The 214,925-nt window shown below is 42.1% G+C and overlaps 1 protein-coding gene and 1 pseudogene across 3 annotated transcripts; both read right to left on the reverse strand.

The window, feature by feature from the left end:
• Nucleotides 1–2,879: 2,879 nt before the first annotated feature.
• ENPP6 (ectonucleotide pyrophosphatase/phosphodiesterase 6) lies at nucleotides 2,880–173,295 on the reverse strand. 3 transcript variants are annotated; one of them, XM_074329849.2, is made up of 9 exons: nucleotides 173,208–173,295; nucleotides 169,003–169,317; nucleotides 59,056–59,235; nucleotides 35,715–35,826; nucleotides 28,292–28,433; nucleotides 27,420–27,599; nucleotides 24,478–24,615; nucleotides 11,108–11,231; nucleotides 2,880–6,416 (listed from the first exon to the last, which is right to left on the reverse strand). In XM_074329849.2, the coding sequence occupies exons 3-9, from the start codon at nucleotides 59,210–59,212 to the stop codon at nucleotides 6,211–6,213; spliced, it is 1,059 nt and encodes a 352-aa protein (XP_074185950.1). In that variant the 5' UTR covers nucleotides 59,213–59,235; nucleotides 169,003–169,317; nucleotides 173,208–173,295; the 3' UTR covers nucleotides 2,880–6,210. The 3 variants fall into 3 exon arrangements, with proteins under 3 accessions (XP_074185950.1, XP_019591737.3, XP_019591735.2); XM_019736178.3 differs by lacking the exons at nucleotides 169,003–169,317; nucleotides 173,208–173,295 and adding an exon at nucleotides 145,562–145,665; XM_019736176.3 differs by lacking the exons at nucleotides 169,003–169,317; nucleotides 173,208–173,295 and adding an exon at nucleotides 104,951–105,274 and having other exon boundaries at nucleotides 2,947–6,416.
• On the reverse strand, nucleotides 57,188–58,128 carry LOC141571227 (large ribosomal subunit protein uL6 pseudogene; annotated as a pseudogene).
• Nucleotides 173,296–214,925: the final 41,630 nt, after the last annotated feature.

Genomic DNA, 214,925 nt, shown 5'->3' on the forward strand with positions numbered 1-214,925 from the left:
GATAACTCATACGGGCAAGGCAAGTAGGAGGCTGGAGGGGGGCAATCCAGTGAGCAAGAGCAAGACCCTGAAGGAGGCAGGGGATGAGGTGCCACCAGGAGGATGAGCGGGTGAACGTTCTGCCTCCAGCAACTCTGCTCTGGAGCTGATGGCTTCTTTAACTAAAGTGCGAGTTCTGTTTTCTCTGCAATTCTCCCTATGCATTGCCTGTAGCAACCAGAACATTTTGTTTCATAGAAATGAGAATTCAATTCTGCTTAACAATGGAAGAAGTGAGACGACTATGTTGAAAGTTCTGTGAGGAAGTGACCGTGTTTTTTCCCTTTTATGTATTCCCTAAACATAGTACCCGGTATGGAGGAGCTTGAGAACTCTTTGATAAACTAGATTGGCTTCAAAAGCAATTGTGAGGTCATGTTACTGTCCTGTGGCTGCTGTAACAAATTACCATAAGACAGGTACCTATGACAACAGAAATATGTTTTCTCACAGTTCTGGAAGCTTGAATTCTGCAACCCAGGTGTTAGCAGAGCCATGGTCCGTCTGAAGACTCCAGAGTAGGATCCTTCCTTGCCTCTCCCAGCTACTGGTGGTTACCAGCAATCCGTGGTGCTCCTTGGCTTATAGGTGCATCACTCCCATCTCTGCCTCTGTCACCATGTGTCTTTCTTTCCTCTGTCTCTAGGTCTAAATTTCCCTCTTTTTTTTTTTTTTTTTTAATCAGAATACCAGTCATTGGAATAAGACCCAGCCTAATCCATTATGACCTCATCTTAACTTGATAACATCTGCAAAAACTCTATTTCCAAATAAGGTCACATTCCAGGTACCGGGGATTAGAACTTGGACCGATCTTTTGGGGAAGGACAATTCAACCTGTAACAAAGGGTGTGGTGTGTGTGTGCTATTCTTCTCTCTCGACCAGTCTGAACCTTCTCTGGAGGGGCTTGTTCCACATGGGCAGGTTGTCCCCAAGGCAGCTTCACAACTTCAGATAATTGTATTACATAGTTAGCATGCTCTTTTTTTTTTTTTTGTAAAAAAGAAAGAAAAGAGAGAAAGAAAAAAAATTAGACTAATCTATTCTTCAAATATTTGAGGGCCTATTATGTACCCAACTCTGTTCCAGCATCTGGATATACAGAGGTGAATAAGCCAGACCTGGGCTCTGACCTGATTAAATAAAATTTATTTGACTGTACTTCAAATCTTGCCAAGAGTATAACAAACTCTGTTGGCAAATGCATGATTAAAAAGTTTTTAAGAGGAAAGAAAATGAATCATTTTTTCACTTAGAGTTAAACTAAGACTACAATTAGGACAATGTTATTTCATAGAACTATGCCTTATCTATGAGGGCTTCTGGCAAAAATGTGAAGCTCAGTTTTGAGTGTCCTGAACTCGAGCACATCAGGGAGACCAGGGCAGCCAGCAGGGCTGGGTAGTGAAGGAATGGCACAGGGAAGTGAGCTGATGAGAGCGCCTTCCCAAGGACCAGGTAACAGGTGGTTCTGGATGGCCTCACGGGGCATCAGGCTGTACTGAGTCCTGAATCACCTTGCTGACCATTGGAGCAACCACGGTGAGGCTCCTTATGAGGTTGTCTAGGCCCAGTGAGCATGCTGGGTGACACAGAAAAGAAACGCCCTGGATGGTATTCAGCATTCAGGGAATTAACTCCACACCTGCTCTGGATTAGTCTTTGTATCTTCCAGCTTCACAAACCATTTTCCTCCCTTTCCTATCACTGCAGAGCTCTTACAGGGGCAGGGCTTTGTAATGGGGAAAAAAAGTATCTGCCAATCACATATCTGGTAAAGGACTTGTATCCAGAATACATAAAGAATTCTTATAACTCAATAATAAAAAAGACAAAAATTCAACTTAAAAAATGGGCAAAGGACTTGAATAGACATTTCTTCAACAAAGATAGACAAATAGCCAATAGGCATGTGAAAAGATACTCAACTTCATTTGTCATCAGGGAAAGGCAAATGAAAACCACAATGAGATATCACATCGTGCCCATTGTATTGGTGAGAATGTAGAGTTACTGGAACCCTCATACACGGCTCGTGGGAATGTAAAATGGTGCAGCCAATTTGGAAAACATTCTGACAGTTCCTCAAAGCTTTAACAGAGTTCCCACATGACCCAGCAATTCCATGCCAAGTATATTCCCAAGAGAAATGAAACCATATGTCCACAAAAACTTGGACATAAATGTTCAGAGCAGCAGTATTCATAATATCCAAAAAGAAGGGAAAAACAAATGTCCATCAACTAAAGAATAGAGTACATTCATACAATGGAATATTTGAGAATAAAAAGTACTGACTCATGGTAAAACCTTGAAAACATTATGCTCAGTGAAAGAAGCCAGCAACAAAAGACAACATATTGTGTCACTCTATTTTTATAAAATATCCCGAATCGGTAAATTTGTAGAGACAGAACATAGTTTACTGATAGCCCGGATGTGATGGCAGGAGGAAATGGGGAGTGACTGCTAATGTACTAAGGGATATGCAGTTCCTTTTTGGGGGTGATACAAATATTATAAAATTGATCATGGTGATGGTTATACAACTCTGAATATATTAAAGCCACTGAATTGTACACTTTAAATGGATGAATTATATGGTGTGTGAATTCAATCTTGATAAAGCTGTTACATTTTTAAAAGGTGAATATGCTCAGTATATTTAAAACCTAATTTCCTTTCCTTTCCTTCCTTCCTTCCTTCCTTCCTTCCTTCCTTCCTTCCTTCCTTCCTTCCTTCTTTCCATCAAATTTATAAGCCTTAAATGGAATATGTCTACTCCATGGAATAAAATATGATTATATCATCAGTTGGGTGATAAGAAAAATAGCAAACCAAAAGTGAAAAGTTCATTTAATTTGAGGAACTACCGGCAGAGAGAGAATATCTGAGATGTAAGCAAATCTTCTTAATAACATTTATTCTTTTTTCATTCAACACATATTTATGGGACATTTATTAAACATTTGAGGCATTGCACTAGGTGCTATTTTATGATTTCAAAGCAATATAGACGTGTATTTCCATCTCAGGTATCTGAGACCAAATTTCACAAGTTTATAACCAGTCGGCCAAGGCTACACCCTCCCTTCCTTCTAGTAGTTTTTTGAGCACTGACTTTGGTCTATCACAAATTGCTTAGAAAGAATAACACACTTTTGGAAATCTCTTGATATTTACAGAAATGCAAAACACTTTCTTAGGACATAAAATAGCTGTGTGTCTTGAACAATGAGTTTGTCTGATAGCACCGTTGGGAATCTTTAGACCCACGAGGAGCAGAATGTGGAGAAGTCCAGTGTGCCTGTCTGGTTCCTCTCTCCATCACTGGGGGGTACAGATCTGCTTTGGTTTAAAGAGGGCTGGAAACTTGACCCAGCTGGGATCAGCAACTTATGCCAGCCTAATGGCCCCTGGAGAAACTGGTTGGTTATGAAATTGCTGTCAGGAGACTCAGGTCTACCAGGGTCAATCAGAACTCATTTTTCTTTAGAGCAAATCCAAATCTTAGATCAGCGTGACTTAAGAGTGTTGCCTGAGGCCCCACCCCGGTCCTGTGACCCTGCATCTCTGAAGGTGGGTCAGATGGTGCTTACAGTCTCAGAACATTTACAAACTGCTACCTGTGACTGAATTCAGATCTGGATTGCCAAGGTCCCTTTAAAATCAAAGAGAGTTGGAACTTTATATTAGGTTGGTGCACAAGTAATGGTGGTTTAAAAGGTTAAAAACAATTGCAAAAACTGCAATTACTTTTGCACCTCCCTAATAATTCAGGATTCTTCGAGGCTAGAAAGAATTCCCTGGACCTGTTCTAATTTATGCTTAAGTCTTCAGAACTTAATTGAATTGGGTTCTGGAGCTTTCGCGTATGGGCAGTGAAAGTAGCCATTCGTCTCATCAATTTAAGGATCATGCCTTTCATTTACCTTCACTATTTGCAGGTCAATCCAATTATCTTCCTCCTGGAATTAGCAATGAAGTAGTAAAATAATCCAGGAGAAAAGGTGTCTATATGTATTCCTCACAGATTTTACTCCTGTGAAACAACGCTATTTAGAGAAAGTAGACTTTTCCTAGGGAATAGAATGTAACTTTAAAACAAAACTCAAAGGAAAAATACTTTAGCCAAAGAATTAAGCCACTAAAATGTATGCGTTATTTTAGGCAAAAAGTATTTTCTCCATTCAATGGCTGAATTTTCTCAATTATTTACCAATAGTCATAATTCCAAAAGTATCTTATTCTCATTCATTGATTCAAGATTAGTTATTGAGTAACTATACTTTGTCAGACAATTATGTGAAATTTTAATATGTAGTTTGAAGATTTTAAGAATGGGAGCAAATGGTAGACCAGACCAGGAGAGACAAATACACGACTCTGTCCATGTTTACAGCCCTTTTGATTTGGATGATCCACTTTTAATTTAATCACTCAGCTGTCTTTTAAGGATCCTTCCTTCACAAGGGAGAAAGGTGGGCTCTGCTGAATTCATTAGAACACCATCCTGTAAGGAGAAAAGAAACTTTGAACAATAGATGCTACTTTCAGCAACCACTGCCAATGTTCTGAGAGCACTAATTTCCTTTCAGCCAGATAACAACGGCTGATTTGCCTCCTTTCCCATTGATTCAATGCTTTTCTGCCATTTTAAAAACATGTTACATAAACCCTTAGAAATCTTTTGTGAAGATACATTCAATGTTTTTCAGCAGCGATCCTTTGCTGTCATGCTTCAAGGCACAGAGACGGCTCCCCGCCTCCTTGAATCGGGGTGAGCGTTGATATCCATTTTTCACGATAAACACCCTGGAAAGGGCTTCATCATCCTGAGACCTGAGGTGTTCTTTTCCTGACAAAAAGTCTCCTTGGCAAATGTGCCTCATTTAGTGCAAAGTCATTTTAAATGCAACGATATATGTACATGACTCCCCTCATTTGAAAACGCAGTTATCCCTTGTTTTACAACAAGCTTACATTATTAAACTAAGAACATTTCAACCCAGGCTCAATGGCTCCTCTCAAGGTTTCTGAAGAACTTAGTCTGAGGTGGCCCTTCAACCACACTGTTTCCTCATCAAGTGGCTCGTTGGTTAGTGATGGGGATTTGACTCCATCATGTTCATTCCCCCCCTCCCCCCTCCACGTTCCTTGGAATTCTGGGTCACTCAAGGATCCCCTTTGCTGTCGGTGTTAAACAAGCACAGCTCCAGGACACCAGTGAATAAACGTATGCTTAATGCATCACCATCCCTAACGATGAGCTGAGGTTTCTGCAGGTATGACCACACTCTCAGTAAGACATGCCTTTTCCCACTGTAATGGTGTGTTAGGTTCTACACAGTTTCCGTGCTGTGTTGGGATCCAGAGTGGTGGTCTCTGAGTAAGCCTTCATGCGGACAGGCGGACAAGCATCAATCCATCAACAACATGCAAGGTTTCAGGCTGTAGTACACTGTGAGAAGTTGCACAGAAGCCCAGATCTATTGTAAGTTTTTCTGCTCCTCAAGGCCCAGGAGACATTTTTGTGCATTTAGACTTTGGGAGGGAACCCATGCCTGTCACCTTATTCTGAATTCTCCAGTCCTTAAGGATTTTGATTGATTGGTGACCCAAGCTAAGATACACCCTTTCTGGGACTTTCTATAAAATGGAAAAACTCCACGAGCTGCAGAAACAGATGGCAGCTACTGCTATCATGTGGAACCTCCTTTTTCTAGGATGGAAGTAGCAGTATAGGACGGTGGCCATAGATCCCAAGGTTGGCTCCTGTGTGTGGACAAGGCACAGACCAGGGCCTGCCCTGTGCAAGGCAGGACAGAGCAGGGCCCAGGACTTCCATGCAGCATCCGCTCAAAGGCTGTTTGCTACAGGGCAGGCCCCTACTTAGACAGTTCATCCAAGTTACTACTTGAAAAGAAAGGGGAAAATGACAGAGTCAAACAAATGAAGAGTAAGGCTCTCCTTACCTCCAGAAAAAATAAAGTTTTGTTTTTTGTTTTTTTTTTGAAGTAGGGACTTTTATGTATAGAATCATCCAAGAATAATATAGTCACAATTTCTGTGGCCTTGATTGGTAATGAAGCTATTATTCAAACAGAAAATGAAAACCTTTCCACCACGGAGGTCCACTTGGCTGAATGTTTGGGACAACAAAGGAGCAGCTATTGAAACAGTGAGAGGAGAAGCAAGGCCAGTGCATAGCGGCTGGGTAGGAAAGACGGAGCCGAGTTGGCCTGGCCCTTCAGCATGCACATAACCCTGGACCAGGACCCGTTGTTGGGCAGGGGGGCGATGCCTGCCACATTGCACATGACGTTGTAGACATCCACTGAGCGGATTGGAGCGGCTCTGAAGTTGGATTTGAAATCTGAAAGGGAAAGGCAAGCAAACAAGTTGTCAGAGTTGTTCACCAGCAGAGAGGGGCCGAGTCACAAGGTGGAGGAATTGTGCTCAGGCTTCAGGCTTCGGGCAGCGTTGGGCTTGGAAAATCAGCTCAGCTCTGTCAGGGGAAATGGCAATGCGATTGTGAACGTAGAAGAGTATCTGGAAGGCTATTGCTTAGGAAAGGGAGTCACTTTCTCCGGCTCATGAAAGTGAGTGTCTTTAAAAGACAAACCAGAAAATACACTGTCCTCTGCATAACTGTGCTCGCTTGTGACAGCAGAGCTTTCCTGGAGAAGCAGAAGGGCCACCTGAAACTGCTCATTTCTGCCGAGCACTGGAGAGCAGGTGTGGTCACAGAAGTTTGACTGTCTTGCTGGGCTCCCCTAAACCCAAGTAAATGGCATACTTATCACCTATCTGGCAGGGACTGGTTAGTCAGAGTGCCAATTTCGACTGCAGAGGCCTCACAGCAACTCAAGAATGTTTCTCCATTTTCCTGCCACTTGGGGGTCCCTGGGCTGGACGGACTGGGGAACTAACAGTGCAGCTTCCCCAGCACTGGCTAACTCAGAGCAACAGCAAAGTTACATGATTCAACGAAAAACATGTCAACCCAGGCTCAATGGCACTTCTCAGGGTTTCCTAAATAACATTTGGAAGATCAACTGGACATTCCTCGGGAGCCTTTCACTGGCAGATAAAATAACTTAGCCATGTGGAAAATTAGTGAACTGTGTTGGAGTTAGGGCGCAAGGAAAGCGCAGGGAGATCTCATGGAGAAGAGTGTTGTGTTTCTTCCCAGGCGCTGAGCACCAAACTCGAGCAGTGACACAGGAGTGTGAAGGGCAGAGCTGGCCATTCCCAGCCTCGTAAGCCAGGGCACTAAGGGAAGGATTTCAATCAGGAGCGTACCTACTCCTTCTCCACAGGAGGCAAGTAAGATGTGACTGCAGACTGTTTGTCTGTTGAAGAGCAAATGTAAGAGTTGAGTAATGTACATCAGGCGATTCACTTTTAGGCCCCAAACCAGAGCTTCCGACAAAATACCCAAAGCTACACTGAGGTTGAATTCAGGAGGGAGATTTTACCTATCGATAAAGGCCTATGAATGTGCTTTTTAGTCCATCTAAGATTTTTAAAGGAAATGGGTAGTTGGGGGGCTGTAAAGCCACATTCTCTATCTTAGAAAATAATCTTTATAATTGCTTTGCTAAAAGGGTCACATATACTTTATTTAAAAAGCAAACAGATACCAATAGCAACATAATCCAGAAGTGCCAGCACCAAATTCTGCTCTGTGTCAACGCTGAAATTACAAAATATGGAAGAAAAGTTATATACAGAAACTCTGCCACAGAGCATGTTAGATCCAGGGCAAGTGATGGGTCTTGCTCACTCTGGAGTATTAAAGTAGAATTCAGTATAAAGAGGGTCACGGGCTCTCCAACCAGCCTGCAGTCACTTACAAGCTGGGTAATGTCAGGAAATGGGCAGGGACATGGTACCTAAGTCATAGCTCCAGGCTCGCTGGATATGCTCAGTAAATGGTAGCGAGTAATAGTAAGAAACATGTAGAAGAAATGCCCGGCAAGGGCAAACTAGGGATTGAAAATACTCCATAAATTCTCTGGTGAGTTCCCTTTGCTTTTGGGGGAGGGAAGATAAGTGTCAGCCTCACCTCAGGGTAAAAACAGTTTTAAAAACACCCAGAACCTCCCTGGAGAGAAGAATGTAGGGGCTGCTCCAGGATGCCACCCCTTCTTAATATCAAGGAAATTTGTACAGTTAGACAAAGATGGTGGTTGTACTTCCCCAGAGAAAAATCAACTGCAGCCTGAGAAATTAATGGAAGCGTTGCCCCAGTGACAGGGAAGCAAGTCCTCTCCTTCCTTCTGACTTGCCACGGACCTGGATGGGATGATCACATCGCCCCATCACGTGGTGGCCATGACCTTGTCACATGTGTGGATGGGGGTATGTGTGGGGTGGACAATAGTAAATCCAGGGTATCCTTCCCCAGCCTTTCAAACACTCACTTCTTTAACACTTGGCAAAAATACTGAGATAAGCTCTACAGATAAAAGTGTTGGAGAAGACTTTTTTTTTTTTTTTTTTTTTTTTTTTTTTTTAACGTTGAAGGTACAAAATCAAATCCTGTGCCCATAAGCAGGAAGGAGAATTGGGTTTTCTTTCCCATTCCATCTGGTTCATGGCTTCCTATTCTGCAAGGCTGGGACGTTGGGCCCAATGCAGACATGATCCAAGCTGGAACGAGAGCTTGTAGCAAATTCCTGAACAGCAAAACAACACCTGATCCAATTTGGGAGGACCCAGCCAAGCTCTGCTACCTCGAGATGGCATTTTGAACCTGGACTGGGAATCCGTGTGATTCCCATGGGTTTAAATTGTGTGGATATTAAAACTGTTTCTCTTAAAGCGAGAACGTTCTGCGGGCTCACGCAGTGTCTGGCCACCTTGGGCTGCTCTCCGAGTGGGGCTTGCTGACTTGGAGGCAGCTCACTGAATCACGCTCCTGCTGTCTCATCAGGAGTGTGGAGTTGTCTGGGGCAAGATTAGGCTGTTCAAATTAGAAACAGGGATTAACCAGAGAGAGGCTATCTTCCAGACTGATTCCCCGTTCTCTTAGCTGGACCAGACTTCCTGGCTTCTAAAACTGTATGTGGGCAGCCATAACAATGCCCAGCTTTCTCCCTAAGCAAGAAGCCCATACAATTAATCAGGAGGGACATACCTTTATCTCAAAGTGCAGCTAGATAGCTGTTAATGGCCTCACTCTTAAATTTTCTTCTGAGTAAACAGCCAGTGTGTAAAGCTGTTCAATCTTTCATGAGAATTGGAGCCAGAAGCGTGATGGTTTGCGGGAGGCTCTCAAGGCTGTATCTGCCTGGAAACATTTTAGCAATTAGCCCAGGCCATTTTCATCAGGGATTGTCTTTCTGTCTATAAAAGACTTAGGCTTTTAGTTTTAAAGGAGAACATGATGGAGGCCTTTGTTAATGGACAAAATCTCCCCACTGAATTTGACTCTAAGCTAATGCCGCTTTGGGTACTTTGTTTAAATTTTTTGGTTTAAGGCTAGATTTGCTTCCGCTTTAAAATATGCCTGAGACTCTTGCTCATAAACACTCCTTCATCTGACAACTGTTTTGCATTCATGATCTTTTTCCTCTCTGGGGAAGGAGGAGGTGATGCTTTTGAATGAAAGCCCGGCTGTCGGATACTCTCCCGTGTAAAAGCCGTGACCTTGGAATGTCTCCAACCTAATCTAGCAGTTAACCTCAACGAAGTCCTCAGGGCTCCATCACTAATTCATTTAAAATTGAGTTCCACAGACCTGACCAGGGCGTGGCTGACAGGGAGCACATGAGAACTATTATTGGCTGATGGCAGCCTGTTGGAGAGCCTCCACACTTTCCCTAAGGCCAGTGTCTGGGACCCAGTCAGGGCTCTATAAATGTTTGCTGCTACTGGTTCTGGTGCTTCCTTCGGGACTGAGAACTTGAATCACAAGTGGGAAAGGATTTGGACCAAAGAGTTCCCTAAACTAAGGCTCCCCGTGGCCCTCGTGGAGGGTGACAAAATAGATATCTCATAGTTCTCAGCAGCTAGTTTGTGTTAAGTAGAGTGACTCAAAACAGGTGGGTTGACATATGTCTTTGTCTTGCAACATCAAGAAGAACAGGGTTTCTAGCCATAATCTCTAATTTATAATTGGAAAGGAAAGCGTGGACTTTCATGGGCTGAAGCATTTTGATCAACATCCAGAAAAATGCATGTGGAAAGTGGGTATCAGGGGAAGCTTTTTATGTTTAATCAGGAGGGTGGGCAGTAGTAAGAGAGAAGAATAGCTCATGAGCCAGTCAACGGATGGATGATGGCTGTTAAATGCTTCTTATCCTAATTTATTTTGAAAGAAGCGGGGTGTTTCGGTAGTAGTGTGATCTTCAGAGTGTTTGATAAACTTTTCCAAAATGTGAATTTACAGTGCTCTACCAATTAAAGCCAATGACCAACTAGGCCCTCTTCACCCCACCTGTCTTCCAGCCCTAAGAATTTATCTGGTCAATGGAGGCACAGTAAATTTGCCTTCATCCTAGACATCTCTTGTCATTCTGGCTCGTTCTCAAAGTTAGTCTCCAGGTCACTTCCTAGCCGCCCTTGAGCACATCCCAGCTTCTGGTTGGGCCTGAAACTAGATGACTCCCTTAGGGTTGGGTGCTGTATGCAGGGAAAAACTGTGGAAGTCAGACCCGTGAAGCAGTCACGTCAGTTTGGAAACTCACAGCTGTCAGCAACCTGATGTCTGAAAAGCTTTCCTGGACATCAGATAGCTGTGAAATAACATTTTGATAAATTAAGTAAAAAATGAATCACAAACATGTGGAATACATTTTCTTCGCTGCACTCAAGATTTAAAATTTACAAGGGAAACTATTTGGCCACATTTGCCAAACCCAAGAAGCATTTGAAAGCAAGCCAACAAAAGATGTTTCATGGAGACCGGCTGGGTTTGCTCAGCTTTCCTCATAAAGAGGGTTCATTAAAAAAAAAAAAAAAAAAAAATCATGCCAGCCTTCACTAGCACCATAAGCCCCATGGAGAGACGTCCTTGGAAATGGCTGACTAAGAAAATGTGGTCATTTCCCCACCTACCAGGTCCAAAGGCCAGGAAGATGCCCCTCATGTCCATGAGCTCATTGTCGTAGCCGTGCCATCCACGCTGCCAGCCCTCCCTCTTGCCAGTGCTGTTCATCCAAAACGGCAGCATCTCCCGATTCTGAAATCAAGCAAAGCAATTACATCCCACTGTATCCCAACAAATCCGTGAGCAGCTGGTCCACACCACCACCCAACTGGGGACTCCCTTCTCGGCGTTGGAGTCATCCAGCTTTATCTGGATCACGTTCTATTCCAGGTAGCTAAGACTTTTGAAGGCAGCCCATTAAATTGCCAAAGAGTTCTAGTCATGAAGGTATTTTCTTACATGAAGCCGAACTGTACCTCATAATCAGCTTTAGAAGCACTCAATATAGCATGTTAGCAACAGAAAGGATGATAAAGTGTTTCTGTGGTATAATAAAAATTATATTTGGCCTTTGTCCCAGGTTCCTGGCACAGAGCTCCTAAAAGCCTTGGAATTTCCTGAGTGATAGGAGTGCCTTTTGTTATTTTATAAAGAGCCCCCTTTTTCCATACCTGAGTTTATGCCAATAAGATGACTTTTTGGGGCGAGGGGACTAGATGGCTTCAGGATGGGGGACTGGAGATGGGAGGAAATAACTGCCTGACTAGATGGTTAGAACTTTCTGCCCCATCCTTTGACCAACGATTTAGTCACTCATGCCCACACAGTGAAATCCTGCATAAAACTCTGGAACAACATGACCAGGGAGCTTCTGGGTTAGTGAGCCCATTGATGTGCTGGGAGGGTGTGCCCAAAGCGAGCAGGGGTGCTCTGTACCCCTCACCCCCTGTGCATCTCTTCCCTGTGGCTGTCATAATTCTAGCACCTTTCTGAGTTCTGTGATTCAGTCCAGTGAATTATCGAACCTGAAGGGGTTTGTGAGAACCCTCAAACTTGTAGCCAAGTTAAACTCAAGGAAGGGTAGGCTGGCATCTGAAGTGGGGCAGTCTTGGGAAACTGAGCCCCTTAATGTTGGGGGCTGTTCTAACCCTAGGTAGTTAGTGTTGGAATTGAGTTGAATTGTAGGAAAGCCAATTGCTGTCAGAGAATTGTTAGAAAACACAGTGTCTAATCTAATCACCTCATCTTTCTAGGAAAACACTTGAAGCTCAGAGGCAGTCCATTCACGACCATCCCAATGTTCTTTCTGTCATACATCCTGCCTTCAAGTTCCACCCTTGGGTGCAGCTCCGAATAAATTAGTCCCCTCCTCTCCATTTAGTCAAACGTTTGAAGATGGCGCTCATGCTCCCCTTACGAGGCCTTGCGTATCTTTATTTCCTTCAATCATTCTCCATTTGTGATGGGTTTCAAAACCATCACTTCCCTCTCACCCTTCTTTCCTTCAGAATTAGCTTTTCTTACACTGCAGGCAGGGCTTACTTGTGAGATAAAAGGCTTAAAGGTCTTGTGACTCCTGAGGAGGCTGTACCCAGTGCGACATCCCCAAATGTTTCATTGCAGAGCCCTTCATTCCTTCCTGATATTCCAATAACCTTCTTGCTAAGCGGGGTTTAATATTGCAAATATTCCAAATGCAGGCGTTAGAAATGACTGGTCATGATGCATGAGTGGAATCAAAACAGCTAAAGTACCAGCGACTCACAGGTTGGCTCACAAGACTTGGAAGAGTCCCGTGTAGTTAGTGGGCCACACAGCTCACCGAGAGCCGACACTGACAGTCGCTTCGTCGTCACAGCATCCCAGTGTGGAGGACGTGATGTCCCCCACTTTGTAGTTGGAAGAACCAAGGCACAGAGAGGTTAAAGACACACAACTGTTGAGAGGCAGGGCTGGGACTGAAACCCAGATTCTCAGTCTCCTGGTCCTTCTACACCTTTCGCTCTTCATAGCCAGAGGTCACTGCAGTGCTCCCGCCAGCTCTGGACAGTGAGGGGTCCCCCCGTCCCTTGCCTCTGCACTCCCTGAGTGGTGGCCAGTTATCAAGTATAGAGAAGAGATTTGGGAATTGGATTGGCACAGGGTTAAAGTCCAGTTTGCCACTTTCTAGCTCTGTAATCCTGGGCAGGTCCTTAGTTTCTCTGAGCTTGTTTCCTTGCTGATGTGGCAATAGCTGCCTCACACAGTGTTTGGAGGACATGACATGACGGTGTGCTAAGTGCCTGATGCACAATAGGTGGCCACTAAGTGGCTGCGGATGGTCACCCAATGTAGTGGCTGTGGGGTGAGGCACGCTGGTCCTGTGCAGCAGGACAGGCATGGTTGTGAGGGCTGAACTCTCCTTTGCTTATTTAGCTGTCATATCACATTGCACACCCATCCAGTCTCACCCCATAAATCGCTCCCTGGCATTACTGCTTTCCAAATCGCACTATTTCATTGACTCTCTGTTTCCTGAATTTCCATCATTCCTGGTCCCTCCTTCTCCAGCTGTAGCTCGTATTTTTCCATGGGAATGTTTTTATTAACTTACTGCGTTTCTCACTCGTTAGATGGTTTTTGTTCCTTCTCTGTCTGTGGTGACGATCACCACACAGCCCGAGTTAGCTTCGTCGGCTCACTCGCGGTGTTGCTTCCTCTCTCACAGTCTACTGACTCAGTGACTCCTGCGTCAGGAGTGGACATTTTGTTCCTAACGAGGTCGCTAATTATGAATCCCACAGGACATACGTACTCCATGACAAAGGGACAGGTGTAAGGGAGAAAAAGACTGATGCCCTGAATTTAAAATTCCACAAATACCACATAGAGCGATGAAAATCTCAGCCCTGCAGGTAACTGGGGATCTGACCATAGGCAAATCCACTAATTTTTATTAAAAGGGCAAACTCTTCCAGTGTAACAATTGTTCTTTTTTATTTTAAAAAGTAATAATAAACTGTCTGGTTTTATGGAAACTAACCATTTCGTCGAAGTGACTGAATGGAATACGTTACATATGCAGCCTTCATTTCAAAACAGTGCATTGAACGATTTTCTTCCTTTTCCTTTCCTACCTAGTAGCTTTCACCGTCTTCATACTGTCCCCACATTATCCCCCAAAATGCTTGCGTATGAGGTGGTGCAGCCTCCAGAGCAGGAATCCCCAGGCAGTGGGCCCTCAAGCTCCCGCTTGAGGCGCCTGACCCGTCCTGACCTTACCAGGTCCAGGACTGCCACACAGTGCCACCTAGTGACAGCCTAGGGAGATGTCCAGACCCTCCTGAGCTGGCCAAAGGTGAGCCCGGTAGAGGAGCAGCGTGTGTGTGTGTGTGTGTGTGTGTGTGTGTGTGTGTGTGTGTGTGTGTGTGTGTGTGTGTAGGGAGGGAGGAGGGGAGTACCCCTAAGATTGGGGTCTCTAAAAAAAGCCAGGCCCGTTGTAGGGTGGGCAGCCAGTTTCCAGAAGTGATAGGAAACCCCCGGTCTTTCTGCAGCATGGCGTGGAAGGCCCAGTAAGGGACCTGCCTGCCAGGGGTGGTTCCCCACTAATTAAAAGGAAAGGGTCTACTCCATGAAAGCCATGAAGGGATGGGGTGTCATTGGTGAGAGGAGTCCCAGGCAAGGGTGGGGGCATCCCTGCCAGGACGTGGGAGAAAGCAATGATTTAAGAGCCTATTTATTCACTTGAACAGACATGCACTGAGTTCTGAATCTGCCAGCCACTCTGCTAGGCTTTCGGGATGGGGGGCACATTTAAGGGAGGCAATTCCTTCACCTAAAAGAGCTCATCCTTCGTGAGGAAAGACGAGGGGTTGCAGCTTCTGTGCAGTGTTTCCCAAGCAAGCAAGGACCCGGAGGGCGCACCCTGAGCCCGAAGCAGTGAGGCAGGTCCCAGCAGGGAGGAGGCCGTGGGCCTGAGAAGAAGCAGGAGCCCTGCGGTGAGAATCACTGTCAGTGGGCATGGGGCTGAGTGTGTGTGTGTGTGTGCGTGTGTGTGTGTGTGTGTGTGTGTACGAGTGTGTGTAGCCATGGAACCAAGGAGGCCACATAGGAAGCTCTAACAAAAGGGTGGTCCCCCAGTAACAGGACCCTTGGGAATTCTGTTAGTGGGGAAGGTCTGACACACAGAAGACCCTGAGAGGCAAGGAGCCCTTGTGTCACCTCACATGGGAAACGCATCAGAAGGAAGCAGCCATCAGAGTCAGACTGTTGGAAGGAGTGAGAGGAACTGTGAGTTTCCTGCTCTCAAGTGCCTACCTGCCAATCCAACAGGGTGACCAACTGGCCCGGTTTGCCTGGGGCTGAGGGGTTCCAGGGAAGCAAGGCTTTCAGTTTTAAAACCAGGACAGCCCTAGCTAAACTGGGACAAGGTGGTGACTCTCCAATGAGCACTCCCTGGGAAATTTAAATAAAATCCTCAGCAAGCCTAATCCTCAGCATATTCTAGTGCCTTCAGGACCCTCCTCTCTGCGTGGGTGGAGAGCTGGGCCAGGACCCACCTCGATGAGCCACTAAGCTAGTTAATCATCTCTAACGGGAAGGAGCCCCAGCTAGCTCCACATGAAGAAACACTGCGAGACATAGTTGAGTTATTATGTTTCTAGATATTTGTGTGCTTTTTTTTAATTTCAGTGTCTTTGTCGTATTTTGTTGCCCGCGCTCCACTTTCAGCTGACCATGAAAATGCCCGCCATCAGCTTGCTTGAATTTGGTGCGTCAGGGGAATACCTATGAGATAAGAGTTATAGTCTCTAGACTAGGTCTTTGTCTTAATCACACTGAGCATTAAAAAAAAGTAACATTCACTGTTTACCCCCAAATCAGCAAACTTTAATGAAGTTTGTTCAACACTTGCCTGCACACATCTCTATGCATTCACCATTTGAGGATTTCTTCATGGTGGTGAATTGAGATGTCTGGGGACAGAGTCAGAGATGAGGCAGGGTTGGGAATGAGGGTGCAGACAGAAGGAGGGATGGAAGGACAGAAAGGAGAAGGAAGTGGCCTGAACGGTTGTGTTCATTATTGTCTGTTTGCACGTGGCCAAGTTACTTGGTTTGGCAATCTCTCAGGGCGCTTACTCTTTTTTTAATTGTTGTATTTTTTAAATACATTAGCATGTCTGTTTCTCTCGTCCATTCCTTCTGATCTCCCCTCAGAGCGTAGATCAGAAAATGGTTGCTAAGCCACAGAAAAAAATTACTCCTGAGAACCCAGGAGGGCTGCCAGCTGCTGGGACAACATCTGGACTCCAGCTCTTGCCCTGTACCACGAAATGACTTCTCGCAGGGCGGCCGAGGATGTGGAAATCCGGCCGTCCTTCGTGGCTTCCCTCTCCGACCAGAGGAGATGCTCAGGGCTTTGTCTAGTTCCTCCCACTGTCTGGATGACTTCCTTTCCAGGTACCCCCATGAGGCCACAGCAGGCTCTCCCACCGCAAAACCCAGAGCACTCACTGTCTGCACTGCTGGATCCCAACCGGCTGTGCAGAGACTGCCCTGACCTTATCCTGGGTCCCAATTTGGGGTATTTGCGCTCGGTAAGTCAGGGTAAGGCGGGAATCTCTCTTTTAAAATAATCTCCGCCCCCCCCCCCCCCAGGTGACTGGGGTGCATCGTCAGGCCTGGAAGAGCCTGGAAGTCATTCACCTGGCATCTTTCATGTGCCATGTTAAGCGATGCTTCGTCCTTTTCTGAGGACACTTCGTGTTTATACTGTGTTACCATGCTGAGTCTGTGCTTTCGGCCTATATAGGTCGCTTTCCAAAGCAGGAGCCAGTGTGCCCCACCGGCTTTTGCAGCCAGTCTCATTGGCTGGTGCCCGTGGGGTCCTGGTTGTTAAACACTTTGACTATCACCCCTCCTTTCAACCACTAACAGTACAATTCTTCCAGGGAAGTGGAGTCAGGGACCCAAGTTTCTCCATCGTTCCCTTGATGAGGCATCTCACCAGATCTCTAGGGCACCGGGGAACTCAACTGAAATCTGGTCAGATTAAAACAAATAAAATGTGAGCACCTATCTAGGTGTGTGAGGGGCCTCATAAAAATCAAATCTACTTTATTCTCCCAGGACACGGGTATATCAAGAACCTCCCAGGCCCCCCAAAATACAGTAAACTTCTGGCACCACCTCAGGCTGAAAGAGGGATGCAATAATGTACAAGTCAGGGTGGCGTCAATTCTTCAGCCGCAGTTGAGCTGGCTCTGGGGGTTTTGCTGCTGGGGGTTAAGGTTGAGCTTTGGTTTCAATGAAAAGCCACTGTTGCTCAGATTTTGTGGCATTGCTATTTTAAATGCTCCTCCCAACAGGCTTCCTGGTGGCATGACTCCTTGGAGCGTCTGTGGGACAGGTGGTTACGAACCTTACTATGTGTGCTTGCCACATACCACTGCAAAGAGATGTCCATCTGGCAGGTTCTCTTTCTCTGTCTTAGGAGGCTGCCTCTTTCCAAAACAGAATTTAATTGCACAGACCTCAGGCCCTGGTCTGACCCTGGGAAGCCCATTGCCACACACAGCCTAAGCCTTGAGATGAAAAATGCCAGACAGCAAAACCAGCAGGGATCAAAAGAAACAGGGTTCCTTGGAGGAGAGAGAGGTGTCGGAGGAGAGCACTGAGTGGATGGTGTTTCTTTTTCTATTTTTTGTCCCCAGGATTTTGTTTATTGAAGGGCACCAGGGGTGAGGAGGGTATGCATGTGCTCTCATATGGCTTTCACAGACAACCCTAATCACCACCAAAGAGCAAGCAGCCTCTCTCTAGCACTCAACACCCAGCTTCCTGAAGCTCAATTAGTCAGGCCTGGACAGTACCACTCTAGCTGCCACTAAAACTCAGAAGCCACATTTCCCAGATCATCTTGATTTTTCCAAATATTGTTGGGTCCAGGCCTAACTGCCATTCAGCCACATAGAATTGAGCCTGGCTTTCATATCCTTTGCCAGTTTTCAAAATAAATCTTTCTCACGGAGACAAATATTGGCCTCCTTTAGAAGCTTGGGCCTGAAGTTGCTGCACTTCTTTCTACTCAAATAAGAGTCCAGAAGATCAACAATGAAACATCATGTTTCCCAATCTTTCACCAGGTTCGGGTCGTATCTGGCCACCTTTCTGAGCACAGTGGCGTGAGGTGGACACGGTCCAAGAGAGGCCACAGGAATTAGCCCTTGAAGGTGGAAGGGACTGGGGTTTGCTGATATGACCTGCCCTTGGGTTCCAGCTGTGGGCTAATGGAAGCTAGGAGAATTTCCACTAGTGGTTTCAACACCCGTTCCCCTTTGAAATCTCTTCTAGGGCTACTAATAATTATCCAAATTTAAAGTCCTGACTTAGCTTTCCTCTCTGTTTACTTGCTTACTGATTTACAAGCCTACAAAACGAACAACCTATTGAACCTATTGAATTAAGTGTCTTAATATTTCTTAACTCAGATCCCACTCACTTATACTGAGCCTCGGCCATGCACTAGTTTCCATGGAGGAAAATGAAGGTCAAGATGCTGCAGACCTGACCTCAAGGAGCTTCCACCCCAGGAAGGAAGAGTACAAAGGCAGACAAACATATATGGCACCCGGGGGAGTGATTCAGAGTTTTATGAGAATTCTCAGATGGAGGAAATTAGGGAAGAGTTGGGTCTTTCATGGAAGAGATGGTATTTGAGAAATAGAAGAATTTTGGAGGAACAGTTCACAAATTTAGTTCCTCAACTCTGTTTTACTTACAAGCTATGAGTTCTATCATCCTGAGGATTATGGGTCATGATGCTCCCCCGTGAAACTTCTCCATAGTTTTCCATTGCACTTAAGATAAAATACCATCGTTCCCATGGCCTAACCCGATCGGACCCCTGCTCAGCGGGGCAGCCTCGTCCATGCCTCTTTCTTTCTCCTCACTCCCCACAATTGGCCATGTGGTCCATTCTGTCAGTTCCTCTCATTCTCGAAGCTCTTTCTTTCTTGCTTCAGATTCTTCAAGTATCCCACTTCCCTGGCCTGGAAAGTGACCCCCTCTCCCTGACCAAGCCATGACCACTCATTCTTCAGCTTTCAGCCTCGAAGTCACTCTCTCAGAGAGACCTTCTGCCCCCTCATCTAAAGTGGCTTCCCTCTTCTCCCAGACAATCTCTTTCATAATACTCTTTTTCCGTCATCGCATTTAACACAATTTGTAACTGCACATTTATTTGTTTGTTTGGCATGAATCTTGATTTAATATTTGACTCCTTCCCTAGGCTTCAAGCTCCATGAGGGCAGGAGCTGCCAAAGGCTCCATATGCTAATTTGAATTAGAACTTTGTTGGGCTACATGGAGTAGGCACTCATCAAATATTTGTTGATTTTAGCAGTTGATGTGTTTAGATAGTAATGGATTTTACGGTGGAGGATGGCAGCGTGTACTTGAGTTAGGTGGAATCTACCCACTGTATTTCTCCACTCCGCATTTTGCTGTTTGCTCCTGACTATCCCATATGCCAAGGACATTTAGCACCACTGGGCCTGGCTCCTGAGGGGCCTTGGATCACCCAGACGTGACAAGCAGTCTGCCCCAGAACCCCTTTGGGAGGGATAGGTGTGGAACATGTGTGACTCCCTGTGACTGCAGAAAACCCCTGGGAGGGGAGAGTGGGGTCCACTGGTTTGAGGCTCAGATGCTCCAGTGAAGAGTGTGACCCTTGACCCTGGCAAGGATAAACAATGGAAAGGACAGTGGCCAGGTCTCAGGGAGACAGAGGATGTTGGGAAGCACCAGTTAGGCAGCCCTATTTCCTTGCCTGGCAGGTGTGGTAGGCTGGGGCTTGACCTGTGCAGGCGGCCTGTTTTTTTAACCTCTTCATGTTTAGTCCTTTGGGAATATGAGCACCTTTAGATTTCTGCCCTTGCAGGAGAGGAGGCCAGAGAAAGGATTGGCAGTGATTGGAAATCCAGTCTGTATATTAAAGAGTGTGGAGCGGAAGCAAACTGCAGGGAGCCACTGTGCAAGGCGCTCACTTTTCCATGGCAACGTCAGCAGTCACGCTGGATAATTGTGCAGTTCCAGGTGACAAATAAAATCTGTTTCCCTGTCTTTATCTTTTTTTCAGTGACAGCTCTCTAAGCAACCTACCCACCCCCATCCCCCAAAAAAACAAAACCTAACTCAGTTAAGACTTCCTGTTAGAGCAGCTGGCTGCCTTAGAGTCTGCAAAACTTAAATTGGTGGGGAAAAAGTTGGCGCTTATATGGGAGCAGCAGTTTTGCCAAGGAAGCAAAATCGTGCATGTTTATGGGATGGCAGCGTTGGGGAAAAGCGAAGAGAGATGGGATTCTATTTTATTGGCCCCCGACCAGCATCAATTTGTCCTGACTCAGCTGTTTTCCTAATCATGGCTCAACCAGAAAAACGACCCCTCTGCTACCAAACCCAGCCCCAGAGAGAACGCTTGCACGTCAGAGAATTTTGTGCCGCGGCTGATGCAAAGTGCAGTCCTGCACAGACGGGCATCACACATGCTCTGGATTGGGAGGGAGGGTGCAGAGTAAAGCCGCGTTCTTCTACCATGTGGGGAGAGATTCTGCCAATAGGAGTGTGGGAGCTTAATGGCCCTGGTACAGAGCAGGAACAAGCGTGCAGAACGGAGTTTTCCATCCTCTGTGGTCAAGTATCACAAACAACAGAAAGAGGTAAAAGATGTCTAAGGTAAGAATGGGTGTTCGTTTTCAGGAATTTTCAGAAGACAGAGAAATATAATCTGAATGTTATATCAAAGTAGCATCAGAAATTATAATTTTTTGTGTGTCTTAAAAACAAAAATCCGTAATTTCAAGGAGAGGAGTAAAATGATTAAGGTATTCAGTCTAGGAAACTAAGGTACAAAAAAAGAGTGACTAAATGTCTCTCAGGACTCAGGGACAACCATGATTTCCTGGAGAAACATTCGTTTTGTTTTGTTTTGTTTATGTTACAGACACCGTAAGTTACATTAATATAATTGATGGTCCTTTCCTCTTTGAGTTGGCTGCTAGGAAGCTCAGAACCATGTTTTGTTCCATTTTATGTTGCGGTATGTTATTTTCAGGACTAATAATACCTACAAAGTAGAGTTACTGAGAATTAGAAATAGTAACCAGGAGGTACTTAATTCAAGATAGCTGTTAATATTTCATCGTTGTTGTTGCCAAAATTTTAAGAAGAAATTTTTCTTGGTAGGTTCGTTATCTGCAAAGGGTAAAATAACTGTGTTCATGTCACTGAAACAATGAGGGAGGAGTCATTCTCAAGTTTCTAACGAGCCAGGCAGGATAAATTAAGATGAGTTTTATAGTACCCGTTATTAACAATTAAAACTATGTGAAATAACATTGATAGTGTCTGTATTTAGTGGGTCAACATTAATCTTTCAGAACTAATCTTATGTTTTTCACATCCTATATGTCTTTCTTCTGATTTCTTCCTTTAAAAAAAAAAACTTTCTGCTTCAAGTATTTTAAAAATTACCTCATCTCCTTTTTGAAATAATTATATATTTTTAAAAAGCTGTTCAAGTAATTGTCAACAGTTAGGCATTCCTTCTTCCTGTTCTTGCAGCTTCTCCACCCTTCATAAGCCATGCAGTAAAATAATGGGAAGCCCTAGTACTGATCTACACAAACAAATATATGCATATGTATGGGTGTGTCTGTGTATTTATGTGATACACACAAAAGTAATGTAATGTAATATAATATGACATCATATAACATACAGTGTGCAGTTGCCATATAGCTTCACTCTCAGAAGACACTGAAATTTGCCACATTCCTGCAGGGGAGCAGGTACTTAGACCCTCAGCACAGTGGGAGGTGGGTATGGGGATATAGCCGAGGGTGTGATGAAAGCAGAGTCCGGGGCAGGAGGAGGCATGACCAGAGTTGTCACCAGGCTTTCTGAGGGCGCCATCACTGTGAGCATGTTGGAGATGGTGCAGTTTGTCCTTGCTCTCCTCCCACCTCTTTTATTTGCTGTTCTAAATTTCAAGAACCTTCTCTGTCTAATTTCCACCCTCTGTATCACTCTTGTCACGTGAGTGTGACCTGCTGGCCCACACACATTTCAGCACAGTACCAGGTCTTACCACCAAAGCAGACCTAGGGGAGGAATTTTCTAGCCACACTGGTCATTGATTGATGAGACCTAAGGAGAGGTTTGCTGGTGGACTCTTGGCAGGAATGGATTTCTACTGCAATTAAAGAAGCTCAAGCATCAGGGCTTCTCATTTGAATGGATTTCTTCTAGGTCCCTGCACCTAATTTTATGTTCAAAATTATGTACCATTTTTTTAAAAAGAGATCCCCTCCCCCAAATTTTATAATTGTCAGTTAGAGTCTGATAAAACTTGTATCTGCCTCTGACTCTGGGACAGAGACTTTGCTCCCTAATAAAAATCAGAGGTATATGAGAATAAGTCACATCCCTTCTTTCCTGCTTTAGGATGACTGAAGGGATGTGATGCTTGGAGCTGTCACAGCCATCTTGTGACCCTGAAGGGAAAGACAAAAGAATGACAAGAGCTGACTCAGGGGCTTCATATCATTGAGTTGCTGAATGAACCAAACTTGGAACAGCCAAATTCCAGAGTTCTAGTTACGTGAGATAATAAATCTTTATTATGTAAACCACATTTATTCAAGTGGCCTAATGACTTACAACCAAGAGCATCTTGACAGATACCCTTGGGTCCCCCATCACTGTATGTTAATCACTCATTGGACAAACATGCATCTTCTAGCTGGATGTGCTATTGCCAGGATATTGTGTTTACCTTCCAGACTGAACCTTCTCTGATAGCACTTACATCTGAAGCCTCACGGGTGCCTGTCCCACCCTCCTGGAGGGTTTCAGGGCCTCTCCCATTAACATTCCATTAGTCGTCCAATTCTTCATGATGCCCTCTGGCTTTGCCACTCTGCCTACCTAAGTCTGTTTTCCCATAAATTGCTCCAAATGACCTCTGCATTCTTACAATCTCCCTCCCCACTACCATGAACCAGCCTCTCAGCACAGTTGACTTCAGCTACGTACAAGAAAGTAAATAATGGATACACATAGTCATGCTAAGAAACGAATGACAGCAAACTATGAATTAACCCTCATTGTCTATTGGCTTTTAAAAACTCAAAAGTAATTTGAGAATTTTCTAAATTGAAAAAGTTTCAAGTGTAAGCCCTTTTGTATGACGTGGGAAGTTGGCTTTATGGCATGAAGTTGGGTAGGCACCTAACCAGGTGACCCACTTCACTGCATGTGTGTTCGCTGCCAAGTCCTGAGAGAACCACTATAGATGCAAGTGCTGTGAGCCTGGAGTAATCTCACTCCAGGTGAATTTCAAACAGTGTGACAAAGCGGAGGGAAGCATTTTGGTTCTTAGAGGAGAGAAGGTTAGGGGCAGAGGGGCCTCTTGGAGACTTTTTAAATCACGTGGCCTAGGAAGCCCAAGTCTGTAGAAGGGTCCAGCTTGGCCTAAGAATGTGCAGTGACATTTGACCAGGTCTGCTTTGTTTCCCCAGTGACCAGGGGCTTCTCTGTGTTGACAGCACACAGGAACAACCCAATCCTCCTGAGTGACTGGATTTATGTCAGGGAACCCCGATTATTCCACACGTCAGTTCCCAGACTTCCACTCATGTACCTGATCAGTACTTCTGCTGGTCAAGACCTGGCCTCTCTCCGGCAGGTTAAATACTAATCTTAGACCTTCAACCTCAGGGGCTTCAACCAATGACTGTCATGTGCCAACATCTGCCACTCTCTTTTACCTGTAGCTTGATCTATTGGCAATCCACCTTCCAATTCATGTCTACATTAACCCATGCTCTCTTCTAGATGGCATGTGACCAGGATTGCTCTGAAGGGCAGGGCCTTCCTATGCTGGCCCAATGTCAGAAAATGATCTCAGAGACTAGTGAGCTTAGAGTCCAGACAGGAAAAGAGGAGGTTGGTGACGTCATTTGGGTACCAGGCAAGTAGGGTTTGGACCCAAAATGCAAGATAATCTCCTCTGTAAAATCAAGTTGGCAAAGAGCAAACCTGGGTCTGGGGAGTTTTGTTTGCTGGACATTTCTCTTCAAGGTGAAAGCAAAGCTGAGCATCTCCTTACTTTTCATTTCCCTAAAGCAACTGCTTTGGTCCAGAGAAATTGTTCCACTTTAAACTGAACATGTTACATTGTAAGCCTGGGTAACTGGGTTAAGGCCTGTTTGTTAAAATACAGCAAGTCTGGAGTCGTGCAGTCTAAACTGTGACTCTGGGCCGGAATCTACAGTTCGCATCTAAAAGTCACCAAGTTGACCAAGCCTCTTGATTCTCTAATGAAAGAAATAATGCAATGAATGACATGGAAGTGAAAACAAAATCTTTTAAGTGTAAAAGCTGACTATTTATCTTTGGCTGTTTGATAGAATTTGTCTAATGGATAAATTGTCATATATTTATTTTGTAATTACCTCAGTTATGAACCATCCTTCATCGGCCACTAAGGTCAAAGGAGAGACGAATTTCCCTTTCTTGTAATAGAACCTGCTTGGTATGTCTTCTTTCTTGTAGACAGTCATGTGTCCCACTGTTCTCAGTGTGTTATAGATCTGCAAAGAAAACCAAGAATCACCGGCTTTGCATTTTCTTTCTTAAATGTATGTGAATGTTTTTGGACCTCGAGGAGAAGGAGGATTTTATAAGACCAAAGAAAGAAATGACCAAAACACCTGATAGGTTTGACTACATAAAAATGAGCAATTTTAGTATGTCTCAGAAAACAAGGTGACTTTATTTAATAAGGCTAAAAATCCATATGCCCTATGACCTACCCTGTTTCCCCGAAAATAAGGCCTAGCTGGACAATCAGCTCTAATGTATCTTTTGAAGCAAAAATTAATATAAGACCTGGTCTTAAATAATACTATATTATATAATACCGGGTCTTATTTTACTATAGTACTGACAATATATTATAGTAAAATAAGACCCGGTATTATATTGTATTATATTATATTATATTATATTATATTATATTATATTATATTATACTATATTATTATGTTATATTATATTATAAGTAAAATAAGACTGGTCTTATATTAATTTTTGCTCCAAATGACGCATTAGAGCTGATTGTCCGGCTAGGTCTTATTTTTAGGGAAACATGGTAACAAGTTAATCCCTAGGGATACAGAGAGAACCCCTCATATATGTGCATCTGTAGACATATAGAGAGATATATACTGCACACTGGAACAGCCCAAATGCCCAGCAACAATGGAAAGGATAAATGAATCATGGTGTGTTTGGGCAGTGGAATATTATACAGCAATGAAGAGGAATGAATTACAGCTACACAGAACACCTGAAAGAATCTTGGGGATTTCAGTTTGAGACCAAAAAAAGCAAGTTGCAGAAGAATACAGACAGGATTTTTCCTATTCTATAAAGTTTAAATAACTACAAAAGTAAAGACCATATATAGTAAAACTATAAAAAAGAATTAGGGAGATGATAACTCTAAATTTAGGACAGTGGTTTCCTCTAAGGGGCCTGCAAAGGTGATGGGGTCTGAGAAGGGCACATAGGAGCTCCCACAGGTAATGGGAATGTCCTATTTCTTAAATGTTTATTGAATATCAGGTGCCATTATAACATTATCCTTTACGCATCACAACAATTTCATAATAAATTTTTTGGTATCTACTCAGTGATTAATGAACAAATTACAAAAACTTATTTATGTCAAAAATTCTACAATAAAATGAAAGGGCAAATGAGAAATTGGTCTGCCTGATGTTAAATACCACCGAGATCAAAGAAAGCAGATTTGTTCTTTGACTTGGCCTAGAACATGTCCCACCTACACTTGAATCTTTAAAATGCTACTAATTGTTTGCCACTATTACACTGCTTGTTTCATGATGAAGATGTGAACTCTGTACATATGTCCAATATTTAGCAGCAGCTTAAATGTTCATGGCTAAAATTAAAATCAACTGGCTGACGTTGCCTGGCTGGCCTATAGCCAGCAATTCTTCCTGGGTAGCATTAAATATAAAATTGAGTGTATCCACTCAACTCTGAAAATAGTCTTTAGACTGTTTAGTAGAGGGTTTCTGATGACCCCACGCGTTTTGATTTCCTACTTAAGAAAATCCATAGTTCTTAAGGGAAGTAGGGTGCATTTGCAGAAAGCTTTTGGGCAAGTGAAAAATCTGATGACACCGTAACAGGTATCACAAACTGTTGTGTCCGTCACATGACAAACTGTCACCCCAACACAGCCCCTACTTTTGAATAATCTACCAACTGCTTTAGGTGGCTTGCAACTGCCTGACTTAAACACCATGTCGGAAGAAGCGCTTCCCAGCTTATAAACTGTTGATGCTTAAGCACTCTGGAGTCGGCACGCTCCGAAGTGCCACACTGGAGACGAATGGTCTTCCTTGCCAGGAAGCAGTCAATCCAACTGGCTACTTATTCCTTTTCACTTTCTCAGGGTGACTCACCGAGTTCTGCCAGGTATAATTATTGTTTGGAGAGAAGGGCACGTAGAGGCCTAGTGATCTAGGGTGCTGAATTCCTAGAGGGCAGTGACTTGGGGGAGCAGGCTTTGTCCTCCATCTGTACATTGTGGGAACTCAACCACACCTGCTTGGGAATGTCCCCCTTCAATAGTGATAATCATAATAAGTGACACATACGTCATCCTTGCGGTGGGCCCAGCATGCTTGTATGTGCTTTACAGCAGCCCAGGAAGGAAGCTGCTATGACATCCCCACGCGAATGGCAGACGAGAAGCAGAGGGGCCCAGTTAAGGAACTGCCTGGTTACCAGTTGATGACAGAGTTGGGATCTGAACCCAAGCAGTGTGGATCCTGAGATAAAGAGCGGACCCACGGCACACATCGCCCCAGCCCCCGTTCATTCATCACCTTCTTCTCTCGGGTTCACTGATGAAAACAGATCAGACTGGTGGCTTTCTTCCAGAGGAAGAACATTCTGTGTATGCATCTGATAGTCCCCAGATTTGCCTGAGAAGTGCTGCATTTCAGCCAATAATAAAATAGCCCTATAAGGGCTAAGCTCTTAACATGCTAAGCACCACACACCCTTGATCTATTTAGTTTCCACTAAAATCCAATGTGGTAGATACCAGCACGCCCATTTTAGAGAAGAGAAAACCAGAGACACTGAAGGATGAACAACTTGATGAAGATCACACAGTGAGGAAATGGCAAAGCAGGTCATGTGCTTCCAGACTTCTAGCTCCTGACGTTGCTCTGAGTTTCTACATTACAGCTACAGGACAAAGATCAAGCACAAAGTGGTGGCAAATGAGGGCGTGTTCTGCTCGCTTCCCCTCCCCCATCTGCCTGCCCTCGTCTCCCCTTCTTGGTGATCTTGCCTTAGAGTGTTTCCCAGGAGCTGGCCAAAGGCTCACAACAGGCCCTCGGTCCTTCACTTGCTGCAGGTCATTCAGGCTGATGTACTTATTCAGCTCAATCACTTTGTCCATCCAGAAAATGTCAGTCATCCCATGATCCGAGAAGATGATGACATTGAGGTCGTCCTGCAGCTCCCGCTCCTGTGGGTGGACAAAGGCAGTCACGACAGTGCCACGAGAGACATGCTGTGATAAAGAAATGTTTGAAACTACATGTTATAGGAAAAAGGTTACTTAACCAATTCTGAATTTAATCATCTACTCTTCTGCCCTGATGACACAGTTCAAAATGGCAGTAGAAGCACTTTGGGGAGGGGACTGGGACAGCCCATTCTCCATTCCAATAGTGCTAAAGATAACACATGTTGGGTCTTTAGCTTTATAAGGTGACCTCTCTGTTCTCATCTTTGGCTCTTTCAACAAACTTATGTGATAATATGAGGATTGTCATTCACCCATTTCACAGATGTGAAAATTAAAGCCCAGGAAAGTTTAAAAAAATCTTGCTGAAAGTCAACGAGGATGTAGTAGAATCAGCGACAGAACCCAGGTCTGGCTCCCATGCCCAGGCCAAGCTTGTTACCGGACTTATTAGGTTCTTTAAACTGGGCCATCACATCCATTAAGCCAGCTAATACCACAGATCTGAGTCATTTCATTCCCACTGGCCTGGCTGTAAAACAAGGGGTCTCTCGGTACATCTCGGTACTTCACAGCCTTGTGGTGGTCCACTCGGCTATCATAAGCAAGAAGGAACGTGGTGTGACAGTCAAGAAGACAGAAAGACAGTGACAAGAGAGAAGGTTAGCTCAATGGTCCTTGTTTTTGGTCACCTGGATCCACTTGGTCATGTACTTCAAGACGGTGTCCACAGCCTTCAGGGCATCTTTCCTCTGAGGTGACGAGGGGCCGTAGTGGTGGCCTTCTACATCAATGCGCTCATGGTATATGGCTGCCAGGTCAGCCCGGCCATTCCTGGAGGGAGCAGGGTATGAGAGGCACAGTTGAGAGAGACACCCCCACCGGCTTGCCCCCTTTTACCCCCAGCAGTCCTTGGTGAAGGCATCAGCATCCCCAAACCCTGTCCTGTGGGCCAGACAAAGCCAACACCTTAAAATGAACAAGATGGGATCTGGAAGGGAGAAACAGAAATACTGCATCAAGATGTGCCCATCCTGAGCACCTTCATGACAAAAGTCAGAGAGCATGTGTATAGGGTATATAGGTCACCTTCTCTCTTGGCTCATGTGGCATTGCTCATGATGTCCCAAGAGTTGGAAGATGTGATGACAGGAGAGGGATGTTCCGATAGCTCCACTCTCATCACCAGCTGTCATCGGAAGATCAGAAAAACTAGAAGGAATCATTTAAATAACGACTGTTATTGCTGGACTTGAAGGAAGGCTCTAAAGGAAACATTGGACTATGGTTTTCACTGACAGGAATAATAAGAACAAACTTTACCATGGCAACCTTGTGGGAGGCAGACGGGTTAGTCTTCAGGGCCTGACCTCAGCAGGTACACCCAGGACACTTGTTCTATGGGGACACATGAAGGGTCAGCTCCAATGTGGATATATCAAGAGTGAATTGTAGTAGTGATCAGACTTCTAAGGGTCTAAGGGTCCCAGGAAGACCCTGGTTCTGGAAAAACACCTCCTCTTGGCTATAGCACTAAGGTAAAAATCCAAGCTATTTAACCCTTGATGCTGGGATAAGAATAACGAGGAGCTAGTGATATAAATTGGAGTAGGAGGCTTATGGAGTCGGGAAGGGGAGAGAAATGCCATGTAATATTAACATGCTCTTCCTCCTTCGTGCAGTGCTTTCCACCATGACCCCCCTCCCCAGCACTGGATTTGCCCACAAGCTCCCCACAAAGCACCAGAACAGAACGATGGTCATGACGGTAGAGGTAATAGTAACTCATAAAACAGAAGCAGTGGAAAAGAAATTAAAGCCAATTCCTTTGCTTAGACTTTACACGGGTTAATAATTAATACTGGGAGCAGATGGCCTAATTGCTCTCGAAAAGCTGTATTTTAAGCGTACACACACACACACACACACACACACACACACACACAGTGTAGAATGGTCTTTCCTGCTGTGGCCTCCGCACACTTGGAACACAAGGAATGAAAGAGCATGTCTCCTCAGAGCCTGCTGAGCCTTGGGTCTAGCAATCCTCGGGGAGGCCAAATAGCCCCACAGTGGCTCAGACAATTGTGGTTCACATGACCAGAGTTAAACAGCTCCTGCCCGTCCTGCAGGCCCAGGGGTGATGTTGCCTCTTCCAGGAAGCTGACTCTGATGCCCAGGCTCAGGGGGTGGGGGGGCCCTGCCAGGTGCTCCCACAGCACTCGAGGTCCATCTCGAGTTACGATTTTTCATCCTGTCTGAAATTACCCAAAACTTTTTTGAGGCCCAAGTTCATTACACTGATGGATAGATGGTGCTTCCTCTACCACTATGTTTGAACATGGTGGAACCTTCCAGAAATCATTCCCTTGGACAAGCCTCAGCATGTAGCCGCATTATGTACTTGCATCTGTAGCATCCCAGATACGGGATTCACACGGTCTAGCCTATGTTTAGGGATGCATACTTGCAGAGTGGGGCTTGTATGTGAGGAACATTTCACAAACAAGGTCACTGTTGTAGTAAAGTTCAGTGAAATGCTTTTAGGTCATTTCTTCTTAGCCACCTCACTTTACTACAGCAGCCACTGGGCTGGTTTCTTTTAGGCTGTTTGCCATACTCACAAACCTCCATGTGATCAGAAAGCCAGAAATTCTCACAGATGTATCTGATGGCTTTGTGTCAGGAAGCTGTCAACTCCAGATGCCAGGAACACTAGATTTGGGATGCTTGCAAATCAAGGATTTATACACGTGCCTTTTGTGAAAGTTGGAGTCTCACTGATTCATTAGGGACCTGAGTCTTCAGGGGCTGAGAGCTCTTGCCTGTTTAGAGTTTAGCTGACAAATTCTTGGTCGCCAGCTGTTTTCCACATGGATCTGGTCTCCATCACAGGTCAGCTCATTTGTAACGGAGTGGTTGGGTGAGGAGCGATGGGTGGAAATGTCTGCAGATCTGCTATTGGCTATTTATAGCTTTAAGGTCCAGGAACCATGCCAGAAGGACATGTGGCCATCAGCCCAGTTACCTGAGAGCCGAAAGGGGCCCCTAACCCTGGGGTTTCAGGGACACTCAAGTCTCCCATCACCTTAAGATTTTGTCCAGATTTCTTTTCAATGTAAAAAGTTCATAATGTCACATCCATTTTCCTTACAGAAGTGAGTTGGAAAGAGAAGAATTAGGGAGAGAGAAATGGAGGCAATTTAAAGGAATGGTTGAAGTTATTGACTGTTAAGAAAAATGATCCTAAACTTAGAAATAAGGCCCCCTTCAAAAAACCTGCCTGTCTTTTCAGTGTTGTATAAGAACAGTGTCTAATAAGCTTGCTTATGGGTCATCAGACTTAACCACTGATTATACCCCAGACTCTAACCTGAGCTGCTAACCTGTAGGAAACTGACAAGATGAAATTGCTTTTGTCTGAGAGAGACAGCAGTTCCAAATTCTACAGTTTGATTATCCTCGGAGTTATTAAGCCTTTCTGCATCTAACAATAATCGTGTCCCATCATTCTCAATCATTCTTTTTCTTCATGTGTGTTTTTCAAATTCTCTTTTTAACCAGCTTTGTCATCTCCTGATTCCCTCAGTAATAAGTTAATTTGAACTTTGGTCTTATTCCCATATATTTATGTAGTAAGCACATGACAAAGTTTTAATTTTGAAAATTATCCTTCGACAGGGCCTTGGAACTAGACACATCTGGGTTCAAATTCCGGCTTCTCTTCTTACTAACCTGGCGGTCTCTAAGTATCTCTAAGCCTCAATTTCCCATCTGAAAAACCTCCTCAAAGGGCTATACTGGGTTTTAAATGAGCTGGGGTTTGTAAAGTGCTTGACACACAGTAAAAGGGAGGCAAAGGGAAACACCTCCTGTTTCTTTTCTACACAGACATGCTTCTAGATGTCTTTTCCGTGTGTGGCAAACAGAGGGGAGAAAGCAGTCACAGCCGAGCCTGTATTCTCACCCCCTCTTCCTCAGAGTCTCCAGGGAGGACAGAAAAGGCCAGAACGTTGGAGCTGACTGCCCCGTGGCCTGTGAAAGAACTGTCTCATCATCCATCCACTCCTTTAGTAGCACCAGCAGCCATGGAGGTTCTGGGATCCTGGAGGAATTAATTCCTTTGGAGCTGTCTACTTAGCCTGGTGCTTGACACAGTACAGCTGCTGCATCCCCTGCTCCCATGGCCCAACTCTTACTTGACCGACTGTTTTGAGAGGCTGCATCAGTCAGTCCACCTGAACCAGCCTGGAAGCAGCATCCAGCTGGCCCTCCAGGCCAGGCGGGCATCTGCCCCCACGCCCCCAGAGGAGCTCCTCAGGCTTTTTTGGCTCCAACACCATGCACCTATTTCTGCCCACTGAAGCCCAAGCATCCTGCACACAGAACTTCCAGGAGAATGCATTAAGTGATGCAGATCATAATCTGCTTTCCTTTTTTGACAGGTGAGGTGGCAATGCGGGCAGAAGTGCTGCCTGGGTGTCCCCTCGCATGCTGGCAAGACACACCAAGCACCTGTGACTGGGGCTGCGCGCTGCCAGGACACAGAAAACACCACACAGACCGCCAAGGCCGCCATTCCACCTCCATCCTGCGCAAGCCCCAGGCCCAGCATGACCCTGAAGAGAACTGCAAAGAAGCAAACCGCCACCTCCTCTCCCTGCCGATTCCATTTCAGGGCATCTTGGAGGTGTGGGTGTAGATGGGGGAAGACTGAGGAACTAACCCTGAGTCGTTTTCAGTTACTTCACACTCAGGACAGGCCCCAGGAGACTGGTCCTAATCCCCCTGCAAGAATGGGGCTCTGGCTCGGCCTCCTACCAGCTGTGTGAGACCTGAGGCAAGGTATTTAACTGTCAGAGTCAGTGGTCTCTTTGAAGGGGGGAGAACACCTACGTAGCGCCGCTGACATAGAGCAAAATGGGTCAAGGGCAATAGAGCCTTTGACACAGGGCTCGAGGATGGGTGTCAAACACATCAGTTCCTTTCCCCTTCTCCTTTCCTCTATGCTGAAGTGGTTCAAGTGCAAAGGGAACTTCTGACAAGGCTATGCTTGGGTCAGTAAAGCTTTGTGAGCATAGAGGCAATGCCCACGTACACATGGAAGCTGATTGGCTCTTCTTACACAGACACGGGCAGCTTCTTGGCTGGCCTGGACCCTTTGCTGAAACACTGTCCCTGGGTAGGTCTCCATGTTCAAGATCTTAACTGTCTCTCCCGCCTTCTGTCAAAGCCTGTCCATCCTGGGTCCATTCTCTCTGCTCCTCAAACCAATAGCAGAGTTGACAAAGACACTCTACAAGCAGTACTGACCAGGAGAAAGGTGTGTGTGTGTGTGTGTGTGTGTGTGTGTGTGTGTGTGTGTGTGTGTGTGTTTCATACTTGTGTGTGGCAACTCTAAGTGCTCTTCAAGTTATAGCTAGGAATTTGAGACAGAGCTGAAAAGAATCCAAGAGGTGAGTATGGAGTTCTAAATATGCTCCATTTGGGGCTGATGAAAAGATAAATAATTACACATCTGTGCCTAAATGCATACACCAAGAGAATTAATGATTCTTTTGAGTCACATTGTTGCATGAACAAGCTGTTACTTGCAAAGTGGTCTTGATTGTTCTAGACTGTTCTAGACTGGTCAAATGTTGGCTCACAATTATCGATCCTTTATTCTACTATGTAATAAGGAAATGAGATATGCTCTAATAACATATAGATTGGTTGAAGGAGGTGCCTCCTTTTTGTTTGGGGGACAGCCTAAATCATCTTATTGTCTTCCACAGGCAGTCAGTATCATCTGGCCAATTATTTTTCTTTTTCCTCTCTCTCACTTCAAGCCCTGACTAGTTGTAGAGATGGTGGGTCTCCATCTCTCCACCCACTATTCAAAGGAGCTGTTTCTGGAGGCCCTGTTAACTCTTGCAGTACGAAGACCTCACACAATAATTGCACTGGCCTGATTCCATCCTGCCCAGGCCTTCACTGCCCAGCTCCAGGGGTGTCATTCACATGGTGGACTATGTGAATGCCATTCCCTGGAGCTCAAGACTGTTTACACAGATGACTACAGAGTTGGGCAATGTGGTAGCGCCAGAACACACCATGCAGAGGTTTAGCTTGGGGTCACTTTCCTGGGCCTCCAGTTCATTGTATCTTTTTCTCTCCAGGGCAGCCCAGTACCTTTCCAAATGCACACATGCATATACGCACACCGCCACCACCATCATCATCCAACCCATTTCTAAATGCTGTGCTCCAAGATAAAGCTGTGATTCCCCAGTGTCCCATAGCTATGCCATGTTGCTTGTAAAGGAAAAAAAGAAAAACTTCCTTAGAAACAGAAACAGAAACTTGTCTAGGAAACAGAGGCCAGCACTTGCTCCTCTGGCATGCTGGTGTGCTCAGCACAGGGCAGCCTGTCTGGACTGGCCAGCTTGCAGGCCCGTGCTGATCTGGGATTCTCATGGCTGTGTGCTCTGTGCTTCTCTGCCTGTGACTCACTGGGTGGTACACAGTCAGAGACCATTCAGCTGTCAAGAAAAGATGAATGCAAAAAAGACTACACTGCCGCACGAGTGTTGCATTATTTGGAGGTGTTTGTGTGACAGCTATGTTCCAAATTTTCATATTTGGCTTGGCAATGGCTGTAGGGATGGCTAACATTTTGGGTATGTTGGAAACAGCCTCGTGTGGACATAGAGCCATCCCAAAGTTCCAGTTCTGCTCATCTGCTCTGCGTGCCATGCCCTTCTGCTCTGCTTGCACAAGCTAGGCTGCAATGTAGCATTCCTGCTCGTCATATGTGTGGTTTTCCAGAGCTTGTGGGCAAGAGAAAGAAAGCAGCATAGGTAGGAGGCAGAATCACATAACAAACCTAAGTTACTGTCGAGTGAAGAATATTTATTGAAAGGTTACTTCCTCCAGACCTGCCTACCCCCAATTCCCTAAACTTTTCATTTGTTCCTTCTCAGTTTTTAAGTGTTTTAGACCTATTTTCTCTCCAACTTGTCAATTACAGCCTGGTTCATGTGCCCCAAAGGACCTTCTTGGTAGGTTTTCATGGAGCTGGAATCATTCTAAGATGCAACGAAGGCAAGGGTGTTGTTTTCTCCTTTCAAAGTTCCATGGGGGTGATTCTTGCTCCCCATGATGGCTGGGCTAGTGGTGGCAAGAATGAAATTCCTAACTGGCCAGCTCTCTCTGAGCAGTGTTAGTCACAGGTCACTTCCTGTGGCTAGTGCTGACGGTCTGTCCACTGTGCCTATGGTATGCTGGCTCTCAGGGTCTGCCCAGCCTGAAGCCAGGCTCTTTCTCTTGGGAGGGTGATAGTCCTTCCTTGGTCTCCACACTGTGGTTATTATGAGTCTTCTGCATTGATTGTACCCAGGAGACCCATTCAGCAGCCAAGGGGACTCCAGGTCCAACCCCGGAAACATGAGAGTCTCCAAAATCCTCAGCCTCTTGGTTGCTGATTTCTCATGTAGCCCCCCGCCCCCCACTTAGTCTCCTGTCTTGACTTCCCACTTCCTGTGATTTCTGAGACTGACTTGAGGCTTTGTCCTGACCTGTCTTAGTCACTTCCCCGACAGACCCTCGCATGCTATTCAAGACAGCATTACTAATTTCTGCAGGTTTCAAACTGCATGCCATGGTTCCAAATGTAGCAGAAAAATTAAAGTTCTGTGTTCTGATATGCTAATGTGCTCTGTACATTTCCAAGAAGAGGGGAGAGTAAGCCATTCTCCAAACTTATTTCACCATAGATGCTCCCGTTTTGCCAAATACTTGTTAATATCTTCTGAGATACAGGCATTCACTACATTAGGATTAGGGAAATGCTGATGTTCATATTGCTTCTCCCTTATCCATCAACACAAAGACGAAAGCTCCAGACCCCTGCGGACTGTCTTACTCTACAGTCAACATTTCCAAAGGGCACCCCTACCTGAAATGACTCACTCACAGTTACCCTCTGCTAATGGTTAACGATCACCACATAAGAGGCTCAGCACCTCTCTGAGACGTTACCTCACCTATACCTTCTTAATTCACATTAGCATTCATTACTGGTCCTGCAGACAAGGAAGGACGATGGTATGGCTAAGAATCTAGAACACTTACTTGAAGGAGTCCAGAGCGTCACTGATTGCATTGGCAAAATTGATATCCGTTGGGACATTTTTATATTCTAGGCAGTAAGTGGGTCTGACACCAAGAATCTCAACCTCACAGCCTAAGAAGGAAAAAGATGGTAAAAGGTTACTTTCTTCAATAATCGAGGTAGGGTTATGAGCCTATTCTGGGAAGCAAGCACCATTAGTCAAAATAAAATTTTTGTCCGTTTTTGTGAAATAAAAGAACTTATTGCTGATAAGTGGTATATTTAACGGTAATTTTGTTTAAATGGAGCTGAGGTTCTCAAATGTCGTTCCTATGCAACACGGTGTCGTCTGACAGGGACAAGCAAAAGATTGGTTAACGATTATCTTTCCCAATTCCCACATTCCCAAGGTGGAAACAAAAAAATTTTAATTAGTACACAGAAATGTCTCAATTAAAACATTTCTTTTTCTATAGATTTTTCATAACTACTAGGCCTTTTACTGTATCATTTCCTGTTCTAGAGTCAAGTATTAGGTAGTATCTGACTAGTCCAGGAATAATAAAATAAGCATTTCACTAGTCTAAGTCTTAGAGGGTATGGCACTAGATAGTAAACCTACAAATTCACTGAGTAAAAGCAAGGACTTTGAGCTGTGTGACCTTGCCTCTCCCAAATTGAAGTAAAAGAATAAGATATTCAGATGTTTGGGGTTGCTATGGCCCCAGACTCTGAAAACTAGAAGTGGTTGTCATGAGGAAAAGACCCAACCTTATTATCAGAATAGAAGACAGGAGAGGGATGAGCCAGTTTCAGTTTAAGTTAATTGGGTATATTCATTGGGCACCTACTATGAACTAGTAGTTACTATGTCCAGACATAGTGGAAAAAGAAATGTATCAGCCAGGGTCTCCATCCTGGAGCGCCCCAGAGAGGAGTCCAGACATACAGGAAAACAGCATCCTAGGTGAAGTCTAAGGGAGGTGCGCAGTTACTGCATGGTGTAGGAGCTCAGATAAAGGGCATTTCCTCCTGGAAGCCTTCCTTAAATCCCTCCATTGGACTCAATCTTACAGACTGCATCTAGCCAATGTGTCAGGGGAGTGGGGAGTGCAAAGAGAGCAGCAGAAGCAAAAGTTCAAAGTGAGAAACAATAAGGTGTGTGCGGAGAACTGTCAGCACAATAAAGTTCCAGACAAGGGGTGTCAGGGGACCAGATGGTGAGCTCTCTCGCAGCTCAGGGAAAATGATTTCCAAGGTGGAAGTGAGTAAAAGTGGGACAAGTTGGGAGTGTGGGGAGAAAGAAGTGTCTCTGTCAAGAAACACATTAACCCCACTCCTGGGTACATCTGGTTACAGCTGGTAACCATCTGGTCTACAGTTGGTTACAGCTGATTTATTAGAAGGTGGGGCGGCCTCCAAGAAGAATTCCTTAATCCAGCATACCATAGCAAACTCTGAGTACTCCATGGAGACTCCGTCTCTTTCTGCCTGATATCTTGGGTTCATGGAGAGTAAAGCTATCTAAGACAATTAAGAGAGACATAGAAGGCAAGCAGTTCGCTTTCAAGATTTGTTTGTTGAATAGGAAGAACAGGTTCGATGACCCAAGAGTAAATCCTGCTCATGGGTCCTTGGAAAATGTTCATTATCATAAGAAATGCCAGTGGAATCTTGATCAGTTATAGCACTTAAGATGCCTGTGTTTTATCTGTGGAAGGTTATTTATGAATGTTTATTATGTCTCTCAAAGCTGTTTATTCAACAACGTATGAGAGCCATACTTTGTGTCCGCTCTGTGCTCAGTGACAGCAATCCAAATGCAAATAAGACACTACCTACCCTCCAAAAGATTAACAGCCTGATACAATGTGGCCAGCTATCTGCTTCTGGCACATCTGATACATAGTTATGTGAGTTTGCAAGTAATGGAATTTTGACCATGGTTTTGCAGATAAAAGAAACTGCACATTTTTGTGTGTGTTTGTACATTAATATCAAACCATATGTGTTTTGTATAATAATTATGTTTGCTAATATTATCAATCATACATTCTCTTAACGTTTTATTGGATTAAAATGAATCTGCACTTAACACTGGCATACAAATGTAGTTCACCTGAGAAATTTACACTTGCCTCAGATTGAAGCAGGATATATTAGGTTGGTGCAAAAGAAATTGCGGTTTAAAAGGTTAAAAAAAAAAAATTGCAAAAACCGCAATTACTTTTGCACCACCCTAATAAACAATTTTTTATTGACTAATTACATATAGAATTCTATAGTAAAGTTGAAGACAATATGTGGGAAAGTAGGTCTGTTGTAACACTGTTAGGGGATTTTTTATTTTTAAAAAATTACAATGAAATTTAACTTAATCAAGAGTCATGGCAGCATTCTACCAAAAGCTAAGGATGGGAGAGGAGAATGGAGAGAAATTCCCCCAAAGTACACAAACCATTCACTGAGTGCAAGACAACAGCTTGTCAAAGGCTAGAGAAGAACATCAGGGTAGACAAAGCTTTTCCAAGTTGCATGAAGTTGGCAACCATGCTGGAGAGAAAAAGAACTCCTCAGTGCTCCAAAAGGCTGGCAGCATAAATTCTTCATGTAAGGAATAAAAAGTTACCCATTGGATAGATTCCAAGACCTGCTAAAGGGATACTCCTCATCTTCCCTCATGACATATGAAGCTAGTGGCAAAATGAATCTAACTAAAGCTTCAAAACAGCCCCAGCTCAGCTACAGATTAGATTAACTTCACCTCCACCAAGAAGCCTGACCTAGGAAGGGGCATAAACTTTTCTGGGGCAACATATCATTTGCTATACTTTCTACTGTTATTTTTCCCACAATGTTTAGCACATAATTAAAAAATCATCAGCTAAATTATGAAGCAGTGAAATGTGCCCCATAACTAAGAGAAAAATAGTCAACAGAACCAGATCCATAGATGACACAAATACTGACAAAAAGGGTTAACATAAAATAAATTTCTTTAAAATAGTCTTGACTATGTAAAGCAAAATTAATAACAATATATTCTGGGGTTTACAACATATGTATAAGTAAAATAGATGATAATAAGAATATAAAGAATAAATATGTGGACAAATGGCATTATAAAATTTAAAAACTCTAACATCATTTGTGAAGTAATAAAATATTATTTCAAGGTAGGACATGAATAAGTTAAAGATACATGTTTGTATGTCTACAGTAACCATTAGATAAAAAAACCCACAAAATATGAAGTCAATAGAGAAGCTATAATAACGTTCTAAAAGTATTCAATTAATGGAAAAGACTATTGGAAAGGAACAACAGAGGAATGAAAACAAGACAAATAAAAAAAATAATACAAAGATGCTAGGCTTAAATCCAACCATATCAATAATTACATCAAATGTAAATGGACTAAACTATTTTAAAGGGAGAGATGGTCAGACTGGGTGAAAAATCAAGACCCAAATACATGCTATCAATTAGAGAAATTTTTTAAAAATATGAATACATTGACTGGTTAGAAAGACAGGGATGGAAAAAAGAATATCATACAACAATAAATCTGAGCAAGTTGATATGGTTAGCTATCAAAGTAGATTTCTATAAAACACCAAATGAAAGTGAACATGAGCAACTGGAATTCTGGTAATTTTCTGGTGGGACAGTAAAATGATGGCCACTTTGTAAAATTGTTCAATGGTTTCTTATAAAGTCAAATAATTATCTACTCTATGGACCAGGAATTTCACCCCTAGGAATTTACATAAGAGAAATGAAAACATATGTCCACAAAAAGACTTGTACAAGAATGTTCACAGTAGCCTTGGTTATAATAGCTTCAAACTGGAAATAACCCAAATATCCTTAAATAGAAGAATGGAAAAACAAGTTTTGATATATTTATGCTATGAAATACTACTCAACAATGAAAAAGAATAAACTGACACATGCTGCACAAGGAGTGAATCTCATAAACATTATATACTAAACAAAAGAATACAGACACAGAAGAGTATACGTCATAGGGTTACATTTATATGAAGCCTGGGAATGGACAAAACTAATCGATGACAATACAAACCAGAAAGCATTTACCTCTGAGATGGAGAGAAGTTGACTGGAAGGAGGAATGACTATGGAAAAATTCGCTATATTTTTTTAAATTAAAGTTTATTGGGGTGACAATTGTTAGTAAAGTTACGTAGATTTCAGGTGTACAATTCTGTAATACATCATCTATATAGCACATTGTGTGTTCACCACCCAGAGTCAGTTCTCATTCCATCACCATATATTTAATCCCCTTTACTCTCATTTACCACCCTCCTCCCCCCTTACCCTCTGGTAACCACTAAACTATTGTCTGTGTCTGTGAGTTTTTGTTCCTTCATTTGCTTGTCTTGTTCTTTTGTTGTTTTCAGTTTTATATACCACATGTCAGTGAAATCATATGGTTCTCAACTTTTTCTGTCTGACTTATTTTGCTCAGCATAATAATCTCAAGATCCATCCATGTTGTCACAAGTGGTATTATTTCACGTTTTCTTATGGCAGAATAGTATTCCATTGTGTATATATACCACAACTTCTTTATCCAAGCATCTATTGAAGGACACTTTAGTTGTTTCCATGTCTTGGCCACCGTAAAGAAAGCCGCAATGAACATTGGAGCACATACATCTTTACGGATAAATGTTTTCACATTTTTTGGGTAGATACCCAGGAGAGATTGCTGGGTCATATGGTAATTCTAGTCTTAATTTTTTGAAGAAACTCCACACTGCCTTCCATAGAGGCTGCATCAATCTGCATTCCCACCAACAATGTATGAGAGTTCCTTTTTCTCCACAGCCTCTCCAACACTTATTATTTGTCTTGATGATATCTTGATTTGGGTGGAAGTTACACAGGGACATGTGATTTGAAAATATATCAAATCTGCCCATTTTATTTATGTAAATTATATCTCAAAAATTAAAATAATAATTTAATTGAGTACCTCTGATGTGCATAATTTTGTATTAAGATGTAAATAATGTTAATAAAGATGTTAGTGCACAAAAATTAATAATAATAACAACAACAACAGTCTGTTTTTGACTTCCTACTATGTACCAGTGCTAATACACTCTACTTGGTATAATCCTTACTAATCCTGTAAGGTAGTTGATAAGGCCTTTGTTTTACACATGATGAACTGAGTTAGAAAGGTGAAGAGATCTCCCATTGTCACAGGGCAAATCTGAGGAAAAGCTAATATAGTCATGCTTTGCTTACCAATGGGGGCTATGTTCTGAGAACTGCGTCGTTAGGTGATTTCCTTATAGTGTGACATCCTAGAATGCACTTACTTCTCCACACCTAAGCTATATGGCATAGCCTGTTGCTCCTGGGCTACAAACCTGTACAGCATGTGACTGTACTGAATACTGGAGGCAACTGTAACACAATGGTAAGTATTTGTGTATATGTACATAGAAAAGGTACAGTAAAAATATGGTATAAGAGATACAAAATTGTACAGCAGTATAGGGCACTTACCATGAATGGAGCTTTCAGGCTGGAAGTGTCTCTGGGTGAGTGAGTGAGGGAGTGGTGAGTGAAGGTGAAGGACATTACTGTACGCTACTGTAGACTTTACAAACACTTAAGCTACACTAAACTGATTTTTTAAATTCTTTTTTTATAATAAATTAACCTTTATTGTAACTTTTTTACTTTATAAACTTTCAATTTTTTAAACTTTTTGACTCCTTTATAATAACACAAAACACAAACACATGTACAGCTTTACAAAAATAGTTTCTTTATATCTGTATTCTATAAGCTTTTCTCAATTTAATTTTTTTAAATTTATTTTTTACTTTTTAAACTTTTTTTGTTAAAAAAAAAAAAAAAGAAGACACAAACACACCCATTGGCCTAGTCCTACTCAGGGTCAAGATCATCAGTAGCACTGTCTCCACCTCCACATCTTGTCCCACTGGAAGGTCTTCAGGGCAATAATGAATGGAGCTGTCATCTTCCATGATAACAATGCCTTTTTCTGGAAAACCTCTTGAAGGACATGCCTGAGGCTCTTCTTGAGGAGGTTTTACTCTTTCCAGGAATATGCCCATGGTGATTTGCTTCTTTCTTTTCTTTCTGTCTTCTTCCCTTTCTTTCCTTCCTTCCTTCCTTCCTTCCTTCCTTCCTTTCTTTCATTCTTCTTCTTCTTCTTCTTCTTCTTCTTCTTCTTCTTCTTCTTCTTCTTCTTCTTCTTCTTCTTCTTCTTCTTCTTCTTTCTCTCTCTTTCTCTCTCTCTGTCTCTCTGTCTCTCTGTCTCTCTCTCGCAAGTAGAGAATGCACCATAAACATTCCTCTCTATTGAAAACCTTTCAGTCCTGGGGTCCGTGTTTTCAAACTTTTAGGAGCTTGTTGAGGTCTGCAAGTGTTTCTGCTGTGAATTTTCTTGGGAGTTCTTTTCCTTCTGTTGCAGTTTCCTCTTCTCTTGCCTTTTCTTCAGCTCTGCGTTCCTGTTCCAGTTCCAACAGCTCCTCATTAGTCAGTTCCTCAGGAACCGCCTGTAGGAGCTCCTCCATGCCGTTCTCATCCACACCCAGGTGAAGTTTGTTTGCCGTCTCAACCACAACCATGTTGATTTTTGCAACCTCCTCATCCTTGGCAAGTCCTTTGAAGTCATGGACAAACTTCTTGAGTTTGTCTTCTTCCAGATGCCATTTATACACTCTTTGGTGACATTACCCCAAGCCCAAGCAAGATTGTTGATGCCGTCATAGACGTAATCCTTTCAGAATTGCATCAGTGTCTTCTATGTCTCCCTCAGTTGCGTGGTAGACTGAGCAAAGGTCCCCCTCAGGCAGCAGGCCTTAAAAGCTGAGATAACTCCTTGATCCATTGGTTGGACAAAAGAGGTGGTGTTTGGAAGGAGAAAATTTACTTTGATATTAAGATGACGAGCACCAATAACAGGAGGATGCCCAGGAGCATTATCAACAATAAGTAAAATCTTGAGAGGTATGCTATTTCTCCAAACAGTACTTCTCCATTTCACTGGCATAGCATTTCAGGAGGGCATCTTGGAAGAGGAGCTGGGTCATCCATGACTTCTTATTGCTCCTATAGTATACCTGCAGTGTGTACTTATTGACATGTTTGCAGGCTCTGGGGCTCTCACTGTGCCAGGTCACACAAGGGTTTCAATTTGTAGCATGCGACATTGCACCCAAGCAAGACTGTTACCCTGTCCTTAAAAGCCTTGAAACCTGGCATTGACTTGGCCTTCTTATGGATGAAAGTCTTTTCAGGCATCTGTTTCCAGAATAAGGAGGTTTCACCCACATTGAATATTTTCCCTGGCAAGTAATTTTCCTTCACAATAAGCTGATGTAGAGTTTCCAAAAATTCTTCAGCTGCCTTCACATCAGTACTCACAGACTACCACTCACTTTCACATTATGTAATGAATAATGATGCTTGAATCATTTAAACCACCCGGAGCTAGCAGTAAATTCAACATCCTATTCGGGTCCAGTCTTTTCTTTCAACACTGCAAACAAATGTTTTGCTTTGGCTGTGATCATTCTGTTGCTGAGAGGGATATGCTTCTGTGTCTGGCCTTTAATTCTGGGCATTAGAAGTTTCTCCATGTTTGATGTAGGCCCTTCTCAAATTTTTGTTAGTCTCGTTGACTTCAATGAAGTAGATCCTTTAACAGCATTCATCACTTTGTTCTTGTGTTTCAAGATCATAGCTATAGTGGAAGGGGACATGCCTGACTGGTGAGCAATAATCATCACAGATTTTCCTCCTCCATGGCCTTAAAAACTTTTAATTTTGTTTCCAAGTCAATCACTCAGCATGGCCTCTTATTGGCAACATTAGCAGTAGGTTTTGTACACTTAGGGGCCATGATGCACAAAGCAACACAAGATTAAATCAAATACAAGAGAGAATGATGCAATCCAAAGATACAGCAAACACGAGATGTATGAGGCTGCTTCCAGTGTAACAGGGTATACTGTCTCACAGCAAAATTTTTTTGTAAGTGGAAAAATATAAAGAATAACAGACATATAAGATATATCTATATAAAATACATAAGATATAGCTATATAAAGATATGGAGGATTTGAATGTTATATCAATAAGTTGGAGTCAATAGACATTGAAAATTGTATCTTATTATTATAGAATGTGCATTATTGTCAAGCATAACAGTTGGAAAAACTGATAATATTCTGGCCCACACACACAAAAAAAATCTCAATGACTTCCAAAAAGCAGAAATTATATAGGCCACAAGGCATATTATCTGACTACAGTAATAATATTAGGAATCATAAAAATAGCTAAAAATATATCCAACTCCTTATAAATAAAAAAGAAAACCTTTACATAACATGATATAAAGAGGAAATGAAAACTTCACTGACAGGCTAGTTATTAACAATAGTGAAAATTCTGCATTTCACAACTTCCTGGGATGTATTTTCAGTTAGGTCAGAAGCAAATTAGGAATGTCACCATCACCACTGTATTTATTACTGTTAGAGAACTTCTTATCAAGGCAATTAACAAAAATAGAAGTAAGAAATCAATGCTGGAAATCAAGAGGCATGAATGAGAGTTCCTCTATGGGAATGTTTTTAAAACTTGGCAAAATACTCATATTGCTTCATGACAAGTACAGAAACACACACACTCACAGAGGAAACAAAAGTTGCACCAAACTATAAGCAATGCATGATAATACTTTCTTGTTCTGTTCCATTCTTTTATGCATTTAAAAAAAAATAGTGATTATCGACCCATAAATTGATTTCACTGTCTACTATGGATTAACACCTGTGTTTGAAAAAAAAACAATTAAAGGTATATACCTAGGTATGGATTTCTAAGTCACTCTCGTCCATTGAGAATAAGGTTGTTAGGCAATATTCATACAATTTTATCATATGCATGCTTTGAAGAAAATCACTTCTAGAAGGATATCCTAAGAAAATAAAGTTGTAATACAAGTATCTTTATTGCAATGTTACTTATAACATAAAATTAAGAAGCAATTTAAATGTTTGGGACTAGAGGTATGGTTAAATTATGGTATATCCAAATAATGAAATACCATGCAGTCATTAAAATCATTATGTCATTTGTATTTTTTGGCATAATATTTCAAGTTAAAAAAAAAGGCCACTAAATAGTATGTAAAGGATGATCTCATTTTGGTAAATATTTAAAGCATATTTATGTCACAAAAAGAGTAGAAGTGAATACCACAAAATATAAGAAAAGGTAAAATCTGGGTGGCTGGTTTGGTAGACTTTTTAAAAAATTATTTTTTTTTTCAGTTACAGTTGACATACAATATTATTTTATATTAGTTTCAAGTGTACAGCATAGTGGTTACACACTTATATAATTTATGCAGTGACCCCCCTGATTAGTCTGGAACCCACCCGGCACTATACATGGTTGTTGCAACATTATTGACTATATTCTCTATGCTGTACTTTACATCCCCATGACTATTTTGTAACTACCGATTTGTTCTTCTTGATCCCTTCACCTTTTTCATCCTGTTCCCCAGCCCCCTTCCCATCTGGCAACCATCAGTTTGGACTCATAAATACAGAGAAAAAACTGATGGTTTGGTAGACTTCTTTTGGCTAAACCAAAATCATTCTAAACTTTCTTTTCCCTTTCCATCTCTTACCATAGAAAGAGGAAAGCCTTCTCACCTCCCTAGGGTCCCTTGTGGCCAGAAATGGTCATGTGACCCAGTACTGGCATTTTGACCTGCTGAGGCTTTTAGAGTGAGAAGTTTTGCCTTCATCACTAGCATTGCCTCTTTCCCTCTTTTCCACTTTGGAATGCAGGTTGTAAGGACATGATCTCTACCTGCGGTAGCCATCTTCAAACCATGAGTCAATGAGCATGAAGATAAAAGGTTAATATGCAAAAATGGAGTAAAAGGGCATAAAGAACCTAAGTTTTAGGAATTGTTTAAGCTATTGTTAAGCATATAAACCACACAAAGTACTTCTTGTTATGTAATACAAGTAAATCATTTGCCTTTTTAACCACTTTTCATGTCTTAAGAGATTTACATGTAATCTCCATTTTTCTGATTCCTTGCAGGAGAGATTCACTCAGGACACACAATCCCACTATATCTATTCACCCCGTGAAATGACCAGGTGAGTGCGAGGCATCTTTGAGGTACTGGAGCTTGGGAGACTCTGCCTGGTTTATCCGCTGTTTGATGTTAGGTAAGATTTTCTATTACTTGCAGCAGACAATTCCTAGCTGATTCAGAAGGGATCGTGGTTGATTTTTATATTCTTATAATTGCTTATTCAATTGAACTAACTTTACTAAAATAAATATTTGTTGTTTTTGTAAGAAGAAACCAAAAATGTATTTTTTAGTGGTTAACTTCCAACTTCCTTCTAATATACAGATTAGGTCATAAAAATTGTATGTGTGAATGTCCAGTTTTCAAAAATCAATACATAAATAGAATCATATATACAAACTGAATTTGGTTTATGATAGGAATAAAATATATTTTCAATATTTTAAATTCTATCAGTATAATTCACAACAGCAACAGGACAAAGGTAAAAAATTATTTGATCATCTCAGTAGACACATAAAAAGTATTTGATAAAATTCAAAAACCATTTATAACAAAAACTCTTAAATTAAGCTAGGATTTATTAGAATAAACTTGGGTAACTAATAAACTACATTCTTAATCTGATACAAAATAGTTACCAAAAAAACCTACAGCATACATCATAGTTGATGGTAAAATGTGTTCAGGAATGAGATAAGGAGGCCTCCTGCCATGACTTCTATTCAATATTGTAGCAAAGACCCTATCTACTTGGGAGATATGGCAGAAAGTACAGGGATAAAAGGACAACAATTAAAAAGAAAATTGTTATTGTATTTATGTGTACTGGGAACAAAAATTAGAAAACAAAATTTAAAAACCAATACTATTTAGGATAGAATGAAAGCATAAAAGATATAGGAATAAATCTAATAAAAATGATTTTTTTATACAAAATTATTTAGAGAAATGTAAAAAGACATTGAAAAGTAGAGAAATATATTATGTTTATGAATTGGAAGCCTTAATACTATAAGTATATCAATTGTAATTCCAATCAAAATTCCAAAGTGTATGTGCATGTGTGTGTGTGTGTGTGTGTGTGTGTGTGTGTGTGTGTGTGTGTGCATGTGTGAGAACTGACAGGTTGATTCTAAAATTTACATGGAAATGAAGAGTTAAGAATAGCAAAGGCTATCTTGAGTCAGATGAACAAAACAGGAAGATTTACCCCATTGGGTAGACATAAAGACTTATTGTAAAGCTACAAAAATGAACACAAAATGGTATTTTTGCAAGCATAGACACATAGACTAAAGGAAAAGATTAGAGATTCTTGAAACTGACCCACAAATCTATAGTCAATACTTGACTTATGACAAGGGAGTCACTTTAGAGCAATAATGAAAAGCGATCTTTTCAAAAAAGTATGATAGGTAAATTGGAAATACATACATGTATGTAGTTCAAACAACCATCTAACGCTATACAATATTTACATCTATGTCCATGAAAAAGGTTGTTAAGTAGTCTGACTTTCTTTCGATACCTTTGTCACATTTTAGTATCGTTTATTCTCACTTCATTACAAAAGCGATTTGTCTTTATACCTTCTCTGAAAGAATGTGGGCAGCACTGATGCTCCTTTTTCCTCAAATGTTTGAAAAGTTTGCTAGTGGAGGCATCTAATACTGTGGCATTCTATTAGGGAAAGTTTTCAAAGATTTAATTTAAAAACCGATATTGAAGTATTCCAATTTTCTATTTCTTTTTGTAAGCTTTGGTAATTTCCCCCCAGAAATTTGTCTATTTTATCTACATTTTCAAATACATTGGCATAATGTATTTCATATTATTTTACTGTCTTCTTAATGTCTGTAGGGTCTAGACTGATGTCCCCTTTTCTATTTTATAATTGATCATTTGTGTCGTCTCTATTTCTAGATAAGCTTCGTCAAGGTTTCATCCATTTTCCTAGTTTTTCTAAAAACAAATGTGGCTTTATCAGTTCTCTCTAGTGTATGAGTATATTTGGTTTCTATTTCATTCATCTCTGCTCTTATCTTTATTATTTCCTTTTATTTATTTGGGTGGAATTTAATTTGCTTTGAGATGGAGACTCAGAAAATTGATATTCAGTTATTGTTCTTACCTAATATTTGCATGTATGAATATTAATTTCCCTTTAGGCATGGCTTTAGGTGCATCCCACTTATCCTACTACAACATACATACTAATGTATCCCTCAGTTTAAGATATTTTCTAAATTCCATAGTTACTTCTCCTTTGAACCATGAGTTATTTAGAAATCTCTGGTTATTTTCTAAATATACAACAATTTAAATTTTTCTTTTTATTATTGATTATCAGAGGTCTGACAATTAAGCTCGTGAACTCATCTTAGAAAAAGCACTACATACCTTGTTGCTGAATATTACTATGGTCACCTTCAAAGTACTCCCCTTGGGAAGTTATATACTGATGCCATTGCCTAGTCCACCCTTCGAAGCAATTTTGGAACTCTTTTTCTGGAATGGTCATGAGAGCTGTCTTCGTATTACCCTTGATGTCCTAATATCATCAAAATGTTTTCCTTTCAATATGTCCTTTATCTTTGGATAAAGAAAGTCATTGGGGTCCAGATCAGGTGAGTAGGGAGGGTGTTCCAATACAGTTATTTGTTTACTGGCTAAAAACTCCCTCACAGACAGTGCTGTGTGAGGTGGTGCATTGTTGTGATGCAAGAGCCATGAATTGTTGGCGAAAAGTTCAGGTCATCTAACTTTCTCATGCAGCCTTTTCAGCACTTCCAAATAATAAACTTGGTTAACTGGTTGTCTAGTTAGTATAAATTCATAATGAATAATCTATCTGATATCAAAAAAGGTTACAACATAATTTTGACTCTTGATTTGGACTGACGAATCATTTTTGGTCGTGGAGAATTGGCTGGCTTCCATTGTGCACTTTGACGCTTTGTTTCAGGGTCATATTGGTACACCCTTGCTTCATCACCAGGGATAACGCAGCCCAAAACAACATCTTGCCTCTCCAGAAGGTCTTGGCAAACTTCGACTCTTCTTTGCTTTTTGTTCATCAGTAAGTTCCTCCAGGACCATTTTTGCACACACCATTCTCATGCCAAGATTTTCAGTTAAGATTTTCCTAACTGTTTCTCTATCGATGTTCACTTGGTCTGCTATGTTTTGTACAGTCAGCTGACGATTTTGACACACAATTCGACAAATTTTTGCAATGTTTTTGTCAGTTCTGCTCATTACTGGCTGCCCTGACCTCTCTTCATCAGTGACGCATTCTCTCCCTTCAGAAAATTGTTTAATCCAATTGTACACTGCAATGCAAATCCTGCAGACACAGTTACTTTGGATAGTAACTATATACCCGCATGTGACCCTGAGGAAGGATTAGACTAGTACCGAAGTGCACAGAAACTGGGACCAGTGCAATCATTCTGCTTTTTCTGTCCTGAATGGTCTCTCCTCGATGACGTCTCAAAGGTAAACACATTCACCTTACCTCTAATCTTATAACCCAGAATGAATAAATGACTGATAAGGAAAATAGCTAGCAAGAAATAACGGGCATAATGCATGGAACATGGAATTAGTAAAACCGCTAGTGTTAGAGAGAGCAAAGCTAATTTTCCTAGGGGAATTAGTGTGAGTGCTTTGTTTTGTTTTCTTTAGTCTTTTTCTGATGGAAATCAGCAGACTGGAGGGGGATGTTTTGTGGAGCCCCTGAGACAGTTCTCTAATCAGAGGTCTGTGGGTCCCTTTCTGGATCTACCACAGATGCCATCTGTGAAAGTGGGTGCACTGCTCAACCTCTGGGCTGCTGCCTCCAGGCCAGTTCATGGCTTCATAGGGAGCACGGAATCTGATCAGCTGAGGTCACTGCAACGTGCCTGAGGAAAGCACAGGGATCTGTGGGGAAACTAAGGCAATGGCCTGGATCTGGAAGTTTCAAAGATCAAACAAGAACGTTGGTTCCTGGTTGCCTAACCACTTCTGGTTTCACAACCACTTCAAGGACATGTTTTGGCTTTACTCCATCTTGTTTCCTCATTGTTCCCAGGGAACTTTGAAGGGAATTGCCTTTAATTAGGTTTCATTTTTCAGGACCTCATTTTATCTCTGTCTAGAGTCCACCTTCCTGCTAGATATTCCCACCTCAGGCTGAGTGAGTATTTTCTTCTACAACCTAATAAATGTATCTAGAATAGAACATATAGCGTTAGAGTAGAAAGTATAAGAGGGCCACCGCTAAGTCCAAGCACCTTTGTGGGAAGAAAATGAGGCATTTCTTCTTCAAAACACTTAATTTCCCTCGTCAGAAAATTATTTTAATATATGTGTTTTGTCACAACACTTGACTGCCATGGGCCAAAATATTGCTGACATAAAGATGCAAATCTAGGATGTCCCCAATGTGTGTGCTGCCTCATGGATGTGACATCCTTGCACAACTCACAACTTTCACAGCCCTTCATAGCAGCCTTACATCAAATACCTTTGTTTTACAGCTGAGAAAACAAAGGCCTCAGATGGGAGAAGTGAATGTCCCAAGGTTTCCCTATTGGCTAGTAGTCAGCTCTCCCAGCTCCAGTACTTTCCTCCTATGCACACTGCTTTCCTGCATGAGCCTTGCTTCCTGGCAACTCTCTCCAAGGACCACCAAGTTGAGCCCATAAAATTCACATTTCTCCAACTTCCTAGAGCACAGGTCTCTCCTTCCAAGTGCAGCTCCGCTTGCCAACTTTGACACATCTTGTAACAATAACCCCTATGAGCTGCATTTTATGTGATATGAGGCAGGTGTACAACTGTTGAATACATGTCTCAAGAGAGCTTGTTAAAACAGCTAAGCCAATTAACTCACTTAGAAACATGGAACCTTTTCCAGGAAAATGCATCTGAGGCACAGGAGCTTGTGGGAACAAGTCCTTGGGGAAAGCGGGGCCTTTGATCTCAGAGACCCTTCCCCAGGCTTGGCCTGGCCCACAGGGCTGGGAGACCTCTGGCGACATCGCTCCTCTGATGTAGAAAGAGGGCAGTGGGCTGGCCTGAACGCAGGACTCCACTGAAGACTGGCCTTGTGTGCAGGGGCAGAGAGCACGCCCGGGAGACAAATGAAATGAGAAGAAACTCCTCCATTAGATGGGATTACAAAAACTCAATTGAAAATGACTCACTGGGCCTCCGAGTGACTAATAGGAAACCAGGGTGAGAAGGAATATGTGGCTGACCCCGGCTGAGTCTCTGCTTTAGGAAGGCGGTGGTGTTACTCCAGCAAGGCATAATGAGGCCAAAGGTGGGCTTTTAGTCTGCATCTCCTTGTTAGCTTTAAATGGGGAAAATATCTGGCCCAGAGTCAGGGCCTGCCCTCCTTCCAAGTGGGAGCAGGTGAGGAATGAATGACTGCTACTGGAATGATGCCCCTGCGGCCCCCTCATGTACCCTATTGGGCTGCAACTCATGCTTCAAGGTCATCTAAATCTTGCAAATGATTACATTACTAGAGTGACAACATGTTCCCCCCACCGGGAGCCTCTGTACCACATGGTATTCCCCACAAAAGCCTCCTTCTCTGAGCAGGTGGTTTCCTGGTACTTGGATCACGACAGACTGGCCCATCTTGAGATACAAGAAGCCAATCAATAAGCCCCTTACTGCAGAGTTCAGCCCTAAAATCATTTGCTCAACCTATCCAGTGACTCCCCATTCCCCAGCCCCTCAAATCCAAGTCTGTGATCTCCAAATCTTACAAACCGTCCTTTCCCCCATGTGTCCAGGGGACCTTGATCTTCCCAACCTCTGAGCTGGTTCTGAGCCATTCCCAGGAACAGCTGGGAGCAGGAGTGAGTATTGGGCATGTGGGCCCCGCAAAGCCACTTCTCTGCAATCCTTGAGCCAACAGCCAGGGGCCAGTCCAGTGGCCACACTGCCTTGCGTTAAGCTCCACCTTTACATGTGGTCATGTGTGTGACTCACCCTGTCCATGGTTTCTGCCCCATCCGTGAGGCATCACAAAGCCAGCCGCTGTCCTCCTTTATTTCTCCGACGACCCAATAGCTAGCTCCCTCTGTCCACTGCTTTCCCGCGAGCACTCCCCTCCTGTCCCTTGCTGTCCCTGATGGCTTGTCCCAGAATTCTCTTGGCGACTTAAAATAGAGCTGATGTCTCACTTTGTGATCTTTGCGAGGATACATTTGAATTTTTGATGTGAATTCAAGAATTTCTATTTTGGGGGTCAGAGCACTCCCTCTGTGTGACTCATGAAAATGGGCACAGGCTGAAGTTCCCATTTTAGAATCTGGGGACTGGGGGCGAATTGGACATATACTCTGGTCAAATACTCTCTGTATTTTATCTCATTTTCACATGCCCAGCAAGCCTGAGAGGTATATGTGGTCATCCCTGTTGGACAAATGATGCAGCTGGAGAAATTAAGTGACTGTGCCCAGCAAGGAAGTGACTGAATTGGTCTAGAAGCCATGCTTTGGCTCTTTGCTTTAAATTTCTCTCAGGTTCCCCAAGTGCTTCAGTGAAGTTCTGGAAACACAGCAGGGAGATCAGGAGGACGGGGCTGTCTGCACACAAAGGGCTCTGGTGGGATGAAAGTGCCACCTCTGTGTCCCAACACAGCAGAAACCCCTCTGATTTCTGCTGGATCAGACAGTCGGTGGTGCACCAGTCCAGGTGGGAAAGGCACAGTAGAAATATCTGAGCCCACCTGCCCTCTGACCCACCAAGAGGTGTTTGGCACCAACCAAGAATGTGGCACAGGCCTAGGAGGAATGAGGGCAGGACTGCCCTCAGCCAACAAAAGCCAAGACTCCAGCATTCTCTCATTCTCTACTGGGCACTGATTTAATACAGGAAGCACCAACTTTGGGCCCCTTTCTTCCCTTAGTCGGGACCCTTCCCTCTGGGTCCCCCTCCTCCACTATGCTCTGGGGAGTTCCTGGCAAACCTGGGAAGGACGGCACTACAATAGCTGCACAAGACTCTCCCCAGCCTTGGCTCAATTGCTTAATCCCAAATCCAATCCATCACCAGGTTCTGGCAATTTTAATTCCTAAATATGTCCACACTCCATCCATTTCTCACCACCTCTGTTAGTCCAAGCTACCCTCACCTCTTTCCTAGGTTTGTGCAATAACTCCCTGACTGGTTGGTCACCCCTTCTCCATCCACTGTGGATGCCTATGTTCCATTCTCCATGTTGAATCCAGAGTAGTCTTGACAAAATGCAAGTATGATACTCTTACCTTTCTCCTTAAAATATTCCAAAGACTTCTTATTCCTCTCAGGATAAGAATAAATTCTTCAGCTTGAACCACAGAGCCTGGCCTGGCCTCAGCTTCTCTCTACCTCTTCCACACCACATCCATCCTCACCTCTCAGTTTCTTGAACTTTCTGTGCTTCTCCCATCCCTTCCAGGACCTTACCACATGCTATTCTCTCAGTCTGGATGCTCTGTCCCACCAACTCCCCCGTTTTTACTCCCCCACTTTACCCACCTCTCAGGTGCTAACTCATGTCACACTCTCAGATGAAACCAGATCCCTTATTAGATGATATCATAATGCAATATGCTTTGCATTATTATGCTTTTAACAGGTATACTTTTACACTTATTTAGGCTGGTGTCAGATTACCATCTGTCTCCTACGCTAGATGGTAAATTCTCAGGGGAGAGGGTGATGGGGTGAGAAGAGCCTGTATCTGGTTTTGCTCATACTTGTTTCCTGAGAACCTATTCCTGGGCTTTGAGTCACACCCTTTTAAGATGTTTTATGAAGAAACAGGTTTGCCACGATTTGTGAAGAATGGAAGTTCATCCCTGGATTTCTCTTTAAGGCTTTCTAATTACCACAGTGAATGCTGAAACAATGGATGCTGAGCTCTTGTGGCCAAGATACCATCCTACAAAAAGAGATTGGCTGTGGCTAGACAGCTATGAAAACTTTCGAATGCTGAAGGAATTGCTTCTGCAGGCAGCAGTCCAGAGATCAAACGCCTACTCAATTTCTCTGTAGCAGAAATGGTTGCTGCCTAGAAATCCTGCAGAATGTGTTTGAAGATCACTCTTTTGAGACAACCTTAAACTTGAGATGCAAATTTGTAACTTGCTACTTGCTGACACAGACAGACAACAAGAGTGATGCAGATTTTACCGGTTACCGACAAATAAAGGAAATGATTCAAGGTGAATTCAACTCAGAGTCTTAGAGAATTTTCACCCAAGCCTACTCTTGCCAGATGTTAATTATAGGAGCTTGGTTTCATTTGATACTTTGGTGAGTTTTTAATCCATGTTTCCATCACATTAAAAAATTCATATCAATTAGATATTATAGATATATATGTGTTGCCATGTCAAAGACCATTTGGCAATCCTCATTATTGTAGTCTCTTGCATTACATGGGCACAAAATTGTGAGTGTATTATGTATGAGTGTGTTTTTTTCTGGAAAGGGAATCCATAGTTTTGATCAGTTTCCTAAAGAGGTCTTCATTTACAAGTGTAGGAATCAGCAAACTATATATGATTAAGACCTCTTCCGGTTCTAAAATTACATACACCTTAAACATTAATGCTAAATTGGAGATATTATTGGAAATTTTAGTGAAACTCTGGATCCCTTGTATTTGCAACATCAAATATTTGCCTGAAAAAAAAAGTTCTGGTTTTTATCCAGATGCTTGAAGTTACATACATAGAGTCAAAGAACGTAGCCATAGCGTTAACTCACATATTTTCATGATTGATGCTGGGCTCCTAATTCTCCCTGTGCCTAAGTGTATGCATCTAAGTTCAACGCAGCTGAAGGTTGTCAGGGACCCAGCACAGTTGGAAAAGGGAAGATGCTGTGAACAACCCACATTTCTTCAATAGCCGGTCCTGTCTCCTTACTTATCCTGATGAAATCACCTAGATTATAAAAACCAAAACTTTATAGGAACTGAGTCAAATACTCACCGTTAACACCCCACCCAGCCCACCTCTGGGAAGCATGGGAGGGAAAGCCAGGTGAAAGTGTGTCTCTCCCCACATAGAAGGTGTTTTATTCACCTGAACACCTGCACAGCACAAGAAGAGGCCACTAGAAGAGCCCAGAACCACACCCAGCACCATCCCAGGGCCATATGAATGGTTGCCCCCAAGTCCTGCTGACTGCTCGAGGTTAGAAGTTAACACTGCAAAATGCATGATGAAAGATGTAGAACATAAAACTCTTCAAACACTTACTCCAAAGAGTTTTAACCAGACTCCTAAAAGGTTGTTATTTTTTGTTGCTTTTTTGTATTTGACAATAGCCATAAGAATAACATTTAAAAATCGCGACCACTGTGTAAGGTAGCACTGATTGTCTGAAAAAGGCATCCTTCTCTGCTTTGGGTGACTCTCAATATGAAGTGAGCATTGGAGCCTCTTCCTTTTCCCCTTCAATAAAATTCTTTTGACCTCAAATCAGAGGCATGGAGTAGGGGTAAAAAATCAGTGAAGGACACACAGTCAGCTCTTATCCTCGGCAGAACACGACTGGTTCTAAGTTACGTAGTTCCTGATTGATTTCTTTGGGCCTTCCCCAAAAAATATTCAATTTAGGGCCTGGGATAATTTCCTGAGGCACATTTCTCCCTGAACAACTCAATGGCAGCATTGGGTGGGGTAATAAAGGGTCTGTTTACAATATTAAATTCTCAAGACCTGAGGTGTGGTATTTTGGACGCTTCACCACTGATCAATTTTTCAGTCTGCTGCTTTATCTACCTGACAGGAAGACTTGAACTACTGCCATTTCTAAATTGCACTTCTAAATATTGACTTAATGGCGAGACTCAAAGTGTCATAACACAGATCACTGGAGCAATGAAGATTTTCCAGGCCTCATGGAGAGGTCTGCACAATGTCCTGTGGGGAGTGGAGGAGGAAGAGGAGGATTTGAGAAGAAAAATAAAATCAAGGCATGTTTAGAAGAAATGCCACTGCATTTCACTTAATCTTCCTGAGACAAATGAACACTCACTGGGCTATTAGCTGTGGCTGGAGGGGACCAAGGTGAAGGGAGAAAGGAAAGCAGTGACCCTTAATTCCTCAGCTGTCAACAAATAAGAGTGGAAGGTGCTGGAGCACTCCTGGTTGGGCTGGGCAACACGGCCTCCAGAGATCACTAGCTCTCAGAGAGCCTTATTTGTATATCCAGTTTAGAAGCACTGGACAGTGTCTTAGAAACAGGAGACTTTACATCCAATTTCTAACAAGACTTCAACATGGCCAGATCTTTAACCAATCTTCGTTTAGGTCACTGAAGAAATCCTAGGAGGCTATCTTTTTAGCTTCTTTCCTCCTGATAGTTACCACTATAACGTGAACTTAAGGCATCACATCAAATTAGCTGTTGAACTGTGAATCAAAGGAAGTGATTGGCCCTTTCTGGTCCTTAAGGAGCTATTTTGGAGGAGCAACAAGGTATTTTACATGCAAATAAGCTTCGAGATTTTTTAGACACTCAGTGGTGTAAAAATTCAAGTTGTTTATTATAATTAAGGAGCCAGATTCTCCAGGATGAGATAAAGAATAATGCTCTGTAATTGCTCTGCAGAGAAGAGTCTGAAATATGACAACTGCCTCCCTTTAGGATCTCCCCCCATCTTTCCGTGAGCATTAACATCCATGGCTATTCAACAGGCCATCGGCAGCAGATCATAAGTGAAGGAGCCATGTGGGGCGCTGGGGAGAGATTGTGGGTGAGGAGCTCTTTAGAGCACGAAATGCTCAAGTTCCAAGATGCAGAAAGTTAAGTTAACCAGATGCTATGAAAGATGGCCCTCTGGCATTGGGGCAATATTCATCTGTGGTCCTTAGATTTGCTTTAAGATGGTCCCTGAGGCACTGGGCCCAATATGTCCCCTCTCCTATGCTTATGCATGTGGGCCCTTGTATCTGTTGATAATGATTTCTGAGAATGACCTCGAAGTGCAGCAGCATCTTTTGGCTTTAGATCTCATCTCATTGAGCTGAACTCTGAGCTGGGCTCCTCTAGCAAGTCTGATCGTCTTGGCTGATGTACTCTCTTGTTTCCTTGATCTCACGCCCAAGTCTGTGAAATACTGAGTCTCCATTTAAGATAATGGAGCTCTCTGAAACACCTCCCTTCCTCGAAAGCTTCTTATCATGTCAGCCAAGGTGGCTGCTATGGAAAGAATCCCACGTGTCTTCTGAAGAAACTCTGCGACTGCCCCTGAAACTGTATCTGTGTCTGTCTGCTCTTCTGCCAAGTTTTATTTTTCAGTTTTTACTAATTTTTTTTCAATACGTGACTTTTATTGCATCTCTAAAATATCACAAGTAAGTCTGAGGAATCACTCGACATCTTGTGTTTCTGTAGCTGGACGACACAGATCTTACGTTCATCAGCCTGCAGAACTGTTGTTCCTTTGTCAGAAACATAGATACCATCCAAAAAGTTTCTGATATCCTCATTTTTATCTATTGTGGCTTGTTGAATCAAAGCAGCTGAATTTGATACAAGTTCAATATCATTTCCTTCAAGAATTGACTCATCTTTCTGGGCTTGAGATACTGAACAAGCAACACCTGACCTTATCCGAACCCTGCAGGTGTGTTTTTCACCCAAGAAATTTCAGATTTCAACAAGAGAATCATTTTCCTGAACAACAACGCTGGTGGGGAAGTGAGCACACACAGACCTCAGCTTGTAATGGACGCCCAGGGTAACACCCTTGATCATGTTCTGTGCGTGACTACAGAGAGTGCGAATAGCAGCCAGTTCCTTCCGATTTCCCCACCATTTGTCAACCCGGAGCCTCCTTTTCTTTCCAAGGAGACTGAGTTCTACATGGATGTGATTGAAGTCCCTCTGCAGGGTGCCTCTGAGGCCCTTCACAGTAACTGTGGTCCCTTCAGAGTGTGTCCACATTTTCTGGAATGTCCACCGTCTGATTGCTGAGAACGGTCTCTTCATCCTCACAGTAGATGCAGCAAAGAGAGAATGTCTCATCTTCTGCCCAGTTTTAAATTAATGCAGCCTGCTCTGGCCTGCCAAGTCTCTCCTATAGATGTCAGTCTCTGCTCTGTGGCAGCTTTCAGGGCACTTACCACCACATGACTGTCCCTGGTCTCCATCTGTCTGTGTCTTATGCTCCTCTGAGAGCTGGTGTAGCCTTGAGTGCCCTGAGCAGCTCTCCATGTGACCACCTCCAAACAGCCTCTTCTAAACTCCTGCTGAAGGCCCACGCCCTCAGTGTGGGCCATCTGTGATCAGCCTTGGCTTACTCATCCTTCTCTCCACTCTCACAGTCCCCACCTGCCACTGTTCCCGCCTGCCACCGTTCCCATCATGCTCTCACAATTCTATCAGACTGCTGCTGCTCTCCAACCCAGGCCAATGAGAGTCCCTCAGCTGCTTCTCACTATTTATCCTTTCATTTCTCCTAGACCTCCCCTGATATCATCTTCCAAAATGACAGTCATCATTATCACACCACTAAGAATTAGGAAAAAGTATCTACAGCCATGTTCATGAAAAAGTCAAATTGCCCACTAACCTAAGAATGAATCTCACCAATGGGAAGAAAGTGTAAGTTGATGATTTTGTTATCATCTCATCCTTAATGAAAGATTTCCGACTGCCAAGACGAGAGTATCCTAAAGACTTCCCACAGCAGCCAGGGCAGTTTGCATGATTGCTTACATCATTTCAGTAAGTCAAGTAATTTACTTTCTCATTGATCTACGATGTACAGGAGGAATATTACTACAAGGGGATTTCACGTAGTGCACTACCAAAAGGTTGTAAGTGTTTTTAATCCTCTTTTCAATATTGTGTAGGGGAGCTCAAAATCTATAGAAGTGGTATGCCAAATTCTTTTATAAGGCAAATAAGCATCCTATAACTTCTCTCTTCTGTGTATCTAACCTTTTGCACATGAAAAAGTATGACATACTGCAGCACCATTGTTGATCCCAGCGAATCAGGAACTGGTATTGTGCCTGGCCTGATGTTAGAGAGATCAAAGCAAAGCTTTTAAAAAAATATGTCCATAAAAGACATTTCTTGAATAAAGATCCCATTTTCCAAACCCTGGCATGGTCTTCAAACATGACATCTACGTCTTTTGTCCTCAGAGACTCCATGGTGTTTAGAGATTTGGAAAGTCAGAGGGGCCTGGATGTACTCACCTGGCCAGTAGTACATATAGACCTTCCTTTTGGCCTTAGTCAGCGTGATCCACAGAGGTTCTGATCCATTCCACCAGAGAGGCATCAGGCTGTCTTTGTTGACACCTATGTCAAATGACTTGTTGGTGTTGGGGTCCCACATGTAATTCCCGATCATCTGATGGACCTCACAATGTCTGCCTGCAGTAATAGAACACAGCACTGTCAGTTTATTGCTCAGCTCGTTTTATATTTTCTCTCTGTTTTCCATTTATAAAAGCCATTCATGCCCATTTAGCAAGTACAGAACAGCCTACAGATTTGCTTTTGATTTCTTTTTTTAACATAGATGGTTCTTCTCTCTTAGATTGTACCATAAAGGCAAACAATCGAGAGAGAAGTCCAATAACTGAGGATGGGGTCATTTGGTGTGAAGTTAACTTGCCAAGTCTGAAGCTATTTTAAGTTAAACAGAGCACACTGTGTACAAAATTTGACCCATTGTCCATGGTTTGAAGTCTCCATATGAATCAGCCCTGGAATGATAGATTCCTGTGGAACTGGGGTTAAGTTCCCAGCCCAGAGTTCTCTCGGCAACAATTCCAAACTCTCCTCCCACAAGATCACAATCTATGAGGTTCATTCCTTTTTTTCCTGTATGAGGGGAGTTCTCGCTTCAGTGCTGAACAGTGATAGAACTTATGACATTGGAACAGAATGGTGAAAAATAGATTCAGCTTTGAAAAACAAAGTAAGAAAACAGCCCTCCAAACGGAGTGTTAGAGCGACAGGCGGGCTGCTTCTGTTGGGCACAGCTTAATCCCAGAAGAGAAGCCAAAAGTGAAAGATGCAAGTGCTTGGACTCTTTTGAAATATTAGGCTTAAATTATTTATTTTGGAGCAATCTGTTACATCTTTAAAGTAAAAATACCACAAACATTGGCAAGGGCATCAAAAATTGCTGCAATTTTAGTGAGTATCATTTGGCACCAGGATGAAACATACTTCACTGAGCTGACTGCTTCATCAAAGTGGCGTTTTTGTTTGTCTGTTTGCTGTTGTTGTTTCTTCTTGACCCCCCACCCAAGACACACAAACACACACACACACACACACACACACACACACACATACACACACACCACATTTAATTTTTAAACAGAAACAAGGAGAAACCATAAAATACAATTTTGAAAATTTGGAGATTCCATATATCATAAAGGAAAAACCTCTGATTTCATCACAGGCATTGCACAAATCATGCTTTGAATGTCAAGCCCAGAGATCAAAAGAGTGCTTTTTACCCAGAGATTTAGAGTTAGGTTTTTGACCCTAACCAAAACTTTTATACATGAACTGATAAAATTTTTAAAAATAAAAATGAAAACTTTGAGTCAATTCTCCAATGCTTAAGGAACTTATTCGCTCTATGTATTTATTTCCGCAGCTAACATTAACTAAATGTTCCCATGGACTATACACAGTGATAGGTGTAGAGATTCAAATCTGAATAAATGTGGCCCCATCCTAAAGTGCCTTGTAATACTCAAAAGAGGTCCTCTGCCTAAAAGAGACAGGCTCCTCAGGCTGGGCTGAGAAGGGGATCAGGCTGCAGCCCTCACTTGAGAATCATGAAGAACTTCACCCACTCTGTTGCTGAGGATAATTCCTAGTATATTTTAACTCATTGAAAGTAGGGGCACATTTCTTCTTGGTTCAACTGTTACCCCTTTTAGCATATCAAAGTTTAATAATATTAAGAGAACCCCTCTCTTAAGTAAAAGTTCTTATGTATGTCCTTTATTCAAAATACTGCATCCCATATCTAAAACATTTTTATCATCCTAATGATGCTCACTCACCCTTTTCACAAGGCATGGTATTCATGATGGTATTTGTTGGGAAAGGTCTCTTTTACAGTCTTTCTCTAGATGTTCTCTAACACCCTCCCAAGCACAGGGAGAGAGTCTCACCCAGAGCTCGTGTGCACAGACGCTGAGGAAATGTGCAAAACTGGAAGGGGAGTGAAAAGCGTTTCTGAAGTCAGTGAACCAAAAGGAACCTCTACATGAATTACAGAAAAGGTCTGGAAGGGCTGAGGGCATCAGATATGGGAACATTAGGGAGAGATACCTCGTGGGAGGGGTGTCGGAACCTGCTTTTAATTTGAACTGTTTCAACTATTGTAAAAGTGATGCCTGAAACCCAAATATAAGCAGGGGCCTCCTGAGATTCAGTTTTCACAAGGTGCTGCATTCGAAAAAGCATGAAACACCGAAAAATTTTAAAGCATATATAGCTTTTACAAAACTTTTACCTCAGAAACCCCACAATATCATTCCATCAAATGTCTTTAATATTTTCAATACTCATACTCAACATTCTAGACCCCAATGGTTGCAAACGTTCTCATCCTCGTTTGAGCACTGGGTAAAAAATTATGAGAAGCCTCCTATGAATTGTAGAGCTGTTGTCTAACAGGATTGTGTGCCTGCTAAACTAAATTCTCCACCTCTTACACATTCTTTTTTTTTTTTTTTAAATACCCATAGGGCCTCACTGGAGAGATAGGATTTATGCGTGCAGTTAAAACACAGTTATCGCATATTTTAAAATTTCAAATGACAAAATCTTGTTTCCTGTGGTTATCTGACTCCCTTAGCATTTTCCATAATGAATCTTCTCTCCTAACAATTATGTAGGATCTAGCATTAGCCTTAGTAACCCCTGTGCATACCAATCGAATTGGTGGTACCCATTGACTCAGGTGAGCTTCAAGATTTTAATTATGGCACTTTTTAGGGGCGCTCCAAAGAACTCCAAAGATGGCTTTGGTTCCTGCTCCCATCTAGCATACTGGTTGGTGTAGGGTGGCCCAGAGCAGCTCATTTGTTCTAAGGGAAACTCAGACCTATGGAGATAAATGATCCATTCCACTTTCCTGAGACTCACCACTTCTCCAAAGGCTGGGAGTGATGCACTGGAATGGAGAGATTCCTGCTCAGTTCCTGTGAGTGAATGGTACCTGACGATCCTGGAACAAGTTTTCCTTATATGAGTTAAAGGGTTTCCAAATATAGAGTGAAGCTCTTTCAAGAAGAAGGTCATCTCAAACCCCTAGTTAGAAAGTAGGTTTCATCCTTTTGGTGGATTGGGCATTGAGTTGTAATGGGAGGGTATATGCTTCAAAGGTTTATTCACAGATGCTATACTCGTCCCCAGTGGCATCCTTTGTGCTGGGAAGCATTGCCTTTTACAGAAGCCAGCAGAGAAATGTGTGCTTCCCATCTCATTGTCAGCTCCGAATCTTCTCTCCCAGCTGAGCTGACTTTCCTTCCCAGGAATAGACGAAGGCTGGTGTCTGTGTTTGTAACAGTCTGAGTTTGCTCTTACTCAAGCTGGTTTCCTCACCTACCCTGTCTCTCTCTTGCTCTTACATTTTTATTGCCTGGGTAAAAGTGGCTGAAGGAACAGAACAAAACACAATGTACTGGCTTCTGCAGCCCACAAGCTCTCATCTCCATATTTCTGTCTGACCCACAAATATTTGTATACATCTGCAACACTTCTTGATATTTCTCTGGTTTCAGCTTTCCAAACAGAGCTTTGCTGTAGTTTGATTATTTGGACCCTTTGCTCAAAGCTTCGGTAGAAACTTTCCTGCTGCTTTCATAAACCACAGATATCAAGCAGTGTTCAGGTATGGTGTAAAGAAGGTCTCCTTCTGCTCCTCCTCCAAATGACAACTCCGTGGGGCTTTGAAATTTGTGCCAGGAGACGCAGTTCTCAGTGTGAAAATGAGGGAACCCTGGTATGAAAATTTCCAAACGCAGTTAAAGGTTTTTCTCCTATGTTTCCCCCTTACGCCTAAGACCCAAGAGTTTGTAAACACTCAGATTCCACAGCCAATGAGGAATTTCTTTATTATACAAAAGCTTTCTTAATCACCAGACAAAGTCATATCAATCATTAATTTCTAAAGCCATTCGTTGTGTCCTTCTGAGCCAGGTCCATGTGTGTTGCCATTAGATGACCATAGCTGTGTCTACTTAGATAGCAAAACAACTGGTTGAAAAGTGAAAAATGAAGTTATATTTCAGGCACATCAATTTATTCCAAACATGGCAATATAAATGCAGATTGCAAACTATTAATAAAGCAGCTTGGAAATGATTCGTTTGGAACATCCACCTTTTCACCCAAAGGCAGCACTCAGGTGAATTGAGTTCAGAGTTGCAGGCAAGCCTCTGGGCCACCCGCTGGAAGGCTGGGTTCCAACTATGTGTGAACAAGCACACTGAACCAGGCTGTGGGCCATCTGTCCACCTCTAGGAGATGATGGGCACAGTGGAGAGATGACAGGCATGTGGTCAGATAGACCATCGCTAGCTCCACTTGACAGGCAAAGTAACTAAGGTCCAGAGAGGTAAGTTGCCAAGTCCTATACTAGGAGGTGTAGGGGAGCCAGGCTTCACCTCAGGCCTGGATCCAGAGCCCTTGCTCTTAATCACTATGAGCTACTAGCACTGATTCACCGGTGTATGCACTAGCCCTCAATACAACTCCCAGCACTTAGTAAACCCAGCAGAAAGGGGGCTGCTGCTGCTGCGGCTGCTGTGCTGGCTACTACGCAATGTGTAAGCTTCCGCCCTCAACGACAGGATGACTTCCGTGGACCAGGTCAGTCCAGGTGTAAGGTTCCAGGGATCAGCCTGCTCAGGTAGCACTTCGTCTGGGGGGAAAGCATGGAGGTGCGAGAGGCTGAGTGAGACTCAAGAGGGGTCACAACCCAAAGGCCAAAGGCCTGAACCAATTTGACAGGTGCTGGCTGATCAACTTAGTAATAAGAATAGTTGCCAGTTCTGGGCACCTCCCATCTCGCTGGAACTAGGTGTTTTAAGCTCCCATCTTATTTCGTCTTCACCATAACTCTAAGAGAGAGATAATACTCTCCTCATGTTGCAGGTGGGAGAACTAAGGCTCCAAGTGGCCGCGTCATGAGGCTTGGGCCACGCAGCTGGTAAGAGGGCAGAGCCACAAAGCCAAGTCTCTTAGACTCAGTGCCCACACCCTCCTGGCACCTGCTCCATTCCAGTCACTGGGTAGGTTCATATCAGCCCAAGAGGGCTTGGCCGTTTGAATAGAATAGCCTCAAAATCCAGGTCTACTTCTGAGACGCTCACTAAAGTAACCACGTGGAGTTGCCCAGAGCTCCGGAAAGCCAGACACACTCCTGTCTCTTGCAATTGACTGTCATGCACCAACATTACCGTAAGTATCTCTAAAGGAGGGAATGCTAACCAGACAAGGAATGCTAACAAAGCAGACAAGATTCTTATGTTCCCTCTCTCTCTGGAAAGACTGTGGAAAGGGAGGCTTCCCAAGGGCTGAAATCTGGGGGTCAAGTTAATGAGTTCATTTTAGAGACCAAACATAGATACAGCACCTCAAACTGACATGGCTCCAAGAAGTAAAAATATACCTGATTCAGAGCCAGACAGCCTGAGAATGTTCTACAAGTCAGACTTCCCCATGACTAGACTCCTCTCAGCACTGTTGCTTGAACATTTGGAGGGTCTGAAGATGAGCTTTGACCTTGTTTGTTTAGTAAATTTTGAAATCACTACTTGATCCCCAAGAGACTTTAAATAATTAACAATTCCTCGCTCAAAGCACCTGACTCACAAATAGAAATTTGCTGTACGGATCACCTCTGTTGGGAAATACATTTATTTCCTTAACTCGTTCAAAGTTAACACTTGGTACGTTAAAGAAGCGGTTCCACATGGAATGTGCAGGGATTGAGTTGAAAGCGAAGTTCACAGTTTGCACATCGTTAAATGCAACTACTGATGTACGTGCGAGACACCGTCATGATCAGCATCTGAATCACAAATATCGCAAGACTGAGCTAACAGGCTTTGATTAGAGCATGAGGTGTAGAGGCTGCTACAAAAATAACCCGAAATGTTAAAAGGGGAGAGATTTTTGATGAGAGATACTCATGCTCAGAGTTTGGAGGTCACTGGACTCAAAAGAACGCACCGTTTTATTTTTCTGAAGCACACTAGCTTGGTGAAATTATTTAACCATTAGAATATAGGAAAAGAAACAAAAATTGTTTTCCTGCTAAGGACAAAAATGGAAGTTTTGGAGTTCTTATTTAAATACTTTTTATGTTCTGAAAACTAATTTTGATCAAAGGAGGGCGTAGCTGTAGTTTTCCAGCTGCCCCACCTGTGACGGGGGCAGGAGTGGGGATAAGGATGGGGAGTTCAATTCAGTAAAAAAATTAAAAAGGCATATTTAGGTCTTGGATCCAAGCCACGTTCTCCAATCCAGCTTTTCAACTGGTGTAGACCTGGAATGGCCAAGGGATGATCTTCAGCAACACTGACCAGACATCAAAATATCACTGGATCAAGCAGTGTCATGCGGGGTCTCTGGTCCCGCTCCCCGCACAAGAACGCAGGATATGGTGAGGCCAAAAAGGAACACCCACGGAGCCATAGATGGGGAGTTCATACCACTATAGTTTCGCTGGCATCTGCCATCCGCTTCTCTGCCAACCAACCCACCAACCCCACTTGCTAGCTGTAACCCCGAGTCCGCTTCTCTGCCAACCAACCAACCCCAATGTAGCCACAGCAGTTATATCAGTGGCCAATGGCTCACTGGTTACAGCTGATGGCCATCTACTACCTAGCCAACACGTTTCTACATGTGGCTGAGAGCCTGGAAACCACTCTGTGGGACTCTGTCCCCACAACCAGTAAGGCCAGGAATTGATAACGTTATTATCAAATTCAGCTGTTCAGGAGTGAGAGGTCACCTGCAATATCAATGACTTAATCTAGTGTAAACCAACTGATCTACAAAAACAAAACAAAATGAAACAAAACAATCCCTACCCCCTCCTTTTTTTTCCTAAGAAGCCAGCGGAAGAAAATTCATTTTTGTCAGCCTGGTCAGTTTTGTTTGCCATTGTTAGAATGTGTGAGGTATGATGCTGGCGTGTCCAAGTTCACTGCCTTCGACCAGGTGTGGCCATAGAGAAGTGAGACCAACCTCCCAAATCCTGGGAGGAAGAGAGTTTAGGTTATCGCTGTAACCACAGGTCATCTGCTCTGATCCATGAGCACAAGTGACCAGCACAATGTTTAGAGTTGACATAGCACCTCACTTAATGATTTGGGTACATAATTCTCTTTGGGTGCTCTTAGCATGCAGAAAATGTGTTGAAATATAATTTGCCTTTTGGGATGAAAGAGTAACTCAAATGAGCAATTCATCACTTGGCTAGGTGTGAGCCGTATCCTTTTGATACTGATAGTTTCTCTGTCTAAGCAGTAGACACCATGGGAATAGAAGAGTGTTATGAGTTAAAAGTAGAAGCATCAGGCAAGATGCGAACTGGCAGGAACTGAGGGCCTGTGAAAAGCATGTGGCCTAGCAAAAAGAGTTTTGAAGCCCAAAATCAAAGTTTGAATCCCATCCCCAGCTGTGGGACCTCACACAAGTCCCTTCGCTTTAGTGAGCCTCAGTTTCCTCGTCTGATAAATAAAGAGAATCATAGTTTCTTGCAGGGGTAAATCATTTTGGGTGGGTAAAACTTTAGCATGATGTCTGGCACATAGTTGGCACTTGGTAAACGCACAACCACACCTAGATCCCTTTTGGGATTTGATAGGGCAATGCTATCAAATAGTACGCACTCACTCGTCAGTGGTCTTTAGGGAGGGACGAGGCTGGGCAACCTATTTCTTACTTCCTGTTTACATATCATCGTCTGAGGCAGACTCTCAAATCCTTGAAGGACAAGAAAAGAAGCATCACCACATTTTGCTCACGAAAGTTTGCCAGGGGTGAATCCCAAATTCAGAAACTAACCACAGAGATTATGATGGCTGAGAAAGCACCTCCCCTACGCCTGGGAAATGCCTGGCCCGACACTGCCCTCTGCCGGCGGTCACTATTATCACCACCACCCGCAGCCTCACCCAGGTGGTGCTGAGAGCCATGCGCCTGTGCCAGCCTCCTATTTTGTTTTCACATCTCACGATTGGAAGGCACCCCATGATTCTTAGAGCTGTTTGTGAAGATGCTGAACCTGCCAAGTATCCAGGCCGAGACAGAGAGCGAGGCCAGCGGGGCCCGGTGGCCGCGCACCCAGGGCAGTCCCTTGAGTCGCTGCAGCAAATGTGAGCCCCGCAACCTGCCAAACCCGGAGCGACCGCTTAGCAAAGTGTGTGGACTTTGCTAAGTCTCAGATTGTGTTTCCATGCCCTCATCCACCCCGTTCCTAATCCTTCTTTAGTTTCTTTTCAGAATTTGCTTCTATGTGGTATTTTATTATCCTAACCCCAGCCCTGTATCACCCTCCTTCTCTTCTTTTATCTTTCTAAGGTCAGAGATTTCTTTTTATCCCAGTTTGTAATGGTCATTTCAGTGGTCACTTAACTTACCTAGTACCCCTTTGTCCTTCTAGGAGCAGCTACCCCTGCTTCTTGGAAAATTCCTCCTCCCTTACCCCAGCGTGGCCTATTCAGGAGCTTATATGACTGACGTCTCTGACCTCTCTAACTACAGTGAGTGGGAAGAGGGTGGGAATATGTCCCAAGCTGTGCCACCCCCACCCCCAACACACATACACAGTGACAGGTGTTCCGGGATCCAGGCTAGAAGGTCAGAACCCTGCCCCCTCATTCCTCATGCTGGGACAATCCATTCCTTTTGGTGGTCAAGCTGGGAAGAAATGCCCCTCATGTTAAGACATGCTCCATGGGGGAGAAACTCGGGCTGCCGTGGGGTGACTGTGGGCCATAGGAAGGAGCAGCAGCGATGGAGGTGGAAGGTGAGTCCCAACTCCACCTGTGCCTCTGGGCGAGCTCAGGAGCCACCAGAGCCTTCTTTCTGCCTAGAGTACCAGGCTTGGATTTTGGCCACTTGTACTTCTTCATTCTCAAAATTGTCTTGATTTGCACAGATTTTGAATGTCAAACATAGCAAAGACACAAAGACAAACATAGCAAAACGACATCTCAAGGACAACCTCTACAGCAAAACTAAATGAAAAGTATCCCTATGATCGTCATGGTAAAAGCCTGTGGGACAACTTAACCAATGATATAAAACATGATCTCAGCCTCTGTGTGGGGCCGCAGAGGGAGAGCAGCTGTGGCCCTCATCGAGAATGCCAACACATTGAGACCCTTTTACACTCAGCACCCTCTTCCAACTCACATGTCCTAATTTGGATTTTTTTTTTTTAAATAGTGGTTGCCAAAAAAAGGTCTAACTTGAATCTAACCAGGAAGGAAAATCAGACAAATCCAAAATTCAGCCAGTTTACAAGATAGCTGGCTGGGCTTTTCAAAAATGTCAACATCATGAAAGTCCAAACAAAACAAAGAGGCAAGGAGATTACTCTTAGTGGAGAGAAGAGAAATATGGCTGCCAAATGCACTGCTTGGACCTTGATTAGATTTGTTTATTTCAAAGAAGTTATAAAGGATAATTTTTTGGCAAATGAGAAAATCTGAAAATAACATGGTTATATAGGAGCATATTCTATACATGCTGAATTATTTAGGGGTGAAGTGTCATGATGTGAGCAATTCACTTTCAACTGGTTCGGCAAAAACAAAAATAAAACAGTAACCTGCAATTCTCAAGTGAAAATAAAGTGGATGTTCCAAATGTTAGTGATTAAAGAATCAAATGAAGGGATCATACTATACAGATAATACTATTTCAATGTTTCTGTAGCTTTGAGATTTTTTTATTATAAAAACTTGGTTTATATCCATATGATGGAATGCTATTCAACAATAGAAAAGGAACAAACTATGGACACATGCTACCATGTGAATGAACCTCAAAAATATTACACTCAGTAAATGACGCAAGGCCCAAGAGACCACATGATGACCTCATTTATGTGAAATATCCATGAAGACAAAGGTTAAAAACACATAGATCAGTGGTTGTCTGGGGCAGAGGTGGTAACAGATGTGAATTACCAATGAATGTGACCAAGGATTAGACCACCACGGTGAAAAGAGAGAACAAGGGAAGAAGAACAGAGACCAAACTCTGAGGAGCTCCAATGTAAGGGGCTAACACAAGAGAAGTCAATGGAAGTTACCAAAAGGTGAGGTTGAGAGGAGGGAGGAAACCGGAACCCCAATAAGGAGACAGTTTCTAGAAAGCAAGAATGGTCAACACGTAGAATACCACAGAGAGGTGTTGAAAGATGTCATTGGATCTGGCTGTTAGAAGCTCTTGGGTGAACTTGGGAATAGCAGTTATGGTAGAAGCATGACATCAAGAGTCAAATTGCAATTCCTACATTTGCCCAACCCTGGTCTGAGCTGAAGCTTCCTAAAAGCCTCCCTGCTTCCTCCTTAGCCTCGTTGGTCTGCATTCCCCATGCTGCTGTAGCCAGAATGACCTTTCTAAAATGAAAGTTATATCACATCACTCCTCTACTCAAAACCCTCCAAAGGCATTTTCCACACTAAGAATAAGATCCAAAGTCTACACCGTGACCTACAGGAACTTGATATGGCCTTCTGTTCATTCAGGTCCTTTGAGAAGGAGACACTGAGATGAAATTAGACATACATGAAATTTATTGGGGGAAGCACCTGTTATAGATGAAGGGGAAGAAGCAGGACTATAGGAAAAGCCTTCATTTGTGAAGGTCTGATATTTGTGAAAAGTGATAGAGAAGAAAGGGATTGGGTAGAAAGCACCTTTGCAATTCTAAGAAATTTTGGCCAGATTGATGGGAGTCCTTGGGCCAAAGTCACCCATTAGAGGAATGGGCCTGTACTAGGACCCCTGCCTTGTTCAGTCATTGGTTAGGCTCAGCCTGGGAGAAGTGGGGCTTCAACACCAACCAGTGGTGGCAGCAGCTGGAGCCATGCGTTAACTATGCTCCCAGCAGCAGGAGATCTGAGTGGTGCACTTTTATACCACTTGGCGCTTCTTAGATCTCACCCGCCACTCTCCCCATCACTCATTTTTGCTCTGGTTACTCTAGCTCTTTGCTGTTCCTCCAGTATCATGAGCATGTACCTGCCTCAGAGCTTCTATCCTTGCTGTTTCTTCTACTTGGAATGCTTGACTCTCAGATATCTGCATGGCCAGCCCTCTCACTTTCTTTAAGTCCCCGCTCAAATTCCATCTGTTCAGAAAGGCATTTCTAGGCCACTCTATGTAAAGTGGCACTGTCATCATTCTCAGTGCGCTGAACTTTCTTTAACATTTCCATAGAATGTATTACTACCTGACATTATTTATAGCTATTTATTTATTTGTCTGTGGCACTTCACCAGGAATATAAAAGTTCAATAAGGGTAGAAACGTTGCCCTGTTTTGTCCCTGTGTGTCTGCAGTGCCTAGATGAGTACATCTCCGGACTCATGGATGATCCTGGATACTTTCTGAATAAATGATAAGTGAGAGGTGAACACTTCTTATGGCCATATAGCAAGTGCTCTGAAAGTGCGTATTTAATGAACGAATGAATCAAGCACTGTTCCAGGAGCTGGGCATACCACACTGAACAAGACAAAGTTCTCACTGTCGTGCAGCATACATTCTTTAATAAAAACAAAAGATTGATTATTGGATGCTAGAGTCTCACAGATCATTTATGGAAGCAGAGGTATCTTTCATAAGGTCACTTAAGTTAACTTTAAAGGAGCATGCTCGTATAGGAGACTATCCCAGGAAAGAATGTAGCACAGGCCATGGGTTTAACAAGACCAGTGGCATTTGTTTTTATTCTCGTGTTTATGTTTCAATTCTAGCAGTCAAGCGTTGGTTTACACAGTGCCTGAAGCCTTTCCCAGTGGTGTCTCCTTACAAAAACGTTATCTGAGCTTGGCTTCTGTGGGGTAAATTCTGAGACTCAAAAGCAAATATTTTCTTAAAATACCACCCCAATTCTATTTAAAAATATCAAACATTGTCTGAGGTTTTTGTCCAAGAAAGTCATTTCTTCACCAACTGCCATTTTCACTCTTCCCAGTATCATGTAAAGATCTAGGAACCCACGCTCTCTCTGTGTCATCGGTAGGCACATGACGAGAAGCTTCCATCCTGAAGCTGAATCTTGGCCACTGCATGTTTGCTGGTGGTCTCTGGGAATCCCCTCCGTGGAATGACAGACAGGCATCTCATGTAAGACGTGAAAAGAGTGCAGAAGCCACATGTGAAAACTGATGCCAAGTATTAGCTCCAGAGGTCTGAAAATTTAGGATGAATTTACCTTTAAGGAGACGCAATTCTGATGAGAAAAGATCAGGAAAATGTATTACCAATTAAATGGTGGAGACATTTCAAAATAAAGGCATCAAACCACAAACATGAGATTCATTGTTAATCCCCAGGGCCCACTGATAAGGCCCTTTTTGCATTGCATGGGTTCCCTTCTGTGTGATTACTACGGACCCTCTGCCGTTATTAACACTTGGACTTGAAACCAAGTAGATCTCAAAAGATTGATAGGAATCAAAATGACAGATAAGGTGATTAAGCAAGCAAATGTATTTGCCATTCTTTCAAAACATAATTTCCTGGATTTTCCATTTGTGACCCATCAGGGTGGCCACTTGGCCTGTCAGACTATTTCAAGAGGCTGAGGCTTGGAACTCAGCAGCTTTGTGTGCTGAGCGGGCCGGGAGGCCTGGCTGGAAAAGTGGATTGGAATTGATATAATAAATAGTTCCTCATGGTTATGCCAGGGATTTCTTCCCTCCTTTCATGACTCTCTGTGAGGGTTATTCCAGTGAAACCGAAGGGGGTTGGAGCCCATTAGATATTTCCTAAAAAGACTTAAACTTTGTTCTTCAGGGAAATTGGTAGTGAAGGATGTGATTTTAAATAGAAATTTCTGGCCTACGTTTCTAATCCTCAAAATCCTACCTCGAGCCAGGCCATTTTCCTGCTTTTTAAAATCATAATGCTGAGTCTTAACAGGGTGAATAGCGTGTGTAAAAACTAAATGCATGCTTTAAAAAGTGAATGTATGGACGTATGGCTTCCAGTGCTAACCAGCGCTGCTCTTCCAGTTCGGCTCAGCAGCGATGGCCGTGAAGAGGGAGCCCGGGATCAAATACCCACTTTGACTTTCCTTTGACGTGAACCGAGGTCAGACAGTGTAGGGGGAAGCAGATCAGAGGTGATCACGACAAGAGATACAAAACAGGACTGTGCCGTAGCATCTGAATTCACTCCTTGGAGCCCTTACCCTCGTCCCTCCTTTTATCAGAAAAGAAACTTGAACCCAGAAAGACTTTGAGCCCTCAACATTTAGGTACCACCATAGCCTCGACTAGAACCCGTGTCTCTTGCTTCCAGCCCATCGCTCTCCTCACACAGAGACAGAGATGTGACCAGGCCAAAGCCCAGGATTGACATGTGACTATTGAGAGGAAGGGGACACATGTGAGGGGAGAAATGGTTGGATTTGACAATGAACTGGAAAGATACAAAATATGGCTATATTTATATTTTATATAAATATAAAATAAAAAATAAAAAATACAAAGGAGTGTTGTTTGGCAGAAGCATTGCCTTTTTTATTTCAGATTATTAAGAAATTCATATTCTCCTGCCGACCATGAAAACACCTGGGAGTGGAAGCTGGGCTAAAACAGGAGACCTACAGCACATCACGCCGCCTGAGGGAGCGCGTTTCTGAGAACTTTTCCAGACTCTCAGTTATACAAACGGTGTAAACTCCCAAACCTAAAATCTCTTGGGAACATGAAAGAAGTTGTTTTAAACCACCAGAGCACTGGATTACTCACCAATTTGGAATTTAGTGAAAACGCAAGCCATGAGACTTTTATGTTGGGTGTCTATTTGCCTCTTAAAATATTTGACCGAGTTTGCAAAATACGTAATGATACCCATTTCTGCTTTGTATTCCTAAATACTGGGCTGTGTGTGGATTGGCTCTGGGGAGAAGAGAATGAAGAGAATCATAAAGCTATGTCTGAGGTTGTCGTTGCCACTTCCATTTGGGTTTTTCATCTGCTGAAAGCCTAAAAATGTCCCCCTGGGTAGACTGGCAGCAGGAATTCCCATTCTGGTAGGAGTCGGGGTGGGGGGTGGGAAAAGAAGAGATTAAAAAGACACTGGTTGAGTATTTAGGACAAAGCAGTTTCTGAGTAACTTTAAAACAAATACAAAGAGGCATTTATAGAGTCCCTACTAAGTGTCAATGAGCCTGAGACACTTGAATGGGAGGTAGGGTGACTCAGACCCTGCCTTTTTCGTGCCCTCCCAGTCCCCCAGAACCAAGTATAATTAGAAACAACTAGTCCAGAGCTGCATCACGGTGGCCTCGGTCAGTGCCCCAGATGTGGCTTATCAAAAAGAGGCCTGTTTACACCATTCCTCACAACTGTGCAGCCTTGGCCATTTGAGATAAGCAGCTAAGTGTCTGAGGTTGAATCCTCTCTTTTATACTCAACCCCAGAAATGCTTATTGTTTGCATTGTCCATTGAGACACACAAAGGAGGGATTAAAAACATAGTTACCCATGAGGTCGCTCGGTCTGGAGGAAGCCTGGAAAAGCAGAGATGCATGCACTATGGGTGTCTGTGTGTGGGCATATGCCGTGTGCACAGTGCAACTACAAGACCACTGTCTGAGGCAGAGACACGTAAGTGGCTACACGGGACGGTGCTGCCCTGAGAGCCACTTCCTGGAAAGCAGGAAAGGAGAGGCAGTGTGATGTCATGGGACGAGCACAGGATTTTGTACTTGTGGCTCTGCCATTTATGGGCTCTCCGATTTTGAACAAGTAATTTAATATCTCCCAGCCTTGGTTTTCTCATTTGTGAAATGGGGATAACTATGCCTGCCTTACAGGGTTTTAAAAGGATGGGTTGAAATAATATTTGAAAGCACCTAGCACTGAATGCTATGGATATATAAATACTGTAGACTTTTGGGAAATGTACATTCTGCTCCCAGCTTGACTGAATCTGGCTGCTTCTAACAAGGGAAGACAGTAGGAGTGCTGCAGACATATAGCCATCCACTGTCTTCTCAGATTCCGACTCTACCAGCCAGAGGGGCTGTGGTGAAAATGCTGAGTGATGGAAGGGGGCAGCCGTCCTCTGTTCTGGTCCTGATTTACTCACTTCTTGGCGAGGTGACTTCACACAAGCTGTTTACCCTCTCTGGACTTAAGTTCTCTCATTTGCAAAATTGCCCTTCTCTAATTCCCAAGGTAATTATAAAGATCAATCGAAGGTATCAGGATTAGAAAGGTAGAAGTAGCTGTCTTTATTTGCAGAAAACAAGATCTTGCATTTTCTTGTAGGCAAAGAATCCTAAGGAATCCACAAAGTACTATTAAAACTAATAAACAAGTTCAGCAAGGTAACCAGATACAAGATCAACACCCCAAATCAATTGTGTTTCCATATGCTGCAAAAATGAAATTAAGAAAATAATTCCACTCACAACAACATCAAAAAGAATGAATGTTTAGAAATATTTAACAAAAGAAGTGCAAGATTTGTGCACTGAAAAGTACGAAGCATTGCTGAAAGAATGTGGAACGTGAATAAACGGAGACATCCCATGTTTATGAATCAGAAGACTTAATACTGTTAAGATAACAATACTTCCTAAATTAGTCTACAGATTCAACCAGTTCCTGTCAAAATCCTAGCTGGGTTTGTTTTGTTTTGTCTCATAAGTTGACAAGCACATCCTAAAACTCATTCGCAAATACAAGTGACACAAAATAGCCAAAACAATCTTCAAAAAGAAGTACAAAGTGGGAAGAATTACACATCCCAATTTCAAACTTACTACAAACCTAAGTAGTCATGAACAGTATAGTCCTGGCATAAGGATGCCAAATGGAATACAACTGAGAGCCCAGGAACAAACTAACATTTTTAGTCAACAAGAGTGTCAAGAAAATTCTATGGGAAAGGAATAGTCTTTTCAACAAATGGGGCTGGGACACATACCTCACACTATATACAAAAATTAACTCAAAATGGATCACAAACCTAAATGTAGGAGCTAAAAGTATGAAACTCTCAGTAGAGAACACAAGACTAAATCTTCATGGTGTTGGGTTAGGCAATTATATTTTAGATATGGCACCAATAGCATAAGTGTTAAAAGAAAAAAATCAATAAATAGAAATTCATCAACATTAAATGCTTTTTCAGTTCAAGACATTCCAGCAAGAAAGTGAAAAGACAACCACTCCCTGGAGACAAATATTTGCACATTATATATTCCCTAACACATATCCCAAATATATAAATAACTTCTACAACTAATAATAAAAAAGACAACCCAATTTTAAAAATTGATAATAGAATTGGAATAGTCATTTCTCCAGTTATCAAATAGCCAATAAACACATTATGTTAAGCATCATCAATCATTAGGGAAATGCAAATGGAAACCACAATGAAATAACACTTTACACCCCACAGAACGGTTATAATAAAAAAGACAATCACAAGTGTTATCAAGGATGTAGAGAAATGGGAACCGTCATACCTTGCCGGTGGGAATGTAAAATGGTGAGGCCATTTTGAAAAAGTTCAGCAATTTCTCCAAATATTAAATACAGAATTACCATATGATCCAGCAATTCCACTTCTGGGTCTGTACCCAGGAGAAAGGACAACACGTGTCCATACAAAGATGTGCACACAAATGTTCACAGTGGCATTGTTCACAGCAGCCGAAAAGTGGAAACAACCCAAATGTTCATCAGCTGGTCAATGAATCAGCAAAACGTGGTCCATTCATACAATGCAATACGTGTTGCCAATGAGAAGGAATGATGTACTGATACAACATGGATGAACCTTAAAAGCATTATGCTTAGTGAAAGAAGGCAGACACAAAAGAACACATAGTCTATGGTTTCATGTACATGAAATGTCCAGAAAAGGCAAATCTTTACGGATTTACCTAGGGCTGGCGGTGGGGATGGGGAGCAAAACTACAGGGCACAAGGTTTTTGGGGGGTGATGGAAATATTCTAAAATTATATTGTGGTGATAGGTGCACACCTCTGTAAATTTACTAAAAGTCATTGAATTGTACACTTACACATAAAATGGATGGATTTTGTGGTGTGTAAATTGCACCTCAATAAAGCTGTTTATAATAATTTTTAAAAATCAATTGAGATCACAATTATCTAGATCTATATATATATAGGACCTAATTAGCATATTGAGACTAAGTTGGTCCTCCAGATTCCCAGCTACACAGGAAAAGGCCATCCTCCAAATCCTGGAAATACTGGATTTACCTACAAAGCATTGTCCCTCCTTTTCATCTCCCTACTGGGTCTCTAAACCCTACTGCTCTGTACAAATTGCCGAGCCTGATGACTGTTTTGTTTCTTATGTTCTTTAATTTTTCTGTTTGATAATACCAACCATCTCCTATTGGAAACTTGGTCTTTCCTTGATTACTTTGACTCTGTTTGACTTTTCGTTTTCACTTAAGGCCTTTGCTAGAAGGGTCTGTAATAGGTCTTACTTCCTCCTTGTCTTCTTTGGGGTCTCTTCTCCTACATTGTGGTCCCTAAATGTAAGCAAGGTCCCCCAAGCTTTCATCTTTCTCTTTCTCTTCTCTTGCCATCATCCTCCCAAGGGGCCCTCATCTACTCACATATTTCCCACCTCTGTGAAGACAACACTGAAATCAATATCTCCAGGCCATCAAGGCCCGTTAAGAAATAACCTGGATGTCTTGCAAGTATGAGGATATGAACAACTGATTTAGATACCATATTGAGGTATTTTATTGAAATATTAATTAGGCTGTTATCTTCCTATATATTCCCTTTCATCATGTGTCAAGCAGGTACCCAGCCCCCTTTTTTTTCTGTGGAGAAGTCTGTGTTTCTGGAACAACAGCTCATATTTCCTACTGGATGCACTCCTTCCTTTGGGAATTTTTAACATCTCAAACTGAACCCATTGAGACTCATTGTTAACACGTCTCTGAAGGGAAGGGGAGCAAGGAAAGCATGTATGCCTTTGAGAGAAGCAAGGAAGAGAGGAAGGCAGTGCAGGCGACATAATTTGCAGGACCTAGTGCAAAACAAAAATGCAGAATCCCTTGTCCATAAAGTATTAATAATTTCAAAATGATGACAGCAGAGCAGGAAAGTAAGCATGGGGCCTGGTATGACTGCATAGTTCATACGCCCATGAAGCTGGTCCTGGTGGAAAATTTTCTTCTAGACCAGGGAGCGATAAGGAATCAGCTGGACTGCTGAGAGCAGGAAATGGTGCATTGTTTGGTGGCAGAACTCCATGGGGAGCACTGAGATCTGAGAGATACAACAGGGGAGGCTGGAGCCAAGGCACAAGGTTTTCCAGCTCAAAGCCTCAGAGCCTGGTTTCTGGAGCCACATGGACCAACATATGGGCATGTGAGGGAAACCAATGACCAGGCTGTTGCCCCAATGCTTTGGGACTATGTATGACCCAGGACCTTTCTATAACCCTAGAAGAAGAGAACTCACCCCACTACCCACTCAGTAGTGACTGAGACTGAATTTCCACCGAATCTCATGGGATGGGCATCAGAGGCAGATTTAGGTTTATTTCTTTATTGTGGTAAAACATACAAGGTCTGACAATTAAGTTCACAAACTCATCCTAGAAACGGTGCTACACACCTCATTGCTGAATAGCACCATGGTCACCTTTGAAGTACTCTCCTTGGGACGCTATGCACTGATGCCAGCACCTAGTCCACCCTTCAAAGAAATTTTGGAACCTCTTTTTCTGGAATGGCCATCAGAGCTGTCATCGTATTACCCTTGATGTCCTGAATGTCATCAAAATGTCTTCCTTTCAATATCCCTTTATCTTTGGGTAAAGAAAGAAGTCATGGGGGCCAGATCAGGTGAGTAGGGAGGGTGTTCCAATACAGTTATTTGTTTACTGGCTAAAAACTCCCTCACAGACAGTGCCGTGTGAGCTGGTGCATTGTCGTGATGCAAGAGCCACAAATTGTTGGTGAAAATTTCAGGTTGTTTAACTTTTTCATGCAGCCTTTTCAGCACTTCCAAATAGTAAACTTGGTTAACTGATTGTCCAGTTGGTATAAATTCATAATGAATAATAATCCCTCTGATATCAAAAGAGGTTAGCAACATCGTTGCAACAAGTTCACAAACTTAGTTGTCAGACCTTCGTACAAATATAAATTTTACCATTTTAACCATTTTTAATTGTACAGTTCAGTGGCATTAAGTACTTTCATATTGTTGTGCAACCATCACCACCAGAGCTTTTTATCCCAAACTGAAACTCTGTCCCATTAAATACTAACTCCTTGTATCCCCAGCTCTTAGTAACCACCATTCTGTTTGTCTCTGTGAATTTGACTATTCTAGGTACCTCATCTAAGTGGAATCATACAATATTTGTCTTTTTTTATCTGACATTTTGGACTTAGAATATTTTCAAGGCTCACCTATTGATTTAGATTTTTTAAAAGAAAGTAAAGAAACGTACTCTTTCTTATACACCCAAGTTTGTGAACTTGGATCCACTTTACACAGAGATTAATTCATTAATGTTACCCTAAGACTTGCTTGAATTCTTGTCTGACGCTGAGATTTTTTTTCCCTCTGATCTTCCACATGCAATCCGTCTTGCCATTTCCCTCTCTACAGGGCTGATCAAATCTTTGACCCCAGGTTTACTCTGGCACTGAGGACTTGACTCCCAAGTTTCTTCATTCTCACCTTAGACTTGGATGGCCTCCCTCAAACTCACACTGTACAGAAAAGTCAGAGTAATTGTCTCAAAGGCCAGATCTGGTCTCCAAATTCTCCTCATCTTTCCCACCGTGCCCCTTGACTTAGGCGATGCCATTGACCCTCAAGGCCCTCCCTCCAGATTTCAACCTATCCAAAGCCTGCAGGCTTTACTCAACTACTGTCACCTCAGTGAACCTTCCTTCTTCCCCGCACACTCTCAGAAATGGTCTCTGCCTCCCCTGTGCCTATTCTATTCTGCCCTATAATTATATTTATTTTGACATGTGTTTAGTTGCTCGAGCTTATGTTCATTCAAGACAGAAGCCATGTTCGCGCCATCTTTCGAACAGCACCTCTCACACAGTAAACGCTCAGTACATCTTGCGTGGAGAATGTTCATATATCAATGTACTATATAAATATATCTGAACATTATATGTTGTGATTACCAAATTCTGTGGTTCAGACAGTAAGTGGTGAAGGAGTTCACGAATAGATAAAAGTAAAATCTCAAAGCTCCATCCAGCTCTGAAGTGTGACTACCTGAGGGTCAAACTTTTTAGAGGAGAGGCATCTCATTTTGCCTTGGAAGAGACACATGGGTGGAGGGAAGCTGGGGCCTGGGCTGGGGTGAAGTGAAGGGAAGGACTGAGAGTTCAGAGGGGCCTCCAACAAAAACGGAAGTGACAAGGGAGACGTAGAGAGGTCATTTTTCAAAATTCCATTCCCACAGGGGTTTCACAACTGACCATGAGAACCCTGATGATCCCATGTTGTTTGAAGGTTAGGAATTACTCTGATGTCCACTGAGGGAACCTCCTGAGGTGAATTTTCAAGACACCCACTTTATTGGGTAAATTTTTATTTTCACTTGATTATTTTAGCTTTTAACTAGATGTTGAAATGCATGTTGATACAGTCTGAGAGTGAATTCTTTGGAACATGATTTTCTTATCTGTTCCATCAGAACTTGGTGAGATCCTTTAGGAAGCTTAGCGTAGCAACCAGACTTTCATTATCATCCATGGCACAGGGAAGTAGGGAGGATGGCGGAGCTGAGTCCAAACACCAGCCCTAGTCTTCTTAGTGGTTGCACCTCCTCCCCGACCAAATCCTTGATAAAATCTACAAAAAAAATCTTCCTTGAATCTCATGTCAGCTCCTACATCTTGGAGATGTTAATGAGAGTGAGAAAAGAACGGACAGCAGCCCCGGCAGGGAAGCCCAGCCATGGGAGAGTGGAGTGCTCAGAGCAAAACTGAGAGCTCAGGCAAGGTGGTCAACCTCGATAAACAGGCAGGAAGGGTTGGAAAAGACACCTAGACTTCCATCCCTGGTCATTGAAAGGAGGCCAGACCCCAGCCTGGACTTGGAGACCTGTGCTTCTGACCTTATCTAGCTGCTGCATCTGAATCTTAAGCCTCCGTCTCCTATTCTGCCTCATGAGACAAATAAACGCATTAGAATTTCTAAGGCATCTTCTGCTTTTTACATTTTGTTGTTCTGAATGCCTTTGGGGGAAATTTTGGATTAGGATATTGTGGGTTTTGTTACATATTCCCAAGTTCCTTCACATGGTTTTCGTGTTATATTTTATGCCGATAAATGCATGCTAAAACGGACTATGAAAATCACACGCAGAAATGAACAGGGTGGTGTGCCATGGTTTGGGAGGAGGCCAGCTGGTTAAGCTGTAGGGAAATGGGCCAGACTGAGAGTAATCGGAAACTGAAATTAGATCCACCCACTGAGTCTAGCAAAACTGGGGACAGCCCTGAGTGCTGGGAAGTCCATGATGACAGAATAAATGTGGCGATAGTGTTGCATTGGGCCCTGGGGAGGAGAAGCACATCCAGTGTGAAGAGGAAGGAGGGAACTTAGAGGCCTATGGGGTATGGTCAGAAGGAATCGAGAATCTAGTGAGATCAAAACAGGTATAAGAGTGCACCAATTGTGTGTTAGAAAATTGTGAAAACTCAGCAGATGGGGTTCAATGACAAAACTCTCGAGCCTAGAAGAAATATAGGTAATGTAAACCTTCCATGATGGGGTCAGACAGAAGTCCAGTTACTGGCACTAAACCAGGTCAGTCCAACAAACTTATATCATCACATGTCTGTTCCGAGCAAGCACTGGGCCCAGATGCAGAGACTGACCACATTCTGATGCCCTTGAGCGTGTGTAGACCAAAAGCAGGGTAGACTGCTGTGTGGACTGAGGGACCCACCTGGGGGGTGGAAACGCTTCAGAGGCTGGACACCAGGTGGGACCGGTAGATTATCTTTAGTCCTGCTCCTCACATGGGCAGTGGCAGCTCCCATGAGGTGATGGTGTTCAAAGTAGGATGGCGATAGCAGCTTTAACCATGGGGTGTCTGAGCCCTGGCTGGTTGTTGTTTGCAAGTCTGCAATGCAGACTGAGCAAACTAAATCACACAACATTGCTTTAGGCTCACTAAGCTGCAAAGCATCTTTTAAAAAATGCTTTTTTGTGTGACTATATTTCCCTAAATCACGAGGTGAGTGCAACGGATCTAAGGTTTGTGTCCTCCCAAAATTCATATATTGAAACCTAATCCTTAATGTGATTGCATTAGGCTAAGGCCAGGGCTTGGGGAGGTGATTAGGTCATGAAGATGGAGGCCTCATGGATGGGATTAGTGCCCTTGTAACAAGGACCCCAGCGAGGTCTCGCCCTCTTTCTGCCATGTGAAGACCGAATGAGAAGACGGTCTCTGCAAACTGGTAGACGGCCTTCACCAGAACTCAACTCTGCTGGCGCCTCGATCACCCCAGAACTGTCAGAAATAAATTTCTGTTGTTTATAAGCAGCCCAATCTATGGTATTTTGTTGTAGCAGCCTGAACTAAAAACGGGGGGCTTAATCAATGTTAAAGTGTCTGCTTATTCAACTGATATGAGCAAGTTCCACTGGATATGGATGCATCTTTTAACTCAATATTTTGAATAGATAAATCATATTATTCAAAAAGAGAGACAATAAGGCAGCTCTCTCACATTTTTGTCTCTCATCCGTCCAGGTGCCTCTCCAATGGGAAACCACGGTTCATCGTTTCTCATCTATCTCTAAAGACATGTTTTCCCTCCATTTTTTTGGCAAAAATCCTTGGCTGGGCCCTGATGACCCTGAATGGTGGTGTCTCCAGGCTGTTCTCTGTCTCCTGCCTTCCTGTGGAGCATGGCTGGACAAAGAGTGGGAGAGAGGCTATCTCCACACCACAGAGCATTTATGACCAGAAACTAGGGGAACATGTGTGAAAGAAATAATAAAATACTGACCACTTACTCACGTACATGGCCTGACTTCAGCCTAAGTGACTTGGCAGCATTTTACAGGGGCTGCTGGAGCCAACAGAGAGACTCTGGTAACTTTTCTGAGATGTTCTCATGTCCTGACCTGGCCTTGCCTCACGTCTTCCCTCTTTGGTGGACTCGGTATGATTCCTGGTAGGCCAGGGGTGTATCCTAGAGAGGGTCCACCTTCTTTACAAATGAGAACACTGAAGCCCAGAAAGGGAATTTACACGGCCGGTGAGGGGCAGATATGCCATGACCCTTCCATAGGTTTTCCTTAGTCTGGGCTGCAGGGTAGGGGGTACATGGGGTGCAAAGCATGTTCTACTAGTGAGTGACTGGAAGCCCAATATCTGAGGTTTTCTCCCAAACATCTATGTTTGTTGAAGGTATTTGCCTTCAGCCTTTAAAGCAGAATGTTTCTGAAGTCCACCTGAAAAAGCCAAACCCTTATACATACAGATAACTTTTAGGGAAAAGTAAACATGCTATACAGCTGGTGAGCTAATTTATTTGATTTGTGTAAAGAATCTGGAAGAAGAGCCCAAGGCCCGTGGTCCCCTTAGGTAAACTCTGTGGGTGTCTTGCCCACTATATCCACATACATGGGGACCTCTGCCGGCTGCCTCCTACCCTACCTTCAGGCCAGAGTCTTTGTCAGGGGCCATCAGCCTCCAGTGGCATTAACTACAGACCACTTTCTTCAAATGTATAAAAGAGGCCCAAATGGAGTTGTGACCATAACAGGGGAAGGGATGCAGGTTGCCATCGAGAGCCCGTTCCAGTCACCCCTTTCCTCTGCCCCTAAGACTCTCCTTGGAACATCAATACTGCATTCCCAGCCCCTAGAACAGAGCACCTAGAACATTCCTGACACACATCCTGTGCTCACTAAGCGCACAGCTGACCCCAGGGCTCCATCTGCCCAGGCCTCTCATTTTAAAGCAGTGAGTACTCAGAACTAGGACGATGATGTGACTTATCCAAACTCCCAGAGGATCGTGGCGTCAGAGAAGAAAACCCGGCCCCCTGACTCCTTCCCCATGCTTGATCAGGTCCACCAGTGCTTTCCAACCTACTGCTCATCAGACACTTTGGTTGGGCAACTTGGGGTGAACAGACAAGTCTGCTCATAACCCAGGTGACTGGGCAGGGGACCTGGCCTCCTGGCACATCTGTAACCCACTCGTGGCCAACAGCACACAAGTTGGCATGTGCTCTGCTGCAGAAGTTTATGTGCATTCTCACGATGACCCCACCTTTCCTGCCTGGAACTGGCAACCGCAAAAGTCCTCGCTCTTACAGACAGGCACCCAAGGAGGAATTACTTCATAAAGGGGTAAAGAATCTGCAGTATCCCTGACCAAACAAAGTCTGCTTATGATTTCAGCCTGGCAGCCCTTTGTCCAGATGTGTCCGCCCACGTATGGTTCGGTAACCTCTCTGTCGTATCCTTTCTCCTTGCTATGAAAAGGGCTGAAGATAAGAGTAGGTTATGGTCGAGCACAATATCCAACAAGAGCCAAATGCTGCACACAGGACCCAGAGGAGCCCCAAACCTGCCGCAGGTCCCTGCCTGGCAGACCCAGACACAATGGCCCTATTCACAGAAGGGGACTCTGAAACATGAGTAGGTGTTCTTTAAAGTCTCTCTGAAATAAATGTTAACATGCTGACTCAGGCTCCCTCTGAATTAATTTTAAATGTCCTTTAACCCATTTTTGGCATAGCATTCATGATAAAGCAGGTACTGAGAGCAGAATGGTTCAACCAACTCCCAGAAGCCTTGGCAGGAGGCATATGGTCCTATCAATCAACGATGGGGCCCAGTGGGGGGAAGAGGGGGGGAGTGAGGCGGGAGAAATCAGCCATGGTTTGGAGACTGCAGTGGCTCTGTGTGGGTGAACCTTCTTAAAAAATGGCTTGCTGTTGTTATAATCAAAAGCTTTCACCACATTTTTAAGCATTACCCACTACCCTAACCATTCCCTTCTTCAGGGAGTGGGATTCCAGCAGCTGAATGCCATATAACAAGAACTCCCTCTCATCACCATGGAAGCCAAGAGAAACATGCTTTTGAAAAAGTGGCACTTCAGTGTAGAGAGGTTTGTTGATGGGAGCTTAAATAATGATGTGCCAGCAGAGATTATTTTTGCAAATTCTTGGAACACAACTTTTTCTCAGGGCATGAGCTGGTTAGTGCCCTTCACGGCTTCTGTTGCCCGACCCGTCACCTACCCAGCCTGCTTCTTTAGGCAACTCAATCAGGACTCATTATACCGACCTTCGTTTTAACTGGAAACAAGGGAAAGATGTTGTTAGGTGTCCCTGGGAAGTAAGTGACAAAATGTACACAGAAGCTCATGCAGATGAGAAGACAAACTGAATTGTGCATCTGTGAGAAATATACTCTACCCGATGTGTGACAAGCAAAGAGATAAGACCGCAGTGGATCCGTGCAACAAGGTTCATGTACTGGGTCCGTTGGTTCACGTATCCATTCTCTCTTTTACCCCCATCGCTAGTCTAAAAATTTCTAGAACACTCCTTTAAGCTATTGTCTTTGATCCCCAAAAGCGCCAACCAGGTATATAACCTACTCCAACTTGAAATCTATTTTAGTGAAAATTTACTTCCCCAAATAAACAGCCCTCCAAACTTTCCCATGTGTTCTCACTGGAGTCCCAGACTTCTGAGTATCTTGTAGCTTTGAGTTAACTCCCTTCCTTTTAGTTTTTCCATAGTCACTCATTACCCAATCAGTAAATTCTGCCTCAAGAGTGCTGCTCTTCAAATTCAACTCCTCATTTACAGCCAATCATAAAGAGTAGATGCTCAAATGTTTGAAGTGGAAAAGAGGAAAGGAGGAGCTTATTGGATTATCTTCATTTAGCTTTCAAACCTTCTATCAACTGAATGTCTTTTTTTTTTTTTAAACAAATACATTTCTCTAACTCTCCAACCCACACCTAAGGGGTTTAGTGCACATTCCGCTTTCTTGCGAATGCTTCTCTGACTTTGCTTGTGCTATGTTGCTCATATCACCACAGTTTTTATAGACGTTTTTTCTTAAGAACTGGATCAAAATTCATCTCTTACTAAAAATCTTTCTACTCATCTTTCTTTTTTTAAAAAAATTAAAGTTTATTGGGGTGACAATTATTAGTAAAGTTACATAGATATCAGGTGTACAATTCTGTAATACATTATCTATATCTCATGTGTGTTCACCATCCAGAGTCAGTTCTCTTTCCATCACCATATATTAGACCCCGTTTAATCTCTTCTAGAGCTCCCATTACCCCCTTACCCTCTGGTAACCCCTAAACTATTGTCTATGTCTATGAGTTTTTGTTTCTTCATTTGTTTATCTTGTTCTTTTGTTGTTTTCAGTTTCATATGGTTCTCTACATTTTCTGTCTGACTTATTTCGCTTAGCATTATAATCTCAAGATCCATCCATGTTGTCACAAATGGTCTTATTTCATCTTTTCTTACCACCGAATAGTATTCCATTGTGTATATATACCACAACTTCTTTATCCATTCATCTATCGAAGGACATTTTGGTTGTTTCCATGTCTTGGCCACCATAAATAAAGCTGCAGTGAACATTGGAGCACAGATGTCTTTATGGATAAATGTTTTCAGATTTTTTGGGTAGATACCCAGGAGAGGGATTCCTGGGTTATATGGTAATTCTTTTCTTAATTTTTTGAGGAACCTCCACACTGCCTTCCATAGCGGCTGCACCAATCTGCATCCCCACCAACAGTGTATGAGGCTTCCTTTTTCTCCACAGCCTCTCCAACACTTGTTACTATTTGTCTTGTTGATGATAGCCATTCTGACTGGGGTGAGGTGATATCTCATTGTAGTTTTTATTTGCATTTCTCTGAGGATTAGTGATGTTGAGCATTTTTTCCTCTTATATGTCCTCTTTGGAGAAATTTATATGTCCTCTTTGGAGAAATATATCTCCAGGTCCTCTGTCCATTTTTCAATTGGGTTATATGTTTTATTGTTCAGTTGTATGAGTTCCTTGTATATTTTGGATATTAGCCCTTTATGAGAGGCGCTGTTTGCAAAAATCTTCTCCCATTCAGTTGGTTGCCTCTTTATTTTGTTGATAGTTTCTTTTGCTGTACAGAAGCTTTTAAGTTTGATATAGTCCCATTCATTTATTTTAGTTTTTACTTCCCTTGCCTTTGGAGTCAAATTCATAAAATGCTCTTTGAACCCAAGGTCCATAAGCTTAGTGCCTATGTTTTCTAAGCAGTTTATTGTTTCAGGTCTTATGCTTAAGTCTTTGATCCACTTTGAATTAATTTTGGTACATGGTGACAGATAGCAGTCCAGTTGTATTCTTTTGCATGTGGCTTTCCAATTCTCCCAGCACCATTTATTGAAGAGGCTGTCTTTTCTCCATTGTATGTTTTTGGCTTCTTTGTCAAAAATTATCTGTCCATATTTATGTGGGTTTATTTCTGGGTTCTAAATTCTATTCCATTTGTCTGTGTGTCTGTTTTTCTGCCAATACCATGCTGTTTTGATTATTGTAGCCCTGTAGTACCAGCTAAAGTCAGGGAGTGTGATACTTCCAGCATTGTTCTTTTTTGTCTTAGGATTGCTTTGGCTATTTGGGGTCTTTTGTAGTTCCACGCTAATCTAACGATTTTTTGTTCTATTTCTTTAAAAAATGCCATTGGGATTTTGATGGGGATTGCATTAAATCTGTATATTGCTTTGGGTAATCTGGACATTTTAACTATGTTGATTCTTCCAATCCATGAGCACGGAATGTCTTTCCATTTCTTTGTGTCTTCTTCAATTTCTTTTAAAAATGTCTTGTAGTTTTCAGCATATAGGTCTTTCACATCCTTGGTTAAGTTTATTGCTAGGTATTTTATTCTTTTTGTTGCAATTGCAAAAAGAATTGTTTTTTGTATTTCTTTTTCTGAGATTTCATTGTTAGTATATAGGAAGGCCATGGACTTTTGTGCGTTGATTTTGTAGCCGGTAACTTTACTGTACTCGTTTATTGTTTCTAATAGCTTTCTGGTGGAGTCATTAGGGTTTTCTATATGTAGCATCATGTCATCTGCAAAGAGTGATAATTTAACTTCATTCCTAATTTGGATGCCTTTTATTTCTTTCTCTTGCCTTATTGCTCTGGCAAGGACTTCAAACACTATATTGAAAAGCAGAGGTGATAGGGGACAGCCCTGTCGTGTTCCTGAATGTAGAGCAAAGGGCTTCAGTTTTTCACCGTTAATTATGACATTAGCTGAGGGTTTGTCATACATGGCCTTTATTATGTTAAGGTATTTTCCTTCTATACCTGTTTTATTAAGTGTTTTAATCATAAATGAATGTTGTATGTTGTCAAACACTTTTTCTGCATCAATTGATATAATCATATGATTTTTGTTTATGAGGAGTATCACATTGATGGATTTGCATATGTTGAACCGTCCTTGTGCCCCTGGGATGAACCCCACTTGGTCGTGATGAATAATCTTTTTAATGCATTGTTGCATTCGATTTGCTAGAATTTTGTTTAGGATTTTTGCATGTGTATTCATCAGAGATATTGGTCTGTAGTTTTCTTTTTTTGTGCTGTCCTTACCAGGTTTTGGTATCAGGGTAATGTTGGCCTCATAAAATGAGTTAGGGAGTATTGTTTCTTTTTCAATTTTTTGGACGAGTTTGAGAAGGATAGGTATTAGATCCTTTTTGAAGGTTTGGTAGAATTCACTAGTGAAGCCATCTGGTCCCAGACTTTTGTTTGGGAAAGTTTCAGATGACTAACTCAGTTTCCTTACTGGTGATATATTTAGATTTTCCAATTCTTCCTGATTCAGCCTAGGAAGGCTATATGTTTCTAAGAACTTGTCCATTTCTTCTAGGTTATTGAATTTGGTGGCATATACTCCTTCATAGTATTCTTGGATGATCCTTTGTATTTCTGTGGCATCTGTGATAACTTCCTCTCTTTCACTTCTGATTTTATTAGTGTCTTTTCTCTTTTTATGTTAGTGAGTCTAGTCAAGGGTTTGTCAATTTTATTAATCTTTTCAAAGAACCAGCTCTTTGTCACATCAATTTTTTCTATTGTCTTTTTGTTCTCTAGTTCATAGTTCTGCTCTAATTTTTATTATTTCCTTTCTTCTGCTGACCTTGGGTTTTACTTGTTCTTCTTTTCTAGTTCTTTACGGTGTAACATGAGGTTATATGTCTGGAATTTTTCTTGTTTCTTGAGATAGGCCTGTAATGATATTAATTTCCCTCTTAAAACTGCTTTCGCTGCATCCCAAAAGTTTTGGTAGGATGTATTTTCATTCTCATTTGTTTCTATGTATCTTTTGATCTCTCTTCTTATTTCTTCTTTGACCCGGTTGTTCTTTAAAAGTATGTTGTTTAATCTCCACATATTTGTGTTTTTCCTGCTTTCTTTTTGCAGCTGATATCCAATTTAAAAGCCTTGTGATCAGAGAATATGCTTAGTATGATTTCAATCTTCTTAAATTTGCTGAGGCTAGTTTTATGTCCCAATATATGGTCTATCCTTGAGAATGTTCCATGTACACTAGAAAAAAATGTATAGTTTGATGTTCTAGGATGAAGCGCTCTATAAATGTCAATTATGTCCACTTCATCTAATGTGTCATTTTGGGCTGCTATTTATTTTTTTTCTGTTTGGATACTCTATTCATAGCTGCCAATGATGTATTTAAATCCCCTACCATAATTGTGTTTTGGTCAATTTCTCCCTTTAGTTCTGTTAGTAGTTGCTTGGTATATTCAGTGCTCCCTGATTGGGGGCATACATATTGATGACTGTTATGTCTTCCTGTTGTATAGTCCCCTTTATCATTATGAAATGTCCATCTTTGTCTTCTGATATCAGTATGGATACACCTGATTTTCTCTGGATACCATTTGCTTAGAGTGTCGATTTCCACCCATTCACTTTGAGTCTATGTTTGTCCTTGTAGCTCAGATGTGTCTGTTAGAGGCAGCATATGGTTGGGTTTAGATTTTTTATCCAATCTGCTACTCTGTGCTGTTTTATTGGTGAGTTGAGTTCATTTACATTTAGGGTGATTATTGATATGTGAGGATTTCCTATCATTCTCTCTTTGGTTTTCTGGTAAGACTGTGTCTCCATTGTTTCTTTGCCTTTTTGTTGTTGGATATTATTTCTGTGTGGTGGTATTCTATGATTTTTGCCTCTGTTTCTTCTTTTATTATGTTATATATATTTAAGTTCTGGATTTTTTTTTTTGAGTGGTTACCATTAAGTTTATGTAAAATAAAGTTTCATATTTAGAGTATTCCATTTTCGTCAGCAAGCTTAATTTCTCCATTCCCATATTCTGGTAAAGGCCTTTACTCTCCCCCCTTTTATGTTTTGGTTGTCACAAATTATCCCTATTTATGCTGGTCAAATAGACTCCTTCAGTATTTCTTGAAGTGCAGGCTGCATGTTAGAAAATTCCCTCACCTTCTGTATGTCTGGAAAGGTCTTTATTCCTCCTTCATATCTAAAGGATATCTTTGCTGGATATATTATTATTATTAGCTCATAATTTCTCTCTTTCAATGGTTTGAATATTTGATTCCACTCCCTCCTGGCTTGTAGAGTTTCTGCTGAAAAATATGATGATAATCTAATGGGCTTTCCTTTGTAGGTTACCGTCTTCTTTTCCCTGGTTGCCGTGAGGATTCTTTCTTTGTCATAATTTTTGACAGCTTTAATAAAATGTGCTTTGGAGAAGGCCTGTTGGGGTTGAAGTAGTTAGGTATTTTATTTGTTCCTTGGATTTGAGGATCTAATTCTTTCCACATGTTTGGGAAGTTCTCATCGACTATTTGTTTGAATATAGTCTCTGTTCCCTTCTCTCTTTCTTCTCCTTCTGGTATGCCCATTATTCTCATATTGCTTTTTCTGATGGAGTCAGAAAGTTCTTATAGAGTTCTTTCATTTCTTTTAAGTCTCAAGTCTCTTTCTTCTTCCATCCATGTCATTTCCAGATTTCTGTCTTCAATGTCACTGATTCTTTCCTCCATCTGGTCAACTCTACTACCTAAGCTGGCTATTTCATTCTTCATTTCTTTTATTGAGTTCTTAATCTCCAGAAATTCTATTTTGTTCTTTTTTAAAATTTCAATCTCTTTGGTAAAATGTTCATTTTGTTCTTTGATTGTGTTTCTGAGTTCATTAAACTGCCTGTCTGTGTTTTCTTGCATCTCGTTGAGTATTTTAAGAACTGCAATCTTGAATTCTCTGTCATTTAAGTTACATATTTTTCCATGTCTTTAAGTTCATTTTCTGGAGACTTTTCATTTTCTTTCTGAGCTGTCTTGTTACCTTGGTTATTCATGGCTATTAATGATTTATTATTTATTTTCCTCGACATCTACAGGAATGGGTTCTGCAACAGGTTGATAGAAAGAGGTTTTTCTTTTGTTTTCCAGTGGGTGTTGGTAGAATGTTTTATTTTCTCTCCAACTGCAGCCGTTTATTCTCTCTCATATTGTGTTATATGTTCTCTGCACTATTCCAGTTTCTCACACAATGGGGGGATTCCCTGGGAGGTGGGGGGCTTCTCATCTGTGAACAATCCACCTGGGTTATAGGGCACATCCTCTGTGGGAGGATGTGGAGAGCTTCCAAAGCTCTTCCTGCACCAGATTCAGAGCCTGTGTGTTTTAGCACCTCTGTTTACTCCTGCAGGGATCCACCCAGAGAGGTCGGGACAGGGCAGGATGGATTATGAGAGGTGACCCAGAGCAATGGCGGCAACCACCACCACAGCCAGTCCGGCTCCCTTTGCTGGAACTATTTGGGCTGCGAGTCCGTGTCTGTGGACCACAGTTCTCAGAATTGCAAATATTCTGTTCTTTTGATCTGACACTGCTACTGTTTCGCTTCTAGCACTGGACAGGTGGGGGTGAGGCGAGCTCTGGGAGGGTCAGCAGGTGGCGGCTAGTCTCAGTGCCTAAGGCTTCCGTTCTCTGCTCGGCAGTGAGGGCTTAAACCACCATTTTCAGCCTTCTTCCATCAGTCTTTGCTCTGAGGTCTCTGCCATGAGCGTTGGGTTCAGCCATATTATATGCTGTCCCCTCAGCCCTGTGGGCCATAAACAGAGCCCTAGCAGTCCGAGTTCTTTCCTTTCTCACAGCTGCGGTAGTTCCGGGATGCAGCGAACTCAGAGCACCAAGCTGGGTATGTGGCCTGCGCCCGCAGGGCCCCATCTCTGCACTTCTCCCTTCCCTCCTCCGTATGCTCACACAATTTGCCCACCTTTAGGTGATTTCAGTAGTGGGCCTCTTAGTCTTGTCTGCCTGCTGTGCAGGGAGTCCTTTGTGGAGTTATAGTTGTTCAATTTGTTGTAAATTCCAGGGGAGATTTCAAAAGGCTCTCCTCATGCCACCATTTTTATGACGTCCTACTCATCTTTCAATGTTCAGTTCCAGATCCATCTTCTCATGGAAATGTTGAAGACCACTATAACTCCCAATAATAGATCCCTCCCCTGAGTTGTAGACACTTATCTCTAAGCCATTCGTTTTCATTAAGACCCAAAATTTTCTTATAAAATGCAACTGGTACTCATTGAGTGTCTGTGACACATTGCATTAATGTTAAAGATAATTTCTGCATCCAGTGTGGGGAGGATTATACATCCCAGATTAATTGACATCAAGCTTGGCAATAGGATTTGCTTTGGCCAATATAATGTAAGTAGATGTGACTTGTGACTCCTCTGAGCAGAAGTTTTAAGCATTATCACATTGTTCTACTATTTTCCCTTTGCCACATGAGGAATATGTCTCATTTACAAGTTGCTTTTTCAGCCTGCATCTCAGAATGAAGAGGAAACGGGCTGAGTTCATCTTTAAAGTCCATATATATGAGTGAGAAATAAATCTTAGTTGTTGTGAGCCTCTGATATAGCTTGTTACTGCAACATAATTTAGCTTACTCTTACTGATAAAATGTGTAACATGTACAGTTTTTATAATGTTGGCTTTACACAAAGTTTAACAAAGTCTGGCCTCACAACAAGCCTATTGGGTAACTTTATTTTCTCCATTCCACTGACAAATAATATTAAAACTGAAAAGAAGTCGTTCCAATTCTGCAGGTTAAAAAGTAACAGAATAGATGAAATTAGGTCTTCCATAGCAAATCCATAGCTCTCGCCACTGTACCACATATTATGGGTTGAATTGTGTTCCCCAAAAAGATAGCTTAAGGGGGCCGGCCCGGTGGCTCAGGAGGTTAGAGCTCCATGCTCCCAACTCCGAAGGCTGCCGGTTCGATTCCCACATGTGCCAGTGGGCTCTCAACCACAAGGTTGCTGGTTCAACTCCTTGAGTCCCGCAAGGGATGGTGGGCTCCGCCCCCTGCAACTACGATTGAACATGGCACCTTGAGCTGAGCTACCGCTGAGCTCCCAGATGGCTCAGTTGGTTGGAGTGTGTCCTCTCAACCAAAAGGTTGCCAGTTTCGACTCCCGCAAGGGATGGTGGGCTGTGCCCCCTGCAACTAGCAATGGCAACTGGACCTGGAGCTGAGCTGCGCCATCCACAACTAAGACTGAAAGGACAACAACTTGAAGCTGAACCGCACCCTCCACAACTAAGATTGAAAGGACAACAACTTGACTTGGAAAAAAGGCCTGGAAGTACACACTGTTCCCCAGTAAACTCCTGTTCCCCTTCCCCAATAAAATCTTTAAAAAAAAAAAAAAAAGATGGCTTAAAGTTCTACCCCTCAGTATCTGTAAGTGTGACCTTATTTGGAAACAAGGTCTTCGCAGATGTAATCAAATTAAGATGAGGTCATTAGGATGGGCTCTAATCTAATAAGACTAGTGTCCTTATAACAAGAGAAGAGACATATATAGAGACACACAGGAAGAATGCCATGTGACAAAAGAGGCACAGACTGGAGTGATGCAACCCTCTATCTGTAGACCAAGGAATACCAAGGATTGCTAAGATACCAAAGAAGCTAAGAGAAGGCATGAAACAGGCTCTCTCCTAAAGAGCATGACCCTTTCCAGACCTTGATTCAGATTACTAGCTTCCAGAATGTAAAAGAATAATTTCTGTTGTTTTAAGCCATTCAGTTTGTGGCAATTTGAATGCCAACAATACACCATGACCACCTCAATTTCAGGGCAGAAGCCACCAGAAATCCTCAGCAATTAGGTTTGGGGGTGGAAGTGGTCCCCCCCCCCAAAAAAAAAAGAAAAAAAAATCACCTTCATTCTTTGACTGGCAGTCTAATGTCACCATCCTGTCTGTATTAGTTTCCAAAAGTTGTCATAACCAAGTACCACAGACCAGGTAGCTAAAACAACAGAAATTTTTCACCATTTTAGAGGCTAGAAGTTTGAAATCAAAGTGCTAACAGGATTGGTCTTTTCTAAAGCCTCTCTCCTTGGCTTGTAGATGGCTGTCTTCTCCCTCTGTCGTCACAAGGTCTACCCTCTGTGCCCATTTATGTCCTAATCTACCCTTCCTTCTTATAAGGGCATCAGTCATATTGAATTTGGGCCCAGGCCCACCCTAATGACCTCATTTCAATTTAATTACATTTTGAAAGACCCCTATCTCTAAATATAGTCACATTCTAAGAGAATGGGAGTTAGGACTTCAACTTATAGATTTGGAGGAGGAGGGCACAGTTCAGCCCATAACACCATGCCATGTTTTCAAATATCTAAGGCTGCCTGTGTTGCCAGCCTGGCCACTTAAGCAATCTGAGATGGAGGCTAAAAACACAGTATACCCCTGGCAGCCCTTCAGGTTGCCAGACCCATCCCTGGGTCTGACAGTCAGGACCACACAAAACTTGGCCTTCTCTGTCCTCTTACAGTTGTTTGTGAGAACCATTTGCCTTGTTCGTGCTTTGCTGTCCACTCAGCTTTCTTGGCTTCAGCAATCTTGGCTAGAATTAAGCTTTCTCTCAGGCTATGCTGACAACTAGTGTCCTAGTTAAACTTCCAACACTCCAGGCCTTTGATCCCTTACTTGGCACAGCCCCCTCCTCATGGGAGACTCTCCTTTCAACCCTCTTGCTGCCTCCAACTTTATAGTCAAAACTTAAAACAAAACTGATAGACACGTTTTGAGATATAGAAGATTACTAGACATAAAAGGTGACCAGTTCACCTAAATGGCTGTTACTTGCTTAAATAAAACAAAGCATCATTTCAGTTTTTTCTCCTCCTTATTAGTTTAGGAGTATCTAAAACCAAAATAATAATCAAGTTCCTTGAAACTCTGAATGTTTTCATCATTATTATAATGCTTCCTCTTTATAATACATTTTGTTTAAAGAAGACAGAATAATCAAATCAGTGCTATGATGAAAAATAAGGAGAGTGAGAGAACAGAGAATGATGGAGTGGGGTGGGATCCTAGGGTAGCGAGGCAAAGCATATCCACTACAGTGACAATGGGAAAGAGATCTGAGAAAAGCAGGGGAGCAAACCTCGGGTCTTTCTGGGGAAAAGCATCCCAGCCAGAAGGAAAAGTAAGTTCAAACATCCTGAGGTGGCCATATGCCTGGAACAGGAAAGGAAACAGGGGGAATAGTGATCGGGAATGAGGTCAGAAAGGGGAAAGGTGACCTGTAGGAGAAGTTCTGTGAGGACTTTAGATTTTACCTGGAGTCAAAGCATAATCTACTGGAGAGTTTGAACAGAGGAGCAACATGATCAGACATGTGTTTTAAAAGGACTACTCTGGTTCACATGAGGTCTGACAATTAAGTTCACAAACTTGCCACCGTGTGCTCACACTGACAAAAACATTGCAAAAATTCATCAAATTGTGTGTCAAAATCGTCAGCTGACTGTGAGAAGCATAGCAGACCAAGTACACATCGATAGAGAAACAGTTAGGAAAATCTTAACTGAAAATCTTGGCATGAGAAAGGTGTGTGCATAAATGGTCCTGAAGGAGCTCTTACATCATGACAATGCACCAGCTCACACGGCACTGTCTGTGAGGGAGTTTTTAGATAGTAAACAAATAACTGTATTGGAACACCCTCCCTACTCACCTGGTCTGGCCCCCAATGACTTCTTTCTTTACCCAAAGATAAAGGAACTATTGAAAGTAAGACATTTTGATGACATTCAGGACATCAAGGGTAATGCGATGACAGCTCTGATGGCCATTCCAGAAAGAGTTCCAAAATTGCTTTGAAGGGTGGACTAGGCACTGGCATCAGTCCATAGCTTCCCCAGGAGAGTGCTTCTAATGTGACCATCATGATATTCAGCAGTGAGGTGTGTAGCACTTTTTCTAGGGTGAGTTCTCAAACATAATTGTCAGACCTCGTATATGGAGATAAACTGTAAGGCAGAGAGGGGAGCAGGAGCTGTTAGGAAACTAGGCAATAGAGGGTGCTGGCTCTGGTCAGCATGCTGGGGGTGAAGGTAGGAGAAGTAGAAGCTTTGAGATCCATCCTGAAAGTACAGCCAATTCAAAGAAATAAAGATGAGAAAGATGTGGAGAAACCAATAGAAGGGACCAAGGAGTAGACAGTGAAATAAGAAGAAACCAAGAAAGGACCGTCCTGGAACCTGAGTAAGCTGTCAGGAAGGAGGTCCACGGGCTGTGCCAAATGCGATTCCTGGGCACGCAAATCAAAACCTGAGGACTGACCGTTGACCAGTAGGAGGTCACTGGTGAAAACAAAAGCATGATTGGCTTTTGCACAAGAGAGAATGGGAGGAGACATACAGGGCACACCAGATATAACGTACCAAAGGATACAATGTACCAAAGGAAGTATCTAAATGTCAGGAAGCTAACACGCGGGGGCAAAGGTACCTGTGCAAAGGCTGACCTTGGGGCAAGGAGAGGAGAGGGAGCCCTGGAGGCCATGTCTCTGCTGCTTGTACTGTGGGCGTGCAGAGGTCCACGGGCAGCCCTCCAAGTGAAACCTGAATTCTCCAGAAGGCTGAGGATGTGGACTTTTTTCAAAACATAATTTCTCAGTACTTGTTGCATTGATTTCCTTTGGTTCAAGTGACAGCTGGTTTTAATTTAAATCAGCTATTTTCTTGAAAGTAGGGGAAAGCATACCTTACCCTGTAATCTCTTACTCCAGAATGTTGGGTCCTTGATATCTAGGAAGAATTTGTTTCACGTGTAATTTCTAGGACTGCAATAGGAAATATGTTGGCACAAATATTAGTCCTAATCAGTTAGTATTCTTGGTTTTGCTTTGATTCCAGTAGAGGATTAATAAAGCACCTTTATTCAGGTTCTTGCTGCCTCCTGGACTGTCTTGGGGAGATCTCTGTCCCTAGGTCTGAGGTCACATGCACAACTTCCTGGGCACTCCAGAACTTGGGTCAGGGCCCTGCTGTGTGAGAACTGCACCTTTGATGCCTACCTTCCAATCTCAGGCCTGCTACTGACATTCTTCAGTATCTGGAGTAAAGCATCCAACCTCCCTTCACTTTACTTACTAATTTCTAGATGTTGAAATAATGACAACATACTGCATAGCTAACTCAGGTCACCAGGTGTCCGTCTGTTGGTGGATTATGTTCAGTGAAGATTAGACTGGCTTCCCTGTACTCAGGACATTTCTGGGCCACTTTCCCCAAATGCTTAATCAGACTGTCCATCAGTAGATGAATGGCTAAACAAGATGTAGTAGATATACACAACGGAATATTACTCATATAGCCATAAAAAAGGATGAACTCTTACCATTTGTGACAACATGGGTGGACTTAAAGGGTATTATGCTACATGATATAAGTCAGACAGAAAAAGACAAATATCATATGATTTCACTTATATGTGGAATATAAAAAAACAAAACAAATGAACAAACAAAACAAAAGAGAGAGACTCATAGATACAGAGAACAAGCTAATGGTTCCCAGGGGGGTGGGAGTGAAGGGATGGGTGAGAAAGGTGAGGGGAAATAAGAGGCACAAACTTCTAGTTAAAAAATAAATAAGTCACGGGGTATAGTGTACAGCACAGGGAATACCGTCAATTATATCACAATAACTTTGCATGGTGATAGACGGTTAATAAACTTATTGTGGTGATCACATAATAAGGTATACAAATGTAGAATCACTATGTTGTATACCTGAAACTAATATAATATTGTATGTCAACTATACTTTCATAATAAAGAAATGTTCAAGAATTATAAACAAAAATTGCCATTGGCCTTGGCAAAACGATGCTGTGATGCTGCTTCAAAACATACCCAGTGTTTCCTGTTACCCATGAGCTGGACGAAAATCACTGCCTTTCTTCCATGGATTTTATGTTGAACTTTACTTAAATCAAATATGGGTTTAACTCAAAGACAGAAAAACCTTACAAAAAGATCTACAGTAAGAGAGACTAAAACAGAAAGCATCCCAGTAGCAGTTACACTGGGGTTGTGTTTTAATCAAAATAAGTCGATCTATACGCAGGTCTTCAGAAAGACAATTTATGCATAAAGTAAGATGTAACCATATATACCAGTCTTGTGGCTTTTTATCCCAACTCAGAGCCCACCCCTTCAAAATGCTTTCACATACTACTCAAACTGGAAGAACATTCTCCTATTCTCTGATCTTCTGTAGCATATTAAGAAATTACCCATTGGTCCTTTGTGTATTAGTTTGCTAGGGCTGCCATTAAAAAGTCCCCCAGACTGCATGGCCAAACAACAGAAATTTATCTTTCACAGTTCTTGAAGCCAGCAGTCTAAGATCAAAGTATTGGCAGGTTTGTATCTGGTGAGACCTCTCTCCTTGGCTTGTAGATGGCAGTGTCCTTCTCACTGTGTCCTCCTATGGCCTTTTCTCTGTGCACACTCATTCCTGGTGTCTCCTCCTCTTCTTAAAAGAATATCAGTCATATTGGATGAGGGCCCCTTTCTAACCACCTCATTTTAACTTAATTACTTCAAAGACCATGTCTTTAAATAAGGTTAATTTTTGAGGTACTGGGTGTTGGGACTTCAACACACAGATTTTTGTAGGGACAAATTCAGCCCTTGTCATTCATTATAGAGTATTAGCAGGTATCTGATGTGTCTCTCATCCTCAACTTGAATGTAGGCTCCCTGGGTGAAAGACCCTGTTTTAAGATTCTATTGTCCTCAGCAATCGATAGTTTGATGGATCTTCTTGATGATTGTTGGAACTTTTGTTCACATTTGTCCTGATGCAAATATATTTTGAAGGAGAAAATAAAACCAGTTCATTTTTTCAGGAGAAAAAATGCACCGTGGCTTCATGTCAGGGTCTGAGCTAGATGATTTCCAAGGTTCCTTACAAATCCTGTGATTGTTCATTTTCTATCACCATCCATGTGGCTTTCCACAAAATTCTCCTCCCTAGGAGTTTGTCATTTTCTTAATTTCTTATATGTAGGTATCTTATGTGGCTCAGGTCCTAACTCTTTCTAATTAACTGTGCATTGCTTATTTTCATGGTCTGCATCTGGCAGCATATGAGATCCTGGTTTCCTAGGACCCAGAAGCTAAGAAAACTGGAGTATAGGGCAGTGCAATAACTTGCCCCAAGTCTTCCAGTGTCATCCTGACCCTGCAAGGACTCAACCAAGGTCTTCCAGCTCCAAGGCTAGGGTTCTTTCCAATAACTTATCCTTCCTCTTTACTTAAAGGGAAGAAAACCTCAGGCTTTATGTTTTTTGGGCAACAATTCATGTAATGAAGTGAGATCATAGTCTCACTTATGACTTCTGAGGAACTGTAAAACATCGTATTTTTTAAGTACCAAAAGGATCTAGTATTATTCTTTGGTTGGCTTGTAAAATGCTCAGATGTTCAAACCATATGTTTAAGTACAATTTTCAATGGTTATATTCTTCCTTTTTTTAAAAAAAAAGACGAATTTTTCAAGATCAGGTAGAAAAAATAGCATGGATATTGGGAAAAATTGTCTCAACTTAGCCCTGAATCAGTTTCAAAACAGTGACGGTGATACCAGCTTCATGGCCTGGCATCTCCCAGCCTGCAATCTTGCTCCAAGCCTTCACATTCACTCAATAGGTGCAAGACAAATCATACCCAAAGATACGTGCACATAAACATGAGCCTTGCTTGACATATTGCAATATTGTGCACAATATTGCTTCTATAAAAGGGGTAAAGTCAACTTAAGACTTTCAAGTTGGATAATACATTTTACCGTCTAAAAATATACAGGCATGGGGAGGATCCAAGTTGGAGTAGATAAACGTTGTGCTTGCCTCATCCCGTGAACACATCAAAATTACAACTAAATTATAGGACAATCAACCTCAAGAACCACCTGAAGTCTAGCTGAACAGAAGTTTAATAACTAAGGATATAAAGCAGTCTGCAGGAAACCCAGATGTCCTCTTAAAGAGCCCCCACACAGACTCTCACACTCCTAGGCACACACCCTGGGCTCCGGCAGAGGCACAGTGTCTCAGGAGGTGTTGGTGACATACGAGGGGCAGATTGAGGTGTGTGGCTTCATTTTCCCTGTGTGGGATCCTTCTTCTGTGCAGCCAGCAGGCAGGCACCATCTTTCCTGTGTTGAGCCTTTCCCCCACAAGTCAAATCTGAATCTGAATTGGTCTGGTGAGCTCCACTCAATCTACCGTGTTTCCCCAAAAATAAGACCTAGCTGGACAATCAACTCTAATGCGTCTTTTGGAGCAAAACTTAATATAAGACCTAGTCTTATTTTACTATAATATAAGACTGGGTAATATAATATAATATAATATAATATAATATAATATAATATAATATAATATAATATAATATAATACCGGGTCTTATATTAATTTTTGCTCCAAAAGACACATTAGAGCTGATTATCTGGCTAGATCTTATTTTTGGGGAAACAGGGTACCCTGGTGACTCACTGAGACCCCGCCACACCCAACTCCATACTGCAGGAGGCTTTATCAGTGGCTGAACCTTATGGGAGCCAACAGCTGGCAGCAGACCTCAGAGTGTCCTGGCTTTTGGCGGAGCTACCCCAGAACTGGTACTGGTGGCAGCTGTTTTTGGTTCATAGCGTGGTCTCTTCCACATACCTCCATGTCCAGCACAGGCAGCGACCAACCATGCACTACTTTGTAGCTTCTACCAGGTAGCCCCCACCTGGTCATAGGAAGTAGCTTACCTGAGCTTGCAGCAGAGTCTTTCCCAAGAGGCCCCAGAACCAACATACTTGAAGGTTGGCTTCCGACCACATCAGAGCACCACCCAATTAGCCCCACAGGTGGTACACTCAAAGGGTAGTCTCAAAGGGCACCAGAGCCCATTGGGGTGAATCCCACTCAGTGGGCTAAGCCTCCTGCACAGCAGCTCATAAGCTGTGGACATGGCCAAACCCTACAGCCAGTCAGCTTGAAGGTCAGTCCCACCCACTGACAATCAAGGCTCAAATATAACAGGAGGACACACACAACCCACACAAGGGACATTCCTTGAGCACCCAGTGCAGGTCACCAGGGAGACTATGCTATTGGGCTCCACAGGGCGCCTACTACATAAGGCCACCTGGCAAAACTGGAAGATGTAGCAGTTCTACCTAATACATAGAAACAAACACAGAAGGCAGCCAAAATGAGGAAACAAAGAAATACATCCCAAATGAAAGAACAGGAGAAAAATCTAGAAAAAGAACTAAACGACATGGAGGCAAGCAAACTACCAGATACAGAGTTCAAAATAATGGTTACAAGGATGCTTAAGGAACTTGGTGAAAATTTCAACAAAGAGATAGCAAGCATAAAAAATGATGAAGAAACCATAAAAAAGAACCAATCAGAAGCGAAGAATACAATAACTGAAATGAAAAATGCACTAGAAGGAATCACCAGCAGACTAGATGAAGCAGAGGATCAAATCAGCAATTTGGAAGGCAAGGTAGCAGAAAACACCCAATTGGAACAGCCAAAGTAAAAAGGAATCAAAAAATGAGGGTAAGAGGGGTGACCGTTTGGCTCAGTTGGTTAGAGCATGGTGCTAATAACACCAAGGTTGCTGGTTCCATCCCCTCATGGGTCAGAGTGAGCTGCGCCCTCCTTAAAAAAACAAAACAAAGTGAGGGTAATTTTAAAAACTTCTGGGACAACATCAAGTATAACAACATTAGCATGATAAGGGTACCAGAAGGAGAAGGGGGAAAGCAAGGTATTGAGAGCCTATTTAAAGAAATAATGGCTGAAAACTTTCCTCACCTGGTGAAGGAAATATACATACAAGCCCAGGAAACTCAGAGAGTCCCAAACAGGATGAACCCAAACAGGCCCACACCAAGACACACTATAATTAAATTGGCAAAATTTAAAGACAAAGAGAGAACCCTAAAAGCAGCAAGAGAAAGGCAACTAGAATATAAGGGAGCTCCTGTAAGACTGTCAGCTGATTTCTCAACAGAAACTTTGCAGGTCAGAAGGGATTGGCAGGAAATATTCAAAATGATGAAAACCAAGGGCCTACAACCCAGACTACTCTACCCAGCAAGGTTATCATTTAAAATCAAAGGACAGATAAAGAGCAAACAAGAAAAAGCTAAAGGAGTTCATCACCACCAAACCAGTATGACAAGGAATGTTAGAGGAATTACTTTAAGATGAAAAAAAAAGTTCAAAACCATGAATAATAAAATGGCAATAAATACATATCTATCAACGATTACTTTCAGTGTAAATGAATTAAATGCTCAGATCAAAAACAAAGGTGGCTGAATGAATAAGAAAAGAATACCCTTCATATGCTGCCTACAAGAGACTCACTTCAGATGGAAAGACACACAGACTGAAAGTAAAGGGATGGAAAAAAATATTTCATGAAAATGGAGATGAAAAAAACAGAAAAGGCTGGGATAGCAATGCTATACAAGAGAAAATAGACTTTAAAACAAAGGCTATACCAAAAGACAATGAAGGACCCAGTAGTGCCACTTCTGGGTATTTATCTGAAGAAACCCAAAATGCTACTTCAAAGGGACATGTGCATCCATATGTTCATTGCAGCATTGTTTACAGTCGCCAAGATGTGGAGGCAACCTGGGTGTCCATAAATGGATGAATGGATAAAGAAGAGGTGGTACATATATACAACGGAATATTGTTTGGCCATAAAAGGGAATGGGTTCTCACCATCTGCGTGGTATGAACGGACCTGGAAGGTATTATGCTGAGTGGAGTATGTCAAGCAGAGAAAGACAGATGCAATGTGATTTCACTTACATGTGGAATCTAAAGAACAAAATAAACAAACAAACAAACAAAACAGAAACACACTCATAGATACAAAGAACATTTTGATTGTTGCCAGATGGGAGGAGGTTTGAGGAGGTGGATAAAAAGGGGAAGGGATTAAGAAGTACAAATAGGTTTTTACACAGTAGTCATGGGGGTGTAGGGTGTAGCACAACGAATATAGTCAATAATATTATAATAACTATGTATGGTGTCAGACGGGTACTAGATTTATTGGGGTGATAGATAGTAAGGGGGTTAGGGGGCAGGGTGCAAAAGGTAAAGGGATTAAGAAGTACAAATTGGTAGTCATGGGGATGTAAAGTAAAGCATAGGGAATGTAGTCAATAATATGGTAATAACGATGCATAGTGTCAGGTGAGTACTAGACTAGGCAGGGGTTTCACTTCTTAAATCATACAAATGTCTAACCACTATGCTATAAACCTGAAATTAATACAAAGTAATATTGAATGTTAACTGTAATTTAAAATTTTTAAAAGGAGGGAAAAGTTGAAGGGGGAATAACTGGCCCAAATTTCCAGGTATAAAACAAGTAAGTCACGGGGATGCAATGTACAGCATGGGGAATATAATCAATAATATTATGAAAGCATAGTACAGTGTCAGATGGTTTGCTAGACTCATGGTGATCACTTCTTTGGGTATATAAACGTTGCACAACTATGGTGAACACCTGAAACTGATATAATGTTGTATGGCAGCTGTATTTTTAATAAAAATCCAATAAATAAATAAATAAAATATAGGCATAACATGTATGGAGAGGATATACTCAGTTTGAAAGTAAAGGTGAGAGTTTTGACAAACACTCATGGGAGTATACTGTCCCACCATGGAAAGGACAAATGAAAACACCCATTTCTGAACAGAAGGCATGTCTTTGCGTGACTGAGGCTTGGTGAATATTATTCCTTGTGCCAATATCAGGAATGTGGGTCTGACCAACAAAAGACCTTGTCACTGGCTTGGTTTCTCTGTGGAGATTGTAATGGTCCTTTTTTACTCACTGGAGTCTGACTTTCTAAAATGGATTTTGTTCATTTTCCACTGAGATCGGGAAAACTGCACGTGGCAGTTTATGAATTGGGTCTCCCAGCAAGGCTCTGGAAGACAACTGGAGTGGGGGTGGTCTGTGTGTGTGAAACTCCCTGGACAGAACTGAAGTCAGGCTGTGACACACAATAACATCTATGTGTGACCCAGCAGCCTGCAAACTGCTTCCCTGCAAAGGGAGAAGCGTGCCAAGTGAGAACCAGAGGATTTTTGTTCATCCTCTTTATCTTAGAGACGCTGCTTGTTTGTCTGTTGGGGGAAATAAAAAAAAAAAAAAAAAGCAAATACATTCTTGGATTGTGCTCAGTCTGGATTTTGTGTTTTCTCTATGCCTTCATTTCTAATTCTCCAAAGTATCTTTCCCCTTTAATTTTACGGCATTTTTATGTACACATGCATGAAGTCAGAGATATCAATTATCTTTCCAGACTCCTATGGCTTTGCCATTCTGTAGAGATCCATAATGAGATACAAGAGTTCTCATCCCCTTCCTGTTAACATAATTTATACAGTTTTCCCTGTGCTCAGAGCACATGGCTAAGCCCAGCATAAGCAGCAATAACAGTGCATTCTTAACAGCTTCCCTGGACAGCTTGCTAAATTCTTTCTGAGAGTGCCTTGCTGGCCCTGACAAAGGTTAGCTGAAAAACCAACTGGAAGCCGGGAATCTGACTGTGTGAGCAGAAAGTACGTACGTTCTATTACAGACAGAGGAGCAAGTTCATGGACTCACATTGGCATTCCGGCAATCCCAGATGAGGGCTACCTTTAGGCAAAATCCAGCTTTCCCAAACCTAGTATAGTCTGGGTTAGCTGGCTTTAATATTTTGTTTTGTGTTAAAGGATGCTAGAAGTTAAAAATGGGAATCTGAACTACACAACAATTTTTTTTCTCCTCCATGTTATAATATATTACCTGGCTCCAAAAGGCAAAAGAAGGGGCAAGTAGCATTGCTAAGTAATCCTTCAGGATATGACCGAAAAACTCCCTCCACGTAATCCGGAAATCCCTCGTGTGACTTTTGTATAGCACATTGATAAACAAGCCAAAATAGCTGCAGTATGACAGATAACTGCAGAGGAAAGGCACAGAAGGAATTTAGTACAGACACATGAAGACCTGTTGACTTTTTAAACTTGAACTTAGAAGATACGGAATTAGCTAGAATTTTTATTTCTAAAAGAAGCGACTCCTCTGGAAATCATCTATTCATGTAGCTCTCTGTTCTCCACACCAAGAATCCAAAGCAGGTCCTTGGGATAACTTTTGGAAAACAACACAACCATGAAAAAACAAATCTCGGCCAAAAACACAGACGTCTTGTCTGTCTTTGGTGTCCCAAAGGACCAGGGAAACCTGAACATTTAAATACGACTTCAATGCCAGGCGCTAACTGTCCCCTGTTGGACTCCAGCCCACCTTCCCCACCCAGAAGAGGACAAGGTACTCACCAGTCATTAGGGTGTAGTAATTGGGATAAGAGAGACTGGGGAAGTCTGGGGTCAAGTAATCCACTTTTACTCCCCTGCTCACGATTTCTTTGAAACCAGGCAAGGACTCCAGGGCCTCATCACTGATGTAGTCTGAGCGAAAACCATCCAGCAGAAACAACAGGAGCTTCCGGCGGGCCGAGGCTGGCTGCGCCAGGCTGAGTGCAAGGACCAGCAGGAGGGCCCCGAGCTTCACTGCCATGCTGCCAGGAGCCTGCCTGGGCTGGCTGGCACAGCCGTCCCCTTGCAAAGACTGAGGATGGAGAATCTGCAGCTATTCTCTCTTCTAGGGGCTGGACCTTGACTGCTGGCCTTCCTGAGCCAAGTTCACTTTCAGAATTTAAAGGTACAGCACCCCCTTTTAAAAACATCTATGCTCACCCTTTACTAGAAAGTCAAGGGACTGACTCCTTTGGAGAAGCTGGTTTTCTAAACAACCCAGAATTAACACCAGGGGAGAGAGTGCAACCTTATTATTTTGGGTGAATGTTCCAGAAATACAATCACCCACAGAGAGGTGGCATTTTAGAAGATGACAGAAGTCAATACTAACGTTGCAGTTGGGCTCACCAAAGGGAGGAGCCAAGGAAAGGGCAATCTTTTAATTTGCTGTTATCCCACGTCTTTGCTCGATTTAAACTCTTTCACTGAGTTTTTCACTGACAATTTAGGAACGCAAACCTCTTAACTCAGTATGCCGACAGGAGACAATGAAACTTAGTGGGCATACTTGTGAACTTTTCAACAATATTTCTATCACCATAGCATTTACAAACAAATACTTTATGTGTCTCAGCCACTTAGTTTTTCATATGCATCTATATACAGGGTTTATTGTTTTACTTTTCATGTTGCTGGTGTCCAAACTCATCGGTCGAGGAGATAGTTCTCAGCAGAGCTGTACAGCCCCAGAGCAAGTCCCAGAGATGGACAGCAGCGGTCATGACTGACAGATTGGTCTGAGGCAGCATTGCCCCAGAAGGGCAATGAGATAGAGATCTGTACAGTTTGCGATGGAGAAAGCAGACCTGGAAATAACCATGCAGGCTTCATGACAAGAAGGACTACGCAGAGGAGGAAATCGGAGCCTGACCAGGAAGTCACGGAAGTACAGCAGGCACAGGTGGGCGACAAGACTGAGCACTAAGGGTGGGTTTCTCATGTGGCAGAAAATTAAATATAAAGGCTTATAAAATGTGCATGCCCATGGCAAGTGCTTAACAATGCTAGCTATTATTAACATTATAATGTCACTTGGATCCTGGTGAAACATGCAAGGCTCAGGACAAAGCTTTACCCGGACTGAAGGCAGCTGGACACCAAGCACTCTGATCTTGATCAGTTCTAAACTATTTCTTCCACCTCTGCCCTCTGCCTGTGCCTTCTCTTCTTCTTTTCTTCTATTGTATTTACAGTCAAACCCTTACGTGACACCACCGGTCACTTTCTAAGTTGTGCTACACAGAGTAAACACATCAGCCAAACGGCCAAGTCACCATTCCCATCTCAGCTGACTTAGACAGGGATGAGACTTTATTTCTCCAATAAAAGCAATGCTTTTCACACTTAAAAAAATTAAGAAAAAGAGGGGAGGTTATTCTTAATGTTTGTTAGTTTGAACACTCAATGTTATTCATATTTCTTTGAGTTGTGGGATGTTACTTTCATTCTAAAGAGAAAAAAGTGGAAGGGGATGGAAGAGGGAAGGAAGAAAGGAGGGAAGGAAGAAGGGAGAGAGGGAAGTGGGGGGGAGAAAGGTGAAAGGTGCTGAGGAGCTTACAGGCTGCCCTGGCAGTGATCACACACACTGAAAGAAGAATTTCCTTCTGCAGTTAGTGAGGGTCCAAGGAGGCAGCAGATAAAGGTAGACGTGCTGTCAGTTCCCGAGAGGTTCCAAGACTTTTGGACCAGGAAGCTGGCATAACAGTGCAAGTCCATATGATTTGCCTTGAGGGGGGCCCCTGAGCTCACTTGGGGAGAGGCTAAGCACTCCAGATTTCAAAGATGAATATACAAGGGGCATCCACTTTCCTCTGCTGCTGGTTCCCTGAGTGCCCTATCCAGCTGCTGAGGAGGGCAGCCCTTAACTAACTCCCTCTAAATTAGAGTGTCCACAGGTCCCCAGAGGTTCCCAAGTCTCCACAAGTAGTACTGTGATATGTCTGGGTCGGCGCACAGCTGATGTGTCTTATTTTATTTTATGAAGATCATATCATTTTGGGATAATGTTTAGGCAGTTTCTCTAAAGTTTTGGGTCCAAATTATTGTAAATAAGCATCTTTAATATACATACTAACATATGAAAGAAACATATGGGATGGAATTCAAACCAAGGAAATCTCAGCATTGCTTATACTCAGACTCCTGGTCTGTACCTTGTGATCTAAAAAAGGTTGGACATAAAAGCTAAAAGGCAACAAGGAAAGGCAGTAGATCAGAAAATGTGGTTAATATTAAGTGCCCAAAGTCTTGTGGTCCAAGACCTTGTCTGTCTGTTATCTGGATGTCCTCAGTTGGGGGTGGTTATCAGCACCTAATACGTAAGAGTGTTTCTTGTCATTTATTTTTCAAAGGTTGGCAATGCTATAAGGTCATTGCCCACAGGAATTTAACCTAGATAACACAGAAAAATAAAAAATTCCCTTTAGAACTTGGAACCATCTTTGCCCTGAGAGCTGCTTCAGGTCCTGCTCAGGATACGCGTGAGTTCTCAAGAATGTGCTGCCCAGATCTGTCTTTACTCTGGTGCTTTGCATCCATGGAGAGGCATGTGAGATAGAAGGAAAGAGTCCTGGGAGAAAGAAGACATGATTCCAGAGCCTGGATTCTGGTATGATACAATTGTGTGATTCTGAGAAAACTGCCCTTCCATGCTTCGGTTTTCTCCTCTGAAAAGTGATGGAAGCTTTAGGGTCATTTCCAGCTATAGAATCAATGAAACTCAAAAGTTGTGACCCAAGTCAGCCTATATTGGTCAACATCAACCCTTGATGATCTTGTTAATCCATCCCAGTTTGGTCAGCCCATGTTGGCCCTTGTTGGCCGATGTCAACCATTACCTTTCCTAGAAATCTGTAGTCTCAGCTCCTCAATGTTCTTGCACCAATCCCTGCCCACGGCAAGTGTTCCATCTGCCTTCTCTCTGGTCAGACCTTGGAATTTGAATCTTAATGCATTTCAAAGGATTGGAACGCTACAGAATATGTTCTAGATCTGGGAAAACATTCTTCTAAAATTAAGATAAAGTAAAGACATTTTCACATAAATGAAAGCTAAGTGAATTAGTCACCAATATACTTGTACTACAAGAAACACTAAAGAATGTCCTTCAGGTTGAAGGGAAATAATACAAGATGAAAATTAAGATCTAGAGGAAGAGGCTAAACAGTATCAGAAATGGTAAATATGTGGGTAAATGTAGAAGATTATATATTTTTTCTTTTCTTAATGTCCTTAAAACACCAAAAGCTTAAATTAAAAATAATAATATTATGACAGGATTTATAATTTATAACTTATGAAGAATTAAAAGATATAAAACCTGTGACTTAAAATATAGGGGTAAGATTTTTACATGGAATGAAACTGTTGTGACTTTCTTTTATTTATGAAGTGGGAAAAGTCAGATATAAAGAATAAAATGTAAAGTGATGAAACGTTAATTCTAAGTAGATTGTAATAAGGATGCATGTTGTAAGGCCAAGAGCAATCACTAAAAAGTAACACAAAGAGGCATAGCTAAAAAGCCAATAGAAAAGTAAACTATATCAACATGATAAAAGCCACAGTTAAAATTATAATGATGAAAAGTTAAAAGCTCAAAAAAAGAAAAGAAAAGTTAAAAGCTTTCCCATTAAGATCAAGACAAGGATGCCCGCTCTCACCACTCCTATAAGCATAGTACTATTCAGAGCAATAAGGCAAAAAAAAAAAAAAGCATCCAAATCAGAAAGGGAAAGTAAAATTTTCTCTGTATGCAAATGATATGATCCTATATATATATATATATATAAAATCCTAAAGACTCCAAAAAAAAAAAAAGCTTAAAAAGCTATTAGAACTAATAAATGAATTTAGTAAAGTTGCAGAATACAAAATTAACTTGCAAAAGCCAGGTGCATTTATATACACTAACAATAAATTATCTGGAAAAGAAATTTTAAAAATCCCATTTAATAATACCATCAAAAATAATAAAATATTTAGGAATAAATTTAACTAAGGAGGCAAAACATCTGTAGACTGAAAATTATAAGACATTGATGAAAGAAATTGAAGAAGATACAAATAAATGGAAAGATATTCCATCTTCGTGGATTGGAAGAATTAATATTGTTAAAATGTCCATACTACCCAAAGTCATCTATAGATTCAATGCAATCTGTATCAATATTCCAATGACATTTTTCACAGAAATTTAAAAAACTTAAAATTCATATAAAGCCATAAAAGACTGACTAGCCAAAGCAATCCTGAGAAAGAACAAAGCTGAGGCATCACACTTCCTGATTTGAATCTTTATTTCAAAGCTAAAGTAATCTATAAACAGTGTGGTATTGGTACAGACACATAGACAAATGGAACAGAATAGGAGCCCAGAAATAAACTCACGCATATACAAGTAACTAATATTTGACAAGGGAGTCAAGAATAGTCAATGGAGAAAGGATAGTCTCATCAATTAATGGTGATGGGAAAACTGTATCTTTACAGGCAAAAGAATGAAACTGACCACTATCCTACACCACTCACAAAAACTGAGTAGAAATGAATCAAAGACTTAAAATTTAAAACCTAAAACCATGAAACTCCAAGAAGAAAACATAGAGAAAAATTCCTTGACATTGGTCTTAGTGATGATATATATATATCAAGAAAAGCCCAAACAACAAAAACAAAAATAAAGAAGTGGCCTGCATCAAACTCAAAAGCTTCTGTACAGCAAAAGAAACAATCAACAAAATGAAAAGGCAGCTAAGCTATCCCTCCTGATTTTTGACCACCACAGCCAGTTCCAAACCTCTGCCCCTCCTACCAGTTTTGTGGTGGCTTCTTCTGGGTGTCCTTAGTTACAGGGCTTCTGTTCAGCTAGATCAGGCAATTCTCAATAATGGTTGTTCTGTAGTTTAGTTGTAATTTTGATGTGGTCGTGAGAGGATGAAAGCACATTTACCTACTCCACCATCTTGACTGGAATATCCAAGAGTAGACCTTAGTATTATCACCACACACACAAAAAAAAATGGTAATTATTTGAGGTAATGGAGGTGTTAACTAATCTTATTGTAGTAATCATTTCACTATATATACATATATATATATATATATATATATATATATATATATATATATATCATAATATATATATATAACATATATATAATACATATGATATATCAAAGCAAAAAAGAGAGAGCACTCTACAAAGTATCAGAGTTAAAGATGAAAAGTCCGCATTAAAGAAAATGCATACACCATTCTATCTGTTCCTACTAGGAAAGTAGTTATTATTATCTGTGCACATTTTAAATTAAAAAGGTCTCCAAGAACATACTCCCTATATAAAAGGCAGCTGACTAATCAGGATCACACAGATACTAAGTGGAATATCTAGAAACTGTTAGTCTGATTCCAAATCTCCTGCTTTGGCACCAGCTTGCTATTTCACGGTGGGGAGCAGGAATCCTCTCTTCATTACTTTCAGCAATCACTGAGTGAGAACCCACTACCAGCCTTCAGAGGGAGCCCCAGACTCATGTCTCCTGCGGTGGACCCCTGGTCTCACCTGTCTAGAGAGTACAGATAAGGGCTGAACCCAACACCAAAATTCCAGTCCGTAAGGCTGGGTTAATACATTTCTTTTCAGGTTCCTCATATGATTCTGATCAAAAGCCAGGCTTGAGAACCACTGCTGACAATGGCAGCAACGGTCAAGCCTGAGAAGGTCATGTCATCACCAGATTTGCATTTTAGAGACCAGGCTGTGGAAAGTGTGTGGAGGCAATAACAGTGCTAGTGGCAGCAAGAGTGATTATCTTCATCTTCACTGGTATAATATTAAGAACTTCACATACAATAATTCATTTAGAGCTCCCAATAATTTTGTAAGGTAGGTATTTATACACCTGTGATACAAAGGAAATCAAGGTTCAGCGAGGCCTGAACATCAAATAGCCTGAAGTGTCAAATGGAAATTCAAACCCAGGTCTCTTTTATAGCCTTATCTTTTGGGAGAATTCATTCAATTTTGAAATTAGGGGAAAGAAAACCTGTGTGAAATAAAATATAATAAACCCTAAATATCTTTCATTTGTCTTGATTGAACTGAGAGGGGGAAAGAGAAAATCACCATTAGAACACTATAGAAATAACTGTTACAGGCAGCATCCACTGATGAATGCTAAAATTAAAGGGAGAACCAGAAAGTAAGGAAATGCTCAAGAAACCACAGGGTTATCATGAATATTGAATGAGTAAATTTGGGTACAGCAAGCCCCTTCATGTATGGTGCCCAACATCTAGTAGATACTGTACAAATCGTAGATGCTGCTCATTGGCTAAGTGGAGGAGGGTCCTGAAACTCAGAGCCCTGATGGCTCAGCGCCATCATCCTGCTCCACCAGTACAGGAGATAAAAATCTTGACACACTTGTACCCATTTAAAGGACAGAATTGTGCTACATTAATGGGTGGATACTAATGTACAGTCCACTGTTCCTTACATAAGCTCTCATATATTTGCTTGTACAAGGAGATAGGTATACAGAGATTTATTGCAGCAGTTTGTAATGGTAAAATAAAATTAGAAACAATCTAAATGTCCATCAACAAGAGTATGAGTAAGTGACATCAATATTCATTTACAGGTACACTGTATAGCTGTTCAAAAGAATAAACTAAGCTTAAATGTCTACTTCTTGAATAGATCTTAAGCACCATGTTGAGTGAGAAAAACAAGTTATAGGTGGATGCATGCAGTATAAAATATTAACATAAAAACGTGCAGCACAGTACTCTATGTAATAATAGTACAAACACCATGGGAATTATAAACACCAAAATCAGGATTGAGGTTTCCTTTGGAGAGGAAAGAGAAGAATGGAATCAGAAAGAGGCAGGCTGGGGCTTTTAACTTTGTCTGTAATGTTTTATTTGTTAAAGAAACAAAACAAAAACCTGAAGTGTATATATATGACAAAATGCTACAATTTCACAAACCTGAGGGTTGCTACATGGGTGTTGTTTATATTATGCTCTCAGATTTTCTGTAGATCAAAAACATATTATAACTTTTAAAAACTCAGCAGGCCTTGGTGATTAATCGAACATGTGGGTGGTAAGGGAGAGGGAAGGGTCTTGCATGACTCTCAAGGTTCTGCCTTAGATGACAGAGTGGTACCATTTGTCAAGATCGTTACTGTAGGACAATTGCCATCTTTAAGCAATCACCTCATCATATAAATCAGAAAAAAAAAAAAAAGAGGAAAGTTAACCTAATTCAAACCATGATTCAAGGTAACAAAGGAACTTTATCTTCAAAATAGAACTGGGGAAGTGATCTCAGCACATCTGTCAAGAATGAGCAATTCTGAGTACTGGCTCAAGTATGCTTGTACAAATGACCTAATGTTCTCTCTTTATGTCTTTGCTGAATAAATAGAAATCATCATGTATGTAGAGGGAAGTGTTACATTGGTGCAAAAGTAATTGCTGTTTTTGCAATTATTTCTAACATTTTAAACCGCAATTACTTTTGCACCAACATAATAAAATGGATTATTTAATAATTATACAAAAGTTGAATGTAGAAACTCACTTAAAACCAAGAGAAACTACCCCATTTTTTAAAGAAAACTGAAAAGTGGTTAGTCAAAGGAATATTTTTGAGTTTACGTTAACCATGTGAAATATGAAAGGGAAATGCAGTAGCACGTAAACCAAAAATGCCTTGACAACGAACTGTCACATCTTGGTTGCTGCCAGATGGGAAGAACTGCTTTGAAAAAAGAAACTAGAATCACAGAATTATAGAATTGTAAACATGGAAGAGATTGTAGAAATAATCCAATCATAATCTCTTTATTTTGGAGAAGAGAAAGCTGAGTGTCAAATAAGGACGGGAATTTGCCTGAGAGAACTCAAAGGTTAGGTGATGCCAGGTTCTAGAGTAGGTATCATCTTCCACATTGATGCTTTTTTAGATTTCAACTTTATTTATTCTGCATCTCCTCCCACTCCACCCATTTTTATTGTTCATTTGCCTGTAATGTATTTATTACTAGCTTTTAATGATTCAGTTACACAGTCTCTTATTTGAAACTCTTGGGGCCAGCTATGTCTTAGAATTGAGGTGTTTTTTTTATTTGCAATGGTAACATGGTATGTATAGAGTTTATTACTTAAACACTTGCAACAGGTGTGACCCAATAAGTCTGTTACTATTTCTACAGAAAATTGAATAAACCTTCACATGAATCGGGATAAATAAAGACCACAAGTAGCCTCACATTTGATCAAGGTAAGTGTATGCCACCCAGGTAGAATCAGGATTTTCCCCCAAGTAATTTATCAAAATCTTGAAGTTTTCAGAGCTTTTTGAATTCCAGAATTGTGGATGGGGCATAAATTTTACGTTTGGGAAAAAACTCTAAATGTATTAAGGATATATGTATACTTCACTCTTACTCCAGAGGTCTTAGTGAGGCCTTGTCTGTGTAGAGCATTGTTAGAAAGTTAGAAAGGACAGGCTGTCCCTACATCCTAATGAAATGCCCAATGCCATGGGAAGCTATAGAAGGTAAGGGTGCCTAGACACCAGCATGAGGGAGGAATGAAATGTTCATTTGGAAAATAATTACTATGTAACTCCCTTTGTTCTGCAGGATATAGTAGTTTAAATCTCAGCAATAGGCATTTGTCTGCTCCTGGGACAGGCCACGCCCCTCTAATACTCTTCTATGTAGCTTTGCCCAGCCCCTGGCCCCTGCTGAAGAGCAGCCTATATGTTAGCCATTCTTGCATCACTTGATTTTGTTGTATGGCCTACCCACAGCTGGTGGACCCAAGGGGCAGCTGAAACAACAGCCTGTGACAGGCTTCATAGGACACCATGAGCATGACCATCAGCTTCCCTCCTCTGAGAAATGGCACTTACATTAGTGTGAGAGATATATGCACGCTGAAGCCATAGAGAAGCAGAACTCATAAGTAAGCAGAGGAATCAAGGTGGTAGAGAGAAACAAATGGGTGGAGAGAAGCCGAGATACATGTGGGGGAGATTGTGTGTCCATAAAAGTGATAAAGAGGGCTTAGCCAGTCCTACTTCTGCCTTGGATCCTGGCCAGCTCCATTTCTAACTCGCAGTATCCTTTTAATGAACGCCCTGTTTCATATGGGGGTCTGAGTGAGGCTCTGACCTTTGCACCAACAACCACTAAGGCACACCAAGTACCACTTTCCTGCCCAGGGTCTCACTACGGGTTGTCAGAAAGCAATCTCCAGTTTCCTTCCTTGAGAAATTGTAAAGAATGTTAATTATATGTCTGCTGGCACTGGTTCAAGGGGAGCCCAAGTGGCCCAGATCACCTACAAATACAGTCTCTAAACCTAGTTTATCCAGTCAGCAGACTTCGGTCTTGGTTTGACCCAAGCTCTCCCCTAATTGCAAAGGGTTGACCCAAAACATCCAGTTATTGGGAGCTGATTCTATGCAGAGATCCATGGATTGAAGCAATTTGAAAATACAAATCACAGGGATAGTTTAGCTTATTGAAAACAGTGACTTTTTTGGGGGGAGCGGTGATTCTTTTATTAACAGTAACTATTTTTGAACACCCAATGATGTCATTATGCAAAATTTGTGCGGCACTTTCTGGTCTTATGTTATAAAAGAGCTACATATACATATCAAAGAGAATATATATTCCAGTCAGCGTAGGCTGCTTGCAACTGAGGTTTTATTTTAAATTTAGTTATAGAAATGTAATAAACAAAACCTTTAAGGAGCCTGGTGGCGATGTCATTTTTACAAATACGATGAACTAAATTACCAAGACTTACCTGCTTGCTGGAAACAAATAAAATACTAAGTGATTTCCTTAAAATATTTGTAAAATGCATTAATAATTTCTCAAGAAGAAAAGAATGACTGGAGCCTGAAAGGAGAAGAAGCCAAACTGATCATAGCACTAAAGTCAGTTCCCACCATGAGCACATTTACCAAACTGGTGATCTCAAAGTTTGCTTTTTAAAGTTTCACTCCCAGCAGGGAATAAGACAAATCCAAGGCCAGATAGAATGAGGAGTGAGGAGTATAATAGAACCATAAAGATAGGACCCTTAATAATTGATGAAAGATTATCACTTAAAAAAAAACCAAAGACCACCCTCAGGTGAGTTTGACCACTGGTTTACACTCTCAGGTAATACAAGCACACATGGAATATCTGTGTAAAAAAGATCATAAAGCACTAAACAAATTTCAATATTTGCTACCATACAGCCCAAATTCTCTGGTCACAATCTATTTAAATTTCAAATCAACAGTAAAAATATAACTTTTTATATATTTTTAATAATAATTTTCTGGATCATATATGTTTGGCAACTAAGAAAACACTGAATAATTTATGGACAAAAAAGAAATCATAATGAGAATTAGAAAATATTTAGAGTAAAAATGGTAATAGTAATACTATATGATAAAACCTGTGGGATGCAGCTAAAATTGTATTTAGAGGGAAATATATAATTTTAAATATGTACATTATAAAATAAGAAAGCTAAACATTAATGAGCTAAGTATCCAAGTAGAGAAATCAGGCCTAGAACAACAGAATAAACCCAATAAAAGAAAAGTAAATAAATGAAAATAAGAACCAAAATTAAAGAAATAGAAAATGCACATAAAACATAAACAATCAACAAAACCAAAGGTTGGCAATTTCAAAATGAAAGAGAGAAGGAAAGACAGTGTGTACACAAACAATAATCTAAATGAAAAAGGAGACATAAGTACAGATCTTGTAGTGATCAAAACTTAAATAAGATATCCTGAATAAGTTAATCTCAATAGAGGAAAACAGACAATTGTCAAATTTCTAGAAACCCATAACCTACCAAAGAATATTAGCTCAAGAACATTAAGTTCTAATACTCGTAGTACTAGAAATTAAATAATAGAGGTCAGATAGAAAAGTGATACTACAATAGAAGAAAAGATGCTAAGTAAAAATTCATGCTATATAAAAATAGAAAAGAAAATGTCAACAAAACCCTTATATATTATTATTTTTTAAACGAATAGCTTTGTTCACCAAAAAGGCTTAGAAGTAATGTCATCTTAGTAGCAATGAGTTTGCTGTGGGAGAGGCAATGAAGGGGGTTGTCTCCCCACTCAAGCTCATTAGTTTTGGTTTCAAGGTAAGTGCCATTTGGTAGCCAGAGGGATGAATGGGTTGAGCTCTGAGGTCAATAATTAGGAGACCAAAAGCTGCAGGTAAAATAATTACATATCAGTCCAGATCCTTGGCTGTAGTTACTTGCTCATGAAATTGACAGAATAAAATAGATTGACATTGTTTTATGTTTTTAAGAGAATCATATTGCCAAAGAAACTGCAAATTTGGCCTGCAAAAGCCTGTAACAGTTCAAACACATAAATCATTTCCCAGGCTCTTGAAACTGCCTGGGTAGGAAGCGGTGGTGAGCACCATGTAGTCTGACACACGGCAGACATCACACCACTTCCAATGTGGTCAAAGGGGAAACTGGACAAGAAACAACCTTCCAGAGGTAGAATCAGGGGCCAGAGAGGATGATGGACAAGGGAGTTCTTGCCAGAGAATAGCTGGAGATGCCAGGTGGGCTGCTCACAGAACGCACTGCACATCACGCAGGGACATTATTCTGTCAAAGTCCTCTCTGCAGGACCTGAGGACTGCCACGGACTATGGCTGCTGGGTGAATGGGAGTTTGTACAGTAGTGGTCTTGTTCCTACTCCACCTTGGTGTAATGGAAGGAGCTGAGAGGGGGACAACTCGTCTTTTGGTTTATGGGTTGTGGGACCACAAGGAGCCCTAGTTGGAACTGTTTAAAGGACTCTTGATTACCCAGAGTTCCTGGACTATGAACCAGATAGGACTCTGGCTTGTTTCCTTTGGGGACAGGTGTATTTATTCTCCATGTAAAGAAGTGTGTGCCTGAGTAAGTTTGTGGCCAAAAATGTTGACTGTGACAGGAGTTCTAAACTGTCCCTTCATATCTAGTTTCCTCTTCTTCTGAGTTTTAGCCGGGCATAGTGCATCCTAGCTAGGGATCCCACTTCCCTATCCCCTTGTAGGCAAAAGAGGCCATGTGACTAGATTTGGGATATGAAGGGAAGTTACATCTGCTTAAAGTCAAAAGCATTCACTCTGCACTTCTTCTTCCCCCTTCCCATGGAATGAGAAAAGGGGGTGACAGGGACAGCCACACTGGGTTCAAAGATAGGAGCTCTAGAGCAAAGAGTCCCACCAGCCTGGGTTCCTGAACGATCTTGTGGAGCAGGCCAGCCTACCATCCCCGAACCACCCCCTTACTTTGGAAACTTTACACGAGAAAAAGAAAACTAAATTTTCATTTCATGAAAGCCACTCTATTTTGGGGTCTCTTTGTTATGACAAGGAGATGTGCCTAGTCCTTAGGTACTGTTTCCATATATCCATTTATATTTTTAAATAACATAGATTTTATTTGTGATGGCTTTGATCTCCACATAGCTTTACATTTATCTATCCTGTTTTCTATTTCTACAACATGGTTTTAAAATAATAGGACTAGTTTCTCCAAGGTATGATATAAATGTACAGTCATAGTTAGACTGTACCCTTTACCTCCTCAGAACACATAAGCAATACAGCACCTCCCCATCAGTTACAGTGGGTTTTGCGGTGATGCTTCCAGAGATGAATCAGAATATCTGCCTAAATGTAAGGGAGGGAGGAGAAGACGGCACATGGTATTATGTAATAAACCCCTCCCTGTCTGTGAGATATGTCACACAAAGCATTAGGCTAATATCTGTCACTCTGTGTCACTCCTACTGGGCCTTGTCTGCACTCACTGTCTTCCTGACTTGGCTATTTGGCTCTTGTGGCTGAGATTTCTCCATACTGCTTTCACTGGCTGTACATGATTACCACATTAGACACTGTACCTAACGGAAAGCAAACTCTGTACGATTGAAGTTGTATTTTTTAAGCTACGAGATGTCAGGACCCAATCTGTGCCACGGAACCCAGAACTCTCTCACAGAGAAAATGCACCCTGGTTCTCATTTCAGAATAATATTATCAGGCTATACGTGGTCACAGCAGGGCTTATCTGGGTAAGCAATGGCTGCTGCTTTAGCCTCTACCCAACAGCACTGACTTACAGACTTGAAATCTTTGGGACTGTATGTTTTTATATAGTAACAATTCTGACAATGTATTGGGCTTTCTTTCCACAAAGTTTCCCTTGAGGGATAAAAGACAGAGAAGGTTTTTGTGTTGTTTTGTTTTTGTTTTGTAATGTTAAGCTGCCAATGGTTAGGTTAAACGGACTTTTGCTTTGAATGGCATGGGTGACTATGCAAGCCGTGGGGTGATGTTGAAAGTTGTTCACTGAGGTCTCCCTTGTCCACTTGTTAGGTCAGCCCTGGATACCATTTTTAAACATCATTTTTAACAGCATTTTTTTAATCTCTCTATACCCACAGACATGAGAAGTGGCCTCAGTTCTTCAAAGAGTTGTCTCCCTCTAGTGGCCAAGGATTTTTTAAAGACTCAAGCACACAAGAGAGCATGGGTCCACTAAGAAAATAAAGCCTGTACATTTTTGTGGGGAATATGAAAATAACCCTTGAATTCTGAAGCATCAAATTATCATATAATTTGATAAGTTTCCTCACCATGAATCTGGGAATGATAATATCAATTTCAAAGGGTTTTTGTGAGACCTCATCTAAGCATCATTAAATGAGATCAACGAAGGAGTGTTGTGATGCTGCAGCTGGGAGGCAGGCTAGGCTCACTTACTGGGAAGGTACTAGCTTTGGCACAGGAGCATAGAAGTAAAATGGCAAACGATTGTATGTCATGGATTATCACTCTCAAATAGTTGAAACCAAGAACCTTCAAATCTTCAAATGTCAAGACCATGGATGTCAAAGGTAGGCTGTTGGGACAGTCTCTGGGGTGCCCTGTGGTAGGCAACATAAGGGATCCCCCAAAGATGCCTTCATCCTATTTCCTAGACCCTGTGGATAAGGTAGGTTACATGGCAAAGGGAAATAAACGCAGCAGATAGAATTAAAGTTGCTGGGGAGATTATCCTGATTGTGGGGGTACATCCATTGAAGTCACAAGGGTCCTTAAATGGAGAAGAAGGATGTAGAAGAGGACGTCAGAGTGATGTGTTGTGAGAACTAGAAGAACTTGAACAAATGCTACTGGCTTTGAAGAGGGAAGACGAGTGTCACGAGCCAAGGAATGTGGGCAATCTCTAGAAACTGGAAAGGAAACCGATTCTTCCAGAACATCTCCAGAAATAAACACAGCCCTGCCAGCACCTTGGTTCCAGCCCCACAGATCTATTTCAGATTTCTGACATCCAGAACTGTAAGATAATAAATTTGCATTGGTTTAAGGCCCTAATTTGGTAGTAATTTGTTACAGCAATAGGAAACTAATACACACCCTAATTGCTGACCTGGAGGAACTGTGAAATACTGCCAGACCTTCAATTTACTTACTACCAGAAATAACCCGCCAGTAAGCCTCATACCATGGGCTCTGAAGACTCAAATCTGACTGAGATTCAGATTTAAGACCACGGGTCCCCACGAGGTAGTTATTCAATGCTCCTTCCCACATTGAGAGGGAATGGTCCTGCCATTCTCCCTAGGCCTGGCCAGGCAGTAAGCACGTTAGCGTGCCAAAGGTCTTTCTTCTCTTACAGAATGAAAGGGCTGGATAAAAACCTCATTAGTCCCCTCCAGCTCTACAATTTCTATGAATCTACGAGTTCTTGGCGATTCGAGCAGTTGATAAAGTAACAATGACACTTTTGCTTCTGCAGTTCTATCTGTTTCATGATGGGTCCCATCAAAGCAAGACCCAGGGCTTCTGGCAGAAGCCATTTAGCTGTTTCCAGCCATCTAGCTGGATAAGAGTCCAGCCCTTACTGCCATGAGGAGGAAAAGGTGAAAAAACAATGAGTCTTCTTCCAAACTACCCCCAACGCCCCTACAAGGCCACACGTCCTTTCAACTTCTGCTCCAACTGGAAGGCAGCCACCACAGGTTCCCCAGCTTACACGTGTGCCCAAGGGAAAGTGGGAGCAGAAGTGTCCTGCCCCACTGACAGGCTGCTGGAGAACAAAAGCTCTGATTCAGGGGCTGCAGCTTCATGGGTTCCACTCACGGAAGGCTGCAAACTGAACCTTCCCACTGGAGCAGTATCACATCTTTGGCTTTCTTAAGTAAGTCTCCAATAAACTGGAGTCTCCAATAATTGCCAAGTGTGGTACTGTATTTCATTAAACCCCCAAATCACTACCACTGAGCTAATTAAGGCTTTCTTAAGGTGGTATATTTCCAGAATGAGTTACAAGAACTTTTATTCCCAAGCTGGACTGCTTTGCATCCATGCCATCCTTGTGGCACAGGAGGCTGTATCTGGGGTTCCAACATGATTTTTGTGGGGAGCCACTCCATTGGCTTTGGCTGAATCTTTGGAGAGCTCTGCTGTCTAAATTTTCACTCTGCCTCATGGTCTGTAAATGCCCCTTTCCAACTTCATTCCAGGCTTAAAACCAGTACAGAAAAGTTTATTCATGACTTTGATCTGACAGCATCTTGTTTCTATGGAAACCTAGCCTGCGCCATAAGCCCGATTCTATATTCCTACTGCCCAGTCTAACTAACACTAGCAAGTTTAAAGTAGATTTTCACCTTCCCTGGGTCTTCTTCACCTTTGACTTTTAGAGGCCGAAGTAGCTTTGTCGAACGCAGAATACCATATGCAAAGAGTTCACAAACCCAAAATGGCCATTTTATATGACGTGGTCTTCAAATATGAAAGCCCACTCAATAGTGAAGACAAACTTGGTGAATCCTCCAAGAAGGTCAAGTACACCTGTAAAGAGAAGGCTTCTGAGGCTGCACTCAAGCTTGACTGGAGTGCTGTGATTGATTGGCAAAGCCTGTGAGACTTGACAGAGGCCACAGAGCCACGTGTTCTCCCCAAATTGAACACTGTGTGTTCACTTCAGAGCAGAGCAGCATATTTAGTCTGTTATTCACATGGGCTTCTAGGAGCTCAGATCCAGGGGTCAAACAGGAAGGTCACAGGAGTCACTTCTGATCCCCCTAGAGCACAACAGGCTCTAGACTCAGGTTCCTTGGGACATGGGCACTGGTGCCCCAATTCCTTTTATCTGGGGCAAGCTATGTGCCTGTCTTGAGCACCTGATAAAAACCGTTAAGAGTTAGCCCTGTCCTTCAATGAGGGCCTGTTCTCCGTGGAGAGAATCCAACTTCCCCTTCCTGGAACTGGAAATTCCAAGAGTATTAATTAGGAATTTTGTTGTTGCTGCTGCAAGTGAAGAAACACTGGCTTGAATTGGTTTAGGTGAAATATGAGACTATCGTCAAGAGGTATGGTGATACCTCAATGTACCTCAAAAGAGGGGCAGGGTGCAACTGAGCAGGACTCTGCCACCATCTCCTGAGTCTAACTTGCTCTCTCATTGGCTTCAGACTCTCCCGGTGACTCTAGGTAACCAGCCTGTGTCTGTCTGCTCCTGAGCCTCCAGCTCCCAGAGGGGCTGACTCCTTTCGATTATTCCAGTCAGGCAAGTCAGGGGAGCACTTCTCAGGGCCCTAGCTTGCAGAAGGAGGTTCTGAGGACTGACCACCGGGACCAGGGCTAAAGTGGTCCGATTGGCCTAACTTGAGTATGGTGCCCACAGCTGGCTCACTTAGCCCAGGGAAGGGACAGGCCTGGGGACCTGAATAGCCAGAGCTACTCGCTGAGGCCCACCGCTCACCATCAGGTCCCCTCGGAAAATGAGCAGAGTAACCACCAGTTATCTCTCACTACAATCAGCACCCATGAGGCAGGACTGGGCATGGGAGCAGGAAACAAGTGGGCCAGTGAGTGGTACAGCCAGGACCCAGACCTGGGAGTCCTGAGAGTCTTAGCCCAGAGTTCTGCCCACCGCCAGCCTCCAGCTGCCTCTGAAAACAATCCAACAGCAGCCTGAGTGCGTCCTGACCCTGCATCCTTCTGTCTGAGCACAGGCTAGGAAGGGTCTGTCATCACCACCCAGACGTTAGAACAACACACAAGGGGTCCTGACCCAGGGGTCGCATGGAAACTGAAATCCAGCTCAAGCATAGGAGTAGAAAATAAAAGCAGATAGAAACCCAGTTGGGAGACATCCTCCTCGGAAACTGGCGAGTTCTTCCAACCCAACCTTAGAAGTCAGCATATAAATGACCACTAGGCGGAGCAATATTTTAAAATAAAATCTTACTCCTTTAGCTCTGAACTGGTTTTCAGTTCAAATGGCCTTGTCTTGAAAATATCAAAGATTTATTGCAAGGATCTGCTCAGCAAATCCACTGGCTCCCATCCAGATTTTATGCCAATCTACAGTCTACAGTCTGTAGTGCCCCCATGAGCTAAACCTTTCCATTTTGGTTCCTGGATTATTATGTTAAAAGTAAACACAATGTGTGTGTGCGTTCGTGTAAATGTGTGTGTATTTAAAACAAAGCCAGAGAAGTTACAAAACTTACAAAGTTACAGAGAGTTTAAAATATGTATATATTTAAAATATATATTTAGTGCATGTTACAAAATGCAAAATATACTTAATATATACTTATGTATAGTTGTATATAGTATATACTTAAATATTTTTAAATATATTTTAACATAAAATATATATTTATTGTATTTTATGTATAATTGTATATATTATATATTTATAATTATTTCTGCTTCTGAGTGAAAATACATGCTTTGTAACTCCAATTATATATAAAATGCCTATTATATATGTTCTGTTATATTTATATGTAATATATTGAATATATATTATATATAATATAAAATATTTTTAAATATATGTTTAAAATTCTCTCTATTGCTGAGTAATAAATACATGCTTTCTAACACTTCTTGCTTTCCCCATAACAATCACCAAAAACCCTGAAAAAAATAGAATAGGCTCTTTATTAACCTATTCCAGGTATTTAATTCTATGTTTCTCTAGCCCATATCTGTTTACATATAGTAGAAAATAGAAAAGAAATGGAAGAGGAATTAAATTTAAAGAAAAATAGGCATTTGCTGTGGTTTCTCACTTAATTATGACAGAAAGCACAGAAGAAATTAAGAAAGTCTATTGTAGCTAAGATTTTTAAAAGGCTTTAAATAGTCTCAACCAAATATGAAAATATAGAAGTCCTCTTCTAATTTCCTTTAGTACTAGTTATTAACATACAGCTGATTGAGAAAAAACACATATTTAATAGTTAATATTTATGCTCTTTGGGGGAAATCATATCAGTGTCTGACAGAAAAAAAAATAATTTTTTGGTTTTTCATGGGATCTGATCAGCAACCCTAAAACCCTTTCTCAGCCTCCCAGGGAAAAACAAAAATAAAAATAAAAATTCACACCCTCACTAAAACTAGGCTTAATGGATAACCTAATGGAAAACACACACATACTCCATTTAACGACATAGCAGATAGAACTGGGTGGAAGGAAAGCTACCACCAACATGCTCCTTTTCAAGCATATCCAGTCTTCATTTCAGGAAAGTGAGACCACCTACAAAAGCTTGGAAGATATTTCATACATTCCTGAAGTCTACCCATCATTCCAGAACCCAGGATCTGAACTCTGAAACAACCAGAAAATCACACAGGAGTTCCTTTTTGTGATATCTAGTTTCTCTTTTCTTTGGGACATCCACTCCCCATCCCATTCCCCTTTTTAATCTATGTTCATTCAGAAATAGGAACTTTAAAAGACAGAAACAAAAACAAAAATACCTGTGCAGAAAGTAGAAGGAACTGGGCATAGGTTATATTTTAGGAAAAACTGCTCGCAAGAAAGTTCTCTAAGTAGGTCAAGAATAGGAAAGAAAGTTGTTTAACAAACAGCATGTTAGAAATCTAAGTTTTTCATGTACTTTTTGGACTCAGAACACAATATCAGAGAACCAATTAGATACGGTAGGAGAACTTGGCAGTTTGGTAAAATAGAGCTTATTCAATAGGTGAATTTCTGCCAGAAATTAGGAACAGGAACTTGTATTGTCCACCTTCCCTCCCTATTGTTCTGAGAATAAGTGGACATGACCCAGGACCATCAGCTCGCCCTAGCTCTTAACAAATACTAGCTCTATACAGATGTCACTGCCTTTAAGTAAATAAGGTGGGAAAGCCCTTCGCGGGGGTTGGAGGGAGCTAATTTTAAAACGCTACAGAAAATAGAAAAGGGATTTCATCTTGACAATTCAGAAGAATCATATCTCTAAAAATAATCTATAGCAGAACCAGAGGTTTCAACAAACAAGCACCTTATAACATCCTAATAGGATATAAAAAGATATAGCCTCTATTAAGCGAAAGCAAAAAAAAAAGTAAAGAAGGAATAAGTGGAAATGAAAATTCAGTAATATGAGATAAACTAACGCTTTCAACAAATACTTGTTCAGAACCCATTATGAACCAAGCACTGTAGTAGAGAACACAGAGGTGAGAGAAAGAGATATAATGCCATTTTTGATATAGCTTATACTTTGGTTGGCTCATGGACAATAAAAATATTAACAACATACTTAAAATGTGATCATTGCTATTGAGAAAATGAAGAGGATGCTGACTTAGGGACTAACAGTGGGGGTGGGGATGGTGCCTATTAAATAAAGACGTCAGGAAAGCTTCTGTAAAGGGGGTGTATCTCATCTGAGCCAGCGCTGAAAGGAGCAAGTAAAGAGCATCATTGGCAGAGAAAGCAGTACATGTCTTGGGGTGAAATAAGAGGTTCTGCAGCTTGAGGAACCAGAGAAAGACCAGTGTGCCTGGTGAATGGTACAGACGAATTTGGAAATATAGGCATGTCAGCCCATGTAGGACCTTTATAGCCAGGAAAAGGCACTTTGGATTTTAAGTACAAAAGGAAGTTATTGAGTTGTGAACATACATGTCTATGTATGTATGTACATGTATCTATTTGTATACATATATGCTTATACACATACACACATAGATACATATATTTAAATATATACACATGCATCAATTACTACTGTATAGAGAATGGACCAGAAGATACAATAGAGGAAGCAAAAAGACAGGTACTATTAGTTCAAGGGTAGGATGATGGTGGCTTGAACTGAAGGATGGCAGTACAGATGGATATAATTTGACAGCTTAAAGAAATATTTTGGAGGTAGAAACTGTAACTATTGATAGACTAGTGGAAGACATAAGGGACAGCAAGGTTTTAAGCATGATTCAGGCTTCTGGCTTGACAACATGGCAGATGGATACAAAAGGGCAGTAAGACTGAAAACACAGTAGCAGTACCAAAAGCACACGGTGAAAAGCAAAACAGGAGTGGCAGAAAATAGGAGGTACAATGTGGAGGGAAAACTCGAAAGACTCTCTCAGGATACAGATGAAAAGGGAACGGAGATTAAAGAAATGGAAAGATGACAGAGAATACACAACTATTTTTGGGAGAATTGATATTTCTAAAACAGAAACCAGAACAATTGAATAAAAGCAATAGTCAGGGCGGCTAGATGGCTCAGTTGGTTAGAGCGCGATCCCTTAACAACAAGGTTGCCGGTTCGATTCCCGCATGGGATGGTGGGCTGCGCCCCCTGCAACTAAAGATTGAAAATGGCGACTGGACTTAAAGCTGAGCTGCACCCTCCACAGCTAGATAGAAGGACAGCGACTTGACTTGGAGCTCATGGGCCCTGGAAAAACACACTGTTCCCCAACATTACCCAATAAAAATTTAAAAAAGAAAAAAAGAAAAAAAAAGCAATAGTCAGAGATAAAAGAAGTTTTCTGAAACAAACAATACCTAAATCTAGAAATGTAAAAACTCATCCTTTACCAAGGAAAATTAGAGTCCAGCATCTGAATATTTCCTTGAGAAATGCATTTACAAAATAAATGGAAGACAGTGTGAAGGTTCCTCAAAAAATTAAGGAAAGAATTACCATAAGACCCAGCAATCCCTCTCCTGGGTATCTTCCCCAAAAATCTGAAAACATTTGTCACAAAGATATATGTGCTACAGTGTTTATTACAACTTTATTTATGGTGGTCAAGACATGGAAACAACCAAAGCGTTCTTCAATAGATGACTGGATAAAAAAAGATGTGGTTTATGCACACAATGAAATACTATTCTGTCATAAGAAAAGACGAAAGAGTACCATTTGCAACAACATGGACAGATCCTGAGATTATTATGCTAAGTGAAATAAGTCAAACAGAAAAAGTCGAGAACCATATGATTTCACTGATATGTGGGACATAAAAACTGAAAGCAACAAAGGAACAAGACAAACAAATAAAGAAACAAAAACTCATAGACATAGACAATAGCAGTTACCAGAGGGTAAGGAGGCTTAGGGGTGGTAAATGAGGGTAAAAAGAATCAAATATATGGTGATGGAAGGAGAACTGACTCTGGGTGCTGAACACACAATGTGTTATATAGATGATGTACTACAGAATTGTACACTTGAAACCTGTGTAATTTTACTAACTATTGTCACCTTAATAAACTTTTAATTTTAAAAAAAGTCATCTGTAGAGAAAAATGCAAAATCAATGTGACCTTAGACTTTTGCTCCATAACAGTAATTACCAGAAGGCAATGGAACTATATCTAGAGGTTTGACACATAACAAGTATGACTCAAGAATTCTGCAGCAAGCCAATATTGTTACTCATGTGAGAAAATAACAACAAGGTATTATTACATCTACAAGAGCTAAGACAATATACTATGTAATGTTCGATACAAGAGTGAGTAGGAATATTTTAAATTTAATCATAGACTAAGTCTAAAAAGTTGTGTAAAAATACTTTCAAAGTAGAAAGCAAATGAAATGCACATTATATTTGAAATAGTATACAATGAAAACATACTACTAATAAAAATTGCACATAAAATCCTGAATATCAACAAAAATTGGGAAATGTGAGTGAAATTTTTGACAGTAAGTGAAAATACTCCGACTTGTTTTGCATAATTGCTATGAAGAAAATGAATAGTGTGATGGTTTCGAGAATAGCAGGGGGACCCACTTAAATGAAATTACCAGGGAAGATCTCTCCAAAAACTACGGTTTCCTGACTCTATCTGAGATGGAGTGGAGGTGCTCTGAAAGGACAGAATATTTATATGTTGATCCCATAGTATGTAATGAGGTCCAGAATTGACCCAATTCGATATGACATAACTGGAACCATAACCAATACAGAAATGGAAATTAAAAGCACTTTGTTCCTTAATTCAACCTTAGCTGATATATAGAAAGTTTAAGAAGATGGAGCAGCAGCTCACCCTTCATCTTATAATTGAAACATGGTAACATTTAGCTGGTATTTACAAAACTGTTAGCATATCATTCAAGTTAAATCGGTACTCATTTTGTATCTTATCATCACAAAGCTAAACAGAATGTGTGCTTATAAAGAAGGGCTAAGAGATTTTCTGTAATGTTGAGAAGATTGTTTTCATAGTTTCAAGAACAACTGGCTTATAACTATTACACCATGAATATTTACTATAAGAAACTACATTGGTTTAAAATTTTTTGTGTAGAACATTGCTTGTTTACTTAAAATTGTAAACAATGGTGAGTTCAATATTCACTTAGATCAAAGGTTGGCAAACTTTTTCTGTAAAGGGCCAGATAGTACATATTTTTGGCTTTGAATGCTACCACTGAAGCACAAAAGCAGCCATAGACAAATGAATGGGTATGTCTGTGTTCCGATAAAACTTTATTTAAAAATTAGGTAGCAGGCTGACTTTGCCCACGGGCCATAGTTGGCCAACCACTGATTTAGATGATTCTTCCAAATCAGTCCTCTCAGTCCGTGGAACTTATTTCTCTAATGATCACACATCCTGCCCTACCTCAGCCACTTTCCATATCACATCCTGAGCCACGATCACACCGTTACTAGTACCTGCCACCCCTCCATAACCTCATTCATCTGCCCCACTCAGGGACCACTATTTTTGTCTTTCCCATTTACTCCCTCTAGAACCCCGACTCATGTAATCCTTTGACCCATCAGGTTCTTCAACCCACTGAGTTCTGGCTCAGTTCTGCCACTGAGCATGCCATCTCTACACTGTCCACCCATCTGATGTCCTTCTGTCCTCCCTCCGCAGCCCTTAATCCCACGGGAAATCATCAAAATCCCTCCTTTGCATAAACTTTTTATTCCCTTGCCTTTCTTTTGCTTTGTCACTCACTTGGCAAAACTGCCACCCTAGTTAAATCCAATTCTCCACATACTGTGTAGCTGAATGGGCCGGGAGAAAATCTCAAAGCCATGCTGGCTGGCCCCATTTTAATTCATGACCATAAATCTCAAGCGAGTACTTTCTGTGCTATTTCCCTAATCCAGTAACTCTCCCACTCTGATGTTACACCTTCTCTCTCCAGAAACCACCAGTACCTCCTCCACCACCATCACAAGCCCATGACAGGTTTATCATTCACTGTAAAATTAGAAGCTGCTAAAAGTTCTGCCAACACATGCTGACCTTTGTTGGCCTTCCCTCCAGCCCTGTCCGTGCTCCTACCTCAGGCTAAAGCCTCACTGGCGTGCTAGATCCCATGACCTCTTACCTACTTAAGGACACCATTCCAAGCAATTCCCCGTCTCCAGGGTCTCTACTAAATCATTACTGTGAGTATTCAAACAGCTGCTATTTCTCCTGTCTATCTATCTATCTATCTATCTATCTATCTATCTATCTATCTATCTATCTATCTATCTATGTATCTATCTATCTATCTATCTATCATCAGCCATTCGGGGTAGGGTTGTCAGGGGAGACATGGCAGAAGACCCCGCTCTAAGGAGGAAAAGCTGGTCAGGTAAAGTAACGGGCAGAACCAGGGCAGAGGTAGATCAAAACTATAGTGTAACCCCAGACTGCCCCACCACCATTCTTCCAACTTTTCTGGCAGGTTCTGAAAGCACAAGAAGTCCAACTGGTGCCCGCTAAATTTACTTGAAAAGGCAAAGAGTTTGTCTAGTTTCCAATAGCCTGGGGCATGTGTCCTCCAAGTCAGCCTGTGAGGAGCACTTTTAGATGCTTGTCAAAGAGGCTTATGCTCACTCACTTCTAAGCTTTGAATTTTGTTGTCCTTTTCCTTCTTGTTCTATCAAACAATCTTTATTTTAAAAATCTTGATTGTCTCGACTGAAATCAGTGGAAAAGGATGCTTTTCTTTTCCACCATTTGTGTTGGGATAGATCAGATGATGCAAGCACTCAATGGACCAAGAGTACTGACTGCGGAACTAGAACACGGGGCACACCCAGGTGGGGAGTGGGGTGCAAAGGTCAAAGGGTATGGGAGGGAGAAGGGAAGGGCAGCAGCTTGGGCTGAGCTCCTTCCCACTGGCGTGGCTCTCCCATGCTAGAAAGGAGAGGGCCTTTCCATCCCCCACCAGAATTCCTGGAGTCAGTTTACATGATAGGAAAGATGAGATAGAAGTCCACTGGTGCCCTCCACATGGCACGAGAGCCCTCTGGGAGGGAAGTCAGGTGTGTAGAGCTGGCCCCTGGGAAAACAGCAAAGTAGGCAAGCTAACCGTTGTCACATGTAGCCATGCCCTGCCCAGAAACTTTGGGCATCCAACATTCACAGACCCAAGAACAACTTATTATGGCACCCCATCTAGGCCTGCCCTAGCAATGCACGTGTTTCAGATTTTCCTTGACCCACAGCCCTCCCTTCACCTTGGGTTCCCTATTTTCTATGTATGCAGGCCTGCTGTCCTGATTTGCAAGCATATTCTGATAAAATCGCTCCAGGGTCAGATGAAGTCCCTACTCCCCTTTGTGTAAGATATTTGCATTTTTTGCAGCTAGGCCTAGTCTTGAGGAGAAAATCAAATGCTGAGAATTTCTGGGTCATTTCCTCAGTATTAGATGTTCACTAGTGGGTTTTAGTCAACCCACACAAAGGCTTTGTGACTATCACATATGAATGTCACAAAAATAACAGAAATGCACTTTCAACTTCAGGGGTGGCCATCAGGGACCAGTAACCATGGCAACAACAGAGCCACCCTGAAGAAGTGTGGTGGATTCCTCCTGGCTCTGACATGGGCTTCTTCGTCTTTTGCTCGCCCCCTCCTGTGTTTCTACTCCTTTCCCCTCCTTTTTCTCAATTCCTTCCTGCCCCTCATAGTCTGGAATTATTTCTGGAAGACAGGTGCGTGCCAGACAGGTAGGGGTTTCTCTGCTTTGCTCCCTGCTGTGCCTGCAGTACCTAGAATGGTACCAAGCACACAGTGGAAGTACTGTTCGGTGAATGAATGAATGAATGAGGAAGCTAACAGCCTGGTGACTTGTCACCATCATCACATTTCTAATACCCACCAGGGTTACAGGCCCAAGCCTACTGCTTTGTTGATGCCTCACGACTTTAACAACGGGTAATAGTTTTCTAGATAATCTTAACCCTCTTCCAACAATAAGTATTCATTGATATCAAATAAAAAACGTCCTGGTAAATCTGTATTATCAGGTTCCATCCACTTCTCAGTGGCTGCTAGCCAAGACCAGAGCGTTGGCTCGTGGGACGCTTCAGAGCTTGAAGGAGATCTCGAGGTCATACGTCTTCCTGCATGGATTTCCAATAAGAATCGGCACATGTGTCTAGGAGGACCAGTATGTTTCCTAGATTTCTGCATCCTTTAGGTCCACATGAATCCAGGCTGTAAAAAGCTCAGCAGAGACCCCACGTTCTGCACCTATCTGTGGCTGTCGTAAAGTGTGGCCGTCGTAAAGTGCTGTTTTAAAAGCGGGTGATTCCCTCTTCTGTCCCTCAAACTTTAGATCATTTCTCCAAACATTTCCTTCATGGTGGCTGTGTACAAGCTCCTGCAGCACAAGATGAACATCCTGAGGGGGAAGCTCTTGGTCTAGTAACAGTACCTGGCCAGACGTTCCATCAAGTACTGTGGGGACAGAGCCAGGAGTGCAGTTTGCAGGCTCTTGGCCTGACATGGAAAAGTGCTGGCTCAGGTAGTAAATGGCCATCAACTGTGATTGGATGGCCATCAGCTGTGGCTAGTTGGCCACCACCTGTAACCAGTGAGCCATTGGCCACTAATATAACTGCCGTGGCTACGCTAGTAGCAAATGGGGGCTAGCAAGAAGATGGTGGCTGCAAGCGCAGATTGCAATTAGCACTGCAGATTGCAGCTAGCAAGTGGGGTTGGTTGGCAGAGAGAAGTGGACGACAGGTTGCAGCTAGTGTGGCTCCTGCTTCCTGTGTCTCCAACCCAGCTGCTAGTGAGACTATAGTGGTATGACTCCCCTATCTATGGCTCCGTGGGTGCTCCTTTTTGGCCTCACCATGTCCTGTGTTCTTATGTGGGGAGCGGGACGAGAGACCCTACATGAGTCCCTGCATGACAAGCGTGACAAGTCCCTGCATGACTTTCCATGCATTGTTCTCTTTTGATCCTTATAAGAACCCTCTGAGACGCATACTCTTATTAGCCCATTTCACAGATGAGGGAACTGAGGCTTACATAGGTTAAATGAGTTGCTCCACACCACAGAATTACAAAGTAGAGTAGTCAGGTCATGAATTCATGCCTGGCATTGAAGTGTGTTCTCTTTGACAGAAAATTCCAGTAAGGGTGATGAGAGTTAAGCACAGGTGCTTAGGCTTTGCCCTATCAGAAAGTCTTCACAGTTGGTGCCCTTCAGAGAACAGAGGCCTGTAAACATCTTGCACATTGAAACTGCTGGAAAAGAAATGTTTTTTGCTTCTGTTATAAGCATGTAGGCACCATCTATATTTAGCATAAATGAGTGTCTGTGAGTGGTCTTGGGAATGTAAATTGTGGGGACAGAGCCCCAGAGAGCAGTTTCCAGCCTCTCGGCCTCATGTGGAAGGGTGCTGGCTCGGATAGTAGATGGCCGTCAGCTGTGGCTAGTTGGCCATCAGCTGTAACCCTTGAGCCATTGGTCACTAATATAACTGCCTCGGCTGCACTGGGGAGTCGAGTCGAGGGGAGTTGAGGGGAGTCGAGGGGAGTCGAGGGGAGTCGTCGGTCAGTTGGCAGAAAAGCGGACAGCAGGTCGCACGTTGTGTGAATCCAGCCTCCAGTGAGACCATAGTGGTATGACTCCCCTACCTATGGCTCCGTGGGTGTTCCTTTTTGGCCTAGCCACATCCTGCGTTCTTGTGTGGGGAGCAGGAGCAGAGACCCTGCAGTCCGCCCCGCGTGACAAATGGCGCAGCGAGCAGGGTGTGATGTCGGCCAAAACTCTCCTGAATGTACTGGAGCAGTTTATACGTATAAAAACTCAGTTTCGTAAGCAGGATACGGTGCCAACCAAAACCTACCAAAGCATGGTGGAGCAGTTTGTGCGTGTGAGAGCTCAGCTTCGGGAGGCCCGGAGCGACACCGCAAACGGGAGGCGCGGTCTGCCTGAGAGACTCAAGCCTCCAGCTGGCACACCACCTCCTTGGCCATGGACGGCGTTGCCTGCATTTAGGTGATCTGCTGCGGCCTTGAGCTCCGAGGGTTGTGGACATCTTCCGTGGAGGACTCCACCCACTCAGACACCTGGCACGGTGAGCAAGATTCTGACCAGGTAGGAATGGAGTCTGACTCTGGGCAGGAGGACGTGTGGCCCCCACACAGTGTGTGGTGTTCAGTGGCCAATGTTCTCAGGAGTTGGACCCCCAAGGAGGGGTGGGAGGACATGGACGGCTCTCCGGCCAGTGTGGAGAGGGCCCTGCAGGCTCTGGCTGAGCGGTTGCTGGAGGAGGAGAAAGCTACAGCCGGCCGCGTGGGCTGGATGTTCCTCACGGCCTTGAGTCTCAACACGGAAAATGCGCTTAATGAAAGGGCCCAGATGCCAAACCAGGTGTCCCAGTTGGAACCACTGGAAGCTCGGGTCTGCCTGTTAGAACAGGGGCCCCAAGGTGGAGACTCTGAGGCAGAGGCGGAGGAAGCGAGTGGAGACAATGTAGCTCCCAACCCCCAAGCCCAGCCAATCTTGAAGCAAAGGGTAAAATATGAGCAACCTTTGGGCACCGGGGGCGTTGCTGCCAGTAACCCAGCTATGACTGAGTTCACAACCTACACCCCTTACACTCCCACTGAGTTGCAGGAGCTGGGGAGGCGGTACAGACAGAACCCTGGAGAGCCAGTCTCGGCTTGGCTACTACGTTTATGGGATGAGGGAGCAGACAACATTCTGTGCTACCCAGGCGAGATGGAAAAGCTAGCCTTCGTGACAGTGCATCCGTCCCTGCGACAAAGGTTATAGAACTGCCATAGGTTGGCCCACGAACCCGGGCAAACATTCTCTAATGGAGTGTCTCACTGGGGAGGTACGCACAGTATGGGGACAGGCTGGCGAGCTGCCAGACACTGTGAGTCAATGGCAGTCATATACAGAACTTACTCAAATCATCCGTGAAATGGGTATGAGACATGCTGTTTTCAACCCTAATATGCAGGGGCCGGATGACGAGCTTTTTACAGCCAGCATGAGAGATCTGGTTTTGGATACTGCACCTGCAAGTGCTTTTGGATCCTTAGTTGCCATTCTTACACCCTATGTGGGACGACAGATCCATAAAGTTACAACTGCCATGGCCACCCTAGGGGATGTTGAAAGCTGGAGGTGAAGGAAGTTAAGACAGGAGGTCCGCGCAGTTGAGACCAAATCAAAAGTAAAAGGGCAAGGTCACGGGCCTCAGAGAGTAATACGCTCACAGATGTGGCGTGATCTCATGGCAGCAGGGGTCGATTGGGAGAAAATAGACCGACAACCCAATGCACTCCTGCTGGAACTTTGGAAACAGTTGCGTCCAGAACAGCAGTTCCAGAGAAGGATAAAGGAGGAGTCTGGGAAAGCGCAACACGTGTCCCTCCAGGACTTCATGCAGCCACTTGAGGCCGACTCCTTTCAGCTTGATTAGGGGTGGGGCCAGGGTACCCAGTCAGAGGGGACAGCAGGGACTGGAGGCCCTACGTGGAACTGTCCATACATTGGTCCCCTTCTAATGTGCAGAGGGTTTTGGCCCTAGTTGACACTGGCGCAGACGGCAGTCTCGTTTATGGGAACCCAGAACTGTTCCCAGGACCAGCAATCTGCATTGATGGCTACGGGGGAAAGACTGTGACTGTAAACGCTGTTTCCTTACCACTGGGTATAGGAATGCTGCCCCCTCGTACCTACAAGGTGTATGTCTCCCCCGTTCCGTAATATATTCTAGGGGTGGACGTGCTACATGACCTCAGCTTACAGACGTCGGTAGGAGAGTTCCGTCTCCGGATCCGGGTGGTGAAAGCGGTGACACGCGGACATGCTCACCACTCTCCTCAAGTGTTGCCACAGCCCTGGTGCGTGGTTACAGTGCGACAGTACCGCCTGCCGGGAGGGCAGGAGGAGATTGGTCGTACAATATTGGAACTGGACAAGGCACATATTGTGAGGCCAACGCACAGTCCCTTTAACTCCCCAGTATGGCCTGTCAAGAAGCCAGATGGGACCTGGTGAATGACTGTGGACTATAGGGAGTTAAATAAGGTGACGCCACCCTTGCACGCTGCAGTGCCTTCAATTCACGATTTAATGGATCATCTGACTGTCCACCTGGGAACATATCACTGTGTAGTGGACTTGGCCAATGCTGTTTTCTGCATTGACATTGCACCCGAGTGTCAAGAGCAGTTTGCTTTTACTTGGGATGGGTGTCAGTGGACTTTTCAAGTCCTTCCGCAAGGGTACTTGCACAGCCCCACTATCTGCCATGGGCTCGTGGCCCAGGATTTGGCACAGTGGGATCGCCCATCCTCTGTGGCCTTGTTTCATTATGTCGATGATATTTTATTAACATCAGATGCTCTTTCTGATTTAGAGCAAGCAGCTCCCTCTCTTCTCTGCCACCTGAAGTCACACGGCTGGGCTGTGAATGAGGAAAAGGTCCAAGGCCCTGGCTTATCCATCAAGTTTTTGGGTGTTGTGTGGTTGGGTGCCGATAGGCTAAGATGGCACAGGGACCCTCGCAGAAGACTCTTGTCTCATAGATTGTGAGATGAGACCCTGTATGGGTGGAGTGTGGGGACAGAGCCCCAGAGAACAGTTCCAGGCCTCACATGGAAGGGTCCTGGCTCAGGTAGTAGATGGCCGTCAGCTGTAACCCTTGTGCCATTGGCCACTAATATAACTGCCGTGGCTGCGCTGGGGAGTCGAGTCGAGGGTAGTCGAGGGGAGTGGAGGGGAGTCGAGGAGAGTCGTCGGTCAGTTGGCAGAAAAGCGGACAGCAGGTCACACGTTGTGTGAATCCAGCCTCCAGTGAGACTATAGTGGTATGACTCCCCTACCTATGGCTCCGTGGGTGCTCCTTTTGGCCTAGCCACACCCTGCGTTCTTATGTGGGGAGCAGGAGCAGAGACCCCGCAGGCCACCACGCGTGACAAAATATATTTAGTTTCTAAGTTACAAACAACCAACTGAAAACAAGAGGAGCTTCGGTCTTTAGCCTGTTTATTAAATCAGGCACTTTCAGAACTTTTCTTCTTTAAGAGGAGGAAAGAAATGAACACTTTCTGAATGTTCATTATATGCTACCCACGTTGTAGAATGATTATATCTAATCCACTAGCCCAGGAGGAGAAGCCATTCCCTCATTCCATAGGTGAGGAAATGGAAACTTAGGCACAATGAGTGGCAGGATGGGGACATGGACCACATTCCAGCACCAAAGCCTGATTGTTTCTGTGGCTCCTCTGAGATAGCTGCCCATGTCCCCACACGGAGCATCCTGGAGCAAGGCTGAAAGTGGGCCATCTGTGGGGGCAGAGCCCCAGAAAGTAGTTTACAGGCTCTCGGCCTCACGTGGAGGGGTGCTGGCTCGGGTAGTAGATGGCCACCAGCTGTAGCTATTGAGCCATTGGCCACTAATATAACTGCTGCGGCTACGAAGGAGAGCCGAGGAGAGTGGAGGAAAGTCGTCGGTCGGTTGCAGAGAAAACGGACAGCAGGTCGCACGTCCAGTGAACCCAGCCTCCAGTGAGACCGTAGTGGTATGACTCCCCTACCTATGGCTCCGTGGGTGTTCCTTTTTGGCCTCACCATATCCTGCGTTCTTGTATGGGGAGCGGGAGCAGAGACCCCGCAGGCCGCCCCACACGACACCATCACCCTCCCAAACGCTCCCCAAGTGAGGAGTAATCACGTGGCCAGGGAGCCCAGCACAGCACAAGCCTGAGTATCAGCTGTTAGGTGTTTAGGGAGGCTGCCCACACAATCGAAGGGAATGATGCTTGAAAAACCACTGTTGACGATACTCAACATGAAGAGGATCAGCTCCGGCCCGTGACGAAGATGCTCAACTTAACTGAACTCTAGCTGGGCTCTTCTGAACCCTCTTCTCAGCTAAGCCTCCACCTTGGCCTAAAAGACCTGAACAAGATATTAGCATCGTTGCTAACAGCTCAAGGCCACATCCCTAGGATAACGGTAAACCTCCCTTGAAGTGCCTGCCTGAGAAAACTCAAGGCTGCCAAAAGAATTGACTGTTTGCTCCAGTCAACGCTTGACGACAGGGTCCCTGTCCTTCAGCCTCTGTGAGAGGGTAGGAGTCTAACTGTGACAAGTGCTAGTTAAAAATCTCAGATGGGTTTCACGTGGACCCACTCCCCACCCCCACGCCTTCTCACTTTTTGTAACTGTTCACTTCTCTGACTCTATTGAGCCCCCACTCACCCCTCTCCCTAGTCCCTCATTCTCCTTTTAAAACACTCAGTTACTTCTATACAGATCAAAGTTGAGTTCAGTTCACACTGGACTCTTTTACCAAGTACAGTAGTTGTTACTGATTAAAATCATCCTTACCACTTTACCTAGTGTCCAGCCGTATCTTTGACACCAGTCAGCTGGGGCAGACAGAGCTGCCCCCACCAGTTACTGTCACTCTTAATACTCCACTGGCCCCACACTTGCTGCTGCCCCCATTGCCCCAACCCCAAGTCCTCCTCTAGGGAGGGCTCCTGGGCTGTTGGCCTCCTTGTGAGGGAGAAATTCTTCAGGGTTGGCTACTTCACTTCAGTCTTAACTGCCTGCGCTTCAAAACCACTTCATGTATCTACAGATGGGGTGTCAACTGGGAGTTTCCATAGGAGTTGGGTAATTTCCAGATAGCTCAATGTTTCCTCCTGACCTGTGTACAAGTCCTGATACATCTACTGCTTTCAAGTTTTCAGAAAAAGAATCGGGTATCTGAGGTGTTGTGATAGCATTAGTATGTGAGAAGTATTGAGGACATAGCCCAGCACCTGAGCCAGGCTCTTTCTTGTGAATCTGGGCAAGCACTTTTGGTCTCTAGACTGAAGGATGTTCTTCTGTGAGATTATGTGAGTTGTGACGTCAGAAGTATCCTTAAACTTGAAAATAATATTTAAACATTTCACATTTTTATATTTTCCTAGCACTACGTTGGGTAGCTTAAGAAGTTGAATTATGGGGAGATTACATATGAGTCCTGGAGCATTCTGGGACTCTTCCTCCGACTCTATGACCTCTCTCCGTGCAGTACCACATTCAAAAGAAATATAAGTTCTACTCCAAAAGCAGTGAGAGCAAAGTCATCACCCATCTCAGCAAAACTTCATTAAATTCCACTAATCCTAGAAGGTGCTTTACCGAAATTGCTCATCTTTCTCTCTCCCTTCCCCCCTTCCAAGTTTGTGAGGCTTCGACTCTCTGTCCCTCTCTTTGCTTTCACTAAGCTTGTCATTTCTTCAGCTCTACACATTGTCACTACCATGTTTCCCTGAAAATAAGAGCAGGTCTTATATTAATTTTTGCTTCAAAAGATGCATTAGGGCTTTTGTTCAGGGGCTGTCATGCTGAAAAATCATGCTAGGACTTATTTTCTGGTTAGGTCTTATCTTGGGGGAAACACAGTAAAAGGGAGGTGGAAGAGGAGAAGGTCTTTCTTCCTATTCTTGTTCCTGTCGTGTATGAATCTAAACGCACACCTAACGATATCTTCCCAGGAGATGATATTTAACTTAAAGAGCTAACAATATAAATCCTTGACCTTTCAACACAGAGTCCTCTAATTTCTCAAGGCATTTTAGATCAGTACTTTTCAAACATTAGTGTGCATTGGAAATCTCCTGTAAATCCATTTAAAATGCAGATTCTGCCTCAGTAGTTCTGGGGAAGGCCTGGGATTCTGCATTTCTAATCAGTTCCCAGATGATGGCCAAGCCTTAGACCTCACTTTGATCCTCACTGCTGATCCTTAGGACTCACTTTGAGTGGCAGGATTTAGAGTACCTCATTTTTTTTCAGTAATGCCCCTAGAAATGCTGCAGTGCAGTTATTAAAATTATTTTCATTGTTGCATTTCTCACTGGACAATCAGGCAAACCAAAGAATCTGGTTGGCCTGTAATTTCACCTCCTCTCAGCTTTGAAGCCAGAGTTGGGGTTCTCTGGCCAATGGATAGTCTATTGGAGACAGCACCACGTGGGGAGACATGTTGACAGGGAGATACTAGTTGGGACATTTCCATATGGGGCTTTAATGAATCAAGGATTCACCTACTGAAAAGAACATCTTGAATGGGTTTATGGGAAGAGTCAAGGAGCCTCTGCTTAGGAAAGTTCTCAAATGTCATTGTAGCAGGAGGCAGGGGCAGTGTGAATGACTTTTTTCCGTAGAAAAGGCCTAGAGTCTTGAAATGATAAGGAGCCACTGGGTTAATCTTTCCCCAGAATCTGCCCAGCTCTCCTTAGCATATCTTCCCTTGTAGCTGCAAATTGAAAAGGGAAGCAGGAGGATCTGGCCTATGAAAAACACTATGGGACCTGAGGGCTGAGGGCTAGGGACTAGGAGTCTGACGTTCCCTAAAGAACAAGACCCAAGAGTCGGTGATCGGAGTTGGCCAGAGAACATTAGAAAGGGAGAACCACCGGCCAGCAGCCTTCTTAAATGCTATTAGAAATCAAAGCATGTCATAACTGAACGCACCTGAGACCATCTGGGCCTAACCCTCCAATCGCAGATAAAGCAACTAACATCCAGAAAGTTGGGTGACTTTCTCAAGGTCTTAATATTAGTTTGAAGCTTTTAGCTGGCTCTTCAACTCATGATCCTGAGCTCTTTGCCGTTGAACATGTTGTTTCTCACATTCATTAACTCCAATACATGAAATTACGTGTTAAAAAAATTGTTCCCAGGAATTAATTTAAACGCTGCTTTTAAAACTATACCATGACTAGGAAAATATCAGCAAAAAGGGTCATTGCCATGTCCCCCAGGGCCCAGCTGTGACACTTATGGGCAGCTGCACAGTTTGAGGCATACTTAGATGATTCACACAGCATGTCTCTCCAACAGAGAACTGGTTACGTGAGTTACATGAGCACATTTCATTCCCACAACAACCCAATAAGTAGATATTATTCCCATTTACAGATGGGGAAACTGAGCCTCAGATTGAGTAAACTGCCATAGATCATACATCTGCTGAGCTGGGATTCAGACCTTGGCCTGCCTTCTCTTAAATCTTCTGTTTTTCCCACCCTCTGCCTCGTCCATCACCCTGCTGTTCCCTCCCTGAGTGTGCCAGGAGCATTGTCCAGAGGATCTGGGAACAGGACTTGATTTTTTAAAAAATCCTGGGAGAAGGAAGAGACTCCAAGGGAAGTGGGCCTAAAGCTTGGCTAGTGGGAGGAACAAGATATAGGGAAACAAAGCACGACCATCAGTGGGAGAGTCATCATATTGTTATTCCTCTCTGCTCGTGTTTCTATGAGGGGATCATTCAAGGTACTTTCCAGCAACTGTTTTAGACTCTTGTTTTGATGAGCTGGAACGATAGTGGTTATGTGGGTGGTGGGAGCCCCCTTTCTCACTTTTCTTTCCTTCTTTCCTGTACCGACTCCACGGGTAATAAGTCACCCACAACCCAAGAGTGTGACAGGTCTGGGAAATACCTGGGCCGTGCTACCATTTCTGTGTAGTTAGTTACTACACAGAAGGCTTCCTGCCCTTTCATAACATGGGTTGTGTGCCCCAGGGGAAAGGCAGATATCTACCATAATGAGGACATCCTTGCTTAATACTGACCATCAAATTGGGGTTTTGTTTGGGTTTGCAGTAAGGTAGTCAACTTGAAAGCAGATTCCTACTGGGATAGATATTTTTCTCAATTTTTTTAGTAGATAAAAAAGAAAATGAGATCACCCAGATTATAGACCCAGATCATTTTTCCACTTAGATTGAGAAGATCCACCCACCCACCCCCCCGAAAACTCACACACACTCCCCACACACACCCCTCCCTCAATAACAGCTAAGCTGGTTAGGCTGTAATCCTAGACAAAAGGATGTTGTGACATGAAGGAAATGGAAAGCCTAGGGCCTGTCTCTTCTGGAAGGGAGGGGTAGCAGGAATTTGGGAAAGAGATGGATTAAGGAGGAAAAACTCTGGGGCTTTGGATTACCCCCTCTCTCAGGACCAACCCTTGGGTAGGAAGAGAGAAGCTTTAGAAACAGATCAGTGAAGAGAGCCTGGAACCACAGGATTGGTTGTCCACTTCTCTATGTAAAGGAAGGGGGAGATGTAGGTCCTCAGAGAATGCCAGCCTACCACTTAGCATCACATCTAAAATGGCACAAGGTAATGGCAGTGGGTGACAGATAAACCTAAGGCAAAGCTTCTGGATGCCCTGGGCCAGTACGTGGCATACTGGAGTCCCAGCCGTCCCAGGTGCCACAAGGGAACACAACCATGCTGAGAATGCCATCAGCCAGCAGGGATCTTGGATGGCTTCAGAAGAGCCTTGGTGAATCCAGACGTGAAGAGCAGAGAAAAATGGCCAGGTCCTCAAATTCCAGCGGAAGCTGCAGCACATAACCCCAAAGGGCCAGATGAAGCCAGCAGCCCCTCAGAGGGACCAGAGCAGGAAGTAGCCCAACCCAGCCACTTTGTTGCACAGACGGGTGTATAAATAGTGGACACAAAATGGAGCTAATTGTCTCCTCTGCCAGGAGGTTACACGAGCCACAACTCTCCTCCATAACCAGGTGAACACATGCCTGTTGTCCTGGCAGAACTACGATTAGTGCTCCCTTTCTCTCTCAGACATGTCCCGAGTTGATCTGACAGGAGTGTGGTTATAAAATGAACATGATAGAATAAGGTGCATGTTGTTATTTCATTTATTAATTAGAAAAGAACACCTATATGTCTGAGGTTTCTTTGTGTTTGCACATCTGCCAAAACATGTTTGGAAGGACCCAGCTGACAGTGAGTATCTGAGGACGGGCTGCAGACGTGGAAAGTGTTGTGCTATATTTATATACATGGCTTGTTGTACAAGGCATGTTTTTAAAAATGAAAGAAAAGTGTCCCATTTAGAGGATGAAGTATATTGGTCACTCTCTCCAGAACAAAGCGATAGAAACTGAGAGCCTGAGCATTTCTGCTAAAAGGACTGAGCATTTTTCTTAAATGGCGACAGTTTATATTATTGCAAACAGACTAAGTTCCCCAGATCATTCTAAACATAGTTTAGTTTGTTTTTCCTGTTACCCAGTGGGTATGGACTCATGAGGAAAATCAGATGAGCCGGAAGGGGTCACATTTTCTCTGCCCATCTGAGTGTAAGGTGAGTAGTTTTGTGACCATGCTACAGCTGAATTCTGACTGTTCGTTTTGAAAGATTGTTTACTTATTTCTTCTAATAGACAGAAATTATACTTTTCTTTTGTGAGAACGTGACCTGCTTTATTTCTCATCTTAGGGCTCCTCTCTTGGTCCACACGTAGGCCTATCACCAGTGCCAGGTCCTAACTGAGAGAGTGGCAGCAGCGCGTCACAATGCTACACATAGATCACAGGGTATGGCCACAGTCTCCTCGGCCTTGGGAGTTCAGGCGGAGCTGGGCAGCTACAAGCCCCGGAGCTGTCACTCCCGGTCTGGAGGAGCCTTGCCATTGACCCATTAGTATTTGATACGTGTGCCATGACACGACAAAGATTGGGGAGCACTCCCGAGCACTGTGTCACAGCGAATGAGACCTTGTGAAGTGTTAAGGTGGCAATAGAAGCATCCTTGCACCAGAATCTAAGAACATTGTGATAAAAGTCGCCCTACCTATGGGCTCTCAAGGACGTTTTCATGATTTCATGGCAGCAGGTAGACTTCAGGACATTCCTCCTGCCATCAAAGCTAATAACAAAGGGAGAGCCAGAGTCTGTAGAAGTTGGCAATTAGGGAACCCCTGCAAGAACCAATTCTTCTCGGGTGCTCTACATTCCTCATTGCAGGGGGAAAAAGTATTTGTGATAAGTCACTTAGATTTTAGTACTAGAGAAGGAAAGAAAAACTAACATTTATGGACCAAAAATATACAGTATGCTCTATATGTGCTACACACTATACTAGTCTCTCAATTTAATCTTTTGGCTGCCCTGTGATTTGCATACATCCTCAATTCTAAGACACGTTTTTTTCCCCCATACTTTGACATCTCTGAAGTTGAGAACACCTTAAAATCAACAGCCTTTTACAATCATCATTTCCCAAATAGCCGTCATGATGCAGTTATCATTGCCTAAAAACACTAGAACATAAAAGTGTCAGCAGCAAAATTTAGAGTCATTTGAAGGAAAGTCCTACAAATAAAAGTATAACACTTTTCACCATAGGAATGAAATGATTGTGAGGAGGAGGTGGGGGAAGAAGTGAAGCAGATGCATTCAGCGACCTTCCTGGAGCAGATAGAAGTCAGCCGATGCCTCACAATGGGAAAGCCAGCTTAAGAGCCAGACCAAGGTTTTGGTTCTTCAGGGGATTATTTTCAGAAATGCTGCATCACCAATGTTTTTTATAGTAATATTAAAAACAATTATCTGAAGCTTTAAAATAAGAAAAAGGGAGAGTGGCCTATCCTTTCAACGTTGTATAGGTCATGTAATTGTGTGATGGAATGTACCTTTGTTTGATGTGCTCTCTACTTCTGGGTGAATGTTCACATTTTGTGAAGTTACATGTTAGCTTATAGGTTTTTATCTGGCAGAGATCAAATGATCTTTGTCTAACAGAAAATATAACTACAAAGGTATGTTTTATTGCTCTGTAGGCTATAAACCAGTTATAAACCAGTTTTGTTTCTAACATACAATCTTATTCCTACATATTTTTTCAAGGCTCATACGACTCTTATTCCCTTTTCTGAAGCAGGTTTACCATCCCACTGGTTCCTGGGTCAAGTTTTGCCATTGGCTCATTCTATATGTGCATGGAAATCTTATCTTTATAACTTTTTGAAAAGCTTACACATCAACAGCTATGTGGAAACGTGATTAAGAAGAGTTAGACCCAGACTGTGAAGAAGTTTTAGAAATGCCTTCACCAATTTATTTTACATTTACTTTGTGTTGTAGGTTCTGCCAAGGGTGATTAATATTAAAAATATAATTAAGTGCAAAAGAGAACTTCCAGTAGATTTAAGATGAAAATCCTAAGTGATAAGTAATCATAGTATCATCATTTAGTTGTCAGTCCTGCAAAAGGGGAGTTAAGGAAATGCAACTGAAGCAGAAAAGGAAGTCAGCTACCATCTTAATAAGGATTGAGGAGGGAGAAAAAACCCAAATATCTCAAACCCAGAGGTGTGGCCTATAAGACCAGACCATTTGGAGAGCGTGGACTTATTGGAATGGTGGCTGTAAATTAGTCTCCTGTGTCCCGACAATGTCATTGGCAAGGATTGGTACTATGGCCCCCGTGGGCTGACAACTAACCTGGGAGCACCAATGTAGGAACCAGCATGGACTAAGGCTGGGCTGACATTAGGTTTCTTTACAGGATAAGTGTTGTTTGCTTTTGTTTTTGTTTTTAACACCAGAAAGTTTTGGATTAATATGTGCATCAAAGCCGTTAGTAATACGATTGTATTGTATCTCAGGATAATCTGTTTACTTGGAATTTAATGTACTTGTAGTAATAAGATAATTTGCCCTATTGAAGGATCTAAATAATGAACCAAGTGATTCTAATTTAAACTGTGTTTTGAGTTATTTACACTTATAATTTTAAATGGAAAGGAATGAGATTTTTTTTTTTTTTAAGTTTGAAAACAATATTGAGTCACTCTAGCAATTTAAACTGCCTTATTTGTACACTTATCTGATTTTAAAAAGTTATCTAAAGTATTTGGGGAGGCTTTTTTGTCTGACATGCTCGAAAAGATATCTAAATATAACAAATTTATAAATGAAATTACTATGTTTGAGGGGATCCCATGATAAATTTAATTGGCCCCTTTAAATATATTTTAGGTGCATTTTTTCTTTTTTATATATTCAGATTTCTTTGTAATATTTCTTTGCTATTTGACAGACTTTCCCAAATAGTAAATATGGTTGTTATTTATATACTTTATTAATAAATAAAATAAGACTTGGAAGTTGAACTTAAAAATTTAAGGAAGAACTAGCTTGTTTTAAAAATTATGTAACTTCAGTTAGTTGAATATTAAGTTTTAAAACCAAATAGTCCCTGAATAAAATTGGTTCAGTCATCAATTTGAATGGAGACTGTAGCCAAGAAATCGGGAGAAAGCTGAGACTTGGAGGGCAGCAATGGAAGACAGGAAAGATCCCCACGACCAAAGATCTGTCATTAGAGATCAAGGCTAGCATCATCCATACCCTCGTATTTCCAATTACTACATACAGATGTGAAAGTTAGGCAGTGAAGAGGCTGGTAGGAAGTATGGTGTTGGCAGAGAGCTCGACAGATACCCTGGATCGCCAGAAAGATGAACAGGTGGGTCCTAGAGCAAATTAAGCCTGAAACATCACTAGAGACAAAAATGGCAAAACTGAAGCTGTCATCATGAGAGGAACATCATGAGAGGGCAGAGTTCTTTGGAAAAGACAATTGCTGGGGAAAATAGAAGGCAAGAGGGAAAAAGGAAGACCAAATGTGAGATGGACTGACTCCATAACAGAAGCCCTAAGCATGCGTCTACAGGAGCTGAGCCGGGCTGCTGAGGACAGGATATCACTCATTCATAGGGTTGCCAGGAGCCAGCGCCAACTCAATGGTATGTAACACACAATCATTTCTACCAAAAAAGGATTCCCCCCAAATTCACACTGACACCCACATGCACTTTTGAGTTGAGCAAACCTGTTGTAGAGCAAGAAGACCGACTGATTCATCATTACTTTACCTTTCTGGACCCCAAATGGTGCCATAATTAGATCCTCGATAAATGAGAGCTGCTATATTTAGAATGTCTTCCTCCTCCCTGCAGTTCTTAGTATCCTTTCAGTCCTAAAAATGCGAACACTGGGTGTCAGTATTGCTCAAAATCGCAAACCTATTCTCAGAATCAGGATGAAAATAGTTTAAGTAAATCCATTGACAAATCACCTAGAAGAGCTTTTAAATATGTTTGCAAGCTTGACAGCACAAACAAAGCAAATTGTTATTCAGACCTCTGAAGCTGGCGTGGACCAGACCTGGGCAAGCCTGCAGTTCTGTTAAGAAAGTGGGGAAACAGCTACTTTTGAACCATATCTGCCCCTCTAGGAGCTTCCTTTCCAAACAAGGGACTACTTTTTATTAAACAAACAAGAGACTTTGAATTGTTTGGTCCCCTAAGAGTAACTACTTTATTTGGGTATAAAAACAGGAGCGGGAGTGGGGGTAGGGGGTTAAACACAGTAGAAGAAAAATGAACAATGAAAGAAAAGAATTGAACTCCCAAGCTCACAGTTCCTGGAGTCCATCCAGCCTCCAGACACTCACCTACCACATCAGAAATGTGTCTTCCTTGTCTCTCCCCCTTTTATTTTCCCTCTTTTCAATCCCCAAACTCAAGTAGAGATTTGGATTTGTTTGTTTGGTCGCTTAATTGCAGCTGCCTAGTGCTTAGGACTCCGATTGTTTTCCACCTGGATTTTCAAATTGGGTTCTTCATCCTGCCCCCTTATCTTGCTCCTCTTCCCACCCTCCACCAAGTGAAAGGGCTCAGATTCACTTAAGTTCCAGTGCTGCTAGGGGCAGGCAGTTTAAAATAACAGCCTTGTCTTTTGTGAATGTGGAAACCTCCCTGGTCCTTTTTCTCTCCACCGCCTCTCTCTCTTTCCTCTTTCCCACCCACTCCTTTTTTCTATTGTCTCTGGTTTCTCTCTGTTCTTTTTTCATAATGTGAAATCTACCTATTCCATTAAAGAGTTTCTCTTTGATTAATTCTATCACTTCATTTTCTAACATTTATTCTTGACTTTCAAGGACCCTTGCCATCTTGTGTGACATTTCTCATGATTTAATGAATGTTTTAATGGTTTACCAGTTTCTGGATAAACCAAAGAAAAGGGGGGCTTGCAGGGGCTAAGCACCCAGCTTTGCCCTCAGACGGTGCCATGGGACTCTGTGCTCCATGGAGGAAATGAAGAATTGAGCGTGGATTGTATATTGCTATCTAGCAAACCACAGGTACCTGTCACACTCTCCAGCCTTTGAAAAGCTCTTCCCACAGGAGAAGGCCATTGTCCTTGGCTTGACCAAGTCCCTGCTGAAGCAGTTAGAGGGAGGGGACCAGGCCACCTCCAAGCTGGTCACAGCTAGTGAAGGATCAGATTCTCTGGGTAGAACTGAGCTGACTCCAGTTTGAACCTGGACTCCTGAAGGGTCCCGAACAAAGAGGCTGAAGGGGATTCAGCAGCATCATTAGCACTTTGCTTCCATCCTCCACTCAGCTGCCTGGCCAGGATTTCTTCTTCCCCAGTTGTTCCTTCCAAGGCCAAGGAGATGATCTTATATGGAGGAACATTTGATAAATGGTTGGGATGGATGGATGGATGGACAGATGGATGGATGTTATAAATCTTCATGGAAGAAACACCAGGAACAATTACTTTGTGAGGTGAATAAACAAAAGGAAAAGCTTGGCACTAGCTTGCCACCCATTGTCAACAAAGCTGAAGGCCGAGAGTTCACAGTTCATACCTCTCTGCAGTATTTTGAGTCGGAGAGCGGGGGCTGTCTTGGTTTTGTTGGTTTAGTTGTTTTGGATTTTCGTATCTCTGGCTGCCAAGGTTGAGGACACAGTGTTCCTTTATTCAGGACACATTGTCCTTATCGGGCTATGCAAGGTCTTTCTCTTGGTTATTCCGTTGTTAGCTTTTACTACAGATTTTCCTTCGATGGCAGCATGTCGCTACACTGTGAGGAATTTATATTGTTATTAGGAATATTACATAAAATGTTATATATTATATGTTATAGAATAATGTGTATTAATATATTAGGAATATTATTTTTTTTATCCGGACTTTATTAAACCTTCCGATGTAGGTTAACATTCTTAATGTGTGTAAAAAGGTCTTATAAATCCACACAGAAATAAAGATGAACAATGCCACACAACAATGGGAGAAATAAAAAAATTAACCATTCACAAAAAAAGAAATATTAACTGCCCAAAACTGTAAGAAAGTAGTCAATCTTAGTCTTAATGAAAACAATTTAAAATATATGAGCTGCTATATTTACCTACCAGACTATAATAATAAAAAAAAACACCTCAAACCCAGATGTAAAACTCAATGTTGTAGAGAGTATGAAAAAATAGAGTAAATATATTGTGCAGTGAGAGTATTTATTTCATTCAATTATTACAGAAGGGCACTTTGGAAAAAAATATATAACCTTTAAAGAGAAAGAGAGAGCGAGAGAGAGAGAGACATACATACATATATACATACAGAAATGTAGATGTGCACACGCAGAGACATACACACACATATCGCATGTTCTTTGACCCAGCAACTAAACTTTCAGGAATGTGGCCTATGATGGCCAATAATCTTAAAAAGATTATTCATCTCACTAGATATCAGGAAATGCAAAATAAAACACAACAAGATAGCCTTTTCAATCAGAGTGGCAACAATCCAACACTAGATTATACAAAGCATGGGTGGGTGAGGATATAGTAACACATATACCCTCGTTTGATCTCTGGTGGGATTATTATTTTGCAGCCAGTTGATGGGCAATTTGACAGTATCTGTGAAAATAAAAAACATGTGCCTCCTCTATGATCCCCTAATTCTACTTCTCTGAATCTCCCCAGAGAAACATTTGCACACGTGCACAAGGAAAAGATCCAATGCATTTTTGTCTTAGCAAAAATAGATGAAAAAGGCCCCAATATCCACCCAATATCCAGCCATAGGGAAATAACTCAATAAACAGCGGTTTGTTCATATTATGGAATCTTACGCAGCAGTTACAGAGCGGGGTGCAGACCTTCATGTGCTAACGCGGAAACGTCTCTAAGGTATGCTGCCAAGTGAATATACGAGTATGTAGCATGTTAGCATCTGTGCACCACTCCCAGCCTCACAAATAAAAACTCTCCAGCACTATATACTTTATTTAGCTACATGAAAATATAAGTAAACACATTTAAAAAAAGAAAGTCACATATTAGCCAGTAACAGTAGTTACCTCTATGAGAGTGACAGTGACTAAATTGAAGCTGGTCATTAAGGGGAACTTTAGTCACATCTCTAACATTTTAAATTTTTACCAGGAGCAGGGGTTCATTTATTACACGTGTATTTTTTAAATATTGGAATAATGATTGCAAAGATTTTGCTACGTTAATACTTACCAAGGCATTATTTGGAGTAGTGGAAATTCGGAAATAATCTAAATGTCCAACAGCAAGGAATACATTATGGGATATCTCATGATGGATTATGACACAGCCATCAAAATAGTGCATCTGTAAGCCAACCAGCAGGAATGAGACGCGAAAAGGAGCGTGGCACAGAGCTTCTCATACGTGAAATAGAATTGACATATGCACCTTCAAGGAAATGTGTGAAGGACATTTCCTTGAAGGTGCATATGTCAATTCTATTTCCATTTCATTGACCAGAACTTAGTTGTAACCACATCTACCTGCAAGGCAGTCTGGAAAATTTAGTCCCTGTGTGGGTGGTCATGTGTCCAGATAAAAATCTTTATACAATGTGGGGAGAATGAATATTGGGAGACTCCTGCCAGTCTCTGCCACTATCTACTTCAGTACATTATTTTCTTTTCCCTGCTTGTTACTATTCACCCTTAGTGTTCAGATCAAGAAGCTGCAGTACGTCACATGACAAAAGCTCGTGGGTGGTAGGAGGTCAATAGATTACAACCCTGTGAGGCACAGGCTGTACTTGACTATCTCTTAAGATATAAATCTTCTTGGAAAATAGTAAAAGACTGGAAGTACAGCTTTGCACAGATGGATTCAATACTAGGGAAATATTGAAATACAAAATTTGGAAGCAGCAGACTTGATTTAAATGTAAGCAGAATAAAACAAGAATAATGATCTTCACATGGTACGGTGTAATTTTCAAATTTTTTCTGTATTTTGAATGAATATTATTGTGCTGGATAATGAAAATAACCACCATTTGTAGGAAGTTGTAATAATTTCCTATTGCTGCTGTGACGAATTACCACAAACTTAGTAACTTAAAACAACATAAACTTATTGTCTTATAGTTCTAGAGGTCAGAGTGTCAAAAATACGTCTCATGGGACTAAAATCAAGGTGTTGGCAAACACCTTGGTTCCTTCTGGAAACTTCAGGGGAGAATCCATTCCTTGCTTCCTGTTTCTAGAGGCTGCGGGCATTCCGTGGATTGTGGCCGCATCACTTCAATCTCTGTTTCTGGTCTCATCGCTTTCTTCTACTCCTCATTCTGATCTCCTCTCTCTCTTATGAAAGAGTCTTTGTGAGTAAACCATGCCACCTGGATAATCTGATTTCCCCGTTTTAAGATTCTTAACGTAATCACAATGACACCTGTAAAGTCCCTTTTGCCACACCAGATAACATTCACAGCTTCCAGAGATTCAGACATGGACATCTTTTTTGGGGGGTGGGGAAGGGGGAAAGGGGTCATTATTTAGCCTACCACAAAAGATAAATGTATGCCTCCCACTGTGCTCACTGTTTTCTATACCCATGTCTAATCCTCACAACATCCTGTAACAATAAGTATGATATTCAATGTAAGTATTATATTCAATTTGCAGATGAGAAATTTGAGGCTCAGAGCTATTAACTAACAAGTGTCACACAATCTCTAAGGGTTTTCAAAACCACATCTGCCCAATGAAAGGTCATTCTCCCTTAATAACTATTGATATCCCCATTTTACAGATCATAAGCAACTATCGTTGAAAACAGCCCTCAACAGGTCCAGGAGACCGCAGTGACTTCATGAATTCTTTCCCCCATTTCCACATTTTTTTGCAATTAAGGCAGAAATCTGGGCCAATATGAATCACTCACCTTCACTTCATGTGAAAAAGTATCCCTAACATGTGTTTACTGAGAACGCAAACACAAGTATAGACTATAGTGACACTTAGGACAAAATCACCTACAATGTTGAAGAAAGGAGCCCTTTGCCGTATTTCTCTGTGTGGAGAAATATTGATAGTGTCGTGGCTGGCTTCTCTCCGTGTGCTGAGGTACGTGCTGTGATGTCCTTGGAAAGGGCATGGCTATCTTTTCCTAAGCATTTTGCAGCCATTCCTATCTTATAGTCTCAAGGACACAAGCATAGTCATCAGTGAAATACAGGAGCTAGACTCCCTTTTCTTCAGTAAACACGGCTGGGAGGTTCTTTCTGCTTCCTCCTCGCAGCCATAGTAACCGTTGTTGGTTTGCCAGACTCTTCAACTGGAGAGAGATTTTAAAAAAAACAAAACCTGATGTCAACCCAGGACAAACAAGAAAAGTTCTTTCAACCCTCCTGGACTCCCTTATAACTATTGTGTTTCGGAAGAAATTTATGCACCCTCACATGGCCCTTTCTACTACTTCGGGAAGTATAATTCACACACAGAGCTCTGTCTCTATTCTGAGAACAGACAGAGAAATAATGATTAGAGATATTATGCATAAAATGCGTGCTGGGCCAGTAGCCACAGGTGGACTAATTCATTTAATCCTCACAACTGCCTTAAATTAAGTACTAATACAATTCCCATTTTACAGATGAGCAAGTTGATGTTTAGAAAGCTGAGCCCTGTATCAAAGCTGCCTGTCAGTCAGGGAGGAACTGGGTTTCGAACCCGCCATAAATGATTCTAGGCTAGAGTCTGTGTTGTAAAACAATCTTGCTAGTCTCCCTTAAGTGTAGGTTATACACTGTTCATTGTGTGTATTTATTTCATTACCAACTAGCTTTCTAGTTCTAGAGATAAAACTAAGGAGAGATTCTTCGTCTCGTTGAGTGAGCTTTTACCTAGACAATACAGACTTTCAAGAAACGAGTAAAACCAAGGCACACTTTCTCTGATGGGGAGAAAGGAAAGCTTCTATGCCAAAAGAGGAAAGTAAGGGGCTGCAGTTACCCCTCCGGCTTGAAGTGGCAGCCACATGTGTCCCAGCCAGTGCGACAGCAGAGGCAGCCTAGGGCCGCTCCTGGGTCCTCAAGCCCTGTCTGTTTCTTCTAAGCCGAGTGGAGTCTTGGCTCCTATGAAGAGTGGCCAGGCATTGGGGACCTGCAGTGTCCAGGTATAAGTCATCTACCAGGCCTTCAACAGTTAACAGCTGGAGTCTAAGCAGTCAATCATTCAAAAATCTGCTGCTTTATCACAGTGCTAACGTATGTCAGCCAGCTTTATAAATTAGGATACAATATGGAAACCAAAAGAGGAGAGTTTTCTCATAAAGTTACATTTATTGGAGGGGGCTCTAGTGTGCTAGCCAAAAGGTTTTCTAATGTTTCAATAATATCAAAGTCAACAACATTGATGACTGAAATAATGATCCACTGAAATTGGAACGTCTTATGGAATGGCGAAGGGTCCGAGAAATTTTACTGCTCACCTCCCTATAGATAACCATTGGGATGTGTTTAGTTATGTATTTTTTTTGTTTGTGTCCATTTTTTTTTTTTAAATATTGTGGTTTGATGCGTGTATTTTTAATTTACCTAAAGCGTATTGCGCCCTGTTTCTCTTGCTGCTTACCTTTTTCACTCAGCACTGCTGTCTTAAGATCCACCCACGCTGCTCCAGGCACATCCAGCCCATGTTTCTAGGACTCCATTGGGTGTACCCACGTATTTGACCTAGTGCTTTCCACATTTTGGTTCTTTAAGGTACAATTGAAAGTGACTCGCCAGTGTAATAAATCCTGTTTCCATGATTTGGGAAAAGATGAAGCACTGCATGCCCTTGACCATGACTGGAATGGCACACAAGGCCCCAGGAAGAAATATAGAAGTCAAGGAGAGGTCAGCCTGGGTGTAGGAGCAGCTTTGTCACCCCGGGTGTCCCGGGCTGAGTTGCTTAGCCTCTCTGTTGTCTCACCTGCAGCAGAGTCAATAATGCCTGCCCCACCTACTTCGTGGCTTAGGCTTAGGTGAAACAATAGGTGAGAAAAAAGGCTTTGGACAGGGTTCTTAATGACATATAGGCAAGTCAGTCTGCACCATTCCCTTCTCCAGCTGGCACCTGAGCCCAACCTAATAAAGCAAATGTGCCCATCCCCATGCCATGAGGAGGTATTCACTCCCAGGGATATGTAGTCATTTAAATGTGACCCCCCTCTTGCCTCACCCAGTCACATTCCAGCCCCCTTGGGTGCTATGCCCCCCTTGAGGTCCTGTCAGGGGACAGGAGGCACATCTCTATCCCTCGGGCCCACAAACCCCAGCATCTGCTCCCTCTTGATCTTTGCCACAGTCCTCTCTCGCCTTTCTCATACCCACCCCCCATCACCGGTATTTCTATTCTCATACTGACTCTATCACCTGGCATCTGGGAACAGAGGCCTTTTCCAGGTGTCTATCCCTCAGGATATCCCACAAGAGGAAACCGTGGCTGGCTTTTATGATTATTATATTATGCAACTTTGCTCAGTCCACCTCCCATCCCTTCAACAGCAGCAAAAATAAGAACAAAATCATGACCCCTGTGTTTCAAACAAAAAATGCTAGAGTGTACCCAGTATAGGTGTGGACACAGCCTCCTAAGTCCTTCGTGCAAAGCTCTTCAGGAGCAGCTTCCTGGGGCCCCCTCTGCTTCAGGCAGGACTCTAAGTGCACAGCTTATCCTGAGCAGGCCCCTCTCTCAGCCTTGCTGCCTTTGTGCTAAGCCCTCCACAGACGACAGGAATTCCTCTGGCTTTTATGCTTCCTCTGCACATGTTTCTTGTGTGGCCGTTATTATTCAGAGTTATTGATGGGTTTGCGGGCCTGTTTCTCCTATGAGACTGTAAGCTTCTCAAAGCCTGACACTACTCCCTGCCAACACCTGTGAGACAAAATACTTCTGTTGTCTAAGCCACCCCGTTTGTGGTACCTTGTTTTGGCACCCCTAGGAAACTAATCCCAGGGCAGTCATGTCCTTATTTCTGTGTTTTTTGCCCCTGCATCTATAGAGCTTAGCATAACAACTAGGAGCTCAATACATATTTACTGAAAGAAAAATGTATCCTCTGGAGAACAAAGAGGCAATGTTGTTCCTGCACGTGAAGATCTCATAACGTGATGGAAAACACAGAGAAGGAAAAAGACAATTTGAAATGTGTGCTTAATGCCAGGTCAGAGACATGGGTGGTCAGGTTACTGTGAGTGCCAAGCCTCTAACTGATGGGGTGGGCAGCGCTGGGCAGCCACCCTGGAAATCTCCCAAAGCCTGAATCTTAAAGTATAAGTTAGTCAAGCAGAGAACGAGAAATAGAACAAACAGAGAGAACAAAACCAACAGCAAGAAAGAGCATGGACTATTTGTGGACCTCTGAGTAATTTGGTATATAGCTAACCTGGAGTCTGATCGTGAGGGGTCTTGTATTGTATACCCTGCGGAGTCTGGGAGCCAATGAGTTAATTTAAATAGAGGAGTGACATGCACGGTCCAGGTTGAGTTCTAGAAATTTCTGTCTGGCAAAGTGAGGATAAATTATAGGAGGGTATGACTCACCACCAAGATGTTCATTGCTCTTTGTGGACATTAGGAGTTGGGGGAAATCTTTCTTTAGCAGCCCTCAACCTCAGGGGGAGGCAGCACCCCAGGGCTGGGCCTTGCTAGGAAGAGCCTTTAGAGTCTGTGCACTGCCATGCAGACCAACTCCTACTTTGTCCTTTTAATGAGCAGTAATATCTTCTCACCAGATGTGCTGTACTCTTATTTTAAAGTCCAGACAATCCCCACCCTCCTAGAATCTGCATCTAATTCTTGGAAGTCAGGGTAAAACCACATGTTTTTCATCATTCCTCAAAACCACTAGCTCGAAGCACGTAGCTCTGTGACACTGAGGAAGAAGCCATTAACATCTGTGTCATGTGTCTGTTCCCATTCATATGTCTCTGGTATAGTCAAGCAAAAGTGTGCGAGGCTGTAAAGGCCCTTGTGGAGATTCAGAGGGCAGGGGGGTCCTATAGGAATGAGGCTGCCCCAAACAGACCCTTCCCAAACGGGGACAGAAGGCACCGGATGGGAACCAAGGTCTCAGGCTGCTCCCTCTGCTGCATGATACACACGTGGGGGGATGGCTCCAAGTAAAAACATCTATTTTGGTCCTGTCGTCTTAGTCTCACTATTTTTATCACCACCTCTCAGAGGAGATGTGGTTACTTTGAATGCTGTACTCAGGACAACACGGAAAGCAGCTAGCATCACTCGTCCTGCAGGATGGGGGGAGAGCACACTGGCTGGGCCCGCTGAAGGCCCAGCCGCCTCAGCACCCGTCAGTGGGCTTCTGCCTCCTGAAACGCTGTTCCCGCTTAGCCCCGGTCCCCATGGAAGCTAGTTAGATGGACATGGTCTCGGCACTGCAGGCGTTGCCAGGACTCATTTGTCCCTGCAGACCCAAAATGCCGGAAGCCTCATTTACTGACCTTTAGATTATGAGAGGGGCTGCTGTTGACGTTTACATCAGCACGGTAAGCCAGACAGAGGACCCCTCGATGGGTCATCGTCGTCGGTACTTCAGAGGTACCACAGGACAGCTGCAGAGTGGGGCTGCCACCAGGGTGGCACAACTTGACTCCACAGAATTTGCCTGCTGGTAGGGAGGGGTTTTGATGGGCTTTTCTTTTCCTTTCTCTTGCAGACCTTTGGACAGTGTTATTACTGATACAATGGAAACCGAGTCTCCTGTGTGACTCTGGCAGGGGCTGCATTTCAGCAATGGAGGGTGAGGGCTCCATATCCAGAGAGGCACTTAATAGGAGTGAAAGGCCAGTGGAGTCTGGGCAGCAGCCCACCCCACCAGCCCATCAGGGCCCAGGGTCTGCTGTGCTGCAGAAATTGCTGAAATCTCACTCCTGCCCACCTAACAGCACAATTGGGAAAACTCAGCAAGTCATGTATGCTAAGCCCTGGGAGGTTTAAAAGGAAGAGAAAGGGCTCTAGGAGTCAATTCTATTACTGTTGTCAGGGGTGAATTTATAGAGCAGGGTGTTGAGACAAAAACTTTGCAACTTCAATGTAATAAACATGCAATGCAGTTTAAAAAAAAAAAAAAAAAAACTATGAATGGTTATTAATATTCCAACTGAGATATTTCACATTTTAAAAAGTCAAGATTTCCAGCTTTTCTTGAAAAATAGGAAGACAGTAACATCCAGCCCGTAGAGCAGCATGTCAACAATCAGCTCAAGCTCAGAAGCATCTCCTTCCTCTAAAAGGAGCCATGTTCTCCAATTTACCAGAATCCAACCCAGTCTCTTTGAGTCGTTGATATTACTTGCTGGCCCCTGCAGGCATTTGAGTTGGTGGGAGCATGCTTACCCAGCAGACCCCAGAGATTCAATCTGGGAGAGCTAGGCCAAAGCCTGTTCTGGTGACATCCACTCATCCCACATGGGGTGACAATACCATCTGCTTGCCCATCCTGCTCGTAAAAACAACTACTCAAAGAAGACTACAACCTCACCAGAAGAGGAACCAGAGGGCTGCCATCCAGGATATACCACAGGTTGCAGTACAACTCACACTAAATCCCAGTGGAGCTAGGAATCAGTCTGCCCCCTTTGTGCTATCTTCAGTCAGTGCCATCAGAAAAGTGGCAATGACAGAGCCTTAGCACAGGCACACAGAGGTACATCCATCCAGTAAATGGTGACAACCCAATCAAATGAGAACAGTCTGCCCCAAGATAACTTTACGTTTAATTTCTTTCAGGAAACACATGCTTGTGAGTTTTAAGTGGTCAGTCTTCCAGAATTTTTCCCATTAAGTTACTTTTTAAAAAAATCTTAAGATTTTTGCACATATTCTGGTATTTGGATAGACTTCATGGTGAAGCGTGTTTATAGATAAATACTAAAACTTCAGGCCCAGACAATCAAAGGCCAGAAGATTGTGAGGCCAGGGGATGGTTCCCACAACCCCAGAATATCTGACACATTCTGGGCATGAAAGAGACCATGAAAGACCTTGACGCAAACACTTAACGTCTCTTTGCATAGATGCACAGTGTATCTCTCTTGATTGACCTTGAAATACTACAAGGACCACCAAAAGGTATTAGCTCTGGGAAATCCTGTCTCCTCCAATCCTGACTGAGAAGGGCAGGTGGGCTCTGTCACAGGTCCTTGCTCCTTGAGGCCTCAAGCATGGCCTGTAGGGAAAAGCCCCACTCCCTTATTTTACAAGGGTGGGCATGGGACCCTTTCTCTAATATCCTCCCTCCCTACTGCCTCACCCAACCTACCTCCTCCTCCTCACTCTACGCAATTAATACAACATTGAACCCTTTAACTGAAGTGTTTTAAATGGCATGGGATAGCAATTCTCTGTGAACACACACAGAATTCTAAATATTTTGACTCAGAAGAAAACAGCATTCTAATCTTCAGTGTAGGCTTCCCAAACTACCTCCCAGACCATGGGGTCGTGCTTAACTTCTACCACCTAGAATCCTCGAAAACATTTCTCAGTTCTTCAAATTTCAGACCCAAGAGTGAGGCTTGGAAAAACCTCAGGATTCCTTCTCTTGCCTGCCAGAGGCCCATCCGCTGAATTGTTTTTCTGTCTGAGGACATGCCACTTCATAATAATTCACAACAGGAAAGTCCATCACGTCAAAGAATGCCAAGTGTGTGCAGATATTCAGCCTACAAGAAGGTAAGCACCTCCAGTGACATAGAGCCTGGCTGTGTGCCCTGGAGGCACATGCGTGATGTCTGAGCCTCGCTGTTGGAGTTAGAAGTATCAATCCTACCCATGCCGCGTAGGGTATCTAAGCTTGCACGTGAATGGACTGCTGAATCAGCTTCTTAGCCCTGAAGGACTTTCGTCAGCTAATTCAACTAAGCCTTGCAAAGCCCTGTGTCCACCTCCTTTTAGAAGGCGTACTCTCCAGTGTTAGATAAACTGGACTCATCAGAGAAGAAGGAAGAAGGCAGGATTTATGGGGTGAAGAGTTGAGTTCAAGCTTCTTCTCTGCAACTGAAATTCTCTACTGCTCACCTTCCTCACCCGTCTACTCTCCCCCACCCATGTGAAGATCAAATGATGTAAGAGCGCTGACAGATTCTATTATAAAGTTAGCTATTAACTAACACCGAGAATGCATGGAAGTTTTTGTGAGATTCCTTATAGCAAGTGGGGCATTCAGTCTGTGCCTCTGCAACATGGCTATCGAGTCTGGTAAATGTTCCCAAGATTAAAAGGCTGGTTTCTTAGGATGCCAAGAGAATAGGCTAGTTGGAAAGTCAGTAATATCTGGTGGGAGGACTTTTAGAGAATGATGAGTAAATATGGCAAAAAGTAATAAATTTTTATTTCATTAATTACTAAATAACTACTTGTGATATATAATTATTAAAGATAATTAATTTTATCATTAGTTATTTAATTATTTCTCATTTGTTCGATTATTAATTATAATTATTGATTAATTAATAATTAACTCTGCCATGTTTGTTAATTAATTAATGATGAAGTGGGTTGTGGGAGCCCATAGCAAAGGATAAAACAAAACGAGAGGGAAAAATATGAGTTCATGTCAGCAGGCTGCCAGAGAACTGTAATAATATATATCTTGAAACTAGAAAAGAATACACAGTCTCTTCTAGAATATGTTCTCTGCATAGGTGTTTTAAAACTTTAAATCATTCTACCTCATTTTTAAGGAATAAATCATCATTTGTACAGATTTTTTATTTAAAATATTCATGGCCTCAAAAATGTAACCAGCTGGAAAAATTTTATCTGGTGAAGGTTTTCTCACCGCACAAAATTGAGGACATGAAGAGTGTGTTTCCCCAGGGTCTGGGGGAAAGTTGAAGCCCTGGGCACAAGGGAAATTAACTTGATCTGGAAATTCATGGTAGAGAATGATTGCTATTAGGTTCTTGTGCCAATCAAAGGGATGCTATTTGTATGCTGTTAGCTGATGCCTAACTACCACGTCCTCTTCAATAGAAAGGAATATCTATTTATTATCCATCAAGAAAATGCCCTTTATGCTCTCAGTTTTGATTTTCTCAATAAAAGGTCAGATTGAGAAGTGATGCATAAACAAAATGTAATATATACATACAATGGAATACATTATTCAGCCATAAAAAGGAATGAAGTTCTGACACATGCTACGACATGGAGGAACCTTGAAAATATTATGCTAGGTGAAATAAGCCAGGCCACCTATATGAGGTACCTAGAGGAGGCAAATTCACAGAGACAGAAAGTAGAATAGAGGTTACCAGGGTCTGTGGAAGGAGAAATGGGGAATTATTGCTTAATGGGTATAGATTTTCCGTTTCAGATGATGAAAAAATTTTGGAAATAGTGCTGATGGTTACACAACATTGAGAATATTATTAATGTCAGTGTATTATAAAATGGTTAAAATGATAAATTTTGTGTTATGTATATTTTACCACAATAAAAAAATACAAAAATAAAAATAAACGAAAAGTTGGGATGCCTTGGGCTACAGAGTTTCACACAGGATCGTTTTGCTGAAAGGACAGACAAGACTTTTCCAAGGCTTGTCTACAACAGATCACTTGTCAACTTTCTCTTTTAGCTGACACCCCCTCCCCAACCATTCCTGCCAACCTTACAACTCTGCTTCTAGTGTCAGCCCCACAGAGAAAAGCGTCCAAAATCACAGAAACACATTCTGGGGAATGAGTGTGTTTGAAGCGTTCATTTTTCGTTTCAATTAAAAATTTTAAAAAAATATCTTAAAAGCAAAATTGTTATTTAAAGTAGGCAAAAACATAATTGCACCTTACACATAGTATCAATGCCTAGCCCCTGATCAATTTTTATTTTCCTTTTCTCTTCTTTCAGAAAGTAAGAATAAAATCGCTTCAGTTAAATATAAAAATCTAAACTTTCTTCTTATCTTGTTTGCTTGCTTGTATTGGATGGTTTTCCAAAACATGATGAGAAGTCTCTAAAGCTGGCTCTGTAGCTAGAATGCTTCGCGAATGTCTGTGTCCCTTATAATCACCTACATCATGTTTGCCTTTTAAGTTTCAGGAGGCAGAAAATTCCTGAAAGATTTTCTTTGTAAATAAAGACCTTAAATAGCACTGATTATACATTTCACATGAGATGGGAAAGCTTTTGCCCAAGATTAGTGTGCATGGCTTGAACTTGACTCAAGGTCACCAATTAACCCATGTTGAGAAGAACTTTGCTGTGATAAAAAGCAGTGAGTGTAGAATTTGCTGCTAATAGATGATGAAAGTTACTTTTATGTATCAAATAGTCTCAGCCATTGCACCCAGATATATGGTAAAACATTATTCTGGATATTTCTGTGAGGGTGTTTTTGGTTGAGGTTAGCATGTAAATCAGTGGATTCTGAGTAAAGCGGATTGCACTCTATAACATAGGTGGGCCTCATCCAAATAGTTGAAGGTCCAAATAGAACAAAAGGCTGACCTCCCCCACGCAGAGAGAATTCTGCAGCAGACTGCCTTTGGATTTAAACTACAACATCTGCTCCTTTCTTAGTCTCCAGTCTGCTGGCTCACCCTGCAGACTTTGAACTTGCCAGCCTTCATAATTGCGTAAGCCAATTCCTTAAAATAAATCTTTCTATATATACATAAACATCCTTAAGTTTCTGTTTCTCTGGAGAACCCCAACACACAAACCGAGGAACTAACCCTGAGTTTTCTGCTACAAATTTGCAGAATGATTTCAGTCAGCCAATCAATCTCTGAGCCTCTATTTCTTCTTCTGTAGAGTGGAGATTTTTATATTACCTTGAAATGTCCTGTGGAGAACGTACATAAAGTACATGACACATCATGGGTGTTAAATAAAGGTTAGCTTTTAAGAGGGAGCCCTGCAAACATGAAACTAAAGTAACCTCCTCCGTTCAGTAGCTTACATATTTGCAAGGGAAATAAGTAACAATGGAGGGTGTGTGTGCCCGTACCACATAAGCAGTGTTATAGATTCATGCTCTTGGGTATGGAGGGTACTGAAATATACCACCCCAAAACATGCCACTTTGGCATAAGGATTGTTTTGAGCTGGAGGCATTTAGCTCTCTGCCCTCTCCCTTTGGGTGTAAAAGCAGAACATAAATTTCCACTTACAAAGGTGCATTCCTCTCCCTACCAGGAAGATAATTATTCCAGAGATAATTCTTAGCCCCTGAGATGACGCTTATCCACATAAAAATCCTTACTAAACAACCCTATTTAATTTTCCTTCCCTTCCCTGCCCATAATTTACCACCAAAAGTCCCAAACCCCTTTTCCTTTGTCTAGCCTAAGATGGTATATAAGTCCCCAAATTCCAACCAGCAACTTGAGTCATATTTCTTTGTGAACTCCCATGCATACATATGTAATTAAAATTTTTTTTTCCTGTTAAGCTGCCTTTTGTCACTCTGATTCACAGGGCGCCCAGCTACTGGATGTAGGAGAGAAGAGGAAAAATGTTTTTACTCCTCTACAGTGTCGTTAAAAACAAAGGATATTTTACAATTAAAGTTTGGTGCACTCTTAACTGATATTCCCAATCTCCAACCTCAAACCTATTTTTCTCCTCCTGAACTGATGGTATATTTACCCAGAGTAGATAAAGAGAAACTATTTATGAAGCTAACACTGGAAGCCAATTCGGTAAAATAGCTAGAAAAGTCCATTTAAGAGTGAAATGATCCATAATTATAGGTAGATTATCATTAGTGTTTTTTATTTTTTCTAGATTTTGAAATTAGATGTATTGAATAAAAAGCATGGGGCTTAAAGTCTGAAGAGATTTTAAAATCCTTTCAAATGCCAGCTGGGCTTCTTAGCAGCTATTGGCATTGGGAAAGCTCTGAGCTTCACTTTGCTCATGTATAAAATTCAGTTAGTGGTACATAGTAGGAGCACAGCAAGTGCTGGAATCATTGAGTAAGTGGAGAGGTGAATGGCTGACAGTCATTGAAACAAAAATTGTTTACCAAACCCAGACTTAGTGGCTCCAAGACAACAACGATACAGGTGACAGAATTATGTGTTGATGGCATGACAGGGTAAATGGAGATTGATTCTGGAAAAGTTGAAAGAGCTTCAAAAATATTGACAGCCTCCTGATTGTGAGGGCTTGTTGAAGTTTTTAAGCCTCTAAGAACTTTCCCAACCTCATTTTTAGTAAAGGAAGGAAGTTACATTTAAGAGAAGAGGTGACAAAACCCATATCTCTATAAACCAGAGTAAATCTAGTTTCTATTATACATCCGTCAGGGTGACCAGCTGCTCGAGGCAAAGCAGAGGGAATATTCCTGCCGTCAGTGAGCTAGAGCTACAACAACTTGCTGATCTTAAGATGGTTCTGGGTGAATCCATGAGACAAGATGTTTCGTCAGACTCAAGTTCAAGTGTGTGGACCTCAGAGAGAGTACAACATATTGTTTATTGTTCCTGCCAGGACCCGAGGAGGAGTCAGTTGTGTGCATGCCTCTGTATGCCCAGCCGCAGGGATTCTCCAAAACCTGGTTTCCTAAGGAACACAGAAGGGGTCATGAAAGGGATGTGTGTTCCTTTTCTTCTCTTTTCCTGCACAGGTGTCAGTGTATGAAAAGTGAGAGCAAAGAGGCAGCCTGTGTTTTGATTAGATGATAAAAGGGATGTGTGTGCTCTAAATCCTGTCCTAGGGTACAGAGAGAGGGAATTTACAAGCTCACATGTGGAGAGGGGATTTCTCCATTCTCTTTAAATGTCTAACTTCAGCCCATCCTCAGTACTGAGGAGGTTTTCTTTTCTTTTTTTTTCTTTATTAATCAATTTTATTGGGGAATATAGCGGAACAGTGTGTTTCTCCAGGGCCCATCAGCTCCAAGTCGTTGTCCTTCAACCTAGTTATGGAGGCGCAGCTCACTGGCCCATGTGGGAATCGAACCGGCAGCCCTGTTGTTAAGAGCTCCTGCTCTAACCAACTGAGCCATCTGGCCACCCCTGAGGGGGCTTTCTTAACTGAGTCATAAGGGTAACCTTTAAGCTATCTCCAGAGCTACGAGGAAGTTCCCTTATGTTATCACTGGGTTTTGTGGGGTTTTTTTTAAGTACTTTTAAGAAGGGTCATTCATTTGACAAAAATTTTAAACACATTGATACCCTATGCTTTTTCCTATTGATTCTCTGCCCCCCTCCACCAAAAAAAACCACAAAAAAACATAATATTAGGACTCTATCCTCAAGGATGTTACAAACTGCTTGGAGAGTCAAACATAAAAGCTAAATAACAGCTATACATAGAGTGCACTTATATAATTGGTTTTAAGATAAGGTTAAGAGCACTAACATTTATTGAACACCTACTATGCTCCAGATACTGACTTAGGTACTTTCATGTACCCCTCTGATTAAACTGCTCTGGAAGGTGAGAGATATTATATGCAGCTTAGCGAGGAAGCCCTTGGCTTCCTAGTTCTTAGTTAAGGAACTTAATCAGGGGCTTTCCACTCAGAGTTCCTGGTTAAAAATTCAGGAACCATTCTACTACATCAAACCTAATCATAAATATTCCACTTTTTATGAAAGAATGATCACTGTAGTTTGATGCATCCCAAAACTCTCCTTGGCTTTCCTGAATAGCACCACTGCCAGCTGGGTAAGCATAAGGCCTTATAAGTACAATTCGTCTGCATTCCATTGGCATCAATCCCAGTGAGACAGTCATTTCCCTCCCCCGTTCCATTCTCTGGCCTTTCAAGAAGAAACAACTGCCTTCCTAAGGAAACATCTTTTTAATATTATTTTTTTGCCGCTAACAAAGAGCAAAGTCCCTTTCTGAAAACTTTGTTTGCTGTCCAGTAACTCCTCTGTGGAATCATTCATCACAGGAAAATTTTGTGTTTATGTTGGTTTTGTTTTCACATAGTCACAGAGCTTAGTCCAAGGTCAAGAGTGAAAAGAATTTAAATTGATAGGAGTTTCCTCAAGATAACTTTTCATTGAGTGGCATGGAATGGTCAGCTTACTCTACTGTTCTGTGGTGCACACATACATATTACACATGTACACATTTAGATGGTATTTATACGTGCATAACAAAAAAACAGAAGTCTCTCACTGACAAGTTTAATGTAGAAATAACTTGGCCAGGCTCAACATATGCAGATAATATCCAAAACAGCTTATCTGACAATAATGCTTTGGCTCTCCATTGATCATTTTGTTAACGTGAAGATTAGACAGGAAATACTGTTTTTAGAGAGTCTGAAATTTTACTGAGTCTAAGGACTCCTGTCGGTCTTATTTATCTTATTTGTAGGGTTCCCAAAAGGAATTTCACAGCGTAGTTAACAGGAAGAGGTAAGCATTTTCTTACTTACTAACAAAAAGTGACTGACACAGAGGTAGAGAAGCACTCGGTGTGGTGGGTGGGCTGCTACAAAGATGTGTGATTGGGAGCAGAAAAAAGTACACTACACTGGGTGGTGGCACTTAAGGGTATTAAAAGAACAAACAAATAAAATAACTGACTCCATGCAAAATGACTTGGAGTTGGGCAGGTTTTCAATGTCTTTTGAAATTAAAAAGAACACTAGACTCAGGTGGGGAGGGGAGAGAAACTGCAGCCTTAGGGGAGTATGTTGGCACAGGATATCATCCTTAAGTGTCATTTAAAAGCTGAAACTGATTCATTCACATGTTAACACAAACACACACATTTTAAAAAATGATTCCTGGAGTGGCAGGTATGCTCTCTTTTAATTCACCCCTAGTTCAATGCCATTTAGTTAGTTTTATAAGTCCTTCTAATAAAAGAACTGAGGTAACTTACTATGAAAGGGTTCAATGGTAAAGAACCAAAACGTAGAACTATAAGGGGTCAGAAATAAAGAACAGCTCTGCTACAACAAAGATCCTTCACAATAGATCCGTGCTTTATTCAAGCCTTAAAGAACTTCCTTAAACTAAGGGACACAGACATTCATTCATATGTGAGCCTAGGTGCCTGCAACAGAGTTGGGTGAGGGCTATAGGTCTTCTCTCCTCAATTTCATTACCAGGTGGTATGTGACAATGAAAGCAAGTTTCAGACTAGATTTGGCCATAAAATAAACATTTGGAAGCCAGCAGGCACAAAAAGAGTTGTACAACCAGTTCTGTAAACTCAATGAAGTACCAGTTCTCCATCCTATTGGCATTCTGACAAATTCCTTGCGTAACACTCACTTCAGGCAGATGTGACAATATTTTAACAGCAAGATTTAGCTAAACATCTAATCGGAGTCAGGTGCAGGAACCCTTCTACAAGCTGTGGATTCAGGTCCTATTTCAAAGCCTGACAGAGCCAGCATTCAGAAGGGCATACACTATCAACGAGGCTTTCTAAATCATAATACATTGTTGAAACAAGGGCAGGAGTGTCTGGTACAGCATTTTCAACCAACTCACATACAGTCGTCTCCCCTTAACCAGAGGGATATGTTCCAAGATCCCCTGTGGATGTCTGGATAGCACCAAATCCTATGTACACTGTGTTTTTTTGCTATCCATACACACTTATGGTAAAGTTTAATTTATAAATTAGGCACAGTGAGAAATTAAGAAGAGCAACTAATAATAAAATAGAACAATAATAACAATGTACTATAATAAAAGTTATGTGCGGGCAGCCAGTTGGCTCAGTTGGTTGGAGCACATTGCTCATAACACCAAGGTCGCCGGTTCGATTCCCACATGGGCCACTGAGCTGCGCCTTCCACAACCAGATTGAAAACAACAACTTGACTTGGAGCTGATGGGTCCTGGAAAAACACATTGTTCCCCAATATTCCCCAACAAAAAAAAAAAGAAAAAGAAAAAAAAGTTATATGCATGTTGTGTCTCACTCTCTCAAAATATCTTATTGTACTGTACTCACCCTTCTTGTGAGATGATACAATGCATTATTCACTGGAGAATTTTCACTTTTTCACTCAAAGGGAGCACTTCACAGCACAGCTTCTCTTTGGCACATCCGAATGGCCAGCATCACTACTCTTGTGCTTTGGAGACATTATTAAGGAAAATAAGGTTGATTTGAACACAAGCACTGTAATACTGTGACAGTCAGTCTGGTCACTGAGGTGGCTACTAAGTGACTAACAGACAGGGAGTGAGCGACTACAGGGTGGAGATGCCAGACAAAGGGATGATCGTGTCCAGGGCAGGACGGAGCGAAGTGGCATGAGATTTCATCACACTATTCAGAACAGCGTGCAATTTAAAACTTCCGAATTGTTATTTCTTGGATTTTTCATGTAATATTTTCACACCGCCATTGACCGTGGGTAACTGAAACCACAGAAAACTAAACCGCAGAGACTGTGTCTTGAACACCTCTTCTTTCACTAGTGAATATTACTTCTAAGATCCATTATGCTAAATAATAAAGCCATTGGTGTTGATTGGGAATGAAGATAGGGGAGGGGTTATAGCTGTCCCTAAAGCAGGAGCTTCCTAATAATCTTTCAAATCCCAACAAACCTCTCCTGGAGTGTGTGTGTATTCGTTGCTAACTAGGGTCCTTCGATATTAACTAACTGTCCCTAAAAACCCAGAGACAGATATCACACTGCCTATGCCAAAGTTATTTAAAGTCAATTGCAGACATTATAGCATTTTATTATGATGTTTGATTGTTTCTAGTCAGAGCCCAGACAGGGGATCCAGGCCCTCTCTTTCCTGTCCCCATGGTCGGGGGTCTTTTTGAGAATCTGCCCGTAGTCAGACTCTCATGCCTTGGATCAACCCTGTTTACCAGATGATGGTAACCAGGGTTAGAACACAGTTCCATCACAGCATTATCTATGGAAAGGGGCTGAGGAAATGATGTTTTTTGCCTCAAGTAATCAGTCTGAACCGTAACATTTTCTTTCCATAGCTCTTAAATGCCTTGATGTTTTATGATTTGCTATAAAAGTCACAGAATATTAGCCTTTCAAAATTCGATAATAAGAAAACAAACCCAATTTTTAAACAGACAAAATATTTTAACAGATTCTTCATCAACAAAGGTATATAAATTGCAAATAATTACATGTAATTACATGTAATTACAAATAATTACAAATGCTCAACAGCATTTGTCATTAGAGTAATATAAATGAAAACCACAATGAGATACCAATATACCTTACTTAGAATGGTCAAAATTTAAAAGACTGAACACACGAAAATGTGGCAAGAATGTGAAGTAATTGAACTCTCATACACTGCTAGTGGGAATGTAAAATAGTATAACCATTTTGGAAAACCAGTTTGGCAGTCTCTTAAAAATATAGATAAATACTTATGATATGATCCAGTCATTCCACTCCTAGATATTTCCCTAAAAGCAATGGAAGCGTATGTCCATACAATGACTTGTACATGAATGTTCACAGAAGGTGTATTTGTAATAGCCCAAAATGGGAAACAACCCAAATGTCCTTCAACAGATGAATGGATAAACAAACTGTGGTGTATACATGCAATAAAATACTATTCGGCAATCTAAAGGAATAAGCTATTGATACACAAGACAACATGGATGAATCTCAAAATTATGCTGAGTAAAGAAAAGTGAAGAAAAAGAGTACATAGTGTTTGATTTCACTTACATAAAATTCTAGAAAGTGCAAACTAATTGAAGGCGATAGAAAGCAGATCAAGGTTGCATGGGAAAAGGAGAGGGGCATGGACAGGGGAGACAGGGAGGACTCACAAAGGAGCACGAGGAAACAAAACTGTTGGTGGCGATGAATATATTCATCATCTTAACTGCGGCGATGGTTTCATGCATGTATACCTATGACAAAATGCCCCAAGTTGTACAGTTTAAATATATGTACTTAAATATTGTACATTTTATTGAAGGTGATCAGAGTTGGCCACCTCAAAATATGCCTCTTTAGGATACTGATTATTTTAAGCTGGTTACTTTTAAGAAATGAAAGACTCAAGAAACACCTCTGACCTCTCCCTAACCGCCTAAAAGAATTTAGTTTGAGGACCCGCTCCGGGAAGGGAGCTCTCATCATAGTTAAGTATTATTTAATATGAACTAGTGTGTGACAGACAGCGAGGAATCCAGCAAAGCCCTTTTGATCAAAGTCCTCTCGGTGTCCCCTTGTTAAAGATGGCCCAGCAAACATTTATTTACCAAATATTTGTTTTTCCATTTCCATGGGATTTGCCTTGCTCCCCTTTGAAATCCCAAACCACTACCCACCCCTCCTTTCTTTTTAGCTCAAGATAGTAGCTAAGCCTCAACTGCCCAATTTGTCCTGGCTTTCCATATTCTTATGGAACCCTCATATGTACATGCACAATTAAATTTGGTTATTTTCTCCTATTAACCTGTCTCATGTCACTTTGACTATTTGACTAGCCAGAAGAACTAAGAAGGAAAAGAAAGAAAATTTTCTCTTCCCCCACATCATTATATGTCAATTATACTTCAATAAATCTCAAAAAATTCACCACTTTGTGCTCAGCGCACTATTTCTCCAGTTTAAAAAGTCCCTTCTCTGGTTTCTGCCAACCTCGTTATTAAGTGAGAGACCCAATATTGATGTCAAGTTATAGCTCACAGCTGGATTATTGGCCCTTCTAAGTGCTTGTTAAGAAAGGCCAGGCAGCTTCAAAATGCTAAAATGAATGAGGAAACCGGATTGGAAGGAATTAGGGAGGCAACATGGGTTGGTGGAAAGTGAATGGGACAGATATGGGTCCAAGTGGTAGTGTTGGTACTTACAGATGTGTGACTTTGAGCTAGCTTCTTAATATGTCATAGTATATTACTTAGGGACACTTGGTCACAAGTATCAGAAACGGATTCAGGCTAAGATTTGGAAAGGACAAGAACAAGTAGCTCCAGAGCATCTTAATAGCAGAAACTAGGTCTGAGGAGTTTCACCCAGAATTTTCCTCTTTCTGGTCATGAATCACATTTCAGAGACAGAGCATCCAATTGGACCAATATGAGTCACATGACTCACACAAGCATCTTATTAGCAAGTACAACAAAAAGGATTTGGGACGCTATCCCTTTTAAAGCAAATGAAGGTAGAATAGATGCTTGATGCAAAAAACAACAAATGGCCACTGTATCAGTTATATATTGCTGCATAATAGATTTAGTAACTGAAGACAACAATTATTTAGTATCTCCCGTAAATCCGTGGGTTACCTGAGTGGTTCCTCTTGACTAGTTTTGTCTGGCTTGCTCATGCAGTTGCATTCAGCGAAATGCAATTGATTGGAAGGTTCCAAATGGCCACACTGACATGTCTGGAAGACAGTACAGGTTGTCAGCTGGGGCATCTTGTTTCTTCTCTGAATGGCCTCTCCTCATCCAATAGGCTTGACCTCCTGGTTCAGAAACATTGCAGGACAATGTTCCAAGCGAATGAAGGCAGAACCTGCCAGACCTCTTGATCCTGGCTCAGGCTCTCACACATTTCTTTTGGCACCTTCTCTAGGCCAGAGTAAATCACTGCAAATTCTAGGGAGTGAAGAAATCAATGTCTCGATGTGAGAAATGAGTAGGTCACAAAAAGTATGCATACACAAAAAGCATGCACGCTAGAAAGAGACGGATATGTAGCCACTAAAAATCAACCAGGGCCATTAAAAATATTTTATTGTCCTCATTTATGAAATGAAAATAATAATACTTAACTGCTAGGGTTATTATGATAATTAAGTGAAACAACATTTGAAAAATATTTTTCACCAAAAAAACACTCGGTGAAAAAACACCTATTATTAATGTCAGTATGGACTAAAGTTGTGGGCAAGCATCCCTTAAAGGAAAGTTTTTGTTTAAAATACTTGTTGTGTTAACCTCTTTTCCTTGGTGGAGGCTGCAGTACATATGACAAGGAACTGATTTTTGTCGTCGAATTTGGGGGTAAAGTCTTGCTTATCCCTCCCTTTACGTAAGCTCCAAAATGCAAGTGGAGTAGGGGATTAAACACATTTCATTTGATTTGCCTTCAATGTTTGCCTTTAGTTTATGTGTGTGTGTTGATCAGTGTCCAGTCAACAAAGCAGAAACTACAGGAATTTCAAATAGAGGGGTATTAACATGGGAAATTGGCTATGAATGTGTTGAAGGGTTGGAGCAGAGAAAAGATAGCTGAGATCACTCAGAGATTACCAATTTTAGAAAGCTGCTCCCATCCTAAGGTTGATGGAGCAAAAGAACAGATGGTGTCATCCAGAATCCACGATTTTTCTGTTGCTGAGGCTGCTGGTATACCTACTGCCCTACTACCGTTGTTGGATCATCTTTCAGAAAGCCAGGAGGCTGAACTCCCTCCCACCCATGGGTGCCTGTCACTCATGCTGCTGCTGCTGCTGCTGCTGCTGCTGCTGCTGCTGCTGCTGCTGCTGCTGCTGCTGCTGCCAGAACCAGAACCAGAGTCCCGGACTCCTGTGCTACTGATGCTACAGGAGCACCCCAGCTTCCATTACTATTGAAATTCGACTCCCTGAGCATGAACCCACATTCAGCTACTGCTGCTTCTGCTGCAGTCACTACCAAAGACTTCATTCAGAAGAAGTCAAGAAAAATTGGCTTCTCCCTTCCACCTCCCTTTCAGTCTTCCCACCAGTGTCTCCCAGGAGCAGAACCCTATCAGAAACCAGCTCGCTGGGGAGTCTGGGAAATGTAATTTGCGGTCTTCTCACCCTCTACAGAGAAGAACAGGGAGAACGGGCATGGAGTTGAGAGCCTGCAGACAAATAGCAGTACAGTGTAGGATGTAGGCACAGATGTTTCACATAGCACTGCTATGTGTGGATATCTCCAGATGTTTTCTATTCGGGTCTGTTTGAAGCAAACAGAACATGTGTTGAATGTTTTAAAACTTCTAATAGAACACTATCACAACACATTTAACCATCTGATGATCAAACCCCTCTTCCTCCTGGCCATTTACTCCTTTCCTCCTTGGGTTTGGCAGGGGATATATAAATGCTGGCAGAAACTTGCATTGCACACTCCACTTTGCAAAATGCCAGTGAAATCTTTCTAGTCTCCCGTCTCCTGTCCACTTGAAAGTGCTTCATCAAACACCCACTCCATTGTGTACATATTGTATGGGGCATTTTATGGAGAGGGATAGCAGATTCCTGTTTTCCCTTCAATGGACCTAAAAGGTGCTTCTGCTTTTCTCTTCAAAATTGTCCATAATTCTTTAGCAATGACTGTACATGAAGGGTAGCAAAATGTGCCACCCCAAAATATGACAGTAGGGGTTCGGGACATGCCACCCCAAAATATGACAGTAGGGATTCGGACATGCCACCCCAAAATATGCCACTTTGGTATATTGATTTTTAAGGGTAGGCACTTGATAAACAGCAACGCAGCAAAAGGCTTTCTCTGAACTCCCCTTATCTGCCTAAAGACAGATCCCCCAAGAGGAAATCAATTGTCATAAATCCCCTCCCAGGAGTTTCATCAACCAGGTAGGACTGACGCTTGCCACAGGAGAGGAAACTAGAAGTCGACACCACACCCAAGACGCACTTTGTCAGAGACTATCATACCTCCCACCAGTTCTTCACGGACCCATTCATCTTTCCTAAGGATCATTTCCTTTCCCTCTTTAGAAACAATGAAACTGGGACCTCACATCTGATAAGCAACAGATACCCTGTCTCTTCCACTCCCACATCAGTACAGGCAAATCCCTATGAGTGTGGCCCCGTAAGGGGACAGAGGGACAAGTAACCTTCACTGAGCCTCTGTGCCAGGCACTGTGATGTGTGGTTGACACACATTATCTACTACACTCTTCCTAAGTTCCCTGAAGAGTGGGTATTGGCACTCCCATTCTACAGGGTAGCAACATAAAGTCTAACGTTGTAAATCTGTACGCACAGAGGATTTAGACCCAGGTCTCACTCTAAACCCATTTTTGAAAGGTTGTAAATATAGCTGGACAAGGCCCATGCCTCTATGACACCAGCAGCCTCCCAGTCTATTTTGGGAGTTAAGAAGTAAGCATCTAACACTCAGGAAGAGTGCTGCGCAGAAAAGGACAAGCGCTGGATTACTGGTTTAGACAGAAGTGTGTAGAAACAGAGAGGAGAGGCAGGGCCCTGGAGGCTGGAATGGCCATGCACTCATCACACTGGTCTTACTTCTCCTGTCCCGTCTTCCCTGCCAGCGTCTCTCAGAGGCTGAGAGAGACCTGGGCCACTTCCTTTTATTTCTTTCAGAATCCAGTATGAATGTGAAGTTGGGGGTCCCAGCCAAATGTTTCTGCTGAGATCCCCCACAGTGGGCCTCTTTGCTGCCATTCCCTCTGCCTACACCCTGATCTGCTGGGCTCCGCGGGGTAAGGACCTTCCATTACAAATGAGGCCTCCTTTTTTAAAAGGTTGTAAATACAGTTGGGCAGGGCCCATGCCTGCTCTTTAATTGGTACCCCTAAAGGCCCTTTACATCACTGTGCACCAGGGGATGGTCTCTAAATATCTTCTGACCGACTAAAAACACACATTAACCTTAAAAAAAAAACACCTTCCCAGCATTTTAGGAAAAGTGTGGCCACTAAAGGCAGTTTCATGGGTTCACTTTGGGATTTGCAAGCAATATTTTGAGCACCTAAGAAGCAAGACGTCAGTGGCATGGAACAAAATGAAAGAAGTAAACTATCAATATATTATCATTTCTGACATCTCTTCCTTTTAAAAGTTGGTATTATGAGACAGAATTTCGTGCCTAGGCAGCTTGTAGTCATGTCCTTACCTCACCCCACACACCCTGCTCTCCTCTGAAGAAAAAGAAGGGGTAAAAAAGAAAATGTGTTATTGGGAAGTTGCTGGCTAAAAATTCCTTCCATCTCAACACTGTCCTCCTAACCTAGTTCTGTGAAAGATCTGTGATCAAAAGCTTTGCACATTGAAGCCAAACAGAACTCAGAAACAGAAGAGAATGAAAAAAAGAAAATGAGAGGATCCGAGGTCACAAAATAAGTTATGTTAGCCTAGTTTTCCATTCTAGGTGAATATCAACTACAGAAAAATGTTTTTAAATATCATTTTATGAAAAACCATTACTGGGAAGCAACGAACAAGGGATTTCCTCTTGGCAAAGAATTTGAATCTGCTTTGGTCTTTCACGTGCACCATATTTTCAGCAGGTGATCAGATAGGCAATGACGGTGCCAGGGCAATTCCTCCAGTTTACAGCAGCTACAAGACTGATATCCCAAGACTCTGTAAAAACATATCCCTAATGATTCTTAGGAGGTTTTAAGACAGATTACTTTATAACTCTCAGTGAACTCCAGAGGCATTTCTAAAACATTGCTGTCCTGCCTTCAATTTGAGTTCCTTTTTCAGCTGTGGAATAGCAAACTCTGCTACAGAAGTTACCTTCTCCCACTGTTCTGGAGTCTTCAGCGCCAAATAGGAATGGAGCGTTGGATGTCCATGGTACTCTGTCTCTGGGCCACACAGCCTGTGCTTGCAGGAGCTAGTTACTTCTCAGCAGTGTCAGATTTCTATTGACTCAAGAACCCACCCAGAAATCTGGGGAAACATCTCTTGTAAAGTGATACCAACTCTCCCTCCTCCAGCTTATGCAATGGCTATAATATACAGGAAGTTATAACTTAAAAATAAAATTCATACACAAACCATCAGCCAACATTTAAATCTTAATCTGAAGGCTCACAATTTCCCACACTGAGTTTTACTCAATGGCATCAATAGTCACTTGGATATTCAGACACCTTAGACCACTTCCTCTGAACTGGGATCTTCCTGAGACAGCTACCCCAGCAGAACAAGTGGTGTCGCCCTCTGCTGAGAAAACAATGCTGGTGGCTGGATTTGAACCCACATCCTACGTGACGCTCTCCTACGTTGCTGCCCTGTCCATCTGCCTATTGATGAATTCCCCAGGCTTTATGATGGTGTCCTTGGACTTCCCCCAGTTCCACTTGAGGAGGATTTTGGAGCTTGCTTCCTGGATGCTAATGATAGATGAAAGAGATTGTCCTTGAGTCAAAGAAGCTTTCATCTGCCCTTCCACAAAATTACCCAAACAAGGGCTTCCTCCTCTGGCACCTGCCCCTCCTGACAGGGGTCTCCTGGCATGGTGTGGTTACTTACACTCAGAGCCCAGGGCAGCCAGGAGGTTTCAGTGTCTCCACCCAGAGAGAAAGTGGGCTTTTAATACCTTGAAGTGAACGAACTTCTCCAAAGAGTCCTCCAATAAAAGATCTATCCCAACCTCTGATATGCATATTTATTTTCATTTCCTAGATCACTTCCCGCTAATAGCCAGAACTTGTATAGATGACTAGCTCCTTTTATAATTCCCCAATGGGCCTCAATGCCTCCCCTGACGCCTCAGTGCACCACCTGTTCCCTGAGGGCAAGGCTCTGTTACCAACAGGTCAGTGTGAGGCCAATGGCAGAGCCACCTGGCACCCAGGACATGGGGAAGTCATCGTTTGAATCCAGGCATCATCTGGGTCCACTAAGAGACCTCTATTTGTAGTCTGGCACTTCATTAGATAAGTTGTTTTTCTCAATGTATACTCCAAATCATCATTCCACACAAATGGAATTAAATCAGACACCTAGCCCTAGATATGCCTTCAAAAATTATTGCTTTATGGCTATTCATAGACTTAGTCCTTTCCCAACCCTTCTTTCCACCCCCTAGCTAATGTGAATCATGTATTTATTTGCTGACTGAAGTTCTCTCTCCTGGTTTCAGAGTCCTCTCCCCATCTGTGCTAGAAGTTGCATAAACAACCTTATCTTTTGGCAACAATTTTGAAAAACATGGAAGTCCTTTCTTTTCTCTCCACCCCCTTTTCGCCCCCCAGTACTGTGTTGCATTAGTGCCAACTTTCTCAGCTTTTCTCTAGAGCCTTGTGCTGGAATAGGACACATGGGAAAATACCGCCTGGTGGTTTTGCTAATCCAGGGGGGTGACTCGAGTTCAGTGGATTATGGATCTCGTTTCTCTGCCGTGTTAACCGAGGGTCAAGGCCCACTGTACTTCGTGCCCCGCGTTTAAAACTCAAAGGCCAATATCCTTCTCACCGAACCAGCTTAAAATCAGATAACTTGGAAATGGGTGGGTGTCGCAGCATAATGATTTGCGGACCCAACTGGCAAGCAAATATTTACACCTGCAGATGCCGCTTCACAGGTGGGGCTGAGGGCGCTGCCCAATTACCGCCACGACTCTTTCCACCTTATGCCCCATTTACGCTAAGTTTAATTGAGCCTCTTTGTAAAGTCTCCTGGAAAAGAGTTCATAATTGCCCGTTATATTTAATTTTTAATTTAATTTAAATCAAATTCACTTACATATTCAATCTGCATCTTATCAGCATTTACTAATCCATTGTGTGTAACTCATTTCTCATTATTATTTCTTTAATAAGTGAGTGCAAAGTTGCATTCACATATTTCATTTCCACATCCCGAATCCTTTTGTGACCGTGATAGAGTAAGCACCAGCTTCTCTTTCCTTTCTCGTCCCCACTCCTGCAGCTCTTTCCTCTCATGAAAAGTTCCGTGAGTGCTGACTACATCTTGCTTGTTGTGCAGAAAGGAAGGGGCTTCCCATCTTCTGTGGAAGAACCACACTGACAAGTCCCCAGCACCCGCCTTCTTTTCCAGGTTGTGTGGCCTCAGTTTCCCCAATCGTCTTTAAGGCTCTCCTCCGAACCCTCTTAAGGAATTGTTGTTCCACTGACATGGCACGCTCTGCAGCCCAGACACCATGGGATCCCTGAGTTCACTTTTGAGTGAACAGCAGGCAGGAGAGTCTGAAAACCATGTGATGAATGTGCGGCCCATTAAAAACACAGGCCAAGGCCAACCCTGAGGCCAGGAAGCAGAGTGTAAACAAAACAGGGGCTGCAAATGGCAAGGACAGAAGCAAGACACAAAGGTCTTCGTGTGCATAGGGAGGAGCGACCTGGGGGGGCCACACACATGGCTTTGTAGGTACAGCTGGAGCACTCACCGCTCCTTCCCACTAGGAGTGTCACCTTCGAATGTGGAGGGTGGACTTAAAGGGCAAAGAGGAGAAAGAGACACACAGAGAGAAAAGGAGGGGGAGGAGAGAGGAGCGAAAAGAATTGGCTGCACAGGATGTGGAGCATGAGGAACAGACATGGCTTAAGAGTGTCTCCAAGGCTGCAAAATGGGTACTAATGCATTGCACACATTGATAGACAGGAGGTCCCAATGTCTGTGGGGTGGGCTGTACATTTGAAGGCCTGCCTATCCTACAGCTGCTAAGTCGGTGAGGCCATTTCTCTTCATGTTCTGTGATAGGCGGAGGCATTAAAATCATCTGAAGGGACTTGGCTGGAAAAGTTGGGAAAGGACACATCTCCAGAACCTGCTCTTCTATATTTTTATTTTCTCCGAGAATGCCAACACCACCACATCCCAGGAGCCTGCTTCGATCGTGAAATTACAGGGGCAAGGAGGCTTGAAGGATGCGTGAGGAAGCTGCATTGGATATAGGTATGAGTGTAGGGTTGGCACTGACTCCTGGAGAGAAGTTTCTAAGTGCCCACAGTCCAATATCATGAGAGGCAGCCACGTGTATGGAAGGACTGCACCTCGGGTACAGTGATTTCTCCAGTGGTTCTGGAGCCAAATACAGCTCTCCCAGGGACACCCCATGTTAGCTGGTGCTGCCATTGTTCTACCCTCCACAGTCATCTTCATTCTCAAGGCTCAGCTCCAGCAGCAGACTTTTGCCACCGTCACCCTGGTTTGAACCCATAGCACTCGTTGGTTGCTACTACCCAATTACATCTGCGCTTACTCAACTATTTCAAGCAGATCAACATTTGGAAGCAGTGAGCAGCAAAGGTTTTCAGAATTAAACAGAAAATTTCAGCACTATATGAAAACTTTAAGAAAAATAAAAATCTGAATATTTTGCAGCAGTGTCTTCCATTAGTGCAAGGAGGAGCTGGTTTCCAAACTTCAAGAAACTGGACTTTCCACTATGTCTGGGGAAGTTGTAAGGGGACTGAAGGATTTGCAAAGACATTTCCCCCAAAGTTTGCAAAGCAATGATTGATCAAGAAGGTTATCTCAGGATTGTATTTTTAATTTTAATGAAGAGGTCACTATCAGAAACACATGCCCTTGTACAAATTCCATTCTCCAGGAGAAAGCACAAGCCCTGGGTTTACAGCTGGGAAGGGTGGACTAACAGTGTCTGCGAAAATCACTGTACTAATACTTTCACTAGCATTGTTGTTGTTTTTATATTGTGCTCTGGTTGTTTAAGTTCCCCAATTTTTTAATGATCTGCCCCAATCCTCCTTTTCTCATAAGCCCAAGTATTTTTCATGCTTGATTTTGCAGAAATAAGGTTTTATTTGGGCGGGGGGGTCATGGGGAGGATGCACATATGGAATTACAGTAGAAACCTCAGTATTTGGCAATTTTTGGGTTATTGACCTATGACACTATTTTCTGGATTTTGTCTCATTTATAATTTTGCTGTACTAGTTTCCTATTGCTGCTGTAAGAAATTACCACAAGCTTAGTGGCTTAAAACAACTCAAAGTTGTTATCTTACAGTGTGAAGATCAGAAGTCCGAAATGGGTCTTACCAGACTAAAATCGAGGTGTAGGCAGGGCTGTGTTCCTTTCTGCCTTTTCCAGCTTCTAGAAACTGCTTGCATTCCTCAGCTCATAACCAACAATCTTCAAAGCCAACAGTGGCCAGGAGGGCCATTCTCATGTTTCATAAGGCTGACTGTATTGCCTTCCTCTTTCTTTTATAAGGACCCATGTGACTACACTGGGCCCGGCTGGATAGCCCAGGATAGTCTCCCCATTTCAGAGCTTTGATTTAATCACATTTGCAAAGTCCCTTTTGTCATGTAAAGTAACACATTCACTGTTGCCACAGATTAGGATGTGAACATTTTAGGGGGGCTGTTATTCTACTACTGCCCTGTCATTATTTACCTTTCAGGGTAGTCATGCTTTATTCTCCCCCACCGCCCCACCCCCTCAAGAGACTGGAAGTTCATTGAGGGGAGGGACTGCTTCTTTGTCGTTTTATTCCCCACGGAAATTGCCGGATTCAGGTACTCAGAGGGTATTATTTGATCAACTTTCCCTCCTGACTCTTAATTTGAATAACAAGCAGCTGTACTTCCAGGTATGGGTTATTGTATTGAGCCAACCCAGGTATCTTCCCTTTTTGCTAGGCATCAGGGAAGCAAAGATGATTAAATATTGCCTCCATTTTCAATGAATTTGCCTTGCAAAATTTTCAAGGTCAGCATCCAGGGGATCAGCCATGAAAATATGAATAACACACACAACTAAAGATTAAAATAAGTGTGATACTGGAGCAAGTGCAGTTTCACGGAACAAGGAGAGAGCTGAAGGCATGGAGAAGCCAAGCAGGGAGAGAGTCAAAGTGGGCCCATTCTCTCTTCATTTTGAATAAGGTCACAGGAAACTCAGAGTGATAGGGGAGGCCAAGATAAAGTGTGCAAAGATGTAATAGTGAAAAATGAGAACCGAAAGATAGCAAAGTATATTTATGCCCAAATATATCAGAAAAGGAAAGGAGCGCTCACCATATTTAGTGATACAAATGAAATTGAAAAATGTAGAAAGACAACAGGGGGAGGGGCAGGAGGCAGTGATATAAGCAGCCTTCCAGGTTCTTCAGTTTGTCAGTCAAGCCCTCCAACAAATTTGGCCTCCATCTACTTTCCAAGCTTATCTCCCTCCACCCTGAGTTCTCGCCAATAGCACGTGCAATGATGTAGTCACACTGCCCTGCACTTCCCTACCTCCCTGTATTTAAAAGTGCAGTCTCCTCTGCCTTGTGTTCTCTCTTGTCTGCCTCGATTCCCAGGTTTAGTTAAAATGCAACTGGATTCATCCTAGTGAGAAAATCCTTTTTCCCTCCTGGACCCCCAGAGCTCATTGTTTGCAAAGTGCAGAGCCCTGACCTCCTATGGCTTCAAACTCTACAACACAAATCCCCTTACAACCTCTCAAAGCAGAATCTAGTGTGGCTGATTGTATTTTCCATAGATGAAAAGATCACAAATTCTCCCATTCAGGCTTCTAGAGCCTTGTCACGACTCTGTGAAGATGTAGTCTAGTTCTCTTTCTGTGATCTGGGCAGATTTGTGACTCACGTGTTTTATTGGGCAAATCACTGGTGGTCATGATAACCATTAATGTATATTTGTATTATATTATTTGTCAAATAACTAGCATTTGGAAGAAAACATTTAATCCCTTTCATATGCCCTCAATTCTGTTACTGCATCTCTATCATTGGTGATGCAATAGGACACTTCCCCTATATTAAAAGAGCCAAGAATAAATGCTTTTTTGTTGTTGTTGAATCTGTCCACCAAGTTGGCAGTTAATGATGAAATTTGTCAAAATAGCCCTTCCAAAATTATACTTGTGAAATTTTTTTTAATTGATTGCTTAATTTCTATTGAAAAAAAAATTCAGTGGAAATGAAATTGCAGGACTTCTGGGTTGTAAACGGCCAATGAGCTTGGGTCTTGCCTGCTGGTGCACTTGCACTTGGAGCCCTGAGCATCTGTGCTCGAAGTTCAACCACCCTGAGGCCACCACACTGTGAGGAAGTCACACCACACAGACAGGCCCTAGATGGGTGCTCTATTCAACAGTGCTCATCTTCAAATACTCCCAGCCTTGGCACCAGACATGTGAGTAAAGGACTCTTCAGAAGACTTTATCCCCCAACTGCTGTGTCACCCCAAGCTGTCTAGACCTCAGATATCATGGGACAGAGGCAAGCCATTCCTGCTATCTAAAATCCAAGTTCACTGAATCTATGAGCATAATAGTAAGACGGTTGTTTTCATCCACTAAATTTTGGGGGTAATTTCTTATGTAGCAACAGTAGCTGGGGCACCAGATGTAAACAGTCTATATATTTTCACTGAATTTACTATTTAGGAGTGTTCCTGAATCAGAAATATGATTATAGCCATTATGCTATTAGATAAATTAACATCCAGGACATTTAGGGAACAATTAGTGGCTTCTCCAGAGTTCAGATACAGTGTTGGATGAGAGAAAAATATGACAAGGATCAATTCTGAAGTTATTTTACTTAAAGCAAGAAAAACAAATCCTTTGAGTGAGTAAATTACTTTTCTAGAAAAGAAAACTGTACAGAATCTGGATTCCTAGAGGCCACTGAAAATAGGCACAATCCCCATTTCCCAATATCCCCCAGGGTGAACTGCCTCTGGGTGTGTGGTAGACCAGCACCCAGCTTAGGCAGGAGTGGCTTCTGCAGGAGGAAGCAACAAAGGAAACTTATCAGACAGGTTAGGAATTTCCAGGCAGTCTGGGAAAAGCGCTTTCTATTGCTTCTTATATATGTCTTTTTTATGTCACACTGTGGGTAAGACACACACACACACACACACACACACACACACACACACACACACACACAGTACAGCTGACAGTGGACAGGACTTCCTGGTGATTAGATAACATGATTGTTGCTGGGAAGAGAAGGGAAGTGCATGCTTCCGGTGAGTTTTGCCTGATGTGGCTGAAATGTGAGGAACTTGGCAAACTTCCCAGTCCAAGAAGTCTATGTGACAGACTGATAAGGAAAGGAGAATAATCCCCACAAAAGTTACTTAAGTGAAAGTGAGCTGTCCTTACATGGGACCATTCCTTATATGAAATAAAATGAAAAACAAAACACAGTAGATTTTGTAATATTGTCTTGACAATTAATATTCATCCACATATATTGTTAAGACATTCAAGAATCCAAATGATTATTATTTGAACTATTGGTTGGTTGTTTGTTTAAAACAGCTGAACAATTTTGCACAAATCAGAATGGAAATATAAAGTTCTTAGATCTTCGTCCCCAATTAAATTAATTCATCAATAAACACTTACGGAGCAGATAACTCTAAATATGTTCCTTCAGATAAATTCCAAGAAAGAATCTTTAAAAATCTGTAGTAAATGGGTGTTTCCTTCTGTGTAGCTGGGGCTTATTGTGCATTATAAATCTACTCAATATTCACAGCTCCAGACTTAAATTTTAAATATCAGGCTTCCTTCTTCTTGTCCTCGAAGGTATAAACATGTACTGAATGTTGCTTTAAAATATGTTGGTCTTTCTTAGTGTAATCACCCACCAGACACCCTTGGTTATCTGGTCATTACATAGACAAATCCCCAGCATACCTGGCCTGACATTCTGGAAATGTCAGTTACAAATCATCTTGCATTAGTTAAGGTGGTGTTAGCTGCTATCACGCATAAACCTCCAAATTCAGTGGCAAAATACTACTATTTATTTATATGAAATATAGGCATCAAGAAGATTTTATTTTATATTTTATATAAAATAAGTGAAATTTAAGGATCCAAGAGTGCAAGAGTGTAGAGTAGATAAATGCTATGCTTGCCTCCTCCCATGACCACAATAGAATTACAACTAAATTATAAAACAATCAACCTGGAGAACCATCTGAAGTCTAGCTAAACAGAAATCCTATAACTAAGGATATAAGGCAGAAGCCACATCAGGACTGGTAGGAGGGATAGAGACTTGAAACAGGCTGGCCCCACACCTGCGTGTGGCGGTTGAGAATCAAGAGGTATATCTTGGCTGTGGAGGTCCCCCCAGAGGAGCCAGGGACCCCAGCCCCATATCAGGGTCCCCAGCATGGAACACAAGTGCCAGGAAGAGGATCCCACACAACATCTGCCTGTGAAAAGCAGGGGATTCCAATCATTCAGGTGAGATGGAAGGCTGAGGGAAACCCAGATGTCCTCTTAAAGGGCCTGTGCACAGACTCACTCACTTGCAGGCACTCACCCTGGGCTCCAGTTAATCAAGGGAATCAGAGACATACAGGGAGAGACTGAGGAATCAAAAGATACTTTTGGCTTCAAACAAAATGAACCCAAACAGGCCCACACCAAGACACATTATAACTAAAATGGCAAAGTTTAAAGACAAGAGAAAATCCTAAAAGCCGCAAGCGAAAGGCAACTAGTAACTTATAAGGGAGCTCCCATAAGATTGTCAGCTGATTTCTCAACAGAAACTTTGCAGGCCAGAAGGCACTGGCACAAAATATTCAATGTGATGAAAAGCAAGGACATACAACCAAGGGTACTCTACCCAGCAAGTCAATTATTTAAAATTGAAGGAGACATAAAGAGCTTCCCAGAGAAAAAAAGGTAAAGGATTTCATCACCACCAAAGAAGTATTATAAGAACTGTTAAAGGGATTTCTTTCAGAAGAAGAAGAGGGGGAAGAATAAATATAAATATGAATAATAAAAATGGCAATAACTATGTATCTATCAATAATCACTTTAAATGTAAATGGATTAAATGCTCCAATTAAAAAACGTAGGGTAGCTGAGTGGATAAGAAAACAAGACCCATACATATGCTGTCTACAAGAGACCCACTTCAGATAGAAAGACACACACAGACTGCAAGTAAAGGAATGGAAAAGGATATTTCATGCAAATGGAAACTTTAAAAAAAGCAATAGCAATACTTCTATCAGACAAAATAGACTTTAAAACAAAGTCTATAATAAGAGAGAAAGAAGGACATTACATAATGATAAAGGGATCAGTGCGACAAGAGGATATAACCTTTGTATCAATTTATGAACCCAACATAGCAGTACCTAAATATATAACTGACACAAAGTGTGAGGTCAACAATAACACAATCATAGTAGGGAACTTTAATACCCCATTGATACCAATTGACAGATCTACCAGACAGAAAATCAACAAAGAAACAGCAGCCTTAAATGACACATTAGACCAGATAGATTTAATTGATATTTTTAGAACATTTCACCCCAAAGCAGAAGAATATACATTGTTTTCAAGTGCACATGGAACATTTTCCAAGATAGGCCACTTGTTAGGCCATGCAACAAGTATCAATAAATTTAAGAAGAGTGAAATCATAGCAAGCTTCTTCTCTGATCACAATGGTATGAAACTAGAAATCAATTACAAGGAAAAAACTGAAAAACACACAAGCACATGGAGGCTAAATATTAGGTTGGTGCAAAAGTCATTGCGGTTTTTGCAATTATTTTTAACTGCTTAAACCGCAATTACTTTTGCACCAACCTAATAACATGTTACTAAACAATGAATGGGCCAACAATGAGATCAAGGAAGAAATAAAAAGATACCTTAAGACAAATGAAAATGAAAACACAGTGACCCAAAATTCATGAGACACAGCAAAGCAGTCCTAAAAGTGAAATTCATAGCAATACAGGCCTACCTCAAGAAACAAGAAAAATCTCAAACAATTTAACCTTACACTTAAAAGAACTAGAAAAAGGACAGCAAAGCCCAAATTGAGTAAAAGGAAGGAAATAACACAGATCAGAGCAGAAATAAACAAACAAAGTCTAAAAAAGGCAATACAAAAAAGTAATGAAACCAAGAGCTGGTTCTTTGGAAAGATAAACAAAATTGATAAACCTTTAACCAGACTTATCAGGAAAAAAAAGAGAAGACCCAAATCAATAAAATCAGAAATGAAAGCGGAGAAGTGACAACAGATACCACAGAAATACAAAGGATTATGAGAAAATATTATGAACAATTATATGCCAACAAATTGCACAAGCTGGAAGAAGTGGATAGATTCCTAGAAAAACACAATCTTCCAAGCCCAAATCAAGAAGAAACAGAAAATCTGAACTGACCCAGCACTACTAAAAAAATCAAATGAGTAATGAAAAACCTCCCACCAAATTAAAGTCTTGGACTGGATGTTTTCACAGGTGAATTTTACTAAACATTCAAAGAAGAATTAACACCTATCCTTCTCAAACTGTTCCAAAAATTTCAAGAGGATGGAAAGCTCCCAAGCTCATTTTATGAGACCAGCACTACCTTGTTTCCAAAACCAGACAAAGACATTGAAAAAAAAAAAAAAGGAAAATTATAGGCCTATATCCCTGATGAACATAGATGTGAAAATTCTCAACAATATATTAGCTACAGCAATACATTAAAAAGATCATACACCATGATCTAGTGGGATTTAGTCATGGGATGAAAGGTTGGTTCAGTATCAACAAGTCAATTAACGTGATACACCACACGAACAAAACGAAAGATAAAAATCATATGATCGTATCAATAGATGCAGAAAAAGCATTTAACAAAATCCAGCATCCACTTATTAGATTAAAAACTCCCAGCAAAGTGGGAATAGAGGGAAGACACCTAAACATAATGAAGGCCATATATGACAATCCCACAACTAACATCATATACAATGGGGAAACCCTAAAAGCATTCTCCTCAAGATCAGGAAGAGGACAAGGATGGCCACTTTCACCACTTTTATTCAACATAGTGTTGGAAGTCCTAGCCACATTGTCAGACAAGAAAAAGAAATAAAAGGCATCCAAATTTAAAAGAAAAAAGGAAAACTCTCATTATTTGCTGACGACGAAATACTATATAGAGAGAATCTCAAAGATTACACTAAAAAAACTATTAGATCTGATAAATTCAGTAAAGTAGCAGGATACAAAAATAATATTCAGAAATCAGTTGCATTTTTATACACCAATAATAAGCTGTCAAAAAAAGAAATTAAGAAAACAACCCCATTTACAATTGTATCAGAAAAAAATAAAATATCTAGAATAAATTTAACCAAGGAGATAAAAGACTTGTACTTGGCAAACTATAAGGTACTGAAGAAATAAATTGAAGAAGATACAAATAAATGGAAGCATATATTGTTTTCAAGGATAGGAAGAATTGACATCATTAAAATGTCCATACTACCCAAAGCAATCTATAGATTCAATACAATTCCTATCAAAATACCAATGGCATGTTTCACAGAACTAGAACAATCTTAAAATTTATATGGAACCACAAAAGACCCCCAATAGCCACAACAATCTTGAGTAAGAAGAACAAAATTGGAGGTATCACACTACCTGATATCAAACTACACTACAAGACTGTAGTAATCAAAGCAGCATGATACTGGCATAAAAACAGACACATATATATCAGTGTAACAGAATAGAGAGCCTATAAATAAACCGATGCCTGTATAGCCATTTACTCTATAACAAAAAAGTCAAGAATATACAGTGAGGTGAGGTAAAGAAAGTCTATTAATTAAATGATGTTGGGAAAACTGGGCAGGTACATACAAAACATGAAACTGGACCACTTTTCTACACCACATACAAGAATAAACTCGAAATGGATTAAAGGCTTAAATGTAAGACCTAAAACCATAAAACTCCTAGAAGAAAACATAGACAATAAATTCTCAGACATTGTTCTTGGTTATATTTTTTTCTGATCTATCTCCTTGGCAAGGGAAACAAAAGAAAAAATAAACAAATGGAACTAAATCAAACTAAAAAGTTTTGCACAGCGAAGGAAACCACCAACAACATGAAAAGAGACTACTGAATGGGAGAATATATTCAGCAATGATACATCTCATAAGGGGCTAATATCCAAAATTTATAAAGAACTCATAAAACTCAACAACAAAAAAACAATTAATTCAATTAAAAATGGGCAATGGACTTGAATAGACATTTCTCCAAAGAGGATAAAGACACAAAGAAGCCAATAAACATATGAAAAGATGCTAAATATCACTAATCATCAGAGAACTGCAAATTAAAACCACAGTGAGATATTACTTCACATCTATCAGAATGGCCATCATCAATAAATCAACAAGCAACAACTATTGGCAAGGAGGTGGAGAAAAGGGAACCCTTGTGCACTGTTGGTAGAATTGCAAATTGGTGCAGCCACTATGGAAAACAGTGTGGAGGTTCCTCAAAAAATTAAAAATAGAACTACCATACGACCCAGCAATTCCACTTCTAGGTATTTATCTGGAGTCTAAAACACTAATTCGAAAAGCTATACGCAGCTCTATGTTCACTGCAGCAGTGTTCACAACAGCCAAGATATAGAAGCAGCCCAAGCGCCCGTCAATAGACAATTGGATAAAGAAGTGGTACACATATACAATGGAATGTTACTCGACTGTAAAAAAGAATGAAATCTTACCATTTGCAACAACATGGACAGAACTAAAGAGTATTATGCTAAGTGAAATAAGTCAGACTGAGAAAGACAAAGGTCTCATTTACATGTGGAATCTGAAGAACAAAATAACAAACTAAACAGAAACAAACGCATGCATACAGAACATTTTGATGGTAGTCAGAGGGGAGGGTGGGTGAAAAAGGTGAAGGAATTAAGAAATACAAATCGGTAGTTACAAAATAGTCATGGGGATGTAAAGTAAAGCATAGAGAATATAGTCAATAATGTTGCAACAACTATGTATAGTGCCAGCGGGGTACTAGACTAATTTATGCATCACTGTATAAATTATATAAATGTCTAACCACTATGCTGTATACCTGAAACTAATACAAAATAATATTGACCGTCAATTGTAACTGAAAAGTAAGTGAATGAATAAATAAAGTTTATTTCCCACTCAGGTAATATCCAATTGTCACAAGCAAGGATAGGCAGAGCTCCACTCCACACAATCCTATGAAGACCCCAACTGAAAGCGGCAACACCATCCTCAGTGCATGACTGGCCCATGGCACAGACATCCAGCCAACATATAGGACAGAGAGAAGAAAGGATCATATAAGCCAGGCCTAGACGTACTTACATCACTGATAGCCAGAACTCAGTCACATAGTCCAAATTAGGTGCAAGTATTTCCGGGAAATGTCATGGCTCGCTGAAAATCCACTTCCCAGCACCATAGAAGGGAGCACAGCTTTTTGGTGAACAAGCAACCCTCTGCCACACATCTCATTTACACCGTGGATTCTATTCATCCCCCAAGTCTATGGACAGTGCCGTGGATAATCAGATGAAACCCAGATCCAAAAGACGAATGCTTTGCTGTCTTGGTCTGTGTATTACATTGAGTTTGGAGCAGTGCTGTGGAGCTGAGATAGTTCCTCCCATGAGGACGTGGCACTGGTGGATGAGGTTATGCCGGCCCAGCTCACACTCCTAGCACATACATAGCCTAGCAGTGCTGTGACCTTTTATGTTTCCAGTATTCATTTACCGAAGGAGCTCTACCAAACATGGGAGGACCCTGTGAAAGAAGAGTGTTCCTCTGGTGCTAGTGATAAATGAACACATCAGCATGCTCGGTGTCCCCAGGCCAACTTTGGGCATCCAGCACCAGGCATTAAGAAGATTTGCTATGGGACTAGGTCCTGGCCAGGATTTCACTCAGTAATAAATTCTAGCTGTCCTTGTTCTTCTGTGAGCAGCTACTAATGATGTAATGCCCAGGGAAAACAGGCCTGTGTAGAGAACTATCACTTACATAATAAATTGTCCTGCTCCGTGGCTCCATCACCCTGCTTTCACGTAGCTCTAGATTATTTTTAAGAATGGAAATATAAACTATCACTCATCGTTACCCCGTTATACTAGGCACTGTACAAAGCATAGTACCACTTTTTATCTGCAATACTAACAATTGTTCCGCTAAGTAGACATCTGGTTTTCATTGTAAAATGAGGTACCTCAGCAAGGTTAAGTAGATCGTTCAAAGTAAATGATGAGTGGCTGAGCTGCGATTCAAGTCCAGACCTATGTAACTTTAAACTTTGTTCTCCTTCCACCGTGCCGTATGACAAGTACCACCAACTCCCCAATCATCGCTCTGGGGGTGCTTATCACCAGCTTCCAAAAGCAATTGTTTAGCAGACACAAGGCAAACACCAACCCATTCATCCTTCTCTGGCAAGACTCATCCAAGCAAGGCGCCTCAGACTGCTCAGGACCAGCCCAGCGCCTTCACCTTGATAGAGTAACCCCTCCATGCAGGAAGTGTGAAGAAAATGTGTTCATTGGAAAGGGAGAGTTCATTGTACATAACTCTGCATACCAATAACATGTAACCTGTGGCAACACCCACTCCTTTTCAGACATGCTCAGGGTAAACTGCAGAGACACAAGAGGTGATTTGGATTATTGTAAGTGTTCACATCACCATCATACAAAGCTGCCTTCTCTCCACTTCACACACCGTGTTTCCCCGAAAATAAGACCTAACCAGAAAATAAGCCCTAGCATGATTTTTCAGGATGAGATCCCTGAACATAAGCCTTAAATGCGTCTTTTGGAGCAAAAATAATATAAGACCCGGTCTTGTTTTCGGCGAAACACAGTAGCTGCTTCTTCTGTCAACGGTGAGGTATCCCTTCTCTGTCTCCAGAGATGATACAAAAGCAGCATCAATTCAGAGAGTGACCAGCCTTTCTGCCAAGCCCCAGAACATTTTAAAAGATAGTTACTAAAGCCAAGAATCCATATTATTTAGTAGCACCTTCTCCAGTGGAACATTTTTGTGTGCATCTTTGGAGACTTTAAGCAAAGGCACAGCACTTCGGTGCTGGAGAATAGGACAAAGAAAAAGCACTGCATGTTCCCCCAGCGCCATTATTACAATAATGACTTCTTTTATTGGAGTGCTTAAGATTGCCAGGTACTATGCTAGATACTTTACACGCGTTATCTTATTCAATCCTCACAATGATCCTACAAAGACTATAAAATTATTATTTCTATTCTACAGAAGAAAACAAAAACAAACTAAGAGTCAGATTAAGTAAGCACATCACAAAGGACAGCAGAAGAACTTGAGCCCAGTTTTATCTGCCTGTCTCTAAAGCCCAAGTTCTTTTCTCTGTACCAGACCACCTAGAGCTGTTTGCAAAGAACACCAGCCAGAAAGAAATCCCGGCCTGGAGTGGGAAGGCTGTCCAATGCTCCATGACAGAGCTGTTGTGCAATTACAAGAAAGGGAACACAGTGTTCTGATGTTGCACAAGGAATGTAAACAAGACAAATGAAATCTCTCAGAATCGGTGCTAATCCTTTGCTGGAGGTTCATTTCAGAAAAAGCTTTTGTGTAGCATTTGACTAAATACTAAAAGAAAGTGGTGAAAGCAATGCCTGAGTTTTGCAAGTGTCTATGCATTTAAGGCAGTTTCTTTCTTCCTAAGCAAATGGTTTCCTTGCTTATATCAACTCTCAAATGCATACTGAGCTACTTAAAAATTCCAAGGAAGATTAGAACTAGCTTTTCTAAGGAAAATCCCAAAGCTGACATTTGTTGATGAAAGTAATTTCACAAGGTTTCACAGAATGGGCTTGGTACTTCACAGTAAATCCTAATGCCATTTATTTAAGATTTGTAACCACTTATGGGGCCAGCAGTAGGATGGAGTTACTTGATGGGCCCCTGCCAACATGTCCCTTCACACAGAAAAAATAAATAGATCAAGGTCAGAAGTGCTTCAATTGCTTCAAAAGAAAACACTCACATGTAAAAATACATACATTTTTTTTAATCATATTTTATTTGTAATCGAGGTCTTAGGAAATTATAGGTACAAATGAGTTCATAAAATGTACCATTTTCTGAGTGTGCTAGGGCCTACATACATTGTCTTATTTCATCGTGACAGCACCTTGTGCATTTATGGAGAAAAGGATGCTCACGTCTGTGCTAGAGACAAGGAAACTGAAATTCAGAGAGGTTCAGTGACTTTTACCAAGAACACAGAGGTAGTAAGTCGCTGAGCTCAGATTCAAACCCAGGTCTCTCTGTTTCCAAAGACAAGCTCTTTATCTGTTGTCTGAGTAACAGACTTGAAGTTTTCTAACACAACTGTACAACTGCTCATCTGAGAGACTAGAGGACACCAGCATCACTTTGAATTTCCCCTTCCTCATAGGCCTCTTAGGAATCCTTGGGAGTAGCAAAAGGATGACTTTTATATGTACTCAAAGGTTGTTTTTTTGTTTTTGTTAACTGCATGGCTCTTTCTTAACCTACATTGATCACATGCCAAAGTCCCCAAAGTCTAATATCCATTAAGTGAAGCAATACATAATTTGATCAGTCTGAAAGCCACTTTTTTGAGTTCCAAGACTTTGCCCATGAAATCCCATACATCGTGGGATTCTTAGCTTTTATCATTGAGTCCTTTTACACCTTTTGTTATCTGGAGGCTTTAACCTTTCCAGACATAAAGTTATGACTGGATGCAACTTTAAGACTGAAGCTCTTGGCCTCTTTGAGCCTGTCAGCTTCATTTGCCTGACCTCATCCTGGCTGGGGTCAAGGTAAACCGGTATCATTTTGCCGGTCTCAGGATCCAGGAAGGTCTTCCTGTAGTTTTAACATCATCCTTCAATTCCTGAAAGATTTGGATGACACCATAGGCCACAGACTTGGAAAGTTCACTATACAATCCTGTTCCCTGGTTATTTCTGAAAATGTTCAATAAAACCAACTTCTGGTTTCCCAATTTCCAAGGGACCATATTGTCAATATTTCTTTGTCATGGATGCACGGATTGTTTTAAAGACAGGAAAGCCGTGTTACCTTCTTTGATCCAACACTCAAGATAACTATTGTTTGAACAGGCTACTGTAAAGTCTAAGAACTCATAGCCATTGTCTCCCCCTTTCTTATCTCCACACCTACTTATTGTCCCTTTCCCCCACCTAACGTATGGCCTCCTGACACATGACAACTCATTCACGCTTTGAGCTTCAAAAGACCAAACCCAAAAAAAAGCATGGTATTAACTTTTTGCCCTGGCCTATAGTTTGAAAAGAGAATAGACAAGGAGCTAGCCTACCCACTTCTCAGGTCAAGTCCTCAGTAGGAGGAAGTGGAGGAGGAACTCATTGAAATTCCTAACATGTTCGGGCAGATTAAAGAAGAGAAAGACTGGAGTGAATTCAAGTTTTGTGGGACCCTGAAGCTTATATAATTTGGAGTGCACCCTTGAAGGAAAAGAATGCAACGTTATAAATATAAAAATAGGTATGAATGTTAATAATTACAGTGAGAAAACAACACAAAACAATATATTAGTTTAAAACTGGCAAACAACACAAACATCACAAAGTCCAAAAAATTAAGGTTTTTCACTGATTAACTGCTTAAAACATTCTATCATACATTTAACATATATTTCTTAGCTAGCTATTTCATAATATCTTTATAGAAAGAATATAAATATAACACAGCTTTTTCTGTAGTGTGTTTAATCAAAATTTGTTTATATTATTAAGAAGTTTAGAAAAGTTCCTTTCCACTTTACAAGTTGTTGTTGATAATGTCATATAAATATTTAGGATTGTTTTCAAGTTTCGGAAAACCTCTATGGTCTCTCTTTCACAAAGGACTTGTTTCAGGTGTTTTTACTATTTGTAATATTGCTATAGATTTGTGTCCCATAAACATAGAAAGTTTGAAAAATTCTATTTCATGCACGTTCTATCAAAAATAAAAAATCTATATGGTGAATTTACAATCAAATACTCTGCATTACCAAGGTCATTCCCAACTGGGGAAAACTACCCTTTTGAGTCGGCATCAGTGAAAACCTAATCCTCTACTTACAGTTTTATACTTGGAGGACTAGAAGCATTTCTCCCCAGGCTAGCTTCTGGCTCCATACATTTCAAACACTGTTTCTCTTCCACTCCCCACGTGCTTCTAATGCTGGTGCAAATTGTTCTCTGATTCAGCACATTTATGTCCTAACACTGGGTAAATCTGCCCAGTGGGCTGGGGAAGTATTCTTGGAAGTCATTCCTCATCAGGATGGTTATTAATAACTATATGTAATTTGGTCTGAAAACCACATAAATATATCCCATTTAACCCAAACTAAATATATCTCTAACACAAACTCCCTTAAGGCAAATGTAAAAAACACCTAGGACCACTACCAACACCAACATAAGAAAAATAGAAACAGACAAGAAGTCAGACTCGGGGGAAAAAACAGCAGCATTTTTGTTACTTTAATGTCTAACTTTTGCAAATTTTATAAACATATGACCTTTGAACACACTCTAAGTTCCCTCATAGGGACTTAGAAGAGGCCAGAGCAAGTCAGGGACCCTGCGGCTTAGGCTTCAAGAGCTTCATGTTGAATCACCCTGGACAGTTACATTTCAAGGAATGCCAACAAGAGATCCAAGATGGTGGAATAGATAAACACTGTGTCTGTGTCCTTCCATGAACACATTAAAATTACAACTAAATTATAGAACACTCAACCTGGAAAATCGCCTGGAAGTCTAGCCAAACAGAAGTCTTATCACTAAAAATATAAAGAAGAAACCACGTGGAGACAGTTAGGAGGGGCAGAGATGTGGAACAGCCCAAAGCTCCTTATGTCAGTTGAGATTCAGGAGGGATATCTCAGCTATGGAGTTTCCCCCCAGACGAGCCAGGGGACCCAGCCCCCTACACCAGGCTCCCCCGCTGGAGTACTAGTGCTGGGAAGAGGAGCCCCCACAACATCTGGTTGTGAAAAACAATGGGTCTTCTGGGTGGGCCGGAAGGCTGTGAGAAACCCAGATACCCTCTTAAACAGCTCGCACACAGACTCACTCGCCCGCAGGCACTCACCTGGGGCTCTAGTGGAGGGATGATGACTCAGAGGACCTTGGAGACATACAGGGGGCAGACTGAGGTATGTGGCTTCAGAGGAAGGACTGAAGAACAGTCAGCATTTTCCCAGTGAGGGGTCCTTGTCCCATGCAGCTGGCAAGCAGGAGCCATCTTTCCTATGTTGAGCCCTCCTCCACAAGCCAAATCTGAATCTGAGTGGCCTGATGAACTATGTTGCTCCGACCTGCTGACTCAGCTAAGACCCCGCCCCACCCAACTATCACACCACAGGAAGCACTTTCTCCGAGAGTAGCCAGCCCCTCCTGCATTGCACTCTTTCTAGGAAAACTATCAGAGTCCAACAGCTCCAGGTGGCTGGTGACGGGACTCAATGTGCTCTGAGACTTTTGCTGAGTCACTCCAGGCTCAGCACCGGCACCAAACCAAAGTCTATATTAACCTGGTGACCACAATTCTTCCCACTCTAGTGACTCGCTGAGACACTGCCTCGCTCAACTTGAGTACCACATGAGGCTTTATTAGTGGCTGAACCTTAAGGGAGTTGGCAGATGGCAGCAAGCCACTGGGTGTCCTGCCTTTTTGCAGAGCTGTCCCAGACCTGATACTGGTGGCAGCCATCCTCGGTTCACAGTGTGGGCTCTCCCATGCACCTCCAAATATAGCACAGGCAGTGAACAACCATGGAATCCTTTGTAGCTCCTACCAGGTAGACCCCAGCCAGTCACAGGCAGTGGGTGACCTGAGCACTCGAGCCCCTCCGGAGAGGCCCCAGAACCAATATAATTGGAGGATGGCTTCAGACCATAGCAGAGCACTGCCCAGTTAGCCCCACAAGTGGCACACACAAAGGGTGGTCTCAACAGGCACCAAAGTCCACTGGGGTGAATCTCACTCAGTGGGCTAAGCCTGCCACACAGCAGCCTATAAGCTGTGGATGTGGGCAAACCCCAGTCAACCTGAGGGTTAATCCCACCCACTCATGTGCCAATAGCAATCAAGGCTTAACTATAACAGGAGAGCACACACAATTCACACAAGGGACACTCCTGGAGCACCCGGCTCAGGTGACTAGGGAGACTGTGCCTTGGGCCCCCACAGGACACCTTCTACATAAGGCCACCCAGCCAAGACGGGAAGACATAACAGATCTACCTAATACATAGAAACAAACACAGAGAGGCAGCCAAAATGAGGAAACAATGAAATGCATCCCAAAAAGAAAGAAAGAAGAGAAAACCCAGAAGAAAGAATTAAATGAAACCGGGTGAGCAACCTACCAGACATAGCGTTCAAAACAGTCGTTATTAGGATACTCAAAGAACTTACTGCGAATTTCAACAAAGGATTGCAAGCATAAAAAAAGACATAGAAACCATAAAAAAGAACCAGTCATAAGTGAAGAATATAAAAACTGAAATGAAGGACGCACTAGAGGGAATCACCAGCAGATTACATGAAGCAGAGGATGGAATCAGCAATTTGGAAGGCAAGGTAGCAGGAAACACCCAATCAAAACAGAACAAAAAACACACAATCCGAATAAAGGAGGACAGTTTAAGAGACCTCTGGAACAACATCAAGTATAAAAACATTCACATCATAGGAGTACCAGAAGGAGAAGAGAGAAAGAAAGAGATAGAGAAACTATTGAAGAAATAATGACTGAAAATTTTCCTAACCTGATGAAGTAATTAGATACACAAGTCCAGGAAGCACAGCGAGTCCCAAACAGGATGAACCCAAACAAGGTTCACAGATTCTGTATGTCAGGAGTTTGGAAAGGGAACAGAAGGTATAGCTCTCCTCTCCTATAGGGTGTCTCGGGCCTCACCTGGGGTTACTCATACAGCTGGGGCTACCACCAATGTGGCTGGAAGATCCATTACCAAGATGGCTTCTTGGTTCACAAATCTGGTATATGAGTGAGAGTAGATGAAGGATGGGCTTAGCTGGGAGTGTTGACCAGAGAACCTCTACGTGTCCTCTGTAGCATGGCAGCCATGGCTAGCTGGGCTACTCAGATGGTTGCTCAGAGCTCCAAAAGCAAATTTCCCCAGACAACAAGGTGAGATTGTATGAATGGCTTTTTGTGATGTGGTCTTGGAAGTTACATGGCATCACTTCTGTCATGTTCTAATGGTCAAAGCAGTCACAGGTCAAACCAAATTGTAGGGCGGAGGACACAGACCCCATCTCTTGATGGGAACAGTATCAGAGAATTTGTGGTCATGTTTCAAACTTGCCATATTGAATGTTGTTCTTTCACCCTTTCCGTAAACCCATTACAGAACCTACAGGAACTATATTAGCACTTTCTGTAGATCTGAGCTTCTCCTCTGGTTCAGTCCACGTGGTTTCTGTCAAGAGAGACTACAGTGATGGCACATTAATAATTTAAAGCATTAATAACTGAAATATCTGTTAAGTGTTTGTGTAAAAAGCCCATTGGTGGACCTGTATTCCTAGGCTTTGTAAAACCAAACTTTGGAAAATGTGATGATATCACTTCTTTGTGTGATTACTGTATAGTGAGATCACCCTCTTGCAGGTAGGGGTGCAGTTCTCCTGAAGGTGGTAACATTTCAGTTGTCAATCATTTCTGGGACAGGAAATAGGACCCTAAATTGAGATGAAGGATACAACTTCCTCCTCTCTGAGGCCATGGCTTAGTTTGGTACTGAGTCTGAGGACAGAAGAGCTCTGAGTATTTCTGGCAGTGGGTAGGAGCTGCCCGTGGTCACATGCACGCAAACCATGAAGACAGAGGACAGTGGTCTGGTGAGAAACTCCAGGGCTGATCTTAGTCTGTGCAATATTTGTAAATTATTTCCTGGGAATAACTATATCTATCTCCATTTATACCTATAGATTTCTGGGGGGATTTATATGTATATATACAGTTTTATGTTTCTTCCTTTATCCTTGAATCTCAAGCAAAACCTTGTTTTTTGCAATCTCCTTGGAAGCTTCCCAAGTGTCATATGAAACTGGGCCCTGTGAGTAGAGGGCAGGGAGAGACCAAAGAAAAAGGCAGATCATTTCAGATTGGCAGGTAGCAGATTTCATAACCAAGGAAACTTACTTATTAGGCTTGTCCTGGGCAGTGGCAAGATGAGTAGTTTTCCACACCTGCCAGCCAGAATCTTAAAAGTATATACAGACTTTAACTGGGGTTAGTCCCATATACCAGAGGCCTTAGCTGGGGTTACGTATCCAGTCCTGAGGGTCTCATCGCCACATTACTATTATGAGGCTGTGTCTTTGGGCAGCTTCCAGCACAGACAAGGCCAGCGGAACACATGTTCCAAACAGGGGAGCAAGTGGGGCCCCTCTAATTGCCCAGTTCCAGGTTGTAGATCAAACCAGAGGTCATGTCTTCTTGACCTTCCCCAACACTTGTTAAAAGTTATAGTGTAGTCTCAGCCATGCCATGGGCAATGAATGAAAATCCAGGTCCATACAGTTAGTTGGAAAGAGTACAGAAGAGAGAGGAATCCCCTCCCTCAAGCAGGTAGCAGGGAGCAGTCTCTGGAGGAGGCCAGGTGCGCCCAGCAGAGACATGATCCTTGGGAGGGTCATTTGCAGTGTGACCAGAAGGTCAAGGGAGAAGGCCTTTCAATAATCCAGTCAGGAGCGCTATCGTCAGGCTCATCACTTGTCTTGGTTGTGCTCAGGATGACCAATCACGGGGGTGAGATTGTGCTGACACCAGCCCGTCTTCCACTTATCAGGCCACGCATGCTTGCCTGGGGTTGTGCCACCTGGAGGAAGCAGGTGTGGCCAGCTCCCACAGAGGTGCTGTGTGAATGAGGGCAGGCTGAATGCCACTGTAGTTTGAGTTATACATTAAAAAGTACAACTCTAGAACATAGGTAACTGCGTGGAATGTAAGTCAGGGTGAAGAGGATTCAGGCCCACGAGGTTACCATTGAGCAAGTGTAAGTGGAGAATGGTCACGGAAGCTTGGGCAGTGGGCCAGACCAGGTGGCATGTCTCCTATCACAGAAGTGGAAGGGGACATAAAGTGCCTAAACAGCATCGGCAGTCAGGGTGCCTTGGATGGGCATTCATATCTGCATGCCACAGGACCCAAGAGAGTCACCCACAATTAAGTGTGGGCAGAGGAAGAAGGATTATGGCAGCCAAGAGGACTGTATAAACTTATGAAAGACCCTAGAAACTCCTCAACTCCCATGGGTGAGAGTCAGGCAGCACAAATCTATGACTACTAGGAGGATCTTAGGTCAACCCAACTCCCACCACCACCAATGGCGTAAGCTAGAAAACGTGGCTAGGGTTCTGTTGGAAGACATACCTGTCTCCCATCAAGAATATAAGTTCCTCGGGGTGGCCAGTTAGCTCAGTTGGTTAGAGTGGTACTCTTAACAACAAGGCTGCCAGTTCGATCCCCACATGGGCCACTGTGAGCTGCACCCTCCACAACTAGATTGAAATGACTACTTAACTTGGAGCTGATGGGTCTTGGAAAAACACACTTAAAATAATTAAAAGTTCAAATATACATATATGAAAGTTCCTTGGGTCAGGGATCATGTTACATTCGTGTCTGTATCCCTCAGGAACTCCTATCATGCCTGGTATAGAGTAGATGCTCAATCTATGTTTGTTGAAAGAATAAAGGACAGAAAGCATGGTCACTGCAGAACTGGGCATATCGTGTTCCTACTAACTGATTTCTGGTGACACACTAATTTGTACTACCCAGTCTGATGCTATTGTAGGGCTCAGGTGCTCAGAAAAGGCTAAGATGTGGAAGAGCAGCTGCTCCACTCTTGACTGTCATCCTGGAACGCGTGAGCACTCTTGACTCACCATCTGCCTGACCGAGCCAGTCCTTTTGGTCCATGAGCTGGCCATGGAAAGTTTGCTGAGGCAGGTAAGAGAACCAATGAGAGGAGTGAGGAACAGAGAAACCTGAATGTCACCACTGGTCTGTTTTAGTCATGGGTGCAATCCAGTTTAAAGACAGAAGGGGACTGGATGATCTCCTTTCCAACTCCTTGATTTCATGATTATTGTGTCGAAGGAGAAGAAACAATTTGAGGATTTTGTTGATAGGCTTGTCCACAAACACATACTCCTAGTTTCACCTACAAGGTCCAGGAGACTCAGCCATGAGCTTCAGATTTCAATTAAATGTCTTCTCTCCATTTAGCCAAGAACTGCAGATTTCCCTTTTTGACACTTGTGTTTGGTGCCTGGCTAAATGCAGAGTTAACATTTAAGTCAACTGATGTAAATGCCTGTTAATTTACTTTATATGAATTCAACAAGTATTTATAAGCAGTAGCTATGCACATAGCTCAATGCATCAGGTGATTTTTTTTTTTTTTAAGTCTACGATATTAGGGCCTCCCACTAATTATCAACTTACAAAAATAGAGCAGAGAAATTTTGTACAAAATATAAAGAAAAGTTAAGCAGGATATGATCAACAGTCCCCATGAATGGCCCAGTCACTGGGGACGTCAGAGAAAAGGAGATGACTGTGGTGGGCTATACGCTACCCGCGGGCATGACCAGACTGGAGAAGCTGGGTAGGTTAAGGGAAAAAAAGGGGGGAAGGCATGAACACACACTTGGAGGTAGCACAGCTGATACCCCAAAATGTTTCAGTTAGGAATACTGTAGGAGTCAAAGGGGAGTAAGACTGAACGCGTTTGTAGGAAATAAATTAAACGCTCTCCAGAAGAGGGTGTGCCCATGCTAGCCAGTATTTGCCAAAATATTCTCATTGGAATACTAGCCTTGGACTCATCACTTGACCATGGGAAAAAAGTTCCACGGTCAAGTAACAACCACAGTCTTAGCTATATTCCCATTAAGGGATTCACATTGTGTACTAATGTGGCAAAGCTCTGAGTAGTCCTGCAGTAAAGAAAGAAATCTGTTTAACTTGGCTTAGAGACCCATTAAACTTGAAAAGATGTTCAACTTCATTAGTAATTAGGGAAATAAAAATTAAAAACATAACACATCTATTAAAATGGCTAAAAAAAAACCTGGCAATATAAGTGTTGGATGCAAAGCACATGCAACTCTTGTACACTGCTGGTCAGAGTGCAAAACTGTACCATGTTTCCCCCAAAATAAGACCTAGCTGGACAATCAGCTCTAATGCATCTTTTGGAGAAAAATTAACATAACACCCGGTATTATATTATATTATATTATATTATATTATATTATACCAGGTCTTATATTATACCAGGTCTTATATTATAGTAAAAGAAGACCGGCTCTTATATTAATTTTTGCTCCAAAAGACACATTAGAGCTGATTGTCCGGCTAGGTCTTATTTTCAGGGAAAAAAGGTAGCACGATTTTTGAAGGACAGTTTGGTAGTTTTTGAAAAATAAAGTCAAATATGCAGTGTGTTAGTCACCCCAGGCTTCCATAACAAAATATTACAGACTGAAACAACAGAAATTTATTTTCTCACAGTTATGGATGCTGGAAGTTCAAGATCAGGGTGTCAGTCTGATTGGTTTCTGGTGAGGACTCAATTTCTGGTTGGCAGGCGCCGGCCTTCTTGCTATGTCCTCACATGGCAAAGAGAGAGAGAGCCAGAGGGCAAGCTCATGGGTGTCTCTTCGTATTAGGACACTATTCCTATCATGAAGGCCCCACCCTCATAACCTCATGCAATCCTAATTATCTACCAAATGTCCCATCTCCAAATAACATCATGTTAGGGGGTAACGCTTCAATATATGAAGTTTGGGCAGGGCATGGTCACACACATTCAGCCTATAATATTCTAATCTTGACCCCTCCAAAACCCATGTCTTTCTCACATGTAAATATTAATACATTCATTCCATCCTAACAGCTCCAGAAGTCTGAATTCATTCCAGCATTAAGCCTCAAGTCCAAAGCCTCATCTAAATAACATCTAAATCACATATGGGTGAGACTCAAGGTATAATTTATCCTGAGGCAAAATTCCTCTCTAACTGCGACCCTCTGAAACCAGACAAGTTATATACTTTCAAAATACAACGGTGGAATAGGATAGATGTTCCCATTCCAAAAGGGAGAAAAAGAAAGAAGAAAGGAATGACAGGTCTTGAGCTAGTCCAAAACTTAGCAAAGTGAATTCCTCTAGATCTGAAGGCTCAAGAATAACCCTCTTTGGCTCAATGCTTTGCCCTCCAGGCCCGCTGGCATGGCAGTGTCACCTCCATGGCTCTAGGTATAGGTCCTGCCCCCATGGTTCTGCCAGGTGGTCCTGCCCCCAAGGCTTTGGGTGGAGGCTGTCTGGACTGTTGTAACCGAGGCAGTGGCCCTGTTGCTCTCTGAATCACCTGTGGGGTCATTTTCCCCTCTTCTTGAAAAATAGTGCACATTCACAGCTGAATAGCTTTATCGTCCCATCCTGTAAAATCTATGAAGTCCAGCATCCTTCCTTCATTTTGTCCAGTCTCCATTCCTTTCAGTTCAGTCTGGCAGTGTTTCTGCTCATGTAATCCCATAAGCTCTTTATCAAGTGATAGTCTAGCCACCTCATCAGTGTTCTCTTCAGGACAAGCTTTCTCATTTTTTGCGGTATGGATAGGCTGAGAGTTTTCCAAATCATCAAGTTCTGGTATCTTTTTGCTTAACCATTCTCTTTTCAATTCATATATCTCCTTTCACGTTTTACTATAAGCAGTTAGGAAGAACCAAGCCACATCTTCCACATTTTGCTTAGAAATCTCACCTAAATATCCAATTTTGTTGCTGGCAAGTTCTACCTCCCACGAAACCTAGAACACAGACCATCCAGGTTCACTGTTACTTTAGAGTAAGGATCATCTTTTCTCTAGTTTCCAATAACATGTTCCTCATTTCTGTCTGGGACCTCATCAAAATTGCCCTTAATGTCCGTATTTCTAGCATGCACCTCTAAACTCTTCCAGCCTCTACCCATTTTGAGGTATATGTTACAGCAGCACGCCTCTCCTTGATATCAAAATCTGTCTTAGTCAGCTCGGGCTGCCATTACAAAATACCATAGACTGGGTGTCTTAAACAACAGAAATTCATTTTCTCATAGTTCTGGAGGCTGGAAGTCCAAGATCAGGGTGCCAGCTAGCATGGCTGGTTTCTGATGAGATCTTTCTTCCTGGCTTGCAGCCAGCCACCTTTTCTCTGTCTTCAACTCAGCCTGTAACATATACTTAACATATACCCTGTCATCTCACCCCTAGATATTAACCCAAATGAACTTCACACAAAACTAGAACACAAATGCTTAAAATATTTTCTTTATCATCACCTAAAACTGGAAACAACCCAAATGTTCTTTGTAGGGGACCAGAATATGGCACCCCAAAATATGCCACTTTGATAGAAGGGTTTTTGTTTTTTTTTAAAGCAGGCAATTGAGAATCAACATATGAAGAAAGAAGCCGTCTCAGAGCTTCCCTTATCTAACTAAGAGCAGAAATTTCTGATAAGTGAGGACTGCCATAAATTCTCTCTCCTGGAGGAGTTTTATGGCCATGAAGAAGATGGAAAGTCAGCCCCCAATGGGCCCGAACAAAAACATCTTTCTAAATAACCCTTATCTTCCATTAGCTTCTCCCACATATTTACCTTCCCACAATTGTGTGGCCTCTAGAAGCTCAAAACCCTTTTCTTTTGTCTTGTCACTTCTCCACGAATTTACGGCCCTTTTGCTAAAATGGTAGATAAGCTTCCAGGTCTGACAGTATCTTTAGGGTTGGGATTTCGGTGAGCCTCCCCTCGTTATGCATATGAAGTAAACCTTTTTTTCCTGTTAATCTGTCTTTTGTTACATCAATTTGCAGGGCTCCTGCTACTGAACCCAGGAAGGTAGAAGAAAAAAACATTTTTCCTCCCCTACCCCTTTAGTGGATGAACAAACTGGGATAGATCCGTAAGAGGGAATACTACTCCACAACAAAAAAGAATTAATTACTGATACATGCAATGACATGGTTGAATATTAAATACATTAGGTGAAGGGAAAGAAGCCAGAAGTAAAAGGCTATGTATTGTATAATACAATTCATATGACATCCTGGAATAGGCAAAACTTGCAAGAACAGAAAGCTGATAAGCGGCTGCCAAAGTCTGGGATTAGGGGAGGGGATGATTCCAAAGGCACAGGAGGGAAGATTCAGGCGTGAAAGAAATATTTAACATCGTGGTTGTGGTGACAGCTACATGACTATGCATGTGTTACAATTCACAGAATACATTTAAAAGGTTAATTTTACTGCACATAGGTTATAGCTCAATCATTTTTTAAAAAATGAAGATAAAAGCAAAAGAATGACACAGAATGAAGGCCAAACAAATAGTAATTTTTTAAAAAAGCCCATTCCCATCCGGTGGAAATATTTTCACACTGCATGGAACACAGCTTGTAAGCAGGATTTGAAATCATAGATGAAGTGTTCGCACAGCCACACCAGGATCCATCATCTATGTATTCATCCCACAAATAGTGAGCACCTCCCATGTGCATTGTTTTACATGGCGGGGTGGGGGGAGTCTGTAAAGACAGGGTAAATTAAAAACGAGAGGCTTAATTTTTGCTGTTGAAAATAAGGAATGAGACTTTCCCCCCTTCTCTTTTAGAAATTCTTTTAGAATTTCTTGCTCTGTCCTGTTCAAATGTAGGTAAATATTTTTAATGGCTAAATAAGCCTTTTGCCAATCTCACTTCTCAAGAATGTTTCTCAAGGACCTGAGAGCCAGCTCTCTGAAATGCAATCATCAAGGAAGAGACTGCTCTATCTCCCAGTTTCCTGGAGGAGAAGGGCCTAACTTCAGGTATTACGTGACTCCAAATTGCAGAGTTTACCTATGGAAAGAATGGATTGTGCTTTACGAAGAGGGAGGTTTATTTCTGTCTTTGCAATCTCTTTAGTGGATGCCTGTGATGTGCCTCACATTCTGACTTAATGTTTATTCAATAATAAATTGTTTTCTTTCCCTCCTACCTTTGAGGAGGAGAGGTTTCTGGGTTGGGGGTTGGGCAGGGAAGGGGGGAGATTTTGTTTCTAAACATAATTTCCCCAGCAACAAAGGAGAAAAAGCCTTTCCTATTGACACTCACATTAATAAGGGGTTAATTGATAGGAAAAGGCAATAAAAAATTAAGTAGCGTTACACAGTATTCTTGAGAGTAATAAATGCGATGGGGGGAAATGCAGTAAAAGAGATCAGGAAATATGGGGAGCAGAAATTTGCAATTGTTCATAAGGTGTTCAGGATACAGGAGTTAGCATGTCCCTAGGTAGACAGGGAGGTCCCTGGTGGAATAAACAAAAGACAGTCATATCCTAAAACTTCAGGTTTTGAAATCACTCCTTCCCTCCAGGACATAATGTAACAAGGCCTTGAGGTTAATCATAAAATTCCTTTTGGCCTGACAAATGGAGCAGATCTGATAGATAAGAGTGGCTTACTTTGCTAATTCCTTTAGGATGAGCAAGCAGAACAAACCTGGTAGACGAATTTCATTAGAAGGTACCCGTTCCCTTCTTCAAACAGCTCCCCTTCCCCAAACAGACAAGGGAAGGTAAAAAAGTAAGAGCGTTTGCCTCAGTCATGGGGCACCCCCATTCCCCCTCCCGCTCAGGAGCTGCAACCTCTTTTCCTGCCTCTAATAAACTATCCTCTTTTTAAAACTTTTTGCCTCTCCCTGGTCTCTGTTTCCATTCTTCGGCTTCAGGAGACACGATCCCGGCCCACACTCAGAAACTGCCGGCAGATCCAACATCACCTACATCAGTCAGAAATTGAAATGTAAGCAAAACTTTCAGAGATGAGAAAGAAAGCCATGTGCCTACCTAGGGGAAGTATGGTCTGGGCAAAGGGAACAGCAGGTGCAAAGAACTTGAGGGAAGTGCACACCTGACCTCTGCAAGTGAAAATGTCAAGCACAGGCTGATGGGCACCTGGGAGAGAGCCCCAGCTCTGCAATTATCTGTCAGATGAGCCCACTTTCCTTATCTGTTAAATGAAGGCATTCTGCAAGGAGGTGACCCAGATCTCCCACTAAACCTTGGATTCTACATATGTGCTCAAACTTCACTGCCACCTCTTGCTAATCTGCCTATCTACTGCTCTTGCCATGGTCACAAACACAAGACTCACCTTTCTTCCACTCAGTCCAAAGTGGTTGGAGGAACCCATCTTTAGCTTAGGTTTGCCTGCCTTTTGACTCTGTGAAGGTGATTCCATTTCTTCTGCATCTTCTTTAAAGATACCCAGTAATCACACTTGTTTGAAATCATCTCCAGCCTTTCACCCCTTAATGATTCACTCAGCCTGAGTAACACCCTATTTCCCCAATTCTGGGATATCACTGATTGTAAGATGCTCTATCAATTGAAGCCTTTCAGTGAGAGAAAGAATGGAAAGAAGGAAGTCAGAGAAGTTAGAAAGAAAGGAGGGAGGGAGAGAGGCTAAATTTACTGTGCATATTCTTAAATGAGTTTAGTATTCATTTATCTATGCAATTATCTGCTGCTATTGCTTTCTAATATACCAGCAATGAAAAGTGGAATTTAAAATTAAAAACACAATACCATTTACATTAACACCCTCCAAAATGAAATACTGAGGGATAAATCTAACAAAATATGTACAAGATCTATACAAGGAAAACTACAACACTCCAATGAAAGATACCAGACAAGAGCTAAATAAATGGGATATTCCACGTTCGTGGAGAGGAAGACTCAATATTGTCAAGATGTCAGTTCTTCCTAACGGGATCTATAGATTCAACGCAATCCCAATCAAAATCCCAGCATATTATCGTGTGGATGTCAATAAACTGCTTCTAAAGTTTATATGCAGGGGCAGAAGATCCAGAATGGCCAACACAATATTGAAGGAGAACAAAGGTAGAGAACTGACGCAACCCAATTTCAAGCTACAGTAATTAAGAGTGTGCCATGGGAGACAGAATAGACCAATGATCAATGGAACAGAATAGAGAACCCAGAAACAGACCCCCATAAATATAGCTAACTGATCTTTGACGAAGGAGCAAAGACAACACAATGGAGAAAAGATAGTCTTTTCAATAGCTAGTGCTGGAACAACTGGGTATCCACATGCAAAAACAAAAAATAAACAAACAAAAAAACACATGGTGATTCTAGACACAGACCTTACACCTTTCATTATTATATACTGCTTTCATTACCAAAGTTAACTCTAGCTTATTTCATGATTGAGACTACATAGTCTTGCAAATCATTCTGGACACCTCCAATTATTCACAGTCTTATGGGTACGTGCTGCTTTTCAGCCATGTTTAAGAGCTTGGGCTCCTAAGCACACAGTGTCATCTGAAGGCATCATGGAGAATCCTAGCGGTTGGTTGGCATGTCCACTTTGGTTAAACTTATAATTTTGCTTTTCCTTTTTGAAAGATAAACATTAAGCAGCTTCTACTGAAAGTCACAATAAACTTTTGATAAATTTTGGAGCCTGAATAAGTTCTTTTGTGATGCATGAAGCAGTCACGGCAATTTCCCCTAGCTTTGAAAATTTTATAATTTACTCTGTGTGATGAGGCAATTTGTACTGCTTGGCATGTGCCAGACAGCTTATGCACACATGGTGACTGTCGTTTCAATACAGTAAAGCAGTGCAATCTTTGTGAAGATATTTTCAGTGACCATTAGGGACACACATACATGCTAACAGCGTGCGGTGCCACCAATGCAAATAGTGAAACAGAAGTGGAAAAGAGGATAAAGAGATACTTCTATACTGGCTAAGTTTGTGGGGCCAAGGCAATGCCCACCATGCTGGCACCTCACTCCTCTGCCCAGCAGCTTGCCTCACAGATCCCAATTTCATAATTGTCAACATATGAAAAAATAAAGTGAATCTTCAACTAGCAGAAATCCAGCAGTTTTCAAAAATCACAAGGCCTTGAGAATTCTGTTTAGCCTGCAGACCTGGAGCGTGTCCACCAGCTAAAAATTTGTGTCTATTTCTACCTTTTCTGCCATCCCAACTCTTCCTTCAGCTCCAGCGTTGGCGATAAAAGAGTCCAAGTCCCAGCTTAGAGAGAAAACCTGTCTAAAAAGGAAGAAGAACACAATAGTCATGTTTATTTTAAGTTTCCTGCCTGAACTACCATTAGGCTAATTTCTTCTGGATCAGACTTCATGTCCTGAAGGCTTCTAAGCAAATGTATTTTCATGGCTGTGCTAAGATATACAGACTCCCTTTTCTAGGGTCTGGAACCTAATTTGAATTAATATGGATCGGCAGCTATTGTGAAACACCCCTCATGTCTGATCAAGGAAGGAAGAATTAATCCTATAAAAGTATTTTGCAGTTTTGTGTGTTCACATGTGTGGCTATTTTTGCTCTGGGTGTTTTTTGTTTCTTTCTTTTTCATAAAGGTGTAAAGCAAACAACCTTTTAATCATGGTTACAAGTTCTCACACAGCAAAGCCCCTCCCTTCCTGTTTTAGCAGGAAGAGCTTTGTCTTGCAGCTTCGGACAGTATTCCCAGCTTTATAAGAAAGACTGAATCCCTCAGTCTGGAAATACGTGACAAGAACCTACACAGGAGGGCAAAGCCAAACGAGGCCAAGATACAGCTGTCTGCAAGGAATTGACGCGAAAGTCTGGAAGAAAAAGTCACCTTGGGGAGTGGCTCGGTGTCTGCCTCCCTCAGAGCCAGACCCAGGGTGAGAACGAATAGCCCGGTGTGTGTGTCTCTGTAGCTGCCCGCCCCTGCTGGTACACGCAGCCCCGCAGACACACGGAGCCATTGGACCCGCAAACAGGACCCAGGCCTCCGCTCCTCGACCCTCATCACTCCTCTGGCCTTAGCGGCACTTGGTTGCTGGACAGAAAAGGGCAACATCTCTATTGGGGCAGCTAGAGACCCTTCCCTCTCATTCCTGGCCATGGAATCGTCCACTTTTACCCCCCTCACTCATCACACAGCTTTCAGATATATCTTACTTATTCGGGTTGATTTCTTTTATTGGAAAAAAAAGCCTCTTTTTCTATTACCGGCTGTCTTTGCGTGGCAAACTTGGAGGACTGGACTTTCCCACCCACTGGCAGGACATGGGCAGAGCAGTGAGCAGTCCCACCACAATCAGTGGCCCTTCACTGGGGCACCACTATTGAAAACAAAAAGAATTCATTTAGAAGAACAAACATTTGATCTAAATAAAAAGTCATCACTGCTTCACAATGATATATATATATATATATATATATATATATATATATATATATATATGTAAATGCATCTTTTGCAGCTGTTTATGTTAACTAGCAATCTCCAAGCACAGTCTTCTTAAAATAACTACTAATTTTTGAGATAGAGGCTGATACCTCTTTAGCAGATTTTGTCCACAGGTTTTCTTGTGGATATTAATCGCTGCAGTCCCTTGCTGGATGGGAAACGTCTACAAACATTTTGTGCAAATTACATATTCATCATCACTTTCCTTGAGAATCAAAGAGATAGTAATCATTTTTTTTTCATTAAACATGCACTTCTTTAAAAAAGAATCGTGGTCAAAATAAACAGTTCTAGATTTAGGCCACACAATAAATGATAAAAACCACTGCAGCAAGCGCATTCGGGGTACTTTGTAAATGCTCCATGGAAGGAGTGCTCAGCTTCTGTTTTCGACACACAGTTCATGTACAAATAATTTAAAATTTCCCATGTTTCCCCCTGACCTTGCCACATGGCAATGTGATGACGTCGTACATCTCACAGACCACAGCACAGACCACACAGCACAACTGACGGGCATGGCAAGGAGTCAGCAGGAACAGCAGCACGAAACCCCTCTGCAGAGGCCCAGAGACTGTCTATCCCCAGACACTGGTGTCTGAAAGCACGTTTTATTTCAAGCATTCCACACACTGTCCTTAACAAGGAGATATTAGCGATGCTGTGTCTGGAAAGGGTCAGGGATACATGTCAAAGTGAGAACTATTTGCACAGCACATGCATCTCCTACTATGAGATAAAACCATGGAGAAACTACAATAAAGACAGAGATCTACCAAATTTATCCAGGTTAATTTAAGGTCACTATAAATATGAATATACGATCAATTTTTCAAATTCATCCTTGTTCATTATACTTGAAAAGAAAATATAATCTCTATTATTAAGGCAAAGAATTGAATATACATGCACAAGTTCTACCTTATTTATTGAATTATTTAAAACACTTATACCTTTATTTTCTTTCCATTGGACCTGCCATGCTGAGGGTGGCGTTAAAGTCTTGTTACTAATGTGTTTCTATCTATTTCTATTCTCATCTCACATAATTTCAGCTTTATATTGGTGGTTGCTGTGTTATTTGGTACATATATGTTTATAATTTATCTTCATTGTGAATTGTAGCTTTCAACCTTATATAGTATACTTTTTTGTCTCATTACAGCTTTTTGGCCTGAATTCACTCTGTCTGATATAAGCACCCCTACCCTGCCTTCTTATTGTTTTTATTTCTCTGCTATATCTTTGCCCATTTCTCATTTTGGATCTTTTGAATCATTGTTTGAGGTGTGTCTATTAAATATAACATGGGGTCAGGTTTTGTCTTGTGAGCCAATTTGAGACTTGGCTCACTTGTCACTATACCAAGAAAAGAGAACAAGCCTGCAAAGTCTATTCCATTTATTGATATGACTCATAAGTTTAGTCTCAAGACTATTATTTTATAATTACTGTGTGCATTATATCTAATGTATTTCCTTCTTTATTTGGCATATTTTCTTTGCTCTTCACTTTTTTTTTTTCATTTCTTTTGGTATCAGAATGTTTGTATGTTTGCTTCAGTGGTTGTCTCTGTATTTATTCCATTTATAGTGCCCTTAATCTCTTTTTTTTCTTACTGAGCATTTACTATCTGATGTGTCCATTTGTATTATTCTCCTTCACCTATTATTTATGCAACTGCCAATTTTACTGTTCTAACTTCCTGTTTCTCTCTCTTTCTTCCCCTCTTTTTTTTTTGGTTGTATGATTTTTTCACTTTTCCAGAACATATAATATATAGATACTATACTTCAATCCATGTGCTCACCCTTGTTTTAGTCTTAGCTATACAAGTAGTATAAAATTGTACAATTATACATATTTATATATAAAATATGTGTAATGCTATTATATAATATATAATACATAATTAATATAATGTAATAATATATTACAATAAAATTCCATCATCAAATACATTTTCACCACCAGTCCTTTTATCTAATCAGAGATCACTTGGTTAGATAAATTTCATCCTCTAGAAGAGTCCTACTGCACATGTGCCCAGTATCCCCTGACTTACTGCATGTTGGAACTGTTTCCTTTAACCTTGATACCTGATGGACAGCTTGGCTGGATAGAAAATCTTTGGCTCCCAGTCTTTGCTTTGAAGTCTCTTAAGAAGGCGGCCCCATTATTAATGGCTTGATAATTTGCTCATGAGAAGTCTGATGCTAATTTAATATTCTTCCCCTTATAAGTAATTTGACCTTTCAGCTTGGAGGCCCTGTGGTGGATGCAACAGATATGTCCATGTCCAAATCCCTGGGACATCTGACTGTCACCTTTTTTGGGAAAAGGAGCTTTGCAGATGTAATTCAATTGAGGTTCTTGAGATAAGGTCTTCCTAGATTATCTAGGGGGGTCCTTAAACTCAATGACAGTATTCATATAAAAGAAAGGTACAGGGAGGCAGATTTGAGACAATGGAATAAATATGTGGATTCAAGAGAAGGCCCTGTGAAAACGGAGACAGAGATTGGAATGATAAGGCCACAGTCCAAGGAACCCTGGGAGCCACCAGGAACTGGAAGAGGCCAGGAAGGATTCTCCCTTAAAGCCTTCAGAGGGAGCAAATCCCTGTTGACACCTTCCTTTTGGAGTTCTGGCCTCCAGAATTGTAAAAAAAGTATGGTTTTAAGCCACCAAATTTGTGGTACGCTGTTACAGTGGAAGTAGGAAATTAATACAGGCCCTGAAGATTGTGTGTGTGTGTGTGTGTGTGTGTGTGTGTGTGTATGTGAAGCTTTAAAACTCCCTAGTTCACTAACAAATGTCTCAAAGTTGCTTTTTCTAGATATATAGTGGGCCGTTTGAATAGGTAGATTTATATTTTCTCTTATTTCTGGATAACCGAATCCAGATTTGTGTGATTTCAAAAACCAAATCCCCTCCCAATACAGTTCCCATATACGCTGGAGTGTACAGGATAAAGATTCCATTCTCTGGATACTCTCACCTTAGATTGTTTACTTCCTTTGGTATTCTTGTGAAAGAATGGTTTCCTTGAGATTATGCATGTCCTAAATAGGTACTCAGTACCCACTCCCACCTCCTTCCAGTGTGCCTTCCTCTACTGCAAAGGTAGGAAATCCAGAACCATGTTTCCTAGACTTTCTTGCAGCTGGGCTTCTAACTGTGACTTAGGTTCAACCAGTGATATGCACTTGCATGAGATTGAAGTAGGAATTGAAGCAGAAGCCACCTTCCTGCTGATTTGGCCGTAACCATTGGCAATTGTGATAGTGGAGACGTTGGGACTTTCTAAAGCTGTGTTCCAATGTCCAACCACTAATTGAATGGGGGTGGAGAGAGAGTTAGGGTGTGGGTGACAGGGATTTCCTGATTCTCACATGTCACCTACAGTAACATGTTCTCAGAGGCAATACTTCCAGTGGTGGCCTCCTGATGTCCAACCTTCATGGTATGGCAGAGGTGGAGGCAACCCCAACGTCGGCCCCTCCCGCCTTCCCAACAACATTGTAAATACCGGCTTGGCTCTATTCAATGCCTTTCTGCTTAAAATAGCTAGAGTGGTTTTCTGTTTCCTGCAACTGAACCCTGCTGATACACACAGTTTTCCTCTTTTCCTCTAACTGCTGCTCTTTGCAACTGCCAAACCTTTAATTGATCCTTTAAGCTCTAAAATGAAGGCCTTGAATATCTTCCTCACTCCCTATCTCCCTTATCCGGCTTTATTTTTCTCCATAGTACTTACTGTCACTCAAAGAATATTTATTGGCTGAACGTCCACCCCTGCTAGAATATAAGCTCCATTAGAACAAGGACTCTGTTTTGTTCACTTTTGAATAGCTCTCTAACACTTAGATTATTACTGGCAAACAGTGGGAACTCAATAAATAGTGTTGAATGAATGAATCTACTTTTCTTCACAGAACACTACAGCTAAATTAATGCATTAGTAACAGACTCATCAATAACACACCCTCTGTAATGTCTCCTCATGAAGCTTTCCCGTTTTTAGAAAATCCCCAAAGAATGCAAAATGACATGCCATTCTCTGGATCTTAACATTGAATTGTAAGGTGACCAACTCTTCCCAGTTTGCCTGAGACTTTCCCAGTTTTAGCACTAACGTCCCATGTCCTGGGAACCCTGACAGTTCTGGGCAAACCAAGATGATCGGGTACCCTGATAAATTCATGAGGTGCTCAAGAAAGGCCTTTGGAATTACATTACTTTAAATCAATCTTGCAAATAAACGTTTGCAAACATAAATCTACTAAACCAGCCTGTGATTTCCTTCCCATATTGCAGCCCTGATGTAAATGATCCCTGAAGCCATCAGGTGGAATCTGAGCAATGGCTTCGGGCTATATTTTACATTTTCACTAAAATTTCTATTTGCCTATCCCCTGAATATGTTAGGGCTCAGCCTGTGAAATCTCATCCGTGTTTCATAGTTCTATTGAAAACACAATACATAAGCTTCCCAGAGAAAAGACGCTGTGGCATTTATGTACTAGATCTTGCAGGGAAGCCCAGAGTCTCAGTTTATAATCTTGTTGGAAGACAGAAGAGTGAACTCTGTAGAGAATTTTTATCAATGTTAATTCTAGCAATAAATAAAGGCTTAGTCATCACTAACCATAAGGAACTCACCCCCTCTAGCTGCTAACGTTATCCTGAAACTCCAGACAGCGTGTCCAAGCATAATTTGTGGATTTAAAATGTCAACGCCTTTGAACTGGTCCATCAGAGAGAATTTGGGGAATATGAGCATTCTCAGATCTAAACCCAAGCTTCCGGCAGATAGAACATCATGAGTATTTTCTTTCCCCGAAGATTCATGTGAATGGACGTTTGGGTGTTTAGAGATTTTAAAACGTTCTTCTCAACCAAAACTGAAACTAAGAGCTGCTATCACCCTGGAATTTTTTTGCACCTGCAAAAACAGTTCTGTTACTAAAATCAACTGTTTTTGCTGCACAGGCTGTTGCATGTGACGGTGGTGTTCCTCCAGCCATGTGTGTAAGGGGTTAACCGAGCGGCAGTTGCACAATCCAGCACAATCCGTCCCACAGAGCCAGCAATCTCTGTTTGAACACGTTCATAAAGCAGATACAGAGAAACAGATCAAGCTGCCAAAGGGCAGCTTGCTTAGAGGAACAGAAGCACGCAGGCTGCTCTTCTTCTTAAGAAATTAGTCAGAGGACTCCAAAAAATGCTCTTTTCAGACTGTATGAACTCTGAAACGTCCTACATCTTCATCCTTCCACAGCATGACTCAAGTTCTTGGACAGACTTAACATTTTTGCTAAAACCGGCTATTAGCCCTGGCCACTTCCTTCCTTCCAGGCACTATTTTCAGTAGCAAAGACGTGGAGCCCCAGCACCTGTTGTTTCTGTGGCTGCAGAAGGCAGCCTCTACAAAACCCTCACTTGCCGGCAGAGCAGGGCCAGCAATGCTCATGCCAAGGCAGGGGATGGTCACAGTGTCCAGAGGGCTGGTCGGGGCCCAGAGGCCAAGCAGCCTCAGGAGGGAACGTCTCACCCACCATTGTCTGTGTCTCCTGACGCCAAGCTATGCACAACCGGCTCTCCAGCCACCGGGTCTGTGGCTGGCCATTTCTCCTAGTCCTGTTATTTTGACACTCGTGTGGTGATCCCAGGGGAGGACACGATCCTGGGGGTGACTGCCTAATATGTCGCCAACCTCATTCCACATGTTGGTAAGCAAACGTGACTGAGACACCGCCTCCAGAAGCTGACAGTCCCGTGGACTGTGACACCCTTGGAGGAGGGCGTCTACTGCAGCCTGGGAACAGATGGAGAGCTGGCTCCCAGTCCCGTGGCTGGTCAGGTTCAGGTCCCATTGGCTCTGATCATCCACGTGCCATAGGATGGAATTTCAGGATGAGGTGGCTGAATACCACCAGGTAAAAACCAGTTTCTGCCTGCACTCTCTTCCCAAACTAAAACGGGTAGAGATATTGGATAGCTGACACTGTATTCCAGGGACCCATCTTGACTACCTGCTCACAAGCCTCTTCCTAGCATGTTTTTTTGTCTTTCTTCAGTAGAAATTTGGCAGAATGGCGGGGTTCTTATTTTCACCTTTTATCTGGGTCTGTTTGTCCATAGCTAGAATAGCAGGGGGCTTTTAAAGCCTACTGAATTCAGTGTTGGAAGAATGGTCTCAAGCAAATGGAATGTCTAATGTTCCACCTCTCAGGCTTAGGGCAGGAGGCCATTTGGGGCTTAACGTCTTTTTCATTCACATGCAAAATACTTCCCAAAAGCACACGTTTGAAAACGCAATCCTGAAGCCGAATCACTCATCTTCCTCATTCCTAAGATTTTCATCTTGGTAGCACTTACTAAGTTGGTGCAAATTTAATTGTAGTTTTTGCAATTATTTTTAACCTTTTAAACCGCAATTACTTTTGCACCCACCTAATACTTGGTAGTTTAGTACACTTTAGATTTGGGGGGGGGAAAAGATACTATTTTAGGGTTTTAACCTCCAATGGACTTGTGTTGTATTTCTTATCCATGTTTATTTCTTCTTCTCTACAAATACACTGAAATACACTAAACACCTTCTTTGGCAGTTACTTCACCAAAACATGGAAAAAATGTTATGCTTGAGCATGGATTTATTTGGAGACTTGCAAATGGTGTTCTGGAAGCCCTTTGCAGTTCAAGGATGTGCCGGTTTCTCTCAACCTTATAACGAGGCGGAAGTTCCTGTCACTGGAGTCACAGTTTACAGCTGTAAAACGCTCCTTATTAATCAGGGAGGGACCTACGTGCTGGCGGCAGAGACTGGAGACTCTTGTTCCAAAGGTTGTCACAGTGCACTTGCTACTTAAAACACACACACCACCAAGCCCATCATAAAAGCGTATCAGCTCGCACAGATGCCAACCCAACAAAGCACGTGTCCCTAGTACTTCCTCTAACTGACAAAAATAAGATCTGAGGCTTGAGTCCTTGAGATGCCCCATCTCAGTGGTTTTTCTTCCTCATGTCACCCCTAGGCATTGCATTGTATAACTAGCTTGTTTTCCTACACTATAGGCAAGTAGCCCTTAGAAACAATACAGCCTTTCTCAGAAATACTTTAAAGGTGATTGTTTTTCACGGCCTCATTAGCAACGGATGGTCTTTAATACTGCAACTGTGCAGTTCCAAATCCTGAACTTTCTTTCACCTGGTAAGGTTCTATAAATCTGGTTACAACCACAGAAGTGGAGGAAGCAAGTGGGATGGACTTTGGGACCTGCACAGCCGCTGAAAGGGGAAGAATGTAAGCTGGGTGCTCCTTCTGTGTTTGGAAAAGGGAACAGGGACAGGCAACAGGCCGTGGGACTTAGGGCCACATTTGAAAACAGGATGATTAAAGAAAAGGATTTAGACATAAGTCACAAAGAACGGGACTGATTTATTTAGGACGTGAGAGAGGAGTAGGGCTTAACTGAAGAGTGCTAAGGGGGCTGAGTATCTCTGTCCTCCTCGTGACACCTCTAATCACTAAGAAAGTGAGGCTTTCCTGTGGAATTGAGGTAAACACACAGTCAGCAAAGTACTTCACACAGAAGCAGTCAACCACTTATGCGGCATTTCAACGACAACATGTTAAGCAGTAAAATGCTTCAGTTAATTTTTGTTCAGGGTTGGATAATTTTATGACCCCTAATTATATCTACAGGCACACACTGGAGAGAGGAATAAAGACAGCCCTTTGTTCTTTCACTGAAGGCACCTTTTCAAATATTAACTTAGTAATCTCCTCTATAACACCCCAGAGGTAGTCGGTAGGCAGCTAAGTCTTAGTATCCTGATTTTATGGATATCATAGGAGCAGGAGAGGTTAATACAATGGCTTTCCCAAGGTCAGAGATACACCTTGAAATACCAGATGGGTGATGGAGTCTGGGTCTCTTCCATTCACATTTCTCACTTGAAAAGACATACCTTAAGTTCTGAGAGCACGTACTATGTCTAAGGCCCCAGGTTTTAGAAAGAAGACGGACATGGCGTAGGAACCCAACAAACATTTCCCCTTCTTGCAAAATATCTTATCCATGGGCCTGGTATGTGACGAAAATACAAATTTTAGTCATTCATGTAAGCCTCTGGATAAGAACAGGAAAAGCACAGAGGTGGGTGGCACTTGCTCACGGCAGAGGAGAATAGCGGAGTGGTTAAAAAGACTCCTTCCATAGTCACCCCAGACTCGGGCTTAATGCAGGCCCT

Source organism: Rhinolophus sinicus, chromosome 16, assembly GCF_057876585.1.
Source record: "Rhinolophus sinicus isolate RSI-liver-muscle chromosome 16, RSI-T2T, whole genome shotgun sequence".
NCBI lineage: Eukaryota > Metazoa > Chordata > Mammalia > Chiroptera > Rhinolophidae > Rhinolophus > Rhinolophus sinicus.

Bases quoted from the DNA above. Each gene is read 5' to 3' on its own strand.
- ENPP6 (XM_019736176.3), bottom strand. From the start codon at position 105,191: ATGGCAGTGAAGCTCGGGGCCCTCCTGCTGGTCCTTGCACTCAGCCTG. The intron at 59,236-104,950 runs GTGAGTACCTTG...CTATTACTGCAG, and splicing joins TTACTACACCCTAATGACTG to GCAGACATTGTGAGGTCCAT. The intron at 27,600-28,291 runs GTGACCAAAAAC...GTCCACCCACAG, and splicing joins ACATGACCAAGTGGATCCAG to GAGCGGGAGCTGCAGGACGA.